General features: G+C 46.0%; 2 protein-coding genes, 1 long non-coding RNA gene and 3 other non-coding genes across 56 annotated transcripts; 1 reads left to right on the top strand and 5 right to left on the bottom strand.

The window, feature by feature from the left end:
• The first annotated feature begins 34,859 nt into the window (after window positions 1-34,859).
• On the top strand, window positions 34,860-44,780 carry LOC129012796 (uncharacterized). The gene is made up of 3 exons (XR_008493718.1): window positions 34,860-35,021; window positions 36,765-36,828; window positions 44,003-44,780. It is a non-coding gene; the product is annotated as an uncharacterized LOC129012796 (long non-coding RNA).
• Window positions 44,781-79,855: 35,075 nt separating this feature from the next.
• Window positions 79,856-120,142, bottom strand: SDC3 (syndecan 3). 2 transcript variants are annotated; one of them, XM_054446790.2, is made up of 5 exons: window positions 119,788-120,142; window positions 88,980-89,097; window positions 86,923-87,536; window positions 84,666-84,957; window positions 79,856-83,746 (listed from the first exon to the last, which is right to left on the bottom strand). In XM_054446790.2, exons 1-5 carry the CDS (start codon window positions 119,923-119,925, stop codon window positions 83,580-83,582), a joined length of 1,329 nt encoding a protein of 442 aa, XP_054302765.1. In that variant the 5' UTR covers window positions 119,926-120,142; the 3' UTR covers window positions 79,856-83,579. The 2 variants fall into 2 exon arrangements, with proteins under 2 accessions (XP_054302765.1, XP_054302770.1); XM_054446795.2 differs by lacking the exon at window positions 119,788-120,142 and adding an exon at window positions 91,730-91,855.
• Window positions 120,143-142,942: 22,800 nt separating this feature from the next.
• PUM1 (pumilio RNA binding family member 1) lies at window positions 142,943-276,635 on the bottom strand. 50 transcript variants are annotated; one of them, XM_063666735.1, is made up of 23 exons: window positions 276,513-276,635; window positions 270,120-270,493; window positions 240,048-240,116; window positions 218,225-218,333; window positions 217,084-217,262; window positions 206,330-206,496; window positions 203,554-203,824; window positions 199,428-199,499; window positions 192,417-192,510; window positions 191,157-191,273; window positions 185,740-185,891; window positions 179,635-179,773; window positions 178,447-178,590; window positions 177,280-177,576; window positions 175,968-176,204; window positions 165,131-165,398; window positions 163,668-163,797; window positions 161,557-161,691; window positions 156,743-156,880; window positions 153,418-153,543; window positions 152,570-152,691; window positions 148,069-148,261; window positions 142,943-144,791 (listed from the first exon to the last, which is right to left on the bottom strand). In XM_063666735.1, the coding sequence occupies exons 2-23, from the start codon at window positions 270,480-270,482 to the stop codon at window positions 144,660-144,662; spliced, it is 3,654 nt and encodes a 1,217-aa protein (XP_063522805.1). In that variant the 5' UTR covers window positions 270,483-270,493; window positions 276,513-276,635; the 3' UTR covers window positions 142,943-144,659. The 50 variants fall into 50 exon arrangements, with proteins under 50 accessions (XP_063522805.1, XP_054321532.1, XP_063522831.1 ...); XM_054465557.2 differs by having other exon boundaries at window positions 161,563-161,691; XM_063666761.1 differs by having other exon boundaries at window positions 177,280-177,495.
• LOC129023645 (small nucleolar RNA SNORD103/SNORD85) lies at window positions 147,113-147,198 on the bottom strand. The gene has a single exon (XR_008496868.1). It is a non-coding gene; the product is annotated as a small nucleolar RNA SNORD103/SNORD85 (small nucleolar RNA).
• Window positions 160,545-160,630, bottom strand: LOC129023638 (small nucleolar RNA SNORD103/SNORD85). Its single transcript, XR_008496867.1, has one exon. It is a non-coding gene; the product is annotated as a small nucleolar RNA SNORD103/SNORD85 (small nucleolar RNA).
• Window positions 179,445-179,517, bottom strand: LOC129023661 (small nucleolar RNA SNORD103/SNORD85). The gene has a single exon (XR_008496870.1). It is a non-coding gene; the product is annotated as a small nucleolar RNA SNORD103/SNORD85 (small nucleolar RNA).
• Window positions 276,636-288,358: the final 11,723 nt, after the last annotated feature.

Below are 288,358 nucleotides of genomic sequence, written 5' to 3'. Positions count from 1 at the left end.
AGGGCTGTGGAGTCAGCCAGGGAGCCTGGTCATGAAGGGAATGTGCTTGTTCTTCCATTCATTCATTCATTGAATATTTATTAAGCCCTATGAGAAGTCTTGCTCTTTCCCCATCTAAAGGGATAAGACTTAATCTTGAAGGTACTTGGGAGCCATTGAGAGATGCAGAGAAGGGGCAGAACCTATCAGTGCTGGTCACAGGACGGAACCCCAATATGCCCCTGGATCCTCCCCTACCCCCAGGGGGTGCCTGCTAAGCCACTGCTTCCTTTCCAAGGCAGCATTTTGGAGGTCTGGGGAGAGCATGCCCACCGAGCTTTCTCCTGGCAAGGCCACAGAGCAACTGAGTCTCCACTAGAGTCAGCTTGTCCACCTGTGGCCCCCCTCGATGTGTGAGTCACATGGCCCGGATGGGGGCTGTGAACCTCCCGAGCTGGAAGAACCTCGGAGAATCAACCCTTCATTTTCCAGACAGGGCAACTGAGGCCCACCAAAGACAAAGGACTTATTCAAGGTCCTGCTGTGTCTTCGGAGGCAACTCTTGTTTGCAAGTGACAAGCACCTGATTCAGACTGGCTTTTTTGAAAAACGGAGGGACTCTGCAGCGTGAAAGGAGGAGGGACTCTGCAGGATGTTGAAGAGTGAACTTCAGGTGCAGTTGGATCCAGGCTTAGCTTGGGACACATGCTTCCCCTCCGACAAACACTTGCCACAGGTCTGCAGGACTCTCAGTGGCGACTTCTGGGGATAATGTGTCTACTCCTGGAGTGGGGATGAGGCGGTGGGGGCAGTGTCAGCCCCACATGGCACCCCAGGACTGAGAAGAGAGTGGGACCCCAAAGGAAAATTGGATTTGCTGGTCCAAGAACGGGGGTAACAAAAGCTGATGTCCCCACACCCAGGAGCTCAGGGATAGAACCCAGACCAGATCTCCACCACCCAACTCCAAACCCAGCACCCATCCCACCTCCCCAGACTCCCTCAGGAAGACGAACTGGACACCAGTGTGGTTGGAGGCTGGAGCCAGAGGCAGGGGACCGGGGAGGAGGTCATCCAGGTGAGAGGCAATGAGCCCCTTGGAAAAAACTCATCAATCTCCTAACTCCCAACTCAGTTTCCCACGTCAGCATTTTGCTGAGGGAAACATCTGTCACTTCTTCAAGATGAATAACACACCAACACCATTATTAGTGTATTCTTAAGTGGTGTTTAGAATCCACTTCATTCTAACCAACATGACATACATCCTTGCTGACTTGTTCGGACCCCAGAGACCTGGCACTGCATGGCTGCTGCCCAAACTGGGTGACCCCTGATCCCCAAGCAAGTAGCAGAGGGTCAAGTTCACAGCAGCCTGACAAACAGCAGGAGAATACACCCCCCAACCCCAGTGAGAGAGACCTGACGCCAATGAGGGCCAGTGAGGTGAGTGATGCCGGCTACTGTTGGTGGGCATGTCAGGTCATTATTTTGGAAAGTCATCTAGCAGGGTCCTTTTTTTTTTTTTTTTTTTTTTTTTTTTTTTTTTTTTTTTTTTTGAGGCAGTTTTGCTCTTGTTTTCCAGGCTGGAGTACAATGGCGCCATCTCAGCTCACCACAACCTCCACCTCCCAGGTTCAAGCAATTCTCCTGCCTCAGCCTCCCAAGTAGCTGGGATTACAGGCATGCGCGATCACGCCAGGCTAATTTTTTGTATTTTTAGTAGAGACGGGGTTTCAGCATGTTGGTCAGGCTGGTCTCGAACTTCTGACCTCAGGTGATCCCCCCTCTTTGGCCCCCCAAAATGCTGGGATTAAAGGCATGAGCCACCATGCCCCGCCAGTCATCTAGCAGGGTACTTTTACTGCCTAAAATGGTACACACTCCTCCCACCTCTGGAAAGGCCTCTTAGAGATGTAACTGGAGATGTGAAAAAAGCTGTGAGTGCCAAAGATGCTCATGAACATTGTTTATAATAGAGAGAAATTAAAACTTACCCAAGTGTCCAATGAGGTTATGTCCAAGCATAACCTGAAATGGTGATGCAAACTCAGGCAGCTCCAGTCTATGGGACGTTCTGTGTCTATTCAAAAATGTGGCCTTCAAAAACTACTGTCTTAAGATCATTTGATGGGAAAAAGCAGAAGCTTATGAGAGCCCAAGTCAAAAGAATGACTTTTTGCATCAGAGGAATGTCCCAGAGTTCCGCGGCCGGAAGCACCACCGAGACACACAAAACCACCAGGTCCTCAGCAGCATGTGTCTCCTCAACCACACTAAATCCCTCCTGCTTCTCTCTGGCTGCAATGTTCTCTCTCTCTGCAGGCCAGCCTGGCTGCCTCGTCTCTGGAGCTTACCCACTACTCCAGCTCAACCTCATAGCTGTTTGATTCCATCTTCTCCTCCTGATGAAAGAAAATGAGAGAGGGAGAAAGCAAGAAAAAGAGGGAGGCAGAAAGAAAGGGAGGGAAGGAGAAAAAGAGGGAAGGGAGGAGGAAGAGAAAGAGAGGGAGGGGAGGAGGAACAGAGGGAGGGGAGAAGGAAAAGAAGGAGAGAAGGAGGAAGAGAGGGAGGGAAGGACGAAGAGAGAGAGGGATGGAGGAAGGGAAAAGGGAAGGAGGAAGAGAGAGAAGAAAGAAAAGAGGGAGGGAAGGAGGAAGAGAGAGAGAGAAGAAAGAAACCAGGGAGGGAAGGAGGAAGAGAGGGAAGGAAGGACAAAGAGAGGGAAGGAGGAAGAGAGGGAAGGAGGGAAGGAGAGAAGGAAGGAGGAAGGAAGAGAGGGAAGGAGGAAGAGAGGGAAGGAAGGAGGAAGAGAGAGAGGGGAAAGGAAGAGAAAGAGGGGAAAAGGAAAAGAAAGAGGAGAGGAGGAAGAGAAAGAGGAGAGGAGGAAGAGAAAGAGGGGAGGGGGAACAGAGAGAGGGGAGAAGGAAGAGAGAGAGGGAAGAAGGAGGGAGGGAAGAAAGAAGAGAGGGAGGGAAAAAGGAAGAGAGGGAGGGGAGGAGGAAGAGAGGGAGGGGAGGAGGAAGAGAGGGAGGGGAGGAGGAAGAAAGGGAGAGAAGAAGGAAGAGAGGGAGGGAAAAAGGAAGAGAGGGAGGGGAGGAGGAACAGAGGGAAGGAAGGAGGAAGGGAGAAAGAAGAAAGAAAGAATTTCTAGAAGGGACAACTGAATTGTCTTGGCTTTGGTCAAGTGACTCCCCTGATCCTGTCAGCTATGCTGGACCAGGAGGGCTCCCCATAGCACAGCAGGCTCCTGGTAGTTTGGGGTGGGGTAAAGCAGGAGGAAATGACTGATGTCCCAAATCTTAGTACATTATCACAGGGTGTATTAGTTATCTATTGCTGCATAACAAATTAGCCCCATGTTCAGTGGTTTAAAACAGCATTCATTATGTCATAACGGAATTGAGAAGTTTTTCTGGGTGGCTATGACTCAGAGTCTCTCGTGAGGCTGCAGCCAACACGTCAGCCAGGGCTTCCATCTTTGGAAAGCTCAGTTGGGCTGGGGACTCTGCCGTCAAGCTCCTCACAGGGCTGTGGGCAGCAGGCTTCAGTTTCTTGTTGGTTATTGGGGGGAGGCCTAAGTTTCTCACCCCACAGGCCTCTCCATAAGGCTGCTCAGGACAGGACAGCTGGCCATCCAGAGCAAATGACCTAAAAGAGAGAGAAAACTCTCCAAAACTACCAAGATGGAAGCTGCAGCATTTCTCATAACCCAATCTCAGAAGTGACGCCCCATCAGTACTCCCGTATTTTATCCTTCACACAGACGCACCCTGGTACAGTGTTGGAGGGGATGACACGGGCACGAATCCCAGGAGAAGGGACCACTGGGAGCCACGTTAGAGGCTAGCTAACATACATGGAAAACACTCATTCTACAAAACTGGTTTCAAAAGTGGATATGCTCTGCACTTTTTTTTTTTTTTTGAGACAGAATCTTACTCTGTCGCCCAGGCTGGACTGCAGTGGCACTATGTTGGCTCACTGCAACCTCCACCTTCTGGGTTCAAGTGATTCTCCTGCTTCAGCCTCCCAAGTAACTGGGATTACAGGCGTGCGCCACCATGCTCACCTATTTTTGTATTTTTAATAGAGACTGGGTTTTGCCATGTTGCCCAGGATAGTCTTGAACTCTTGGCCTCAAGTAATCCACCCACCTCGGCCTCCCAAAGTGCTGGGATTACAGGTGTGAGCCACTGCACCCAGCCTACCTATTTTTAAATAAAAGAATCAAGTAGGGTAAACATAGTCCCAAAGAAAGCCTTCCTTTTAAATGAAATTGCCTTTGATTACTCCTGCTGGGTCATAGAGGACCTGCCAGATCTGAGATCTGGACGCATGCAGTATGAGGGCTGGGTGACATTCAGCATCCAGCCTCCATGTGCAACCATCCTCCTGGTCACAGGATGGCCATGGGGCAAAGGGCACTTGCACCTCACCATGGCTGGGGTTCAGACACATGTATGATGTGACCGGCTGACTTGGGGCAGGCGCCTAATGGAAACCAGGCAGGACTGCCAGGAGCCAAGGAGGAAAGGCTCTGTAAGAGAAAGCAGAGAGCGGGTCACAAGCGAGATTCAGTGGCAGGGGCCCCCGGTGGGAGGGGGTCTTGGTTCTGGACACATCTTGACACCTGGTACCAGGACCCGCTCCAGCCCGGCCACCCCAGCAGCAGCAACAACGCTAGGTGGGGAGGCTGAGTGTGGGCAAAGAGAGCTGCTTTGAAGACGGTCCACGCTGCCCTGCCAGGGGACCCACCCTCAAGGAGCGCCCTTCCCCTCTCTCCCTGGCAAGCAGTGAGCTCCCGAAGTGGCAGAGGACTGAGAGCGTGGGGGCCCTGGGAGGCAGGACCCGGCTGGGGCAGGGCCCCGATGGAGACAGCTGCAGCAGCAGCGGTGGGAGGGGGTGGGGATTCACGCACACTCTTGAGAGGGGAGAGGAATGAACCCAGGAGCTGGAGTTCCCACAGGCGGAGGTGGGGGGCGGAGCCAGCAAGACTCGGATATTAATGCTTACTCTGGTAATGAGGCTTTTATCACCTGATGATTCCTAGAGCCACAGAAGCCAAAATAGGCAGGCCCGGAGGAACCTCGTTGGAAATCTAGTCCAACCTCACAAGTCTCAGCAGCTACTCAAAGGCTTGACCACTCCCAGCAATGGTGAGCTCACTACTCCGTAAGAAAATTCATTCCATCATTAGACAGTCCCGACAGATAGAAAGCTCTTTCTGAAATCCCTATGGGTGCCACTAATTGGCCCTAGTTCTGCCTTCTGGTGCCTCATAAAATAAACCAGCACCCACTCCTCCAATAGTCTCCCTCTTCATTGTTCAGATCAGCTCCTCCCAGCACATCACAGACCATCAGAAACCATTTGTTCTTCCACACTGCAGTGTGAGCCACACTGCATAGCACTACACATGCCCTAGAATGGTCAAAATGAAAAAGGCCGGCCATGCTAAGTGTTGGTGAGGATGTGGAGCAACAGCGACTTTCACACACACCAGTGGGAACGCATGGCCACCCTGGAAAGCAGTCTGCCCCACCCAGCCCTTCCACTGCTGAGTATTTGCCCAAGAGAAACAAGAACATGTCCCGAAAGGCACACGCACATTAACGTTTGTCGCCGCTTACTTATAATAGTCAAAAATTGAAAACAACCCAAATGTCCATCCACAGGTGAATGGAAAAACAGATTGTGGTATATCCATGCAGCAGAGTACTACTCAGCAATAAAAAGGAACACCCAGCAACAGGGATACATCTCAAGAAACAGGGCTAAATCTCAGGAAAGAGTTCACTGAATGAAGGGAGCTAGACAGAAGTCTAATACTCTGTGCTTTCAATTACAGAAACCCCTAGAAAAGGAAAAGCGATCTAGAGGGTAAGAAAACAGATCAACGCTGGCCTGGGAATGGGAGTGGGGGAAGGGATGGACCGCTAAAGGGAATGAGAAGAAGTGGGGAGATATGGAAATGGGAGGTACACTGATTGTGGGACACTTTTGCAGGTGTCAAAACTCACCAGGTTTTGTGCTTTAAGTAGAGCAAGTTGTACATATCAAATACATACAATATATTTTAGCTTGTTTCTTAGAAGCTCTAACATGCCGTTCCTTAATTGAATGCTCTAACAACCTGGCCCAGCTGAAGGCCTGGCTTATGTGCCGTTTGTAATTAGCACATGGAGGGGCCTGAACGGCAGGAACTAACGGAGCACGCTCTCTTTAGCAGGTTTGGCCTTGTTAATGTTTGACTCTGGAAACTTTCTTCCAATGCTTTCCAGCAAGTTAATGGCAGAGCCAGGACGTAAGCCCAGGTTTCCTGGTTCCCAGGCCAGTTCGTTCTCCAGTCCCACAATGTGAGAAGAAATAGAAATCAGCGCTTGTGGAGTGCTTCATGGTTCTCCAAGCTGCTTGACATCTGTAATCTCATTTCCTGGATTAATCCCATTTAACACAGTCGAGTGTGTCACGGATGAGATGGGGCCGGGAGCGCATGCAACTTGTTTATTTATGGTAGGCATCTATTCTGATGGCTCAAGGCCCAGGCCAGGCCAATTGTTAAATATCTTGAATAACCCTCCTGGGTTAAGCATTCTGGGATTTGGAGTCAGATAGATCTAGGCTGGAATCCGGGCACTACTATTTACTAGCAGAAGACCTTGAGCAAACCGTTTAACCCCTTTGAACCTCAGTTTTCTCTTCCGTTAAATGGGGATAGCAGCAATAAACTCCTTATATTGCTGCTGGGATGATTCAGTGTGGTCACAGCATCAGGCATGTGATGGCATGTGATAAACCCTCCAAGTCTGGCAGCTATCATGAGCCCCATTACTACTATTAATCCTCACACTACTCTTATGAAGTGAGTCCTGTTACTGTTCCCATTTTACAGAGAAAGAAACCCAGGCTCAGAGAGGCAAAACGATCGCTCAAAATTACACCATAAATAAGTGGCAGAGCCAGGACTCGACCTCAAGTCTCCTGTATGGCTGCAAAGCCAGCTCTCTTCCTGGCCCCACACTGCCTTCTGCTTGGGCTGTGACAGTGCTCAGGGGGCCTAAGATGTGAAGGCATAATCAAAGTGCCCTCACATCCCACCCAGTTACAGCTAGAGCTGAAGGAAGCCAAGGCCTGGGCAGGCTGATGCAGCTGAGACCAAGTCAGTCTCCTCTCTGGATCCTAGGCTCTGCCACTTCAAAAACCAGGACAAGGCTGAGCACAGTGGCTCACACCTGTAATCCCAGCACTTTGGGAGGCTGAAGCAGGTGGATCACCTGAGGTCAGGAGTTCAAGACCAGCATGACCAACGTGGTGAAACTCCATCCTACTAAAAATACAAAATTAGCTGGCCATGGTGGCACATGCCTGTAATCCCAGCTACTCGGGAGGCTGAGGCAGGAGAATCACTTAAACTCGGGGGGCAGAGGTTGCAATGAGCTGAGATCGCACCACTGCACTCCAGCCTGGGTGAAAGAGTGAGACTCCTTCTCAAAAAAAAAAAAAAAAAAACCTCAAGGGGAGCTCAGGTCCTGATACATGTGACAGAGGCTAGAATAGTGGTCACCTTGTAGGGAGGTGGCACAAGTGAGACCCTGGACACAGGTGATAGTCACAGTTTTATACATATATAAAAATCCATCAGGATGTACATCTAAGATTTGCATACCTAGGCCGGGTGCGGTGGCTCACGCCTGTAATCCCAGCACTTTGGGAGGCTGAGGCGGGCAGATCACCTGAGGTCAGGAGTTCAAGAGCAGCCTGGCTAACATGGTGAAACCCCATCTCTATTAAAAAATATAAAAATTAGCCGGGCGTGGTGGCAGGTACCTCTAATCCCAGCTACTCGGGAGGCTGAGGCAGGAGAATCACTTGAACCGGGGAGGGGAATATTGCAGAGAGCCAAGATCGTGCCACTGCACTCCAGCCTGGGCGACAAAGCAAGACTCCATCTCAAAGAAAAAAAAAAAGCTTTCCACACTTTACTGTATGAAAATTAGACTTCAATAAAAAATAAAAAATAAAAAAGGCCAGGCACGGTGGCTCATGCCTGTAATCCCAGCACTTGGGAGGCCGAGGCGGGCAGATCATGAGATCAGGAGATCAAGACCATCCTAGCTAACACGGTGAAACCCCGGCTCTATTAAAAATACAAAAAAATTAGCCGGGCATGGTGGTGGGCGCCTGTAGTCCCAGCTGCTAGGAAGGCTGAGGCAGGAGAATGGCATGAACCCAGGAGGCGGAGCTTGCAGTGAGCCGAGATCCCGCCACTGCACTCCAGCCTGGGCGACAGAGAGAGACTCCATCTCAAAAAATAAAAAATAAATAAGAAAAAAACACAAACTTCAATCTTTACCCAAATGTCCAGGCACACATGTGAGCACATAGGTGAACATACGTGCACACTCATGGACTCTCTAGCTGCACCTGCTTCAACAACAGTACCCCTAGACAGCCCCCCTCTACAGTGGACAGCGAAGCCCACCATTCGCATACAGGCACTTTCCAAACTCACCCTCCCACACAGTGACCTTTGCAGAGCCAGGTACCCACTTGAGCACAGGCACACGTGGTCTTGGAGACACCTGGGGGATTTTCAGCCCTAGTTTGTAGCAGGGGTTCCTGGAGAAATATGCAATGTTGGGCCAGGCACGGTGGCTCACGCCTGTAATCCCAGCACTTTGGGAGGCCGAGGCGGGCGGATCATGAGGCCAGGAGATCGAGACCATCCTGGCTAACATGGTGAAACCCGTCTCTACTAAAAATACAAAAAATTAGTTGGGCGTGGTGGCGGGCGCCTGTAGTTCCAGCTACTCGGGAGGCTGAGGTAGGAGAATGGCATGAACCCAGAAGGCAGAGCTTGCAGTGAGCCGAGATTACACCACTGCACTCCAGCCTAGGCGACAGAACGAGATTCAAAAAAAAAAGAAAGAAAGAAATACGCAACATCGACGTCGACAGCAGCTTGGCTGACACAGGGACTGGCCCGCTCCCCGCCAGGATTTCCAAAAGGAGAAGACATTTCCTCCAGTCTGTGGCTGGGCTGCTGGAGGAGGCCATGGCCTTGGTGCTGCTTCGGCAGGTTTCTCATCAGGCCAGCAGGTGTCCCGTGCAGCCTGCAGCACCTGGGGATCTGGGGAGAGGAAAACACAGAGTCCTGGGAGGATCAGGAGGTCCCCTGCCTTGGTCATCCCCCCTTCTGGACCAAGACTATGCTAGATCAACCTTGGGGTCAGCCAGTGAGTGCATGAGTCCCCAGGAGGCCAGGATTGGGGAGTCCTGGAGGCAGGAGGTCAAGTTCATTGTGGCAGTATGGGAAAGTGGTTACACGGGTAAGCTTTGGAGCAGGAGAGCCCTGCTCAGCAAGGCTGCCCCAGCAATGCCATTTATTAGCTGTGTGACCCTGGACGCATTACTTAACCTCTCTGGGCCTCAGTTTGCCCACCTATCAAATAGAGATGATAACATTACCTGGTAGGAAAATATTACATGGTGGGTAAGGAGGTGGGGAGAGAGTTAAATGGCATCAGAATCATGCCCCTGGGCATAGTAAATACTTTACAGTGTGAGTCATTTTTATCAAAGGCCCAAGGACAGGAAGAGGCCTCTAGATATTGAGTATCTCATGGATTGCAAAGTGACAGCCACGAGCTCAAATGCAACCCACAAATGGGCTTTGTTTGGCCTACACAGTGTCTTTCTTTCTTTCTTTCTTTCTTTTTAAATTGTTGCCAACATTTAAAAATCAGATTTCACATTTAAAAATCCAAATTTTCTGCTTCTCTTGAAAAGTTCAAAGATTTGGCAATACTGGGCCTGCATTCCCGCCTGGCCATCATCAGCCAGAGCTGAGTGGCCACTGCCCAGCTCAGTCCAGCCCTCCCGGTTCCAACCGCCTTCTCCCAGTTCCTGCCTGGCCCCAGGCACTGGAGTTTGCAAACCCCTCAAAACCCACCAGCCCCTGGTCCCATGCCTTCACGACGTACATGGACAAATGGGGCTCTAGAGGAGGTCCTAGGGGCACAGCCTCCCCCGGGGTCACAGCAAGTCAGTGCAGAGATGGCAATCGGACTCGGGTCACCTGATTTCCAGTCCTTCCTGAGCACTGGTTAAATGCCAAGGAGGAAACTGGCCGGGCCCTCAAAAGCGCCTGCATCTACAGCACTTGCTGGGGAGTCAGGGTCATTGCTGGGCATGGGACTTCCTTCTCTGAGTCTCAGTGTCTTCATCTGTAATACAGGATAATCATAATCCTCCCTCATAAGGCAGTTGTGAGGATGAAATGAGTTAAAAGAAGTAGAGATCTTAGAGCGGTACCCGGCACACAGTCATTGCTTGATAATACCAGCATCGTTCTTGTTCTCAGTAACTCCTGGTGCACACATTGTGTGCTCATGACCTTTTTGGTTCCTAACAACCAGCTGTGATGTCACTCTACTTAGCCCCATCTAACAGATGAAGAAACCAAGGCCCAGTAAGACCGACATAGCCAATGAGGGATGGAGCCAGGATTGGGGATTTCAAGCCAGGGTCATCTGGCTCCAAATTATCATGCACTAGAAGCCTCTGAACAGTCCACACATAAATCACATAAATATTGAGGGCCTACTATGTGCTGCACACTGTTACAGGCACCAGAGACATGGCTGGGAACACAAGAGACAAGGTCCCCAGCCTGAAGAGGCTCACAGCCTGAGAGATGGGGGTAGGGAAACAAACAGTCAACAAATCACTCAGGCTCTGGTGGTGTCAGGTGCTAGGATGTATTAGAAAGTGCCTCAGTCTTCCCCCAGATGTCCAGGCACACATGGGAGCACATAGGTGAACATATATGCACTCTCCAGCAGCACCTACTCCAACAACAGTGCCCCAGACAACAGGGGTCAGGCATGGTGGCTCATGCCTGTAATCCCAGCATTTTGGGAGGCCCAGGTGGGAGGATCCCTTGAACCCAGGAGTTCAAAGTTACAGTGAGCTATGATTGCACCACTGTACTTAGCCTGGGCAACAGAGCAAGACCCCGTCTCAAAAAAGAAAAAGTGAGGAAGAAGGAAGGAAGGAAGGGAGGGAGGAAAGGAGGGAGGGAAGAAAGAAAGAGAGAGGGAGGGAGGGAAAGATGAAAGAAAGAAAGAAAGACAGAAAGGAAAGAAAGAAAGAGAGAAAGAGAGAAAGAAAGAAAGAGGGAGGGAGAGGAAGAGAGGGATGGAAAGAAAGAGAAAGAAAGAAAGAGAAAGAAAGAAAGGAAGAAAGAAAGAAAGAAGGAAAGAAAGAAAGAAAGAAAAAGAAAGAAAGAAAAGGGAAAGAGAGAGAGGGAGAGAGGGAGGGAGGAAGGAAGAAAGAAAGAGAAGGAAGAAAGTAAGGAAGGCTGGCTGTCAAGAGGCACAGTAGGTGCCTTGCTGTAGTAGTCAGAGAGACTGCCCCAGGGAGGTGACATTAGGCAGGGACCTGAGAGCTGAGAAGGAACAGGCAATGCAACAACCGAACCCAGCAGCAGGAAGAGCCGCTGTGCAGACTCCCGACTGGAATGAACCTGGTGTTCTCCAGGCATGGAAGCAGGGCCAGTGCAGCTGGAGCAGAGTGAGGAGGAAGGCCTAGGAGCAATAAAGTCAGACAGGGAGATGGGTCCCGACTACCAAGCACCAGAGCACCCAGCTAAGAAATACTAATACCTTCTGCCCTTCACCCAGGGCCCACGGTGTGCCAGACGCGGCACTGGGCACTCTTCCTGCAGTGCCTCATTTGCCCTCTCCATGCATCTACACTTCATTGTCCCCATTTGTCAGGTGAGGGCACTAAGGCCTAGAGAGAGGCCTATGAAGCCTGCCCATTCTGAGCCCATCCTGGCTTTGGCACCCATGGCTATCTTCTGCTGGGGCTCTAAAGGTAAGGGTCTTTCCTGCTTTCATGTCCCCTCACCCGCTACCACCTTTGCTGGAGAACCAAGGGCCAGGCGACAGTGGCAGCCGCTGGGGACTTAGGAGTGGAGAAAGGAACAGCTTTAAAGGAAGATCAGAGCAGTAGGGGGGTGATGTCACCAGCCCAGGACATCTACTGATTGATGCCAACATCACCCTTCAAGACACACACACACACACACACACACACACACACATCTTGAGCTCCTGTTTCATGGTTATCAGGTTGCAATGCCGCTACTCCAAGACAAAACAGGAAATCCCACGACTAAGCCAGCCAGATGGGGCAAGGGGCTGAGAATCTGAAACCCCCTCTGCTCTCTGCAGTCACCCTCCACCCCCCATCCCACCTCCTGCAGGCTGGAGCTCCGTGGCCAGAACCCTCCCTGGGCACCTCCCTACCCCAGGCACTGCCGGCACAACCTCTATTGGATTCAGGGGCCCGAATTTCTGCCCTGTGCAAGCTCCCTGCCCTACACAGGGCCTCACGTCTCCATCGGGAAGTCAGGGGTGGATGATTTCTGAGGGTCCTTCCAGTTTAGATACTCCACCTTTTATGGACATTTGCCTCCCAAAGACACGGGGGCTGGGAGTCCCCAAAGTAGAAGGTGCAGTCCTCAGAAAGGCCAGCAGAGGGCACCCGCGCTTCGTTTGCAGGAGGTCCGCGTCGAGCGACAGGCGACAGAGTTGGGAAGAACGCTGCAAACACTGGGACTTTGCTTGTACCCCGACCCGTTCCGATTTTCATAAAGCTCCGCATAGTTCCACAGGCAGGCCTCTGTGCCTTCGCACATGCAGCGCCCCTGCCAGCCTGCAAAACTGAACCAGGGATCTCAGCCCTAGGGAGGCCTCTCCTGACGTCTCTCCTCTGCTGCCTCTGGATCCACAGTGCCCGCTGCAGATCTGACTTCAGCAGGCACCAACCGCGGGTGAATGGAAGGATGGACGAAGAAAGCCAGCTACAAGCAGCTACGTGGTCGTTCTCTAGAAACAAATAATTTGACGTGGAAAACTGCTGGGGAGGAAAATCATTTTTAAAATATAAAACACTCACTGAGGTCTAAGGGCTGGCACCATGATCTTACTTAATCCTAACCAAACGCCTTGTTGGGATGGGTGGTTATTACCCCCATTTTACAGAGAGGGAAACTGAAGCTTAAAGACAGCAAGTGGGCCGGGCACGGTGGCTCATGCCTGTAATCCCAGTACTTTGGGAGGCCAAGGCGAGAGGATCACTTGAGCTCAGGAGTTCGAGGCCAGCCTCAAACTAAAAATACAAAAAATAAGGCCGGGCGCAGTGGCTCACACCCATAATCCCAGCACTTTGGGAGGCCGAGACGGGTGGATCACCTGAGGTCAGGAGTTCGAGACCAGCCTAACCAACATGGTGAAACCCCCATCTCTACTAAAATACAAAAATTAACCAGGCGTGGTGGCAGGTGCCTGTAATCCCAGCTACTCAGGAGACTGAGGCAGGAGAATCGCTTGAACCCAGTAGGCAGAGATTGCAGTGAGCTGAGATTATGCCATTGCACCCCAGCCTGGGCAACAAGAGAGAAACTCCATCTCAAAAAAATAACAATAATAAATATAAATAAATAAAACAGTTGGGGCTCACACCCATAATCTCAGCACTTTAGGAGGCCAAGGTGGGCAGATCACCTGAGGTCGGGGGTTTGAGACCAGCCTGATCAATGTGGTGAAACCGCATCTCTACCAAAAATACAAAATTAGCTGGGCATAGTGCCGCATGCCTGTAATCCCAATTACTTGGGAGGTTGAGGCAGGAGAATCGCTTGAACCCGGGAGACAGAGGTTGCAGTGACCCGAGATTGTGCCATTGCACTCCAGCCTGGGCAACAAGAGCAAAACTCTGTCTCAAAAAAAAAAAAAAAAAACAGTTGGACATGGTGGTGTGTGCCTGCAGTCCCAGCTACTACTTGGGAGCCTGAGGTGGGAGGAGCACCTACACCCAGGAGGTCGAGGCTGCAGTGAGCTATGATCAAGCCACTGCACTCCAGCCTGGGGGACAGAGGGAAACCCTGTCTCCAAAAGATAAAAATAAAAGAGAGAGAGCAAGTACATTGTCCAAGGTCACCCAGCAATGTGGGAAAAGCAGGATTCTAACTCCAGTCTGTTTCACTCTTCATTCTGCTATGACCCAAGCCCCAGCTCTGAGCTCAGCCCTGTCCTGATCCCTAGCAGAGTCCTCTGGGTGAACCTAAGACACAGACAAGTGCAGACAGGTCCCAAACAGACTGGCAGACCTGGGTCCGAGGCTTTCCCTCAAAATTCTATCAATTCAACCTAACCCAAATTCTAGCCTAATACTGACTCTACTAATAAACACTAATATTTACAAAGTGCTATGTGCCAAGTACTAATACTTTGGATGCAACATTTTGTGATCCTCAATAAAACCTGATATGAGGCATAGTATCCCCATTTTACAGATAAGGTAAGATTCTGAGAGGTTAATGCATTGCCCAAGGTCACACAGCTAATAGATAGCAGAGGCAGGACTCAAACCCAGCACTGTCCATTTCCAAAGCCTAAGTTCTTACCCACAACTTACACTCCCTTTCTCCCTCCTCCAGCAGACACCTCACATGGCCTCTCCTCACCAGGCCTTAGCTGAATTCTTACTTGAAAACGTCCTGACCGTCCCCTTCTCAGGCCCCCTGACAACAGAGTCAAGGCCATGACCCCAATCTCTGCAGGGGGAGCTTTGGTGAAATAAAAAGGAGCCTCTCTCTCCTCTCCAGAAGCAGAGGGCCCCCCAGACCTGTCTTTGTCCCAACCTGGGCTCTGAATCACACAGCCCCTGCCTCTGCAACCAATTTACTCTGGGCTTGAGGGAGTCCTTTAAGAGCTCCAAGCCTCCATTTCCTCATCTGTAAACTGAGATACAGGTTGTGTATTCCTTATCTGAAATACTTGGGACCAGAAGTGTTTGGGGTTTTGAACTTTTTCGGATTTGGGGATATTAGTGTTATACCAATTGAGCACCCCAATCTGAAAATCAGAAATGCAAAATGCTCCAGTATTTCCTTTCAACATCATGTCAGTGCTCAAAAAGTTTCCAATTTTGGAGTATTTTAGATTTCAGATTTACCTGTTAGCGACACTCAATCTATAATAGTATCAGGGCCCCAGGGCTGCTGGGGGCACTCCTGTCACACTCACGAGCTCACTCCATGCTAATTCCCTTCCCTAAACCTCTCAATCTAGAGACCTGGCTGTGGGGGGTCTCCTGCTCATTCATTCACTCAGAAAATCTTTGGGCATGGCTGATCTGTGCTGGGGCCTGAGCTTGGAAGAGGAAACAGCAAAGAGGGCTGGTTAAAAGGCTACCTCTGCAGAGACTGCTTTGCCGCTTAAGTGCTGTATGACCTCAGGCAAGTCATTTCACCTGGCTATGCTTCCATTTATCTTAGTAAAATGGGGATAGGCATGGTGCCTGCCTCCAGGGTTATTGAGAAAACTGAAAATCAGGCAGGTAAAGTCTTAGCCCAGTAACCAGCACATAGTAAGCACTCAGTGATGACAGCTATTAGGATATTACGGAGGAGTTTTCAAAGTCTGTTGGGGAGAGGGGACGGCTAATCAAATAATTGCCATACAATGGGATCACTGCTAATACCAGCACAAACCAGGCATTGGGGGCACACCAGGGAAGGAGTAACTAGGCCTGCCAGGGGAAATCAGGGAAGGCTTTCAGGAGGAGGTGCCACTTGAAAGCTAAGTAGAATTTTACTCATCATGACGATGAAAGGAAGGGCATTCCTGGCAGGGGGCACAGCAGTTAGTTACAGAAGCTCACAGACTCTTGGAAGCATAAGGAGATGCTTACCAATTGTGTCTGGAGAAGTTTCAGGACACAGAGCTGGGAAGGTGGGTGGGAGATGATGGCAAACCACCTTGCTGGCCTGTCTGGGGGGATTGGGACCCCCCTCTGGGGCAGCAGAGAGGAGGAGAGAGACAAGATCCAATTTGCCTTTGGGAAAGATGACCCAGGTGGAAGGTCCAGGAGGGTGGCACAGGGGCAGGACAGGAGGCAGAGACTGAGGAGGCGGCACCTGATGGGGGACCCAGGGCAAAGGTTGGGGGCAGTCTTCAGACTATGCTCCCAAGATCCTGGCCAGGAGGAGGTGCTGGGGCAGGCTGGGGTGGGGTGGAATGCGGGTGACCGTGACCTCGGTCAGCCGGGACCAGAGCTGAGGCAGGGGTGGGAAGGGGGCTGCCGGCACACTGAGTCACTCGACTTATTGGATTTCTGAGAAATTGCTCCCCTCCCCCTTGCCTTGGCAGCCAAGGCTACTCCATTAAAGCTGCACCGTCAGTCAACCTAGGCCCAAGAGCCCAGGTGAGAAGCAGGAATAGGCTGGGCACAGACAGAGAGATCCACAACTTTGGGACTTCTCAGAGTCAGCCCTGGAAGGGCTGGTGCCCAGGGCTGACCACGCAAGGAGGCAAGAGGGGGAAGTGGTTAGGGGTGTGGACACTGGAGCTGGCCAGACTGCTTCAAATCCCAACTCTACCCTTAGCAGCTGTGTGACCCCAGACCACTTCTTTAACCTCTCTGTGCCTCAAATGGGGATTATTGACATGCCTACCTGAGACAGAGGGTTGTTCTAAGGATGATTAAATGAAACCTGTCAAGTGCTAGGCAAGACGCAGGCTCTCAGTGGGAGACAGGTGCTCCTGTTGGTGTTGAAGGTGGACTTACCTAATGCCCCAAGCCCTAACTCAACTCTCAGCCTTCAAAGGCTGCTTCAAAATAAAATCCAAGCTCTTCACTCATCATTAAGCCATTCACATGGGATCCTGTTTCCCTCTCCAGCCTCTTCTGCAAGCCCACCCCTGTTCCTGCCATTCTGAGCCTCCAATGCCAATCCTCCATCCGGTTTCACACCTCCACGCCTTGACTTGTGCTGGTCCTTCTGCCAGCAGAAGGGTTGGGGTTGGGGTTTACCTCACCTGGTTCCCTCCTCTCTCTGATAAACTCCTTGTTTCTACAGTGACCTCAGCTACCATAACCAGGGAAGCAGGAAGTGCCCACCTGACAGATGAGGAACTCGAGGCTCAATAATGAGCAGCTGTCCGAGGCCACTCAGGCAAGAAGCAGAGATGAGAACTCAGGTCAAGCCTGCCCTTTGCCAAGCTCACGGCCATGCCTGACCTACCTCACTCCCACGGGGGCCTGGGGCTCACCAGCCTCCCTGAAGCCCTGCCATGGTGTGGCTGACAAAACAAACACACGTTCTTCCCTTTGCTGGGAGAAGCCATGCAGCATCAGAGAGTCTTCCCTTCCAGCCTCAGCTGCCCCATGTTCGGGCTGTGGGACCTCAAGCAGGTTATGAGTAAACCCCATAAGCCCCAGTTTGTAAGTGAAAGGAATGGCCGAGGGGTTATCATGCCCAGGATTATGTGAGTTTAGTGGAGGCATAGAGCAGGTGGCATCATGCTTGGCTCCCCAAACGGGAGCTGATGTTTTATTTCTCGTCTGCATAACTGTTTAAGATGTTTAAGATGTCTACATCTGCATAACTGTAAGATGTCCCGTCTTACAGATGAGGATACTGAGGCTCCAAGAGCAGAAATGACCTGGCCAAGGTCACACACATAGTGATAGAACAGGATTCAAACCATTGCTTTCAGCACCAGGCTCAGCACCTTCCCCCGAAGGACTCCCAAACTAGTCCTCGAGATGCCAATCAAAGAAACAACCCCCAACATTTATTGAGCACTTACTGTGTGCCTGTTCTACGTCCTTGAACTAACTCATTTTGTTTCACAACAACCCTAATGTGTGCGCTATGATTATTCCCAGTTTGCAGAGGCGGGAACTGAGGCCCGGAGCGCCTAAGGTTCAGTGACCTCCCCAAGGTCACACGGCTGGTGAGAGGCTGGGTCCGGACCAGAATGAGAGGTGGCTGACTCTCGACCCCGGGTCCTAGCTGCAGGCTAGGAGTGAGGTCGGGTTGGGGGTAAATAATCCGGGGCGAGGCGGCAGGGCCGCGCTGGGTGGGGCAGAACCCGAGCCTGGGGGCCTCACGGAGGCACCCGCCCCTGTCCAGCCAGCGGATCCGGACTGTGGGATGCTTCCCACCCAGCCCCCGCCCCGGGCTGCCGCCCGCCGCCCCTCGCCGGTGTTAAGCTCCAGCTTAGCGTGTCCCAAGGGCTCCCCTGGGCGCGCCCCGGAAGCCGCAGCCGCGCATTTCATTATTGCCTTGGCCGCGGCCTCAGGTCCCTTCCCGGAGCCTCTCCGTCTTCTCCCCACTCAAATGTCACCTCCCCGGGGACATCTCTTCATTTCTTCCTCCCCTCGCTGTGCTCGGCGGAGCCGGGCATCGTGCCAGGCCCTGCCTCGGGCCCTGCGCTTGGCCTGGGGAGGCCTCTCAGTAAACAGGCAATTACCTCGCGCAAAGTGCGCCCTTCAGTAATAAGATTAATGAAAATAATAGCTCACATTCGTGCCATGCTTCCAGTAGTCACTGTGAAGAAAGCTCTACATAAATTAACTCATGCGGACCCCCCACAACCCTCCGAGGAAGTACTCTACTGGACAGACAGGGAAACTGAGGCCCGAGGCCGTGCTCTATTAAATGGCGCATGCCCACGCAGGGGACATTTCCAGAGTCCTCCATGCTGAAGAAAAAAGGACAGCTGTCATTTCAAAGAACGTGCTTCATTTTTAACCTCACCACCCTCTGAGTACCAAAGGAAGTTAAACCCTCTTTTTCACCTATTAAATCAGGAGGGAGATATAACCAGAGTAATTACCACTCCATCTTCTCAGGAGGTGGGGGAGGGGGAAGCTGGGCCTTGAATCTGGAGCTAAACTTTCTGCCAAAGCCCCTGCAGGCCTCCAGGTCACAAGCCTCCCTGTGCCATGGGAGCACAGACAGGGAAGTATCAGGAGAGGCTCCCTAGAAGAGGTGATATTTGAACTGGGTCTTGAAGGATGCGTAGGAGTTGCAGACGAGATTGCCACAGCACATGCAAAGGTCAGAAGCCCTGGGGACAAGTCCTGATTATCCCTCTTAACTGCTGGGTGACTTTTACTCTCCACCTCACTTAGCCTCAGTTGCTTTATCTGCCAAGTGGAAATAATCGTCCTGAGGTTGTCAAGATTGCATGAGATTGTGGAAGTAAAAGTGCTTGGTGAGCTGTCACTGTGGGGGAGGAGGAGGGTTGCTGGAGCACTAACCACCTGCTGCCTGGAACGCAGCTCTTCATGGAAATGACTCCTCTGCTCATGAAAAATAAGATGAATGATATTCCTGTTCTATCAGGAAACTGAGGCCCAGCGGCCCTGTGAGATTAAAGAACTTGACCAAGATCACACAGCAGAAACTGGAAGAGTCAGGTCAGATGTGGTGGCTCACACCTGTAATCCCAGCACTTTGAGAGGCTGAGGCAGGTGGATCTCCTGAGGTCAGGAGTTTGAGACCAGCATGGCCAACATGGCAAAACCCCGTCTCTACTAAAAATACAAAAATTAGCTGGGTATGGTGGTACAGGCCTGTAATCCCAGCTACTCAGAAGGCTGAAGCAGGAGAATCACTTGAACCCAGGAGGCAGAGGTTACAGTGAGACGAAATTGTGCCACTGCACTCCAGCTTGGGCAACAGAGCGAGATTGTCTCAAAAAAAAAAAAGAAAGAAAGAAAAGAAAAGAAAAAGAAACTGGAAGAGTCAGGATTTGAGCTAAGATTTATGTGACTACAAAGATATGGCTTCACTGTGTCAGCTGTCATGGTGACCCCATATACCATTGGGTTGACCCATCACCATCTTTCCCTTGTCATTGCACACTGAAGCAGTGTTGTTTTGCATTCTTATAAATAACATTCAACTGGACATCTTTGTGCACAGAGTTTTTCCATAGTTTATATTATTTCCCTAGGACAGATCCTCAAATAAGATTACTGGTTCCAGAAATAGGAACATTTTTATGGCTTTCGATAAATATTTTCCAGTTGCTTTCAAAGGGGTTCCCAATTCGCAGTTCCACCTGCAGCATATAAGAGAGACATTTCACTAGGTCCTCACCAGTTACTTTTTTTTAATCCCCTAAATGTACAAGATGACAGTGGTATTGCATAGATGTGCTGGCTTTATTGTTATTATTACCAATGAAGCTGAGTGTTTTTAAGGGCTGGAAAGAGGGTCTGTATCAGAAGTCATGGGGCCCCTGAGAGAGGCCTGGAGTCTATGTGAAGGCACTTGGAGTAGAGAGCATTCATTTCTGGTGGAGAAAATGAACGCATGGCCAGGACAGTCGGGGTTTGCTCTTTCTGGAGCACTCTTTCTGGGCTTCTCATGAGCTGGCCAGTCCTCATCCTTCAGCTGTCAGCTCAAATCAAATGTCAGCTCCCAAGAGAGGCCCTCCTGACCCGCACCGTCTAAAGGGGCCACGTACCAGGCTCTCTCTGAGTCAGTATCTTCAGAGCACTCACCAGACCTGAAGTGCTTATTCATTCGTTTCCTGGCCTGTTTTCTGCCTCTGCCTCTAGAACGCGAGCCCTTGAGAGCAGGGATCTTTCTGCTTCAACTTCTAATGAATTTCCAATGCCTAGGACAAAGCTTTTCATTAATTAATTAAGTGTTTCCATTTGTGGGTCATCTTGCCAGCCAGCAGTGCTATTGCTGTCTGCATCACGTTCCAGAGATGGAACAGGCCTCTTTTCCTGCATCCCCAGATCTGCCTCCAACACCGCTTACGCAGGGCACGTGTGCACATAGCTGACTCTCCTGAAGTTTAGAGCCACGAGAAGTCTTTACACCATCATAGCACTCAGCCCGTCTTCCTTGCGTTCAGGGCCCTGCTTCCTTAGAACTCAACCTCCCTCTCCTCTCTCACCAACCTCTGGAGACCCACAAAATATTCCTGCTCCACCAAAGGCCACCCACTCCAGGTCTCCTGTGGAGCCGCAGCTCCAGAAAACCTGCAAAGGCTCTGGAATATCCATTGTCCCCCTTATCTCCCACTGGGTTCTGAGCAGCAAAGGAAGTTGTGCAGAATTTTATCTCCCTGAGACATGAATTACACCACCACCCCCCATCCCCTGCCTTAGAAGCAGAGTGGGAAGTGAAACAGACTGTTTGGGTTTTTAATAATACATTTTTTTCTCTCTATTCTCAAACCATGTCAGTCTACAGTAACCATCCCATGGTAGTATTTCTCCCTTGAAACCTCCAAGGAGTCTCTTGGGTGCACAGAAGCTGTCTCTCTGGTTTCGAATGGCAGGTGCAACCTTCCTCCTTGTCAGTTCCCCCATGGGCAAGGCCCCAGTGACTGGAAGCCACTGGGGAGGCTCCATTGCCAATGCCACCAAGATCACCAGCTGGTACTTCCTTGGGTGAGCATGAGTTGGGATGACAGCCTCTTCAGGGGCCCCTGGGAAAGGAGTTCTGTTGGGTTCAAATGAGTTTCCCTATTCCAAAGGAAAAATGACTGTTACTTTTAAAAAACAGATTGACCCGGATGAGTGGTTAAAATTGCAAGGCAAAGCAAAGAAGTGATTCGGTGCTAATGAGTATTGATTACAGAGAGGAAGCTGGTTAATTGAGTGAGTTGGTAAGTTGGTTGCCAGGGTAACATCTCACTTGGAATAACATCATCCTCACAGTGGGCACATACTGCATCTGGGTAGAGACTAGACTGAGAAGATGAAACATCAAAATGTTGGAAAGTACTGGAGAAAGGAAGTTTAAAGTCTTCCCTGACATAACCAAGGCTATTTTCCTTCTACCAAGAAGATATCCGCACATGAGCCTGAGAACAGAGCTTCTCTCTGCATTCCATCCATTGTGCATAGATGCAGTAGAGAAAGCTGAGGCACCGCTCTGTGGTCAATAAGCAAGCAGCACATCACCTTTCCACCGGCTAGAAATGGTGGGTGTGGGAGGAAGGAACCATTTTCCTGAGGTTTAAACGAAAAGCCAAGCTTTATTTCCATAGACAGTAATAACAGTTGAGCTTAGAAGAAAAGGGAGAGTGTCTGCCTAAGGTTTATATTTCTTCACATTTTGCTCTATGTTTGACCATATTAAATGCTGAAAATAGGCTACTAGAAAGATCAGAGCAAAACTGATGTCCCCATCTAGTAAATATTCAGAACTTTAAGGCAGGTGGTTTCTTTACTTTGCTATTTTTGTCTTGTTGATATAGCCTTAGCCTTCCTTCATCCTGATTTCCTCAATTATCTTTACCCTATTATATTCATATAATTTGGTAAGCCACCTCAAATTCTTTTTGGAATGAAATGAGACTGTAAGTAATTCTGAAATGTCTAAAAGGTGTTGTAATAACAAGTAAATTTTTAATAGAAAAAAAAATTTTTTTTTAGAGTCTCGCTCTATCACCCAGGCTGAAGTACAGTGGCACAATCTTGGCTCACTGCAACTTCCACCTCCTGGGTTCAAGCAATTCTCCTGACTCAGACTCCCAAGTAGCTGGGATTACAGGCATGCACCACCATGCCTAGCTAATTTTTTTTTGTTTTTAGTAGAGACGGGGTTTCACCGTGTCAGCCAGGCTGGTCTCGAACGCCTGACCTCAAGTGACCTGCCTGCCTCAGCCTCTCAAAGTGCTGGGATTACAGGCATGAGCCACCACGCCCGGCCCCAAGTCTTGAGGTTTATATCTCACCTTTTAGTTGTGCCCTACCTGGAGTAGGCATTCCTGATACACCTGTTAATAGTGTTCACCTGATTGCAATGAATAAACCCCAGACTCAATATCTAAAAAGATATTAAACCTCTATCTGCAACTACCAAGGGAGTGAAACTGTCACAATGCCTGTAAAAAGTTGAGAGGTTGTTTTTCTGAATGGGTGGCATCTGCTTATAGCCTCTGTGGGATGGTTAACAAAAAATAGCTGGGCTCTATCCGCGTGAATTGACATGGATGAGGTGTGATTTAATTATGACCATCAAAATCATGCTGGATTATCACACATCGGGCAGTGAGCAGCTGTCCTCCATTTCCTCTGAGGACAGCAAAAGACAGGAAAGCAACCAGCAGCAGCTCTGTGTCAGAATTCTTAATGCACAGACAACAGTTGAAATAACTTCACTTGTTTTTATTGTTGCACAACAAGCTTAGCACATTGGTGACCAAAATTCCAGGTATTTCTCTATGCACACACACAGACAGATGTTTTTTCTAATAAAATTGAGTTATATTGTGCCTTTTTGAAACTTACTTTTTTATTTACTTAATATGTCATAAATAGCCACACCAATAAGTTACCTTCTTCATCATTTTAAAGGCTATCTAGAAATCCATTCCATGAATGGACCATCTTTTATTTATTCAAGTATTTTTGTACATCTACGTAGGGGGGTTTTCTTTGTTGGCCTTTTTTAGGATTATTTTAAAGGGCGTGTTATAAACTCCAAAACATCTTTGCAATTATATCGTTGGCACATCCATGATTATTCCCTTTGAGTAAATTCTAAGAAGAGAAATTTCTGGGTCAATTTGTATGCAAATTGTAAAGCTTTTCATGGATATTTCCAAATTGCAGAAAGTTTCTAAAATCCAATTTATGTCTAGAAACCATTTTTTCAAGATAATTATTTTAAGTAGACATAGAGAAAAATCAGAAAATAATATGAGCAAAAGTATAAAAGTCAAAATCACTCGCAGCCTCACTGCCCAGATATGACGTCTGCCACAACCTCCTCTCCCTGTGTCTGAGTCTCTGTCTCTCCCTCACCCTCTCTTGCTCTCAAGCTCTTTTTGTCTCTCTCTGACTCTGTCTGTCTCTCTTGTTTCTCTAGCTCTCTGTGTCTCTCTCTCTGTCTCTTTCCCTCTTTTTCTCTCCTGTATCATCTATATTTATTTATTTATTTATTTATTTATTTATTTTGAGACTGAGTCTTGCTCTGCTGCCCAGGCTGGAGTGCAGTGGCATGATCTTGGCTCACTGCAGCCTCTGCCTCCCAGGTTCAAGCAATTATCCTGCCTAAGCCTCCTGAGTACCTGAGATTACAGGCACCTGTACCACACCTGGCTGATTTTTGTGTTTTTAGTAGAGATGGGGTTTCACCATGTTGGCCAGGCTAGTCTTGAACTCCTGACCTCAGGTGATCCACCCGCCTCGGCCTCACCACACCTGGCCTGCGTATCTGTCTTTCTTGTTCTTGTTCTCTGTCTTGCTCTGTCTCTGTCTCACTCTTTCTGTCTCTGCCTCACTCTTTCTGTCTCTGCCTCCGTCTCTCTCTTTCAACAAAACTAGGGTCACCCCTCACACGGAGTTTCACAGCCTGGGCAGCACTAATAATCTCTCACACTCGAGCAGAGCTTGGGGACTGGCAGGGCATATTTCACATGTTATTATCACCCTTCCCCAGGTGAGACCCTGGGGTTCCATGCAGCCAGTTGTTGTGCCTTGCCCAATGCCCACAGCTCATAAGTGTCTCCAAGTCCAGGACATTCAAGGCTCCAAGCTGTCCCAGTCACCTTCAGAGACATACCCATGCCCCTGATGCACCTGCACGGACCCACATGTGCTGTTTCCCTTGGGGGCCATGTGGTTACAAGGTCAGTCAGGCAGCTCAACTAAGACAAGGGCTTGGTATAAGCCCCTAAGCTGTCTCCAGGAAGCCCAGGGTCCTACCAGGATGAGGATGGGAACAGGGAAGGAAGCTGCCTCTTACCTCCCGCTCTGGGCCACAGCCTGCATCCACATCCACCTGTCCCCAAATGTCTGCTTCTTTCATCTCTCAACACCCCCCTTCACCTGCTTCCTGCACATTGCTTACCATCCAAATCCCACACCCCATCACCTCTACCCTCTTCTTCTCTCTCCTCCCTCTTTATGGGGAACTCATCTGTCAGGCCTTGGCCTCCACCCTCAGTCCAGTGGGGCTGTTCCTCCTTGGACCCCTCGAAGCACCCTCTTCTGACCCCTGGCCTAATGTCCCCACACAGGTTCTAATTGCCAAACTGGCAAAGTTCCTGCTGTTGCCCTCACCTCCAAAGCTGGTGCTCCTGGACTCAGGGTGTGTTCCAGGTGCCTGAAGCATGGCCCACACCAGAAAAAGGTAAGCACAGGTGTGTTCCTGGCTCCAACAGCCCTCCTCCCCTCCTCTCCTCTCCTTTCTTCTCTTTTCCTTTTCCTATTTTCTCCTCCCAGCTCCTCTTCCCACCTCTCCTTTCCCTTCCTCTTATCCTCCCATCTCTGTCTACACTTCCTCCTTTGATCTCACCAAGCCCCATGGCTTTAGTTGTCATGTCTACACTGTCAATATCCAAATTTGTATCTGCAGTCCAGACATCTTCCTTGAACTCCAGATCTGAATATCTCCACTCAGCTGTCTCCCAGGCATCTTGGACACAACACATCCCAAAACAAGCTCTGGATCTTCTCCCCTGAAAAAGCCAGTTGTCTAGCATCCTACCCCCAGCACCATCTGAGTCTCCCCATCCCAGTAAGCAACATCATCACCCACCTGGTCGCTCAAGGCAGAAACAAGGAGCTATCCTTTCTGCCTTCTTGTTTCCCACCCACTACTTACAAGTCTCTCAGCAAAGTCTGTCTACTCTATGTCCAAACCAGTCAAGCTCGGCAACTTCCCTCCCCGGCCATGGCCAGCACCATCTCCAACCAGGATGACTGCATGTCCTCCTGGCCCCGTCACGCCCCTCTGCTACCCACTCCCCACACAGCACCCAGAGGGAGCTGCTTCTCACATGTGAGGTCGACTCACTCTCCTGCCTAGCACCCTCTGATGGTTTCCACTGCCCTTAGAATAAACCATGCCCCCTATCCCAGCCCACGAAGCTCTGTGTGATCGGGCCCCTGCCTGCCTCTCTGGCTCATCCCAGGCCTCTCTCCCCCTCGCTCACCACCTCCAAGCTCCTCTGACCCTTCCGCCTCTGAGGACACACCAAACCCATTCCCACCTCAAGGCCTTTGTCCCTGCCTGGGTCTTTCTTCCCTCTCGTAGCTGGCTCTTCCCATTATGCGGATCTCTCATCCTTGTGTGTCATTTGCTCAGAGAGATCGTCCCTGAGCACTCATCCTCTTTAAGAACATCGTCCCCACCCATCATCCTCTATCTCAACACTCTACTTACAACACGTTGTATCATTATTTGCTCTTTTTTCCCCTCTCCCCCAGTAGGTGCTCCGTAAGGGCAGAAACCAGGTCATCACACCATCAGTGCATAATAAAAATTAACTGACCAAATAACGCAGTGGTGCCCTCTTCAGGGCAACTTCGGAGTCAGACATGCCTACGTTCTCCTTCCTGCTCTGCCACGTGGAGGACCCACAGTGTCCTCCATCCTCTTCACCTCAGTGTCTTTGCCAACAAACTGGGAATAAGAATCCTGTGTCATGGGGTTGTCATAAGGGGAAAACGAGATGATGTAAGTGCAGTTCTTAGCATAATAAATGCATTCAAATCAAATAAAAAGTGCTCAGTAAATGCAGATATTATTAAGCATATTTGTTGGATGAACAAGCAATCCCATAAAGCATGTGTTTAGAGACGTGGAACCCAAGACTCCGGAAGAGGGAGCGACTTGTTCCAGGTTGCGTGGCTACAAAGTGTCAAGTCAGGGTCACCTCCCAGGCCAGTCCCAAAGCAAGCCTCAGGGCCTGGAGATCCTCTGAAACAGGGTGTACCTGGGGCATGGTGTGCACATGGTGGAGTGAACAGATCAGAACTCAGAGAACAGCTGGACCAGGGAGAAACAGAGTGAAGAGAATGCAGCACCAGGACCGAAACAGACCAGGACACCGAAACAGAACGGGCAGGACATTGAGCAGCAGCCATGTAAAGACTTGCTCTCAATTTGCCTAAATATAAGAGAATTGTGGGTCTCCATGTCCTGGATTGATGCGGGATCCTGAAGCCACTCAACGGCCTCTGCATGCCAGAATCCCATCCTGCTGCCCTTCAGGACTCTCCCTGCCCCTGCTCAGGCAGCAGAGTGACCACCCGGGCACCTCCTCAGGATGCTGCGGCCAGGGGACGCAATGCATCAGCAGGTGGGCTGGGGTCCAGGCCCATCCTGGAAAAGGCTGGCTGCAAGTTTCCATGGAGCCCGTCGCCATGGTAACCAAACCTCCGCGGCAGGACTCCAGCAGAGCCAGGAAAGACAAGCTCCTTTCTTGTCCATATCCCAGGAGCCTGCAGGAGGGGGGCGGAGGGAAGTGGGGACAATCAGGCTTTCTGAACCAGGATGGGGGTGGGGGCAGAGAGAAGCGGAGGTTGTCTTCCTGCTCAATGGGTCAGCTATAAACTGCCAGAACGTGGCACCGTATTTCACGCCTCTGTGATTTGCTCGTGCTCTTCTCTCCCCTGGAAGGCCCTCCCCCACCCTTGTCTCCCTGGAGCGCTCCCAGCTGCCATCCGTGCCTCACTGACCCTTCTAGGCAGAGTCAGTCCTTCCCTCCTCTGGTCACCTTTCACATATCCCCAGGGTGTCTGGCTCACCCACAAGCCTGGGGCGTGTGGTGGTGGTAAGAGCACAGGCACTGGAATCAGGGAGATCTGAGTCACATCCCAGCTCTGCCATGAACATGTCAGTGACTCTAAGTAAGCCACTTATCCTCTCTAAGCCTCTACTTCCTGCTCAATGGGTCAGGACTCACTGAGCTCAGTGCTCAGTGGGTCATTCCTCATCTGCCATCTTCCAGCTGTGCGATCTTGGGTAAGTTTCCAAACCTCTCTGAGGTTCAGTTTCTTCTTCTGAAAAGTGAGGTGATGTCCGTGAGGTGCTTGATGCACACCTTGCATGTAATAAATGTCACTGATTGTTCTCATGTGTAATGAGCACTGCCTCTCTCCCCCCTGGGGAGTGGACTTCCAGTCCCTGCCAGGCCTGGTTTATCCCCGATCTTACACTCAGGCTCCCAACCCCTGTACTAAGCCCTCCCCTCTGCCAGGAGTCCTGGCCTGGCATTGTCCATGCCTTTCAGAGTAGGGTCTTTGAGAGGCACGAAGCTTTCCCTGCCCAGAGCAGGGACTGGCACACCACACAGAGCTGACATTTCCAGCCTGACATCTGAGAGCAAGCACTGTGAAGGAGAATAGATTCTGCGAGAGCTTCCTGACAGCAGGGCCAACCTTTGGGCTGTGTGTGTGTGTGTGTGTGTGTGTGAATGGCTGTCAGCAAACGCTCTAACATGCACACACAAACACATATGTGTACTCATGTCCTCACAAATTCACACACACACACCACACACAAAACTGACCTGGGAAAATGCAAAGATGTCCCTGATCACTGTGGTCCAAGTCCCAGAGACCAGCCCCTGACCCCATTTCTTCCCAAACTACTCCCTCTGGAGCCCAACCCTGAGGCTCTATGTTGTTTATGGAGCAGGTGAGGGATGACGAAGTGACCCTTCCTGGTCTCATCATCCGGGGACTCAGCTGGGGGAAGTGAAAAGGCCAGGTCACCATCCAGACAACTGGTCTACCTATCCACAGGTCTCCAAGTCTGCCTGTGGCATTTGGATACCTGGGATCATGCAGACAGCATCCTTGCCCCCACTGCTGCTGAGCAGGCCCAGCAATGGACTGTCAAACTGCCCCCACCCTGCTGCCACCTCCCTTCGAGTTCCCTGGCCCAGGCTCGGGTCTCAGACCCCCCAGCCCCTTTGTCCCATCCTGGGCATCAGAGTCCACAAGGTCAGGCCATATGCCCTGTCTCCCTGGTCTCCAAACCATCCTGAGATGCAGGCAGGGGAGGTGGTCACCTCCTTCGAACCTTGAGGCTGATCAATGCTAGCTGACATTTATTGAGCACTTACCCTATGCCAGCCACTGTGCTAAGCACCATACCTGTATTTCTTCCTCAACCCTCACAATAACACTCTAAGGGAGGTGATCTCATCATCCCCACTTTGCAGATGGGGAGACTAGGCACAGAGGTGTTCAGAAGCACAGCTAAGAGGGTGTTCCAATGGGAATTAAAACTCAGGCATTCTGGATGCATGGCCCAAACTACATTGTGTCTACTCAGCCACACTGACCTGGGCACAGCTAGAATGTGAGGGGACTCAAAAAGTGACATCCCAGTTCCCCTCCTGAGTTTAGAACATGCGGGTGACAGTCTGATGGTGGCCAGAATAATGCCAGCTCCATTCATTCGTTTGACAAATATTTACTGAGCACCTACTATGTGCCTGCACTAAGCACTGGGGATATCACAATAAAAAAAGAAAACAAAAAAAACCTTGGTCCGATGGAGTGGTGATTTTGGAGGGAAAGACACAATAAACAAGGTAAGTAAATGAAATAAAATGTGTTAGTAGTAAGTGCTAAGGAGAAGAAAAGCAGGGAAAGGGGAATGAAATGTCAAGGGGTTGGTGGGGGGAGGGGGTGTTGCAATCATAAGAAGCCAAGAGCGTGATACTTGAGTTAAGACCTAAGCAGCTAAGTATGGTCATGCATTCATCTGGAGGAAGAGCATTCCAAGCAAGGGCCGTGAGGCAGGAGCTGGCCTAGGGAGCTCAGAAACAGCATAGCCGTTGTAACTGGAATGGAGTGAGAGGGAGGGGCACAGGTGAAGTAAAGGTTAGTTGAGGCCAGAGGGGACCAGGGTTGAGATGGTGAGAGCTCTCCAGGTTGCCATGAGGAATCTGGTTTATGCTCAGGTGAGTTGGAAAGCCAGTGATATGAAGTGATGTCACAGACAAAGCTGCCTGGAGGAGGCGGCTTTAGCCAAATGGGCTTGTGAATACCCCCGCCCCTGAATTAGACTCATCCTCTCTGTCCCTGGCAGTGCTGGACAAGCACAGACTTCCCCAGGGGGCAAAGCCAGCCTGCTGAGCTCAGCTGCTATTGAAGAACCATCCAGAACATAAGCCCCTCTGCAGGCAGGCTGCACTGAGGACATAGGCTATGCCCAGTGGGAGGCAAGCTGAACAGGTCCCTCACCCCACACTCGCCCATCAGCTCCCTGGGCAGGAGTCAGGGAGGGACAGAGAGAGGCCAGGCATGTTCGTGGTGGATTCCTTTCCACATTTGGTTATTAAAAGGCAAGAAATGAGTCTGGTCCAGGCATCTGAAGGCGGGGAGTCTGTCTCAGGCTGAGCATGCACAGGCTTTGATTCTTCATTAATGTCAGCATGGCCACCAACTCCCTCGACAAGAATAACAACCCCTCATGTCTTCAGAGAAGTATACATTCTGTCATGTGCTTCCCAGTTGAAGGAGGAGAAACCAAAGGCCCACAGCCCCAGAGTTAAGTGGTAGAGCTGAGGTTTAAGCCCAGGTCTGTCCCACTCCATGGCCAGTGGCTCTTCCATGTACCCCAGCTGATAACTAGGGTAGCATTAGCATTTCAGCTGCACCAGCAGCACTATCTATATTTGGAAGTTGTATTGGAAAACTTACAAGATGAAAGACCTTTTAAGGTATGTGCATTTTTACCACAATAAAAGTATAAATACAGCAATAATAAAGAATAGTAAATATAAAATAGCACCCTGTTATCTACATTTATCAGTAATCTTGTGTTGTTCACAATGATGGTGGTTACCGTTTGGGAGTGCTGACTCCGTGCTAGGCGCTGCGCCAAGCATTGTGCCTCTCCCTACCGACATGTGGGGTAGGAGACCCCTGGGAGACATCTCCCCTCATTTTCTAACCTGTGAGTCTGCAACTCTCAGATGTTTCTTGGGATACCTTAGAGGACCAACAATCTCAAAGAGCTTTCCCTTCCCCATGCTTCTCTTTTTCCTTACAGCATCTGGACAGAGGAGCAGCTGGGCTCCCAGAGGAAGCGCAAGACCTACAGCCCCTCCGCTGACAAGGTCAGGGCTCAGGGTCTCAAACAGAATCCAAGACCCTTTCTCTGCTTGGCCAAAGGTCAGAGGAATTAGCCTTGGAGTAACTAGTTATGAGGCCTTGGACAGGTCACGGGAGTTCCTCATTCTAGCAAATGGAGGTGAGTTATTGGTATTAGGTTGCTCTGAGGTCTAAATATGAGAATACATATAAAGCAGCGAGGATAACAAAAGGTATGGTTATTAGGGGGCAGGAATTGGTCCCTATTCATATCAGGGAATAACAGAATGCAGCTTACAGCAGTGGCTTTCAAAAAAGCACACATTGTCCTTTCAGCCACTAGATTGCTGGTTCTCAAGCTTTAGCCCCTGGGGGAGGGGGAGCTGTTGAAACAGACTGCTGGCCCCACTCCCCTGGAGTTTCTGATTCTGCAGCTGCTCTGGCGTGGGGCCTGAGAATTTGCATTCTCAGACGTTCCAAGGTGATGCTGATGCGGCTGGTCTGGAGTCCAGGCTTTGAGAAGCACTGCCCTTGATCACTGGTTCTCAACTGTGGCTGTACCTTAGCGTGGATCAGGGGGATGCCTCAGCCAGCTCTGAGACCTGGATCACACTCTTGGAGATTCTGAGGGTACAGCTCCGACACTGGGAGTTTTCCAAGCTCCCAGTTGATTCTAATGTGCAAGCCCAAATTGAGAACCGCTGCCCTGAGTAGAGGGAGGAGAGCTAAACGGGCCTCCTCGTTCAGTGGGCCTGCCTGTAGCATCCACCACACCCACCAGCAACTAAGAGCAGGCAGCTGTGGGCAGGGGTTTGAGAAAGCCCTATCATTGCTAACAATAATAAAAGCTAGCATTTCTGAAATGTTCACACAGGCCAGGCACTTTCTTCAATACTTTACGTCTAATAGTTCATGAAATCCTCATAACAACCCCATGAGATGATAATGGTATTATTTGCAGTTTACATTTCAGCCTGATATACAAAGAAGTTGGGTCACTTATCAAAGGTCAAACAGCCAGAAAGTAATGGAGTCAGGATTTGAAAACAGCATACCCACCTCAGTTCTTTTTTTGAAACAGAGTCTCACTCTGTTGCCCAGGCTGGAGTGCAGTGGAACGATCTTACCTCACGGCAACCTCTGCTTCCAGGTTCAAGTGATTCTCCTGCCTCAGCCTCCAGAGTGGCTGGGACTACAGGCACATACCACCACACCTGGCTAATTTTTGTATTTTTAGTAGAGACAGCGTTTCCCCATATTGACCAGGCTGGTCTCGATCTCCTGACCTCAAGTGATCTGCCCGCCTTGGCCTCCCATAGTGCTGGGATTACAGGCGTGAGCCACCACACCTGACTGGGTCCTAGTTCTTGACCACTTGGCTAAGCAGAATGTATTTATGATTAATTATTGTGAAATTTAAAAAAAAGGTTTCGTGGGAGAAAAACATTTTGTGTCTACTCTTTGCTCTGGAAGCCTTTCAGGGGCATTGGGCCAAATATGATACAATGCTGACTTTAAAATATTTGATTTACCTTTTCCAAAGCACATTTGCAGATGTGATCTTATTTTGACGGCCCCAACAACATGATCTTTCTCTACCTCTCTTCCCTCAACGCCTGCTCCAGTGAAATAAACAACTTCACCATTCATTTCAACTGACCCAACATTTACTAAGTATGTACTTTGTGCCAGCCACCAGGCTACAGCTTGAGGACATAGAGATGTCAAGACCCTGAGACTCAGAGAGGCAGTGACCTGGCCAGGGGTGAGTTAAAGGCAGAGCCTGGGCCCGGCTCATCTAACGCTCTCATCTTGGAGGAGCTGAGGGATGAACAGGAAAGGAAGGTGGTCCTGCAGGAGCTGCAACAGTGCTCTTGCCTGCTTTGGGACTGGCATGGCCTCTGATGGCTCCTGGAGAAAAGACTCCAAGTTGGGAGCTGGCAGGAATTAGGAGAGGGGCATGAATGCCCACACTTAGAGCAAGAACTTATGAGCTCCTGCTCAGACAAAAGCCTTGGCCCAGCTCCTTCTGGCCTCCACGTACCCTCACCCCTTCTCTACCCCCAGGCAGGCAGCTTTCCTATCTAAAAGGGCAATTACTCCAAGCAACCTGGAAGGTCAGAACCGGGGACAAATTTCCCAACATGACTCTGGTCTGTTGGGACCTCCAAATGACAATATATTCACAATTCTTGCGTCTGTTCATAATGTTAATGTGTAAATGTGAACATAGTAAATAACCACAATTTTTGTTACCCTGTTAGGGGCACATCTCTTTTTTTTAACCATATCCAGAGGCCTTAAAAAACAGAAGTGGTCCAGGCCACTCTCCACCTCTGAGAGGCTCTGCTGAGAGATCAGGGGACAGTGGCCCAGAGAGGAATGACTTGCCCGAGGTCACACAGCAAGCCAGTGTCAGAACCCACAAAAACCCAGGACTTCTGACTCCTACCCAGGTCTCCTTGGGGTTCTAAAGGACCCCCTCACCAGAGAAACCTGCTCGTAAATGTCCCAGTTCTTTCTTTTATTTATTTATTTTTTTATTTTATTTTTTTTATTTTATTTTTTTTTTTTTGAGACAGAGTCTCGCCCTGTCGCATAGGCTGGAGTGCGGTGGTGTGATCTCGGCTCACTGCAAGTTCCGCCTCCCGGGTTCACGCCATTCTCCTGTCTCAGCCTCCCGAGTAGCTGGGACTACAGGCGCCTGCCACCACGCCCAGCTAATTTTTTGTATTTTTAGTAGGGACGGGGTTTCACCGTGTTAGCCAGGATGGTCTCGATCTTCTGACCTTGTGATCCACCTGCTTCAGCCTCCCAAAGTGCTGGGATTACAGGCGTGAGCCACTGCGCTTGGCCATGTCCCAGTTCTTAAGCAGCTAATGTCTACTTACAGCGTCAGCCACCACCTTTATGCAGGCCACCCCAGCCCAGACCTCTCCCACCCAGCCCTGACCTCTCCCACCCAGCCCCACCCAGAGGTCTCACAAGCATCTCAGATGCTGAGGCTCCAACTCTGAACTAACCACCTTTCCCTTGAAATCTGCCCCACTCGTATTCCCTCTCCCACAACCTTTAGCTGCTCAAGCCAAAAACATAGGTGATACCCCAAGCAGATTCCTCTCCATCACCCCCACAACCTCCAGTAAGCCAGTAGGGCCCATCACTTCTACCTGTCTTTACCTTTCTTGAACCCATCCCTTTTCCCCTCCCTTCCACCACCACACGAAGATGACCTCATCATTTCAGCCCTCATCCATCAGAACAACCTCTCCCCTTCAGTTCACGCTTTTCTTCGACAAGTGTGTGAACACTCACTGTGGGCCTGGCACTCTACCCTGGGCTGGGGTGCAGCATTGAGCAAGACAGCCAAGATTCTGCCACCGGCATGACTGCACGAAAACCACTTTGACCACGCTTCTCCCCTGCTCTGATCCCTGGGTGGCTGCAAACTGCCCCTGGGTTCAAGTGCAAACTCCCTCATGCAGGTATTCACATTCCTGGACCTTCCAACCACCCCTGATCCTTCCGGACGAGTCTGTCATTGTGCCCTGCCCAGGCGGATCCAAACAAGCTATTGGCCATCCTCCCAAACACCAGCTCAAAGACTCCCTCCTCCACAAAGCTTCCCTGCCTGAGTCAAGCACCCCACCTGGCAGGGTGAGTTTTGCCTTCTTCTGGAATCCCATTGAAACCCAGGATTTGTGTGCCTGCCTCCCAGACTGGGCTGTGATTCCAGGCACTCAGGGGACTGAGCCATCGCCAAGCCCAGAACCTGGCACTGATGGGCATCAATGTGTTGTGTTGATGGATGGACAGACAGAGGGGTGGGTACAGCAAAGTCCAACTGCCCTTTTCATTCACTCGGCCCAGTGCCTACGCCTTTGTAGTTTTCTGGAAGTCCCTCCAGCTGTCTAACCTCCCCTGCTGACATTATGGAAGCTCATGCCCAATTCTTCTCTAAATCTGTCCCCTTCCCTTCCCCAAAGCCCAGACCGTCCTGCCTTTCCCTTGACTGGGCAACAAGTCAACAAGAACAAAGGTCTGGTGAGGCCAACCAGGGAAAGGCCAGCCCGGGCCTCTCGGGATCTCAAGCCCTCGGCCTGTGTGTGTGCCAGAGCTTCCCACAGACTCGGGAAGAAGGTGCCGGAGGCTTGCCGGGCGGCCTTGCGGTTTGAAGCAGTGAGTCACCTTCTGGCTACAAGTCAAGGAACTCTCACTGCGCCCTTGTTTGGACAAGACGAGGAGACGCACTCAGAGTCAGAGACCCCGGCGCATAGGCAGGGGCAAGAAGAAGGGGCCACCGAGACCCCAAAAGAGTCACGGAGACAGACGGACAAAACGACCGACACAACCAGGGACAGGTACGGCACGCAGAGAGAGAGAAGGACAGAGGTAGCCAGCCCAGAACAGAGGGGGAGCGCGGGGAGCGCGGGGAGCGCGGGGAGAGGAATCGCGCCGCCGGTGTAGACAGCTGGGCTCCCTGGCCACGCTCTGTCCTCCCCCTCGCGGCTCCCACCGCAGGCCCGGACCCAGACGTGGACAAAAATGGAGCCAATGGGCTTCCAGACCGGAACATTACCTCACCAGAACCGGCTGCCATTGGCCGGCGCCCCCGCCGGGGCGGGCTGTTGCTATGACAGCCCAGGCCGGCGTTGCAGAGGGATGCTCCGAGGAAGCTCCGGGAGGGAGAGCCGCGTCCACACCTCTTTCCAGACTATGATGGGGCCCAGAGACCCCTCCCCTCCGACTGAGCCCCAGAGACCCCCTACTCAGGCCAGAAGGGGAAAGCCGAGCTCCTGCTTGCCCAGGCATCAGAATTCCTGTAAAGATGCCCATTCGGCCCTCTCCCTCAACCTGGCGCACAGTCCCTTGCCAAGACCACCCCGCCCCCACAACCCTGGAACCACACACTCATCCATACACCCTGCAGACAGCAATGAGCACCCTCCAGCATCCAGGTGCAGCTGGGCTCTGCAGAGGCAAAGATGAGTCCACCTCCACCCCTGCCCTCACAAAGCTCCCCCAGTCTGATCAAGCAAGCAGTCCAGGAGAAAATGGCAAGGCAGTGTGTTAAGGATTAAAATAGAGGGAGCACGGGGCTGTGGGAACACAGAGGAGGGGTCCCTACTCAACCTACCGAATCAGGGGGACTGCAGGGAGAAAGGGATACAGAGCCAGGACCTGAAAGAGCCAGATGAAGAAGGGTGGGGAAGGGATTCTCAGCAGAGGGGACGGCCTGCGCAAAGACTGGAGGCAGTAAAAAGCAAGGAACACTCGAGGCACTATGGCAGGAAATTAGATGGTGGGGGTGGGGGTGTTGGAGAGGAGGAGTTTAAAGTAAAGCTGGAAAGGGAAGCAGGAACGAGATCCCAAAGGGCTTGAATGTCGTGCTAAGTGATCTTGGACCACATTCTCAGGCAGTTGGGTGATGGAAGGGGAGAGGGCTATGATTAGGTTTGCATTTTAGGAAGATCTCCACTCTTGCAGCTGTGTGGAGGATGGGCTGGAGGGGACTAGGAGACCAGTCATTGCAGGGACTGGGGAAAGTCAGGGCAGGGGAGACTAAGGCCCCCAGCTGGAGTAGAGATGGAGAGACCCAGACTCAGGAGGAGGTGTAAAGGACGTGGAGCCATAGTTCAGGTGACTGAGGAGATGGCACCAGCTCACCTGGGAAGCTCTGAGGGCTTCTCTGGCAGCCAGATAGGATCATTGCTCTCCTTCCATATGATATTTGTAACAGCTTGTGTATGCAACTTTTGTTTCAAGAGTCATGCTGCATTGAAAAGATGTCTATCTCTTTTCACATCTCCCCACCCCCTACACACATACACACACACACGCACACACACAGAGGCTGTGATTCACCTCCGTTCCCAGCACTCAACACAGAGCTTCGTCCCAAGCATGCTTCCACAAATCCGAACCCCCATCAGCCCCCTCCCCATTACCCTTACCCCAGCCTCCACCCATCCCTCCCAGCCTCTACCCTTCCTTTCCAAACTCCATGCACCTGCTTCCCATCTCTTTAGTCATGTTGTAGCCACCACCTAGGAGCTGGGACTGCCCACCTGCTCACCATGTCCGACATTCCTATCACCCCTCAGCAGGGAGGAAAAGTTGCCTATCTGTTGGGTCAGATTTCTGAAGACTGATGAGGCCCATTTTCTGGTAAGCGGGGTCATTACAGTGCAATCATTGGGTTGTTATGAGAATTAAATAAGGTTTGTTGCCTGGTACATGTAACTATCCAATAAATCAGCTATAGTAATGACATTATTATGGGTGTTAGAGGAGGATGGAGAGGGCTGGTGAGGACTCCAGTGTGGCACAGCCCTGCTTTGGGATACCAGTATTTGCTTCACTCATTACAGAGTAGTGTCTTGACTTCTCATTTGTCACGCGTACTTGTTATTCACTCTCTCGAGGAAAAACGTGAAACAAAGTAGATGGTGGGACAAGAGTCCTGGGTTTTTATTTTTATTATTATTATTATTATTTGAGACAGAGTCTCACTCTTGTCACCCAGGCTGGAGTGCAATGGCATGATCTCAGCTCACTGCAACCTCTGCCTCCCAGGTTCAAGCGATTCTCCTGCCTCAGCCTCCAAGTAGCTGGGATTACAGGCAGGTGCCACCAAGCTCGGCTAATTTTTGTATTTTTAGTAGAGATGGGGTTTTGCCATGTTGGCCAGGCTGGTCTTGAACTCCTGATCTCAAGTGATCCACCCGCCTCGGCCTCCCAGAGTGCTGGGATTACAGGCGTGAGCCACCATGCCCAGCTGAGTCCTGGATTTTTGTCATAATACCACGTGAATACCATCAAACTCTCACAGAAATCCCTGATGCAGTGGTTACAGATGTCCTCTCCCAATGAACCAAGACAGGACAATTGAGTGGCTCCTTAAATGTCAAAAGAATCAACTCAGATCTTCCAATTAAGGAACCTTCAGGATGTCAGAGCTGGCAATGCCCTTAGAATCCTCTTATTCAACCTTTGGTTTGACATATGAGGAAACTGAGAGCCAGAGAAGGCAAGTGACTGCCCAGAGTCACACAGTTGGGCAGCAGAACCAGAGTCTTTTTAGGCACCCAGTTTCCCCCTCACTGCACTTTCCCAAATCTGGTCTGTCTTGCAACTGAACAGTGACTAGAACCTCCTCTAGCCAGGGCACATGTAGGGCCTTCACATACTGTTACATTAAACATTCACGACAGCCCTGCAGGATGGCTATTGTTATTCGTATCTGAAAGGTCCAGAGAGAGAAAGTATCTCCTCCAAGACCACACAGTGTTACTGAATTGAACCCAGGCCTGTCAGGTTCCAAGGCCCACATTCTTGGCATAGCAGTGTGTTAACTCTAGGACTGCTCAGGTGGTTTATTTAGAGCTTGTGGGCATAAGAGTGATTTGCCAATATAATCACTAAAAGAAGAAGAGGTGAATCTGCTACTTGATGAAAACAAAAGAGGGCCTAGAATCTTCTGCACATCAGTGCTTCATGTACCTGCCGTATTGTGTGGAAGCACTCCTCTAAAAGCAGTAGGAGTCAAAGGGTTATGCCCCATCTGAGGGTCTAGAAGAGAACCAGCTAGGAGACTGCTTTCCCAGCTAGGCTTGGGCAAATTTTCTGAGTGAGGCACCATGATCCATGTTCTCTGAGTAGAGGGTCCTCGGAAGGAAACACAGGAGAGTATGTTTTTATTTTTATTTTTATTTTTACTTTTATTTTGAGATGGACTGTCATTCTGCTGCCCAGGCTGGAGTGCAATGGCATGATCTTGGCTCACTGCAACCTCCACTCCCAGGTTCAAGCGATTCTCCTGCCTCAGCCTCCCAAGTAGATGGGATTACCAGTGCCTGCCACAATGCCCAGCTAATTTTTTGTATTTTTAGTAGAGACACGATTTCACCATGTTGGCCAGGCTGGTCTTGAACTCCTGACCTCAAGTGATCCACCCACCTCCGCCTCCTAAAGTGTTAGGATTACAGGCTAGAGTATGTTTTAATGAGGTCTCTGCATGAGTATGGATCTTGAACTCATCATAGGTTCAGGATCTCTTGCAGAAAAGACCAAGTGGGTGATATCTATAAGGACAAATCAACTGCATTAACTTCATTGTCACTGGAGGCTCCCACAGCACAGTGCCCTACAGCCTTTTCCAGCCTTTGATGGAGGAAGGGCAGTGTCCCTCAGCACTGGAAGAGATGCCATCCTTTATAGCAAAAAATGGATTGTTCTACATCTTCAAGAGGTTCTATTTCTAGCTCTAGAAAACACTATGACTGTTGATCAGCAAAAAATTTTGCTGTATCTGGCTCTGGAAATATCTCTGTCCTTGGCTCTGGAAAATATTCCAGAGACATTTATAGTCCCACAACATTGTTGGCTCCAGGGAAAACTCCATGGCTCCACAGGACTTTCTGCTCCTAGTTTTGGAATTCTGCAGCCTGTTTCTGGAAGATCCTTCCTCACCGGTTTTGCACTGTCCTGCCCTCCTTGCTCCAGATTATCCAATCCCATTTCTGAAGGACGCTCTGACTGTGAAGCCAAAGAACTCTCTATACATGGCTCTGGAGGGCTGATTCTCTGTAAAGATGGAGGACCACTTGACTGGCCTGGAAGACTGACTGTCCATACTCTTCTTCCAAGATCTGGACTTGACATCCCTGGCCCAAAAAGATTGACTATATAGGGACCTGAAGGGCCTCTCTAGCTGACATGCTGTAATATCATATTTCACAAGTGCTGTCTTGACCCAGTTTTGAGATCCTGGCTAAAACCTCTCAATTCCTCCTTGTGGGCACTTTGCTCAGCCTACACCTTAACCCCTCCAAACTCTAGGCATGGAGCTGTCTGTGCCCCTGGATCTAGACAACTCTTTGGAATAATCTTCATTCCTGGCTTCTGGAGTAGGAGGGGGAAATTTGGATAGGTTGGAGGGATGGGAAGATAAGAGGAAGCATGGAATGGTTGCTGTGGCATCTGTTCTGATCAGCAACCTGAGCTGGATATAAGCTCCATGGTCACAGGTTAGAGGCCACAGTTGTTCAAATTTCATTTACATGAGCAGCCTGATGAGGTTCTGGGTTCAACAGGAAGAACTAATTTTGGCTCTGCAGTGCATGAGGACTAGAGTGGGGGAAATGGAAGCTGTTCTCCCCATAGCTGTTGACCCGAGGAAGGTTCATGGAGTCTGAAGGTGAGGCATCCCGGCCAAGATGTGCAGCATGATGGGCCCTGGCCAAGCCACTTTATGGCCAGAAACATGGACAAGTGGAGCCGGGGCAGAAAAGAGGGCACATGACAAAATTCCCATGAGGTCTGCAGTCAGGGCCATTCAAGGGTCTCTCTTAACATGCCAAACACCCATACCCCATTCCTGGCCTTCTACATTCCTCCTGGAATCATCAGCCCTAGAAGTTTAAAAATTGCATATCCCAGCCAGGCACAGTGGCTCACGCCTGTAATCCCAGCACTTTGGGAGGCCGAGGCAGGCAGATCACGAGGTCAGGAGTTCGAGACCAGCCTGACCAAAATGGCGAAACCCCACCTCTACTAAAGATACAAAAATTAGCCAGGCATGGTGGTGCATCCCCATAATCCCAGCTATTCGGCTGAGGTAGAAGAATCGCTTGAACCCAGGAGGCAGAGGTTGCAGTGAGCCGAGATCTCACTACTGCACTCCAGCCTGGGTGACAGAGTGAGACTCTGTCTCAAAAATTAAAAAAAATTACATTTCCCAGACATCCTTCCAGTTGGATTTCAACTGGGTTCTGCCGATGGGATGTATCCATGTGAGATTCTGGAACTAACATCAGAGAGAGTCCAAGCTTCTAACTTTTATCAGTGGCAGTGACAACAGTCAAGCAGCATTGATGGTGAGTACAGGCTTGTGAGCCCAAAATGACACCACATTTCTTTTTCGCTCCACTGGTCCTTCCAACGTTTTCATAACCAGTTCCCTAAATTAAATCACTTTGTCTGAAGTACCTAGAGTGGTTTCTGTTTACCTGACACTTATTGAAGATTTATGAGTACCTACTATGTTCTAAGATGTTCTAAGAATTAGGACTATGAGACTGAACAAGAGTGGAATAGTGGATGGGGTCAGAGAGATTGGCAGGAGCAAAGCCATACAGGACCTTTTAAGCCATAGGAAGAAGTTTGGGTTTCAGTCTGATTTCAATGCTAAGAGCATCTTATTCAGGGAAGGGAAGGATGTGATTTATGACTTGGGCTCTATGACAGGTGAAGTCTAGCAGGCTGTAATAGAAAGGAGGGAGAGAGGGGGCTATTTGAAGACTTCAAGCTGGAGATGACAGACTGAAGCTGGTGGGGAGGGGCTTACTGTTACAACATTAGGGTCTGGCGATGGTAGAATGGACACACTGACCTCTGATGAGACGAAAAGCAGAACTCTATTACTTACAGCATCAAGTGGGAGAAAGTTGCCATGCAGGGCCATGTCCCTACATGCAACCCCCTGGTTGCACCCAGGACAGGGGAACAGCAAGCCGGAATGTAGGAGGTGGCTTCTCTACAGCAAGTGGAGTGGGGTTAGCAGGTCTAGGGGTTTCCTGTGGGTTGGGAATTTTGAGTGATTTCACAGATCCAAGGAAGAAGTGTTCATCCCTTGATGTTTAGCAAATAATTCCTGGAAGTTGGCTGTATTGTTGTGACCCAGGAGTGTTAGAGCCCAGTAAGGAAAGGGGTTGGGGTGCAAGCTGAGCAAAGTGCCCACAAAGAGGAACTGAGAGTTTTTCGCCAAGATCTCAAAATTGGGTCAAGAGAGCCCTTGTGAAATATGGTATAACAGCGTGCTAGCTAGAGAGCAGTGGGCGTGGTCAGAATCTGCTTTAGAGGTAGAGCTGATGGGACTTCCGATGGACTGGACGTGAGAGAAAGAGAAATCTTGACCACGGACTTCCAGAATCAGAGGGCTCTGATTTTGAAACCATGCCTCTCATCAGATACAAATAAAGATGTTTGATAACTTTTTTTTTTTTTTTTTGAGACGGACTCTCACTGTTACCAGGCTGGAGTGCAGTGGCAGGATCTTGGCTCACTGCAATCTCTGCCTCCCGGGTTCAAGCAGTTCTCCTGCCTCAGCCTCCCGAGTAGCTGGGACTACAGGCACAAGCCACCACATCCAGCTAATTTTTGTATTTTTAGTACAGACGGGGTTTCACCATGTTGGCCAGGATGGTCTCGATTTCTTGACCTCGTGATCTGCCCCCCTCGGCCTCCCAAAGTGCTGGGATTACAGGCGCGAGCCACCGTGCCGGGCTGTTTGATAATCTTTTAAAAACTTATTCAAATAAATGAAGGGCTAACAAGATGGTAAGAAATAACCAGGGCTAGTTGGAAGGAAATATATAAGAACCCAGAGAGGAAAACGATCATAGAAGCCACTTTTGCCCTGAGAACACTGACCAAGAATAATGAAGAATAGGCACAAACAGTATCAAAAATAAACGGCGGGTACGTCACCACCGATGCTATAGACATCAAAAAGAAGAGAATGTGGGCCGGGCGCAGTGGCTCACGCCTGTAATCCCAGCACTTTGGGAGGCCGAGGCGGGCAGATCACGAGGTCAGGAGATCGAGACCATCCTGGCTAACACGGTGAAATCCCATCTCTACTAAAAGTACAAAAAATTAGCCGGGCGTGGTGGCGGGCGCCTGTAGTCCCAGCTACTCCGGATGCTGAGGCAGGAGAATGGCTTGAACTCGGGAGGCGGAGCTTGCAGAGAGCCGCGATTGCGCCACTGCACTCCAGCCTGGGCGACACAGCGAGACTCCGTCTCAAAAAAAAAAGAAGAGAATGTGATGAAAAACTGCATGCCAATACATTTGAAATTTTAAATCAAATAGGTATATCCTGAGAAAAATATAGCATACTAATACTGACTCAAGGTAAAAAGAAAAAAAAATGCTACAACCACTTTGGAAAAGAGCTTTGCTTTTTCTAGGAAAGCTGAAAACTTTCTGTGACCAGCAATTATAGTCCTAGGTATATACCTTAAACAAATTTATGCATATGTGTAATCATTAAAATGTGTAGAACTACTTTTAGAAGTACAGAAGCACTGTTAATAATAGCTGGGGCTGGACACAGTGGCTCATGCCTGTAGTCCCAGCACTTTGGGAGGCCAAGGCAGGCGGATCACAAGGTAAGGCGTTCGAGCCTGGCCAACGTGGTGAAACTCTGTCTCTACTAAAAATACAAAAATTAGTTGGGCGTGGTGGCGGGCGCCTGTAATCCCAGCTACTTAGGAGGCTGAGGCAGGAGAATCGCTTGAACCTGGGAGACAGAGGTTGCAGTGAGCCAAGATTGCACCACTGCACTCCAGCCAAGGCAACAGAGTGAGACTCTGTCTCAAAATAATAATAATAATAATAATAGCTAGAAATTGGAACAACATAAATATTCATTAAGAGTAGAATGTGGCATATATAGTATAGTGAAATAATACGTAACAATGAAAATGTATGAACTACAGTTATACATAGCAGGATGAGAATTACAAGTATAATATTGAAAGAAAACATGAAGATGCAAAAAAAAAAAAACGTATTCTGTGATTCCAAAAATATAAAGTTCAAATATAGGCAAAACACACACACACACACACGCACACATATATATATATATATATGATTTATGAGAAGTTTTTGAGTGCTGGCAATGTTATTTCTTGACCTGAATGGTAGTTACATGAGTGTTTATCTTTTTTTGTTAAATTATGCATTTATTTTCATGTACTTTCTGTATATAATTTCTGTTTTATGATATAAAAAGGGTTCCAGAGAATGATTAAAAGAATGGAGCTAGGCAACTGGATGAATAATGGTGCCAATTTCTGATTTGGAGAGAGTTTCAAAAAAGGAGTGGGAAGTGGGAAGATGGGGAATCCATAAATGAGATATTCATTCTTGCCATATAAATTCTGGCATGCCCGTTGGACATTCAAGAAAATATCTCAAGCCTGTAATCGAGGATTGAGTCTCAGAGGAGAGGCCCCAACTCTCCATCTCAAATGAGTGGAAGGAGGTATTTACAACAGACATAGCTGGCAAACAGCTTACATCCAGAATATATATAAAGAACTCCTGCAAATGAGTAAGAAAAAGATAGACAACTTTGTAGAAAATTGGGCAAGAGACTTGAGCACATTAGGTTTTAATGTAAGAAATTACACAACTGGGTCATTGCATGGGAATGAAGTGAAACCCAGTAGCTTTGAATCCCCAAGCTACTGGGGAATCAAGAGACTGGTCATTGCAAGGAAAGGATGGAGGATACAGAAAATTGAAACATGTATTATTGGTTGACTCCTAGACAAATGGCAAGAGTTTACAAAGTACCAGTGACGTGCCTGATAGAATCTCCCCACAAGATGGAAGCCAACTTATCAGAAGCCTGGAAAGCCCACCCAGCGTGGGACCTCTGTGGGTCCAGGATCTTGGAATGGCATCCCATGGTTTAATCTTCCAGATTCAACCAAATAAATTTACCCCACCATGTCGTGGACCCAAGCTTCCTACCATGTATCCTTAGCTTAAATGCAAGATAGTGCTATTTTGTTCATCTTGATTGGAGTGAGAAATGAATAGGTCCATGCACATATATTTCTTTTACCACAACAAGATGATGAAGAAATAAATCCATAATATTGATACTTTTGTATAAGTTGTGTTTACAGTTGCAGTAAGAAATTTTATAATCGTTGATTTGCTTTATATAATTTCTGCTTGCTTTTTATGATATTTAAAACAAAATCTAAGCAACAAATTTTATGTCTGATTAGATTTACAGAAGCTGCTTAAGTGCTTAGGGATAATTTGTTCATCATACTTGTAAGTCTCCCTTGTTAGGTGTTTGAAGTGTTTGAATTGGCTAAATTAAATTTGTAATTGTAGTTTGAAATATCTAAAGGGATTTTCTTAATTAAATGTTTAAATGATGTTAAAAGTTCGTGGGAATTTAATCTATCAAATTTATGAGTTAATTGAATATGAATCAATAAACAAGTAAATGTGATCTTGCTTTTATATAAAAACTACCAAGTTCATAAATAAAATACAAAGATCCATAAGTTGAGAGGAAAAGCAAAAGAGCTAGATTCTAAGATCTATAACTTAAAAAAATTAACTATTGATTGAAATGTAAGTCATTGTAATTATCCCCACTAGCTGAAATCTCACATCTGAGTGCTTACACACAAAACAAAATGTTACCCTGAACATACTAAACAAATAAAAAAACATGTGGTAATTACTATACACATGCTCACTGCTGGAAGTATTCGTACTGCACTCAAATCCAGGTGGGAGAATGCAGCGTGTGCTACAGGTGAATCTCGGCTGTTCTCTTATGGGGATGAGGTCTTTTTCTTAATTGTTTTCCATACATTTTTCTTCCTTTACCCAGAGACCTGGAGGCCCTCCCAGCCCAGGTCCAATTCAGATGGATTCATAGTTAACATCATTAACCTATTGATTTACTTGTTTATTTACACTGCGGCACGTGTTTGTTGTGGTGCAGAAGGAAAACCTCCTTCACATCTTATACTGAATAATATCAATGGACAGAAACCTACCCACTGATTGTTTGCTTAGGGTTAAGTTACTGGGTGATTTTAAAATAATAACAATGTTTTTATTTGCTTCCATTAAAATGCTTCGTTTTAGTCAGAAGTCCTTGAAGTTACTAGATAGGTGTTTAACAACGCTTTTGAGATATTTGAGCTCATTTGTTGAGAGTTGGGTGGGCCCAGAACGCCATAGACTCAAACATTTTTCCTTCCAACACATCTTCGGGAACAGATTCAGTTGATGTGGTGGAAATTCTTGTACTTCCCTTCTGGGCACAGAGCGCTTCTCAGAGAGAGAAGGAAAGCTTTGCTTCTCTCTCGTCACTGGAACATTTAATTTCCCATTTGTTTTTCATCTCTGTCTGGGAAATCTCCAGGGAGGACAACTGATTTGCCAAGAGGTGTCTTCCATTCCAGGGCCTTGGCCAAGTCACCATATTTACACCATCAGAACCTCACCTAGCCCCTTCAACAAAGGATGTAATTGTAGATATTGAGAAATGATTCCACTCTCCCTGCTTGAAGGACTGGCTTTGGGGCAGCTTTCTGAAGGCCAAGCTTCAGTTCATAGGATGTTAATACATGTCTGAGCAGATGTAGGTATTAGTTGCGCCATCCATGTTTTAACCCTTGATTTTACAGTGTGGAAACTTGAGGGTCACGGGAGGAAACCAGGCCTTCCCATGGCACCCTGTTAAATACTGTCAGACCCCAATAGGCTAGGCCTTGCTTCTCCTCACTGCCTCTATTGTATCTTACATTTATTTTTTATATGTATTTATTTATTTGTTTATTGAGACAGAGTCTCACTCTGTCACCCAGATTGGAGTGCAGTGGCACGATCTCAGCTCACTGCAACCTCCGCCTCCCAGGCTCAAGCGATTCTCCTGCCTCAGCCTCCCATGTAGCTGGGACTACAGGTGCGTGCCACCACGCCCAGCTAATTTTTGTATATGTATATATATATATAGAGAGAGAGAGAGAGAGACAGGGTTTCTCTCTTGTTGCCCAGGCTGGAGTGCAATGGCGTGATCTTGGCTCACTGCAACCTCCACCTCCCAGGTTCAAGCGATTGTCCTGCCTCCAAGTAGCTGGGACTACAGGCATGCGCCACCATTCCTGGCTAATTTTTGTATTTTTGTAGAGACAGGGTTTCACCATATTAGCCAGGCAGGTCTCAAACTCCTGAACTTGTGATCCGTCTGCCTCTGCCTCCCAAAGTGCTGGGATTACAGGTGTGAGCCACCACGCCCGGCCTGTATCTTACATTTATTAGAAGGCTTTGGACCTGGCACAGAGGTTCACCCCTGTAATCTCAGCACCTTGGGAGGCTGAGGCGGGCAGATCACTTGAGCTCAGGAGTTCAAGACCAGACTGGGCAACATGGTGAAACCCCGTCTCTAAAAAAAAAAAAAAATTAGCCAGGTGTGGTGGCATGCACCTGTGGTCCCAGCTACTCAGGAGGTTGAGGTGTGAGGATTGCTTGAACCCGGGAGGCGGAGGTTGCAGAGAGCCAAGATTGTGCCACTGTACTCCAGCCTGGATGACAGAGTGAGACGCTGTCTCAAACCAAAAAAAAAGAAACAAGAAAACTTCTACCTTTTAGTTTCCATGCTGGGGAGCTTTGCACACATGGCTATATTATTGCCATGTGTCAAACAAGGACACTAAAGCCCAGGTCAAGTAACTTGTCCAAGGATCCCAACATGATTCTGATGATGCCAAAGTCCTTATTTATTCCAAAACCTAGGTTTATTGACTGCTACTTATTTAGAGCACCTGAACAAGTTACCGAGAAGTTACCAACATAAAGATGAAAGGAGGAGAAGTTAACACTGGTCGACAACAGAGGCCCCAAAGTCCATTACATGCATAGAATTCATGCAGATAACTTGATTGCAGACTTTTGTTTTCACAATAGTAAAATCACTCAATGAGTTTTCACTCTGACCTTGGGGGCCTAGAACCTGATTGTCTTTGGGGGTAGATTTATCGGCTGAGACACGGTGAGATTTGTCACACTCTGTCTGGAAGCTGCAACCAAGGAGAGAGAGGTTTGATGGGGTCTCAGTATGAACGGAGGTCCTGAAGTGTCAAGCAGCCAGAACACCAACATCCTTTGCCTGTGAAGGAGATGCCATTCTCGACTCTTGAATGAGAGATGATCCTTCCTCTTGAAAATTTTCTTTGTCTACCTCTGGAAAAGTCTATGACTATGAATTGGGGTTGTGAACCCCAAAAATCTGAAACAGGTCTCAATTTATAAAGTTGATTTTGCCAAGGTTGAGGACACATGCCCGTGACAGCCTCAGGAGGTCCTGGTGATATGTGCCCAAGGTGGTCGGAGCACAGTTTGGTTTTATACATTCTAGGGAGACATGAGATATGAATATATGAATATATGTAGGATGAACATGGGTTCAGTCTGGAAAGGTAGGACGACTCAAAGCAAAGACATAAGACTTGAAGTGGGGATGGGGCTTCCAGGTCACAGGTAGTTAAGAGACAAATGGTGGGATTCTTTTGAGTTTCTGATCAGCCTCTCCAAAGGAGACAATCAGTTATGCATTTATCTCATTGAGCAGAGGGGTGACTTTGAATAGAATGGGAGGCAGGTTAGCCCTAAGCAGTTCCCAGCTTGACTTTTCCCTTTAGCTTAGTGATTTAGGGGCCCCAATATTTATTTTCTGTTTCTGGCTTAAGAAAACTCTCAATCCCAGCTCTGGAAAATTTTATTCTTAGATCTGGGAAAACTTCTATTCAGGGCTCTGGAAAACCCTCCATCCCAAGGTGTAGAAAACATTTCTTGTGACTATAAAAAATGCTCTGCCCAGGGTTCTAGAAAATACAATGCCCCAAAGTCTAGAAAATCTTTCATCATGAGGTCAGGAAAACCCATTGCCCTTGGCTGTGGCACATTCTCTACCCCTACATCTGTAGATGTCTGAGCCCAGTGGTGCGCTGGTAAATGTTTAACAACAAGCTCTTGGCAGGAGGAGAGGAGCTGCTTATTGGTGGTGTTTGCCAATTTACACTCCCACCATGACTGACTTCAAGTTCTCAATATGACATCACTGAAAGCAGGTTTGGAAGACGATGCCTACAATTGCCTCCTACAATCACCAGAATGAGCCAGCTGCATCATGTTACCGTTTAAGCCCCCTGAGAATGGAGGACTCTGACCCATGACTGTGGTAGATTCTGAATCCCTGGGTATGGAAGACTCTGAGGTCCTGAGTCTAGAGAAATCACAGCTCAGAGGTCTGAAGGACTCCCAAGGCCCTGGCATGGAGGACTCCAAGCCATGCACATGGCTAACCCCGTATCACTTGATTTATGGCATCCTCTCTCTAAACCAATGAGGTCAACTCAAAGACTTAAGAGGACATGAAAGGCAAGAATGTTCTGAAAAACTGACATTCCTAATGGCCTAATAGGTCCTGACAATATCTTAATAGCTCTAATAACACATATATATTTAAAGCATTTCCTCCCATCCGGGAGACCTAGAATTTGATCACCCAGTAGGTAAGGCTCATTTCCTAGCTGACACATGAATGGAGATGGTGTTTACAGGCATTTTGACATACTGTGAGCAGAGGGGTCCCCAGAAGATGGAACAAGGCATGATAAGTAGTTGTGATGGGATATCATGGTGACTTTGGAGGTCCTAAGATGTTGCGTAGACAAGTAACAGGCTAGTGGGTCTAACTCAGATGGAGACATCTGTATCAAGGACAAATTTATGTTTATAACTTCATAGTCCCTGGAGGGCTGGCCACGACACTTCCTGGTTTGGCAGAGAAAAAATCTGTGCCCTTGGAACTAGTGGAGATGCCCCCTGTGTGCTGAGCAAAGCGACAATTCCATCATACCGAGCTTAGAAGACACCCTGTGTGTGGACTGTGAAACCCCCACCCCAGCTCTGAACAATGCCCAATCACAAGCTCTGGAAAACACACAGTCTACTGTTTTAGAAAGTCTAGAGTTCTAGCCTTGTCTCTGGAAAACACTTTCTGCCTCCCCCTAGGAGAAGCTTCCCAAGAATCCTGGCCCCAGAGGACTCGGTTTTGAGGAAGACCCAAGGGATGCTTCATTCCTGCCTCTGGAAAACATTTGGTCTCTGACTTTGGAGGGATCCTTCTGACAAATGTAGGAAAAAGCACTTTGTAAAACTAAAAAGCTCTGCCTGGCATGCGGCAGATGCTCAATAAACGTGTGTGGAATGAAGGAGTGGTCCTGGGAGATCTTTGCAAACTGCAATGCACAGCACGATCCTCAGATATTATTCTCACTGTGACTAAATAAAGCCGTTATCAGGGTATTATGGGAAACTCCATATTTCTCCCTAACGAGATCTTTTTCTTGTGAGTTCTCACCAGCCCAAGAGCATAGGGCCTGGCTCACAGTGGGCATCAATAAACGTTTGATAGATGAATGGATGCATGGACGGATAAATGAGGGCTGCATGGATAGATGAATCGCTGTGTGGATGATGAGTGAATGGAAGATGGAAGGAGTGGCTGGCACATTTGCCTACTCAACAGCCACCCCCCTCTTCCTCTGCCTTCTTCGTTGCTAAATGAATCCCAATTTTATTCAAGTCTCTTGCAGCTTAGGAGAAGCCTGTGCCCTCTCCACAGGCAATACATCTTGTTTAGTTTAAGGCCATCAGGATGATCTCTTTTCCCTTGCCAGAGAGTTGTTTAGGAATAGTCATAGGATGCAATTCTGGCCCAGGAGATATGAAGGGAAGTCTACTGGGGATCTTCCAGGAATATTTTCCTCACTAGAATAACACAAACAGGAGACATTCCTTCTGCCTTCGAACACTAATGGGTGAGGATAACATGCATAGAGACGGTGCAGCCATCTTGCAACCATGAGGAGATGAGAGAGAAGACAAAAGCCTGACATTCTCAGGACCGCACAGCAAAAATGCAGAAAGAGGCTGGGTCCTTGAAGCTTGTCATTGAACCACTGAATTAACCAATGTGTGTGGGTGGGCATCTGGATGAATGAATGGATGGATGGGAGGATGGGTGGCTGGATGGATGAATGGATGGGTTGGTGGGTAGATGGGTGGATGGGTAGATGAATGGGTGGGTGGATGGGTGGGTGGATGGATATGTGGGTGGGTGGATGGGTGGATGGATAGGGAATGGATGGGTAGACAGGTGGGTGGATGGATGGATGGATGGGTAGATAGATGAGCGGGTGGATGGGTGGATTCTTGAGGGGATTGGATGTGTGGATGGATGGATGAATGGATGAATGGATGATCGGGTGGATGGATGGATGGATGGATGGATGGATGGATATTTGTGGGAGATGTGAGGGTAGATGGTTGGGGGTGAATACATGGAGAGAGATATATATATATCTCCACATATATAAAATATAAAGGACTAACAATAGTATTATTGTCTTCCTTTGAAGAGCAATCATTCCAAGGCATTCAAGGTCAGAACTGGCTGAGGACAATTGAGCTTTTCCAGTACTTTCCTCCAACCCTCATGCTCCGTCCTACTTCATGTGCCCTGGGCCCACCTGTCAAGGCTGATACCTGCCTTCAGTGCCTGTCATCTGGAAAGTCTTGTGCCCCGCTGACTCTCGTGAAGGGCCTTGCCTTGCCAGAGAAATGTTTGGTCTGTAAAGAAGCTCAGGTAAGACAGCCTGGTACAGTGGACTCAGATGGTCTTGAGTCCAAATCCTTGCCCTGCCTCTCATGAGCTCCCTGTCCATGGGCAGCCCCCTAACCCACCTGAGCAGCCTTCTCATCTGTAAAAGAAGAACAGAGTTCCATTAGCGGGTCTGCTGTGAAGATCCAAGCACCCAGCACCGTGTGAAGCCCCCAGTATGTCCTCAATAAATGCTGAGTCGTCCTGAGTTCCTTTAGCCAGCTCAGCCACAGTTGGGCAGGCATGGGCTGTGGCCAGGCAGCAGCCTACGTACAAACGCAAAGGAGACCTGACCTCTGCCCCCTCCAGCCATTCTGCTGCAAAACGCTGTCTCAAGGCATTGTTCCTTGGAGCCAGCCACAGGGCTCGCGGAAGGACTAGAGGAAACTGAGCAAACCTCAATTGCTTCCTCCTTTCTTGTGCCACTGGATATGGCAGGGCGGATCAGCAACTGGGAACCTTAAGAGCTTGCAGGTTGAGAGCTGACAGAGTGGACAGCTGGCTTAGCAGGCTGGCCCCGGGCCAGGCCAGGGTTGCAACCTCACGTCCTGCAGCTTCCAGCGCCCTCTTGGACAGAGACAGATGATTCCAGCTCTCCAAGTCCAATTCTGCCTCTCCTTGGGATATTCCCTAATGCCTGAGATCACCACCATGTCCTATTACCTCCTCCGCTCTTTATCCTCAAGGTGTTCATGATCTGTCCTCTTGTTCCTCTCCTTTCCTCAAGCTCACTTGTGGATCTGACTGCTGTGCTGCCCACGGCACCTGCTGCACCAAGCCTTCCCTCCCCACAGGCCCCATGCATAGGCTGTTTTCCCTGGCTTATTTATTCCTCCCTGCCTTGTCCCTCATCTGTTAAGACTCACCCTAAGTGCCAAGTGTTCCAGGAAAACCTTCTGGGTTCCCACCTGGGTCAGGACCACACACAGGACTCAAGCCCTGCATTTACTGCACGTGTCGCACTGTCTTTCTGGATCGGTCTCCCCAACTAAACTGAGCATTCCTTGACATAAGAGATCATATCTCATGGATCTCTGCAGCACATAAAACGGTGCCCCATTCATTCTTTCATTCATTGAATGTGTATTCTGATGCATCCCAGTGGTCCTCTCTTTACTGTGGACATGTGACCGTGCAATGATGGTGACAATGCCTTTAGCTTATCCTTGGTCCTGTATACTTTTCAAAGCCCTTGAACTCTCTCCTCTCATTAGTATGAAGCTCTCAAACAGATTGATTCTTGGCTCTGAGAATGATTAACTATCTGTTCTCGGGCAAGTTACTGAACCTCTCATGAGCCTTAGTTTCCTTATCTGTCACTCATTGATTCGACAAACATTTATAAAGACTCTACTGGAGGTTCTGTCCCAGGGGATACCAACTACTGGGGATACCAACATGAGTCAAAATTTTTCTTGGCCTTTGCAGAAATCTCAGTTCAGACAAAGACAGCTTTGGACAGTTCAACCCTCAGGACAGTAAAGACCCCACCAAGGGCTGGGGATTGGGGTACGGAGAGTCATTTGATCCACTCAGAGGGCCCCAGGAAGATTTCCAGTGACACCTTGGTCAAGCCTTGTTTGGAGGATTAAATGGTATCTCATTTGTGATCCACAAAAGGAACTCCACAGCATGTGTGAAAAGTCTCAGCACAGCGTCAAGCACAGGGTGGGTGCACACTGAGTCTCAGCTTTCCACGCCACCCAGGAAGGGGGCGTGACAGACTGCAAGCCAGCCCAAGGCCCTATCCCCACTCCTCAGATGCCCCCACAGGCTGGTCTCTCCTCTCACGGTGGCTGGGATACCTGTCGGAGCACAGACCACCTCCAACCCCAGATAGCTCTCGTGAGACGCTTCATAATCACACTTCACTCTGAGTTTGATAAATAAAGGTAATTGTAGGATAATTAGACTCTATTCTCTTCCAACATCGTAATTGGCACGAGATGCATGATCCTTTCTTGCACATCATTTTGCCAGGTGTATTTGAAGCTTTCCGTCTTGGCCTCCTCACACAGTGCAGAAAGAGTAATGGCTCAGAAGCCACTGCTGTGACACGCCGGAAGCCAGCAGGCAGCCCCCACGTGGCCCCTGACTAATCACGTAGATGCCTCCTGTCACATGCTGGGAGGGTTCCCAAGTAGATCGTGCCCTTGTCACCACTATCATCAATCACATGGTCATAATGCTCCCCAGAGTGCCTGCGTGAGAGAGAAGCACATGACTTTTGGAATCTGAGGATCCAATTTCAAATCCCAGCTCTGTCACCAACTTGCTGTGTGACCTTGGACAAAGTGTTCACCCTCTCTGAGCCTCAGTTGCCCCAAGTAGGAGTGATTATCCTTAATAAAATCAAATAAGACAACACATATGACAATGCTTCCTAACAGACCAGGCAGATAGCACCTGAGTGCTTCCTACCCCTACTGCCAGCCTATACCCACATAACTGGCAAAGCAAAACCTGAGCAAAGAGGAAGGAAGGACAAACGTGAAGATGAGCATACCCTTCTCCTGGTATATAGGGAGCTTGGAATTACACACTAGGATCCAGACGCACAAAGGGAAGGCAAATGCAAATGTAGCTTCCTTATACTTCTTACACATGACCTAATCTCACGCTCCAACCTCCATCCCGCTGATGGGGCATAAGGGTAGAAGACAGGACTCCTCCTTTTTTTTTTTTTTTTTTTTTGAGACGGAGTCTTGCTCTGTCTCCCAGGCTGGAGTGCAGTGACACGATCTTGGCTCACTATAACCTCCACCTCCCGGGTTCCAACGATTCTCCTGCCTCAGGCTCCCGAGTAGCTGGGATTACAGGCATGTGCTACCACACCCGGCTAATATTTTTCCTTTTAGTAGAGACAGGGTTTCCATGTTGGGCAAGTTGGTCTCGAACTCCTGACCTCGTGATCCACCTGCCTCAGCCTCCCAAATTGCTGTGATTACAGGCATGAGCCACCGCGCCTGGCCAAAGAGGGGACTTTTAATTGGCAAATTCATCACCAGTTAAGTAGGGCTCTGTCCCCTTCAGTTTAATACGGTCTCTCTGGTGTTTACACCATTGCCTTGGGCGAATGCTCAATGTTTCAAGATTTCTCCCCCTTCTCGTTTCTCCTCCAAATATGGCAGCCTAAATGTGAGGGTGATCTGGCTGTGACATCTGTCACCTTATTGATCGCAGGGTTGATTCTGCTGATCTGGCTGGCTAGGCAGGTGTCCCCTTCCTCCCTCAACGCCCTTGTGCATTCCTCCTGAAGCTGCACACTCAGTCTAAGAGGACAACCATCCTCGATAGAGGAGGACTGTTCTTCAGTCAAGGGTATACAAGTAGCTGCACTCTTCTTCTGGAACCTTCCAACAAGTTCTCAAGGTCCAAATACGGCAGCCAGGAAAGGGGCAAATGGAGGAAACTGGGAGTCTCCTGGGAGCAGTGGGTGGGGTCTCCTGTCTCTGTGTTACACACCTGGTCCACGAAGGAACCCATTCAAGGCCCCTCTTCCTGCTCCTCTTGGCACTGGCCATAGTGCATCAGCCACGGAATGGGTCTCACCAACCTGGTCCTGAGCCAGCCTCTCCTGCTGTGGCCCAGGAAGCCCCCCTTTCCTCCTGGCCACAAAGTGCCCCGCTCTGCTGGCCTCTTGATCCCAGGAACATGCTGGAGTTCTGGGCCTCCTGTGCACCCGGCACAGGTCATGAGGACCCCTGCAGTGCCCAGTCAACCTCACCTAACCAGCTCCCTCTTTCCACCCACGTTGTGTTTCCACCCCCACAATCCCTCCTCCTTCCCCACACTGGATAAGTGGTAAGGTGGATGTTCTAGGACTCAGTCTAGCGTTTCTAGTATCTGTGGTCTCATCCCCACCAGGGGCTGATGCCCAGGAGGGAGGGCCCTCAGGGCTTTCCTTGGGACCCACATGTGTCCTCACCCTGGCCCCTCTTCACCAGAATCCTTGTCTCCCCACCGTGCCCGCAGACACTCCGACCCTCTGCTTGCTCATCTTGTCCAGTAGAAATGTCCCTCTCCATCTCCTTCATCCTTTCCACACTCCTCCTGTGATCTCAGAGTCTGCCAGGCAGGGCTCTTGATATGCAAAGAGGGCTTTGGGGACTTAGAAAGCCTTTCCCCTCTCTCAACAAAGCCTGGCTTTCAAGACCATTATCTGGCTAAAGACTGCAGGATCCTATTCCGTCAAAAGCTGAACATCAATTCTTTCCTTTTGTACTCCTGATCCCCAATCCTATTGCTCTATAAGACCCTGGATGCCTCTGGCTGAAAAGGAAGAGAGTGGCATAAAAGCAGTTCAGAAACACATAGGTACATTAAAAATATCTATCATTCCTGTTACACCAGACTCTCTGGATGTCAGCACACAAAGAGACCTTGGAAAGAACCTCACCTTTCCTCTTCCCCCAGCCACGTCAGAGGCCCAGAGAGGGCAAAGATGGGGCTCAGCCCAGCGGCTGAGCAGTAATGAGAAGACATGGTCCCTGATGCCTGGTCAAAGCCTCTTCCCATGATGCCTCCACTAGGGAAGTGCGTGCAGGCTATTCCCTTGTGGAGCACCCTGCGTCTGAGCACTTTCCAGAACTCTGTGAAGCAGGGATGAAGCCTGTCTTGCTCACCAGTGCACCCTCATCATTGAGCCCGGGGTCTAGAATGCAGTGACAGGGACGTCTCAGCCCGTGTTCCCACTGCTCCTGCGTGTTACTTCGCTGCTCCGTGTTCAGCGCCAGTCATGTCAAAGGCGTTTGAACCAGAGCAACTCCATCTTGAATAGGGACTGGGCAAAACAAGCCTGAGACCTACTGGGCTGCATTCCCAGACAGTTAAGGCATTCTAAGTCACAGGATGAGAGAGGAGGTTGGCACAAGATACAGGTCATAAAGACCTCACTGATTAAACAGGTTGCAGTAAAGAAGCTGGCTAAAACCCACCAAAACCAAGACAGTGACAAGAGTGACCTCTGGTCATCGTCACTGACTGCTACACTCCCACCAGAGCCATGACAGTTTACAAATGCCACGGCAACATAAGGAAGTTACCCTGCATGGTCTAAAAAGGGGAGACATGAGTAATCCGCCCCTCGTTTAGCACATAATCAAGAAATAGCCATAAAAATGAGCAACCAGCAGCCCTCCCGGCGGTTCTGCCTATGGAGTAGCCTTTCTTTATTCCTTTACTTTCCTAATAAACTTGCTTTCACTTTACTGTAGGGACTTGTCCTGACTTCTTTCTTCTATGAGATCCAAGAACCGGTCTTGGGGTCTGGGTCGGACCTCTTTCCTCTAACAGTCACAGTGAATTCCTCTATCCAGACATCTCAGAGGCACTCCCTGTCTGCACCTGTATTCATGGGGCTGGTTGCCACCTGACATGGAATCCTCCTGCCTGCCAGCCCCTTGCTCCACACCAGGTGCTGTGGGGCATCTTTACCCCACCCTGCTGTCCTCAGCTTCAGTCCACCATGGTCTCTCTGAGCCTCAGTTTCCTCACCTTCTCCATAATGGTTTGACTGGATGTGGCTTTTAGACATTTTTTAGCAGCAGAAAAACAGAGCTTCTCTTTGGTAAGCAAGGAGATGGGGTCCTCCTGTAATGCCTGGAAAATTGAGAGGTAGGCATACACATCTGTGTAATTTGAATCAGTGGTTTGGCTTCACAGCTCCCCTAAAGCACAGATGCACAGAATTTGAAAATCAACTAGATATTTCCGCAGGGTTCTTGCAACACCAACTTGATTAAAATTTAAGACTCAGACAGTCTAGACACAAATAAGTAAAAACTACATCAGCTACAAGCAACAAAATTAAAAACAAACAAAAAAAAAAACTGAGCTTTAAATCAGAGGGATGTTCTCCCCTAACAAGAAGTCCAGGAGAAGGCAGACCCTGGGCTGGGAGAAGCATACCCCAAAGCCATCGGGCATCCTCCTCGCTCCACTCAGCCATCTTCCACCTGTGACTTGCTCCCCAGTTTCATGGCTTCCTCCTCAAATTTGTGGCCTCAGGACCACAAAGTGGCTGCTCTGGTGCCAGCATCTTGCCTGTGTTCTGGGCAGGAAGAAGGGGACTGACAAGGAGCCAAAAGCCTATAATAGCAGCTGGGTGGCCTCCAGACTTTCCTGAAGACCCACCCAGTGAATCTGCTCAGATTTCAGGGGCTAGAACATGTTGTGTGGCATCCCAATATACCAGGGAGAAGGGGAAAAAAACAGTTTTGGTTTTTTAATCTGGGCGCCTTTTGCCACCATGAAGAAAGTCTGGGCTCTGTGAGCAAAAATGAAGAGGGTGGCAAGCAACTGGGCCCACCCCAGGGAGCCTGAGCCCAGCCCCAGCCTGCCATTAACCTGTTGTGTGGTTTGAGGCATGTCCTCCCAGGGGGCCTGAGCCCAGCCCCAGCCTGCCATTAACCTGTTGTGTGGTTTGAGGCATGTCCTCCCAGGGGGCCTGAGCCCAGCCCCAGCCTGCCATTAACCTGTTGTGTGGTTTGAGGCATGTCCTCCCAGGGGGCCTGAGCCCAGCCCCAGCCTGCCATTAACCTGTTGTGTGGTTTGAGGCATGTCCCTTCCCCCTCTCTAGCCTCAATTTCCCCATTTCAAAATGGGAGAACTGGGCCAGATGCTACGGAACTTTATCCAGCTCGGACTGGCTGGTGCAAATCATGACGCTGCTTCCTACCAGCTGTGTGACCTGGGGTGGCTATTGGACAAACTTTTGGCTCAGTTTCCTCATCTGTAAAAGGGGTAATTGTGGAGCTGCCCCATAGGGTTCTGAGGACCGGACGGGCTGTTACTTGTAGGGTGTTCAACAGAGTCTGACAGGAAGGCACAGACAAAAGTCATCAGTGATGCTGTTATGCTAAGCTCTGAGAGTCCACGAGTCCTGAGTCCTGCTTCTGCGTGCCTCTGTGTGCTGGGTGACCTGAGGCAGGTGTCTTCCCCTCTCGGGGCCCAGCAGGTCTGAGAGTTGCCTCAGAAGCTGGGCCTGGCTGTGACAGGAGAGTGAGTCCCTTCCTGGGCTGGGAGGGGGAACAGGGGCGGACCGAGTCAGCCTGTTTCCTGCAGCCGGGGCAGTGACCTGGGCAGCAGGGACTTCCTGTTTCCCAGAGGGAATCCGGGCCACTGCATTCAGCCCCTCCCTCCCCTCCCCACAGCTCCCCTCTGTAATGGAGGAAACTTGTCGCTGGGGCAACCTTCCCTGCGTCATCTCCCGGGGCGGGCGGCCCTGTGTGGGTGAGAGAAGCACCAGCAACAATCGCCCTTTGTCTCCAGCTCAGCTGCTCCCAAAGCGCTTTCTGACCTTGCCCTCGTCTCAGCCCTGAGAGTCTCATGCTCATTTCCAGATGAGGAAACTGTGGCCTAAGGAGGTGAGGTGACTTGCCCCAGGTCACAGGTCACAAGGCTGGTGAGAAGTAAGGCTGGGATTAGAACCTGAGTCTTCTGAAAACATGGGCCAGCTTCATCTGGGGCCCTCGGCACCCACTGGACTCTCAGTCAGGGCCCCCGAGACACTGTCAGAGCCTGGAGCTTGACTCTTCGGTGCCCTGATGACCTAGGATGTGATCCTCGGCCACTGTCGCCTCCCCAGCTGGTACCCTGAGGAAGGAGGCTTGGGGTCTCCTGCAGAACCCCTTCGTCTTTAACATGCACACACCGTCCAGCTTCGTGACACTTGTCCCTGGGGATACAGAGACCAGCCAGACCCACTCTGCAAAACCCGGGCACAAACAACTCTAACTCAAGGTGGCCAGTCTGACATGCCACTGGCTAGGAGCAGAGGTTTTGCAACCCCAGGTGCAAATCCTGACCTTAGTACTTGCCGGCTGTGTGCCTTAGGCTGGTGACTTAACCTCTCTGAGCTTCTGTTTCCTCGCCTATGAAATAGAGGTCACGTTAGTTCCCTAGTGCTGCCATAAACAAACTGCCACAAACTTGTTGGCTTAAGACAACAGATATTCAATCTCTCCTAGTTCTGGGGGCCAAAAGTCTGAAAACAAGATTTTTGGTAGGGTTGGCTCTGGGGGAAAATGAGGTCCATGATTCTCTCCTAGCTTCTGGTGGTGGCCAGAGATCCTTGATGTTCCTTGGTTTGTGGCTGCATAACTCCCATCTCTCCCCGGGTCTTTGTCTTCCCTCGTGTAGGTGTGCATCCAAATGTCCCTCTTCTTATAAGGACATTTGTCAGTGGATTAGGGCCCACTCCAATCCACTGTGACTTCATTTTGACTTGATCACATCTGCAAAGACCTTATTTCCAAATAAGGCCACATTCATAGGTACAGGGGTTAGAACGTGAGCTCGTTTTTCTGGGGGACACAATTAGACCCACAAAACTGTTGTGGGTTGTGGTGCAGATCATACAAGTAATTCATCTAAACCACCCAGCCCTGAGTCAAACTCACAGAAAGTCCTCAGACAGCAGATGCTGTTATTCTCACTTTGATTCTCCCACCCCAGCAACCAGCCCCAGCTTTGACTGTCTACCTGTTGCCCAGCCCCTCCAGGTCTGAAATCCTGACTTGTGCCCCCAACCTCTCAAAGGCTGCACTAATAATAAAAGCCTTTTTTTTTTTTGAGTCAGGGTCTCACTCTGTCACCCAGGTTGGAGTGCAGTGGTGTAACCCCAGCTCACTGCAGCCTCCACCTCCCAGGCTCTAGTGATTCTCCCACCTCAGCCTCCCGAGTAGCTGGGACTATAGGTGCACACCACCACGCCCAGCTAATTTTTGCCTTTTTTGTAGAGATGGGGTTTTGCCATGTTGCCCAAGCTGAAGAGCTCATATCTATTGAGCACTTACTGTATGCCAGGCACTGTCTAGGCACTAAACAAATATCATCTCATTCTGCCCTGATAACAATCTTGCGAGGTAGCAACTATTCTTACCTTCTTTTACAAAGGAGAAAACAGATTCAGAGAGGTTTAGCGATTTACCTGGGGTCACCAGCTAGAAAGCAGCAGCACTACTCAAACCTAGTGGGTCTGGCTTGGAGCTTTTAATTCTATAGCCTTCCTGCCTCTCGAACAGCAGCCCCCAAGCACAGACCACCAACCCACCTCCGTGCCTGCTTCTCCTCTTGCCTGTTGCTGCAACTGTCCCCAAGCATCTTTCTCCCGGGGGGTTCCGCCTGACCTCTGTCTCTGATTCTCCCACTGCTGAGCCTGCCCAGGCCCAGGGCTCAGCCGTGCTGCTGGGCTCCAAGGAGAGACTACATTTTTTTTTTTTTTGAGATGAAGTTTCACTCTTGTTGCCCACGCTGGAGTGCAATGGTGCAATCTCGGCTCACCGCAACCTCCGCCTCCTGGGTTCAAGCGATCCTCCTGCCTCAGCCTCCTGAGAAGCTGGGATTACAGGCATGCGCCACCACACCTGGCTAATTTTGTATTTTTAATAGAGACAGGGTTTCTCCATGTTGGTCAGGCTGGTCTCAAACTCCCAACTTCAGGTGATCTGCCCGTGCCTCGGCCTCCCAAAGTGCTGGGATTACAGGCGTGAGCCACTACACCTGTCCAGGAGAGACTACATTTTAAGTGGCACAGCTGGAGGAGAGGACCCCAGTCCAGGCAGGAAAACAGCACAGGTGTGGAATTTGGAAAGAGTGAGCAGTGGAGCCACAGGAAGTGGACACTGGGCAAAGAACGGCAGGAGATAAGATGGGAAGGCAGGTTGGGGCCTGGTTGTGGGGAGCCCTGAAGGCCACACTAAGGTTTCTGATTGGGACCCTGCAGATGACGGGGCACATGGGAAGGGGATGGGAGCAGGGCAGGGACACGGTCAGACTAGTATGGAAGAAACCCTTCTCCAGCACCGCAGGCTGGGCGGGGTGGCAGAGAGCACCTGGAGGCAGTCCCCAGAGAGAAAGCTGTCACAGACTTGGCTACAGATGAGGGGCTTGTGGGCCCATGTTTCCCGGGTGTAGCTGGACTGAGGCCCTGCTATGGCCCCTGCAGCCCTGCATGTGTGCAGACCCCCCATGTGCTGTCTCATCAGGACGGTCCCCAGCCTGGTGGCCATTTCTGTCCTCATGAGTTAGATGGATGTTCTCATTAGTTAGCAGGTGTAGAGGTGACCTGAGAGGAGGGGCACCATCTGGCCTCCGCCCCATCCTGAGCTGAGTCTCCCCAGAATAAGACAGGTCACACTAATAGCTAAAATCATATTTACTGAGCAGCGACCATGTGCCTGCTGCTGTTTTAAGCATTCACTGTGGATTAATTTCTTTACTCTGATGACCAACCCTGTGAAGCAGGTGCAATTATTATCCCCATTTTATAGATAAGAAAACTGAGGTTAGGAGAATTGCTAAGGCCACATTTGCTAAGTGCTGGGGCTGGACTTGGAGCACACACCCAGGTCCAGAACAAACTCTGTGCACCTGGGAGGGGCTGAGAGCTGGAGCTGGACAGATTTGGGATGGAACAAAAGTCAGTGTAGCTGTGACTCTGAGTGCCGGCCACAAAGGAGGAGTAGCATCTCAACGGGGGCCAGACAACCCCGAGGACAGGGCTCCAACCCCCGCACCTGCCACTCAAAAGCTCCTCTGCTCAGTCTCCCCAACTTAGACATAATCCCCAGGTAGGAGGTCCCCAAATGACTAAGATTATGTTTCTGCTATACTCAATGAAATGAGGGCTCAAAATAGAAATCCAGGTCAGTGATAAAAAAGAAAGTTATATTTCTTATGCATCCATTTTGTGACTTCATACCTGATATGAACCCATTGTACAGATGGGGAAATTGAGACTTAGAATAAGCAGTGAAGATGAGTGTGGATGACCTCCAGGGCCCCAGTGATGAGCTCACACTTCACTCATTCAGTTTGAGTAAACCTAATATACAGTGGAACAAACTGGGGCTTGATACCTTGACAGTTCCTAGGTTCCAATCCTGTCTCTGTCTCTTGGTCACTGTTGAACAAATTGCCTCTCTGAACCTCGGTTTCCATGTCTGTGAGATGGACTAGTAATGCCCTCCTTCATTAATTTGCTCCACATACATTTATTGAGCATCTACTATGTGCCAGGCACTGTACTAGGAACTGGGGATACAGGAATGAATAGACTTTTGGGGCTATGTCAGGATCTACCTGATAAATGATGGGCCATTCCCTCTTCTTTCCTCACCCTGTGGGTGTGCCCCACAGCACCTACAGGGTATAGTAATATAAATACCTGCCTGGGCATGGTGGTTCACACCTGTAATCCCAACACTTTGGGAAGCCAAGGTGAGCGGATCTCCTGAGGTCGGGAGTTCGAGACCAACCTGACCAACATGGAGAAACCCTGTCTCTACTAAAAATACAAAATTAGCTGGGCATGGTGGCACATGCCTGTAATCCCAGCTACTAGGGAGGCTGAGGCAGGAGAATCACTTGAACCTGGGAGGCGGAGGTTGCGGTGAGCCGAGATCATGCCATTGCACTCCAGCCTGGGCAACAAGAGCAAAATTCCATCTCAAAAAAAAAAAAGAAGTAATATAAATACCTGTCATGGTGGCTCTAAGATGCCACGGCTAGAAGACTGCAGTTCTCATGGAGTGTTGTCTGAGAAGGGAGACAACTGGATGAGGCTCCAATACCTCTGTGTTTTCCAGAACCAATGGCCTACAGGGCCAACCTGCTATCCTGCTGCCAGAGGTGTGGCCTCAGGAGTGGAAATGGAAGTTGCATGGCGAGGCTGGCTCTTAGCCACCGCTTGTACACAGGAAAACATTCTCATGTGTGGAGTCGAAGTCCCAGGAATCCACCCCAGCCAGGCTGCCTGGGACAAGGGCTCCCAGCCTGCCATCTGAAGAGTAGCCCCATCCAGAGCCAGCCCTGGGCAGGGTTATGGGAGGCAGGGGTGTGTGTGTGCTTGCATGTGTGTGTGTGTTTGTGTGTATCTCTGTGTGGGTCTATTTCTGTGGATCTGTAACTCTGTGGATCTGCGTGTGTTTATGGTTGTATACCTTAATATTACCAAGTTCCAGAGGGGAGGAGTACCCCAGACTGTCCTATACACACAGTCACACTGAGGCAGGAACACATAATTCATATATAAAGACCACACACAGACACACAGACAGACACATATGCATATACTCAAACATCCACGGTCACAGTCACACCACATATCCACAGTCTTCTAGGTTCATAGATTTATATGTATACACAGACACACACCCGTAAGCACAGACACACACAAACATGCCTTCACACGAGGACATATAGAGAGACACGGGCAGGTACCCAAGGGCTGGTGGGACCAAAGCTCAGGAAGGGAGGCCGGAGCAGGAGGTGATAACTAAAGGCAGGCAATACATGCCCAAGGCTCCCAGCCTAGGAGGACATAGTTATGCGGATCCCTCACTGGAGCACAGGGTGAGATGTACCTGGAGAGGGCCAGAGCAGGAACGTTGGGCCCAGAGGAGGGAGCACCCAGCTCTGTTGGACCGGGGTGAGATCAGGGAGGACTTCCCAGACCCAGTGACAGAGTGTGCTTTAGAAAAGAGCCTAGGCCGGGTGTAGTAGCTCATGCCTATAATCTCAACACTTTGGGAGGCCATGGCAAGAGGATCACTTGAGCCCAAGAGTTGGAGACCAGCCTGGGCTACACAGCAAGACCCTGACTCTACAATAGAAAAAATTCTTTAATTAGCCAGGCATAATGGTGCACGCCTGTGGTCCCAGCTACTCTAGAGGCTGAGGCCAGAGGATCATGTGTGTTCAAGAACAGGAGTTCAAGAACAGAAGAGAAGGAAACCAACAGAGTAGAGAGGGGAAGAGTCCCAGCTGATCCAGGTGTTCCTGAGCCAATACCATCCCATGCCTGCCAGGGGTAAAGCCAGTGCAGCTCATTTTTCATGTATTCTGGTTGGGTTTCTGGTACCGAAAACTAGAAGACACCTGACTAGCACAGTCCCCTTCTTCACTATTTCTCCCATCTGCCCTTGCCCCATCACCATCGCCTACGCAGCCCCCTCCCCACCATAAGCTCTGTCCCACCTACCTCTCCCTCCTCCCCAAATCCATCCTCCAGAGCCCCTGCCTCTCTCCTTCAGTCCTGCATGACCAACCCTCCCCAGAAGGGGCTGTCCTGGGCTCTACGGGCAGCTGAAGGTCAGATTTCACAAGAGGGGCCTCTGGGTTCTATTCAAGGCTGGAAGCTCTGGAAGTAATGAGAAGGGACAGTGGCTGCAGGCAGCCCACAAGGCTTGGCTTCAGGCCTGGGTAGGGAACCTGGCCTTCTCTCTGTTAGCAGGCACCGATAGAGCCGGCCTGCCCTCGGCCAGGCTTGGGTACCTCTGTCCCATTTGAAAGCATCAACCCCTTCTCTAGTCTCTCGGCCTCCAGTCTCTCTCCCCTCCAACCCAGCGTGCATTTGTGGCCAGAGAGAGCTTCCAAAAACGCAAATCTGACAATGTCACTGCCCTCCCCACAGAACTCTGACAGCTCCCTGTGCCCTAGGAGATAATAGCCTTTAGTCTGGTTATTAGCTAGGATACAGGTTGAGCTTCTAAAGCAGAGACCCAAAATAACTCTGGCTTAAAGAAGAGAGAAGTTTCTTTATCCCTCATATAATAATTTACTTATCAACCATTAAAGGCTGGTGCTCCTTGGCATAGGGGACCCAAGTTCCTTCTGTCTTGTTAAGCTGTTGTCATTCCGTGTTGCCCTCATTCACATGTTCAAGATGGGACCACCTGCACCTTCCGCCAATGGCAGGGGAAAAGGGACGGGGCAGGCACACCACTATCTTTAAGTGATCAAAGGGAAACAGCCTACACTTCTGCTCGCATCCTATTGGCCACGTTAGTCACATGGCCCCACCTGGCTGCAAAGCAGGCTGGGAAACGTAGTCTTTCTTCCAAGCTTCCATGTGTTATGGATATGAAAGGAAAAACAGATATCACTGCAAAGCCAGCAGTCTGCCACATCCTGGCCATTTGGGGTTCTTCATATCTTTGCACATGCTGTGCACCACTGCCCACCTCCCTCTTTCTACCTCCTGAGTGCCTGTTCATTTGTAAAGACTCAACTCAGGCCGGGCAAGGTGGCTCATGCCTGTAATCCCAGCACTTTGGGAGGCTGAGGCGGGTTGATCACTTGAGGTCAGGAGTTTGAGACCAGCCTGGCCAACATGATGAAACCCCATCTCTACTAAAAATACAAAAATTAGCTGGGCGTGGTGGTGCGTGCCGGTAATCCCAGCTACTTAGGAGGTTGAGGCACAAGAATCGCTTGAACCTTGGAGGCGGAGGCTGTAGTGAGCCGAGATCACGCCACTGCACTTCAGCCTGGGCGACACAATGAGATTCTGTCTCAAAAAAAAAAAAAAAAAAAAAAAAAGACTCAGCTCAAATGGCACCTATTCTGGGAAGCCTTTCTTGACTACAACCTCCCCAGCCTGGAGGAAGAGTCTTCCTATTCATTGATGACATGGTGTCATGTGTAAGGAAGGATTCATCTCCCCCTCTAGATTGGAAACGTCAGGACAGAGACTGTGACTGATTCAATTCTGGGTCCCCCTGACCAACACCAAGCCTGAAATGGATGGGCATTTGGAAATACAGAATGAATGAATGAAAAAATGAGTGAGTAAATGAACTATTTAAATTAGAAAATTTTAACTGATAAGTGATGATTGATTGAGTGAATGATTGTTGGCCCAAGGAGACACCTGAGCATTGATGGTGCACTGATTAGCCAGGCAGGACTCCCCTGGGGGTCTTATCTCCTCATAGGCAGGTCCTTCCGGCAGAAATGCTCTTCCCTTTGGTGACTGTCTAGCTCCTGCTCAACACTTACATCTCATCTTAAATTCACCTTCTGAGAGAGGGCTTCCCTGCCTCACTCCTCCCTCACTCCAACCGCACTCTTCCCTCCCGCACAGTCCACAGACCACCGTCCTTCCACTGAAGCACTCAGAAAAACTGACACTAAGTATATGCCATGTACTAGTTTGTCCATGAGACTAGGAGCTCCATGAGGACAGGGTCAGGTCTGTCTCTCCCACTGTTGTGTCCCCAGCCTGGCACAGTGCTGGACAGAGTAGCTGTCCAGTAAAAGTTAAATGAGAACCCAACTTCTTAGAGTGTATCTAAAAGGATTGACATTTTGGCCCCAAGAAGGGCCAGGATAATGTTTGTGGCATAAATGAGTAGGTGGCAGCCTCAGCTCTGCATGGCAGGTGGCACTAGGAGTCTGTGCCCAGAGGTGGCCTGGCTGAGGGACCTGTGGGGACAAGAGACAAGCAGAAAACTGCCCACAAGCATCTAATCACAGGGCCGTGGGTATGGTTGGCTATATAAAGAATAACCAAGGGTTGGGAGCCACACCTTCACCTTGACTGCTGGAGAGAGAGGGGCTTGCTGGAAGGCAGGAGACATTGTGATGCAGATGGCAAGTTACTTAACTGCTGTGTGCCTCAGTTTCTTCACACGAAGGGAGTTAACAAGAGCACCTTCCTCATGGCATTGTCATGAAGACTAAAAGATTAACCCATGTAAAGTGCCGGGACTTGGTTCACTGTCAATGTTTGCAGATCACATGAAGGGGCAATAAAAATATCTGTGCTCCCAGGTCAGACAGAGCCCTTGCTGAGCCTCAGTTTTCTCACCTGTAAAGTGGGACCACCAATATTTAACCCCAGGGGCTTGGAAAGATGCAGTGAGACAAGGCTGTAAGGGGATTGGCACCGTGCCTGGCACCAGGGAATCCTCACCCCTTCCCCTGAGACAGAGAGAAGAGTGGTGAGTGCAGAGAATGCCTGCCTGCCTCGCCTGCCACAGGCACGAGCCTGGTGAAGTGGGGAGGCCCCCTGGTGACTAATCTCGTTAATAGTAATCATCACCCTGGTTCTCATTAATATAATAACACTGGGCTCCCAGCCGCTGCCTGGCTCCAGCGCTGGCTCCTCGTTGCCTCTCATCTCTGCCTGGCGGGGGGCTCTGCAAACACTCATTACACTCTAGTCCCTGGGGAGGCCGCCAGGAGAAGCAGCTATTCCAGGCACACAGCGCAACTCTGGGCCGCGGGCTCTGCTTTTAATAAGCACCATCGTACACACTCGAGCACACACACACACTCACATGCACACACAGGTGCTCACACACACAATTGTGCAGCACTTTGCAAGCTCTTCACTGACCATTAATAATAATCGCTCACAATGACTAAGCCTTATGTGATAACAATGATCGTGGATGGCTGCTAAATACTTCCACTTGCCAGGAACAGTTCTAAGTGCTCGCTCCAGTAGTATTAACCCATTTCATCTAAACGAGCATTCCTGTCGTTTCCATTTTGCAGCTTCGGAAACTGAAGTACCTGAAGGTTATGAGACTTACCCCAAATCACCGACCCGTGGAGCCACAGAGCTGGGATCCGAATGTTTAACACTGTCTCAAAGGATATTAGCTCCTCAAGTCAATCCTCATGGTGATTCCGTCCTTATTCTCCCCATTGCACCAGTGGGCCCAGAGAAGCGATGTCATTTACCCAAGAACACACAGTCAGGGAGGCCTGACCAGAGTGGCGGCCTTACCACTCCCCAGGGGTGGAAGTAGGAAGGGAAATACTATTTCCCTTTTAAAAAGGGAGAAACTGAGCCACAGAGAGGTTACACAGGGATTGGTGGAGCCCTGGCCCCCTCTTCTTGCCTCCCACCCTCACACCCACCTGTCATCCTCCCACCTTGGAGACCTTAATGAAGACACAGACCAGCTGGCTTGGCCATGGGGAACTCAACGTCAGAGGCCCTCAGGCCACCTGGGGCTCCCTGCAGGCCACTGATGTTCTGTGCCACCACCTCCTAGCTGCAGGTCCCTGGACAAGTCACATCACCTCTCTGGGCCTGCTTTTCCTCAAAATGGGGAAAAAAGCTGACACTTAGGGAGCATTTACAACGTTCCAGGCCTATTCTATGTACATTCCACATAGTATGTCTCTTTTTTTTTTTCTTTTTGAGACAGAGTCTCACTCTGTCACCAGGCTGGAGTGCAGTGGCACAATCTCAGCTCACTGCAACCTCCGCCTCCTGGGTTCAAGCGCTTCTCCTGCCTCAGCCTCCCGAGTAGCTCAGACTACAGGTGGGCACCACCACACCCAGCTAATTTTTTGTATTTTTAGTAGAGACAGGGTTTCACCATGTTGGCCACTATGGTCTCGATCTCTTGACCTCAGGATCCAACCGCCTTGGCCTCCCAAAGTGCTGAGATTACAGGCATGAGCCACTGCACCCGCCTTCCATGTATTTCATTTTGTTCTCACCACAACCTCAGAAGGAAGATATTAAAAGAGTCTGTGGTTTTTTAAGATTCTGTTATTCTATAGAATAGAATTCTGATTCCCACAGAGTCTGTTATGAAAGATTCCACGATCTTAGAAAGATTCCATTATTCTGGGATTCTCAGGTACTGGAAGGTTCCATCATTTTATAGATCATGGTGTTAAAGAATTTAATGAATTGGTGATTCGTTGCACCTCAAGGGCAAGAGGCAATTTGTCAGCCCTTGGACAGCCTTGAAGGCCACCACTGTCCGCCCCCTGCCCCTGTCCCCTCCCTTGGCTATGACATCGGAGCCAGCCAAGGCAGAACAACCTGTCTCTATGGCATGGCCTTGAGTGTAAGGTCAGTGAGGACTGTGGAGACCGCCAGAGCGCTTGGTGGGTGACTCGGCGGACAAAGGGCTCTGTGCACCCGCCTCTGCTGTCCTGGCTGGGCCTCACACACAATGGAAGGACCTTTCGAAGCTGCACCCAGACTGCCCCCTCCCCCAGCCAGAGACACCCAGAGATGCAGCTGAGCTCAGTCTCAGAGCAGGCCCCCTCCCTGCTCAAAAGGTCCACGGAGAGGAGGTGGGGAGGACAGGGCACAGAAAGGCAGGAGTGTCCCCACTCTTTCTTAGCTACCAATGGTTCCCACCTCTCTACCTTTGCCCATGCTGTTCACCCTGCCCGGCATTCCCCTCTCCCTCTACGAATCCTTCAAGAGCCCCCTCAAGTCCTACCTCCTCCAGCAAGGCCTGCCGGGTTATTCTACCCCACCCCCACCCCATTTCTTCTTTCTCCAAAGTCCTGTTGGGTGGTGCTGGGGGCTCACATGGGGCTCAGAGACTCCCATCTCTCCTTTCCTGTCTGTCCTCCCTGCTACCACCAGGGTGATCTTCCTGGAACACAAATGTGTTCTTGTCACGCTCTTTCTATAGATGCACACTCGGAAGTGTGCTATGCAAAACTTCCCAACTCAGGCCCCATTCTTTGTGTCTGGCTTCAATTTCTGCCTCAAAGCCATGCGCTAAAGCTTGGACAGATGAAGTGGGGATCTGCCCTCCAGACACATGGGCACCTGGGCAGCCCTTCTGAGACTGGAGCAGCTGAGACCCTGCCTTGATCGCAAGACACAGGCACTGAGGGTCCCCTTCCCCACCCAACTTCACACACACACACACACACACACACACACACTTTGGCTGCCACCAGGGAGCCCACTGGGATTGCAATGGTGTGTGTTAGTACCAGGGACAGTGCTGGGGGAGGGCAGGCTCTGAGGGCTGTGAAATCCACTGACTCAGGGGCATGCATCTGTTTCATACAGCAGGCATTTGTTGAGCACCAGCTGCATGCCCCACCCCTACTGGGTGTTACAGAAAATTCCAGAGGAAAAGACATGTTGTCACTGCCCCCAGGGTCCTTAACAGCCTGGCTGGGGAACTGATAGCCCTGCCACCAACCTCCCACCTACCTCCCTGCAGACTGCCACAGCCATTTGTATAAACCACAAATTTGACCATATCTCTCCCCCCTTTTTTTCTCTTGAGATGGAGTCTTAATACGTCACCCAGGCTGGAGCGCATTGGCATGATCTCAGCTCACTGCAACCTCTGTCTCCTGGGTTCAAGTGATTCTCCTACCTCAGCCTTCCTCCCAAGTAGCTGGGATTAGATGTACACGCTACCATGCCCAGCTAATTTTTGTATTTTTTGGTAGAAACAGGGTTTCACTTTGTTGGCCCGGCTGATCTCAAACTCATGACCGCAGGTGATCCACCACTTTGGCCTCCCAAAGTGCTGGGATTACAGGCATGAGCCACCGCACCCGGCCCCATATCTCTCTCTCTTAAAAGCTCCATGGGACACACACACACACACACACACACTCATACACACACACATACATGCACATCAATTGCTTATAAGACAAACTCCAAACCATTGAGCATGATAGTCAAGGCCCTTTCTGACCCAGCAGGCCTAGCCACCCTCCTGCCCTCACCACCATCCCCACCCTCATGAGTCCAATACTCCAGCCCCACTTGACTTCCTTCATTCCCCAGACATGCAAGGGCGCTTTTCTCATTTTTGTCCCCTAATCTAGAGAGTATTTGCCCTTCTTCTTTTTCACAGAGAACTCCTACATAGACTTCAAAACTCAAACCAAATATTTCCTCCTCCAGGAAGCCACAAAGTTAGTTGTTCCCTCCTCTGTATGCCAAGAGGCCTTGTACCTGTCTCTGTGTCACTTGGCATATTGAATTCTGAATTACCATGCATCCCTCATGTGAAACAGAAGTTAGCTACATTTGTCTGGGCCTGTTAGGAAAGGCGTGGTGGTTGCCAGAAGTGGAGGGGCTTTCTAAGAACTGTAACTGATTAATCACTGTGTCAGTAATAGTTGTATTTGACAACTTTAGATTTTCTGGAAGCCTAAAAATAATGTCAAAGCTGTGCTTTGTATGCTACTTTTTAGCTCTAGAAGCCTGTCTGTCTTATCTTTGGGAAGAGAGAGCATTATTTATTGTGTCTACCATATGCCCAATAATTGTTAGAATATGATTAAATAAAACATAGCCTCTAGCAGATCAAAGCAGACATCAGATCCAGCCCTCCTCCTTCAACGTTATCAGTGTTCTCAGGTATCTGACTCCACATCTGTGTTCCCCACACCAGGCTGTGAGTTCCCTGAGGGCCGGGACTGTGTGTCTTTTATTTCCCTGGTACCTAGCATGGTGTCTGGCACACGGTAGGTATCCATCAGTATTGGGAGACTAACAAACTAGAAAGAATCACATGGGTTCCAGGGTCAGATTGCCTGGGTTCAAATCCTCATTCTGCCACGTACTTGGCTGTATAATTTTAGACACGGTTTTAACCTTTCAAAGGGAGCTCTATTTTCTCACCTGTAAACTGCGCATATTACTAGTATATGCCTCATGGAGTTATGGTGACCTCTATGACACTATGTAAAAAGGACCAGGCATACAGCCTGCCCACTAGTAAACACCTCATTGTTATAGCGGTCATTGTTATGGTCACTAACGTTGGGTTGAATTGTGCGGTTTAGACTTAAGCACAACAGGAAGTCAAAGAAAAGAGAGGGCGCCTTCACCAATAATCCAAGATGACTTGGATCATCCAGGTCAGTATTTACTGAGTACTTTCTATGTACCTTGAATTAATGATGAAACCTCATGGCAATTCTATGAGGTGGGTACTATGATTATCCCCATTCTATTTCCATAAGCAGCCAGGTAAAAGGGGTCAAAAAACTTGCCTGGGATCACCTAGCCGGTAAGCAGAAGAGTCAGGGGTCAAACCAGGGCAATTTGGCCCCAGAGTGGGGCTCTTCACTTGCATGCCACAGAGCCAACCTCAAGGAAGCTGGAGGCTCAGCTGGACTTTGCAGGACAAGCCACAAGACAGAGGCACCCCTGCTGGGAAGAAGGAACAAGGACTTCCCCTCATGCACTTCCCATGATCCAACCCAGGGTTTCTCCCGAAGGCCTGCATCCTTCTCTCTATTCTCTCACCCCTGCCTTTCCCACCCTGCCAGCCTCCCTCACGCCCTTCTTTCCCTTCTTCTTCCTGTTGTCCAGGTCTAAGAGTTCATCCTGGCCAGATGAACTGGGAGGTTCCCAGAGCGGGTGATGTTGGAGTAGGGCTTTGAAAGATCCGTAGGAGTTTGCCAGAAGAAGGTGGAGGAGAAATCAAGGTTGACTGTACAGTTGTCTCCCTACATTCTCGGCATTCTGGGAGTGTCCGTGCTTCAGTTTCCTCATCTGTAAACATGAGAGTAATGAGTACCTACTGCTTCTCAGGGTTTTAGTAAAGATTAAATAAGCTACTACATGTACAATCATTTTATTTAATAAACACTCCTGTAGTTCTTACCACATCCAGGCACTGTTCTAAAGGCCTCACACTATTAAAAAGCGCTTAGAGCATGCCTGGCACATGGTAAATCCAATACATGTGTCTTCTGCTGTTATTATTACAGTCATGCTCCACATAGCAATGTTTCAGTCAACCACAGATCACATATACAGAGGTGATCTCATAAGATTGTAAGGGAGCTGAAATATTCCTGCCACCTGGTAACAGCATACACTGGTGTGAACAAACCTACTGCACAGCCCGTTGTATAAAAGTCTAGCACAGGGCCGGGCCTGGTGGCTCACGCCTGTAATCCCAGCACTTTGGAAGGCCGAGGTGGGCAGATCATTTGAGGCCAGGAGTTCAAGACCAGCCTGGCCAACATGGTGAAACCCTGTCTCTACTAAAAATACAAAATCAGCCAGGTGTGGTGGCGTGTGCCTGTAATCCCAGCTACTTGGGGGGCTGAGGCAGGAGAATTGCTTCAACCCAGGAGGCGAAGGTTGCAGTGAGCTGAGATCATGCCACTGCACTCCAGCCTGGGCAATTGAGTAAGACTCGGTCCCAAAAAAAAAAAAAAAAAAAAAAAAAAAAGTCTATCACATAGGATTATGTACAGCACATAATAATTGATAATGATAATAAATGACTATGTTACTGGTTTATTTACTATATTATACTTTTTGTCACTATTTCAGAGTGTACTCCTTCTACTTATTAAAAAAGTTAACTGTAAGACAGCCTTAGGTAAGTTCTTCAGGAGGTATCCAGAAAAAGGCACTGTTACCACAGGAGATGACAGCTCCGTGCATGCTATTGCCCCTAAAGACCTTCCAGTGGGACAAGATCTGGAGGTGGAAGACAGTGATACTGACGAACCTGACACCGTGGAGGCCTAGGCTAATGTGTGTGGTTGTATCTTAGTTTGTAACAAAAGAAGTTTAAAAAGCAAAAATAAAAATTAAAAAATTAAAAAATAGCTAGAATAAGGACATAAAATGTTTTGTAGAGCTATACAATTTTTTTTCTTTTTTTTTCTTTTTTTGAGATACAGTCTCACTCTCTCCCCCAGGCTGGAGTGCAGTGGTACGATCTTGGCTCACCGCAACCTCCATGTCCCGGGTTCCAGTGATTCTCTTGTCTCAATGTTTTACTTCAATAATACAGGTGTGCACCAACATGCCTGGCTAATTTTTGTATTTTTAGTAGAGATGGTAGAGTAGAGTAGTAGCCATGTTGGTCAGGCTGGTCTCGAACTCCTGACCTCAGATGATCTGCCCATCTTGGCCTCCCACAGTGCTGGGATTACAGGCGTGAGGCAACACACCCGGCCTACAATGTGTTTTAAGCTACGTGTTATTACATGAGTCAAAAAGGTAGTTTAGGGGTTTTTTTGTTTTGTTTTTTGTTGTTTTTTTTTTGAGACGGAGTCTCGCTCTGTCGCCCAGGTTGGAGTGCAGTGGCACGATCTCAGCTCGCTGCAAGCTCTGCCTCCCGGGTTCATGCCATTCTCCTGCCTCAGCCTCCCGAGTAGCTGGGACTACAGGCACCTGCCACCATGCCTGGCTAATTTTTTGTATTTTTAGTAGAGATGGGGTTTCACCATGTTAGCCAGTATGGTCTCAATCTCCTGACCTCGTGATCTGCCCGCCTCGGCCTCCAAAAGTGCTGGGATTACAGGTGTGAGCCACTGCACCCGGCCAATTTTTGTATTTTTAGTAGAGACAGGGTTTCACCGTGTTAGCCAGGATGGTCTCAATCTCCCGACCTCGGGATCCACCTGCCTCAGCTTCCCAAAGTGCTGGGATTACAGGCATGAGCCACGGCGCCCGGCTTAAAAAGTTTTTAAAAATTAAAATTTTATGAAACGTTGAGAAAGTTACAGTAAGCTAATTATTATTGAAGAAAAACATTGTATAAATGTAATGTATGCAGTGTGCACTGACAGTCCTGCTAGCTCCATTCGTGGCAAATGCCCTGTACACATGCACCATTTTTTAATCTTTTATAGAATATTTTATTGTACCTTTTATTTATTTATTTTTACAGACAGGGTCCCACTTTGTCACCCAGGCTGGAGTGCAGTGGTGTAATCATGGCTCACTGCAGCCTCAACCTCCTAGGCTCAAGTAATTTTCCTGCCTCAGCCTCCTGAGTTGCTGGGACTACAGAAATATACCATCACACACAGCTAATTTTTTTTAATTTTATTTTTATATATAGAGAGGCTCACTATATTGCCCAGGCTGGTCTCAAACTCCTGGCCTCAAGCAATTCTCCCACCTCAGCCTCCCAAAGTGCTGGGATCATAGGCATGAGCCCCTGCGCCCAGCCTCTTGCATTTTTTCTATGTTTGGATATGTTTAAATACATAAATACTTGCCATTGTGTTACAGTTGCCGCAGTATTCAGTAGAGTAGCATGCTGTGCAACTTTGTAACCTAGGAGCAATGGGCTGTACCATATAGCCTGGGTGTGCAGCAGGCTATCCCACCTCGGTTTGTGTCAGGACACTATGATGTTCACAAGGTGAAATCGTCTAACATGTTCCTCAGAACACATCCCCGTCGTTAGGTGACGCATGACTGTACTGTGGTATCTTTGGTGTCTTCATTTTTAGTGCTGTGCACCTGCTGTGTGTCATTGTGCTGGACACTTAGATCTGCCCACTTTTTGGGTCCTCACAAATCTTCTCTGCAGCGATCATCACTGTGCAAATGACACAGAAGAGGAAGCCAAGGCTCAGGGGGTGGGGAGGAGGTGAAGGGGCTTCTCCAGGATGACCTAAGAAGAACTTGCTGTGGCTAACTGTGAATGACACCTGTATGCCCCCAAACCCATGCCGTTTCCTTACAGCATGCCGGTAAGACTATTTCAATATTTCCAGCAAGACAAGATAAAGGTCTAGACTTGGCCAGAGCCTTGAAAATGGGCAGGGGCGGGCAGTGAGAGTAGGGGATGGTGATGAACAAATCTAATGTCCTCCAAGGTGGGAGGAGTAATCCCCAGCCAGCCCATCTCCCAGGACTGATGTGAATGGCAAGCAAGACCAAGGACTTCCTGGACAGTGCTTCATGAGCTGAAACACATGGCTCACTTGGGAAGGGCTGCTTTTGCTACTTTCTCTGGCAATGGACAAACACCTCTGGAGGAGGGAAATAGCTGAAACCACGTCAGTCATGACAATTTCATGCAAATTATTTCAACAGAGCCATTCATAAGAGTCAGTTTTCATAAAACGGGAGGGAACAGGGTCCATGAAGGCACTGACCACTTGGAAGTGGATGAAGTAGAGCTGAGGAAAATATGGCATTGCGGGAGTTCACAGGCAGGGGTTGGGCAAATGGCCAGGGCCCTAGACTTGCAGCAGGGGAGCCAGCTCTGCATTTCCTGGGGGTGCAACCTCAGGCCCCTCTGGGAATTGCTTTCTTTTACTTTTTTTTTTATTTTTATTTTTTTGAGACGGAGACTCGCTGTGTCGCCCAGTCTGGAGTGCAGTGGTGCGATCTCGGCTCACTGCAACCTCTGCCTCCAAGGTTCATGCCATTCTCCTGCCTCAGCCTCCCCAGTAGCTGGGACTACAGGCGCCCGCCACCATGCCTGGCTAATTTTTTTGTATTTTTTGTAGAGACTGGGTTTCACCGTGTTAGCCAGGATGGTCTTGATCTTCTGACCTCGTGAAATGTCCGCCTCGGCCTTCCAAAGTGCTGGGATTACAGGCGTGAGTCACCGCGCCCAGCGGCTTTCTTTTCTTTTAAAGCACTTTATTATGGAGAATTTAAAATGTAAACTTAGAGTAGATAGAATAATATAATGAAGCCCCTATGTGCCCATCACTCAGCATCTATAACGATCAACTCAAGCCCCATCTTATTTCCTCCGTTCCCTCGCCCACTCCTCCCCATGTTATTTTGAAGTCAATTCCAGACACCTTGTCGCTTCATCTACAAATATTTCAGTCTGTATCTCTAAAAGGTAAGAACTCATTAAAAAAAAAAAAAAAAAAAAAAACTACAGGGCCTTTATAACATCTAAGAGCATTGACAGTGAATCCTTAATAACAAATATTCACTCGGTCACTTGAGCCCAGGAGTTTGAGACCAGCCTGGACAACATGGCAAAACTTTGTCTCTGCAAAAAATATGAAAATTAGTCAGACGTGGTGGCGAGCACCTGTAGTCCCAGCTATTTGGGAGACTGAGGTGGAAGGATCACCTGAGCCCGGGGAGCTCAAGGCTGCCGTGAGCCATGAACAGACAGACCACTGCACTCCAGCCTGGGCGACAGAATGAGACCCTGTGTCAAAAAAAGAGAAAAAATATATATATAAATATATACATTTATGTTTTTACTCATTCACTCAGTGTTCCATTTCCACTTGCCTCATAACTGGAGCATTTTAAAAATATAATTTGTTTGAATCAGGATCTGAATCAGGTTCCCACATTGATTAGTTAACATGTCATTTAAGCTTATCTATAAATTCTCCATCTCTCTCTTTTTTTGTCTTCCTTATAATTTATGTGTTGAAAAAAAACTGGATTGTTTTTCCTATAGAGTGTCCCACAGTGTGGATTTTGCTGATAGGGCCAATGTGTTTATTGTAAACACATTTTTATGATAAAATGGGGGTAATAATTGTCTCCAAGAATTAAATAAGATAATGTCTATGAATGAACGACGATAATTGGAAGGCACCCCACAAATGTCATGTGTTAATGCTTCATTAGAGCCTTTTAGTAACACCCTAGTGCTCCTGTTGTTCTGATGACATAACTGAGGTTCAGAGAAGCTTGGTAACCTGCCCACCCTCACAGCTAGCTCTTGGTAGGGAGGAGACAGCAGAATCCCACCGCACCTTCCAATTGCTCTAGGGCTTTGGGATTCTGCTGTTTGAGCCTCAGTTGCTCCATTTGCAACAAAAGGCCAAGAGACCAGACCTGGGGCTTAAATGAGCTAACATGATACCTGGTACCTGGCATAGTGCCTCACCCTATTCCTCTTGCTGTCTGCCCTCTCTCTTCCCTACTGGTTATCTGGTGGTGATAAACCTAGATCCTCATGTGCCCTGAGCCCACCCTCAGGCCGGCAGAGGCAGGGTGGGCGGCCCTGGAAGCTGAGCACACTCTGTTCTCAGGGAAGCTTGGGCCGGGTGGCTGTGACCTCTTGGGCTGCAGGAAACAATCAGCTATTCTTCCTCCTTCCCTCTTGATTCTGTTGCTCATATCTTGGGTGAGGGTCCCAGAGGGAAGTGCTCCAACTTCCAGCAGTGCCCAGCCTATCTGTGCCCAAATACATGGTTTCCAGGCTCTGCCCTTGGCTCTAACAAGCCTAAGTCATAGTTCATACTAGAGCTGACCCTGATAGTTTGATTTCTACCCAAGCTCAGTATCACTTATTCAATCAATAGGCAGTGTGCTGGGCCCTGCAAATAAGAATAACAGTAATAATGATAGCAACAACAGCAGTAATAATTGCCCACATTTGTACAGCACCTACTCTATGCCTGCCGTAGTTCTAAGCACTATGCATATGAGGCCAGTACTAGTATTGCCCCCATTTTACAAGTGAGGAAACTGAGCACTGAGTTTGAATTGCTCACCCAAGGTCACATAGCTAGTCACTGACAGAGCTAGGATTTGAATAAAGTTTGCCTGGTAAAACGTAGGTGCTGCAAAGAGAATATAAATCCAGCTGCAGATGGGCATGTATGCCATGCTTCATGCCTCCAAATACCAAACTTATTGTCCTCATTTGCCTTCAAGGAAATCAAGGCTCAGAGAAGTAGAGCAAAGAGTCTGCTTGACTTCAAGACCATGCTCTTTCTACTCCTCCAAGCTGAAAATAAAATCACATCACTAGAACTCAAGAGAGAAGGGGAGAAGGGTAGGAGGGAGACGGCGGGCTGACAGCACTCAGAAAATGGGGCATTGCCTTCTGAAGCTTCCTGCGTGAACAGCCACTCATGCTCGGCTTTGAATCTTGGTAAACCAACTCCTCACATCATAGCAGGTGTCTAACTGGCCCACTCCTGTGAGGACCTCCCAGTGGCAGGTCTGGCCCCTTCACCCCATTTTATAACTGTTCAGACTGAGGCTCCAAGGAGTCAAACTGTCTGAGGTCCCACAGTGAGGCCCCGGGCACCAGGGCTCTGTCCCTGAACTGCCTAGCAGTGAGGGGCAATCTTAGTGGGGCTTGGAGGTGGCAGCTGAGAAAGAATGACCACCCCCCAACCACCATCACCATCACAGACCAGTGTCATCACACAGTCACAAGACTCTGGTTGTCAGCTATCTCCCAGATAGACTGTACATGCTCTAGGGAGAGGGGGCGGGGCTGTCGTGGGGAACCCTCAGCTCCCAGTTCCAAGCACAGAGCCAGGCACAGAAATTTCATTGGAAGGAGGGAGGGATGGGTAGGATGGTGTACCAAAGCCATAGGCCTCAGGCTCCAACCCACTCCCAGGGCCAACAGCACCCTCCCTATCACGTATTAAGAAGAAATTTCTTTTTTTTTTTTTTTCTTGAGACAGGGTCTCACTCTGTCACCCAGATTAGAGTGCAGTGACGCAATCTGGGCTCACCGCAACCTCTGACTCCTAGGTTCAAGTGATTCTCCTGCCTCAGTCTCCCAAGTAGCTGGGATCCTGACCCAGGCACCCACCACCACGCCCAGCTAATTTTTGTATTTTTAGTAGAGATGAGGTTTCACCATGTTGGCCAGGCTGGTCTCAAACTCCTGACCTCAAATGATCCACCCGCCTCAGCCACCCAAAGTGATGGGATTACAGGCGTGAGCCACCACATCTGGCCAAGAAGAAGAAATTTCTAGAAGAAATATTTGTAGGACATGTAGAGCTTTCCCTCGAAGGAGAGAATTTTGTGACTGTTACACCCATATCTGGGGGCTGTCCCATTGCAAGGGGCAGAACAATCCCGCGTGCCCTCAGAGCCTATGAGCACTGGAGACGGGCAACACTGGAGAGACAGATTTCAGCTGAAATTAGGAAGTACTTCCATATAGGCAGGGTGGCCCACTGGCCCTCGGGACACACCCAGCTGGCTGGGGCAGGAGTTATGCCAAGTGGGAGCTGGAAAAGGGATTTCTACACCAAGGAGGGCCCCGAGGCTGGCCCAGCTCTATGACCCTGTGATGTCAGGAGTCGGCCTGTGATTCTGGGTCACATTCTCCCATCCCAAGGTTCTATTCTGTTCCAACGCCATCATCAGAGCCCCTGTGAGCTACGCATTGACTGTGGCAGGTGCCGTGCTGAGCATTCTACCTCATGCGGTCCTCACAACATTCCACGTTGGGGACATTCTGACCCCATTTGACAGATAGGGAAACTGAGACTCACAGAGATCAAGTGGCTTGTCCAGAGTCAGCGCTAGGAAATGTCAACACCTGGACTTGAAAACAGACTTCAGACTTCAAAGCCATCTCGTCTCATCTCGGCTGCTCTGATTCTGGTATCCTGTGGTCCCAAGATTTTCTCTGGGGCCTAAAGCCAGAGTTCCCCTGGGGGTGAACCACAGGCCCCTCTCACCACTGCCCGGCCCCTCCCAACCACAGCCCCCATCCCGGCCTCACCGCAGCGGCTCCGTGGTTTCCTGGACACTCTCAACCAACAGCAGCTTTTACCATAGTGGTTCCCACGAGGGGCTGTTAGTCAATTTTCCCTGCTTGGTTCTCAATTTCTTTGATGGGGGAAGATGGCTGGGGCCCAGGGTGCGGCCATGGGCTGCCCTCCCCAAATGACCATATTTATCTCACACTCTGGACACGGCACAACATTTCAGCTTGATTTTATTTCCTTTTATAAATGGGCACAGCACAGGAAGTGTTAAAAAACAAAAACAAAAACAAAAACAAAAACAAAACCAGTTCCTTCACAAGGCTGGAACAGGTGAGTACCCGCAGTGGGGCAGGTGCCTTGGTCTCTTTTTTCCACTGTCTTTTTCTTTTGTTTTTCCTTATTTAAGGTTTTGGCCATGAACTCAGGACAGGTACGGTTAATAAACAGGTTACAGGGGAGAGAAGGGGCAGGGAAGGCCTGGGGGAGGGAATGGCAGACCCCCACCCACCCCAGGCAGGATCTGTACAGGAGAAAGGACTCACAGGAGGGAGGGACACTGTCTTCAGGGGGCTCTCTGGAGCCACGCCGCCTACGAAAAATATTTACATGCATTTGCCACGCTGAGGCCAGGGTCACTGTGGTGCCAGGCAGGCACCTGGGGGATGCTGGGGCCATCGGCTCTCAGATGGCGACTCCCAGGGCCCAGTCTCAATGCCTCTAAATCTGTACAGTTTGCGGGCTTCTATTTACAGGCAAGAGGCCTGGGAAGGCAAGTCCAGGGTTGTAGTTGTTGGGAGAAGAAATCCAGAGAACACAGGAGGCAGCCACTCCTACCCCATGAGGCAGAGGGTCTGCTCCCTGCGTCCAGGGGCCCCCACCAGGAGGCCTGACAGGCGGCTTTGCCAACCCCAGGGGGGTTTGGCCCACACACCCTAAGCCCTGCCCAGCCCAGGTTGCCACCCACACGCCTCCAGCGATCAAGGGGACCAGTCTTTCAGGCAAGGACCCCATCTGGCCCCCTGGAGACAGGGTCTGGGCTCTCCAGGTCCTGGCCTGCCTCGTGCTCTGGCAGCCAAAGCCCCAGAGGTGCTCAAGCCACACAAGCTCCCTCTCGTTTGGAACTCGCTGTGCTTCCAGCAAATGCCAAAGCCCCTCAGAACACTCCATCACAGGCAGGGGTAGGGGGACATGAGGGCCCTGCACCCACATTGCACCTTGGAGAGCCTAGCTGGTCCTCATTGAACTCTCTTGGACTGCCTTGCCCTGGTCAGGCCAGCCAGGGCAGATTTGGGCTGGTCAGACTCTTCAACCTCACGAGGATAAAGCCTGGACATCTGCCTTGGGTCCAGGGATCCATGAACAAGGCCCCTGGCCTCTTCTCTCAAATGCTAAGGACACAGAGAAGAGAAGCCAGTGCCTGGAGCCCAAGCCCCAAATCAGAAGCCAACCCCTGGGATGTGAGGAGCCAGGCCTGCCGGGGCCACCCCCACCATGGGCTCCAGCCCTACCGAGAACCTGCACCCACTGTTGGGTCTCTCGCCCGAGGTCCGGCGTCTTCTGGGGCTGGGGGCCCAAGCTTTCTTCTCCTCTATCCTCCCTGGTTTCTCAGCCTCGGCCTGCCCAGGCCGTCTCACCAGAGCTGTGCTCTCCAAGACAGCAGCACCCCAGGGAGCAGGGTAGGGAGGCTGAGCCTTGTGGTCTCTGGCCCCAGGACCCAGCCCTTCTGCTGCAAAGATGACTGAGGCCAATACACCCCCTCCAGATATCGGGGCCCCCCCCCATGCCCACTCTTCTAAGGCTGGGTCCACCTGGCTTCCTCACAAGCCTCTGGGCCCTGTGAAGGAGGGTTTTGGGACTGGAAGATGGCGCCCAGCCTGGAAAAGACAGGCTGTGGGACAGCCCCCGGAACCTCCCCCTCACTGCTACACACCACTACCCCTCATCCTGCAGAAATCTGCTGCCAGGGCATCTTGAAAAGGGCCCTGAAATAAAACCTGCCTTCCTGACTGGAATCTGGGATGTGGGTGAGGGGTGGGGGTGTGAGTGCCAGCCAATCACAACTCACACCACATCCCTTTGGCTCCAAGAGGCTCCCTGCCAAGCACACCCTCCCCCAAAGATCTGTGACCCCACATTTAAAATACCGATGGAAATAGCCCTACTTGCTAGGTAACAAAGGAAGTAACCCCTCCCCCACTATCACCTGGTCTCATCCCTTAAACCCTGACCTCAGGGCCTGAGGCATCTGCAGGGGCTGCTTCCAGCCATGGCCCCTGAAGCTGCAGCCAGAACTGTTTGGCCAAATAGGTGAGGGAGTGTCCACAGGGAGGGCCTCTGGGCAGGTGGGCTGAGGTTGGCCTGCCAGGCAGAGGGCAGAGGGTGCGGAGGGCCCGCCCTCACAGGCACTTTGGAGACTTGTGTCCTGGGAGGCAGAGTCAGCCCCCTAGCTCAAAGCAGGAAGGAGACACAGGGAGATAAAGGAGTCCAACCACATGCCCCCTCCCTGCTCTGGGCCTTCCGTCCTGGGAGACCCAAGATCCCCCAACAACCTGGGGCCAAATTTCCTTCCTCAGCCTTAGAGGAGCCCCCAGGCTCCCAGCTAGTGGGGGTCTGGCCCCAAACCTCCCCCGTTGCCAGCTGCAGTGGGGAGGAAGCAGGTAGGGGTGAAGCCAGGCCCACCTGCGTGCAATGCCCTAAAAGGGCTGTGGCCCCACACTTTTTCCAAGAAAGGCAAGGGCCTGCCTGTTTCCCTCCAGCATTGAGAGCAGGTCATGTGGAGTGAGACTGTGCATCCACATGGGATTGTGTCTGACACTGGCTGGGGTTGGTGGCCGCATGTTTGGTGTGGGCACCATGGCATGCGACTGAGTATGACGGGGCAACTTAGGGGGACCCAATATGGGCTGATTGTTCCTGCTCGATTCCACCCTCCCCAGTGAGCCTGAAAGCTGGAGACAATGTGTGTGGTGCCAGAGTGTGGGTGTATTTGGGGTAGGAGGAGGCCACACTGTCACTGTCATGTGACCATGACTAGTGACTTGCATTGCAGTATGTGTCTGGGGGTGTCTAAGTGATGCGTGAGGATAAACATTCTTGGAAGGATAAGTGTGTTCTGTGATATGTCTTGATTGGCTGGGCGGTCAGGATTGCATATGGTTTTGTCATTGCATGCTTTTGTCTTGTGTGTGACTGCGTGAAAATATGTGTGACAGTGTGGGCAATGGTGTCTGTGCAGAGTCCCCTCATAGGAGGGACATCAGAGCAGCCCCTCCTCACCAGTGGCTGCCCCAGCACCCTCAGAAAGCTGTTTCTTGGGGGAAAATGCAGAAAGAAATGAAGTCTGGGGTACATGTGTACTTGGCAGGCAAGAGGAGAGATTCAACAACCCCAGAGAGACCAGGACAAAACAGGCTGGTGACCAAGGGACACCCTCTCACCCAGCCAGAGAGAGGCCCTGGGATACGAGCAAGAGGTTGCAGTGTCTAGATGATTTCAAGGGCTGTGTTTACCAAATGTTTGTCCTGAAAACCAGCCTGAGTGCCTCTCTGCCCCAAAAAGGAGATCTCAGTGAGCCCTGTGGGTGCCAAGTCAGGGCTCAGGCTCATCTCAAGCCCCACCCTTTCTTCCACCACCAGCCAATCAGGAGCTTTCTTCCTCCCATCCATCTGACATGAGGTCCTGAAGCCCCAGACTGGTGGCAGGGATGAGGGGAACAAGAGATGAGCTCGTAAGGGCACAGTCTGGGGCAGATGGCAGCAGCCCCTCTTCCTTGGGGAAGATCTGTGTGAGGCCGGCAGCCTGGGCAGACCTTGGGAGAGAGGACAGAGAAGAACTGGGGCCAGGTTCCAGGCCCAGTCCCAGGCTTGGGCTGGTGGGGCCAGGCTGGGGACTGGACAGCAGGGTGGTGTCGAGGCTGCAGGGAGGCACTGTGGCTCCACTAGGCATAGAACTCCTCCTGCTTGTCAGGCTTCTGGTATGTGACGCTTGCCTGCTTGGGTTCCTCCAGCGTGTAGCTGCCCTCATCCTTTTTCTTCATACGATAGATGAGCAGTGTGACCAAGAAGGCAGCAAAGAGGGCGCCCACCACCCCGCCCACAATCACAGCTGTGGAAGAAGAGGGCACAGGTCAAGGCCCAGAGGCAGGGTAGAACCAGGGCAAAGGGTCCTCAGGGGTGGGGACCAGGGTGAGGAGAGGGCTGGGAGTCCCAGATCTGAGTTGGAGTGATGATGGAGTCAGTACTACTACTACCAGCACTGGGTACCATTATAGGCCCTCACTGGCTGCATTCTAATCACCCAACACACTAACTCACTGAACCCTCACACCAGCCCTATGAGGGAGGGGTCATCTGAGGGCTTCATCAAATTTAAAATGCCATCAGTCATAAGATGCCCCAGTATTTTATAACTGCTAGGAAAGAAAAAGCTCTGCTAACTAAATATGACATACCCCAATTACAGAAGAGTTAACATGTGAACAGATGTGCCTCTTAGAATTGATTAAGGGCAAAATGACTATCCCCATTCTACCGATGAAGAGAAGGAAGACTGGAGAGGTGAAGTACCTTGCCTTGAATGCAAAGCCAGGATTTGAACCAGGAGTCCACAGACTCCCTAGATGCAGCCAGGGCAGGTCCACAGGGACTGGGGTCAAAAACTGGGGAAGGTCAAGCTGAAGGATGGGTCAAAGATTAGCATCTAGGAAGTGAGGTCCCAGGGGGTCAGCCAGTATGGCCCAGGAAAGCCGGGATAAAAGTCAGAGTCCACAGAGGGGTCAGAGGACACTAAGGAAAGACCTAGAGATGGACATGAAGTCAGGGTTGGATATTGGGAAGAAGGAAAGTTGGGAGGAGCCCGAAGGCAGGTCCTGGGGGGTTGAGTTCTCAGGTTTCCTTCCTATCTGGCTCCCAGAAAACCACGCCCTGATCTCCTTTCTGGGTTCCTAGAGGCAAACTGAGGCCCAGCCAGCTGTCTCACTCTGGTATCCTCCCAGGCTCCCCTTGGCCCAGACCCCAAGCCTCACCTACGAGCACCTCCTTCCGCTCCAGGATACTCTTCTGAGGCAGCTGAGCAGCTGAGCTGCCCGAGTCGATGGCATTGTCCAGGAGGCCAGGGCCCGGGCGGGCACCCTTGGGCAGTGTCCCAGGTGGAGATGATGGCTTGGCCGCAGCCCCTCCCACAGCTACCACCTCATTGGCTGTGTCTGGTTGTGTGGTCTCCTCTTCTGGCAGCTCGAAGTCTCCACTGGGCCCCCCACTCACCGGCACCTCTGGCTCATCCCGGATTGTGGTCAGGAAGGTCTCTGGAGTTGGGGTCTGCAGAGAGGGTGGCATGAGCCCAGGACAACCACACATGAAGGCATAACCCCCCACCACCATCCTACTGCCCTGGGGGGCTAACATTTAGCACTCCCTACATGCCAGGCACTGTGCTACACACTATCCCCATGAAGGAGTGTAACAATGCCCCCAGTTTACAGAGCAGGAAATCAGCTCAGAGCATAAATGACCTGCCCAAGGACACACAGCTAGTAAGTGAGGGAGAGAACTAAAATTCAGATCTATCTGTCTCCAGAGTCTGTGTTTCTAACCACTAACACACTGCCTCTGTTCTTGCTCTGGCCACATCCTGTCCCCCTCATGTCCCCTCCAGCTGCCTTAGTAACACTCCTCGGGGCATTCCTGCCGAGAAGCTGTTTGGGAACTGCTGGGTGCGGCTGCTATGGATGTGGGCCTGGTCCCGGTCCATGCCTAAGGCAGGGGAGCATCCTGTAGCCTGGAGGCCAGTCCAAGAGCACAACCTGCAGAATAGCATGGCCTCAGGGGCAGGTATCCCGGAAACCAGCTCAGTGACTGACAATCTCTAGGGCTCCCACCACTGGGAGGCAGGATCAGAGCTGGGAATGAGGAGACCAAAGTCGGGGCTATGGGAGCCATTAGAGCAGGGATGTTGCTATTTCAAAGGTGGGCATGGAAAGGCGGGCCTGGTGTCCAGGCTGAAAAGAGGCTGCAGCAGTGCCCCAGCGTACACAGCGTGCACAATGGCTCCTCCAGCAACCTGGACTCTGTGCACCTTCTCCTGGGCTCCGTGCCCCATCACTGTTTCCCCTTCCTGCTTGGCCAAGTCTGTGTGAAAACACCTGGCTGCCCCAGCTGCTTGAGGAGGCGAGGGGAGGGCCTGCATCCTGCTGGAGCTGGCTGGGAAGTCAGAGGGACTGACACTGACCCCAAGGCAGCTCCACGGCCCAAGGGCCTTCCTCAGTGAGGCCAGCTGTAGAGGGCTGTGGCACCCAGTCCATGTTCCCACCTCTCCATCTTACTCAGTGCACCCAGCTGGGACCAGACCACCTCTCTCATGTCCTTGGGATTCATCCATCCCTGGCACTCCTGACATCTTCATCCTCTTCCCATCAATTCCCCTGCTCCATCCAGAATATCCCAAATGCACACACATGCAGCCCTGGCCCTGTGAGACTGCCCGGCTCTGGCACCAACTGCCTGGGTTCAAATCCTGACTGTCATCACTGGCTGCGGAGCCTTGGGAAGTGGCTTCACCTCCCTGTGCGCCCGCAGTTGCTCGTCTGTAAAATGAGATGACCACAGTGCTGCCCCCAGGGTGGGCATGAGGGCTGGGGCTAACACAGGTAAAGTGCTGAGCACTGAGCCACACCCAGGCAGCCCTCCACAAGGCAAGTGATGCATTCTCATACACCAGCTCTTAACCACCCTCAGACCCATGATAATAACAACCGTGATGACGACAGCAGCTGAGAACCCACTGGCTGTAGCATCACCAGGCGCTGTTCTAAGCACTGTGGATGTCCGGAGATTTCATGCTCACAATGAAATTGATACACATTCTATTGTTTTCTCCTTCCGTAGATGAGGAAGCGGAGGTATAGAAAGGATCAGGGACTGGCCTGAGGTCCCGTGACTAAGAAGTGGCAGTGGAAAGATTCTAATACAGCTGCCAGACCGCTGAGTTAATGCTCTCAACCGAAACACTCAGCCCGGCCCCCCTTGTCACCAATGCACAAGTTCATCCAATTCCTTCCCCACCAATGTCCCATCCTATTAGGATCCAACCACCCCAGCCCTCATTTTCGGTCCCTCTTCCCTCCCTATCCGATCTCTGTCCCTTGGTCCTGCCCCTCGCCCCCATTTTGTCTGGCTCAGCTCTATAGCCCCCTGGTCCTCAGTCCTGTCCAGCTCCATCCTCCTCAACCCTCCCCTGACCCACCCTTCTCCACCCTCCTCCCTGTCCCTTCTCAACACCCTCACCTGAGCCACCTCTGTGGGTCCAGGGGCAGTGGTCCCCAGGGGCAGGGTGCTCCTCTCAGGGATGTCAGGCTCCTGGGTGGTGGCCGGCCTGGGAAGGGCTCTTGGCCGGGAGGTAGCTGTGCTGACCAGCCTGGGTGTTGGGGTCTCGGTGTCCAAAACAGCCGCCGTGGTGGGCGGGGAGGGTGCCTCGGGGGTAGTGGCCCGTGCCGTGGCCGCTGTGGTCGGTGGAAGAGGCAGAAGCCTCCGTACGCCGGTGGTCCTTATAACAGCAGTGGTGGCCGTAAAAGGGGGTGCTGCAGGGGTGCTGGGGGCGGCGGCGGCCACCGTGGCAGGCGCTGTGGCCACAGTCGGGGCCCCTGTGGTTGTGGCAGCAGTAGTAGCCATGGTAGCGGAGACAGTGGTGGCTCTCTGGCTGGGTTCTTCCGGGACTTCTGTCACCACCAGGGGGCTGGTGGCTGGCTCCGGGGTGGGGCGCTCAGAGGGGAGCTCTTCAAATGGTGTGCCCACAGGCTGGATGTTCGTGGTGGGCAGCACCGCAGGTGTGGTGGACACCGCCAGGGCTACATCTGGGCTGAAGCGCATGGCTGTCTCAATGCCCGACTCCTGCTCGAAGTCTGAGGGGGTGGGGGAGAGGGAGAGAGCTAGGGAGCTGGGTGGTTGTGAGGGGCATGAGGATCCCAGGTAAGCAATGGCCATCAAGATTAGGTCTCCCAACCCCCTCTCTTTGCCCAACTTTCCCAGAAAAGATGACAGAAAGGAGGAAGGCACAGCCCGGCTAGAGGTGGCCAGTTGCTAATGTTCCCCAACTTCTCTCTGCCAAGTCAAAAATTCTGGGGGCCGCTTCTCCCAGGAAGCCTTCCTTGACTATTCCTGCCCACCCAGCCTACAGTTTCTATGAGGTTGAATCCAGGCAGCAGCAACTGAGGCGCTACTGGCTGCAAAACTTGCTGGGGCTTGCAGGGGAACACAGGAGTGGTATTCTGGGAAGAGTCAGACCCCAAAGGCACCCCTACCACGAGCTCAAGGCAGGAGTGGTACACTAAGGGCTTCCCCCAGAGACAGAGGCAGAGGGTAAGAGGGAGAAGAAGCCCTTGAGGCAGGGGAACTGCTTGAGCAATCTGGCTGATGCAAAGCCGGGACAGTGAAGGAACTTGGGAGGAAATGAGACAGGGGGGTGAGGGATGGGGGAGGGAGAAGCCACAGCCAGCTCCTGGGCTCGGAACCAGGCAGGAGGGAGAGGAGCCAGGGAACTTTGCAAATAGAGATGTGACCCAACAGAAACGGGTTTTACAAAGATTAATTTGAAAGAGGCTCAAAGGACTTGGCTAAGGAGGGGAGACCAGAGGCAAGGGCTGTGGGGAGCCAGCTCTGTGGCGTGCAGACCCCGTACCATCTCCTCAGATGCCAGCCCATGCCCTCACTGGGCCCAGTCTCAGCTGCCTTCTTTTTGCTACCATTTTGAGAGCTCCTTCTCTGTGCCAGACCCCAACTTCCTATCCCAAACTCTCCTAGAGGCACTGAGAGGAAGTCATATTTCTCACCATCCACAGGTGAAAATACAGGAATTCAGGGAAGGGGAGCACCGAGGGGCACACATGGCAAAGTGGGGTTCCCAGCGCCCTTCTCTCCCGAGATTCTGCTAGACCCAGCTGACCTGGCTCCCCTTCCCCAGGGCGGGGCCATACCGGGCACCACTTGAAGTACCTGCCCTGTGTCACTGCCCTAACCCCACCATTGGCCACAGCTTATTGTACCTGATGGGACCACCGGAACCAAGCAAGGTCTGCAGAGGGAGCCACATAGCACACACAAAGATGCAGACATGGGACCCTGGAGAGCTGGGCATCCTGAGCCCTGAGGTCCTCCCAGGCCTTGTTCCATCCCCAGAAGGATGTTCTGCCCTTCTTTCTGGGGATCCAGAGCAAGAAGAACTTGCCGACCCATACAGTAAATGCCCCCTGCCTCACTGAAGCAAGCCCCCCATGGGCTCCTCAGAGTTGGGGCTGGATACAGACTGGTCACTGCCCCCAGGCAGAGGTAGGGAGGGGGGTACTTACAGCCCGAGCCCGACCCCGAGTAGAGGTCATCCAGTTCATCATCAGGAAAGGAGTCATCATCCCCAGAGCCCTCCAGGTCCACGGGTCTCTCGAAGTTCTCGCTGCGCCAGCGCTGGGCCTAGGGAAGGTAGAGGTGGACACAGGGCTCGGCACCCGAGACTGGCAGCCTGGGTGAGCCCAGAAGGGTGACAGGTGCCCTTGTGGGCTGAGTGACATCCATGTGGATGACAGAGATCTTGTGTGTACCCTGAAGGAAAGTGCGTGTATGTGAATAATTCACAGGGCAGGGTTGGGGCAGGGCAGGTCACCTGGGGTCCCATCCCAGAAGGCTTTCAGTGTCTAGCTGATGACTTTCTCTTAGAAACTGGTCATTTTTCATCTTGACTGCACATCTGAATATTGTGAAAACTAAATTCAGTGGTTCTAGGTCTGAGGTGGTCTCTGAGCAGCCGCAATGTTGGGCTGGCTGTGGGGAGCCCTGGGGCATGTGTGAGCAGGGGAGGGCTGCACTGGCCCTCCATTTGGGGCCCAGCCTCTCATCCCCTGCCACTGATGAGCCCCCTTCTGGAGTTGATACAGAGCCAGAGTGAGGATCTCAATCCTGTCTTCATATCCCCAGCCTCAATCACCTGCTCCAGAACCCTGCCCAGCCCAGCCAGGGCAGGGAGCCAGGAGGTGCCCCCTCACCAAATGCATACACACACATAGTCTCAAAGTAATGAATTAATCAGTATTTACTTTCTACCAGTGAGTCATGGAGTAGAACAATTAGTGTAATTGCTCCCGTGACGAATTGCTGGGTCTTCCTCCTTTTTAGACATTCTAGGAGCTCAGAGCAGTAGGGCCCAACTTTTCCCCAGCGCCCCTCTGCCCAGAAAGACAAATACTCAGGGTGGAGGAGCTAGAGCTCCCCATGCCACTCCCTCCACAACCTGAACCAGCCAACTCAGAGTCCCCGCTCCCTCCAGCTCTCTGGCAAGCAGCCTGAAGTCACACAGAAGAATGGGGACTGAGCAGGGACCCAGGCTCCAGTTCCTGCCCCTGCCCAGGGCTGTCTTCACTGTCTTTCTATCCTTCCCAGCAGGCTAGGCAGTGGCTGGGAGGCCTTTAGCTGGAAGGAGGGATACTAAGAGGTCTGTGGTCCCTGGAAGCCCCCAACTGAGGTAAATGTGGGTGCCAAAACGAGGGAGTCTCCAAGATTCCTCAGTGACCAGTGCCACTTAGCCCCTAACTTCCTGCTCCAAGAAAAGCCTGTACAAACCCAAAGACCTACCCCCAAGCCACACAGACCCTTGAAATGACACACCCCAGAGACACAGCACATGCACAGACACACACTGACACATGCTCACCTAAAAGCAGCCACAGAGGGCTCAGTGTGTCGGCATGCCTGGGGGTAAAAACAGCCACTCACATAGGGCAGGAGGAGCTGGGCCTGCCGTGCAGCTCTGAGCTCAGAGACAAGCATCGAGCCTCCTGGAAACCCATCAGCCTCCACTCAGGTAGCGCTCACCTAGATACTATTCATCCCCAGCTCAGTAGCCATCGACATGACAACCGTTACCATGACGACCATCTTCTCCATGCTAAGGACCAGGAGCTGCAGCTCCCCACAGAGATGGGGCGGGTACAGGAGAGAAAGAGATCACGGGGGAACTGAGAGGATGACAGGGAGGGGGGAGGTAGAGACAGAGACGGTGACAGACAGGCGAGGACTGAGGGAGGCCAGGGGGCAGAGGGGCAGAGACCGGGAGGGTGGGCTGGGGGTTACGAGACAGGGAGAGAAGGCAAGGGTGGGAGGCAGAGGGGAGAACTCACACATCCTAACTTAGCCTTATGCTGATGAGGCAAGGCTGGGGAAGGGGCCACCTCAGTAATTTGCCAAACCTGCTTCCAAGAGCACATTCTTTCCGAACAGCAAGCACCCTCAATGGCAGGGTGTGCAGGGGGAGGAACGGCCCAGGCACCCCTGAGCCCACCTGGGACGCTCAGCGGGAACTTAATTCGAGGACACCTGGGACCTGCAGGCATGGGCGCCGGGACTCAGTGAGGCCCTCTCAGGAACACTACAGGGGGGGTGCTGGTAGCTGCAACTCCCAGAGGGGACAGAGAAACGGGGGTTGGGGAACGGAGGCTGGGAGGCAGCAGGGAAAGCCTTAGGAGTCACACAATGCCTGAGGAGGAGGGTGACAAGCAGCCTTTGACCCCCAAACGACCTCCGCATTTGCATAATCCATCATAATGAGCATAATTATCCATGCCATTCCCTTAAAGGAGAACTGAATCCAAAAGCCCCAGGACGCTGCCAGCTTCTCCTTGACGCTCACTGTGCCCCCTCCAGGTAAACACAACCCCCCCATGCCTGATAGGAGGCTTCCACACCCCCAAGACATGCGCGCGTACACGCACGCGCACACACACACACACACACACACACACACACACGACAGCCCAACATCCTCATGCATATACATTCTCCTGCATGTACTATGCACCCCAATAGGATACACACACACACTAATCAAGTGCAATGTTTGCCCACACCGATCTGTATACTCACCACAGCCTATAGGCAATACAGCCCAGCCCACACCAGCACACACTCGCCCATCTACTTCACCCCTAGCTGCATGTACACATGCCCTAGGGTACTCACAGACACACACACACACTCCTCTCCTCACCACACACCCCACGGATGCCACCAACAAACCTCAGCACATTCTCCTGACCCCACGCACCACACTCACCTCACCAAGGCCCACAACACGGACCCACCGCCATGGCCACATATGTTCCCTAAACACACATCGCTCCTAGACATCACCCTCGGCAGGTGCATCCTCTGACTCAGACATGAACCTCACAACTCAGATACAACCTTTCCTCTCGGCTGCACCCCACACACACAGTGAGCGTGCCCGGCGGAAGCACAGAACCTTCTGCTTCCAGCCACCACTGATCTCGGGAGGGGACACCCAGCGGAGGCTCCCCGAGCAGCCCATGAAGCCCTGAGCATCAGGTCCCAGGGGAGCTGCTGAGCATTCCCAGAGCACTCTAGAGACCTCTGCCCACTGCTGCTGAGGGCCTGCCCCAGGCCAGGTGCTGGGAGCATGTTACTTGTGCAGCCGCCTTTAAGCATCACAACCGCCCAGGGTTTTATTATCCCCATTCCACAGATGCAGGAATTGAGGCAGGGGTTAGAATCCAGGCATGAGGCCTCTGTCTCTGAAACCCTTGTCCTGGACACTCCTGGGCCACCCCCAGACCCATTGCTCGTCCAGGGCTGAATTCATACATCTGTGCCCCGCAGCTGCCCCTCACCCCCTGCATGCCATCAACTCAGCAACGCCCACAGCCATCCACGCCCACCCAACATCCACACCCGCGCGCCAGCACACGATGGTGATAAGACTATGCAGCTCATAGCATTGCGGGAGAAGGGGCTGAGCACAGGACCCAACACACCGGACGCTCCCAACACCCTGCCTCCACATGTGCGCAGCCTACTTGTCCCTCCCTGAACCTGCCCCAGCAGACATACACCCCGCCTCACATGCCATTAACAGGCCCACAATACCTGCATCCCAGTTCCCTCCACACACACATGCATGCAAACACGCACTTTCCTTCCGAGTACACACAAGTGCACACACACATCGGGATGAAACGTAGCACCCTTCCTAATGGACTGATGCCCCCCACTTCCATTTTTCCTCACAGTCCCCTAGTCACCACACCCTCCGGAACTAACCCACAGCCTCACTCCACAGAGGCACCTCAGGATCCCAGCCCAGAAGGGACCAGGCCCAGCAGTGACCCACAGGCCCCCTCACTCCACATCCACTCCCACCGATCCTCTCCTAGAGTTTTAGAGCAGCAGCTGGGGAGGCTCCCCTGGGCCAGGGGCAAGGAGGTGTCACCTCCCAGGTTGCCCAGCCCCCTCCCTCCCAGGAGCACCCCGTCAGGGCTGTGATGGGTGAGGGTCCAAATGAGCTGGATATCAGCTAAGTCTCCTCACTTTCACGGCTACCTCTACCCACTCACTCATCACTCACTCTGAGTGCAGGGGACATGTTCAGGAAGGCTAGTGCCTTCCTCCCACCCCATCCTCCCTCACAGCCCACTCCAGAGTTTGGGGTCTCTCGTGCCCAGCCCCCACACCACCATGAGCCTTCCTAGAGAAACAGGTCAGCACAGAGGCAAAGCGTAATGAACCAGCTCCTCTTTACTACCCGGCTGGCTGTCAGGCAAGCCGTTTAATCTCGGCACCTCAGTTTTCTCATCTGTAAAATGGAGATGATGATAAGACTATGCAGCTCATAGCATTGCTGTGGGAAGGGGCTAAGCACAGGACCCAACACCAAGTGAAAAATGAATAAATCAATGTAGCCATGATTGCTGTTAGTTTATGTTAAAATTTCTATTATTATTTCCAAGTCTTTATCTCATGTAAGCCTCAACCTCCTCATGAGGGAAGCCGAATTGGGATGACTACACCCAGGCAGATGAGACGATTAATGCCCAGAGAGGTTAAGTGGCATTGCCAAGGCCACACAGCAGGGGAGAGTGCAGAGAGAGACAAAAAGAGAGAGGTTGGATGAGGGGGTAGAAAGGGCAAGTTACAGAAACAGACAGAAGCACACAAATTAGGTCAGCAGGCTGGGGGCCAGGAGCCCGGCACCCCTGTGCAGTGCTAATCGTGTTGCAAAAAGCCAAGAATAAAATCGAGTGTAATTAGTTCTGCCCGAGCTTCCTTCCCCTAATTAGCCAGACTCAGGCCTCACCTTCCTGGTGACCAGAGGCAACATGAGCAAGGGGTGGGGGCCCAGCTTTAGGTTCTGACAGTCTTGGATTCAAATTCAGCTCTGCTTACTTGCTGGGTGACTTTGGACGTGTTACTTAACCTCTCTGAGCCTGTTTGGTTAAATGAGGCCAACGATGATACTTCATAGGGCAATTGTGAGAATCAAGTGAGATCATGCCTGCACACAGTCGGAGCCACATAAGGCTTTGTCTGTATTCCTACAGCCTGCACTTCACACCTCAGGCTGCAACTTCAAGGCTACAATGGGCCTGAGGGATCACTGAGTTCAACTCTCCCCTCCTACTGATGTGGAAACTGAGGCAAAGAAAGGGGAAAGCCTTGCTTATCACACCCACTGAGAAGAAAGGAGGGGCGAGGTTAGTCTGCCACGAAGCATTTAGAGAGGTAAAGTGATTTGCCCAAAGACACACAGCGACGTAACGGCTAGCTCCTCGAGGCAGGGAGGGAGGGCGTCTCAGCATGGCCCTCTGGATCCCTGCAGGCTCCGTCCCCAAAAAGCCCTCAGTCCTGTGAGAACTCAGTGCCCCTCACGCTCACCAGATCCACCCCGGAGACCCAGAGCATCACCGCAGGAATGTGGGCTGGGGCCAGGCTCCGGGCAGCAAGACAGCCAAGGGGGCTGCACAATGGGGAGCCTGGACCAGGAGGGGGATGTCTCAGTCCCCACCCCCACCCAGCCACAGCTGCCCTGGCCAGGAAGCCAGCAGTCCCACACCTACTTGTGGCTGGAGATGAGGGGCACAAGGACTGCACCTGCTGGGGAAGGGGCCATGGAGCCCAAGTCCCAGAGAGCAGAAGCCCGGGGAGGAGTGGAATGGGGAGGGCAGAGAAGGCCAAGCTGAACACCACATACCCCCCCAAGAAAAGTCCACCAAGCCCAGACACACACCCTCCCACTCGCCCCAACTCACACACTCAAGCCTCTCACCAACCAAACCTATCCCCACCCCCCACTCCCATCTACAAAGGCAGCTCAGAGGGCAGGAAATGTTCCCTTTGGGCCCGTCCCATCCCAGTCAACTCCTCTGCAAAGACATCATGGCAGCAGAGCCCTCCCTACCCCAAGCCTGTATCTCCCCTGTCACCTCCAGTCCGCCCTCTACCCAGCCCTGTGTTCCCACCATCCCCCCCAGGATGCCCTTTTTCTCACTGTGGCACCTGCCTCCACCCACATCCCCACCCCAGCCCCAACAGGAGAGCAGGTAGCAGCCCTGGCTCAGGCGCCCACAGCCTCCAAGACCGTGGGCAAATCCTCTTCCCCCTTCTCTGCCTTTTGCCCCACTGGCAAAATGGAAAACCAAGCATGGTGGTCTAAGGGCCTTTCTGATTCTGACACTCTGGACTCCCAAGACTTTGGTCCTTAGGTCAAGGAGATCCAGGACAACGTTATTTACGAGAGGGAAAAAATGGAAATAACCCACATACCGAACGACAGGGGACAAGTTAAATAAATGAGGGCACAACCATAACATGGAATATTACGCAGCTATCAACAATTGAGTTCTCACAAATCTACACTGTCTAATTAGGTTATTAAAAGACATAAATGCATCATAGAAGGCTTTTTTTTTTACTTGCTACAAGGAATATTGAAGGATGCGGGAAAATGTACATATTGATCATCAGAAGACAAGACAGTATAGCTGTTGATAGGAATATGCAGATGGCTCTCTCAATTCCGATGTGACCTTGGGCAGACATTTAACTCTCTCAGGCTGCTTTAACTGGTAAAACAAAGATAAGAATGCCCACCTCGTGGGGTTTACAGAAGGAGGCTGGGCATGTTCACACATTAACAAATTGCTCAGTAAATGCTGGCTATTAATATGAGTATCATCATTATGTTTAAAAAATAGGTTACAAAAAGTATGTAGAACTTGATCCTGTTTTAATGAACTCACTACCAAAGTGAATTTCTAAATGCTGCATTATAACTAAAGGTTCCCAGAGGCTCTCTCTGGGTGGTGGGATTACAGGCAGCTTTAATTTCTTCTCAGGACCTTTCTATATTTTCCACAATTTCTACAATAAACCCATAGCACTTTTGTTATTAGAGAGAGCACATTCTCCCTGAGTCTCCATCCCTGGTGTTCTCTGGTCTGTGAAACTTCCGGGTCCCCTGGTTCTGCCGAGACCCCATTGAGACTGTTCGTGAGGAACCTTATGAGGAAACAGAAAAGGGGGGTGGAAAGGAAATGAACACAAAAGCCTCTGAGGGAGCTGGCAGGGCCCAGCGGCCCGACCGAGCCTCACCACAGGCGGGCTGGCTTGGCAGGACCTGGCTCCCTCCCCTGGCATCAGCCTGTCTGGCAGCCACCTTGGCCTGTGGTGCCCAGACACCCGCCCGCCCGCCTTCTCCCATCAGCCCTGTTCCTGCCTCGGCCGGCCTGGCCAGTCTCCGTTGAGGTGCAGACTGGCTGCCCTACAGCAGCCTACTCTGTCCCCTGCGCCTAGACAGAAGCTGACAATGCAACCCTGGGAAAGCCAGGCCCTCTCCTCAACCCGGGGCTGGGACGCCTCCGTCACCGCCCCATCAATCCCAGCCACCTGCCCTCTCACGTCACTCTTAGCCACCCTGACTCACACTGCTCATTGATGCCTGTCCCCAAGCTCGTGCCTGAGAGCAGGACCACCCACTGAGGCCCCGTTTCCAGACCCAGCAGCACCCTCCACACCCCGCTCCCAGCTGCCCACCCCCATACTCCTCCCACACAAAACTATTTACAGCTCTGGGAACACGGGCTCCTTCAGGCCTGTTCCTGCTTCCTGGAATACCTTTCCCCACCATCTGTGCCTGGCCAGCACCTACTCAGCTGGTTAATCAGTAAAACAAATGGTTATTAAGCACCTACTGTGTGCCAAGCACCATCCTAGGCACTAGATATGTCTTCACAAAGCTGGCTCAGCTCATACAATGCCTCCTTTGTCAGCCTGCTTGAATGTCACACACGCACGCCAACCACCTCCCTGGTCCAAGTCAGGAAGTCCTTTCTTGGGGACTCAGTACCTCCACTGTGTTGTCATTTACTAAGGGAGAAGGCCCACCAACCATGCTCCCATCACTCTAACAGGACCTTCCACCGGATCACAGTGAACCCACTCAGCTGCCCTGGGAAGCAGATAATAATGGTCTCCATTTATAGATGAGGAGACTGAGCCTGTTAAGCCACCAGTGGGGTCACACAGGAGTTGAATTCTGGCCTTGCTGAGTCTAAATCCTGTGTTCAGTGAACTCCTGAACCCCTGAGAATGCATGCAGGGAACCCCAGTTTGTGATTCAAGACTCCTTCCACTGAGCACTTTTCTGGAAAAGGCTGGGCCATTCCATCCCTTACGAAAATGATCACAGCCCCCATGGAGGGAGCCCTCACTAAGTGCCAGGCTCCTTATATGCACATTGCCTCATTTCTCTTCTCAAACACTTTACCAGAAAGGGATTGTCATTCCCATTTCACAGATGGGCAAACCAAAATTCAGAGAGGTGAAGCAACTGGCTCAAAGTTACACAGCAATGGGCCAGGATTTGAACCCAAGATTAGCTGAACCCCAAAGACCATGCCCTTTGGATTGTAGAGCACACCTGCTCCTAGCCCTAATCAGTTTCCCCTACCAGAAGACTCTCAAAAGCAGGGCAAACGTCAAGATCAGCACCACCTCACACTCAGCTCCCTGCACAGAGACAGCCTGAAAGCCTGGGAGTGAGTAGAAATGGAGGACAAGGCGCGCTCACACGACAGGTGGCCCAGCTCAGGTAGGCACACCCCGCCCCACCATGACTCACCAGCAGGTGCCTCTAGGAGTCCGTCTCCAGGCTCCACAACTGTCACTGCCAGCAAACACGGCAAGGGTTGCCCACTCCTGGGGCCCAGGAGTCTCCGAGGAACAACCCAGTATGGAGTTAGGTGTTCCCGCCCTGGCTTCCCACTCCCAAACTGGTTACCTGATCACATCCCTTCGCCTCACTGGGCCTCACTCTGTCCTCCTATGAAATGGGAATAATGATCCCCAACACACAGAGATACCAGCTGTCACATGCCTAGTGGTGATAGGCAGTTAGTAGGCGCTGGGACATGACACTGTATCCCCACTCAAAGCTCACGTCCCTGACCACCAAATCCACCCAAATGACCTCCCCACATGCCCAGCTAGTCTGCAAAACCAGGGCTAGTCCTCAATCGCTCACCACGGCCTGAAAATTGGCTGGTTTATTTCCGGGCTTCACAGGAATGTGTCTGTCTCCCCCTCCAATTGCTCCTGGTGGCAGTGACTGGGTCTGTGTGGTCATTTCTCTAACCCCAGGGCTCAGACTGCTTCTGGAACACAGTCAGCCTCCATCAGTCTTTGTTCAGTGAATACTGTGGGTTGTATCACCCCCCAGAGATCTGCATCACCTGCCTCCTGCTCCCAATCGCTATGGGATCCCGAGGCAGGCCCTGCTCTTCTCTGGCCTCAGTCTCTGTGTGTGTAAAACTGAGGAATGGACAAGAGTTCTCTCTGGTCCCTCCAAAATCCAGCCAGGAGGACTCCAAGTGAGCTGGGATGAGGGAAGAGAAACAGATGCTGATCCCAGCATATTTTGTCATAAAATGTTTATGTAAATTATATGCAAATATGCAGATCAGTGGGCTCCCAGTGGAGCCTACATTCTGGCCATTTCTCAACCAGGACTGGAGGAAAGCAGCCTTCACTGAGCACACACTAAGCACTGGACTCTACCTTCTCAGGAGCCAGGTGAAATGGGCCTCCTTACTCCACAGAGGCAGAAAGCCCAGGCGACTTGCTAGAGGTCAATGAACTCAGCCGGAGAGTCAGGATGGGATGCAGGACTGGAGCAGGGAGAGGGAGAGCAGGCAGGGTGGGACGTGGCAGTGGGAAGGGGCTGGAGGAGCACATGGAGGCCCCTAAGAGCAGAAGGATCCTCAGCCTGACCTTGGAATCACTTGAAGCCAGGTGAGGGGGCTCCAGGGACCTCACCAGCCCTAGAGCTCTGCTGGGCTGACCCCAGCCTCCTCCAGGGAACTGAAGAGAACCTGCTGGAGTCAGCCTGAGCAGGCCCAGCCCTTCCAGCTGTCCCGGGAGCCCGCACAGCTCTGACGGCTCCCCAAAGCCCTCCCCACACACATGCTGAGCTTACACCCTGGGCACACACAGCACACACACACATATAACTGAAACGGCCCTGTCTGTAAGAATGTGTGTGTGTGTCCAGGCCTCTCCTCCTGAGGAGGCGGGCTGTGGTTCCCCGCACCCTCCTGTTTGCTGGGTTATTTATAACCAGCCCAAACTCACACACAGTGGAGATGCCACTCCCCGCCCCCAGCCTGGAGCAGTCCCACTGGCTTCTCGGCTGCTCCTCTTCAAGGGACAGAACAAGCCAGACTCAGATGATCTGAGCCACAGCAGACTTGGGAGTCACCACCACCATCACCCAGATGGGAAACTGAGGCACAGAGCAAGGCATCAGACAAAAAGCCTGGAAGAAGGGCTGGCAGGGCCCTCAAAAGCCAGCCTTGGGCCACACTTGCCCCTAGGACTGTCTCCAACCCAAGATGAGGCTCTGTGGGACACAGTGGGATGAGAAAGGGAGGGAAGGAGGGAGCAGACATGTCCAAGCCCTCACCCTCACCTCCAGAGGCCTGGGAGACACAGCAGGGACTCTGATGCTAGACTATGTGGCTCCAACTCCCAGGACGGAACTTCACCAGCTACGTGACTCTGGGCAAGTCAGTCTACCTCTCTGAGACTCAGTTTCTTCACCTACTAAATGGGCATAGTAATAGGACTGACCTCAGGGGTTGGGAGGATTAAATAAGATGATCCAAACAAGGCTCTCAGCCCACAGTCTAACTACTTCTCAGCCTAGTGACCCAGAACAAGCTGTTTGGCCTGAGCCTCAGTTCCGTCATCTGCAAATGGAAAAATGATATGGCCCAGAGGGTCATAAGGACTGAAGCACCGGTTCCCACACACAGTACGTGGTCAGCACGTACAGATTCCATCCTCTTTTCCTCCATTCCCGGGGGCCCCATGGTTCCTGACCACCCCCAGATCCTCTCCTTGATACTCCCTGTCTCCCGTCTCTGAGCATCTACTATATGCTGGGCTGGGTGGGGGTTGTTCTAGATATGATGCCATGGAATCTTCTAAACAACTCTTCAAGGGATAAATTCCCTTCCCAGCTCTGCAGTGGGCCTTCTGCCTTGTTGAATATAGATGTTCTATAAATACTTGAGGGATGAATGGATGCAAGAATGAATGTGATCAAAAAGTCAGATAATCACAAGCGTTGGCGAGGATGTGGGGAAATCGGAACCCTCACACACCACTGGTGGGAACGTAAAACAGCACGGCCGCTTTAGGAAAGAGGCTGGCAGTCTCTCAAAATGTTAAATGGAGTTTCCATATGACTCAGTAATCCTACTCCTAGGGTATATATTCAAGAAAAATGAAAATATATGTCCACACACCAAAAAAGGCAGCATTATTTATAATAGCCAAAAGGTTGAAAGCACCCAAATATCCATCAGCTGATGGATGAATAAATAAAATGTGGTATGTTCATACAACAGAATATTATTCGGCAAAAGAAAAAAAAACTAATACTGAGGCTGGGCATGGTGGCTCACACCTATAATCCCAACACTTTGGGAGGCTGAGGTGGGAGGGTCACCTGAGGTCAGGAGTTCAAGACCAGCCTGGGCAACATGGTAAAACCCCATCTCTACTAAAAATACAAAATTAGCAAGCTGTGGTGGCACGTGCCTGTAGTCCCAGCTATTTGGGATGCTGAGGCAGAATTGCTTGAACCTGGGAGGTGGAGGTTGCAGGGAGCCGAGATCATGCCATTGCACCCCAGCCTGGGTGAGAGCAAAACTCAGTCTCAAAAATAAACAAATAAACTAATACTGATACTACAATGTGGATGAACTTTGAAACCATTATGTTAAGTGAAAGAAATTGGTCACAAAAGACCACATATTCTATTATTCCATTTATATGAAATGTTTGGGATAGGCAAATCCATACAGTCAGAAAATAGATGAGTGATAGCCTATGCCGGCAGGGATTGTGGAGAAACAGGGAGCGACTGTTAATGGGTACAGGGTTTCTTTCTGGGGTGATAAAAACGTTCTAAAATTAGTGATGGCTTTACAATTATGTAAATATACTAAAAACCACTGAATTAAATACTTTAGATGGGCAAGATGTATATGAGTTACATATCAATAAAGCTGTTGTTTCAAAAATAATAATGAATATGAGACTGAGGCTCAGAGAGGATGAGAAATTTGCCCAGGGTCACACAGCAGAGCCTGGACTCAAGTTCAAGTCCTCCAGAGAAGCCCAGCGTTCCTTATCCTGACAACACACTTGTCTTGGCCCTGCTCACCTCCTCTCCCATTTGAACATCTTCTTACCAAGCCCCAGGTGAAGCCTCCACAGCCCCTGTCCCCGGACAGGCAAACGTTTACTCCACAGACCACAAGGGGGAGAGGCTCAGCTCATCAACTGCCTCTTCTAGGCTGTTCAAAGGCCACTTTGTCAGGTGGGGCCAGTGGAGGGGGACAGGCTCAGACCAGAGTCTTCAGAGACTCCAGGGACTCCAGACCCAGGCTGGCTGCCATCCCCAACCCTCGACCTCAGCGTTCCAGCTGCAGCCCTCAGTGGTTCTGGATGCCCCACCCCACCCTCTGACCATGTGCCTCATCCCTGGCTGCCCTCAGGAAAAGGCATGAGGATATGTCCCTGCCACAGAAGGGGCAGAGCCTGTCAGGGCCCCAGTGGTAAAACACGCCTGAATTTAAACTCAAGTCCATCTGCCCTCTGTCCCCATGGCTGTCTAGGGCAACCCTGAGGACAGGCGCCTCTTCAGGCCCCACCTTTCACCCTGGCCCCATCTTCACCTGGCTCCCGAGCACCAGCTCCGCCCAGCAGAGCTGGCAGCCACCAAGCCCCTCGGGTGGTTTCCACTCTACTCTCTGGCAGAGGTCTGTCTGTCTGTCCTGGGCTAGGCCTGGGCTGGAGCTACCAGGCCTTTGTCTGGAAGGTGCTCGGTAACCCCCTCTCTCCTGCCTGGCTGAACTCAGGTATGAAGCCTAAAACCCCTTAGGCCCTGTCTTGAGCCTCAACACCTTGGCTTTGCCTCCCAGACTCTGATCTCTCAGCCATTAAGAAGGGAGGAGGAGGCCAGGAGCAGTGGCTCACACCTGTAATCCCAGAATTTTGGGAGGCTGAGGTGGGTGGATCACGAGGTCAGGAGTTTGAGACCCCGTCTCTACTAAAAATACAAAAATTAGCTGGGCGTGGTGGTGCGCACCTGTAATCCCAGCTACTCAGAAGGCTGAGGCAGGAGGATGGCTTGAACTCAGGAGGCGGACATCGCAGTGAGCCAAGATCACGCCACTGCACTCCAGCCTGGGCGACATAATGAGACGCCATCAAAAAAAAAAAAAAAGAAGAAGAAGAAGAAGGGAGGAGGCCTCACAGTGCCTTAGACTGCCAGGCAGGGACCACAAAGGATCCTGAGTGGGGAGGCCAAGAACTCTACAAGGACCCCCTGCCCCTCAGCAATGGGGTGCAGGGAGCCAAAGAAAACCCAGTGCTCACCCCCCCACCCCAACTTCCTCCTCCAGCCTCCTGCAGGTCCTGCGTACCCCAGGTGTCCTGCCAGGCCCTCCTCCACACAGCTACAGGCTCTTCCTCTCCCCCACTGAGCTCAGAGTCCAAACACCTGCCAGGGCTCAAGGACCCTGAGTGCCCTGGCCCCTATCCCTGCAGCCCAGGGATGAGGCCTACCCTCCACTCCTCATGTGTCACCTGAACGTGGCTTCCCTGACCCAAACTGCTTCAGGTCTCAGCTGACCCACCCTCTCCACCAGGAATAGCTCCCTGAGCCTCCCCAGGCAGGATCAGAAGCCCAGCTGTTGCCAGTAGGGAGCTCCACCAGGGCAAGGTTGCCCACCAGCCTTAGCCCCAGGCCCCCAGGCCCCCAGGGAATGAATGAATGAACGAATGAATGATCCTAAAACAGTCTACCAAACAGAAACCAAAGCTCTGCAGTAGACAGTGCTTGTGGGAGAGGAACTGGGCTAGAAAAGATGGACTCAAAGTTGGACTTCAGGCAAGTGGCTGTTGCTAGAACAGTCTTGTTCCCCAAACCCAGGACAAGGATGGGTAGTGACTGCCACCTCTGTGATGATGGTGGGACCTCATGGCCACTCCCCCAACATTTACCATGACTAGTAGCAGCCTGTGAGCAGAGCAGTGTCCTGGACTCTGCGCCAAGTAAGCCCTAGCTCTTGCAACACCCTGTAGCACCACAGTCACCCTCCAGCTTCATAGAGGACAACACAGGCTCAGAGGATGACACAAGTACAGTGACCTGCCCAAGTTCACCCAGCTGACATGCAGAGGTCAAAGTCCAAGTCCAAGTCAAGTCTCAGCTGATTCATCCTCCCCACCAAGAATCCCTCCCTGGGCCTCCCCCAGCAGGATCAGAAGCCCAGCTGCTGCCATTAGGGACAGAGTCACAGCAGCGTGGCCCCCTCCCCTATAGGGAGCTCCACCAGGGAAAGGCCAGCCCAAGAGCCAAGTTGGGCTGATGCCCAAACGCCCTCTTTCCACCATTTATCACGGCCATCCCCTTAGAGACAACACAGGACACACATCCTCTAAACATGGAAAGGCAAAAGGGAGGGAAGTGCTGAGAGGGGGGAAGGGGCAGGGTCGGGGGAATCGGCCCATGCAATCTCTGTGCACCTCCACGGTGCCCCAGGCAGTGTGGAATGTTCCTCCCTCCCGCAGCATAACAAAGACAGTCTCACCGCTGTGCCACGGTCCATACCCACCCCACCCACCAGGAGCACCCCCCCCACAACCCCACCATGTCTCATGACCAAACATTTGTCAAAAGCAACACTGTTGGTACCTGGGCAGGACGATTTTCCACCAGCAGGACTGTTCTGGACACTGTAGCCATTTAGCAGCCCGACCCCCACCCGGCCAATGCCAGCCGCACTTCCACTACTATGACAACCAAAAATTTCCAAATGCCCCAGGAGCCAGCACCCTCAATGCCCAGCTCACGCGTCTCCTCCTCGTGGAGGCGTCCCCATCCCACCCTAGTCTCAGGTGACCACTCCTCCTCCCTGCTCAGGGCCCCAACTTCAACATCTCTTGGTTGGGCATCATTTTCCCATAAGTCAGAAATGCTCTGATCAAAGAAACAGAATCACCCCCAGAAATCAGAATCCCCATGAGGCCTTAGTGCCGAAGACTCTGATCAGGGTTTCCCCAGGCAGGTGGTGAAATAAAGGGACCCGCGTCTCCTGGCTTCTCTGACCCCAACTGTCAATTTCCTCAGGGGCACAGCCACACCCCTTCTCCTGCCACCCCCAAGCCTGCCGGCATCCAGAGTTTGGTAAACAACATATAACTGAATCTCCGAAGGAATCCAAGGTTGTTTTTTTAGTGGAGGGTGCAGGGGAGTGAAGAAGTGTCCCTGGAGGTCAGGCAGAAAACAAAGCTCTGAGGCCCTCCACACACACACCACATACACTGCTCCTGCCTTAATCACCTCTAACGAGGCCAAATGACCAGCTGCCCCTCTGGCCTGGGCTCATAGACCCTGGGATTAAGAGTTGGGATTAAGGACAGACATATTTTGGTAGCTCAGAGCCCCAGCAGTGTGTGTGTGTGAGACAGTGTGTGTGAGTGTGTGTGATTGTGAGTGTGCGTGAGTGGGTGTGGGGGTGAGAGTGCATGTGAGTGTGTGGATGAGTGTGTGGGGGGGTGACAGTGTGTGTGTGGATGAGTGTGTGAGTGTGTGGGTGAGACTGTGTGTGGGGGGAAGTGAGAGTGTGAGTGTGTGGGGGGTGAGAGTGTGTGCATGAGTGTGTGGATGAGTGTGTGGGGTGTGTGAGTGTGTAGGTGTGTGGGGGAGAGTGAGAGTGTGTGTGGGGTGTATGCATTGAGTGTGTGGATGAGTGTGTGTGTGGGGGGGAGTGAGTGTGTTTCTGTGGGGGGTGAGTGTGGATGAGTGTGTGTGTGGATGAGTGTGGGGGGAGTGTGTGTGAGTGTGGATGTGTGTGGGGGGAGTGTGTGGGTGTGAGTGTGTGGGGGTGAGTGTGTGGGTGTGTGTGGATGAGTGTGTGGGGGGGAGTGTGTGGGTGTGTGTGGGGGAGTGTGTGGATGAGTGTGGATGAGTGTGAGTGTGTGTGTGGATGAGTGTGAGTGGGTGGGAGTGTGAGTGTGGGTGTGTGGAGTGTGTTTGTGTGTGTGGGGTGAGTGTGTGTTTGAGTGTGTGTGTGGGAGTGTGTGGGTGTGTGTGGGGGAGTGAGTATATGTGTGTGGGGGTGAGTGTGGGTGAGTGTGTGTGGATGAGTGTGTGTGTGGGGGAGTGAGTGTGTGAGTGTGTGGGGGGTGAGAGTGTGTGGATGAGTGTGAGTGTGTGGGAGTGTGTGGGTGTGTTTGGTGGGAGTGTGTTTGTGTGGGGGGTGAGTGTGTGGGTGAGAGTGTGTGTGGATGAGTGTGTGGGAGTGTGTGGGTGTGTGGGGGGAGTGTGTTTGTGAGTGTGGGGGTGTGTGTGGATGAGTGTGAGTGTGAGTGTGGGGGGTGTGGGTGTGTGGGTGTGTGTGGATGAGTGTGTGGGAGTGTGTGGGTGTGTGGGGGAGAGTGAGTGTGTGAGTGTGTGTGGGGGGGAGTGAGTGTGTTTGTGTGGGGGGTGAGTGTGGATGAGTGTGTGTGTGGATGAGTGTGGGGGAAGTGTGTGTGAGAGTGTGGATGCGTGTGGGGGGAGTGTGTGTGTGTGAGTGTGTGGGGGTGAGTGGGGGTGAGTGTGTGTGGATGAGTGTGTGTGTGTGGGAGTGTGGGTGTGTGTGGATGAGTGTGAGTGTGAGTGTGTGGATGAGTGTGAGTGTGTGAGTGTGTGTGGATGAGTGTGAGTGGGTGGGAGTGTGAGTGTGGGTGTGTGGAGTGTGTGTGTGGGGGTGAGAGTGTGTGTGTGTGTGTGGATGAGTGTGAGAGTGTGTGGGAGTGTGGGTGTGTGTAGGGGAGTGAGTGTGTGAATGTGTGGGCGGTGAGTGTGGGTGTGTGTGTGGATGAGTGTGAGTGTGTGTGGGTGTGTGTGGGGAGAGTGTGTGTGGGGGGGTGACTGTGAGTGTGTGTGTGGGTGTGTGTGGGGGAGTGAGTGTGTGTGTCTGTGTGAATGTGTGGGTGTACACAGGCATGCACATGCACACATCCAAGCACATTCAGGGGTGTTTCCGGGCGTGTGTCTCTGTCTAGGTGCATCCATGTGTGTATGCCTAGGGCTGTCTGGAGTGGCTTAGATGCCTGTGTGGGTCTGAGTGTGTCCGTGTTAGCGTGGAGGGCTGTGTCTCTGAGTGGTACCTGTGCACATGGCAGCGTATGTCTGTACCTGTCTCTGTCTCTACATGTGTGCACAGGACAAGGGCATTTGCACAGGTCCACGTTCCTTCATTTGTAAGCATGCATCTGAGCCTCCCAAGGTAGAGAGAGCGTCTCCCAACTTCCTTAATCCACAGTGTTGGGGGGAAGACCCTGGAGCTGAGGCAGGGGGAGGGACAGCAGTTGGGGGACTCCTGATCCCCCTGGCATAGGCTACAAACACTTTTTCCTACAAAGACACCAGGGCCCCATGCATCAGCACAGACACACAGCAACATACCATCACACATGTTGCAGGTACACGCAAACTCTTAACCCAAACTAACATCCTAAACAGAAACATGGCCTCAGCTCCACGTGGAAAAAGGATTACCTGGCCTCACTTGCAGCCTTGCAGACCATCCCTCAAGACACAGCTGAGCTACCTCTGGATCTGAGATTGTCCCTACAAGCCCCCCAGCTCCCCAGCTCACATGAGAATAGGATCCAGCCAGCCAGGCTCAGCTCCCAGCGGCCATGTAGGGGCTTCAGCCCCGGGGAAGCTGTTCCACTTCTCACTGCTGAGTGACCCTGAACAGCCACACTTCATCTCTGGGTTCAGTCTCCTCATCTGAACAGCAAGGCCAGGGCTGATTCCTGGCTCTTTGCCCTAAAACTCCATTTCAGGAGGGACGGATGCAGGGAACTGTGAGTTCTGGGGCCAGGAGGGCAAGGAACTAAAGAAGAATCAAGAATCCCTCTAGCCTTGGTCCTAACTACCCCCTCAGCCCTCGAGACCCCTGTCCCCAAGGGGAGCCCTCAGGTCCTGGCCATGGTGAGTCACAGCCAGGGACATGGGAGGTTCCAACCAGCCAGGGAGCAAGATAAGGGCCTCTAGGTAAGCAGAGCAGGGGGAGGAAGCCAGTAAGAGGAGGAGGGTGGGAGGAGGGAGGGAGGGAGGGGGGCTGAGCAGAGACGGAGGAGGAGATGGAGAGGAGGGAGGTTGGAGAGGAGGGAGGTTGGAGAGGAGGGAGGTTGGAGAAGAGAAGGTCTCCTCAAAACCGAGCCTGAGCCTCCGAGTCCACAGTTTGTCCACCCTCCAGAAAGACGGAGCCAAACAGGCTCCAGTGCACCCCTCCCCGCCTGCACCTCCACAGCTCACTGGGTGCCCACTGCTCCCTGCTGCCAGGCTCCACTTTCTTCTTCTCCCAGTCTCCACTTTCTTCTTCTCCCAGTCTTGGGGGTCACATGAGCAGGGGGCTGGGGAGAAAGGACCAAGTGTGACAACAGGGGAGAACTAGAAGTGAAACAGATTGAGGACGTGTGAAAGCAGGGAAAAGAAACAAAGTAGCAATGTCAGAATTTAGGGAAATGTAATAAAGTACTATGTGTGAGGGTTGGAGGGGAGATGATGTAATGGGGAATTAGCAGCTGCAACAATGTATCCAAGTGAGAGCTCCAAGGTGGTAACAATGTAACCCTGCGGGGAACCAGACACTACGAAGTGAAATAACAGAATTGGGCTTGGCAAAGAATCCTAACAGGTAGAAGAGGCACCTAGGAACCTAGAAGACGGAGGCAGGAGCGAGGGGGCTGAGGAGTGGCTCACTGTGCTTGGGGGCTGGTAGGAGGGGTCATTATTGGATTCCCAGAGGAGGGGACATCTGTGCTGGGTTTTAGAGTATGAGTAGGAGTTCACTGAAGAATAAAGGAACAGTCCATGAAGAGGGAACAGCACATGGGTAGGCATGAAGAAAAAAGAGACAATGGTATGCTCTGTGCTCAGGGTGGCTGGTAGAAGTTTGGGATGTACAGACTGGGCTTACATTTGGGAGCATTTTGGGCTCAGCATTTTGGGAGGCTGAGGTAGGTGGATCATTTGAGGCCAGTAGTTCGAAACCAGCCTGGCCAACATAATAAAACCCGGTTTATACTAAAAATCCAAAATATTGGCCAGGCATGGTGGCATGGGCCTGTAGTTCCAGCTACTCAGGAGGCTGAGCCAGGAGAATTGCTTGAACCCGGGAAGCGGAGGTTGCAGTGAACCAAGATCATGCCACTGCACTCCAATCTGGGCAACACAGTGAAACTCCATGTGAAAAACAAAAAACAAAGAAATAGAAGTGTGGGAAGGCAAAGGGATGAGGCTGGAGAAGTGCATTGAAGGCACTGACGGGAATTCATTTGGCATAGGAAATACTGGGCATATGGGCAGCTGGGGTGGTCAAGGAAGGCTTCCTGGAAGAAGGGTGTGGGAGGAGCTGAGCCTGCATTCCGGACAGAGCAGAGACAAGTACAGAAAAGAAACATAGTACAGGGGATAGTGCCCTGCCCAGGAGTCAGGAGACAGAGCTCTTAGTCCCAGCTCAGCCATCAACTTGTTGTGTACTTTGGACAAATCATTGCACTTCTCTGATCCTCAACTTCCCCAAATGTCATATAAGAAAGTTGAATTACAGACTCTCAGAAGACACTCATGATGACTCGAGATCAACGCTTTGGCCTCAGTGTCCCCCTTGGAACAGTGAACAATTTGGACAAGAGTATTTTCAAGGGCCCTTCCAGCTGAAATCCTCTCCAGCCATCTGATCTTTCCCCAGCCTGGGTTAGCCTCTGCCCATAGCTCCATACAGACAGAAAACATGCTGCAGAGAACAGATCCATGTGGAAGCCAGGAGCCCAAAGTCCCGGGAAAGGGCCTGCCCGACAACAGCCACACAAGTTCAGGTACCCAGCAAGGCCTGATTGGCCCTACGTTCATCCTATACGGATACCACACTTTACAGTTTGCAATGCACATGGCAGCATGAAGCAGTGCTTATGTATTAGATGGGACTCCAGGGGCAGGCTGCTTGGGTTCAAATCCCAGCTGGGCCACTCACTAGCTCTGTGACCTTGCACAAGTTATTTAACCTCTCTGTACCTTGATTTCCTCTTTTGTAAAATGAAGATTACAATGGCATCTCCCTCATAAGGCTAAGGATTGTTGATAGATGAGACATTTGGCAGAGTGTTTTGCGTGTGGCAGGCACTCAATGGGCAGAACTCAATATTGTCACCTCTAAGCTCTGGCATCTCATGCTATCTCCTCATGACAGAAAGGCAGCACCCTCTACCTGCAGGATGGTACCCAAATGCCTTGGTTTGGACTCAAAGCCCACCTTGTGAGCCAGTGAGGTCTTCCATGTGGAGGACCTGTGGGGTTCAACTGTTCAGCCCAAGAACACTGAGGCACAGGGCCAGACACCCACGAGGTACCTGGCGACTGTCTGTTAAAGGCATGAAACAACACTCTCATCAGAAAAGGCGGCCCCCTACAGCAGTGACCCCTCGCCGCCAAGGGAGGCGTGTTCCCCTCTCCACATGTGGTAGCTCCCTGATATACTGCCACCTTTCCCACTTCTCAGACTTTGTCCATCCTAGTCCCCCTATCAATGTGCTGCCATCTGTCGAGGCCTGGTACAAAGGATGCCTCCTCCATGGAGCCTTCCTAGTCTTCAGGGTCTAAATCAACCTCTCATTCTCCCACAGAATTGAAAGCTTCCTAATGTCAGGGACCAAGCTGAGCCCCCTGGGGGTCCCTAGTGCTCGGCTGAGACCAGACACAGATGGACCATCAGTAAACAGTAGCACAATGGGGATAAGGATCCAGGTACTGGACTCCCTGCCCAGCCCCCAGCTAGCTTGGAACTGATGATCATGTTCCAGGGTTCAGGGAGGGAGGTGGTGCCCAGCGTGATGAGCAAGGAAAGAGATGCCTCCTACCCTGGCCCAAGAGGAACCACAGACAAGCCACGTGAAGGGAGCAGGCCTCCCCTCCCCACCCGTGCCAGCCGTCCTGCCTGCCCTTCCCCACCTGGCCAACTCTAGGTCAGGCCCTGTCTCTGGCCTCAGGTCTTTCTGATAGTTCCTCAAATCTGAAGACTGCAAGGGCTCCTGGGTCATCATTCACTCTTCCCATTTAACAAATGTGGAAGTGGAGGCCCAGAGAGGGAACAGGCTGCCTGTTACCACTTGACAAGCTAGTGGCAAATTCACCTCTGAGACACAACCACCTTGGGGAATGTATAATAATTAAAAGTCATCACCCGGCAGCAGGTTCCTTTTAACCAGCTGCACCTCCCACCACTCCTCACCACCACCTAACAGGTCAGGGATCACTGGATCCGTCTGACAGAAGAGGAGACTAAGGCTGAGTCAAGAGTCACTTAGCCAAATCCACCCACTTCTTCATTTTGTTGTTGTTGTTGTTTGAGATGGAGTCTCGCTCTGTTGCCCAGACTGGAGTGCAGTGGCGCAATCTCAGTTCACTGCAACCTCCGCCTCCCGGGTTCAAGCAATTCTCCTGCCTCAGCCTCCAGAGTAGCTGGGATTACAGATGTGCGCCACCATGCCCAGCTAATTTTTGTATTTTTAGTAGAGATGGGGTTTCACCATGTTGGCCAGGCTGGTCTCGAACTCTTGACCTTGTGATCTGCTCGCCTCGGCCTCCCAAAGTGTTGGGATTACAGGCATGAGCCACCGAGCCCCGCTTGTTGTTTTTGAGACAGAGTCGCATTCTGTCGCCCAGGCTAGAGTGCAGTGGTGCAATCTCGGCTCACTGCAAACTCCGCCTCCCGGGTTCAAGCAATTCTCCGCCTCAGCCACCCAAGAAGCTGGGATTACAGGCACCTGCTACCGCCTGGCTAATTTTTGTATCTTTAGTAGAGATGGAGTTTCACCATCTTGGCCAGGTGGGTCTTGAACTCCTGACCTCATGATCCACCCGCCTTGGCCTCCCAAAGTGCTGGGATTACAGGCGTGAGCTACCTCGCCCAGCCAAAATCCACCCACTTCTAATGGCAGAGCTGGGGCTCGGCCTGTCAGGCAGGAAGGGTAGGGCTTCCTCCCTGCTTCTCTTCAATTCCCCCCTCGAGACCTCACAAAAGCACATGCACCTGCCACCAGTAAACCTGCCTGAAGCAAGACATGGCCAGACAAGACACAGGACACACACGACACAACTGAACACTGACAGCCCCCTTGCACAGGGCTTCATATACAGCAGGTGCTTAGTAAATGTCTGCTGAGTGAGCAACGCAATCAATCAAGACTGGCGCCCATGCAGGGACCCACACGTCTGCCTGATGCCCTTGTGTGGGGAAAAGAAAGATCAAAATGGAATTTCTTATGTCTTCCTTTTCTACATAGACACAGTAACAATCTGATCGCTCTTTCTTTTTCCCACACCCTTGAACGAGCATCTCCATAAGCACCCAGGCTCCAGGCTCAGAGTCCTGCTAACTGCCCCACTGTGGGCACATTGCTCAACCTCTCGGGGCCTCTGTGCCCCCATCTGTAAAATGGGGTAACCATGCCTGCCTCACAGGGCCATAGTGAGGACCCACTGAGATAAAGCATGTTAAGCACTTAGAACCACACCTAGCACATGGCATGCAGCTGTAAGTATTGGCCGTTATCTTTGTCATCATCTTCCTCGTCATCGTCTGTGCTTGTGTCTGTCTCCCTGACACAGGGAGCATCTTGAAGGCAGGAACCAGGTAAGATGCAGCTGCAGACACCCCCCACAACGGCATCCAGGCCTTGAGGATGGGGCAGTAAGCAAGGGGTGGATGACAGAGAGTAAAGACTGACACAGGCACCTACACCCCAAATGTGGGCCTGGACAGGGAATAGTGTATGGCTTCTGTCAGAAAAAAAGGCCCTTCCCCTGCTCCCAAAACAACAGTCCATCTCCCCCCAGCTCTCCAGGAGCCTTGCCTACTCAGGCTCTGCATCCCCCATGGAGCACCCCCAAGCCCCAGCCCAGGGAGGGGGACAGGTCTAATGAGCCACCCGCCGCCCCCTGGTGCCCGCAATCGAATTGGCAATCAGTTTGCTGCAATTAGATTTCCCAGATCCCGCTGGTGATTGATTCTAAATTACCCTCATTAAAGTCTGGGCTGGCGGGCAGGGATGGGGGAGGGCAGGATGGATGGGGGGGGTCCTAGCTGGCAGTGCACGGGGTACAGGAATCTCTAGGGGCGCCTGGGCGAAGGCTAACCCCAGAGTGAAGCAGCAGCAGACAGCAGCCTGGAAGCCCATGGCCCACCCAGCAGCAGAATGAAGGCCCAAGTCAGTGTTATCCCCAGTCCCAGCCCCACCCCCAGAAAACCCTGGCTCTGTAGGGGATGTGATGACAAGATCAGATGGGGCTCCAGGGTAGGAGAAGGGGCAAATGAACACCAGGCTCCACCAGCTCCTGGCTGTGTGTGCTTTGGCAGGTGGCCTAATATCTCTGAGCCTTCCTCTAAATAAGGGGAATCCCACCAGCCCCTCAAGAGTGGTAGGAGGCTCAGTGGGACCATCTAAGGCTGGAGAGCCAGCCCCAATCCATTGGCAAGACCCCAGGCTGTGGCTGGGCCATCAGCTGTGGGATGTCAGGCTGTAGGGCTGGCCATCTCTCTAGGACTCTCCACCCCTGAGATCCTGTGTAAACATCAACAGTCACCTACTCTGGGCCAGGGCCCATGTGACAGACAGAACACAGCCGAGATGCTCCCTGGCTAGGAGGAAAATGGAAAGCACCCAGTCTCAACAAGTCCTGGGCTCAAGTTGCAAATAACAAGGCCTCTCTGGAGTTCCAGGACTGGAAGGGCCTGAAGAGTCCTCATGCAGGATGGACTACAGGCTGCCCAACAGCTCTGGAGAACCAGTCCCCCAGAAACTCAGCACCACGGACCCTGGAATGTGCTTCCTCTAATCTGGCTTAAGTCCTGCTGGCTCCAATTGGGAGTCCGGCCCATGGTCTCCTTCTAAGGGTACCCCCACCCCCAGAGTTCTCCTTCAGGCCATCCATGATCATTCAAACTTAGTTCCCACTCTCTCCAAAAGAAAACCCTGCTCCTCACCCGCAAGCAGTAGTTCTTCAGTAAGACCCAGAGAGGGACAGGAAAAGAACAAAAACCAAGGCAGGTGAATGGAAAAAAACAAGATTTGCAGGAGCAGCCCGCTCCTTATTTACTTTAGTACTTTATTTACTTTATATTACTAATTCTCAAGCAACCTTGAGGCCCCATTTTAAAGAAGAGGAGACTGCGGGTTCAGAGAGGTTAGGTGAACTCACCAAGGTCACACAGCAGGAATGTGACAAAGCCAGGATTTCAACCCTGAATCAGCTGGCTCCAGGATCCCTACTCCTTCGATGACTTCAAGCTGCCCCCTCAGGCTTGGGACACCCCAAAACAGACATAGCACCAAGGCCAGGGGTGAGGAGAAGGCAGGCCTCGGCCAGCTGGGGCAATAGGGGTTGTAGAACCCTCTCCACCTGGTATAAAAAGCCAGCATAGGCATTCCCTGCTCTCCACCCACAGCAGCCAGGTAAAAAAAGGGCCAGATCATTTGTCGGGGCCACTGCCACCCCCACTGCTGGGCCCTCAGCCATGACCGCTCAGGCTCCCCCTGTAATCACGGCTTCCTGTTTGGCGCTGAGACTGGGCTTGGCCAGTGGGGGAGGGGAGTGGCTGCCCCTCTGGCCATGGCGGGAGGGGGGCCGGAAGTGAAGGCTACCAGGCCTCCTGGAATCTGGGAAGGCTGGGAGCCAAGGATAGTGAGGGTGTGGGGGGTGCCGTCAACAAATATTTACCAAGAGCCAGCCCGATGTTCCCAGGATGTGAAGTTAGGGAGGACAGAGGCCTGGAGGGGCCAGTGAGACGGGTCAGGAAGTCCAGGACCAGCCCAGACCCTGCTCCCTGCTGGGACAGGGGTTCAGGGAGATGATGGGAGCAAGGGCCTGGGGCCTGGGCAGCTCCTGGCTCTGGCCACCCTGTCCCTTGAGACACAAAATCACAGGGCTCCAAGCAGCTGGGCTGGAGCCCAGAGCCACAGTCCCTCGGTCCTGCCCAGATGTGGTGGTGGCAGTGCCTTGGCACTCAGACCTCAGACTGAAGGCCCGCACGATGCAGCCCCCTGGCGCCTCCCAGCCCACAGGCACACGCCTTGCACGCAGCAGGACTCTGCCAGCCTCGCTGTCCCTAATCCACCCACACAGGAAAGGACACAAGCCCCCGCCTGGGCTCCAAAGCTCACAGTCCTGGCTTCCTTCATTCCTTTATTCCCTCATTCATTCATTCACTCCTCTGAATCATTCACTCAAGCCTGCGCCAAGCACAGAGTGGTCCCTGGGGGTTCAGTGAGAAAACATGGCAGCCACGAGCCTGCCCAGGAAGCTCAAGGTCTATCAAGAAAGCACTGACGTCACTCCTGACAGCTGGGGCACCCCCACCAAGTCACACCCCATCTCTAAGCCTCAATCACTATTAGACCAGAGAGAATCTTGGCTGCAATGGGGCCAGTGCTCAGAGATGGGGCAGGAGGAACATGGATTTGGCCTCCGCACACTTTCTAAGGGCCAGAGGGGGTTAAAGGCAGGCCTGGTCACCTCTTCAGACTCAGCCCCCAACACTGGAAGCATCTGGCACATATCAGGGCTTATGGTGGCTTTTTAGACCCCTCTCATCCTGAGATTCCAAACATTTCCCCTCTCCTGTGCCCTGACCACATGACCCAGACATAAACTCCCTTCTGCACACACGTGTGGGCACACACACAAATGTACACATTGCACGCACACACAATCTTGCTGACAGCCCTTCGCAGTTTATAAAGCTCTCTCTCCCCACCCCATACACCCCCAGTAGCCCTCAGAGTAGCTGCTTTTATGGACTACAGAGCCTTGGGAGGTGGTAGAGGAGGAAGAGCCCTGGCCAATCCCTCCCACATGGTGAGACAGCATCACCGACCTCCAGGGCTGTGGGAGAATTAAGTGAGAAAAGATATGGGACCAACCCTCTTCCCAGCCCCACCCCGCCACAAGAGCAGGCATTTACTAAACAGTAGCTAATGCAGACATAATCCGGGGGGTAGGGAGGCCCCAGAGAGGTAAAGCAGCTTGCCTAAGATCACACAGCAAGAGAGGGTAAATTTAGGACTGCAGCCCAGTCCCATTAGCCTGTCAGGTCCTGGTTCACACTAGCTCTGCCACATCTGGCTGTGTGACTTTGAGTAAGTCACTGAGCCTCTCTGTGCCTCAGTTTTCTCATCTGTAAAATGGGGGTTCTGGCTGGGGGTTGTGGCTCACAACTGTAATCCCAGCACTTTGCGGGGGCCGAGGTGGGCAGATCACTTGAGGTCAGGTGTTCGAGAACAGCCTGGGCAACATACCCCATCTCTACTAAAAATACAAAAATTAGGCAGGTGTGGTGTCATGTGCCTGTAATCCCAGCTACTTGGGAGGCTGAGGCAAGAGAATCGCTTGAACTCAGGAGGCAGAGGTTGCAGTGAACCAAGATCATGCCACCACACTCCAGCCTTGGTGACAGAGTGAGACTCTGTCTCTAAATAAAATAAAATAATAAAATGCGGATTCTAATAATTCCTACATCAAAAAATTATCATAAGGATGAAATAAGCCAATACGTGTAAAGTGCTTGGTGGGCAGGGCTCTCGGTAAACATGACCTCTCTCTCCCACTTGGGATCAGCCCCCCCTCGCTCTCGCCCCCACTGCCACCACTCCTGCTGCCCCGGACCCCCCAGGGACCCTATGCCCCCTTGTATGAAGTGGGAGGAGCCACTGGGTTTCAAAAGGCCATATTTTTTGTTTTTTATTTGTTGTTTCCTTTCGCTTTTTTTCTCCAGCACAGCTCACCTCGCACCAACCCCCCCAACACATTGAACTCACAGCTGGAGGCATTGTGCTCACTCCTCCCCAGAGAGCAGGAGGCTTCAGGTTCAAATCCCAGCTCTGCCATGAGGATAGAGTCACAGCCCCCAGTAATGATTCTAAAAGCCAAGTATTTGCCCCCAGTTGACAGGTAAGAAAGCTGAGGGTCAGGGCAGGCTATAGCCTGCTAGTGTCATGTGATGACCACTTTCATTGCTTAGCTCAAAACCCTCCTCTTCCAGGAAGCCTTCCCTGTCCCCATCCATGCTCCCTCCCAGAAAGGTCCTATCTCCTGAGAGCACTACGTGGCAGGTGTGCTCGGTCTACTCAAGCAGCTCATTTCCAAATCACAACATCCCTGTGAGGCTGACACCGTTACTGTCCGCATTTTATAGACAAGGACTTTGAGACAGAAAGAAATCCCTCACTGGAAATCATACAGCAGGTGTCTGTCCCCAGAGCTCCTGGTACCTTGGGAGCTAACAGGCAGCATACAGCTGTGGTGTCCCTGTGCCTGTCCCCCAAATGCTGGAAGGGGAGATGGTTCACCCAAGAGCCTGGCCCAGAACAGCCCAGGGGCCCCCAACTTTCCATTTTTTTTGGTGAGGACTATCTCATCCTGGAAACCCAAGGCTCACAGTCACCTAGGAGAGCCTGGAGGGGAGAAGAGCAGGGATGCTTGAAACGGGGTGAGGAGGGAACAGAAACTACCAGGCCTGGGGCTGAGCTTCAAAAGAATTCCCTACTAATTTCCCCGCCCCCACCCCCACCCCCACCCCTACTCTCTCTCTCTCTCTCTCACAAACACACACACCCACACACACACATACACACACGTCTCCTACCCTTCCACTCCCCACCCCTCCCACCTTCCCAACCACAGTACAGCAACTTTGTAAAAGAACAAGAAATCCACATTTGTTGAGCACTTAGTAGGTGCCAGCCACTGGGCTAAAAGCTTTCCAAATTAAGCCCTTCCATTCTCACATTGTCTCCATTTTAAAGAGGTGGAAACTAAGGCACAGAGAGGTTAGGCAACTTTCACAAGGTCACACAGCCACAAGGTAGTGGTCTCCCATCACTGGGAGTATTCAAACAAGACTAACACCTAAGATCCCTTCCAGCCCTGGACTTTTAAAAGAACACGTTTCAAAAGCTAAAATGTTCGGCATCCTCACACTCCAAAACTTTGAGTGGTGACTTAAGTACAGTAGCTGAGGTGGCCTTAAACGCAGATGTCCCTCAGAGTCCTGGTAACTTGGTCTGTCAGAAGAGGGACTCCTCAAAGGAGATGCCAGGAGACAGACAGACAGACACACACACACACACACACACACACACACACTGCAATTCACCATCTGCAGTGTGAATGAGGCCTGCTCTCCCTGCTATCCCCATCCTGAAAGACACGAAGAAACACACACACACACACACTCACACAAAGGCTGGCAGGCAACCCAAGGGTCATCATGTCCCTGCCCTTCCCTGCCCTGAGCCAGCCACTGCTCATCTACCAAGGCCACCCCTGGAGCTTCCCTGGCTGGGGCTCTTCTGATCTAACCTCAGTCCCTCCTGCTGCAGGCACTGCAGGGGGTTCTCCCTCTGGTGCGGAACCCCGGCAACCAGGTACCACCCATTAACCGTTTTCCTCCCAAGCCAGATGAGGACAAGAGGGATGATGCCCCTCCTCGACAGCCTGACCCCTGGGAAGATGTGAGGCCTGGAGGACACTCCACTTCCCACCACCTCACCAGGCGCCCCAGTCCCTGCCCTCCCCCAGGCCCCACCCACCATTTCAGCCTCTGGGCTCAGACTCTCGGGGTCTGCTCGATCTGCCACCCAACACTGGGTCTGAGCCACACCTCTCAGATTCAGGTCACCTGCTTTGCGAGGCCCTACTGTGCATGAAGCTATTAAATGCTCTCACTAAGTCCTTCCACCACCTCGTGGAGTATGAATTATTAGCCTTATTCAGCAAGGAAAGTGGCCTGCCCAGCGCTCCACCTGGCCTCCAAGTCTAAAGCTTTCGTCCTGAGCCCCTTTCATTCATGTGCACACCACGTGACTCCTGAGCTCCTTCTCAGGACACTCGTCAGTCATCCCATTGCATTTTTGCCCTCTGAGGAAGGGGTCATTAGCCCCATTTCACAGAGGGACAACCAAGGGTCAGAGAAGTAAGAGGACCTGCCCAAACCATGCCATGAATCGGTGGGGGTAGCAGGACTGGAACCCAGGGTTGTGTGATTCCCAAGCCTTTGATTTTAACGATGGGCTTTCAGAAATTTGGCTGAGAAGGCGACCTCAGCTGCTAGGGTGTGCTGAGTCTCTATCCCTCCCAGGGACCTCTTTCTCTCACCCCACTTGGGGGAGAGCTGGGAATGAGACATCCTGGCCAGCAGGCACTTCACACAGGTCAGCCCTCAACACTTCCCCTCCCTCCAGCTGACAGCCCCCTAGATGGGGAAGGCTGAGGAGGGGCCTGTCCATCCAAGAAGCAAGCTTGGAGCCCCTGCCTGTCCTCCTCCTGTCTTACTGACTGGTCCACTGAGGCTGGAAGAGGGAAGGAACTTGCAGAGGCCGGCTGGGCACCCAGTGTTGCTTGAGAGGCCTGGGTCCTTTTCAGCCTGGGGGATGCAGGACAGTATAGCTCCTGGAAGCAACCCGGGAGGCTGGACCTAGAAATCCCCAGCCCGCCTGAGCCAGAATCTGGACACCTGTCCAACAAGAACTCATTTGGGGCCTGGATCCCCTCAAAGGGGGATGAGGTCCTTCCTTCCTCTGCCCTCCCTGACAGAGCTGGGACCAAGCATGGCTGCTGCGGTCACTCAAAGGGACACTCAAGGGTCACCTCATACATACCATCACCTCCACCTGCACATGCTTGGTCCCCCTCAGGGGTCCTTGTCCCATGTCCAGGGTCCCCCATGCACCTGCATGCACACACTGCTATGTGCACTCACACACATTCATGGGTCCAAGCACACGCCCACCAGAGGTCTTTCCACACATACCCTCACCCACTGCAGCCACACACGGCCATAGCCAACAGTGGCCCAGCCTGGCACAGGCACACATCATGCACAATGGGTCACCCTCCTACGACCACGGACGGGAGGGCACGCTGGCATCCACCCATGTGGCAGACACATCCTTCACCTGCACACGCCCCACAGGTCCCCGCACCCCTCACTGAGTTGGCCACACACGCCCACACACAGGGTCACCCTCACTCCCCCCTCAGGTCACCTTCACCAAGTCACCCTCCACCTCCACCTCCCCCTCCCGGGCCCACTGCCCTGGCCGGCTGCTGCGACCCTGGGAAGAACCAAATGCACACCCTCCCCTCGGAGGGGGAACCGATCCGATTCCCAAAAAGTGGCCACGGTCTGGGCACACCCACGAGGCAAAAGCCAGGCTCACTCCCACCCCAAGACACACCCAGCCGGGACGGCGACCCCCAGCCCGCCGCCGGGTCCTTCCCGCACCTCCCAGGCCAGGGCAGGGGTCCCTGCTTCGTCCCCGGGGAGACAGTTCCCGGAGCCACCGGGAGGTGGGGGAACAGGGCTGAGGACCCGCGATCGGGTTCCCGCCCGGGATTCCCTCTGGGGAGGGGTCCCAAAAGGAAGGAGAGATGCGCCCCCCGAAGATGACCAGCGGCGGGGGCGGCCTCTCCCCGCGGATGCCAGCTAGGGGGAGATTCGGGGGGGGGCAGGGTGCGGAGAGGGGCGCTCGGGGGTGGGGCGAGGGGTGGCAGGGACCGCGGCCCCGGGGGAAGCAGCCGGTGGGCAGGGAGCGGGGTCCCGGGGTGGGGGGTCGCGGGCGGGAACAGGCACCCCGCGAGGGGAGCGGCCCCGGGGAGCCGTGGCGGGGATCCGGGCGCGTGTCACTCACCCCCGCGGCGCGCCCCGCCAGCAGCAGCAGCAGCAGCGGTGGCAGGAGCAGCCCGCGGGCCCCGGGCCCGGCCGCGGCCCCGGCCCCGGCGCCAGCCCCGTGGGCGGCCCCGGCACGGTGCGGCGGCCCCGGCTTCATGGCGGCGGCGCGGGCGCGGGCGGCGGGCGGCGGACGGGCGCCTTTGTTCCCGAGGCGCGGCGCGCGGGGCGGCTGCTTGGCGGCGGCGCGGCCAGGCGGCTGGACCGACGCGCACTAGGCTCGCGGGCTCCCGGCTCGGCCGCCCGGCTCCGCCTCGCAGCTCCGCGCCCACAGCGGCCGCGCCCGCAGGAAGCGTGCGCCGCCGCCGCCGCCGCCGCCGCCGGGCCGCCCCCAGTGCGTGCGGAGCGGGAGGAGGGGCCGGGGCGGGGCGGGCCCAGTGCGCCCCCCGCGGGCTCCGCGCCCTCTGGCCCCAGGCCCAGCCCCCGCCCCCACCCAGAGGGAGCCCCGCGCTGCCGAGTGGGCACCCGGACACCTGAGTGAGCAGCCGGCCTCGCCGATCCCGGGGCTGGAGGGCGCGGAGCCCGCCGGACGCACCTCCGCGGCCACCGAGCTAGGTAGAAGGGAAGGGTCCCGCGTGGGAGGCCAGGGCCCGGGCCTGGCTCCCTGGAGTCGCCGAGCGGAGGGGTCGCATGGGCGTTTTCATCCACAGCCTCCCCCTGTGGTTCCACGCACGTGTCTCTTCCTGGACTCCCATCGTCACCCTCACACACTCAGCCAGTCCACCCAGTGGGCCAGAGGTCATCCAAGACCACGGGCTTTCATGCCTCCAGGACACCCAGGGGCTGTGTGACCTCTGACCAGGGCCCGGCCCTCTCTGGGCCTCGGTCTCCCCAGGGGACCATAGGAGTGGTCACTTCTGGGCCCTGTCACTGTGGATCTGCAGAGGAAAAGCCAGGCAGACCTGAGCGCAGCTGCTTCCACACCAGCTGTGCGCCTCCAGCAAGGCCCCCAGTTCTCTGAGACTCAGATCCCCCATGGTTGAATGGGATCACCCCCTCCAGTGCAGGATGGCGAGAAAAGTACATCTCTGAATGGCAGTCTCTAGCGCTGGTGGTCTTTCTACCCTGTGTGGTCACGGTGCCTTTTCCCCCTTCACCTTCACCCCCAGCGGCATACCCCACGCTATTCTTACTTCTCTAAGTCTCCAATGGCCTGTGAGCTCCAGCGGGGGCAGGGGTTTGTGTCTGTCTTGTTCACTGCTATGTCCCCAACACCAGCACAGGGCTAGGCATGACATCGATGCTCAATCCAAATTTGTTGAATCAATGAATGTGTTTCCCATTTACTGGGGCTCACCCCCATCCAAGTGTTTTGGGGCAAGATGGGGGAGAGTGAAACATTTCTTAAACCCTGAACACATACCAGGTGCCCAGCGCTTTCATGTGTTATATCATTTCTCAGGAACCCCATAAGGTCGGTCTGTCAATATCCTCACTTCTTAGGTGGGGAAGCTGAGAGCCAGTGAGAAGAGGTTATTTGCTGATGACAGCTGGCTGGACGTCTCTACCCTCAGTTACTCTCCTCTCTGGCCCCTGTGTCCCAGCACCCAGCTTAGAGTCTGCCATTAGAAAATAGGAATGAAATCAGGCCGGGAGTGGTGGCTCACGCCTGTAACCCCAGCACGTTGGGAGGCCGAGGCAGGTGGATCACGAGGTCAGGAGATCGAGATTATCCTGGCCAACATGGTGAAACCCCGTCTCTACTAAAAATACAAAAAATTAGCTGGGCGTGGTGGTGGGCGCCTGTAGTCCCAGGTACTCAGGAGGGTGAGGCAGGAGAATGGTGTGAACCCGGGAGGAACTTGCAGTGAGCCCAGATCGCGCCACTGCACTCTAGCCTGGGCGACAGAGCGAGACTCCTTCTTAAATTAAAAAAAAAAAGAAAGAAAGAAAGAAAATAGGAACGAAATTGAGTTGAAACTGGAACAATTTCCTCAAGGAAAGGGGAACCAAAACCAGGATGAATGGAGGGGCAGGCCTAGAGGAAGAGACTCTGGGGGACCAGTCATGGGTTTTTGGTGTTGGGGGAAACTGGACTTGTCCTGCAGGGCCCTTGGGAGGAGGACCAGGGGACAAAGGTCAACTCAACATAAAGTAGAGATGAATTAGAAGGGGCTCCCCGGGAGGGAGGGAGAGCCCAGTCCCTAAAGGGTATGAAAGGCAAGCTCACCACCCTTTGACAGGGATCCTGGACGGGGAAGACAGGGAGACTTTCGAACTAGGAATTCTGAGATCCCAGCCTCTGAAAATTCAATTCTCAAATCTTTTGGAATTCTCAAATCTTTTCGCATGACATCAATGCTCGATCCAAATTTGACTGGCACCTTGGGGAGATGGGCAGGGAGGCTGATGGGGTGCAATAGGTGGGAAGCTGGTTTCTGTTGAGGTAGCACAGCTTGGAATTGAAGAGCTCTGGCTATGGGTCGGCCAAGTACCTGGGTTCAAATCCCATTTCTGCCAGTTATGAGCTGTGTTGTGTTGGACGTGTGACTTAACCTCTCTGAGCCTCAATTTCCCAACTGTAATATAGAGATAATGACCACGTGGAGTTCATTCATTCATTCATTTAGCAAGTATAAATTGGGTGCCTACTGTGTGCCAGGCCAGGTGCCAGGTTGTGAGGATTACATGAGCTCTTCCCTGACATTGTAATGGAGTTCAACGAAGGTGGCTAGGATGAAGCTTATAAAGGAAGGGACTCAGATGTAGGGATAACATCATATTTCAGAGGGGCTGAGCAGATCTCAGGAACAGACCAATCCTGAGGCGCTCCCAAAGGGCCGGCAGGGTTAGGGTGGGGATTATGAGGAGCCAGATGTCAGCTGGCCACAGACAGCAGTGGCAATTCTAAGAGGCAGTAAGTACCGTCTTGAGAGGTATTCAAGGCTCGGAGAACTATCTAGCAGGGAGACCATTAGGATGGTTTCCATGAGTAAGGTGGGCCGTGAGCATGGCCCATCTTCAGAGGTTCCTGCCAGCTCTGAGACTTCTGGAAGCAGCAACTCCACTTCCCTGACATCCTGGGGAAGAGGTGGGGGCGGGGCAGTGGAGACTCTTTGGTCTGGACAGGACAGGAGCGCCACCTGCTGCTCTTCAAAGACATGGTCGCAGCTAGAACTAAGACAGGTCTGGGCCCCTGAAGGTCCTTCTCATCTCGCTCCCCCGCTCCCCGTCCCAGGTCTCCCTGGGGTTCACAGATGCACACATTTGCCTGCCCTCAAGCACATGGGTCATCTGCACAGTCACCCTTGCCCAGGCCTCCTTGTGCATTGGAGCCACATCCCCACATACTCAGGGTCTCCTTTCATATCACCATAACCTCACCCACAGGCACCAGCTGCTGTTGCCTCCTGGCACAATACTCACAGCCCCCTCCGGACTTTAGAATACACACTGCCTCCTCTGGGAAGTCTTCCTGATGTCCTCTGGGTGATTAGGCCTGGTCCTGTCCTGCCGGCATCCTGATCACACTCATCCTGCACTCCCCACCCTGCTTTCAGTCCCTACTGTCTGTCTTGCTCAAAAGTGGGAGCATTCAGTATCCCAAATGAACAGTAGCTATAGAAGGGCCCAAGTGGAGCTGATTATGGGCCAGGCACTGCTCTATCAAATGCACACTCACATTAGCCCCATTTCCAGATGAAAAACCAATGCACAGAGAAGATAGGAGATATGCCGAGGCACCACGACTGGCAGTGAGAGCTGAGATCCTGACCCAGGCCAACAGTTAAACTGCAATGCCAGGCCCAGTGGTGTATTGGGAGGCATTTGATGAATGAATTAGAGTCACCGAGGGGATTCACACAGTCACACACCAACATGCAGACATACTCATGCAGTCTGGCCCCTGGGGAACCCCACAAGGCACGCCTAGTGGCCGCATCTCAACCATTCCACCTCACCCCTACCCCAGTCAGAGCCTTCTCTGCCCTTGACAGGGCCTCCTAGCTCTAACCAAGCAGCAGAGGTGTGGGGATGCCTCAGCCGCATCTCTGAACTCCACTCAGGTGAGCCTGAGATGCCTTATTCAGAGTGGCACGCCCAGGCCTGACACAGAGTGGGTGCTCAGTAGCTGTCACCTGACTCTACCTGTCCCCCAGGGGATTGGCTAAGCCAACCAGCTCTCTGGACCTCAACAGTCCCATGGCATCCTAAAAGCCAAGATTGATGGAGGCCTTACTACCTGCCAGGCACTGTTCTGAGCACTTGCCAAACACACCCTCATCTACTCCTCCCCACAGGCCTGTAATTTGGGCACGACAAGCTAACTCGCCTCCCAGGGCTGCCACTATGAGGACCAAATGAGTGGCCAGCCCTGGAGTCTGGCGCACAGTGAGCCCCATCCAGGTGCTTGCTCTCTACTTCGTCCCATTTTACAGCTGGGGAATCTGGGGCTCGCAGGAGTTCAGTAATTTATCCCAGGTCACCCAGCCAGGAAGTGGGCAGCCAGGATTTGAACCAGGCATGTGATGACAGAGCCCTGGCTTTTCACCCTGTGCTGAGCTGTCCCTCGTGGGCAGAGGAGACTTTATGATCCTTACCAGACCTCCCAAACACAAGTGCTGTCTCAGCTCAAGGCAATCACAGGGCTTGCAAAACAAGTCCCTGCCTCCCCTCCCCACCCCCATCTCCATCCTGCTCCCTCCCCACCCCAACCATCTCCCATCACAACTTCCGGTCTTGCCCAAGAGTCAGGATGGAGGCCACAGCCCAGGCTTGCTTCTGAGAAAGTCCAAGTGGCAGCAGTCTTGGAGGTCAGTGACCCCCAAAACTGAGGAACTAAAACAGGGCTCTGACAAGAGGGCTCCAGATCAGGAGGACCCCAAAGTCCTCCTAGGGAAACCTGGAGAGACTCAGAGGCCATCTGGTGCCCCAGTGAGTGGAAATCTCACTGGGGAAGGATCTGCAAGGCCTGTGGCGGGGCCACGGTGACTGGTGAGAAGGCTTGGCCTCCCCCAAACAGAGGTCCTCCATCGTGGGGAGCCTCCTGCCCGCCCAAGGGACCTGGCCCATGTGAGGGTCTCACAGAGCCATGCTCCTGCCCTTAGTACAGAGCCAGGCTCGGCCAGCCTTCCCTGACATCCCTGAATGCTGGGAAAGTCCTTGTAGGGTGAGAGGGTAGGTGACACCCCAGGACACACGGCTGCTAGACGCAGGTTAGGATTTGAACTCAGGCCTCTTCTAGGTCTGTGAGCTGAGGGTTTACAAACTGTGGATCCCAAAGCGTTCCTGAGGGCTGATGGATCCCCAGGTCCCTCAGGACTGGTGTGTGAGGAGGGAGAGTAATCAGATTTTGTTTGAGCTCAGTGGTCTGTAGGTCACAGAGCAAGGCCTGGGCTGGCCTTGTAGGAGGGAAGAGGCTGTGTAGACTCAGCAGGGCCTGTGGCTGAAGAAGCCCCAGATTGGCAGTCAGGGAGGGGAGCTGCTTGAGGGGAGAGGAGAGCTCTGGGACCCCAAGCTGGGTAGGGATGGAAACAAGGTGGGTCCCACCTCTGTGGTGTCTGAAGTTTATACAGTTTGAAGGGATCTCGAGTACACAGTTAGGAAGAAGGCTTTGGAAAGCGGCTGTGCAAATGAAGGGCTCTGAAGCATCAGCTTCATTTTATGACAAATGTGCCTCTGAATGGCCGCCCGCCACCCCGCCGGATACCATCGCCTGAATCCAGCAAAGTCAGAAGTGGACTGGGCTAGGTGTTGGCTCACGCCTGTAATCGTAGCACGTTGGGAGGCTGAGGAGGGCAGATCACTTGAGCTCAGAAGTTCAAGACCGGCCTAGGCAACATGGCAAAACCCCATCTCTAAAAAAAAACATGAGCCGGTTGTGGTAGTGGGCACCTGTGGTCTCAGCTACTCAGGAGGCTGAGGCAGGAGGACCACTTGAACCTGGGAGGCAGAGGTTGCAGTGAGCTGAGATCATGCCACTGCACTCCACCCTGGGCAACAGAACAAGATCTTGTCCCACAAAAACAAAGGAAAAAACAGAGGGAGCCTGGGCAGGGAGTAGCTACCTCCTCTCTGAGGAAATCTAGGAAGGCTTCTTGGTGGCGGTGGCGACATCTCCACTGGGCCATTGCAGGCATGCCTTGGAGAATTGGGTGCTTTGAAGTGGTCCTACAGGAGCTGAGCCCTGCCTGGGAGGAGAGCCTCTAAGGCCCTGAGCTCCAGCTTGAGGCTTCATCCTGACATCGTGTGTGGACAAGGCTGAGAACATTCTGGAGGCTTGTTCCCTGTGATCTAGAATGGACAGAGCAGGCAGGGCCTACTTAAACTGCCCATTTCACAGAAGAGAAAACTGAGGCCTTAAAAGGGAATGTGACTGACCCCAAGGTCACATAATAAGCCTGTGGCAGAGCTGGGACTAGAACCCAGGTGGCTTCACTCCTTGTCCTGGGGCCTTTCTCTCTTCCACTCCCTTCTCCTGGACCAGCTGCTCTGTTTTGACAGAGCTCTTAGGATATGCCCCCTCCCCAACCAAGGTCTTCATTCAAACCCACAGGCCGTCCCACTCTGTCCATTGAAGGTCACAGGACTAGGAAATGACCGTTGGCAGAGCCCAGGCCCAGGAGCTGTGCTCACATATCTGCCCTCTTCTCTGTGCAGGGGTGGGGAAGCTGGGTGAGGAGAGAGGAGGGGAGGAGAGAGAAAGGGGAGGATGGGAGGAGGGCACTGCCCCAGAAGCCATTCCAGGAACACACCCCCGTGCCTGGGAATAAACTGCTCATTTGGAATCATTTTCCTGGAACCAAAAATATGCCTCCCTAAAAATATATTTTCTTTCTCACCTCATTCTGAGGCTAGAACAGCTCAGCTGCCTCTAGGAGGTGGGCGGGGGAGAGTGACCGGGGCCTGTAGGGGGAGATCCCCTTTTCCCCAGGGCTGTGGATACTGACCACTGGGTCCCCCTCTCTGAGCACAGCTGTCATTGGGATATGCAGTACATCATGTTTGTGTGTGTGTTTGGTTTTTTAGATTTTCAAGACTGTTGGACCCACATTCAAACTTCAACCTAGAGTTATCAAGCCCCAGCGAGGGCTGGGCACAGATCTGGACACTGAGGGAGGTCCCACCAAGGGTGGGAGGCAGGCAACAGGCAAGCAACTGCACAGGGGACACCCTAGTGCTGCCCTCGCCTCCTGTGTGCCCCTGAGCAGGTGCTTCTCCCACCCTGGGCCTCAGTCTCCTCGTCTGTAAAGGGATCAGATGCGGGTAGCCACCCTGAATTCTCTGCGGGCAGTCCTGCCGCTGACCATGGCGGAGGGGAAGAGCAGCTGCCCTGGCAGCACTGGCTCCAAAGAGAGGCCTGGGGCACTCGGGGCCCAAATTCTGGGTCTGCCACTCCCAGGCCAGTGGCCAGGGCCAGTTTTCTCCCATGCAAGTTAGGGTCAGTAATGGCTCACAAGGCTGGAGGGAGGTAAGCAAAGCAACGCAGAACAGCACCCAGCACAGGGCAAGGCCCACAGTCACATGCAACAGACCACTGTGTTTTTGTTGTTGTTGTTTTTAGAGACAGGGTCTCACTCTGTTGTCCAGGCTGAAGTGCAGTGGCACAATCACAGCTCACTGCAGACTCTATCTCCTGGGATCAAGAGATCCTCCTGCCTCAGCCTCTGGAGTAGCTGGAACTATAGTGGGCCACCGCGCCCAACCCTGGGCCGCTATTTTTGTTTTGTTTTGTTTTTTTGAGACAGAGTCTCGTTCTGTCGCCCAGGCTGGAGTGCAGTGGCGCGATCTCGGCGCACTGCAAGCTCCGCCTCCTGGGTTCACGCCATTCTCCTACCTCAGCCCCCTGAGTAGCTGGGACTACAGGTGCCCACCGCCACGCCTGGCTAATTTTTTTGTATTTTTAGTAGAGACGGGGTTTCACCGTGTGTTAGCCAGGATGAACACACGATCTCCTGACCTCGTGATCCACCCACCTCGGCCTCCCAACGTGCTGGGATTACAGGCGTGAGCCACCACGCCCAGCCCCTAGGCCACTATTTTTAAGTCATTCTTTTTCTGGTTCACCCCAGGCCTGAGGTGGGAGGGCGAGGATACCCCACCCATCCCCCACGGGAACTGAGAGATTCTGAGATTCCACCGGGAGGGGGCAGGTGGCTGCCAGGACCCTGGAACAGGTTGGCTTCGGCCCCTGGAGTTGTTGGTCCAGCCCTGCCCAAGGACATGTTCCCATGCTGGTATCTGGGAGCACCAGGAAGTGTAATCCAATTACACACTTTAAGTTACTTTTAAAAGTATGATTAAATTATTATTATGTTAATTTTAATTTTTATTTATTTATTTATTTATTTATTTATTTATTTATTTATTTTGAAACGGAGTCTTGCTCTGTTGCCCAGGCTGGAGTGCAGTGGCGTGATCTCTACTCACTGCAAGCTCCACCTCCCGGGTTCACACCATTCTCCTGCCTCACCCTCCTGAGTAGCTGGGACTACAGGTGCCCACCACCACACCTGGCTAATTTTTTTTTCTTTGTATTTTTAGTAGAGATGGAGTTTCACCGTGTTAGCCAGGCTGGTCTCAATCTCCTGACCTGGTGATCCACCCATCTTGGCCTCCCAAAGTGCTGGGATTACAGGCGTGAGCCACCGCGCCCGGCCGATTAAATTATTGTTGACTAGGCCAGGTACAGTGCCTCACGTCTGTAATCCCAGCACTTTGGGAGGCCGAGGTGGGCGGATCACTTGAGCCTAGGAGTTCAAGACCAGCCTGTCCAACACGGTGAAACTCCGTCTCTACTAAAAATACAAAAAGTAGCCGGAGGTAGTTGTGTATCCCTGTAGTCCCAGCTATGCGGGGGGCTGAGGCAGGAGAATAGCTTGAACCTGGGAGGCAGAGGTTGCAGTGAGCCAAGATTGTGCCACTGTACTCTAGCCTGGGCAACAGAGTGAGACTCCATCTCAAAAAAAAAAAAAAAAAAAAGATCCGGGTGTGGTGGCTCATGCCTGTAATCCTAGCACTTTGGGAGGCTGAGGTGGGTGGATCACAAGGTCAGGAGTTCAAGACCAGCCTGGCCAAAATGGTAAAACCCCGTCTTTACTAAAAATACAAAAATTAGCCAGGCATGGTGGCAGGTGCCTGTAATCCCAGCTACTCGGGAGGCTGAGGCAGAGAATTGCTTGAACCCAGGAGGCAGAGGTTGTAGTGAGCCGAGATCGGGCCACTGCTCTCCAGCCTGGGTGACAGAGTGAGACTGTGTCTCCAAAAAAAAAAAGATTATTATTGACTACAGTCACCCTTTTGTACTATCAAATACTAGATCTTATCATCCTTTCTTTTTTGTTGCACCCATTAACTGTCATCCCCACCTCCTCTCCTCTACCCCCTCACTAGCCTTCCCAGCATCTGGTAACCATCCTTCTGTTCTCTATCTTCCTGAGTTTAATTGTCTTGATTGTTAGATCCCACAGATAAGTTTAAAGTGCTTCTTTGAGTGAAAAGCAATTCATGAACTGGGAAACAACAAACCAGAAGAGGTTTAATGTTTCAGTGACAAATCGTCAGAGACAAGTATTTAAGGGATAAACACAGAAGTAAAATAAATTATTTGATTGGTTGCAATTATATAGTTGTTTATTTGGTCTATGCCATTAGAAAGTCCCCAGTTATATAAAAATTAGTGGACTACTTCTGAGTGGTTGAGCTGAAGTTCTGTTTTTCTTTAATAGAGGCATTTACAAGAAATAGCTCAAGTTTTGCTTATGTTTGCAAATCAAGCAAGGTTGAGGTCATGTATGAGGCCTAACTGGTTTTGTCTGCTCTGGGATTCTTCAGACCTGGTCTCCATTTTAATTTAACAAGTTAAAGTGTTATAGGGTCGGGCACAGTGGCTCACGCCTGTAATCCCAGCACTTCAGGAGGCTGAGGCAGGTGGATCACCTGATGTCAGGAGTTCAAGACCAGCCTGGTCAACATGATGAAACCTTGTCTCTACTAAAAATACAAAAATTAGCCGGGTGTGGCAGCGCGTGCCTGTAATCTCATCTACTCAGGAATCTGAGGGAGGAGAATCGCTTTAACGTGGGAGGCAGGGGTTACAGTGAGCTGAGATCACACCATTGCACTCCAGCCTGGGCAACAGAGGAGACTCCATCTTCTTTTTTTTTTTTTTGAGACAGAGTCTCACTCTGTCACCCAGGCTAGAGTACAGTGGTGTGATCTCGGCTCACCACAACCTCCGCCTCCCAGGTTCAAGCAATTCTCCTGCCTCAGCCTCCCAAGTAGCTGGGATTACAGGCACCCACTACTGCGCCAGGCTAATTTTTGTATTTTTAGAAAAGATGAGGTTTCACCATCTTGGCCAGGCTGGTCTCGAACTCCTGACTTCATGATCCCAAAGGCCTCGGCCTCCCAAAGTGCTGAGATTACAGGTGTGAGCCAACATGCCCAGCCTCAGGAGACTCCATCTTGAAAAATAAATAAAGTATTACAGGACTATGGTTCCTGTGCCCACTGCACAGTAACAGACCCCATTACATGGAGACAGCAGGGTTTGCAGAAGCAGAAAGAATTTACTGATCGCAGGGCACCAAGCGAGGCGATCCTCAAATCCATCCCTCCAAGGAGTTCTGGGCTGGGATTTCTAAGGGGATTGTTGAGGGTGAGGGGCTAGAAAATTTGGGTCATTGATGGTTTTGAGTAAGGGGGATGAAATCATCAGGACATGGAAACTATTTTTTGGTGAGTCAGTTCTTCAAACCAGTCAGGCCCTTCAAACCAGCTGAGTCAGCAGTTTTCCTCAGTATGCAGGACCTGAAGGAACAGCTCAAAGAGAGAACTTAAGGCTTCCTAATGCTCAAGTTGTTATCTGTAGAGCAGCTAAGGGGAACTATCATCCTGTAACAGGGTCTCGTGATTCTAGATCAACAGGCTGCAAAAAGCAGCTGTGAGGAGGCAGGTCAGAGAGTGAGCTGACCTCAAAATAAAGGCTGAACGTGCTACAAGCTCAGTTTATTTTCATTTTTCCCCCTCTCTTCTTAGCTGATTAATTTTATAAAGTTTACAGGGGCAGTTTCAAAGGCAAGCTGAGAGTGTGACCAGAGTGTGGCATTATTCTCAGTTACCACTATTAGCCCAGTCACTGGAACACAGCCATGTAGATGCTATCATCAACAGCTGCGTTAGGACGTGTGGTCTTGTGGTCATTGGTATCCAAAATTGCATAACCACTACAGGCCCAAGTGGTGGGCTTGCTGAGTTCTCCAGGTTGTTAAATCCTGCTGGCAATTATTCGATATGCAAGTGGCTGTGGGAAAGCATTTATTTATATACTTATTTTTTAGAGACAGGGTCTCGCTTAGTCACCCAGGCTGGAGTGCAGTGGCACCATCATAGTTCACTGCAGCCTCGAATTCCTGGGCTCAATGATCCTCCCACCTCAGCCTCCTGAGTAGCTGGGACTACAGGCACACGCCACTGCACTGGGCTAATTAAAATAAAAAGTTTTTTAGAGACAAGGTCTTACTTTGTTGCCCAGGCTGGTTGAGAACTCCTGGCTTCAAGCAATCCTCCTGCCTTAGTCTCCCAAAGTGCTGGGGTTATGGGGTGAAACGGTGTCATTTAAAACCCTTGAGAGGATACAATGCACAAAGGGGGTGAGTATAATAACTATAAGGAAAATAATAGCCAAGGACTGAAAAATGCCCTGGAACAAAGATTCCCAGGAGCCAAGATTTCACCAGCTAAAACATATCAATGAAGGAGGTAGCACCTATCTGCTAAGACTTGTATTCGTTTCTTAAGAGCCTTTATTAGCCAGGTGTGGTGGCTCACACCTGTGGTCTCAGCTACTCAGGAGGCTGAGGCAGGAGGATGGCTTGAGCTCAGGAGGTCCTGGCTGCAGTGTGCCATGATAGCACCACTGCATGCATTCCAGCCAGGGTGACAGGGTAAGATCCTGTCTCAAGAAAAAGAGCTTTAAATTTGGGGCAACAATTTCTTATTAACATAAAAGCAATTTTTTTTTTTTTGAGACAGAGTCTCACTCTGTTGCCCAGGCTGGAGTGCAGTGGCGTGATCTCGGCTCGCTGCAACCTCCACCTCCCAGGTTCAAGTGATTCTCCTGCCTCGGTCTCCCAAGTAGCTGGGATTACAGACGTGCACCACCACGCCCGGCTAATTTTTGTGATATTTTAGTAGAGACGGGGTTTCACCGTGTTGGCCAGGCTGGTCTCAAACTCCTGACCTCAGGTGATCTGCCCGCCTCAGTCTCCCAAAGTACTGGGATTACAGGCGTGAGCCACCGTCCCCGCCCTGGCCGAAATATTTCTTAATCAATAAAAGCACAAGCTCCTCCTTATTAAGCTGTGAAGGTATCAAGAACTATGTTGGAGTACTATTGAGGCAAATTGTTCATTTCAGATTGTATCCCTTGAAGGGAATTCAAGGTTTTGTTCTAGGAAAACAAAAGAAAAACAAAGGTTAACATCTGGAGCAAATTATGATGTTAGTTTTTGAGTCTGAAGGGCAGCTAGCTGAGATGTCTAGATGTGAGTGGGAAGCATCTTTAGATGACGGAATGAAGATGGCGTTGAATGCCTCTGGCTATGGCATCAGGCAGTATGCCAGTAAACTCTCCACATGACCCATATAGTAGCAGGCATGAAAGTTGTCCGTACATGATCTGTTGTACTGATATTTCTAAAAATTAAAGTCATTGAGTTTCAGCTTATAGGGCTTAGGAAAGGAACAGTTTTAGTTTTTAGTGAAACTGGAAAGTTTCAGAATTTAATTCAGTTTACAGATAGATAACAAAACCTCAAAGAAAATGAACAGAACTAGAATTTGATAATGGGTGCACTATAGTGTTTAACTGAAATAACAATCTTTTTTTATCGTCACTCCTGTTTTTACCAAAAATAATCATAGTTCTTTTTTTCAAAATAAGTCTAATTCCATTAAATTTGACCTGATTGTTTACAGAAATGTAACATAATAATTTCATGTATATTTTTAAATATGATACTTTAATCAGAGCTCTGTTCATATCCAAGGGGCTTTGGTGACTTTGTATCAATCAACCTTAGTTTTCAAAAACTGTCTGATAATGAGAAATCTCAGAACAGGTATTTTAAAACTTCTTGAAGAAGCCAAACTAGGAACTTGCCCAATTATGTTCTGTTATGAGAACCAATTTTTATTGAACCTATGCTAATGCTCATATTGCAAATAAAAATATTTAATAAGAGTTTCCAAATTCTGGAGTAATCAGGTAGGGAGAGAAAGATAAATGTTTCATTTTTGTTTACAAAGATATATATATATATATATATATATATATATATATTTTTTTTTTTTTTGACACGGAATCTCACTGTTGCCCAGGCTGGAGTGCAGTGGCACGATCTCAGCTCACTGTAAGCTCCGCCTCCCGGGTTCAGGCCATTCTCCTGCCTCAGCCTCCCGAATAGCTGGGACTACAGGCACCCGCCACCACACACAGCTAATTTTTTTTTTTTTTTTTTTTTTGTATTTTTAGTAGAGACGGGGTTTCACTGTGTTAGCTAGGATGGTCTCGATTTCCTGATGTCATGATCCACCCACCTTGGCCCCCAAAGCGCTGGGATTACAGGTGTGAGCCACCGCACCCGGCCTACAAAGATATATTTTATCAAATTGCTATTAATTGTAGACAGTTAAGGGAAGAGAAAAAAGTCTCCTTAAATTTAGAAAATAAAACATTTCTTAGAACCAGCAATGCTTCAAAGAATAACTCATAAAAAATTAAAATTATTTTCATCAGTAATTTAGTCTCATATAATTAATTTTTGTTTTCCTTGATATTGGATTAGCAGTTTTATGAACCCATCAGTTTCCCATTACAGTTTTGGAAATTTTTACACAGTTCCATAGTATGATCTTATCAGAAAGCTGTATTGTCAGCCTTTTCTAATGAATCTCTTGTGCTTTTGTATCATAGTGGCATTCAAATGCTTTCAGGAAGGAAATTTGGTTGTTTTGTGGCATATAGCATCTTAAGATAATAATTAGATTTATGACTGATAACAATATACCAGGATATATCAGATTTCTAGGATTTCTATACATTTCCTGGGATACTCATATCAATAACACACATAACTTAAAGAAGAATTAGTATCACTTATTATTTGACAACATCTTCCATGCAATTAACATATCAAATAAGCCTAATTAGTTTAACACTTCTCATTTACAAGGAGAGAAAATAAATTATTTTGAAATATTCCAGGGACACTTCTGGAAACTCCCAAAGTTAATGTGAGGTGGAAAACACTTAATTTAGAATTAATTTTGAGAAGCTGTCAAAAATGTCAAAATGTTTAAAACACTTGATTAAAAAGGATCATAAGTCACTGTGAAACAATACCAAAGTAATAAAAGATTTTAAAGGCAAATAGAGAAAGTTACATAGTTAAAGCTTGGCTTTTTTTTAAATACCGAAGACTAATTTTTCTCAAATAATCAAAGACCTACTAAAAAACAACACAATTTGGACTGCAGGGAAGACAATAAAAACAACAACATCAGGCTGGGTGCAGTGGCTCATGCCTGTAATCCCAGCACTTTGGGAGGCCAAGGTGGGCAGATCACTTGAGGCCAGGAGTTTGAGACTAGCCTGGCCAACATGGTGAAACCCCATCTCTGTGTGTGGTGTGTGCATGCCTGTAATTCCAGCTACTTGGGAGGCTTAGGCAGGAGAATCACTTGAACCCAGGATGCAGAGGTTGCAGTGAGCCAAGCCTGAGTGACAGAGCAAGACTCTGTCTCAAAAAAAAAAAAAAAAAATTATCTCAATACAACACAATCTTTGTTTTCTTGGGCAATTATTTAAAAGGTAAAGAAAAAAACATTCATAATCAAGAGCAAATCAACACTCCAAGAACATGTTGTCCTTTTAACAGAGAGAAAACAGAATTCTAATGACCTCAGCACATTATTGAGCTGTTATATATAAAACCTATCTCACCTTAGTAGTTTGACCACACAAAAAGTTTCTCTTTCACACACCTTCCACAATTTTCTGTATCCGTTCAATTTTTGTCTCAGTCTTTTTCTCCTTTTTTATTCTGGAACAATCAGTCATCTTGCTTTAGGACAAAATTATTCTTTTTGTCTTTAATGAAAATATATACCTTGTATACTTTTCCTATTAAATACACCTACTTTATTTGTACACTTTCATATACAGCTGTTTTTCTTTTACCTTATTATTTCTAGTAATTTGAATTGCATATGTTAATTAAAATTCTTAGACCTTAGTAATCTTAATTTTACCTTCTTTTTTTGGAGACTAGGTCTCACTTGGTCACCCAGGTTGGAGTGTGCAGTAGGACAACCACAGCTCACCACAGCCTTGACCTCCCAGGCTCAAGCAATCCTCCTCCTTCAGCCTCCTGAGTAGCTGGGACCACAAGAATGTACCACCACATCCAGCTGATGAAAAAAAATTTTTTTTTTGTAGAGATAAATTTTCCCTATGTTGCCCAGGCTGGTCTCAAACTCCTGGGCTCAAGCAGTCCTCCCACTTCAGCCTCCTGAGGAGCTGAGACTACAGGCACACACCACGGCACTGGGCTAATTTGTTATTTATTTTATTTATTTTTATTATTATTATTATTTTCTCTTTTTTTTGAGACGGAGTCTTGCTCTGTCACCCAGGCTGGAGTGCAGTGGTGCCATCTCAGCTCACTGCAAGCTCCGCCTCCCAGGTTCACGCCATTCTCCTGCCTCATCCTCTCGAGTAGCTGGGACTACAGGCGCCCGCCACCACGCCCAGCTAATTTTTTGTATTTTTAGTAGAGACGGGGTTTCACTGTAGCCAGGATAACCTTGATCACCTGAGCTCATGATCTGTCCACCTTGGTCTCCCAAAGTGCTGGGATTACAGGCATGAGACACCGGGCCCGACCTGCACTGGGCTAATTTAAAAAAAAAATTTTTTTGTAGAGATGGGGACTTGCTTTCTTGCCCAAATTGGCCTTGAACTCCTGGCTTCAAGTGATCCTCCTGCCTTAGCCTCTTAAATTGCTGGGATTACAGACACAAGCCCCTGCACTCAGCCATTAATTTTTCATGAAAATTAGGAAATACATGATTTCATAGTTTTTTGTTTTTGTTTTTGTGTTTTTCAACAGAGTCTCTCTCTGTCGCCCAGGTTGGAGTGCAGTGGCACCATCTCAGCTCACTGCAACCTCCACCTCCCAGGTTCAAGCGATTCTTCAGCCTCAGCGTCTCGAGTAGCTGGGACTATAGGCACGGGGTACACACCTGGCTAATTTTTGTATTTTTAGTAGAGACGGGGTTTCCCTATGTTAGCCAGGCTGGTCTCAAACTCCTGGCTTCAGATGATCTGCCCACCTCAGCCTCCCAAAGTACTGGGATTACAGGCGTGAGCCACCGCACCTGGCCAGTTTTTAAATAGCATATGTTTTCTTTTTCTTTTCTTTTTTTTTTTTTTTTGAGACGTAGTTTCGCTCTTGTTGCCCAGGCTGGAGTAGTGCAATGGTGCGATCTCGGCTCATCGCAACCTCCGCCTCCCAGGTTCAAGTGATTCTCCTGCCTCAGCTTCCCCAGTAGCTGGGATTACAGGCATGCACCACCACCCTGGCTAATTTTGTATTTTTAGTAGAGATGGGGTTCCACCATGTTAGTCAGGCTGGTCTTGAACTCCCAACCTCAGGTGATCCCCCTGCCTCAGCCTCCCAAAGTGCTGGGATTACAGGCGTGAGCCACCGTGCCCGGCAACAGCATGTGTTTTCTTGGAGCATGTGCTGTGCCTACCAGTGAACCCAACTCTCTCTAGTCTTTAATAAGAAGCCAAAAATACATAAGCTTAAATTTATGTTCAGGAATTAATGTTTTAGTAGTCTATTTTATTTGGATATAATGTAGGTGTTTAATAAATATCTATCATTTAATTTAACTTAATATAATTTTATTTATTTATTTATTTATTTATTTGAGACACAGTCTTACTCTCTCATCCAGGCTGGAGTGCAGTGGCGAGATCTCAACTCACTGCAACCTCCACCTCCCGGGTTCAAGCGATTCTCCTGCCTCAGCCTCCCGAGTAGCTGGGATTACAGGTGCCTGCCACCACGCCCGGCTAATTTTTGTATTTTTTGGTAGAGATGGGGTTTCACCATGTTGGCCAGGCTGGTCTCGAACTACTGACCTCAGGTGATCCGCCCACCTCAGCCTCCCAAAATTCTGGGATTACAGCGCACCGCGCCTGGCCTACTTAATATAATTTTAAAGTTTCAAGTTTTCACAAAGATTTTGGAAACTTTTCAAGCAGACATCTTGTAACATTTAAAAACCTACTTGTCACCTCAGGTTACTTATCTTGTTAACAAATTTTGTAACAGAGATAATATGAGTTTAACTAGTAAAGCTAAGTAGAATATGAATATCCATTAAGAATATCAATTTTTACTAAATCACCAACATTCTTTTTTTTTTTTTTTTTTTTTTTTTTTTTGAGACAGGATCTCCCTCTGTTGCCCAGCCTTGAGTGCAGTAGGTGGGTTTACAGCTCACTGCAGTCTCGACCTCCCGGGCTCCAGCCATCCTCCCACCTCAGCCTCCCAAGTGCTAGAACTACAGGCTTGCACCACCATGCCTAGCTAATTTTTGTATTTTTGTACAGACAAAGTTTCCCTATGTTGCCCAGGCTGGCCTTGAACTCCTGGGCTCAAGTGATCCTCCCACCTCAGCCTCCCAAAGTGCTGGGATTACAGGTGTGAACCACCATACCTAGCTTAATATTCTTATTAAAGATTATTCAAGTCATGTAAAACTTAAAAAGCATTTGAATTAGTTGCTTTCTTTTCTGAGAAAATAATTTATGTGAGCACTTATTTTTCTGTAGGTCAATTAAGTATTAAGAGCTCTTTTAATATTTTCTTTTAGTAGGGAAAAAGATAATTATAAATTATTTCTGGCCAGGTGTGGTGGCTCACACCTGTAATCCTAGCACTTTGGGAGGTTGAAGTTGTCAGATCACCTGAGGTCAGGAGTTTGAGACCAGCCTGTCCAACCTGGTGAAACCCCGTCTCTACTAAAAATACAAAAATTAGCCAGGTGTGGTGGTGCATGCCTGTAATCCCAGCACTTGGGGAGGCTGAGTTAGGAGAATTGCTGGAACCCAGGAGGCAGAAGGCTGCAGTGAGTTGAGATCTCATCACTGCACTCCAGCACTGGGCGACAGAGAGGTACTCCACCTCAAAAACAAAAAACAAACAAACAAAAAACAAAACAAAACAAACAAAAAACACAGAGAAACCCTGTCTCTACTAGGAATAAAAAAATTATCCAGGCGTGGTGGCACATGTCTGTAATCCCAGCTACTCAGGAGGCTGAGGCACGAGAATTGCTTGAGCCTGGAAGGTGGAGGTTGCAGTAAGCCAAGATTTGTACCACTGCATTCAGCCTGGGTGACAGAGTAAGACTCTTATATGTGTGTGTATATATATACACACACACACACACACACATATACATATATATGTATATACATATACACACACATATATACATATATATGTATATACATATACACACACATATATACATATATATGTGTATATATATACACACATATATACATACACATATATACATATATATGTATATGTATTATTTCTAATAATACCATCTGGAGATAGAACAGTATTACATTTAAATAACATAGACATACATAGGCCAGGTGCATTGGCTCATGCCTGTAATCCCAGAAATTTGGGAGGCTGAGGCAGGTGGGTCATTTGAGGTCAGGAGTTTGAGACCAGCCTGGCCAACATAGAAACCCTGTTTCTACTAAAAATACAAAAATTAGCCGGGCATGGTGGCACATTACCTGTAATCCCAGCTACTCAGGAGGCTGAAGCAGGAGAATCGCTTGAACCCAGGAGGCAGGTGGAGGTTGCAGTGAGCTGAGATCGTGCCACTGCACTCCAGCCTGGGCAGCAGAGAGAGACTCAGTCTCAAAAAATTAATTAATTAATTAATTAATTAATTACAAAACGAATAACATAGACATACATAAACATACAGACAGACACAAACAGAGATTCACGGCTTCTGTTCTGAAATTTGAGCCACGCGTCGGTCACAATAATATAAAACTCCCTAACTGGATCCAAATTGTGTTCTTGACATTAAAGTTACCTGTTCAGATGGCCAAAGGCTTTCATTAATGTTTTTGGAAAAGACATTCAGGATTCTTTCATTTGCCACTTTTCTAAAAACTTCTTTGTTTTTTTTTTTTTTTATTCTGATGAGTCATTCTTTGAAGTTTGCATTTTAAAGATTTAAACATTTCTAAGGCAGAAAGCCTGTTAGGTTTTCACCAAAAAGGAGTCTTGGAGCATATTTACTTAGTATTGGGAGTCAATCTTGTTGAGACTGTGGATTGAGTTTTAGGTAAGTGACAGGGGAGAAATCCAATTTTTTTCCAATTAGTCTCAGGCGGTTGCTTTTATAATAGCCAAGTTGTGTGCAAGACCAAGATTTGCATTTAGTTGTTGCAGATACTCCTGGCTCATTTGAAGATATCTTAAAGGAAGAGAGTGTCCAGAATATTCAAGTATTCAGATGGAAAAAGACAAGAGATCAAACAGCCTTGCAGATTCAAAATAATTTTTTTTTCTTTTTTTGAGACGGAGTCTTGCTCTGTCACCCAGGCTGGAGTGCAGTGGTGCGATCTCGGCTCACTGCAGCCTCCACCTCCCGGGTTCAAGCAATTCTTGTGCCTCAGCCTCCTGAGTAGCTGGGATTACAGGCGCCTACCACCACGCCCAGCTAATTTTTGTATTTTTTTTAGTAGAGATGAGGTTTCACCATGTTGGCCAGGCTGGATTTGAACGCCTGACCTCAGGTGATCCGCCCGCTTCGGCTTTTGAAAGTGCTGGGATTACAGGCATGAGCCACCACGCCAGCCTCAAAATAATTTTTATGAGTGTGCTGTAAAGATCTCTTTAGAGAGGCTTTTCTTTTTAAAGTCATTCTGTCTTTGGGAAGCTTCTGTGTACCATCAAAAAATGCATCTCATTGTTTCTTAAGTACTCAGGATCATCTTTTTTTAATGTACCCATAGATGAATAATTTCATCTAGAGTAAAACTTCCATATTGTGGCCACTATAATTGTAAGTTATATTCCTGAGGCGCATCCATTTCACTAGAATGGCACAGGTTCTGAATCTTCAGTTTCTAAACATAAAATTAGCTGGAGCTCCAGACAGAGAAGTTTCAGACTCCCCAGGTTCTGATGAACCCACAATGCCCTGTCCTTCTAAATATGTGCTTACTTGAGGCCTCCAACTGGACCCTGTTCATTTCCTGTCAAACACCCACTTCAACCTCCAGATCCCAATCTGGATTCCAGTCTGGAAGTCAGTATACTAGACTGGACCTAGTCCAGCTCCTGTCAAACACCCAGTTTCACCCTAGTGAAAATTGCAAGGGCCCCAACATAGCAGGGAAAAATTGGAGGTAATAATAACTCCTATTTATGGCTTATTGTGTGCCCAGCCGTGTGTGTGCCAAGGGCTTCCAATATACCCTGTGAAATAAAGCTATTATTAACCCCATTTTACAGGTGAGGAAAGAGATGAAGGCAGATGACTTACAAAGGTCACATGGGGCCAGGCGGAGCTGGGATTTGAAGCTCAGTCATTAAAATAGACTCGGAGGTGTGAGTTGTTTGAAAGATTGGTGCAAAAGCCAGGCTGTGGCCCCAGAAAGAGGCACCAGGGTTGCATTAACAGAGGCAGGGGGCTGCTACCCTGTCTTCGTGTGTGATCTCACACTAGCCCTGTGAGAGTGACAGGCCTGGTCTACCACTCCAGGTGATGGCTGGAGAAACCACGGTCCAGAGAAGTCAGTGATTTGCCAGAGATTACATAGTCAAAGGCAAAGCTGAGGTCCGTGAGCCAGGTCAGTGACCATACCCTTTCACCCCACACCCACCATACCCTGACACCCTGTGTGTGTTAGGGCCTAGTGCTATGCACTGCAGATGCTGGAGGAAGCAGGAGGAGAGGGAGTGAAGAAGGGAGAAAGCTTAGTTTCAGGGCAGATGCCAGACCTCTGGTCTCTGGGAGGGATTCCTAACTACACTCCTGAGCCCTTCAATCCAGGGGAAAGCCATCCCAACCCAGACCTTGAACCCTTAGGCCTCCATAATACTTGCTTTAGGTGACAGCACCCTCGTGTGGCTACAGATGGTAACTACATAAAGTTACAGATTTGCTCCCTCAAAAGGATGCCTCACTCCCCAGGGCCTCACCCTTCTGCAATCCCTCTGAGCCTCAAAAAGAGAAGACAGCCATTCATGGGAATAATGGCGGGTGGCAAGGGCAGGATGACATGGACAGAGCACTGGGCTGGGAGTCAGGAACCCTCAGATAAAATCCTCACTTGGTTACTGACTGCGGGGCTTAGGTCTCAAACTCCTCATCTGTATAAAGGGCTGAAACATCTCCCCTCCCTGACTCCCTAAAGCTTTCTACAAGGACCAGTGGTATCTCAAATACAAAGTACTCTGTAAACTGTAAAGCACTGTGAGAGGGTAAGGGTTATTACACAAACTGAGGAATTCACGTTGGAGGGACTCTGGAAGAGACCAAGAATGCCGGTACCCAGGGTGTGATGACAGCCCGGGCCATAGAATCCTTGGGACGGACTTGGTAGCAGAGTAATGGTGGTCAGAAGAGGGGGTGGCCCAGAGCCCAGGCCGCTCCATGAAACTCAATCCTGCAAATGGAGGGGTCTGCCTCCATGCCTCACATGATGAACTAAGGGGAAAGCTTTATTGATCAGAGTTGGTCTATCAAAAGACTTGCATCAGATCCTAGGACCTGTTTCCACACATCTGTGAGATAGGGATAGCTGCATTCTTCGCAGGGCTGTTGGTTCCCAGAACAGTTGTTGAGAATATGTAAAAACCATCTCATGGGTGACTTGACGCAGAGTCGGTTCACAACAAATGACATTATTATGTAAACTAATGAACAAAGATAGTTTTGTTCATCAAAAACTGGGCAGGAAAACTGGTATCATTTATTACACCAGTATGCTGGACACTGAATTTAATTGCCACAATTTCCCATGACACGACAAGAGAGCCACTTTACATAGATCTGTTACCTTTGGTCCACTTCCAGCAAGGAATTTGGTGAAAGATGAGGTGAACTAACTTGCCCAAGTGCACACGGAGTGGCGAGACCCACATGTGACCCCAGGTCAATCTGACTGGAATCATGGTATCAGAGCAGCATGGACTGCAGTTCCCAATGCCTGCAGCATGCCACCTCTGCAAGCGCCATGATTGCTACTGCAGTGGGGAATGCTGGGAAAGGGCCCCAACGACAGCTGCTGAGGCAAAATCACGTGCTGGACTGGAAACCTGCATCCCCTCAGCTTTCTTTTCTTCTCCCCCTATTCCCAGGGCCTGTTAGTGATTAGCCCTTCCCCTCGAGGGGCCCATGTGAAGTTTCTTCAACCATCCTGAGGCTCCACTTCCAGACACCAGCTGGTGTGGGCTCCCACCTGGCCTCTCTGGCTGGACCCAGCCTGTAACTGCCAACACTTACCAAACCTGCCCCTGGAGCAAAGTCTGTGAAGAAGGGCAGATGGCATCCTCAGGCCTGGGCCTGGGCCACAGGCACAATGGTAAGCTCCAGCCTCCTGTGTTACAAGCTAGAAGAGGCTCCCCAGTCTAAAGACATGAGCATGCTTGGACATTGGACCGCTTGGCAGGCCTCAGTAGTGGGCACAGGTTGGCAGGGTGCAACTGGAGCAGCCCAAACAGAGGAAACGAGGAGGAGAGGCCCAGACAGACGGTGCTATAACCCAGACAGCTCATCTGAGGGGCCCAAGGAGAATATTCTGATGTGCAGAGTGAGTTGGAAATCTGGATTTGTATGTGCAGTATCTTGATTCTGAATGGACTGGGCAGGCTGAACCAAACATCTTTGGTTTAAATTGGGCTCAAAGAGCCATCAGTTTGACACCCCTCCCCGCACCCTCACAAAACAACAAAACAAGCAGTAAGAAGCATGAGCAGGAAAGGGCTGTCCTGGGGAACTACAATGGGGGTGGGGCGGGGGAGAAAGTTTAAAATAAAGCACAAACCCAGATTCCAAAGTTCTGTATTTTTCAAAATAAAGATCACACATTGTTTAGAGACAATCTACACAAGAGTTACAAAAAATAGTTGCCCAGGCATAAGCATACACAGGTTTGTTAATTATACACATATGGTTACAAGTGTGCTTGCAAAAAAGTTCATTGGAAATATACACAAGGCTCTGGAAATGTACACCGTGTAGTGTTACAATTCTATATTCAAACAAGGAAAATTGACAGTATGTTACATTCACTTACAAGTAGACAAAATGCAAAATACAGTTCATCTTCTGTACAAAAGGGAAGGGCGATTCACACTTTACAAGGTGAGAGGGGCTCTGATTGTAAGGAAAGCTCGGGCAGGGCTAGACTTTTGCACGTCCTTTTGACTGTCACAAAATCAAAACATTACTTTTTTAGGATTAAAAAAACACTAGTGAGAACTCAATCTTGAATAACATTTAGAAAGAATCTCGCTATACTTGAGACTAGATGACAAATAAAACCAAGCTACTTTTTTCTTTTTAAACATTAACTAGGCTGTATAAAGAACATTTATTTCTTCAAAAGAAAAAAATTTACTTCTGGTTGAAATTACAATTTACAATATACAACACTATATGCTACGACCATAAAAGGTGAGAATATACACTGAATGCACAGGGCTGGCTAATTCTCTTTTCTTACCAAAAAACGTGTTTATGTTGATTCAAACTTCTCCACATTTACATTACAGGTATACAAATGTACAATTGTACAATCAAAAGTATGTTCGACTACTAGGGTACATTATAGATACAGATTAGACATCAAAACAAGAAAATACTACAAATTTGTATATATGCAAAGTCTACACCAAGTATACACTATATATTTATAGAAGCAAGACCAAAAGCAGAGTTGGATTTTTTTTTTCTCATGCTAAATAATCAGATTTTACCTTTCAATGTTAATAGAAAAAAATCCAGTAGGCAGTAAACAATCACACCCGCCCAGCCTCAAAAGACGTTCTGGGTGCTCGCATCTCCTCCTCACGAACAGCCTTCTTCAGCATAATATAGTCTCCAAAAAAGGCATTTTTTAGAATTTCATAAACTTAATGTCACAAACTGAAGCTTTAGCAACTCTGAAACCTTTTTCATTATATATATATATATATATATATATATGTATATATATTTTTTATAAACAGTGTTAAATGCCAGTTTGGGGTCATTTAACTACAATTCAAACTTCTCAGGTTTTTTTGTTTTTGTTTGTTTTTTACTAAAATGAGGAGGTGGGGAAGAGCTATTTGCAAAACTTGCCGGTTCAGGCAAATGAGCTAAAAACCTTTTCTTTTTTTTCTTTTTTTTTTAAAAGCTTTTTTTTTTGTTAAACCAACCACCCTGAAAGTTTCCACATGTGAAATATAGATACAACAGTGAACAAAATATGTGGCCTCCCATGTACATTGGTTACCTATGTACAAGTATCCTATACACCAGTAAAACAGCAGGGCAATTAGTCAATTAAAAAAAATAGTACATGTTATGTGTAATAAAATTAAATTTACAAAGGCTTTTCCACTCGTGGATTTGATTCCTTTTTTGGAGGAGGGAGTAATCCTGGAGCAACCACTTGCCCGTCTCAGACTCTACACTAGAACATTTCTGGTTGCTGGTTGGATTTGCCAGTGGGCCAGTGAGGTCAGCGGGAATGAGGGAACAGCGGGTGACACTGCCTCAGATGATACCATTAGGGGGGCCACAGATGGGCCCTAAGTCAACGCCGTTCTTCATGTAGTACTTCTCCAGCTTGGCCAGAATGTGCTTGCCATAGGTGTACTTACGAAGAGTTGCAATGTGGGGCCGGATCTGGGGAGGAAAGACAGTCTGTTACATGGCCTGAGACGAGACTTGGGGGCAGGCTTCCCGGACATCCATTTGCATGTCATGCATCTCACACACACACACACACACACGCACGCACACCCCACAGCAATACCTTTCACTGGTTCAGCCCAGTCCCCTGACTTCTAGAACTATGGCAACCCATGAGATGAGGAGAGGAGCTCCTACCCTGAGTGGTGCCACAGGGCCTGAGGACCCTGGAGGCTGGGTGGCCATGGGCCACTCCCAGGACAGCACATGGAGAAAGTGCATCCTAGCTGGGAAAACACACTGCCCACCACCCGCCAGCTGCAGTGCTTCCCTGCAAGCATGCACACAGGCCCCTCTGGCCCCATGCACGGCATCCAGACTCTCCTGAGCAGTGGGGGTTATTTCTGGGCACCAGAATCCTGAGCTCACTACTTGACCCTGTCTCTCCAGGTCACAGTGGATACAGAAAGCTAATCAATGACAAGAAGAGAAATGACGAACATCATGAGCTGGTGTGATTATCCCCATCTTACTGACGGAAAACATGAAGGCAGAGTGGTTAAGTCACTCAGCCAAGGCTGAATGGCTAACAAAGGACAGCACAGATAGCTGAGCCCAAACTGTGTGGCTCCTCCACAAATCAGGTTTCTCCCCACTGTGCTCTCAAGGCACGCCCGCCACACCAGCCTCATCCCTCATGCTCTCCGACCTATGCTCTGAGTCACTTCTCCAAGCATTCCTTTCTGTTCTTCCTTCCCTGAGCTGATCCATTTCAAGAAGTCCTACATTGCAGAAAACTTGAGAGGTGCTTCTTCTCTGGAAGCCCCTTTTTTCTGTGAGCTCAGGGAGCATTCTACATACCTCAGCTGTGTCTGCAATCTTTTGCTTAATTATCAATCTTTCCATATAAACAGTAAAGGACCACAGTTTATTCATCAGATTCCCCATCCAAACCTGCACCTGTATACATAAACACACTGGATAAATGTACCGCAGTAGACAGAGGCTCTCCAGGTTGAGAGTTCCATGAGAGCACCAATTTTTGTCTGTTTAGCTGTGTCCTCAAAGCAAGGAAGGGTTAATCTGGTCTAGAAATCACCGTGCATGCTTCCCAGGACACAGAGCTGCATCGGGTGTCACATTCCCACTTCGGAGCCTACAGGGGAAACTGGCTGGGGGCAAACAGTCCTTGGTTCCAGTTTTACCTCCCTTAAACTCACCTGTAAAACGGCATATGCAATAATGCTACACTTTCCTTTCAGTTGTAGTACTATGTTACTAATGTTTCTGTCATGAGAATTTGAGGTTCAAGATCCCCTTGCTTTTGGTAGCTTTCCTTTTAGAAAATAACCGAAATCCAATCCATTCCTCCGTCCCTGGAACTGGCTGCTGACAAGTCCAGGCACTTCACCTTTGTACTTCCCCAAAACAAAACAAAACAAAAAACCCCTAACAAGCCACACACACACAACATGCTGAACTCCATTTTTTATTGGATTTAACAAGAGGTGAAACGTTAATTACCTGCTTCTCTCCTTGTGTCCCTTTTGCTGAAAAGGATACCACTTAGTAATGGAAGAGCTGAAAAACTAAGAGGGCTTCTCGGGACTCTCCCCATCAACTCCCTCAGCCAACCAACTGCTAAACCCTACCAATTCTAGCGCCCTATTCTGTCCACTTCTCTTCAATCCCAAACCATCACCATTTGGTGCCTTGACAGCCTCCCATGTGGTCTCATCACTGCCTCCCTCCTCTAAACTACAAAGGCCACATGGCAGCCAGGACAATTATTTGAAAAACAAGTGTGATTTTGTCACCACACTCCTCCCCCACTGAACTTGTTTTACTTCTTCAGATACAACACGGTCTGGTCTCTGGCTTCCAAGTCTTCACGCACCATGTTCCCTCTTCTGGAAAGGGTCATCACTCTATGAAGTATCACTCCGTTAGAAAGCCTCCTCTGTACCCACACGTTATAGAAGACACCCTGCCCATTCCTGGACAACCCTTTCCCCTGTACTTCTCCAGCGTCCCAGTAACTATCTGTGCACAGCACTATCCCGTTTACCAATACAACCCTGCCGAGAATAGGACCTGCTGTACAACAGGTGTTTAGCACTGAATGAATGAATGAATGAATGAATGAACATGTCTTAAGCTTCTACTTACCTCCAACACTCCCTCTGCCTTCACCAACATCCTGAAAACCTACAACTTTAAGAACTTGGGACTCCCCCAGCCTTCAACTGCCACTGCCAACATCAGTGCAGTGGTTTGGATTGGTTTAGCTTGACTCAGGGGTGGCGGGTGTCTTGTCTGGCTCAGAACTTGAGTCCATTAACAAAGATTCTCATTACTGAACTTTGTTCTCAGTGAGGGCAAGTGGGTCATCATTGCCAGACAATGGCCAACCAACCCCTCAATTGAGAAGGGCTCAGTGAGTTCAGAGCCCAAAAGCTGCAGGCTCAGATGAGAAGCACCAGAGGCTGGAGGCACTGCCTAGCACAGACACAACTGTAGCACACCCTGCCTGTGGGTCTGTTTTGCCTCCTGGGCCCTGTGGTGTCTGCAGTGCTCACTGGACCCACGCCGTGACTTGTCGAGAAGCTGTGGGTCTGTTCAGGTGACTTCTCTTTCAGTTCCCCACTCACAGCACCTAAGTATTCTCATTTCTGTTCCTTCTTCCCTGTCTAACTCTTCTTTAGCCTTGCCTTCTCCTGCAAAGCCGGCCCTCAGGGACTCTGGAAAGGGTGAGGGGTCCTTCTCATGTCCTCACCACTGCTCACCACCATGGCTCTTCCCCACCAGAATGCACTCTGTGGGCAGGGATCAGGTGTTAGTCATCTCTGTGCTGATGAAGTCTGGCATAGAGTGGGCTTCAGGTCAATGTACCAGGCTATGCACCATGCTGGGCAGGCCCTTGTTCAACAGATGTTGGTGGGATGAAAGAACAGGAGGGAGGAGTGAGAAAAGGAAATGAGGCAAGTTGATTTGTTGGACTCATAAGCTGATTCTCTAGAGATCAGGGATGGAAATACTCTAAAAAACATAGCTTAAGACTCTCATACCAGTGTGGCTATTGATAACGGAGGGTTGGCAAATGTGTAAGGACAATGGTGACTCCACATAAAAGAAAAACAGAACACAGCATGGGACAGAGGTCTGTGACAAACTCTTCAAAAACAGCAAGGCACCCACCCTCCTTTTTTGTTTCAGAAAGGAAGCCAAGGCCTTGCACACTTTCTCTAAGACGCTGCCCAGCCCAGCCTACCTTATGCATGACGATCTTCCGCTGGCCTGGCTCCGCCACGTCAATCATCTTCTGGACCACGTAGTTGGCATACTGGTCCTTCATCATGGTGTATAAGGCACTGTGGGGACCGTCGTTCATGGTGCACACCTCATCGATGAGCACAGCGCGCTCCGTACGTGAAGCGTGAGTAACACACTTCTCCACAACATTGCTGTAATGAGATAAAACCAGGGACAACTCTTACAAGAGGGGCCCCTGTTAGTGAGGCTATGCTTGCCTAGCTTCTGCCCTGACCTCTGGACCAGCAGGGAGAGAGAGCTATTTAACATTTGAGGAAGATGAGTCGCCAACTGTCTGACTCTCTCAGTCTCTGACTCTCCACCTGTGCCATCTGTGGCATCCAATTGTAGGAAAGGGGGAACGTGGCATTAAATCAGATTTTTTCTCCAAACCACGGGGACTATAGAGGGTGATCAAATTATACACTGCCATACTACTGCATACTGACCACCCAGAGAGACCAGGTCTTCAAGGACATGGGATCTGGCCCTCTAACGGGTAAGGGTAAGGAGCCCAGGTAGGTGAGGAGACTTAAGCACAAGGTTCAGGACACTGGTTCACCACCCAGCTGGTTATTATTTTAACACTTACCAAAATCTGTCCATTCTTTCCTCACCTCTGTGAGTTCACCAAGGCCAGGAATGAACCTTACGTATGGCTATCTCCCTGCTGCCAAGCAGGGCATGGTGGTGCGGGACTGTAGCTACTTGGGAGGTTGAGGCAGGAGAACTGCTTGAACCGGGAGGCAGAGGTTGCAGTGAGCCGAGATTGTGCCACTGCACTCCAGCCTGAGCGACAGAGCGAGACTCCACCTCGAACTCCTGACCTCGTTATCTGCCCACCTCAGCCTCCCAAAGTGCTGAGATTACTGCCTGGCCTCAAATAAGTAATTTTTTTAAAAAAAAAAAAAAGGTAAAAATAGAAATTTTAGAAAAGGAAAATATAACATCTGAAATAAAATTTACTGTATGGCTTTAATAGTGGATTAGAGATGACAGAAGAGTCAATAAACTTGAAAACAGATCAATAGAAGTAAACAAAAAAATACATCAGTGGCTTTCAGACATTTATTTTTTATTTTATTTTCATTTTTGAGACAGGGTCTCACTCTGTCACCCAGGCTGGAGTGCAATGGCATGATCTCGGCTCACTGCAACCTCTGCCTCCCGGATTCAAATGATTCTTCTCCCGCCTCAGCCTCCCAAGCACCTGGGATTACAGATGCCCGCCATGACACCAGGCTAATTTTTGTATTTTTAGTAGAGACGGGGTTTCACCATGTTGGTCAGGCTGGTCTCAAACTCTCAACCTCAAGCAATCTGCCCGCCTCAGCCTCCCAAAGTGCTGGGATTACAGGCATGAGCCACCGCACCCGGCCCTATTTTTATTTTTGCAGAAGCAGGATCTTGCTGTGTTGCCCAGGCTAGTCTTGAACTCTTGGCCTCAAGCAATCCTTCTGCCTCGGCCTTCCAACATGCTGGGGTTACAGGCATGAGCCACTGTTCCTGCTTTCAGACATTTTTGATGGTGACCCAGAGTACAAAGTAAATTTTTCCACCATTTGAAAAAATTTTTGTTTGAGACAGAGTCTCGCTCTGTCACCCAAGGTGGCGTGCAGAGGCACGATCTCGACTCACTGCAACCTCCACCTCCTAGGTTCAAGCCATTCTCCTGACTCAGCCTCCCAAGTAGCTGGGACTATAGGAGTGCGCCACCGCGTCCAGCTAATTTTTATATTTTCAGTAGAGATGGGTTTCTGCATGTTGACTAAGCTGGTCTGGAACTCCTGGCCTCAAGTGATTTGCCTGCCTTGGCCTCCCAAAGTGTTGGGATTACAGGTATGAGCTACTGTCCCCAGCCCCTATTTTTTCTTTTTAAAATAAGATTCTCGGCCAGGCACGGTGGCTGAAGCCTGTAATCCCAACACTTTGGGAGGCTGAGGCAGACGGATCATGAGGTCAGGAGATCAAGACCATCCTGGCTAACATGGTGAAACCCTGTCTCTACTGAAAATACAAAGAAATTAGCCGGGCGTGGTGGCAGGCGCCTGTAGTCCCAGCTACTCGGCAGGCTGAGGCAGGAGAATGGCATGAACCCAGGAGGCAGAGCTTGCAGTAAGCCAAGATTGCGCCACTGTACTCCAGCCTGGGCGACAGAGCGAGACTCCGTCTCATAGATAGATTAGATAGATTAGATAGAATAGATAGATAGATTAGAATAGATAGATAGATAGATAGATAGATAGACAGACACATACATACATACATACATAATTTTCTACTAAAATCTCCTATCTTTTCATTCACTACAGCATATTTTCCTTTACATCCTGAGTATATTTAAACAGCTGCTATATAATCCTTCTTTACTAATTCCAATAACTGGGTCATTTTAGACTACCCATTGATTTTTATTTCTTTTTTCTTGAGTATAGGTCACATTTTCCTATTATCCAGATAGACACTGCGAATAACAGGCTACAGAAACTCAGACTTCTGCTATGTTCCACCAAAGAGAAGTGTCCTCCACTCCTGTTTTAGTGCAGTTAACTTGGCTATAGTCAAACTACAAACTTCTCCCATACAGTAAGCAGCAGCTGAAATCCCACTTCAATTCTTTTAGCCTTAGTTGGAAATGTGGTTCAGGGGTCAACCGGACTTGGGGGAAGGTTAAAATTGGGCCCCCCATGAACCCCTGCCGGCTCTCTATCTTTCTAGGATTTCTCTTTGTTGTTGCCCTGAGGATTGCCTATTCCAGCTTTAGCTGCCCAGCATGGAAAAGACTGGGAAGTGACCACAGGCTAACAGCCATCAGAAATAAGAAATTTCCCCAGTGCAATTCTCTTCTTCCAAATGCCAGCCCCCACCTCTCTGGTCTCCACCTGCCCTTTGGTTACTCTCTAGTGTCTTCAGGTAGTTCTTGTATTTTTGTCCACAGTTTATACATGTTATCAATGGGAGGAGTGGGCCCACAGTAGCTACTCAGTTATTAATTGTAATTGTTGTAGCTGGACTTGGTGGTGTGCACCTACAGTCCCAGCTACTTAGGAGGTTGAAGTGGGAGGACTGCTTGAGCTCAGGAATCCTAGGCTGCAGTGAGCTAGGATTGCACCACTGCACTCCAGCCAGGGCAACAGACTCTGTCCCTCAAAAAAATAAAAACTTTTTTCTTTAATTGTTTTTGAATTTGTTGTAGTATTAATTAATGCTTAGGCTATATCCAAGGGTGAGAAATTAAATACTGTGAACAAAAATGTAAACAGGAGACTGACCCGAAGAAGAGAACCCAAGAGATTCTGACTCCCATTCCTCAGTCCTGGCAACTGGTCAAAAGGAACCCCCCAAAACAAAACAATATAAAGTCGTAAGAGATAACCCTGATAGGGATAGGCTATGGAGACACTGGATCTACAAGTACTTTCATTTCTTTTCTCTATTTTTCCATGCTGTGACATGTTATAAAATTTCACAAATTTAAAATGAATAAGGCCACGTACTGGTGGCTCGTACCTGTAATCCCAGCACTTTGGGAGGCCTAAGTGGGAGGATTAAGTCCAGGAGTTCAAGACCAGCCCCTGGCCAACATGGTGAAACCCTGTCTCTACAAAAATACAAAAAGTAGCTGGGTGTGGTGGCGTGCGCCTGCAGTCCCAGCTACTCAAAAGCCTGAGGTAGTAGGATCAATTGAGCCTGGGAGGTGGACCTTGCAGTGAGCTGAGACTGTGCCACTGCACTCAAGCCTGGGCAACAGAGAGTGACCCTGTCTCAAAAAATAACATAAACAAATTAAAAACATCAAGGTTGTATGAGTCCTGTCCTGACTTGCAATTTATTATAAAAACCAGAGAAGAATTCCAAAATAAAAATAATTCCAAAATAAAAAATAAAAAACACTATGTTATGTGGGCAGTAGGACATATACAGTATCTTCTCAGAAGACCATACCACTATTCACATGGAAGGGCCATTGATTCCTTCTCCAACCTCTGCTACTTACAAGTGACCTAAGACACCTTTCACAATCTGGGAATAACTACTGCATTTCATTCTTGAGCTTGCACAATATGAAGACTGGAAAAGAGATCCTAAGAATACTAAGGCCTCTACATAGATATACGTATGGTAAACTGCCTTTCTTTCAGGTGCCAAAAAGGGAAACTGAATAAACAACATTTCAGAATTCCAAACAAACAAGTTAATAAAATATTCAGTTCATCAAAGTGTAACCCTCACATTCTTTAGTAACATATTCCCCAGATTTCAAAGTGGCTGACTCTATCAGAGTAAGAAGCCCACTAAGGGACCGCTCAGAGTTTATACTTTGTAATAAAACTATTTGACTTTTTAAGCTATATATACTTTGAAAACAACAACAACAACATTAAAAAATAAGATAATTATAGTTCAATACTACTAATCCTCTCTTCTGGGAAATAGTCCTTGTAACTCAAAGCACATACCTTGCAAATTTGTGCTGACTCAATACAAGTACATTGCCTCGGATTTCTGCTACAATTTTGCTTTTATCCTCAGGACGACCATGCTCCAACACATGTTGGATTACATAATTTCCATATTGATCCTGTTTGAGAAACAGTAAAAGAAATAAAATGTATGTGAAAGGCAGTTCTGTGGGTTACCTAAGTCCTTATATCTAATTAAGACCTATCTTTCTTTTAGCATCATAATGGTTTATATGAATACCAATGAACACACAATTTTTAAGACAGGTAGTAACATTTTTCTCTATTATTACAAAACAGGAACATATTATTACTAGACAATAGAATATATATATTCATTTTTAAAACGGGAGGGAGTGTTATGGCAATAAATATTCATTTTTCTCAAACACATATACAAATGGTTCACTGCACCTATCTATAACAGAGAAAAACTGGAAATATTTATGTCCAACAAAAAAACAAGGGCATACCTAATTATTTAATCAGTGGTATAAGCAGAGAATGTATCAAAGCTAAAAACAAGAAATCAACAAATCAACTTATTTCATTTAACAATTATGAAACAGAGACCCAGAGGGATTAAATGTCTACCTAAGGTGACACCACAAGTACATGACAGAGTTCTGGAAGTCAGATCTCCTGACTCCAGGGCTAGGGCTCAATTCACTACCCATATTCATAAAACACAAACCAAGCTGCTCTGAATACAAATACAACCACAAGATTCAAGGGTATTTAAAACACATTAACCTCTTCTGGAACCTACACTGACAAAACATACAAACTCTGGCCCTGCAAGAGCCCACAGGTGTTCACAGTTCCGCTACTGGCAACTCCACTACCTGTACAAGCTGCTCTGTGTGCTGGTGAAGCTCCTCTAAAATAGGGAGTGTCTGGTCAGGGAGACAGTGCTCCAGGATTCTCTGAATCACTCGGCAGCCATAAGGATGTGTGGACAAGGCAAATACCTAAGGGTAGACAAACACAAATGAGAAGCAAAAATGACAGTCACCACCTTCAATGCTTCAGTATTGTTTATATATATAGATGTATTATCCCACTAATCTTCACAAATGAACTTAATGGCATTTAAGTTCTCTCTACACATAATAAGGTGTGTGTGTATCAATAAACTCATCACTTATCTATTTTAGGAATTCATAGATGTGCATAATTCAGAGCTGAAAAGGACTTTTCCAAGCCGCCAAGAAACAGATAGCTAGTCAAAGTCACGAAAAACACACTTAGTTAAGAGTCAAGTGTGTCAACTGACAACCTCTCCAAAAGACAGCGCTAACAACAGAAAAGGGAAGGACTGGGACCAAATCCTGAACGCTTTCACACCGCCAGAACAACCAGAATGCAATGTTCTGATTTAACTGTGATGTTTTTCAGCAATAAGAAAAGATTCTTTTGCTGGGTTTGGAGCAATAGAAAAGCACACCACCCTTGAGATTCTGCCCTTCCTAGCTTAATGGCATACACCTCACAACTGCAATCAAGAATGATAATAAGAGCAATAATAGCAGCCAACACTTACTGGATGCTTGCCAAGTGTAAGTCATCACACCCAGTGCTTTCTGTATGACTTTGTTTTGTTTTGGAGACAAGGTCTCACTCTATCACCCAGGCTGGAGCGCAATGGTGATCACAGCTCACTGCAGCCTTGAGCTGTTGCACTCAGGTCATCCTCCTGCCTCAGCTTCCCAAGTTGCTGGGACTACAGGCACTTGCCACCACATCTGGCTACTTTAAAAAAAAATTGTGTGTAGAGACGGAGATTCGCTATGTTGCCCAGGCTGCTCCTGCACTCCTAGCCTTAAGCAATCCTCCCACCTTGGCCTCCCAAAGTGCTTGGATTACAGGTGTGAGCCACTGCACCTAGCCTTATGTGTGACTTTATACATGTAGCTTTATGTTTGCAATTGTAAAGATAAATAGTATACTGTATGGTTCTGCTTGAATTTAGCTTTATAAAAATGCTACGCTTGTAGTCTGGAGCAACTTGATTTATTTCACTCAACATTATGATTCCCATGTTCATTTACAATACTGTGAGTTTCTGTAGTTTATTCTGCATGGTATATACAAAGAAATTTTTTTTTTTTTTAATTACACAGAGTTTCACTCTTGTTGCCTAGGCTGGAGTGCAATGGCACCATCTCGGCTCACTGCAACCTCCGCCTCCCGAGTTCAAGCAATTCTGCCTCAGCCTCCAGAGTAGCTGGGATTACAGGCACCCAGCTAATTTTTTGTATTTCTAGTAGAGACGGGGTTTCACCATGTTGGCCAGGCTGGTCTTGAACTCCTGACCTCAGGTGATCCACCCGTCTCAGCCTCCCAAAGTGCTGGGATTACAGGCGTGAACCACCATGCCCAGCCATGTATATGACATTTTTTTAAAATGCAATCCCCTGCTCATGGTCATCTGGGTTGCTTAAGTCTTTTAAGAGAATAATGGTGTTTAAACATGTCTAAATAGGTCTCGTGGTATACATGTACAGATATTTCAACAGGATCACAGAAATTATGAAGGTTGAAATTTGAAAGACAATACTAAATTATTTTCCAAAATGGTTGTGCCAATGTCTATTCCTACCAGCAGTGTACCTCATTCCTGTCAGCACATAGCAACTGATAGGTAAATAATAGTCTATCATTTGTGGCTTAATTTTGCATTTTCCTTGTTCCTAATGGAACTGAGTATTTTTTCATGTCTACTGGCAATTTGTGTTTCTTCTATGAAATGTCAACTTGTGTTCTGGGCTCACTTTTACATCATGTTGTATCATTTTCTTTCATTACAGAGAGGTTCTTTATACATTCTAGTTATCAATCCTTTGACCGTCGCATCTTGAAAATATTCTCTCCTGGTGGATTAATCGTTTTACCTTTTTTGTTGTATAATTCCATAAATGTAACATCTTAATGTTAAGGTAAACAGATCTACCTCTTTTTCATTAACTCAGAAACTCCCAATAACCACGTGGGTTGCTGTCAGTGATCAACCATTGTGGTCATTGAGCAAACAGCAAAACCTAAAGATTACTACACATCACATATCACTCTATACTCAGCAGTACATAAATTATACCTGAAAATCTATGTGCTTTTTCTCATTTTCCCCCTTCCCTAAAGAAAGACCAATTTCACACACCCAAAGGGGAGCTGAGTTTTACTGTCCTGTCCCACCCACCTTAGGAGACTGTAAGGACTTTGTGTTTCGGGGGGGAAAAAAAAAAAAAAAAAAAAACTATAGCCAATTCAGAAGCAATTCTGGAAAAAGGTATTTATATATAAAAGTAACAATCTTACTTGGAAGCTGAAGCTAAGAAGAGATTTTTGATATACAGGAAAACAGGAGAAACTAGAAGTTATCTCTGGTTATTTGGCCATTTAATACAATTCAAACCAACCTGGACTGCATCCCCTCCAAAAAAATTTAAGCAAAAAGCACCTTGTTATTTTAAAGATATATTCACACATGACCTACAACATTAGTTCCGTAAATTACCTGAATTTTAAACCAAATTTAAAACGAAAGCACTGAAATATCAGAATAAATAGTACTTAACCAAGGGAAATAATTTATTCTTCAAATATGAGATTTCATCTTAGAAACTCTTATGATGGTGTTTCATCCCAATGTGAGCAGACAACTGCATTAATGGCGGAAAGAAGGCCCAGAGACCCAGACACTTGGCAACACATAGACAGGTACCTGACAGTACTATACAGGACTGCTTTTTACTGCACGCTAAAGTACATTAAGATCAGGCACAGTGGCTCATGCCTGTAATCCCAGCAACTTCGGGAGGCTGAGGCAGGTGGATTGCTTGAGTGCAGGAATTCAAGACCAGCCTGGGCAACATGGTGAGGCCGCTGTCTCTACAAAAAATTTAAAAATGAGCCAGGTGTGGTGGTATGTGCCTGTAATTCCAACTACTTGGAAGGCTGAGGGGGGAGGATTGCTTGAACCTGGCAGTTCATGGCTGTAGTGAGCCGTGATGGTGCCACTGCACTCCAGCCTGGGCAACAGAGGGGGATCCAGTCTCAAAAAAAATAAAGTACATTAAGCATATTGAGAACATGCCACAAATCCTACTCTGTTTTCTGCTCACAGAGGAAATAAATTTGTTTCCATTATTTCTCTCCTGGGTCACTTACCTGTCCCTTAAACGCATCGATGATAAATTGCAAAGACTGGGGCTGTACACATTCAATGCATTTCTGAACCACATGATTGCCATTCTGATCTTTCACACACTTCAAGACATGGCCATCTAGTTCCCGAACCATCTCATTCTATTGGAGACAAAGAAAGCACCACCAGAATCACAGCAAGCAAACATGTGGACAAAGAATATTCTTTTCACCAAACATGAAAGCACTACTGAACAGAGAATCTGTGATGATGAAAGTGGAATAGCAGCTGTGGAACAATGACAACAGGGAAACAAATGAGGACCTGAGTCTTTTCAGACATTAGCAAATTTACAGTAAAATTTCTAGCAATAAATTTACTGTAACAATAACCAGTAACCAAAAAGATCTCACACCTGTAAAAACAAAAAACAAAGAAAAGCCTCTTAAGAGTGCTTTTGTGTGTTTTTTTTTTCTTTTTTTTTTTTTTTTTTTTTTGAGATGGAGTCTTGCTCTGTTACCCAGGCTAGAGTACAGTGGCACGATCTCAGCTCACTGCAACCTCCGCCTCCCAGGTTCAAGCAATTCTCCTGTCTCAGCCTCCCGAGTAGCTGGGATTACAGGTGTGTACCACCACACCTGGCTAATTTTTGTATTTTTACTAGAGACGGGGTCTTGCCATGTTGGCCAGGCTGTCTCGAACTCCTGACCTCAGGAGATCTGCCCTCTTCGGCCTCCCAAAGTGCTGGAATTACAGGCATGAGCCACCGCACCTGGCCAACTCTTAGAGCTTAAAAAAAAATAAAGGGTAGACATCTTCAAATACAAAGGAGCCTACATCAGGAACAGATACTCCTTAATTTATGAAAGAATTACATTCCAATAAACCTGTCATAAGTTGAAAATATCATTAACTAAAAAATGCATTTAAATATCCCTAATTTACAGAACATCATAGCTAATCCTAGGCCCTCAGAAGTGCTCAGAGCACTTACAGTACCCTAGAGCTGGACAAAATTATCTATCACAGAGCCTATAATTTAAAAAAATAATATATCATAGGCCAGGTGCAGTGGCTCATGCCTGTAATCCCAGCAATTTGGTAGGCACAGGCGGGCAGATGACAAGGTCAGGAGTTCGAGACCAGCCTAGCCAAGATGGTGAAACTCCATTTCTACTAAAAATACAAAAATTAGCCAGGCATGGTGGTGCGTGCCTGTAATCTCAGCTACTCGGGAGGCTGAGGCAGGAGAATTTCTTGAACCGGGGAGGGGGAGGTTGCAGTGAGGCGAGATTGTGCCACTGCACTCCAGCCTGAGCGACAGAACAAGACTCTGTCTCAAAAAAAAAAAAAAAAAAATTATTTTACATATATACTTATATACATATATATATAATAAAAACAATAAAAAAGATTCAAAGTACAGTTTTGAAAAATCATAAGTCAGGGGATATTTGTACACTGTATTAAAGAATTTCTACATGGCACACAGCCATAGTCCCAGCTACTCTGGAGGCTGAGGTGAGAGGATCACCTGAGCCCAGGAGTTTGAGGCTGCAGTGAGCTATGGTAACACCACCAGAAGCCTGGGTGACAGAGCAACACCCTGTCTCTAAAAATAAAACTAAACCAAACTAAAGAATTTCACGTACAATTCATCGTGTCTTTATTATGATAACCCTGTAAAGTATTACTAGTAATGATACTAATTAAGCTAGAGTTTACCCTGGTTAGGAATACCTCTAAGCGTGTAACATGTTTTAATTAAATTTTCCTAACAATGTTACAGAGTGGACACCACCATAGATGGAGACACCAAGGAAGAGGCAAATTAAAAGACTTACAAAACTATAGACACTAGATTCCCAAGACTCAAACCCAAGCAATCTGGCTGAACTGTATGGTAAACCATTATGTCAGTAAACCAAACTGTCAACAATACATTATCCTGAACACCCCACCTCTGCTGGTATATAAAAGAAACTGAGACAGAGGAGGCTTAAGTCACATATTTCAAACTATGGATAGAAAGTGACAGAATTAGAATTCTAGCTTAAGCTGTGACTCCAATACCTATGATCTTACTACTAGGTCATAGTGACTGCAGAGTCAGCAGGAATGGTTCTCAATTAATGAAAAGTGTGCAAACAAAGGAAGTAGATGAAATGGCCAGAAACTGAGTCTGTGAGTAGGAAATGGGTGATGGTAACAGGATATATAGAAAGAGAGACACTGGGATTTTGACTGGAGCCCTTCCCCCAAACTCATTGCCCCAGGTCTTAGGTATCTTGAAATTAAATGCCTGCACCATGGCTATACCTGGTGCCTCCTGCCCAGTTTCCCTGCTGTCTCCAATCTCTGTACACTGGCTAAACTGTGCTGCCAGTGGATTTATGTTAGAAGACTGCAAGTCACATCAAAATAGTGATGTCAATGAATGCAATGTCTTAAATGCCCAAAATGTTGAGTACCAAAAAGCAACTAAGATATCATCTAATTAAAGAAATTAAAGATTACACTGGAAGGGGCTAAAGAAGCAAAAGGCAAGAGACACAGTGATTAACCAAGTGTCAGAAGGGAATAAATCTTTTTTTTTTTTTGAAACAGGGTCTCTTAGGATCTGTCACCCAGGCTGCTCACTGCAGCCTCAACCTCCCGGGCTCAAGCAATCCTCCTGCCTTAGCACCCCATGCAGCTGAGACTATAGGAGTGCACCACCAAGCCCAGCCAACTTTCTATAGAGATGGGGTTTCACTATGCTGCCCAGGCTGGTCTCAAATTCCTGGGCCCTAGCAATCTACCCACGTTGGCCTCCCAAAGTGCTGGGATTACAGGCATGAGCCACTGTGCTGGGCCCAGAAGAGAATAATTTACTCTGAAAATACAATTATGGGAATGATGGGAATTGTGGGAATAATTATGACAATGAAGCTTATACAAAAATAAAGTCAAGGAATACTTATAAACAAAATGAAGGAGAGATGGCTTCCCTGGATATTTTTGTGATCCAGAAGAAATAAAAATTCCAACAAAGATGAGTTAATTTTACCTAAAATGATAAACTTGCATCTAGAAAAGAGTAAATAATCCACGGTAGGAAGCATAAGTCAGGCCCAGAACAAGACACCACAGAGAAACATGACCAGAAAAAATATGTGCAAAAATATAACACAGGAAAGAACAATAGCTGGGTATGGTATCTCACACCTGTAATCCCAGCACTTTGGGAGGCCAAATCAATTGAACCCAGGGGTTCAAGACCAGCCTGGGCAACATGGTGAAACCCCATCTCTACCAAAAATACACACATTAACCAGGGGAAGTGGCGTATGCCTGTAGTTCCAGCTACTCAGGAGGCTAAGATGGGAGGACCACTTGAGCTCAGGAGGTTGAGGCTGCAACAAGACACAATTGTGCCACTGCACTCCAGCCTGGGTGACAGAGTGAGACCTTGTCTCCAAAAAGAAAGAAAGAAAAACAAGAAAATTAAAGAAGAAAAATTCAACTATCTATGAAAATCCAAGAAAAATTAAAATTGGCAATGATCTGAACATTAAAAGAAAATTTAAAATAGCTTCACACTTGCTTCTAATTACTTATACTTTCTTATTAATGCTACGTCTCTAGTACTAAGCACTGAATAAATGAACTCCAGACCTGCTCTATCTCCAACATTCCTCTCTCCCTTCACCAGCATCGTGGCACATACCTATGAAACTTATCACTTTAAAAACTTTGGACTTCTTCAGCCTTTAACTGCCACTGCCAACATCAGTGCAGTGGTTTGGATTGGTTTAGCTTGACTCAGGGGTGGCGGGTGTCTTGTCTGGCTCAGAACTTGAGTCCATTAACAAAGATTCTCATTACTGAACTTTGTTCTCAGTGAGGGCAAGTGGGTCATCATTGCCAGACAATGGCCAACCAACCCCTCAATTGAGAAGGGCTCAGTGAGTTCAGAGCCCAAAAGCTGCAGGCTCAGATGAGAAGCACCAGAGGCTGGAGGCACTGCCTAGCACAGACACAACTGTAGCACACCCTGCCTGTGGGTCTGTTTTGCCTCCTGGGCCCTGTGGTGTCTGCAGTGCTCACTGGACCCACGCCGTGACTTGTCGAGAAGCTGTGGGTCTGTTCAGGTGACTTCTCTTTCAGTTCCCCACTCACAGCACCTAAGTATTCTCATTTCTGTTCCTTCTTCCCTGTCTAACTCTTCTTTAGCCTTGCCTTCTCCTGCAAAGCTGGCCCTCAGGGACTCTGGAAAGGGTGAGGGGTCCTTCTCATGTCCTCACCACTGCTCACCACCATGGCTCTTCCCCACCAGAATGCACTCTGTGGGCAGGGATCAGGTGTTAGTCATCTCTGTGCTGATGAAGTCTGGCATAGAGTGGGCTTCAGGTCAATGTACCAGGCTATGCACCATGCTGGGCAGGCCCTTGTTCAACAGATGTTGGTGGGATGAAAGAACAGGAGAGAAGGAGTAAAAAAATATGGAAGGTGGGTTGGATGAAAGTTTGACTTGTTGGAGAAAATGATGGCTTATTAGTATTTTACCTGCTTTAACTAATGCGGAAAAAAACCACCTATAAAAACTGAACCTATTAAAGGCTAAGTTCTAGCCAATGGAAGAGTATTGGATACCACAGGTTTTAATACAAGATACTTGATCTACAATAAGTTTAAATTATTTGCACAGTTCATGCTTGCCATGCACAAAAAGGCAGCCATAAGCAACAATGCAAAACCATAAAAGAAAACTGAAAATTGACAGAATTACAGGGTTCACTACATGTACCATGGAGAAACATCAAACACCAAGAGAAAAGTTAAAGGGGAAACTTACAATTACCTGCTGGTCTGAAGGAATAAACTCAAGAGCTTTCTGGATAACACGGCAGCCATACATCTGTAGTGCCAATGACAGGACATGGCCTCGAATCCGTTCTGCCAAAGCCAGCTTCTGTTCAAGACTGCCAAACTAAACATAATGTGTGGGTGAACACCATTACTTAAGTAAAAGAAAATAAACCAGAGAAAGCAAAGCATTCATTATTCTGCATCAACCACTGGCATAACCTCTTTTAGCCCTGATACCCGTGATTAACTAAACCTTTTATTTAAAGAGCCATTGTTTCTTCAAGCCAGTAGTTCTCGGTCTCTAATTATGAGTAACCCTTTTTAATGTTAAAAAGTTTCTCGGATACCAAACAATAGTAGTTTCACTATTAATATCTGCTAAGCAAACACATAATTCCTCAAAGCTGTCATTAATTCATACTATTAAATGAATCCGGCCAGGTGCAGTGGTTCACACCTGTAAACCCAGCACTTTGGGAGGCCGAGGAGGGTGGATCACCTGAGGTCAGGAGTTTGAGACCAGCCTCGCCAACATGGCAAAATCCCACCTCTACTAAAAACACAAAAATTGGCCTGGCGTGGTGGCACACTCCTGTAACCCCAGCTACTCCGGAGGCTGAGGCAGGAGAATCACTTGAACCCAGGAGGCAGAGGTTACAGTGAGCTAAGATAGTGCCACTACACTCCAGCCTGCCCAATGGGGCGAGACTGTGTGTCCCAAAAAAAAAAAAGAATCCATACACTTACTGCCAAAGCACACATGGACACACTGTTTCGAAATAGTATTCTACATCATTAAGAGAATTGATTTTTTTTTTTTCTCCTATTTACACAAGGTAACAGAGTCAGGAGGGGAAAAATTAGTAGAATCAAGAAGTAAGGCTACACAATGTTAAAATTCTACTTAGAATGATTTTCCATCCTTGGCTTTTTATTTTCATTTGAATCACATAATCGTGAGACTGGAGGAGACTTTATGAATTCTCAGCCCATCCAACCTCCTCATTCTCCCAAGGGAAACTAAGATCCAGAGAAGTTCTCGAGCTTGGTCCAAATCATATGGCTATAATCCATTGTACATTTTGTCACCCCAAAGTGCATCAGCCTCCAGAACTAAAGAGCTCAGTATTTTTATATATGTGACAAAACGGCAGTGCAAAGTCATTCTAAAATCAAAAATACAAAAGTCATGTTTAGATTGGTTTCTTAGTCCAAAGCTGAAGAATTCAGGGTGAAAAAAACATAAGTCTTCATGAAAAAACTTTGGAAGGTAAAATTTGAGTACGTCATTTTTTCATCTTCATACAAATCAAACAGGATGAGATGTTAAGACATTTACAAATTTGTTTTGTGTTAGGTAATGTGCAGAATTCCAGCATTTTCCTCCCCATACCAGACTCCTCATCTCGAAGTTTTGTGCCATTCTGCATCTATAACTTAGGGTTGCCAATACCAGATAATAAGGACTACAATGGTAAGCAAAAAAAATCCCTGCCTCTCTGAAATTTTACCTTACTAGAGGGAAAAGACATTAACCTAACAATCTCATTCTTTCCAAAGACAATGATAAAACAAGTGAACATTATTCAAATTAACAGAAGTAAAATAGGAAATCAAGGCCAAACGATCAGCCAAGAAGCAGCATTTAACAATTCTTGTGACCCTAGCTGATAATGAAACATACTGGAGTTGGTATCCAAAGACAATTCTCTAAGAACCTTAGAAAAGTTTGTTTTTGGCAATATTTTATTGTGATCCTGCTAAAACTACTTTACAAGGATTATTTCCTTCTTAAGTGACATGTTTTGTGAAACTATTGTAACAATCTGAAATAATGTGCTGGCTCCTAAATGGGGACACCAGTTTTCAAAACACATTTCCAAAATAGACTGGCATTATCTGCTTGGGTATTTAAACCATACAGAATAGATAGACTGCTGCTAATGAATTGGAAACACACTAAAAAGCTCTTCAAAAAGACCACACATCCTTCATTCTGAGGACTGGAATGGGACTGCTATGCTTAAAAAGGCTAATGAAAATCAAAATGCTCTGCAGATTCTCTTAAGTCAAAGGATAGAAAGAACAAAGGCTTACTTCAAAGAACTTCTGAATGACGTAATTTCCAAACACATCCACCATGAGCTGGTAGGCAGCCTGGAGGATTTCATTGAAGACAAGCTGGCGCTCAGCTGGTGTGGCACGCTCCAGTTTCAGCTGAATGAATCTGAAGTACAAAGTAAAAAGGGCAATCACAGCACTGAAGGAAGACCTGGAAATACGTCAGTGTACCTCGGTTTATAGACTGCATCCGTTCTGAAACATGTGAGTGAGCGTGTATGCACACACATGCACACAATAAACCAAACTTTATTTGAATGAATCACTTGAACTCCCTTGAAGAATTTTTAAGTAGAGGAAGAAGGTCCTAACTTAATTGAGCTTTGAAAATTACATATAAATCTTGGCACATTTCATTCCAGTTGGGCATGCGTACTGAATCTTATTTATGTGCAAGGTGGGAGGGAAGACGAAAGCGGGGGGGCGAGAGGGGCAGGGGTGCAGGAAGAGAGGAGGGGTGGAGGGAGACATAACACAACATGTACCCTACTTGACTTTTTTCCTTTAGAAACCAGCCTCACATCAATGAACTCAAAGCTTACAGTCCTTACTATATTCTTTAACTTATTTTCATATAAAACAGTACTCATCAGCTACTCGGGAGGCTGAGGCGGGAGAATGGCATGAACCCGGGAGGCAGAGCCTGCAATGAGCCAAGATTGCGCCACTGCACTCCAGCCTGGGCGACAGAGCGAGACTCTGTCTCAAAAAACAAAACAAAACAAAAAAACAAAAACAAAAACAAAACAGTATTCATTATCTTCTGAAGTAGTAACAGTCTGCCTTTTTTTAGTCCAAATGACCACTATCAGGAAAATCATGTTGCCTCTGAATCTAGCCTATAGAATTCAAATACGAGAAATTTTGGCCCAGTAGCAAGCTGGCAGAACTTAAGGAGGAGGTAGCTTCTGTAGAAACTGTTTCACTGGACACAGTATCAGAGAAAGAAACAGAAACAGAAATGGGAAAGAAGGATGGGTGCTGTCACCATAATTATGCTCAATCCCCAGGACCAGATTCGCTTTCTGTGAAGCCCACTGAAGCAGCCCAACAGGAAGGGGTAACCCAAACCAAATTCTGTCTTCTATAATAGTTTCTTCTCTCATCTCTACATAGACTGTCACTTCTACAGAGCGGAACAACAAAGAAAGGTGGTAGAGCTGTCTTACTCCTCAGCACCCTAGATCAAACTTGTATTTGAATAGCAACTCTTTAAGAGCAAAAGATTCTTCATAATGCTTAAAGCAGCCAAAGTGTATGTATGTCTTTGTGTTCATGTTTGTTTCTTAAATCCCTATGAAATAATGTGATGCAACCTAAGAGGCACGCTTTTAAAAAATTACTATATGGCAATTTATTTCAGTAGATACCCATCTGAGCCAAGACAGTTAAGGCATTACAATTTCGGGTACCTTAAAGTGCCAAAGCCAAGTACTCACCTGGACCCATGCTGGTCTTGGGAAAATTCCATTATATGTCCAGCAATCTCCCGCAGTTGTAAATTGGGGTACCGGTTGTTTCGAAAATCTTCCAAAAGCCTGCTCCTGCCAGAAGGCATGACATCAGACATTCCATATCGCAAACGAGAGGAAGAGAAAAGAGTGCTGCTCGGGCTGAAGAGGCTGGAGGCGCTGCTTGCACTGCGGTACTTGGCTTCAGCGCCTGGAGCAGCAGAGATGTATCTTCCACTGCCGTTCGTGAGTCCTCCTGTTGGTTACAGAACAGGATAACTTAAGACCATTCTTCAGCAACTTCATTCAAGAGAGAAAAAAGCATTCCCACACCCGAAAGCCCGCACCATTTCTGATTTCTTCAATGCTGTTGTTTTTGTGTTAAGACAATTCTATTAGCGTCATGACTTTCGTAGGTCCACTCAACAACCTGGAAGGAAACTTTTGCACAAAGATTGAGAAGGGAATGCTTTTACCGTTGATGGTAGACTGCTAGTAAGACTGGAGCAACAGTTAGCATGGCCCCTAGTAAATGAAATGAGGAAGAAATGTGCCTACCAGGTGAACCTAGCACCTGAGCACCAGCAATAAAAACTCAGAAAATGCAAAATACACTCAGACTTGAGTGGTTTTCCATTCTGAGATCTGTGGAGATTCCTTTCATTCTTGAATAACCCCCATTTCCATCTGAAACCCACTCTAAAAAATCAGGCATCCAGATTGGTCTGTTTTATACAGGGGATCCCGTGAAAAAGCTTTCTTTGAAGGAATGATTTTGCCACTAAATACAAGTGTGAAAATCACTAAGACGTTCCAGGCCATGGATGAGACATAATGAGTACAAGACAGGAGATGCCTTAAAAATGAAAAATTTTCGAGTTTTCATTACAAATGGACAGCTCTTAACAATTTCTATTGTGACATAGCCTGAAATGACTGTAGTTTCAACAACCTTCATGCCACCAATAATGCTGTTTTGATGGGTGACAAAGGAATAATTGTGAATCACAGATAAAACAAACATATGACCAAAAGGCGTATCAAAACATATAGCAGGCCAGGTGTGGTGGCTGATGTCTGTAAACCCAACACTTTGGGAAGTCGAAGCAGGAGGATGGCTTGAGCCTAAGACTTCAAGACCAGCCTGGACAACAGAGAGAGACCCCATCTCTAAAAATAAAATAAAAATAAAAAATTAGCTGGGTGTGGTGATACACACCTGTAGTCCTAACTACTTGGGATGTTGAGATAGGAGGATCACCTGAGCCCAGTAGGTCGAGGCTGCAGTAAGCCATGATTGCACCACTCCACTCCAGTCTAGGCAACAGAGCAAGACCTTGTCTCCAAAAAAAAAAAAAAAAACCAAAAACAAACAAACAAACAGAAAAAAACAGTATAGCAGCATAATAAATTATGAGTATTTTAAAATAACAAAATAACAGGCCAGAGACGGTGGCTCACGCCTGTTATCCCTGTAATCCCAGCACTTTGGGAGGCCGAGGTGGGCCGATCACAAGGTCAGGAGATCAAGACCATCCTGGCTAACACGGTGAAACCCCGACTCTACTAAAAAATACAAAAAAAAAAAAAAAATTAGCTGGGCGTGGTGCCAGGTGCCTGTAATCCCAGCTACTTGGGAGGCTGAGGCAGGAGAATAGTGAACCCGGGAGGCAGAGCTTGCAGTAAGCCGAGATTGTGCCACTGCACTCCAGCCTGGGCGACAGAGCAAGACTCCGTCTAAAAAAAAAAAAAAAAAAACAAAAACCAAACCAAACCAAAAAACAGTTCTTATTTTATTTTAAATTTTGATTGCAATAGAAAAAAGATGCCAAGCCTTTCTGGGGTTGTTTCCCCCACCTCCTTTTAAACAAAAAGGCCAAAGTAGGTAAGAAATATTACATAAACCACAAAAAGTTTAGATGAATAACAATTAAAAATCCACGAGAAAAGTCATCCAATCTTAACTACTTCTCAACTCTTCACAAGTCTTAATAAATGTCTGGTTTGGGGTTTAATGGTAGCCACAAAAAGATACCCAGGCTGGACTTCACAGAATTCCAGGGCCCAGCTTCAAAAGTCTGGGTCTCAATCAAAGTGAAAATGACTCAATGCAGAAATTTGTAAAATATTTACTGAGCATTTGTCCTAAGCCTAATTCTATGTTAGAAGTTTTTCATATACACTTTCTCTAGAATTCTCACTGGCATTTTGGAAAAGGAGTTTGCAATTCCCATTTATGTAACAAAAAATTAAGCCCAGAGATGAAATGTTCATCCAAAGATACAAAACCCAAAATTGTCATGGCCAGAATTCAGAACAGGGCTCTTGACTCCAGGGTCAAGGCCCTTTTGGGGTCTGAAATTCATTTTCTGACGCAGTTTCATCAAGTTTTCTTGTTCTACAGAACATTCTTGTCAAATTCCACAGTATTTCTGAATTCAAATGAAAACTGATTTTTTTTTAAGGAAGAAAAATATGAAAAGAAAACAGTAGTCATAAGACTGTTTTGTTTTTTTGTTTTTTTTTTTTTTTTGAGATGGAGTCTTGCTCTGCCACGCAGGCTGGAGTGCAATGGTGCAATCTCAACTCACTGCAATCTCCGCCTCCCGGGTTGAAGCAATTCTCCCACCTCAGCCTTCCAAGTAGCTAGGACTACAGGCGTGCGCCACCACGTTCGGCTAATTTTTGTACTTTTAGTAGAGATGAGGTTTCACCATGTTGGCCAGACTGCTCTCAAACTCCTGACCTCATGTGATCCGCCCATCTCAGCCTCCCAAAGTGCTGGGATTACAGGCACGAGCCACGGCGCCCGGCCAAGACTGTTCTTTATTCCATTTCAGAAACAATTCTGTCTTACCTGTCTGAGGCTGGGGAGAAATGGGCAAAGAGGTGGTAACAGGGTAGGTTGGCACGTATGGGGAAAGTGTGGCAATCTCAACAAACATGCCAAAGAAGAAGTGTTTAAAACATTGTGAACACACAATGTTTTGAAAACAATTTAAAGGGATTTTAAGAAACTGGTCACTGACCAAAATGGAAGGTAAATTATAAAGGAGCCAGGTCCTTGGTGACAATGTTTAATGATGAGACAAACCAACCCTGAACACTGCCCTACCACTATACTTCCAGTTATAAAGGCCAATAAAAGCACTTATTGTTTAAGCCACTCTTTGTTGGATGTTCTGTTATTATGGGCAAAAACATAATGACTAATCCACACACAGGACTGGACTGAATAACAGTTAATATGCCTACAAAAATGGTTAATACATTTACCGTGAAGTTTTGATTTTTGCCTCTTATCTCCTTAGATGTCAGACAAGTATATACTACAAAGACATTCATACACACACACAGACACACAGCTTTTATTACTAAGAAATATAGACATCTTTGAAGAGAAATTTTCCCAGATACTAAATTATAAATGGCAATGGCAAACTGACAGTTCACAGACATATTTTATTTGAGCCAAGCAGTACTTCTTTCAACATTAAGCCAAAGCTTAAATTTTTGCTCTAAATTGTAATTATCTTGTTTTTGAAAAGAATGTGTGACAAATAGTAAATATTTGACCATCAGTAAGTATTTGTTGACTGAATCTCATTTAGATGGCGAATGCACAAATGTGCTTTCTGATTCACAAGAGTCTGAATACCAACATGTTCTTGCACCCAAACCACTATAGCTCTGGGGGTTTGGGTGCAACACTCTGGAAGTGTTTAAATTTGCAACTGTTTTAAAAGAAACATTTCTCATAAGGCTTCAAAGGGACAGTGGTGGATTTCACAGGAGTGTGCCCTATGACAACTTTCCACAGACAGTAAGGGCTTAAATGTTTTATTTAAATTAATAAGTGCTTCAGCTATTTTGCATAATTGTATATAAGGGATTTCTGCCAGTGGTCATGTAGTATGTTATGCCCTTGCTACGTCGAATGTTCTCATTTACTTGCTTTTTGTACTCATTGATCTAATAGATGCCTAATGGGCAAAGCCCTGCCTTCCCATCTTTAAAGAAAAATTCCCATGGTCCCCATCTTTAAAGAAAAATTCCCATGGTCCCCAATATCTAGTTCTGTGTTTAATACAACCAGAAACAACAATGTTCATCAAAATGTTTTAAAAATAAGTTCTCTCCAATTCATTCTCCAACACAACACCAAGGTAGCTCTAAATTAAATAACCCTGAAAACTGATCATCTTAGTGCAAGATTAATAAGGAGTCCAAAATACGTTAATTGTCACATGGTTGGTTTTACAGCTGATAAGTCTCCTTCAGAGAACCAAGTGAGAAATCATAAAATATTCATTTCAATTCAGAATGGGGAAACACCTAAACACATACATGACTACTGCTTACTGACCAGTAACTTAGAAACTTCTCCTTCAGTTCAAGCAAGGACAAAGAAAAATATTTTGTGTTTGAGCTGTGCTTTTCCTAAAAAACTAAAAGGCGCATAAAACCCTGAAGATAAAGGACAGAAAGAATACATTTTAAGAAGATAATACTTCTATCATGATAATAAAACTAAATGCTTTTTCATTTAGAACTAAATTGAAATTTAGTTAGAAATGCTTTCATTCTTTTGCCCTGGACAGCTTATGAACTTTTGAGCTCATTTTTACTATTATATATTTCATTTCTGAAGTAATGAACAACCATAACACTTTTCTTCCAGGGCAAATGAAAAGCCTAGGTGTCGTCAACAAAAAACTGTACCTGCTACCTCTTGATGTCTAAGAGTTTTTAAATGATACAGCCAGGGGATTGTGCAAAAAACTGTAAGCATGGAGAAGCATTCTAAGAAATGAGGGGTGAGAAAGGGGGGAGTAGGATAAACAGATCTATGGGTAGGCAGGGCATGAAACCATTACAATCGGTCTTTGAGGACACTCATATCCACATCCCTTACTTTTTTTCTCTTTGAGATGGGAAGTAGAATTTACTAGACATGGATGTTTCAGTTATAGGTGAGAGTTTAAGGTTTTCTATGTAACCCACATATAAACCACAAATGAGAGTTACAGATCTACTTGTTAAGAAAATTCATATTTATTAACTATGATTAATAATACTGTTAAATTGAGACATGTAACACATAAGTCAAACAAAATAAATACTTGCAACATCTGCCTTTTTCAGGGTCACAACATATTTTATATGTACACATTCATGGGTATATATGCATGTATGGGGAAGATGGGAGAGGAAGATTAAGAGAGAGATTTCACTTATTAAAATAGTACATTTTATGCTAACAAATTTGGCGTTTTAGATGAAATGGACAAATTCCTAGAAGGCCACAAATTATCAAAACTGACTCAAGAAGAAATAAAAATCTGAACCTATAAGACCTATAAGATGTAAAGAAATGGGTTAAGTAAAAATCTTACTATAAATAAATGCCCAGGCTAAGACTGGCTTACCTGGTCAAGTTTATCAAATGTTTAAAGAAATAATGCTAATACTCCACAAACTCTTCCAGAAAACAGAGAGGGATGGTACACTTCGAAGTTCATGCTATGAGGTCGGTATCACCCTGACACCAAGCCACAACACACACCTCACGAGAAAGAAAAACACACATCCTTCATTAATACAGATTCAAAAATCCTCAACAAAAATACAAACACACCAAATCGAACATGACCAAAGTAAGATGTATATCTGGAATGCACAGTTGGATTAATATCTGAAAATCAATTAATGTAACATACCACATTCACAGAATACAGGATAAAAGCCACATGATCGTCAATTAATGCAGAAAAAATGGCCGGGCGAGATGGCTCACACTTGTAATCCCAGCACTTTGGGAGGCCAAGGCAGGCAGATCATGAGGTTCAGAGATCGAGACCATCCTGGCTAACACTGTGAAACCCCATCTCTACTAAAAATACAAAAAATTAGCCGGGCATGGTGGTGGGCGCCTATAGTCCCAGCTACTCAGGAAGCTGAGGCAGGAGAATGGTGTGAACCCAGGGGGCAGAGGTTGCAGTGAGCCGAGACTGCACCATTGCACTCCACCCTGGGCTATAGACCAAGACTCCAGCTCAAAAAAAAAAAAAAGAAAAAAGTATAAGAAACACTTGACAAAAACTAAAACCCATTTGCAACAAAAACGCTCAATAAACTTAGGCTAGAAGGAAACTTTTTCAACCTAACAAAGGGCATCTACTAAAAACCAACTGTGATTATGCTTAATGGTAAAAGACAAACGCTTTACCTCCACCCCCCGCCAAGATCAGTAACAAGGGAAGGATGTGTGCTCTTATTTCTTCCATTTAACACAGTCCAGGTTGAGTACCCTTTATCCAAAGTACTTGGGACCAGAAGTGTTTCAGATTTCAAAGTCTTTCAGATTTTGGAATACTTGCATTATATTTACCAGCTGAGCATCCTAATATGAAAATCAAAAATTCTAAATGCTCCAATGAGCATTTCCTTTAAACTTTGTTAACTTTCAACAAAGACTTTGTTGATGCTCAAAAAAGTTTTGGGTTTTGCAGCATTTCAGATTTTTGATTTGGGATTCTCAATCTGTACTGGAGGTTCTACACAGTGCAATCAGACAAGAAAAAGAAAAGTCATCCAGATTGGAAAATGGCTTTCATTCTTAGATGACATGATCTTATATGTAGAAAATCCTACAGAATCCACCCAAAAACCATTAGAACGACCAATAAACAACTACAGCGAGGCCACAGTATATAAGATCAATATACAAAAACCAATTGTATTTCTATAAGCAAACAATAGTCTATCAAAAGATAAAACCAGAACACAATTCTATTTGTAATAGCATCAAAAATACATGCAATTAGGAATAAATTTAACAGAAGCAGTGCAAGACCTGCACACCAAAATTACAAAGGAAAATGGTGCTAGGACGACTAGAAATGCATGTGCAAAAAGATGAACCCTGACCTGACATCCAAAATTAACTCAAAATGGATCACAGACTTATATTTAAGAGATAAAACAATAAATTTTTTTAGAGCAAAACATGAGGAAATATCCCAAGAGTTTGAGTTAGGCAAAGATTTCTTCGATACTATTCCAAAACCAAGATAAATTGGACCTCATCAAAATAAAAAACTACTGCATTTTAAAAGACAACATTTTAAAAATGAAAAAAAAAAAGGGACCAGCCTGGCCAACATGGTAAAACCCCATCTCTACTAAAAATAAAAAATTAGCTGGGCATGGTGGCACGTGCCTGTAATCCCAGCTACTCGGGAGGCTGAGGCAGGAGAATCACTTGAACTGGGAGGCAGAAGTTGGAGTGAGCCGAGATCACACCACTGCATTACAACCTGGGCCACAGAGTGAAACTCTATCTCAAAAAAATAAAATAAAGAAAGAAAGAAAAAAAGGAGCCAGAAACAGTGGCTCACACCTGTAATCCTAGTGCTTTGAGAGGCCAAGGCAAGAGGATCACTGGAGGCCCAGAGTTCAAGACCACCCTGACCAACATGGCAAGACTTAGTTTCTACAAAAAAAAAAAAAAATTATTTTAATTAGCCGGGTGTGGTGGTGTGTGCTTATAGTACCAGCTACTTGGGAAGCTGGGGTGGAAAGATCCTTTGAGCCCAGGAGTTTGAGGTTACAGTGAGCTATGATAGCACCACTGCATTCCAGTCTGGGCAACAGAGCAAGACCCTGTCCCAAACAATAAAAACGGGGGGAAATAGAACTCAAAAAGGTTTGTTTTTAGTCTGAACTTTAAACAATCAGTAATGAAAAACCATGCCACTCAATAAGTGATTTTTTTTAAAAAACAGGAAAAATTACTAAACAGGTCACTGATTTTGTTAAAAGATACTAACACATATCTGCCTACTGGGACAAAGTGTAAAAAAGACAAGATGGGGAAAAGATCCACATGAGATATAGGCTGGTATGCGCATTCAAACACTAGCTTTGTGGTTGGTATCATTAGCAATATTAATTAAGCCACGCTGAGTTTTAAGGAGTGAAAGGTTCTTTTGAGTATTCAACACAATGAATATAAAATGCTTAGTATGGCTGCCCATCACTGCTGATGGCTGGTGGCAGCAGTGAAGTAGTATTAACAACAGAAGCTGTATTAGGTGTGGGCCAGAAAGAAATGTTAAGTTTCTTATACTAAAATGTCTTTAAGGCCTCTGTATGGAGATTGTTAAAAACCAAGTAGCACACCTCTACTTTCTCAAGGAAACAGACTGAGCTGAGGCAAAGCTGTACTGAGACAAAGAGTTCCTCAGGAATGGCATGTACGAAATATGCACTACACACAACAGAAGTCCAATGCAAATGTACACTAAGAAACTGCTTGAACAAGGTGGATGTTTCCAAAGAGAAGAAGTTATGTTAAACATAAAACTAGGCAGGCAACAAGTCATTTGACAAGAAATAACTCACACTAATAGTTATTTCCTTCTTCACAGGGAAAACAAAAATTAAGAGGTAGTATTATATTAAATTGGTGATACTTTAGAAAAAGGAAAGGTATCATGCATGAAAGTAGTATTTCTGGCTCCATTTCCACACACCAAGAAACCACAGCTTTTTATTTTATTTTATCTTATTTTATTTTGAGACAGGGTCTTACTCTGTTGCTCAGGCTGGAGCACAGTGGCACGATCTCAGCTCACTGCAGCCTGTCTCCCAGGTTCAAGAAATTCTCCCACCTCAGCCTCCCAAGCAGCTGGGACTACAGGCACGCGCCACCATGCCTGGCTAATTTTTGTATTTTTTGGTAGAGGCGGGGTTTCACTATGTTGGCCAGGCTGGTCTTGAACTCCTGACCTCAAGTGATCTGCCCACCTCGGCCTCCCAAAGTGCTGGGATTACAGATGTGAGCCATCATGCCTGGCCCATCTATTTTTATAAATAAAGTTTTATTAGAAGATAGCTACATATTCACTCATTTACATTTTGTCTGTGGTTGCTTTCACACTTCAACAGCAGAGTTAAATATTCACTACAGACACCATCTGGCCTATAAAACCTAAAACATTTACTATCTGGCTCTTTATGAAAAAAAACTTAGCAGGTTCAGTTTATTTAGTATGTAGTATGGGATGACACAGTTCACATGTTTTTAAGCCAAGAAATTAAAAGATACATACTTCTGGATTTGGTAACGGACTGGTTCAAGATATCCTGAGTATATCATGTAACAGGATATACACTGAAACTGCATGCTTTGGAGTCGAAAAGGCTTGATTCTAAATCTGTTCAAATCTGAGATGACACAGGCTAGGCAAGATATTTAAGTCCTGAGACACGAAATAATACCTATACCTTCCAGTGTTGTATGTACAGGACCCAAAACCATTAACACCAGCAGGTAAATGCCAGGTCAATGAACATTAGTTCCTTCCTTCTAGCCACATATCAAACTGGGAGTTTGAAAGCTCTCTCCAGATTTTGCATTAACCCCCAGTCTTTAAAGCCAGGCATTGTGTCACTAGGAAACACTGTTGTGCAATGTACCCCATCCCCCTGTCTACCTATTATGGACCTACTAATCAGGAATGTCATAGTAACTTTTATAAAGTGATGTTCACATATAACCTGAGAAAATGAGTTCTACAACTAAAGTTCTTACTGTATAAAACTTCCGGATACGCACACACATGCCAATGTGTATATATAAACATAGTTTTGACTTGAAACGCGCCTCTTTCAAACTCAAAGCTATCACTCTTAGGTCTAGAATAATAAGTCTATTACCCTACCTACTTCAGACTTCTCTTCAATCTTATAAATCACTTTCTAGTCTGCCTATCCAAACGAAGGCATCCTGTTTGTTTTTAGTCAAGTTCTCACTTCTGAGTCCATGAAGCCACTTTTAATCTTGCTGGTTAAAAACAGAATCTTCTTGGTAAAGTGGCCACACGTACTGATTTGCCCAGGACAGTCCTGATTTAGGCCTATCATCACCAAGTAATTATTCATAGCACCCCCTTCCACTCACAAAAGTGTTCTGGTTTGCATGATACATTATATGGTGACTCTACATCTAGGACTCAATTTTCCCCATCTAGCAAATAAATCAGTACTTCAAACTTAATACGTAACTGCGGGAGAGGAGTATGCACCATGCTTGAGATGAGAAAACATCTCCCATGTCCTGAAAGATTTAGAGATTTGCCACCAAAAAAAAAAGGTAATATAATTTTCTTTTCATTCTTATAGCCTGCTGCTTGGGATCCTCTTTTTCTCTCCCTATTTTCTAGAATCTAGATGGTAATATTTTAAAATCCCATGCATAAAAGAACCTAAATATTTAACAGGGAAATATACATCTCCTCATTAACATACTATATGGTTTGAGAGTTTATATTTACACATATTTTAAAATATGGCAAAATTTTAAAAATAAAATGCTTTTTATGAAAAAGCAAGATATTATATGTACATATAGCAGAGGGGAAATTTTGAAAGGAAATAAGGCAAAATATTAACTGTGGTGGTATTTCAGGTGGTGATACTAGGTGATTAAATTCTGTCTCTGTGTTTCCTCGCTTCACTGAAATGAACCTGTGTTTATATTGTTTACATTGAAATACTCTCACAGGTAGCCAAAGAATAAAATGTTCATACTAAAGCTAACTGAATATACAGGGAATGTACCCAAACTATAATAAAGCCAAAACTGCTATACTATCTATAGGTACAGCCTGAATAACATGAGGTATTTACGGAAGGCACAGAACACCCAGGACACTTCTAGTATAAAGGGACTGTCCTTTGCTTATGCAAAGTTCTTGTAATGTCATCGGTGGCAAGAGAGTTCTAGAGTTCAAGGTGGTGTTAGAGTAATGGTTCTTACCCAGGTTTAAGCTTGAAGAGGATCCATGTGAAGAGAGGGAAGGAGGTGGTGTCTGTGAATGTCCTGGTCCCTGACTAGGGAGAGGCATGCCCACGGGTCCAGGAGAGGAGGAAAAGCTAAGGCCGTTATAAAAACTGTGTCCAATGGGGGTCAAGCTGCTCGATGTCCTCTTATAAAGGTCACTGCTGCCAGTCAGGGAGTCACGGCGGGAGCCACTGCCAGTGTTGGAGTTTGCAACTAAAATGGAATTAAAACAATGCAGATAAGAACAGGCCTGTTCTTCGAAGAACAAGCCCAGTGACCTGTTCCTAACACTTTGATCCAGACTCCTTACCACCGCAAATTTGTCAGCAGAGACAGCCTAACTGTTAATGTAGCAGTACTAGGGGCAGATAAGTAATAAAGAGGACATGGCTCAGGTTAACATGACCATCAAACATATGCCAAATTTACCTTCCTATGGTGTCGTATATTATAGGATAAGGGAGGGTTAAAAAGCTCTGACGGCCGCATGAACTATGGAAAAGGTGGAAGAAAATGGACTAGAAGAATGCCTTTCATCAATTGAAAAGGTTCAAGTAGAAAAATGGGATACAGAAAAAAGATTTGTAAATGGGGTACTGCCCCACTACACAAGACTTCTATATGAAAGCCTGTTTTCTCAGTGGGTTCAATCGAGAGTTAATGCTGCCCTCAATTCCAATTAAGATACTTTCTTTCACACATGCCCTTCTATTTAGGGATCACTTTTGTTTGTTTGTTTGTTTTTTATAATCTCTGCAATTATCCCATTATTCACCATACTACACTCCTGCTTTTTTCATCAAAACATTAAAAATATCTGGGTCTAATATCCTTCCTCCTAATTTTCCACATGTCTACCTTAAATTCTACTCAAAAGACTGAAGAAAACTTGTAACTCTTTAAGGCCTGCAGGCCAAGAACTCGGCTCAGTCTCAATTGTGGAGTATTTCAGCTCTGCTATCTTTAGTAAGTCCTCCTCCCTCAGTTTTTGATATCAATTTCTATAGTTCCCTCAATATTTTTCCCAAATACAGCAAAAATCTTCCCTAGATTTCAAATCCCTGAAAGAAACTGATTAAGTAAGTAGCCACATGAGCATGGATTGAAATAGGTCCCATCTGTATAACTTGATTTCAATAGTCTATCATCTCACAGATTATGTGGGATGGCTGGATTCCCACAAGGCTTGGTCCAGATCTGCCTGTGGTTCCATGCATTGCCAGTATTCCAGAAGGATTGTAAAAATAATTAAAATTCAATCTTAAGAGCATATCAGTCTAATTTCTACCTGCTGTTCCAAACCCTCCAAGGGCGGATCCCAGGGTGGCGCCGAGAGAACTGCTACTTCCGAATCCCAAGGATGTGTTGGCAGGCTGGGCAGAGCCCTGGGAGAAGAGGGAGCTGCTCTGTGAATTGCTGTTCAGAGAGTTGTTGCCGTAGAAAGAACTGGATGCCAGGTTGTTATTGGGCTGCTGCTGGGGCTGGGGCTGAGGCTGCTGTGTTCCTAAAGGGCGAAATGGTCCATTTGTTGTTCCAGCAAGACCACCAGCTGCTCCATTTGCTGAAGCTGCGGCTGCTGCAACAGCTATGAAGAAGAAAGCAAACCGTTTGGCTATGAAAGGGACTGGCCACATTTCCAAACTACATTTTTATCTTTTTTTCAAAAAATCTTTTAATGCTGCCTATCTTTTCAAAACAGACACAAACCATACAAATCTGTCTTTGATTCCTTCATATGAAGCTTCTATTTTCTGTTTCTACTTTCAATTTGAACTCAAAATACCACTAGAACAAGTTCACTATGCTGGTAGCTTTTAAGAGTCTACAGATTAAAAGGGGTATAAACATCAAATGTATCCATTAAATACAACTACTTCTTAAAATCTTAAATTCCATAAATATCTATGTTGAGGGTTTCCTCTAGAACCATGTAATGCATATACACATCCTTCAAATTCCTATTTTAGCACACTGCTGTCTTCTAGATGTTCCTGTTATTGTTCCTAATTCTAAAAAAATAAACACTTAAAGTAAAAAACTATTACTCCTCCCAACCAAATGTATTATTCTGTCACTTCTCACTACTCTTTCCCATGTCCTCCACTCATGCCCCTGCGGCAAAAAACAACCCCTCCTCTAAAATTATCTTAAAATAATGACTTGGATTTCTGCCAACAAAGCCATTTTGTGTGAGTAATGCAACTTCTATGTTCTCAGTGGAGCCAGACCTTGCTTCTAACCAGCTGGCACATGCCGTCCCCCCTACCCCACCAACCCCCCAACAAAGTAGAATCCACCAAGGTCACTTATTGCTTCTGATCTCTTTTTGAAACATTACAGGTTAGAACTGACATACTGAGAATTGCCAAAAGTGTATTTCAACATACTTTAAGAATCTCACTATCAGTCGCCACTTTTAGATCTCTGGCAGGAGTCCACTCAGATGTGCGCTCACCTGCTTGTGCAGCTGAGGAACTAATGATGACTGGGGCAGGAGCTACAAGTCGAACCGGAGCTCCAAGACCATTTCTCGCGCCTGCATTCACTACAAGGGCACCAGTTTGGTCATAGTAAGCAGCAGGAGCCAACACCGGATAACCTAGGAATATCAAGCCAACAGAGAAATGTATATGTTAAACAAGCAAGTATGTCCTGGGCACCAACATATTGTCAATAATCACAAACTCAGCTTTGGGGTTGAATTGACCTAGATTTATATACTGGCTCCATCACTTAAATAGTTGAATAAACAGAGGCTACAAATGATTATAAAAATCACAGTACTTTCATACTACATAATAATCTAAGAACAAATATCCCGCAAAATAGCAGGAAAAACCTAGATAGGCTTTAAACAACATGATCTTTCAATATTATGTGAGATAGAATCTCCAAATCCCAGTTTAAGCCATATGAAAAACTGCAGGTGACTTCCTAAGAACACACAAACGCTCAGTAACTAAAAAACAAATGAAACAGGTTAAAGTTATTTATTGAATTCATAAATGGCTCAGTTAAATTGACTATGCTCTATGATCAGTAAAGGTCCATAAAAATAAGCTGACATCTCTCAAAGACTTGTTTCATATGTAGAACATCAAACTACATCTAATCCCATGCAAAGCACCAAACCAGCTGACAGTGAACCAAAAACAACATATATTCAAGATGTATCTATATAAACATGTATCTCAGAGGTAGGCAGCTAAAAAGAACCCCTACTATTGGTTTAAGAGAAACCTTAAAAATGTAAGGGATGACCCTATCAAGGTGTACCAGAAATTTCTCACTAATCATGCTGTTCAAAAACATCAACATAAAGACTAAGCCTTGTAAACTAGCTTGGCCACTCCATCTATCCCTAATTCTGAAACAGAAAACAGATAATCCACCAAGGAAAAACCACATACTCCAAGCTGCATGGACATTTAGATACCTCCAATATGACTTAAGACTGGCTCAGAACAATGCTCTCATCAGTGAACTATAGTCTAAGTGAGGGCAAGTGTGTATCATCCTTGCCAGTCTCCAAATCATGACAAGCCTAAGCAAGGTGAAAGCACTGCTCATTCCCCTCTGTAATCACCTCAAACGTGCAGCCTTTTTCCCTGCCAAAGTATTAGGAATAACAAAGCAGCCGCACCTGGCATGCCTGCTGCCAGACCTTGTCCAAAGGCAAGGGCAGAATTCACTGCTGCAGCTGCCACAAGGGGATCTGTTTGCTGTCCCTGCTGGTTCTGGTTTGGGGTCAAAGGACGTTGGCTGGCTCCTCCACGGAGAACCTGGGAAAGGAAGACAGAAATAACTCAACCACTTTCTTTTCACTGGAGAAGACCTACCCTATGCTCAGGTTGGGTCAACTTTTAAAACTTAATTGTAAAACAGTTTCCCTATAATAGTTTTTATATGTCACAGCTGTTAGGGTATAAATTCAATTAATAACATTTCATAGAGTGGAATTTCATTCTACCATTCTTACTTTAAACACATTACCTTTATAAGCAGCAAAAAGCATAAAAAAGTGATGATTCATTCATTCAAACATTTTATCTCATCTGCCTCATAAAGTTCTTGTGACAATTAAGTTAAAAGATGAATTTGGAATACCTGGCATCAGCAAGTGGTAGTGTTATCAAATATTTAATGCCTACCATGTGGCAAATGGGCAAGTGAGACAGAGCAATGAACAAGACCAACAAAGCCCCTGTCCTCATGGAGCTTTTATCTTAACGAATGAGACAGACAATAAACCATACTATATAATGTCAGTGCTCTGACAAAAAGGGGGTGAAGAAAAAAAAAAAAGTGTAACAGGCCAGGCGTGGTGGCTCACGTCTGTAATCCTAGCACTTTGGGAGGCCAAGGCAGGTGGATTACCAGAGGTCAGGAGTTCGAGACCAGCCTGGCCAACATGGCAAAACCCCGTCTCTACTAAAAATACAAAAATTAGCCAGGCATGGCAGCAGGCACCTATAATCCCAGCTACGGGAGAGGATGAGGCAGGAGAATTACTTGAACCTGGGAGGTGGAGGCTGCAGTGAGCTGAGATCGAGCCACTTCGCTCCAGCCTGGGGGAAAGAGCAAAACTCCATTTCAAAAAACAAAAAACAAAAAACAGAAAAGAGTATTAATGGGGGTCGGGAGGGGTTCCAGACAGGATGAACAGGGGTAATTTACCCACATATTTAAAGTCAACTGAGTCTCACATGCACACAAAAGATGGAATGAGAATATTTCCTCTTTAACACTAATATATTTATCAAGGTCCACATGGCCCCAAATGAGTTCACCAGATTCGATTTGGTAGGGCTCTCACCTGACTATTTCTATTTCCCTCTCAGAAATTCCACAAACATACGCATTAGTCAAGTCCAGTGCAGAATACCAGTTATGCCACTGTGATAGAGGATCTACTTTTTTTTTTTTTTTTGGTGGGCGGCGGGGGGCGCGGAGTGCAGGGAAGAGACAGGGCCATGCTCTGCTGCTCAGGCTGGAGTGTAGTGTGGCACAGTCTCAGCTCACTGTAACCCATGCCTCCCAGGCTGAAGAGATGCTCCCACCTCTCTCCTGAGTAGCTGGTACTACAGGTATGCACCACCAAACCTGGCTAATTTTTCTGTTTTTTGTAGAGACAGGGTCTCACCATGTTGTTCAGGCTAATCTCTAACTCCTGGGCACAAGCAATCCACCTGCCTTGGCCTCCCAAAGTGTTGGGATTACAAGTGTGAAGCCACTGAGCCCAGTCAAGGATCTACTTTTTATTAATGAAACACAGACATCAAAATGCTAGCATCATTATTATTCTGAATGATGTGAAGAATCTATCTCACAAGATCTACACACTCCAGCAAGCAAAAATGCAAAACCCACAAACCAAGGCTAAAATTACTACAGTTCCTAACAATGTGTTTTGCCATATTGTCAAGTGCACAGTTCTTATCAGATCACTTTCAATTTCACTGTGTTATTTATAAAAGTTAGACATATGGTCAAGAAAATGGGTACAAATTATTCTTGGTACCAGTGGTAAAAAAAAATGTAAAAAGAGAAACAACACCAATAACCAATTAAATATTTGTTAAGTGAGTATAAGGTGACCAACACTGTCCACACTGGCAAGAAGGGATGTGTGGACACTTAATTTGCCCAATCTTTTGCTTCTATATCAGCAATAAGCAAGAATTAACAAATGATCTTGCAGATTTGCTGGAAATATCTGAAATAATGTGTTTAAGCCACACTGCCTGATACCTAGGAGATCATCAATAACCAACAGCAAATCACTATTATCAAGATATTATATAATTTGTTTCTGATCTAAAGAACCTAACCAACTTTGTAAGAGAAAGTGTGTTTCAAACTACATAGATAGAAGAGTCAAGGGGCTGTACAGGTGAGTTTTGCCAAATACTTAGAATTTACATACCCAATAACTCAAAAGAGATCTCACTCTAGGATAAGTAAACAGCAAGCACTTTTGCCAGATACTTAGAATTTACATACCCAATAACTCAGAAGAGATCTCACTCTAGGATAAGTAAATAGCAAGCACAGAAATATGGCAAATGCTAATAGTTCAAAATTGCTGAAGATTTTAAAAAACAATGAAAGCATTGCTTTCACAGAATATAAAGAAGTAGGTTTATGTTTGATTAGGTGTTCTGTGAAAGGGTGTGGTAGAGTGGACAAGGTACCTAAAGAGGTAGTCTAAGACTATTGATGAGTCTTGTAATAAGGAAGGAAAACAGTGTTAGCTTTTTGTCCACTCTCTAGAAATCTGACCAGTACCCCTAACTACAAATAAAAGTCCTTCAGTTATCTGCCAATATTCATATATTTTCGTTTCATCAATAGCTGTCAAATCCATGATTTTATGGAAACAAAATATACAGTTTCACAAGTAACGGTTTAAAGTCTACTAAATCACAAAATGACTGAATTTATAAAAACTATCCTAGAACACTCAGCTTGCCTAGAATGCAACATATACTTTCTGATAAAATACAAGGGCCCAAAAGGCCAACAGCAAAGTTTAAAAAGAGCCTCTCATTTTAATTACTATGACAAGGCAGTTTACCAAGAAAATCATATTTTCCTCAAATACTTAAAACCAGAAACTGGCACCCAATAAAAAGGAACTAAAACAATGGCTGCTAATTAAAAACTAATGCTAAAAACTTCTTCTTAGTAGGGTTTGACAGAACCTGTAGGGCATGACAAAAACTGAAAAGTTAATGATTATTATGTCCATTTTATAACAAAAATATATGCATTTAGAGAAGCATGCCCTAGTTGTAGCTAGTTAACGGCAGAAGAAACACAAGATCTCAGATTTTCTTTAAGTCAAGACATCACAATATGGTCAGAAGAAAAGTTGTCAAGACAGAGGCTTATGTTCAAATCTTAACAACTTTGTATTTGTGTGACCCTGGGCACACAAATTGTATTTCCTCAATCGATTTCCTCTCAATTATGAAATTCTATTTCATAAAACGAGAAGTTGTACATCTATCATAATTAGTATGAGAAATAGAAATTACATGTACAGCACTTAACTCTGCACAGAAAGCTTTCAATAAACAGCAGCTATTAGTATTATTCTTGTTCACTGTATTAGAGCTAATTTTAAAACATGGTAATTACTTTAGTCTTCCAAATGCATAATAATTTGGCAGCCATTTAAACAAAAAGATGATCACACATATACAGACTTATCCACAAAGAGCAGTTATTAAGAAATTTATTTGCTAGGTGCAGTGGCTCACACCTGTAACCCCAGCACTCTGGGAGGCCAAGGTGGGTGGAACACTGGAGGTCAGGAGTTCGAGATCAGCCTGGACAACATGGTAAAACCCCGTCACTACCAAAAATACAAAAACTAGCCAGGTGTGGTGGCACGTGCCTGTAATCCCAGCTACTAGGGAGGTTGAGGCAGGAGAATCTCTTGAACCTGGGAGGCGGAGGTTGCAGTGAGCAAACATGGCACCACTGCATGCACTCCAGCCTGGAAGACAGAGCAAGATTATGTCTTAAAAAAAAAAAAAAGAAAGAAAGAAAGAAAGAAATTTATTTAATAGGTCAGGCACAGTGACTCATGCCTGCAATCCCAGCACTTTGGGAGGCCGACGGGGGTGGATCACTGAAGGTCAGGAGTTCGAGATCAGTCTGGCCAACATGGTGAAATCCCATCTCTACTAAAAATACAAAAATTAGCCAGGTGTGGTGGCACACGCCTGTAATCCCAGCTACTCAGGAGGCTGAGACAGAAGAATCACTTGAACCCAGGAGGCAGAGGTTGCAGTGAGCCAAGAGCTCACTGCACTCCAGCCTGGGCAATAGAACTAGACTCCATCTCAAAAAAAAACAAACAAAAAAAGAAATTTGGCCAGGCGCAGTGGCTTACACCTATAATCTCAGCACTTTGGGAGGCCAAGACGGGTGGATCACCTAAGGTCAGGAGTTCGAGACCAGCCTGGCCAACATGGTGAAACCCCGTCTCTATTAAAAATACAAAAATTAGCCAGGCGTGGTGGTGGGTGCCTGTAATCCCAGCTACTTGGGAGGCTGAGGCAGGAGAATCGCTTGAATCCTGGAGGCAGAGGTTGCAGTGAGCCAAGATTGCGCCATGGCACTCCAGCCTGGGCAACAAAAGCAAAATTCCGTCTCAAAAGAAATTTATTTTAACAGATCACTCATTCTGTCAACAAATTATTTACTGACATTTCCTTATATATATGGTATGAGAACTGTATCTGTTGCCAAGAAAATCACTTAATAGTGTCCAAATAACGGGGAGAATTTCAAGACCTGTTTTTTTTTTTCTATAATTGTGTGGAATCTTAAAAAAAAAAAAAAAATTAAACATACACCCTCTGAGTAAGACTGATGTCAAGCAAAAAATTCCTGTTTGGATCATTTAATATATTCATATATGAGCAGGGTGTTTTGTCTCAAATGACAGCTTTTATCTGACAATGCGTATCGAAGCCTAAATGCTGATTTCATTTGCTCCAGAAAAACTCCATTACTAGGAATTTTTTCCAAGGATAAACTTATGTAAAGGATGTTAATCAGTCTCATTTAAAACACCAAAATACTGATATAAATGAAATATCAAATATAATAGTCAAAATAAAGTATCCTTTGGTGGATTTAAATGTACCTAGTAAAAATGTCATTTAAAAGAACACTAAATAACACAGTAAAGTATGAAATCAGAATGTAAAACCACGTGGACAGAATAATGACAATTTTGTAAAATATTAAATAATAAGGCTAAAATAACAGATACCAAACATAATAGCATTGGTTTTCTGACATAAGGATTTAGGGTAATTTTTTTTTTTCAAGTTTTCTAGTTTACCACAGTTTCTATCAATAAAGAGGTGTTATTGGCCAGGCACGGTTGTCACGCCTGTAATCCCAGCACTTTGGGAGGCCGAGGCAGGTGGATCACGAGGTCAGGAGTTTGAGACCAGCCTGACCAACATGGTGAAACCCCGTCTCTACTAAAAATACAAAAATTAGCTGGGCATGGTGTAGCGTGCCTGTAATCCCAGCTACTCAGGAGGCTAAGGCAGGAGAATTGCTTGAATCCGGGATGCGGAGATTGCAGTGAGCTGAGATTGCACCACGGCATTCCAGCCTGGGAGACAGATAGACTCCGTCTCAAAAAAAAAAACAAAAAAAAACAAAAAAAAAAGGTGTTACTCTAGCAATCAAGGAGGAAATGACCTGTTTAAAAAAATAAAAGATGTAGTTTTGCAGTTTACCGTCCTTTCTCAACTCAAATAAAAAGCTAACACAGATATGATAGTTTAACATTTACATCCAATCCAATAGGTACTATAAATAAGCAGTCTAAAAATCTAGTACCCCTGCTTTAGTGTCAAGCCCCTTGCAAAACCCTGAAATGATCTGAAAGTGGTGCTTAGCAAGCAACTACAGTATGGCAGAACAAAATTTTACTATAACTTTGAAGATCCACTTTGCCACTTGCAGCTAAGCAATTTCCCTACAGGTGAACTGGTTAGTATCATTACCCCACCTAGGTACAATAGTGTCTAATATATAAAAGACATTTCATAAGAGTAGTTAAATCTGAGCCTGAACTCAGACACACACACACATATACACAAGAGGAAATTCATGCATTCACAGTGTTTTTCTATTAGGCGCAATATCACCTATTAATTATCCACAATACTACAATTCCCACTTAGAAGAGGTAAATTTTGTCTACATTTACCTGCTGCTGTCCTTGCTGAGCCTGTGGGGTGGTCTGTTGATTAGCTGAATTAGTTGCTGCAGCGGCAGCAGCAGCTTGCTGCTGGAAAAGACTGGCAGGGTAGACTCCCCAGGGAGTAACTCCATAATACTGGTGAGGGACCACAGCTGGGCCTAAAAATAGCAAAGGAAAGGTAAAGAAAGTCTGAACTACTGAGGCTCATCTCAGGCTTTCCAAAACTACACCTGACTCAATAGATCCTACTGTAAAATATTAACTTAAAAGTATATATTAATTTATGCTAGCTAATCATTAACTCTTTTTAAAGAATAGTAAACATTATATGAGATCCTTACACCAGTCTTCTAATATAATCCAGGCCTAGAGGAAGAAGCAGTGAGGAACGAAACATTAGAAAACTAAAAGGGGGAATCATTGATAGAAGGGGTTCAATTTAAGAACAGACGGAGGATGTAGCATAGATAGAGACAGTATCTGTTGGTAGAAGGGAGTAAATGGAGGGTTTGTGTGCTTAAAGTGATGGAATAGAACAAAAGGTTAGGATGTATCCCATGTTCAATGATAAGAATGGCACCTAAGGTGATTTAACGGAGTGCTGGTGTTTCATTAACTCCAGAAAAACGAACATCTATCAGTCTGACAACAAAACCCAGACACTCAACTGAACCTCCACTGCAACTTCAAAGCTGCTGTTACTGTTTGTTTTTGGGTTTTTTTTTTTTTTTTGAGACAGGGTCTCTCTGTCACCCAGGCTAGAATGCAATGAGGCACTCTCAGCTCACTGCAACCCCGACCTCCTGGGCTTAAGTGATCCTCCCACCTCAGCCTGCCTAATACCTGGGATTACAGATGCATGCCACCATACCTGATTAATTTTTTTTTTTTTTTGTAGAGGTCTATGTTGCCCCAGGCTGGTGTCAAACTCCTGGGCTCAAGCGATCCATCTGCCTTGGCCTCCCATATTGCTGGGACTTTAGGTTTGAGCCACCAGGCCTGGCCCCTATTTCTATTTTTAAAGTCACAAAGGCATTCAACACAACTACATTCAGACACTGATATGTGAAATTTTAAATTTAAGTCAACGTTGAACACAAATAGAAACAAAAAATACAACACCTTGACTTGTTACAGACCTGCTGAGAACCTTAAACAAAATTAAGCATTCTCTGTAACCCCAGCATTATGGGAGGCCAAGTTGGGCAGATCACTTTGAGGTCAGGAGTTCGAGACCAACCTGGCCAACATGGTGAAACCCCATCTCTACTAAAAAAAATTTATAAAAAATTAGCCGGACGTGGTGGCAGATGCCCGTAATCCCAGCTACTCGGAAGACTGAGGCAGGAGAACTGCTTGAACCCAGGAGGCAGAGGTTACAGTGAGCCAAGATTGTACCACTGCACTCCAGCCTAGGCAACAGAGCAAAGAGTCTGTCTCCAAAAAAAAAAAAAAAAAAAAAAAAAAAAAAAAAATTAAGCATTCTGCTTTAATCCAAATTATCTGTTCATTTTCCTTGGCAACAAAGTACAGCTGCAGTCAGCCACATAAAGTACACAACAGAGACAACAAAGTTATGCAGATAACAACCTAAGTGTGGCAGAAATCTAATCATAGAATTCTATGACGAAGCTGGTAGCAAGAAACACCAAAGACACATTTGCTAACCAGGAAATGGGCTCAAAGTCAATTCTTCAAATCTGCTGAAACATATCTCCAAGCTGAACTTCCTTAAAGCAGAGAGTTAAATATTTCCAACTTGATTCATTAACAGTAACCAAACCCTCCTTACACTGAAGTTCTGAAGAGCTGTTTAAAATATTACAGCTACTCTGATGCAACAGCTAATTCTGGAGAAACACATACTTCATTAAGCCAAAATAAATAGACACATATTCTTGTTTCCCCATTTTAAGCTTCTAAAACACAAATAAGTCAAATTGTACCACTGCCCAATATAAATATGTTTTGACATTTCTAATTTGGTGTTTTCTATACCTGTGGGCTTAGAAAAGATTAAGAAGCTCTGTTTACAAGAAAGGGTGCACACTGAAACACTATAGCTGGGTACGGAATAAAGGTATTGCTAAGAAAAGCTGTTACACTATGAACTATTTTATTATAAGAAGAAAAGGGGTTAAAACATTTTTTAATTTGTCAGAAACTGAACAGCCCAAAAGCCATGTATTCAAGTTAAAAAAAAAAAAAAAAAGAGTGATAGAGCCTCATACTCATCTGATTAGTGTCTATAAAGCAGGGTGGTCTTGGGCAATTAAAGAAAAAAATAAGAGAAAAAACACAAAAAAAAGACCCTAACTGTGCCTTAGTTTCCTCACCTGTAAAAATGGGTGAACAGGTAGAGTGTTCCTTAACCAAAGTGCTTGGGACCAGAAGTGTTACCAATTTCAGACTGTAGACTATGTGTGTGTGCAAGAGTTATCTTGGGGATGTGACCCAAGTCTAAACACAAAGTTCATTTCTGTTTCATATACGCCTTATACACATAGCCTGGGGGTAATTTTACTTTTCCATTGGGGATGCTGAATAAATGAACTGTGTGTTATCTATGTGCCTGTGGTTTTGACTATGACCCATCACATGAGGTCAAGGTCAAGCGTGGAATTTTCCACTTATGGTGTCATGTTACTACTCAAAAAGATTTTTAATTTTCAGATTAGGGATGCTCAACCTGTAATACATGTTGGGAGTACAGCCGTATCTACCTTGAGTGAGTGGTTGCAACGTGCAATAATAGTCCCAACACTCTCCCAAAAGCCAACAAAAGCGAACCTCTACTGGGCAAGGACTGCTATTACCATTAACATCTGCATTATTCTCTAAATTTTCTCAACTGGCATTTCTACTACTGTACTCTGGTCACACGGCCTAAGGTTAAATTTAGGAAAACATCCCAGGGCAAATCAACTGAGGTTGGCACATCAGGATGCCCACTTCAATTCCTGTGTGACTGACACCCTCTAAGAATACACATTTTCATAGTTTTAACAGTTAACATTTCCTGTTATTTGTGAAAGTATTAACTCATTTTCGCCCTGGCTCAACTGACATATACAAAAAACAAGATTCTGATCACCAAACTACCATCTCAGTGACAGCAGCAGTGTTAACCCTAAGACCAGTTCTTTGTTTCAAGTAACATAAATTAGTAAAGACTTCTAAAGAAAGTACAGAAAAGACAATTCAAGACAGACAGCACAAGCATTCTATATACTACAGTGAAGCACATGCATGAGCTTTGGAGTTAAACCTGGTTCAAACCCCAACTCCATAACATTTAAATTGTGTGACTTCAAATGAGACAGCTCTCTCTAGGTTGGGCGCAGTGGCTCACAACTGTAATCCCAGCACTCTGGGAGGCCAAGGCGGGTGGATCACTTGAAGTCAGGAGTTTGAGACCAGCCTGGTAAACATGGCGAAACCCCATCTCTAATAAAAATACAAAAATTAGCCAGGCGTGGTGGTGGGTGCCTGTAGTCCCAGCTATTCAGGAGGTTGAGGTGGGAGAATCACTTGAACCCAAGAGGCAGAGACTGCAGTGAGCCGAGATCGCACCACTGAACTCCAGCCTGGGGGACAGAGCAAGACTCAGTCTCAAAAAAACAAACAACAAATAAGGCAGCTGTCTGAGCCACAAATTTCTAATCTCTAAAATCATCATCTGACAAATCATATGAAAGAAAAGCATTCAGGACAATGCCTGACAAAAGTTAAGTGCTCAATAAATATTAATGATGGTTAGCAGAGATCACTCTCCTACGAAGAGCTTTCTGTTTTCCCCCAAAAGGGGAATGGACCACGGACAGACAGATGACCCTATGTTAACTATGTTCCCATCATAACCATGCCAAAATGTAAACAATTTTTTTAAAAATCTAAGAAATTCTAGGCTACATTTAAGTTCATAATTGCAAATTACATGTTACATAATAATAAGTAAAATTTCAAAGTAATAGTTAGTCATGATTAACTTGACTTGGAGGGATCTTCCCCCAATGAATATCTAAACTGGAAGGCATTTTGTTTGTCCTAATGTTGAATTCAACCCATCATACATTTATGGTCCCATCACAGTGACAGTAACTGTGCAACACAGAGTCAAATAACAAAGATGTCTGTCTTTTAAAAATCTAGTCTCAAGGGAAAGAAAAAAACACTCATAGGCTGGGCACAGTGGCTCATGCCTGGAATGCCAGCACTTTGGGAGGCCAAGGGAGGAGGATTGCTTGAGCCCGGGAGTCTGACACAACACCAGCCTAGGCAACACTGGTGAGACCATCCCATCTCTCCAAAAATTTAACAATTAGCTAAGTGTGGTGGTGCACAGTAGCCCTAGCTACTCAGGAGGCTGAGGCAGGAGGATCCAGTGGGCCCAGGAATTCAAGGTTACAGTGAACTGTATTCATGCCACTGCATCCCATCCTAGGCAACAGAGTGAGATCCTGTCTCCAAAAAAAAAAAAAAAAAAGAGAGAAAGAGCAAAAAAAAAAAAAAAGAGGGGAAAAAACTCATGTATACATCCCACAAGCAAATAAAAACAGTGTAGTAATTAGCCAACTAGGGAACTTCACAGGCAAAGAATGGGAAAAAGAGCTTACTACAGAAGACCACAGTGACCAAAGACAGGGGCCTAAACCAGTGCAGTATCTGCAGCAAACTAAAATCAGATCTGTATTGCTACAATGTACGGTGTTAGCCAATGGCAGTCCACTAGGAAGGGAATTGGGTGGTACATATGTAGCGACCTGTATGAGGCATGGTGATAGAGCCCTATATGCTGTGGGTCCCAACCCTAGCTAACCCACAGAATTATCTGGAAGCTCCTTAAAAATACTGATTCCAAGGAACAAAACACCACTACCTCTACCCCGACTCCAAGTAAGTTGTAATGATCAGCCATGTTTGGTAATAACTGTAGTATGCCATACTAGGGTAGAAAAAAGGGAAATCAATAAAAGGTTTAAGCAGAAAGATGAAGAGGTAAGATCTAAGTTTGAAATCATTTTCTTGAACAATTTAGAGGGGAAGAGGAGGTGAGAGGGGCAAGGAAATTAGAAATACATTAGAGACCAGTAAAAGTACCTGAACTATATGATAAGACTAGAGGTGGTAGGAGATCTGGGCAACGGGAGAAATTCCCAAAATATAAATGAGCATCTGGTGGCTCCATGGATCAAAAATAGATATGCAAGGGGTATGTGATCAATTTGCCTTTGAACATTTTCAAGTCTGAGGGGCCTATGATACAGCTACAGAGAGATATTAAGCTGGCAGGTAGATGGCACTGAAAATCTGGATAATCTTCACTGGAGACATGGATTTGGGAAAGAGTATAAAGAATGCACGCCCATCTCAAATGACTTTTCAGCAGGTGAGAAAATCCCTCATGCAGCAGAATGTCTCACCTAGTGTCGCTGCTGCAGCCAATCCAGCTGTGTAGGGGTCCGTCCCTGGGGGAGCAGCGCTGATGATGTATGGATTGGGGACAAACGCAGCGGGAGCTAAACCTGCTGAAAACATACCTGTCAGTAAAAACAAACTTGACTAAAACTGCAGCCCTATCAAATACCTACACAGTTTGGCTATTCACTCCAGGTTGTAGATAAGGAAAAAATGAAAAAAGAGAAGACGGGACAGGTTGAGGGTAAAGAGAAATTTTAAAAAGATAACTGCTATACTAAAGATTATAATGAAATGTTTATATAGTCAAATTTTACCTTTGCTAAAGAAATATTTAACTTAAAACTGTATATAGTTATAAATTCAGCATAATTTCTAAAAGATTATTAAAATTGCAACAGCCTACAATAGAACAATTTTAAAGACTAATATTAAAATGGGATGAAGTATTTATTTCTATTTAAAACAATTTTCCAAACAGTTTTCATGAAATAAAATGTATGGGTATTTATAAAGATTACCATCTACAACTATACATTATCAGACCCAAGGACTTTATGCCTGGCCTTTATTTATTTAGGTTGGAAGTAAGTATATTCTTCTACAGCCTATCGCATCCAAGATTAGCTATCTCCTTTCTACTCAATCATGCCATTTTGACACATTAAAAAAAAAATTCTACTTCTACTTGTTTACACTTAATGCACTCTTATTTCTAAGAGACCTTAAGAAGGTCCAGGGGAAGAAACGTTTAGGCAGTACAATGAATACATCGCTCAAAACTTAACAACTGCTACAGGAAAAGGGCAAAGCTACTTTAAAATCGGTAATTATATGAGAATACTTTTAAATTTTTTCAATGCATACTTACTGGAAAATGGATTTATACTGTTTGTTCACAAAATGAGAATCTGATATATTTACAGTCTATAGAACCACAGCTTATTTAATCAATGTCATCCAAATCTTACCGAAAGAGCTAATGGTAGTCACCAGTCACTACTGTGATAAATACTTTAAATCCTGAAACAGCTGAGGTAGGGCAATGGCTGAACACTGAAGAAATTTTATAATGCGGGTCTACAAGCTATGTCAAAACTAATGTGGCTGGAGACAACTGGACAAAAGGAAGAGGCCACTTACTCTGTCTGAGGGATTTGTCTGAACTTTTATAATCAGTTTAAATTACTGGGTTTCACAGCAACCAGTTATCCTAAAATGGCGGCCACACCTATCATGAAAGAGCTATGGGCTTAAGGACTTACCGATGTGCGGCTGATGAGCAGCTGCCAGTGCATACTGCTGCTGCTGAGCAGCTGTCAACTGCTGGACAGCAAGCGCATTAGGTCTTTGGAACAGCTGAGGCAAGAGGAAAAACATGGTGTGGTTAGGGAAACTGTCTTACAAAATCATTTAAAAACCTCTCTGACTAAAAATTTTAATAAACACTTGTTTAGGCATGACACCTTAACAATAAATGTTCTCACACTCTACTTCATTCTCATGGGATTAAAATGTTTCATACTTCTGTTCTCCCTGTCTTTCGTTACTTCAATTTGCTGTGTCCTGGTTCCATGAGCTGACCACTTCATAGATTATATGTCCCCTGAATCACAAACACACACTCTCTCACACACACACACATATATGAGATATCTATATCTATATCTATATATCTATCTATATATCTCATATATATGCATTCAAAGGCCCTAAAGATTATCAGGTCTACAGGTCCTGCCTGATCCAAGGCAAAGTTAAAAATCAGACAAATGTACTACCAACTGATTTGTCACATTGCCCCTAGTGCTGAATCTCCTTTCAGTGCTTTCAAGACCCCACTAACAACTGAATTAATCCTCACCTACTCACATTTTGGAGAAGAACATGAAAAGTGTTCACTTCATCCTCTGAGCTGCCTCTTCCTGGGAAAATGGTATTGAATAACTTCCTCAACTAGTAGCTTATCCTAATGGGTAAATTAAGACACCTGCCCAACTTTCGGGAGCTCCAGAGTCTTCTGGGATACTATTCTTTATATGTTAAAAATAAAACAGCAGAAACACAGCAGCTACTAACAAAACTTGGATTATGAGCTCACACCTAGCACACTTCTTAGTTCTAAAGAAAAGAAAGTTCAAAGGCCTTAACAACACTAAGAACGTCTTATGATTCTACGTTAATACAAAACCAGTCATTCACTCATTAATTCAACAAATATTTATGAAACAAATGATACCTGCTAGGCACTGTGCAAGGAACTAGGGATACGACAGTCAATAAAACAATACATAATCCTGCCCTGATGGAGATTACATTTTAGTATGAATAGTATTGGTATAAAGAAAGGGGATGCCAGTAACCTAATTTGTGGATCACCTTAATGGGCCTCCTTCCAAGGAGTCATACTGAAGACTTCAATGTTTGCTAAAATCAGACTGAAAGCACTTACTGAAGTGACCTCCCTGGATAGGACCTTCAACCTACCTGCTCTTCCTACAGGATTTTTCAACAGCTCAGCTGACATTGCTGGATGATGTTTAACAGACACCATGGATCTTGAATTACAGATGTCCTCATAAAGAGACCTGATTGTTTCAGACATTAGGAGATAATGTCATTCTAGCAACTCAGCTTAATTATTGTCATGACTGGACTTACTCTTATCTTAGGTGGTGGAGAGATTTTATCCTGAGATTTGGCTACCCTCTACACCTCAAACATGAGGAGGCTAATTTTAGATTAAAAGAAAACAAAAAGTGAATACTTTGAAGGTATTGGCCAATTTCACCTGTTAACTCTTTAGTCTTGGTCTCTGCTTTTGGAGTATGAACGTCAAAAGTAACCATGCACAGATTTCAAAAATACTTTAGTTTTTTTTGTTTTGTTTTGTTTTCCCCAAAAGTTAAAGAAAAACTTCATTGCGATGCTGGTAAAAAAGAAACAGTATTACTAAATATCAAGTCTTAAAAAGAAATAGGGGAACTGAATCTACTGACAGACATTATCAAAACATTTGTCCTCCAGGAAGGGAGCCAGTCAAGACTATTTGGTAACAGTGTGCTTGTGATTTCTGCAAGTTGGTTTCACATTTCTGTTTTACTAAGATGTGTCTCACACAGTATTCCCTCCAACAGGAGGCAGTCCACCCAAGAGGGGCAGCCAGGAGTGGGAAAATAAGTAAAACAGTAGAAAGTTACTTTTAAATTATTTCCAAGGTTGTGAAAACATCTCATAGTTCCACTAAATATGTACTGCCTCTTCAATGGGTTTCTGGAATTTTCTTGGCCTAAAACCTTTTGCAACATTTAACATATCAGACACTGCTTGTGCTAGCTGCTTCTCTCTACCCTTCTTTGCCCTACTGCAAACAAAAGAATTCATTTCATTCAACAGATGTTTTTCGAGCACCTATTATTAGGGAGGTGCTGTGACATGGAACTGGGGAAATAAAGACAGTATGTTCAGAACACAACTCTTAAGGGTATCTCAATTTACTAACCAAAAACAGTAGTCCACTGCCATTCCATCTGACTTAACCTCACTTCATATATTTTTGTTTGTTTGAAGAGTCGGAGTCTTACTCTGTCTGTCACCCAGGCTTAAATGCAGTGATGTGATCATGGCTCACTACAGCCTCAAACTCCTAGGCTCAAGCAATCCTCCTGCCTCAGCCTCCAAGTAGCTGTGCATGTCACCACGCCTGGCTTTTTTTTTTTTTTTAACTTTTTTGTAGAGATGAAGTCTACGTTGCTCAGGCTGGTCTGGAACTCCTGGGCTCAAATGATCCTTCCACTTTGGCCTCCCAAAGGACTGGAATTACAGGTGTGAGCCACCACACCTGGGCTATTTATTTTTTTAATATTACATGTAAGTCATTTTATGTATGTGTACCATATCTGTAAATATACATGGAAATACATGGCATGTGGGAATACCACAAAAGTAATCATTCCATATAACATTAGCTTGTGGTTTTCACCACCACATTAAAACATTTTGAAAGCAGGAACTATTACTTTTAACTAAAAGCAAACAAGCCTTACAAGAGACCCCATATAGCCTATGTTTGAGAGCTGATTAATATCTTAGTAATTATGGTGAACAGAAAAGGATTTTCTTGAAACCATTTTGCAATAAACAACTTAACAAAAGTAAATTATACATCTACAGCAGACAGATTTGATTACAGAACAGATTACAGCAATTTTGGCACATTCTCTTTATGTAAATGGTGCAATATTAACTGGAAATACAGAGTATTCAAAACAAATTGGGTAATTGGCAAGTGACAGATTCCAAAGGATCCTGAAAAACTCACACAAATGCCATCTGCTGGGCAAAGCACTGAGCTCTGCTAACATTTTCATGTTTTTCACAAAGCAAGCGAATATCTCATAACTGAGAAACAAAATACTGTGAGTTGGGGGAAATGCTTAAAGGTCAGTATAATGATAAACGTGACGCAGTTAATTATAATTCACTTGGGTAGATTTCACAAGTTGTTCAAGAGTCTGAATGCTGGGGAAAATGTATCATCTACTTCAAGCATATCAAGGTTCCTAATAAATACTGAAGGCATAGTTTAAGAAGTAGACAAGCTGGTTTGCCTCCTTTCTCTGTCACTTACTATATTAAAAACAATCTACAGGGCTCTTATTCCAGAAAGGAATCCAGGCAGCCAAAAACACCCAATATAGTGACTGACATGTAGTTGGCATCTTATAAAAGATAGCTACTACTATTATTACTGTTGTTGTTATCAATAGCAGTTGCTGACATAAAAAAATTATGGCTTTTTTTCCTAAACCTGGAGAAGTAATGTCTAAATAAGGAGTTAGTAAATGCAAAAGACTACCGCCACCACTCCCCCCTGGCCACTGGCCACAATAAAAGGTACTGCCAGCCTTGACTTTTTTTTACCAGTTTAGACTATATACATAGTAGACAGGGGTTAAGAGCACTGACTCTGGAGCCAGACAGCCTTGGTTTCTATCTCAGCTCACCAGTGACTTGCTATGTCACCTCTGGCAAATCGTTTAATCTCTCTGTGCCTCATTCTCCTCTTCTCTTTAATATGACAATAAAGATAATATGTAACACGGCAGGTTGTTGTGGGGATTAAAATTAACACATGTAAAGATTTATAAGAGTCCTTTATGTGTGATGTTCTTTCTGATGAACGGGGAGAGCACCCCCAACAGACTCAACCCTTCTGAGAGTCACCCTTTACAGTTCCTTCCCAGAGCCAGGCAGCCCAAGCAGACCAAAAGCAGAGGGCGGGACTCCTCCTAGTCTGTATTAAGAGTAGAAATCAGCCAGGCAAAGTGGCTCACGCCTTTAATGCTAGCATTCTGGGAGGCCGAGGCAGGCGGATCACCTGAGGTCAGGAGTTCGAGACCACCCTGACCAATATGGAGAAATCCCATCTCTAATAAAAATACAAAACTAGCCAGGAGTGGTGGTGCAGGCCTGTAATCCCAGCTACTCGGGAGGCTGAGGCAAAAGAATTGCTTGAACCCAGGAGGTGGAGGTTGAGGTGAGCCGAGATGGCCACTGCACTCCAGCCTAAGCAACAAGAGTGAAACTCCATCTCAAAAAAAAAAAAAAAAAAAAAAAGAGTCAAAATCTCACTGCACCAAGACCACCAGCTGCTATCAGTGGGTCACAAAGATAATAGGGAAGAAAGAAAACCATTTTTGTTTTTATGGATGAGTACTTTCTGCATTATACTACTTTAAGAAAAAGCTATGTAGTTGAATTTGAAGGTGAGACAACTCCGCCTATTAAAAGGCTCTGCGTTTCTAATACAAAGTTCAAAAGAAACAGCCTGAAGCTAGAAACCAAAATAATAGTTATTTGCATAGCTTGTACTAGATGACCTTCAAACAAGTCCCTAAACTTCACTGATTTTTTTTTTTTTTTTTTTTTTTTTGGAGACAGAGCGAGACTCTGTCCTCGGGGCTGGAGTGCAGTGGTACGATCTTGGTTCACTGCAACCTCTGCCTCCCGGGTTCAAGCGATTCTCCTGTCTCAGCCTGTGGAGTAGCTGGGATTACAGGCTTGCGCCACCACACCTGGCTAATTTTTGTATTTTTACTAGAGAGGGGGTTTCACCATGTTGGCCAGGCTGATCTCAAACTCCTGACCTTGGGTGTTCTGCCAGCCTCGGCCTCCCAAAGTGCTGGGATTACAGGCATGAGCCACCGTGCTTGGCCTCTTATGTGTAAAAATAAAATAGCTGCCCTACCTCATGGGCTTGTTTTCACGGTTCACAGAGAAAATCCCTTCGAAACAGTAAAAGCACTATATCAATGATGGAATTCTAAAATTTTAAGAAAAAGGTTTATTTTGGAGTCATTCCTCAGCATATGAAATTTGTGAAATCTTGTTACTGTTTGAAGCTTCTAGATAAAAGCCCAGTTTATACCAGGTTATTTGAACTACTGCAATGATCAACTAATGATTACAAAGATTTTTGGTAGGCGCATACAAATTAAACCATGCTGCTAAACTAAAAAAATCATCATCATCATCATATCTGTGCATTTCTTTGGCAGATGAAGAATCTGATTCCAAAACATATGATTTCTAAGGTCCTAGGGAAGAACAAAACACATCCCTTCACTAAGTATTATTAATACCTTTTGAGAAAAACTTCACCATAAGTAAAATTTGAACGAAGTCAAATAACAATAGAGGTAAGCTTCAACTGATCAATTATTAGTCACTCTTTGTCAGTTACTATACACACGACACTTGATAGAATAATCATTTGTAAATTAAACAGAAAGTTGAGCATATTAAATATCTACATTAAAAGTATATACACACTTGGCCTCACAAGAATGACATTTAATCACACTGCCACACTTTTAACAACACATACCGATTTCCACTCCCCTGACTGTGGTCGTGCAGGAATGAATACCATACTTCAACTTTCATTTTCAGAATGTTGAATCTTTGTTAAAATTCATGCTTAACAGATGAGAGTTTTAGTACAACAGTGTCCAATTTTGTGAAACATACTACATTAGGCTATTTTTAGATTAACTGAATTCTAAATAAAGATCAACAATACAATTAATTCTATGCTGATATAATCCTGGCTTTGGTCTGTGCCACGTTTGTAACATAATACAACCTAGTAATAAATTTTTTTTTTTTTTTTTTTTTTTAAGATGGAGTCTCACTCTGTCGCCCAGGCTGGAGTGCAGTGGCATGATCTCAGCTCACTGCAACCTCCGCCTCCTGGGTTCAGGTGATTCTCCTGCCTCAGCCTCCCGAGTAGCTGGGACTACAGGTGTGTGCTACCACACCCGGCTAATTTTTGTATTTTTAGTAGAAAGGGGATTTCACCATATTGGACAGGCTGCTCTCGAACTCCTGACCTCATGATCTGCCCGCCTCGGCCTCCCAAAGTGCTGAGATCACAGGCGTGAGCCACCACGCCTGGCCAAAACCTAGTAATAATTTTCTAAACTGCATTTAAGGAAACAGGCAACTGTATAGCATTCTGTAAAAAATAAATACTGCTCCAACATCACAGTACAAAATGGGATGAACACATTATGCATGAACTGCTCACAGCTGTTTTCCAGCATTAAGAAGACAATGAAGTGAATTTGAGACAAAGGAAGAACATTTTAGAAATAACAACGAGCATTTCAAGCTGACAAAATACTCCAAGTCAGAGGTTCTGAACCCAAGATACTTGTACTTGAGTGGGTAATACTGCATCTTTATCTCATGCACATCTACCTGAAATTTAGCATGTTCTTCAATTATGATTGTAGACAACAAACTACATTAACTTTAGCAATACACCTATGACATTATCACAAACAGAAATCACATATACTTTCATGTTACTTTACAGTTGTTACAAGTATCTCAAAATCTTGTTTATGCTCATTATGACAGCTAGTACATCTACTTCTATTTCATGCATCATATCATAAATAAGTAAATATATAATTAACTTTGTTTTTAAATATGACAGCTATTTTTATACCACTGGTTTCCTTTGTAATCCTACTTTATACACTTTAAACATTATTCTGAGAAGTAGTCCACATGGTTCACTTATTAAAGAAGTTCACGGCACACACAAAAACAAACAAAAAATAATTAGAAACTCCTGCTCTTATAAATAAACCTTAAAAGAGTTAAATTCAGAGTGATTAACAGTGACCAGACAACCAACTGACTCATCAAAATCCCACGTCACAGCTAACAAGAACTAAGTTTGCAATGAATTAAATGAAAATTACCTTTTCCCTATTTGCAGGCTGCTCCATGTCATGTATCTCATTATAGGCTGATAATAAGTTTGATGAAACCAGCTTATTACACCAAATCAAAGCCAAGATTGGAAGAAAATATAACAAAAGAGAGAATTACTTATTTTGTCAACCTCCAAACCAGATTCCTATTCTAAAAAATCACAAATAAAGCAAACCTACCATTTGCAGCAAACAACTCTAAACCAAGAAACATGATCACCTTTGATGCTTATTTCAGAAAGCCAAGATAAAAAGAGCAGAATGTGCAGAAAAATATGTGCTGCACTAGATCTCTGGTCCAACCCTCAAAAATATGTGCTGCACTAGATCTCTGGTCCAACCCTCACAATCATCAGTACTGTCTGAGACTCCCAGCTGGTTCTCAAGGCCTCCGGGACTCAATTTTCAAAGGCATCTGTACCTCCTTGTCCTCTTCTACACTCATCTTCTACTCTCTTCAGCCTAGGACCACACCACGGTCATTCCCAGCTCCATACCTCTGCTCTGACCTGCAACAAAATGTATTCCACCTGTCCTTCAAGTCAGTTGCATGCAACCTTTGTCCTCATTGAGCCCTCCCCTTGTCTGATAGGATTCAGAACCCATTAATTTAGCACTTAGTTCCCCAAATGTTCCACTACTGTTTCATTCAGAACCCAAGGTTCCTAGAAGGACACAACAGTCAACAGTTAACTGAATAATAAGAGTAAGAGAATGTCTCAAACTGCTGCTAAACTCACACTAACCACAAAAAACTAAACTATAATAATTAAGTAATTCCTGCTTTAAAGTGTCTTCTCATTTCCTACAGGCAACACAGCATAAGACTCACAACACTATCTCTTCAACCTCTCTAGTTATTTTTCTTCAACCTAAACCACCAACCAGACTGACTACTTCTACATTATCTACTGAACACATATCTGTTTTACTATTTCCTCCACTAGAATTCTCATTTTCTTCCTATATAAACAAGTCTTTCAAGGCACAGCTAAAGAACTACCTCTTTAGTTAGGTAGTTTAGTTTAGGCCAGGTGCGGTGGCTCATGCCTGTAATCTCAGCACTTTGGGAGGCCAAGGAGGGCAGATCACCTGAGGTCAGGATTTCGAAACCAGCCTGGCCAATAAGGCGAAACCCCATCTCTGTCAAAACTACAAAAATCAGCCAGGCACGGTGGTGGGTGTCTGTGGTCCCAGCTACTCGGGAGGCTGAGGCAGGAGAATCGCTTGAACTCGGGAGGCGGAAGTTGCAGTGAGCCAAGATCGTACGTACCACTGCACTCCAGCCTGGGCAACAGAGTGAGACTCCGTCTCAAAAAAAAAAAAAAAGAACCACCTCTTCCACAAGTCCTTCCCTTCCCAAGAGACCAGAGTACACTCTCCATAGTTGTAGGGTTCCAAGGATATGGGCATAAATGGTCTCATCACTTGTCATCGAGTACTTCCATGCACAACTTAAATGATAAAATGAGTTACAATGACTAACCTGAGAGCAAATCAAGAAGAGGAAAGGGAATCTTACTCTATTCATGAAAGATATGGTTGGCTACAAAGAACAAAAGAAATGAACAGAAGGTTGTATCTGTAGAACACAAATCTGTGGTCTCCCTGAAGCTATCTACAAAACTGAGTGTCAGAGAATTATGTACATTTTTCTCATGAGAGAGACCATGGCTTCTCATCAGATGACAACAGTGAGCTTTAAAATATTAAGTTCTGATCCAAGAACTAGCTTTCCTGGATATTATACAGTATAGTTATTTGTATATAAGGGGTAAGCTGGATCCAAATGACACACATTAGAAAACACGGTAGTTCTCAAAGAGTAGCCTCCAGACTTCCTGAAAGGCTAGTTTCAAATTTTAATTTTGGGAAGCATATTATGTACAGAGGATGCACTGAGATATTATAATAGGGATGAGGGAAAGTCCCCTGAAACCTTGTTCTGCTAAAGCAATGCAGAGAAAATGGAATAAGGTTCAGTCTTTGCCCTCAAGGAGCTTACAATCTGGCAAGGACTGTTAGACAAGTAATCACAACACAAGACAAAACATGGTAATACCTTCTCTTAAAGGAAACACAAAATGCTATGGAGTTCAAGGGAGGCAGACATGACAGCTTTTTGGTTTGGAGACTAAGGAAGGTGACAGTACTGAACCTTGACAAATGAGGTGGATGTAAATTAGAAATGAAAAGTGGAATAAAATGTAATGAAAACTAAAAGGATAAGGGATAAAATGTAAGAAACAAACACCAATTTCCAATAGAAAAGGAATCCTTCCTTCTTGACAACTACTAGCTCTTATACAGGAACACTGAGGGATTGAGGGTTTTAAAGATACTAGGAGGCTTACGCCAGTGGTTCCCAGGTATGCTATTAGGGCCCCCGGTACAAGAATGTCTAAAACAAACTACTCAGAAAAGAATTATGGCCCATGAGATAAAACAACACTCACATCATGACAGCGGTATATCTGTGTAAAAATGCCCCTATGTTGCAGCAACCAAGACATGCATAGGACACCTGAATCCAACATGAGATTAACTTTCAAAATAATGTTTACTTTCAAAAACTGCTGAGACATATGGTGAGGGCACCCTTGGTTTTATATTTTTGAATAAGTGGTAGCTATGATATAATCATGCTAACTACTTGTGGGTACATAGAAGTACATTTCTGTTCAAGTTCTAATAATTGTCCAGTCTCCAAAAACTGGTAAAATTATTTTGAAACCAAAGATCAATAAACCAAAAAAGAATATCAACTCTGATTATGAAGTAAAGAACAGTTTAAAAAAAAAAGAGAGAGAACCATATATTTTTGTTCATTAGAAATCTGAGACAAACTCTTCTTAAAAAACACAGAAAGGGTTAGATTGTACTACACTGGGAATGGGAGCTAAGAACCAAAAATGGACATAAAGAAGAGAAAAAAGCACAGAAAGTCAATTCATATAGGGAGGCAGGCATATCTACTAAGAACTGCACGGAGAAGAGTGTATACTTTTAGTTTACTCTCTCTGAAAGATATTTTGTTAATTTAACCTTATATGAATATGCACATTCACACAATCCCTTAAAGGTATTTATTGTTCATAAACCACACAGGAGACTTAAAGGGAAACTTCACATGTTTAACTTTTTACTCTATGAATCAAAATTCATTTTGTATCAGCCATTTATGACAATAACTAAAGGTACAACATGGCATAACTAATCTCCAAAGACCATAAGCTAATTTCCCTACATAGAATTTCTAAACTTCAAAATGAGATGCTAACCTTTCAAACCTAGAAGTCTGTATTAACGATCTATTACAAAACTACTAAAGAGTAACAGAAATTCACGGTCAATCAAACTGCTTCCGCCACAAGGGAGAACTTAACAAGATTGGGAAACTAAGCCCATCTTTTGCAGTTCAGACAACTGACCTTTATTTAAAAAATAAATAAATAAACACAGAGATCGGTTAACCCTAGAGGTAGTCCTACATGTCTTCAAAAACAGAAGGTATACATACAACATCTTCCGGGACTCATGAATTTAAAAAAAGAAAAAGAGCCAAGCAATTTCATGGTAGATTTTAAGTTGAATGATTTGTGTGTGTGGTTTCCTCTGATCGCATTCTAATACTTTTGAAAGATGCCAAATCCTTATCTATGTTATCTGGAGTAACTTGTTTAACTGTAAGACACAACTGGTAAGATGACCTGGCACTACACTCCTGACAGCGGTGGACAGTAGAGTTTACTATTTTAAAAACAAAACAAACCAACAGCATCACAACCACATAAATCTTCAGAGATTAATTTAGCACCCAAGAGGGTTGTGTTACAAGGGGCAACACTACCTCATCTACTCCCCAGCTGCTGAGGAGAGAGAAGAACCAAAGGAAGTACATACAGAGCAGGGTGGCCTCTTGCCAGTGACCTCAGCATAGGGACCAGCTTTATGAGGGGACTCTGTAAATCTACATCACTAACAGGTTCATAAGGGCTAGCTATGGATAGCCTGAAACAATGCCACCACCTCCCCCATCCCCCCATCCTTAATTACGTGAACAACGTGCTGGCTGGAGGGAGAGTAGAGAGGGTGACAGAGACACACACAGTACCTGTTGTTGAGAATTGTAGTCAAAAAGTCCCACAGTTGCTGCTGCTGAGTCCACAGGTACCTGCGTGCCTGAATAATCAAACTGAAGAGGCTCCATGCCCACATGTTCCATGGGGTCCAAGGGGACACTCTGGGACTCCATGTTGGAGAAATCCTCCACAGGCTTGGCACCATTGGTGCTGGTCAGCTGGGCTAAGCCCTCAGAACCATTCTGGTTTGGACCCAGAAGATCCACTTCATTAGCAGAGTTCTGGCAATTACCAGGGGTACGGCTAAACAGAGAAAGTAAAGGGCATTAAACCTTATTTTCAGTGGGGAGGGACTATAGCAACCCAAGTTTAAGGACAACGTCCTCAACATAGCTCATTATCAACAGTATTTAAAACTATTTCTATAAAACAACCAGAGATACTTTATAGGGCTTACAGGGTTACGTCTTCTAAATTGATGCTTCTATTGCCGGCAATTCCATGTAACTCACCCCTTAAATTCACATTAATTGCTATTAATTTACATCCCTTCAACAAGGGGGCCAGGTTTGAGGAAAACTGAAATAAAGTGGAAAAATCACTGTCTATAGCAACCATGAAAGCAGATCCCAAAATGCATCAAAATGCAACATCTACTGTATCTACCCTTTAAATACAGAGACAATGGAAAAAGTTTCTGGGGAAAATTCCACAACTCAGTGACTCTAAAAAGTTTTTATGTTCCTGGCATATTTGTGAGGAAAGAAACAAAATGAAAAAAGTTTTTACATATCGTTGGTATTACTGACCAATACTAAAACTAACTCCCCTTTCTAAGAAACCGAAATACGCAGACTATTCCAAAGTAGTACAAGATGAACTCATTATCTAGGATATGCCCCTGTTAAGGAGACAATTCTAAGACTTAAAAGTAATGGGAAGATGTAATTTATCATCCAAACCAGGACATGCCTAAGATTAAAAAAAAAGGGGAGGGGGGGGCACTATTGATAATTATTGTGGGACACAAGGTTCTGGGTAACCTTGTTATCTGGAGTAACTTGTTTAACTGTAAGACACAACTGGTAAGATGACCTGGCACTACACTCCTGACAGCGGTGGACAGTAGAGTTTACTATTTTAAAAACAAAACAAACCAACAGGGTCTACCATCACCTTATATAAAAGGACATCAGGATTATATGATCCAAAATCAGACTAATATATAATATTATATTAACAGAAGAGTGTAGCCTGTGGCAACATTCAATGCCCTTCTTCTCCACCTCCAACTCCCTACCCCAGAAAATCCTGTAGTCCAGTAGCTGGTACATATTAAAGGTATTATTCTGGTTCCTTCTCTTTCTTTCTCTCACTCACACACTCACCACCACTACCACCAGCCCCCATTTAAATACAACAAAATACTGCTACAGGCTGCTGGATATTCAAGGGGAGAGAACACCTGAACTCATCTGAAAGACCTTAGGTAAGTATTTATTACCCTGTGCCTTAAATTTCTTTCAAAGATTGTAATTCAGGCCGGGCATGGTGGCTCATGCCTGTAATCTCAGCACTTTGGGAGGCCAAGGCAGGCAGACCACTTGAGCTCAGGAGTTCAAGACCAGCCTAGCAACATGGCAAAACCCCATCTCTACAAAAGATATAAAAATTAGCCGGGCATGGTGGTGCGCGGCTGTAGTCCCAGCTACTTGGGAGGCTGAGGTGGGAAGATTGCTTGAACTCAGGAGGTGGTGGCTGCAGTGAGCTAACTTCGTGTCACTGCACTCCAGCCTGGGTAATAGAGTGAGACCCTGTCTCCAAAAAATAAATAAATAAAAATAATTTTTAAAAAGTTTAAGACTGCAATTATTTACATGTGCAAGATTAATGATAATTAGATTAGGAATACAAAACAACTGACATTTGTCCTACAACGATGGTCCAAAATACATTTTCATTTTGACTTTGGCAGACATTAGAATAAACAGAGGGGTGTGTGTGTGTGCACGCACACACATTAGCTTTACACTGATATTAAAATTACTCAAAATTAAATTCTCTACCTGTACTATCGCACTGGAGATTTAAAAAAAAAAAAATCCTCTACCAGTATATAACTGGACAAGGATTTTTATAGATTTTTCAAGAATACGTGCCAACTGTGGGAGATAAATATACATTATTTTAATACTGTGTAACTTAAATAATAGTGTAAAACCTGTAAATTAATCGTGACCAGAGATGGAATGAGAGGCATCTGCAGAAGAGATATGATTAAGAACAAATCATTCAAGCTGCATCTCTGGTTCTTCAAAATGAGGAAAATGATACCTGGTCCACCTACCTCAGAAGGAGCTCATGAGACTCAAATGAGATAATACACAAGTTCTCAACTGTTTTTCCCTCTAAACCACCAGAGGGATATGACATACTCCATTAGTAACCATAGCTCTCTAATACAGTAATTTGGGAGAAACTTAAGAAAGGTCCCAAGGCATCTATCCTAGGTGATTTTAATATCTGAGAATCACTGAAATAGTCTTCTCTGGAATCTTTCTTCAAATTTTAAAGTTCTATGCAAATGGAAAATCTACCATTTTGGCAACACTTCAGGCATTGACAACTTTTAGAAAATTCCACCTCACCAGTTAATTTACAACCTTTGTAGCATAGCCTACACTAGATTGGATTCTTAAAAAGAAAACATGAGGAGGGGAAGAAAACGAAAATCAAAGTAAAACTAAATCAAAACAAACAAAATCCCATAGCCCACATTCAAAAATCAGAAGTGTAAAACATACAAACCTAAAATCTTTGACGTCTGCATCAATCCCATTCTGCACTGGTAAACCATTGGTCTTGTCCATCACATCACCCTCCTCCTTCAAATCTCCTAGCTTATCTCCATCAAACGTACCCTTGTTCTTCTTTTCACCTTTGTCGTTTTCATCACTGTCTGCATCCCTTGGGCCCTGTTTAAAAAATAGCTTCAGCTTCACTAATCGTCATCAACTAATAATAACGGGCAACCGTTGTGGGCACCAGACTACACTAGATGCTACTCAGAAGAGGATAGTGTTGTGCCCTTTCACACATTACAATCTAATTAACAAACAACACAGAGGCAGGAACACTGCAGAAGGTCTTGCCAAATGAGGGAGACAGACATACATTTATGTTACAGAGTTCAGAACAGTCTTACTATATCCAATGTCCCACCAACCCATTTTCTTCCTTCCTTTTTTATCTTCCTACCCAAAGCCCAGCCATAACTTTGTAGCTCTTGGTCAAGTTCTCTACTCCCAAACCTAACTCTATATAATAGCATGACTCTTAATAAGCCCCAGGTATGATAACTAATAGCATAGAAAAAAAAAATTATTAAGCCTGTAAAAAGAATTTCATACTTCTCCACTGCACTATGTAAATTCCTCCCTTACTTCTAAATATTGAGCCAAGTGTGGTCTGACATCATATCAACTCAATTATTCTGTACCTGATCTTGGGATATATGCCCTGTCAATTTACATCACCTCCCAACTCTACCCTATAAGCCTCACAGGTATGCATCAACAATTCACCGATGACCCTTAAATTTTTTAATGCCTCAAAACAAGTTAACTCTGAGATTCTTTCACCAAAAGTATTCTAATAACTATCTTCTACCATCTACCGGTAACAAAGATTATTCATGAGATCTCTAAGTGGGAGTATGTTAAATTGAAGCATTTGATACAAGAGAATTTCTCTCTGAAGTGTCTATCTCCTCTTACCAACATCCCAAGTTAAGCCCTGGACATATAAAGTACATGTACCTTGATTTCCAAAAGGAAAAGATTTGGTATAGTGACTTGACATAGTACAGAGAGATTTGCAGAACCTTACACCAAAGGGTTAAGGGTTTAACCCTTTGTTCTTTTAAACTAGAGGGAAGCAGCCTTGCTTTTCCCCACGACTGACTCCTGGTTTAAGGAAGAGAAATGCACATGGACCAAGTTCAAGTTCCTGGTACAAGGCAAGATCCACTCAACAGAAGATGAGAGTGGCTGCAAAGCATTTCCAGTCACCAAAACCAAATGTCAATGGGGAGAAATCAACAATGGAGGACACAGCAGCAGACACTCGGTTATAAATAGACTGACTGTGGACGGGCCTGTAGATCCAAAACCAACAGATGCTCTTAAGAGATCACTGGGCCAGAAAGGCTGACATTCTTAAACCTTTCAACTACTACTTTAGAGCCCATTTTACTTCTAAAGTTATTCTCTGTTCAAATGTGATACAGAAAAAGATAATATAAAAAAGGAACAAATATGACAAGGAACTGAGAAAGGATATACAACTTAGCTTCATGTGGCATCAAAACAGTAAATCACAGCTTTGATGGCCATTGAGATGTGCCCTTCAGAATAGAATCTTTAAAGTATGTGGCTGTTATTGATTTAAAAGGACTGAATGATAACCAATTATGCACCACATTGAGATTCCTCAAAGCAGAGATAGGAATATGATAGGGTTCTAAAGGCAAAAAGATCTTTCAAAATATCCAAAGGTAGTAGCTTCCTCCATACTGCAGAGGCAAAACTGACTAAAGCTGTGTACTCATTTTTATAAAGGTAGCACTGAATGCAGTGCCTGATAAAAGCTCAATAAATATGATGAAGAAAATTAAAAGGAACAAAAAAATCCTGCAAAACTGAACTGTTAAAATAAGAATGATCTTCCTGTTGTCCTTATCATCATTAAATAAGAGTCCTGGAGGTGGTAATACGGTCTAGATGACAACTCTGCCTAAATCAGAAACCATTAATGTCAACAGCAAAAGAATATTACAAGAATCATCCCACTGCCACGCCTAAGTCATCATCTTCCGCAGTCTACAAATCAAATCACTGGCTCAGAAGAAACAGTTCAGCTCCAATTTCTCAAAAGGAGTTCAAAAGGTCTGTAGGCAAAAATGGAAAGAAAGGGCCAGGCGCAGTGGCTCACACCTATAATCCCAGCACTTTGGAAGGGCAAAGCAGGATCACTTGAGGTCAGGAGTTTGAGACCAGCCTGGCTAACATGGTGAAACCCTGTCTCTAAGAAAAATACAAAAATTAGGCAGCACCTGTAATCCCAGCTACTCGGGAGGCTGAGGCTGGACAATCGCTTGAACCCAGGAGGCGGGGGTTACACTGAGCCGAGATCACACCATTGCACTCCAGCCTCGGCAACAAGAGTAAAACTCTTGTCTTTTTTTAAAAAAAAAAAAAAAAAGGAAAGAAAGGAGGATAAAGCAGCAGTAGGAAGTTTCAACAACAAGCAAGACAGCTGGTTGCAGGGGATGTGCACTAGTCAAATCAATGCTCTGCATTATCTTTCCTCAGGGGCTCTTCACAAGGGCTTTACTGAGAACCTGCTCAGCTCATCTACATGCTGACTGGCCTGAAATCTCTTGTGGTGGTGGTGGTGTTTTTTAAGACGGAATCTTGCTCTGTTGCCCAGGATGGAGTGCAGTGGTGCAATCTCAGGTCACTGAAACCTCCACCTCCCAGGTTCAAGTGATTCTCCTGCCTCAGCCTCCCCAGTAGCAGAGATTACCGTCATGCACCACCACGCCCAGCATAGCCTGAAATCTTGACCGCTAAGTTACACTTTCAGCCACTAATTTACATTCTCAGTTATACTGCCACGGGCCAGATTTTCAAATATTTCCCTGCAATGTGTTGCATTTTACCAATCTCGTACAGGCCATTCCTACAAAATACCTGGTTTTCTACTCTGAATAAGCTATTGATGCCTAACCAAAATAGTGGGTTCCTACTTTTAGAGAGTGGGGAACCCAAGGGAAGTTTCTAATTCTTGATCTGGGAAGGTGTTATATAGGTGTTTTGATTTTGCAGAAATTCAAGAAGAACATTTATGGCTCGTACACTTCTCTGAACATAGGTCATATTTCAATAGAAAGTTTACTTAAAAGAAAAAAGAAACTCAAGAAATCAACAATGGCCCTCCATAAAAATGGCTGGCAGAAGTCTGACTTCTGAGTAAAAACAAAAGCACAAATAGGAAACCATTCTGTCAAAAGTCTGTTATTAAGAGATAGTATCAGCTGCACGCAGTGGCTCATGCCTGTAATCCTAGCACTTTGAGAGGCAGAAGCGGAAGAATCTAGGTTGAGGCCTAGAGTTCAAGACAAGCCTGGGCAACACAGAGGAGATGCCATCTCTTAAAAAAAAAGTTTAAAAAAAAAATTAGCTGGGCAAGGTGGCATGCACCTGTAGTCCTTGCTACTCAGGAGGCTGAGGCAGGAAGACCACTTGAGCTCAGGGGTTCAAAGCTGCAGTGAGCTGTGGGGTGGGCACTTGATCTACTCCAAGAATAGATAAAATAAAGGATACGAAAAGAAAAGAAAAATAAAAGACTGATATTTTGAGCTCCCCTGTTATTCTGAAAGCTGCTCTCCTGAAGTTTGAGATTCCTATGGGGAATACAACCAAAAATTTACAGTGAATGCTCAGAACAAAATATGCACTGCCAATGCACTCCAGTCTGGGGACAAAGTGAGACCCTGTCTTTATTTCATTAATAGACAGCAGTATGAGGTTCAAGATCCTTAAAATGGTCTCTTAAAAACATGAAGACCCTAAAGACAATAGAAGAAAGGTATAAATAGGCTAAGTTTTATGAAAATGTTACACTTCTGAAAAATATTTAAGATAAACTACTCATAGCTGTGTGATTTTTTATTTTTTTTTTTTGAGACAGGGTCTTACTCTTTCACCCTGACTAGAATGCAGTACTGCAGTGATAACTCACTGCAGCCTTAACCTCTAGGGCTCATACGATCCTTCCACCTTAGCCTCCCAAACAGCTATGACTACAGATGCACACACCATGCCTGGCTGATTTTTATATTTTTTGTAGAGATGGGGTCTTGCTATGTTTCACAGGCTAGATTCAAACTCCTGGCTTCAAGTGATCCTCCTGCCTTGGTCTCCCAAAGCTCTGTGATTACAAGTGTGAGCCATAACACCTAGCCCAGTCTTTTAAAAAATACCGAACCCGCCAGGTGTGGTGGCTCACGCCTGTAATCCCAGCACTTTGAGAGGCCGAGGCAGGCGGATCACCTGAGGTCAGGAGTTCAAGACCAGCCTGGTCAACGTGGTGAAACCCCATCTCTACTAAAAATACAAAAATTAGCCAGACGTGGTGGTGCACACCTGTAATCCCAGCTACTCGGGAGGCTGAGGCAGGAGAATTGCTTGAACCCAGGAGGCAGAGGTTGCAGTGAGCCAAGATCGCACTGCTGCACTCCAGCCTGGGTGACAGAGCATGACTCTGTCTCAAAAAAAAAAAAAAAAAAGTACTGAACCAGGGTGCACAGAACCTACATTCTATCTCAACTGCTAACACTTACTGGTCACAGGACTTTGGACAGGTCATTTAATCTCTGAGACTTTGTTTACTCATGAATAACAATGAAATAATGCATGTGTAAAAGTTTTATAAAGATAAGCCATTTTACACAAATGTAATATAATAGTAGTAATAAAGAGACGCACTGGGATGGTATTTCTTATGTAACACTATACATGACATCAGGAATAAAAATCTTAAATGTCCCAATTAAGTGGTTTAAATCCAAATACAAGTATATGGCCAATATGGCCCTCCCAGGGGCATTGTCATTTTCACAAAGCAGTGGTTCTATGATTAGGGTTAAGCATCGCAATCTTTTTAAATTCACAGGTGGCTGGGCCCACCCTCTGCACCAGAGATTGATCTGATTGGTCTGTAGAGGTTCCTGCAAATGTTGTGAAAAGCTTCTCCTCAAATAGCTCGGGTAAGTATCCACAATTGAGAACCAAGGTAATTAAATGCAACATAAGCATCAGAAAGGCATGGTTTGTGATGTGCTTTCTTGTTATATATTATCTAGTACATACAGTACTGGAAAAGTCTATCAGCTAAATGAATAAATGAAAAAGGCTTAACAGCATCTTTTAATTATGGGCTTTCTTGAGCTGAATGTTAACCCAAAGCTATAGTGCTCAAATACAAACTTCAGTAAAATGCTCAAATTGCAAGTGGCCAAGCCCAATCAAACTCTCAAGAGTGGAACCAAGATGGGTGCTGAGAGATCCCAGACCTACAGAGAGGCAGAGAAATTGCTAAATATCAAAGAACTGGGAGAAAAGCAGACGTAGGTAGAACTATATATTGTTGAGGTCAGAATCCATGCACTTATAGCTCAACTTCCTCAAAAGACTCACATAAAGGGGGGAATACTTCCTAATATACCTATTAATTCTGAATGAAGTCAGAAGATTTCAAATCTATTTACTACTCTTACTGCAGTGATTTTAAAAGAAAGCTTCACACAGCAGAAGTCATATTTAATGGGATTAGTCATTTTCCTCCCTTCTTTCTACAAAGTATTTTGTATCTGCTTGACACACTGAGTCCAAAAACTCTAAGAATGTTAACTAAAACATTGGTTTCTCCTGCACACACTTACCCATTTTCACAAAATGCCAAAAAACTGAAATGTCTAATTCCTTTGAAGTACAACAATGTCAAGCTCTACTGGTAATTTAAAATTTCAAATATAAATTAGCTGGGTGTGGGCCGGGCACGGTGGCTCACGCCTGTAATCCCAGCACTTTGGGAGGCCGAGGAGGGCGGATCACGAGGTCAGGAGATTGAGACCATCCTGGCTAACACAGTGAAACCCCATCTCTACTAAAAATGCAAAAAAATTAGCTGGGCATGGTGGTGGGCACCTGTAGTCCCAGCTACTCTGCAGGTTGAGGCAGGAGAATGGCATGAACCTGGAAGGCGGAGCTTGCAGTGAGCCGACATCGCGCCACTGCGCTCTAGCCTGGGCGAGAGAGCAAGACCCCATCTCAAAAAAAAAAAAAAAAAAATTTAAATTAAATAAATAAATAAATAAATTAGCTGGGTGTGGTGGCACATGCACTCCTGTAGTCCCAGCTACTGGGGAGGCTGAGGCACAAGAATCACTTGAACCCAGGAAGCAGAAGTTGCAGTGAGCTGAGATCACACCACTGCATTCCAGCCCAGGTGACAGAAAGAGACTGTCTCAAAAAAAAAAAATTCAAATATTAAAAATTATAAATTTGAAACTGCTAGCCATGTGAAATACTTCTTAATTTAACATATTAAATCTGATCCTTTTTTGAGGATTCCTACTCACAAACAATGCCAGTATGGCACAGTTGAAAGCAATATAGCTAAAAATTGAAATTAGAACAAAGTTTGAATTCAGCCCATTTCTCCTCTAAGACTCATTTTTCTCATCTATAAATTAATAGAGACAATAGTATCTACCTCAAAGTGTTGTTCCAAGGACTAAACAAGGAAATTCATGAAAGTACAGTTGTCTTTTAAAAAAAAATACTTCATCCAATTTTCACATTTTTTCCCCATTGCCTTTTTCACAGTGCCCTCACCGGCCCTCCCCACCAAGGCTTAAAAATTGCTAGACATACTATGTTTTTTCCCCCAGGAAACTTTTAAGGCTCTAATCATTAGACTCTTTGTCCAGCTGAGTTTTCTGAGATACACATATGATAGCAGTGCTTATCAAACTTTAATGTGCATACAAATCATCTGGGTAGTCTTGTCAAAATGCAGATTTTGATTCATTCACTCTGAGATACGATCTGAGATTCCGCGTTTCTGATAAGCTCCCAGGTGATGCTAATGTTGTTGGCCCACTGACTTTGGTAGTTAAGACTTCTAATGTTTACAAAGCATTTTCACATATGCTACACAGCTGTATGAATTAGACTTTGTTGAGTTTTGATTATCCTCATTTTGCAAATGAATTAAGGTCCATTTGAAACTCAAACCCCTGATTTCTATCTGCATTACATTGTACGGAAGTTTTCAAACAAAACCTATGAAAGTTAAGTAGCACTGGTTACCTCAAAGTAAATGCAGTGAAACCTAGACAAACAAGTTTCACAGCCCAAATAGATGTATACTACGAATGTGTACACATCCTCCAGATCAAAAAGCAGATACTCTCTATAGAACAAACAGAAAGACCTTCCCAATATATTTTTTCTAAAAATCTTTCTTCTGTGAGGTTAAGGTGGTCATTACCCTAATCAAAGTTTAGAGTGGTCTTCTCATTTCCCTGGACACCATAAACCAGCAAGGTAGAAATCATGATCCACTTTTTGGCTGGCTAGGCTTCCACATATTTGAAAAAGATCAGCTGGTATTCCAGAGAGCAGGGTCCTTAGATGACAATCTCACCCACGGGCCTCAAAAATACAATAATTACATCTGATTTTGTAACCACCCTGAACCATGGGGGGCTGTGGGGCGAGCACCTGTTCTACTCCAAGAATAAATAAAACAAAGGATACGAAAGAAAAGAAAAATAAAAGACTTGACTGATATTTTTGAGCTCTATTATTCTGAAAGCTGCTCTCCTAAAGTTTGAGATTCCTATGTGGAATACCACCAAAAATTTACAGTGAATGCTCAGAACAAAATATGGTCGCCAGATTCTTCTTGTTAGCCGGAATGTATTCTCATCACAGAAGCCAAAACCACTAAACTGAGACCATTTGTACAATCAAAATGAATTCAAGCTAGACAATGAGCTAAACAGCTTCAATCTAGCTGTAACCAGGAAAGTTCACTGAAAATGGTAAACCACTATATAGAGATTTATTTTAGTTCTGAACCACCTTTACCTGAAAAGTTGAAGTCTTGATTATCTGTTGTCAGTGTGTAAGAATAACTTCTTAGTTACTTGCTTTGAGGTCTACAATCACTATACCATCGGAGATGTTGTTTTCAGCTCTCAGGATTAAAGTGAGGCTTACTGGAGTTAATGTTGATACAGCTACCCCAAAAGTAAAAATACCTGGATGCCCTGACCCCATACACTACCAAGTACCACTCCTCCTTTAGAACAATTATCTACAAGAAGCAGAAATCCTATCTTCCTGGTTCTCTGAATTCAACACTTTAAATGACAGACTAGATTTTAAAAGAAAAGGCTCACTTTCCTCAAGAAGATGCATGCATACTATGACAAAAATAAAGTGATTCAGGCTTCCACAAAAAGAGCTTTGGTCAGGTGTCATCCTGACCAACAGGCAGAGCAAAGTCAAGTTAGGTATAAAATCAAGAGGATACAACCACAAAGCTGATAATCAGTTCACTGGCTGGGCGCGGTGGCTCACGCTTGTAATCCCAGCACTTTGTGAGGCCGAGGTGGGAAGATCACCTGAGATCAGGAGTTTGAGACCAGCCTGGACAACACGGGGAAACCGGGTCTCTACTAAAAATACAAAAATTAGCTGGGCATGGCGGCAGGCACCTGTAATCTCAGCTACTCAGGAGGCTAAGGCAGGAGAATCGCTTGAACCCTGGAAGTGAAGGTTGCGATGAGCCAAGATCGTGCCATTGCACTCCATTCTGGGAGACAAGAGTGAAACTCCATCTCAATAATAATAACAATAATAAAGATAATCAGTTCACTGAGCCACAGGTCTCCATCCACCAGAAGACTGTATACGCCAACAAGTGGCTTGATGTCACTAGATCAGTCCTCTTGTATCACTCTATAGATGCAATCTAAGTCAAACTATGGGATAATATTCCATTACCCACAATCTTCCTTGTAAAAGAAGCTGGAACACAGATTTGGAGAATTTTCATTTATCTTTATGCATACCTCAGAATTTTCATTTATCTTTATGCATACCTCAGAAGCTCAGTAAATTATCTTGATGGTTAAAGTCCAATCTTCTGACCCCATCTATCTAGCCTGAAGTCTTAACCTCCTCTGTCACAATCCTTTTGTAAAAGAGGTAAATCACCAGTCTCCCAGGACAAATGATACAGCTTTTGTCATCAAAATAACTGTCTAGTGAGATGATTGTTTAAAGAGAGAAAAATGTGGCAAAATGATTCAATCCCACCATGTATCTTCCTCCTAATTCCAACTATTTTTCTGCCTCCTACAAGCTTCACAGTAGCAGGCACATGCCTCCTGGTTAGTGCCCAAGAATTAGAAACTGATCACACACATGACAAAGAATTCACAGCTAGAGTCACAGGTTCCAGTTCACCACACTAGCAACCTACTGACGCACAACACTAATTTCTGCTGAGGAATTTGTGCTCATAAGATGAGGAAAGAGTGAGGACAAAAAAAGAGGTGAGCTGGGGATAGGGTGAAGAAAGAGAAGTAACCCACATCCAAAGGGTAGATCTTGTTCTTCCCAAGCAGCCCCTTGGGAAGGCTCAAATAAAAGGAACCATCTCCTATCTGATTCACAAGCTACTAAACCTGACCTAGGTCTCTGCAGGGTCAAAACACCGAAAAGCAATCAGGTCAGCTTTAGAATAGCTAGTACTTAAGAACTGTACTTGACACTTGAGGAAGCTGCACCAAAAATGAACCACTGTTACTCTAACAAAATTTAACATGGAATAGGGAAAACAGGACCAAGCCTCTGATACCCAGCAAAAGATGTATAACACTAAGAAATACTGAGCAACAAATGCTGTTAAAGAAAGACAGTTATAATATTAATTCTTAATTTGTGGGAAAGAAGGTTCTTCTGCTGTTCTTTCCCACAAATTACATTAAAATCTCTTAAATGACTGCTATCAGGTGGTATCAGCCCAAAATGACTGCAGGGAGAAATGTCTTTGAAAAAGTACAAAACAAGTTTAGACAGGAGAAAGGGAGGGAAGATGGATTCATGTGCCTCTCATGGCCTTCCTGTCTGTGACCTGGAATATGACAACAGTCGCAGAATTCAAAATGAGGAAGACTCAAATGGAAATACATCTTAACACTTCCCGATCTAGAAAGTTAATGATAAAGAAAGAAATTGTTTCAAGAAAGGCTATCACAGATGCTCACAGAAAAATGCTTAAGACTTAAAAAGAAAGAGGCTATAGACACAGAGACTTATTTGACTACAATTTAGCATCAGAGAGGTCAGTGACAATGAATCAAAAAAAACATAAGAAAGAATTAACAGAATCCCTAATTTCTTGATAGGCCAGGTGTGAGAAACAAAGCCGTTCAAGGAGGGCCAAAGAGGATTCTATAATTAAATCGTAGCTAACAAAACAAGAATAGCCCTATAATCTGATCTATATTAAGGTTTCTCAGGTATTGGCAAATCACTGCTCTCAAATCTGGAATTCCCTGTTAACATCCCAGCATCAGCTTTATTTTTTTAATTCCTTCACCACCCCCCTTTTGTTTTTACTTTAAAGTAAAAATGGTGTTTTCTGATAGACCAATGAACTTTGATCTAGATTTCAGTTCTTATCTCACAATACTATCAATGTGTCCCCCCCGACCAAAACATTATTACTTTAGTTTTTAGAAGTTGAGTTTACATCTCCTACTATGTTTGCTGAGTTCTATTTACAACAAACGTTGTTTGAAAATACCCTGTAATTAATGCTGTGAACATCTAAGGAAACTAAACAGGCATGTTTTGCTTTAGGGGAAAAAAAGAGAGAGAGAGAGAGATAGGAACAAGTTCCTCAAGCCAACTTACAAATCCTCCTTTTCTTAGACAGGAATCGCCCGGGGATGAGCTCAACACATACTCCACCATGCTAACGCCTAGTCCCCCACTCTCCGATCGTGGGGACAGTACAGAATTGACCTCACTGTTCACATGGAAACTCTGACCAGGTCTTCTCTGCACCATGATTGGCTGGGAAACTGAATGATCTACAAAAAAGATACACAAGCATGATACAGTGCAGCCAGAGGCTCAAACAAATTATGAGTGATGTCTCATGGATAAACCAATGGAATCAGGAAACTTGCCATGGTCAGTTGAGCCAAAACCTCCTATCGTGTCTCTCACTGTATGATATTCAACATAAGCGAAGGAAATGGAACACACTCCTCATTTATCCAGGATAGCAGAGGAATACAACAGTTTATCTAGCTTATCTGGTTTATCTAGCTGAGTGGATAAAATTTTTAACCCTTTATAAGTAAAAGGATTTCTTTTTTAATATATTTTATTAGTATTACTAAAACAAAATATGATTTTACTGCCCTTTTTAAAAACAATATAATTTATTATTTTCTGATAATTTACTGTCATCACGAGGTTCCATGCTTACGTTGTACTGTAATACATGACATTGGGTTTTGGGTTTTCTGTCTCCTTCCTCCCTATCATGTCACTTTTTCTGCTGTCAGTGTGTCTGCCTCTGTAAGTTCTCCCCATCCCTCTTCAGGGGTAGTATGCCAGGAGAATGTCCATGCCCAGTGACTTGATTTGGTCCCAATCACGTTTAAAGATAGATCATTCCATACACGGTACACAAGGGCAAGGGGAGAAAAAGAAACATGAACTTCAAATGGCAGGTGTGGATTTTCTAATTCCAAGTATGCTGACAGCAGTACAGAACAAAATGTTACAGCTGAAATTATGGTCGTTTCAAATAAGACCACTCCCCCGTGGCTAGCACTTCAAAAAATATTGAAGATATGATTTTGTGTTAATTATGTTTTAATAAATTACATCATATAAGCTCCTTAATGGCAATTATACTACAGGAGAGGACACTGCTTGACATGCTTATGTCACTGATGTAAAATTCATGACTTGCCAATTGCTAAGGAAAGGAGCTCTAAGACAGGCATAAATCACAGTACAGATGCTAGATCTAGATTACCTGATGTTCCCCAGGCACTGTCTCGCCATTGATCACCCAGGAATATTCCTTTTGGTCCATCTTTGCTGGATTCATCTGTTTCCCAAAACTTTTTACCTGGCAAGAGCTGCTGCAAATTAAAAATAATAGATGCTTTTAAAGAATTCATAAAGGATGAAAGTACAGCAGTCAACACTTTCTTTTAGACAAGGGTACTGAAGATGCTCACGTGCCCTGAAGGTCTTTAATTAAAGTGTTCCAACTACACAACTGTGGTCAGAACACTGCTATATATTTGGTAAAAGTCACAGAGAGGCCTAAGGCAAGGTGGGGGGCAGGGGTGGGGACACTGATCAAACCATCCAATAGAGGCCCAACTTAAATATCTAGAATTACTCACTTAACCCATGCCAAGATTTTTAAGGAGGGGGGAAGGGAACTAACAGTGACCCTATTAGCTAACTACTAAGTGGACTCTTACTGAAAAAGAAAGTATTTACAACTATTAAAACACTTCTCTCTATATGTGTACTAACTACCAGACAAAGTTACTCAAGCTGGAGCATGAACCAGCTATGAACCTCAGCTATGGAATGCCAGAGGCAAAATTCACTTCCTTTATACACAGAGACTCCATTAACCAAAATACTTCCCAACCACAACACTAACCTATTCCAAGATTTTGGAAGGACAGAAAAACTATTCCTTCATTACTGGAAGGGAAATAAAATCTCCTAACCTCCATTAATTTTTTAACAATACTTGGTAATGCCATTAAAGTGACTTCACAAATCACTCCATGCTTCAGAGAAACAGGGATCGCTGGCCATAAGCCAACATGAGAAGTTTATACTAGCTTCAACAAAAAAATGCAAAGTACCCTTCAAGCAAGACACAGTACAGTTTTGCATAAGATCAAAGCACCAGTGACCAGGCTTACAAAGTAAAATTCCACAGAACTCTATCATTCTTGGTTCTGGTCATCAGCTTTACTGACTAAAATGCCCCCTCTTATTTCCTCTAATTATGTTTTCAACTGCTATTACACAGGAAACTAAGATGTTTGAGATAGTATTTCACCACCATTTTTGAGCACAAAAATACCTGGAGAGTTGAATTTCTCAAAGGAACACAATAAAAAAGCAGAAAGCACAAAACATTTCCTCTCCTTGACAATAAAGGTTTAACTTTCCCATTTAACCCATAATCCAATGATAATGGAAAAATAATTAAACTCTGCTCTCACTAAAATAAATTTCTGCTTCCCAAATCTAATTTCTGGGTTTCTCAGCATAATTTTCATCTACCTTTAAGTGGCTCTATAATCTATCTCATGGACATGGGTTACTGCCTGGACCAAAGCAGTTTGCCATATACTTTGCTCTTAAGGACCTAATTTGTTGTTTACTAATTAAACAAGATTGAGACAAAAAACACATTTGTCTGGTATGTAATTGCACAGATACCTAAGTTGCCTGGAAAATGAACAGTTGTAAGTAGCAGTCTTCCTGGTGTACCACTTACTACCCTAAGGGCATCTGGGGGAGGGCGGGGATCAGGGTAAAAAATGGGAAAGGAGCCCCGATCGACGCTAAGCATTAGGGTTGGGAAGCACTGAACTGGACAACTTTGAAGTGCCCTAGGAAATCTTACTAAACTGCCCTGAACCTCACTCTCTTTTTATTAATGAAGAAAATATCGTTCAAGTTGCTGTGATGATTAGAAATATTGTTGATGAGTGCCTAGCACAACAGGTTCTCAATAATGTATTCAAAAACATCACACCTAGGCAAAATAGCTGTCAAACCAGGTCACAGAGGGGATACTGAAAATTAATGTAAACTATGCAAAGGACAATTCAAGAATTATTTTTAAATTTATTTTTCTCCTTTTAATCTCAAAAATGTCCTGCCCGCTGCAAGGCCGGGTGCGGTGGCTCACGCCTATAATCCCAGCACTTTGGGAGGCTGAGGCAGGAGCATCACGAGGTCAGGAGATCAAGACCATCCTGGCTAACACGGCGAAACCCTGTCTTTACTAAAAATACAAAAAAAAAAATTGGCCAGGCGTGGTGGTGTGTGCCTGTAGTCCCAGCTCCTCAGGAGGCTGAGGCAGGAGAATAGCTTGAACCCAGGAGGGGGAGGGTGCCGTGAGCTGAGATCGTGCCACTGAACTCCAGCCTGGGCAACAGAGCGAGACTCCGTCTCCAAAAAAAAAAAAATATCCTGTCTGAAGATTACAAATAAAATTTCTTTCCCCATTGGTTATACCCTTTCTCCAATCAAAATTCTGATTTTTTTTCTCCCGTATTTTGTGCAAAGCAAAAGCAACTACTCTTTTGTATTCCAGAAGAAAGAATGTCAGCCTAAGGAGGGTCTCACTTGTTTTATGCTCCACATAATATTGCAAAGAATGCCCAGGTGATCAAAACCATTCTTGTCCTTTAAATGTTTTAAGAGTTCATTACTCACAGAAACTTGTAAATCTTTATTTAAAACTCAAGGAACAGGGCCCAGCATGGTGGCTCACGCCTGTAATCCCAGCACTTTGGGAGGCTGAGGCAGGTGAATCACCTGAGGTCAGGAGTTCGAGACCAGAATGGCCAACATGGCAAGATCCCCGTCTCTACTAAAAAACACAAAAATTAGCTGCGTATGGTGGTGCACACCTGTAGTCCCAGCTACTCAGGAGGCTGAGGCACAAGAATTGCTTGAACCAGGGAGGCAGAGGTTGCAACGAGCCAAGATCACACCACTGCACTCCAGCCTTGGCAACAGAACAAGACTCTGTCTCAAAAAAAACCAAAAAAAAAAAAACACCTCAAGGAACAGTTTCCAAAAGTACCAACCTCCACATGTAAATATAGTCTTTATCCATAATTTGTAAAATTGCTTACAGAAAGCAGCAGCCTTTCAGCTCAAGGCTTCAAAAATCAGTTCCGGGATCCTGTCACCTTTCATGATAGTATACCAGGTTGTCATAATGTGCAAAGCCAAGAGAAGCAGGTGAACACATAAGCAAGGCTATTTTCAGGGTAAATTCTCTCAAAAGGAAACAACAATACAGCAAACATGAAGCAAAGTGCTATTAGGTTGGTGCAAAAGTGTGGTTTTTGCCACTATGGCAAAAAAAGAAAGCAGAAGACTGAACCAAGGTGCTTGGGCAAAGACAGAAGCAAAATTAGCAAAGCTCTTAAAAGTCTCTGGATCTTACTCAGTCTTTCTCCCTTGCCTCCAAAACATATGCATCTATACTCAACTGCTGTGGTTAGCAGCATCTGAAATGACTCTTAATGATCTTCACTTACAAGTACTCATACCCTGAGTAATCCCCTTCCCCTGACTGTGGGCTAGACCTATGACATGCCTCTAAGAAATAACATAAGACAAGTCATGGGACGTTCCTTTCAAGATGTTACAAAAGCTGTGATTTCCATCTTGCTTGTCCTCTCCTATCTATTTGTCCTGATTGCTTACTCTGATGATGACTGCTATGTCGTGAGCTGCCCTATACAGACGCCACATGACGCCAAGAGAGAGACATCTCTGGACAACAGCTACATATACAAAGCTGTTGCTCCGCAGCTTCCCACTGAACTCTGCCTCTGCCCTGGGTCATTTACACATAATTAAGAACTGAGATCCTCCGTCCAACAACCAGCAAAGAATGGATTCTGACATCAACCACATAAGTGAGCTTGGAAACAGACCTTTCTCCAAGCAAGTTTGAGACAGACCTTTCTCCAAGCAAGCTTTGAAATGAATGCAGCCAAAGTTGAAATCGTGACTGCAGCTTGTGAAGGACCCTGAAGCAGATGACTCAGGAAAGTCATGCCTAGGTTCCTAACCTATAGCAACTGTGAGGCTTAAACAACTGTCTTGTTTTAGGCAGGGCATGGTGGCTTGTACCTGTAATCCCAGTGCTTTTTAAGGGTGAGGCCAGGAGTCTAAGATCAGACTGAGCAACCAACATAGCGAGACTCTAGCTTTACAAAAAACTTTTTGAAAATTAGTCCAGAGTGGTGGCACACCCCTGCAGTCCCAGCTACTCAGGAGGCTGAGGTGGGAAGACTTCTTGAGCCCAGAGGTTTGAAGCTGCAGTGAGCTACGATTACACTACTGCACTCCTGCCTGGGCAACAGAGTGAGACCCTATCTCTTAAAATACACCCACATACACACACACACATACACACTGTGTTGTTTTAAGCCACTAAATTTTAGGGTGATTTGTTAAGCAGCAATAACACAGTTGTGAATATGTGGAAGTATTTTTGTATATTTGAAACACTTCTTTAGGAGTCTGTTTTTAAGAAACACTTCTTGTTCCATTTCTAATATTTAAATGTAAGTGATGAAAAGTAAAATCCTTTTCAATTGAAAAAAAGTAATTACCTTTGTTCCACTGCATCTTTTCCCCAAATTTGTCTTATAGCCCTTCTGTATTAAAAAAAAGACTGGCTTTTTTAACTCGGCAAAATCAGATCAATTTAGACATGTTGAGCTTACTGAGAATTAGCAGCAATCACTTATATTCAACAGTCAGCTAAAAGATAACTAACTGTTCAAATCTGATCATATTAAAAGGAGTTAGAAACTACTGAATTATAAAACCAAATGACAATGTGTTATCCAAGTACAATTTCAAATTCAACAGTAAGCTCTCTGGAGGTAACATCATCCACAGCACTGGGTAAAATATCCTAGTTTGCCAATCCACTGGCACAAATACCAGCAGTTGCCAAATCTTCACTTAACACACAATAACCAAAAATGTAAATGCATCCAACCTATGAAAAGATAGTTCCTATCCACCCCATCAAGAATTTGGAAATAAAGACTGGTTTTTTTGACAAGGCGAAAAGTAACAGATCACAAAAGAGATGTACAGAGTTTGTTTTAAAGAATAACTTGGCAGTGAGAGGATTAAACGATGTGACAATTCCAAAAGAAGGTAACAGGAATCAGAAATTGGTCCAACAAAAGCAAAAGAGACCCAAGGAGTCAGAAGTAGCCAGTATTATGCAGGTGACACATTTAAGGGCAGGGCATACAATGCACAAAGAAGCCTATTCTTATCAAAGCAATTAATGCATCTGGTTAGATAGTAGCTTAATTACACTGGACACTAAAAACACCCAAGTAATCTCCCTGGCTCCAACTCTGCTTACCAAGCCACCTTCTTAAAGGAACTGGCTTCTTCCTATAGCCAACCATGCCAATCACCAAACACAACCATCCTTGTCCATCTAAGAGTTGTTTTTTTTTTTCCTTAAAAAAAAAAAAAAAAATCAGCAGACTGCATTTTGGTTTTCATACGTTAGCCTCTTGTTGTTCTGGTTAGTGTGGGGTCAATATCATAACCCAATCATCTGAATTAGTATTAACAGTCCATTTCAAGATCTACAAACTGAGAACCATGACTTGGGGAGTTCTATCATCCCCAGCAATAAAATAAATAGACCTTGTACTCTTTCTTGTAATGTCACATTAAGTGGAATTCCTAACTGCCCCACCAACAGTGTGTGCTCTCAAATCTCTGGGAGAAACACACACACGTACACTATTTATCCCATCCTGAATCATAAGTTTATAAAATAAAAAAACTTACGAAAAGTAAAAAAAAAAAAAAAAAAAAAAAATTCCGTAAGCTTATCCATGAGGCTTCTGGAAAACAAAATAGAAGTCAACCACTGGTTTACAAGCAATGTCAGCCACTTGAGACACTTCTTTTAAATTCTGCCTGGAAACACCTTTTTTCCTTTCCATCTAACAAAAAAGAACAATACGCAAAACCACACTTAACACTTAACTATCAATCATGTCATAAACCCCTACACCAAGAACCCTTAAAACACGGATTAAGACAATAAAAAGTGGAGAATATCAAGAAACTCTAGGCTTCTTATTTTAAGAAGTGATAAAGACCCATGAATGCTCTGAAATCACTTTATTTTAAACTAGTTTTAAATTCCAGCTGTGTGAATTTTATCCTCTTCTGCTTTTTCTCACCTATAAAATGACCTATTGTGTACAATGAAAGAGATAACACATGTAATGACATAATACAATGCTGAAACAGTAAACAAAAGATCAGCTACTATCCTTCTTTAAAAGAGCAAAGTAGCAGCCAATAGACATCACAATACTAATAGTTTGTCAATGAAATGCTCCTATGTCAAACTATCAGACACAGTGATCATGGCATCACCTAGGCCATGTCAGTACAAACCTCATTACATTAACTACCCCAACAAAACAACACTACAAGAACCATGATTACGGCTTTTCAGGAACTGCAGAGGCAAGACAATTATTGCCTGGACTTGTTTGACCATACCACCACTAATATTTGAATAGGGATTTATCAATGAAGTTTACTGATGATCTCAACAGTAAAAGGGCTCTCCAGCAACTACTCTGTACTCAAAAGGAATAAAATATTAGGTAACTGCTTACACACTCAATACAGGCTGCACAGAGCATCTCAGAGCAGAAATTGAGCATCTTAAGAAATATTACTAATACGGATGTTACAACCTTGCAGACGTGATCAGTTTGATCATGTTATTATCTGGCATCTCTAACTTACAACACAAGCTTAGTTTCACTGGAATGTAGCCAATGCAGGAAACAAATGCTTGATATTTAACTAGCTAGTAAGACAGACCAACAACCAAAACAATTATTAATCTCTTAGTATATATCTCACCACACTCTCAGTACATTAAGAGAAGATGACATCAACTCAGAAAAAGGACCTTTCAGAACTAACTGAAATGAAGAAGTTTGATTGGTAACCACTGATAATCACATGTGGTAGTCTTACTTGTAAAAATTTTATATTTTTCACAACTTAGTCTCTCCATACCAGAGTGTTGTTGTGAAATCAAGTGAGATAGTATATGAAGTGCTTTTATAAATACTAAGAACTATACTGATATTAAGTTATACTAAAGCTTTATTTAAAGCTTTAACTTATTAAAACATATCTTTAAAAAAAGCCAAGTTCATCCATTCCTGGTTAGCATAATTCTTTTGTAAGGGCCTCAGAAACTACATATATATCAAGAATCACAGCCAGGTATGGTGGCTGATTCCCTGTAATCCCAGCACTTTGGGAGGTGAGGCAGGAGGACAGCTTGAGTCTAGGAGTTCAAGACCAGCCTGGGCAACATATGACAGCCCATCTCTACAAAAACTTTAAAAAGCCAAGTGTGGTAGCACATGCCTGTGGTCCTAGCTATTCAGGAGTCTGACTGAGGTGGGAGGATCACCTGAGCCCAGGAGGTCAAGGCTGCAGTGAGCCGTGATTGTGCCGCTGCACTCTAGCCTGGGCAACAGAACAAGATCCAGTCTCAAAAAAAATATATATATATACATTCAAAGTGTTTGTAAGAATAAAAAAAAAGTTGAGGCTGGATGCAGTGGCTCATGCTTGTAACCCCAGCACTTTAGGAGGCTGAGGTGGGAGGGTCACTTGAGGAGTTCGAGACCAGCCTGAGCAACATGCCAAGACCCAATCTCTATTTTTAAACATTAAAATTATAAAAAATAAAAATAAAAAAAGTTGAAAGTAGGCCTGTAATCTCAGCACTTTGGGAGGCTGAGGCGGGTGGATTGCTTGAGTTCAGGAGTTCAAGACCAGCCTGGACAACATGGTGAAACCCTGTCTCTACTAAAAATACAAAAATCAGCCAGGCATAGTGGCCAGGCCCCTGTAATCCCAGCTACTCGGGAGGCTGAGGTAGCAGAATCACTTGAACCCAGGAGGCGGAGGTTACAGTGAGCCAAGATCGTACCACTGCACTCCAGCCTGGGCGACAGAGCAAGACTGTGTCTCAGAAAAAAAAAAAAAAAGTTGAAAGCAAACTGCAAACTAAGTATTCAACAATAAATTAGCTGTGGGCCTGGTGCAGTGGCCCACACCTATAATCCCAGCATATTGGTAGGCAGAAGGATCACTTGACGCCAGGAATTCAAGACTAGCCTGTGCAAACATAGTGAGACCCTGTCTCTTTAAATAAATAAATAAGCAAGCAAACAAGTTGTAGTACAACAATGTAAGCTCACCAAAAATAGCCATAATGACTACAAGTAATATTTATAAAATAACATTACATTTTAAAAGTAAAATACAAAATTGTACATGTAAAGACTGCTTCTCCTCATGCATTCTTCCCTTTTGGATCAAGACTGGAAAGAAAAATAAAAGCAGAAGAGTGTTTGTTAGTACACTGGGATTGTGGATTACTTATTTCAAAATATACTTTTGTTATGATTTTCAACTATTTCTCTAATAAATAAAAACTGAGATTATGGTGGTCTGAAATTCACTGCAAATAAATAAGGCATATCTCTCAAGCAGATACATTTCACTTCAACATAACTTCTTTTCCTTTTGAGATGGAGTCTCGCTCTGTTGCCCAGACTGGAGTGCAGTGGCACGATCTCGGCTCACTGTAAGCTCCGCCTCCTGGGTTCACGCCATTCTCCTGCCTCAGCTTCCCGAGTAGCTGGGAATACGGGCACCTGCCACCACGTCTGACTAACTTTTTGTATTTTTAGTAGAGACGGGGTTTCACCGTGTTACTCAGGATGGTCTTGATCTCCTGATCTCATGATCTGCCCACCTCGGCCTCCCAGAGTGCTGGGATTACAGACGTGAGCCATCGCGCCCAGCCACTTCAATGTAATTTATTTATTTATTTATTTATTTTTCTTTCTTTTTTTTTTTTTTTGAGATGGAATTTCTCTATTGTTGCCCAGGCTGGAGTGCAATGGCGCGATCTCAGCTCACCGCAACCTCTGCCTCCTGGGTTCGAGCATTTCTCCTGCCTCAGCCTCCTGAGTAGCTGGGATTACAGGCATGCGCCACCACACCTGGCTAATTTTGTATTTTTAGTAGAGATGGGGTTTCTCCGTGTTGGTCAGGCTGGTCTTGAACTCCCGACCTCAGGTGATCCACCCGCCTCGCCTCCCAACGTGCTGGGATTACAGGCATGAGCCACTGCGCCTGGCCACTTCAATATAATTTCAAAAGGGCAAAAGTTAATAGCAATTTTAAGAAGAGAGCTCATGTCCTAAATTTCAAATATTTTTAAGCAAGCTGATACAGGCTTAGCATCCTTAATCCAAAAAAATGCAAAATTTGAAATGCTCTAAAATCCAAAACTTTTTGATTGCCAATGTGACAGTCAAAGGAAATGCTCACTGGAGCATTTCAGATTTCATGTTTCCAGATTGGGCTGTTCAGCTAGTAATTATAATGTAAATATTCCAAACATCAAAAAATTCCAAAACATTTCTGGTCCCAAGTATTTTGGATAAGAGATACCCAACCTGTAATAAACTTCCAACTCATTTTGAAAATTGTTGCTTAAATAAGGAATATTAAAAATGTTGAGTGTTCCATCACAAGCCAGTTTTTTTAATTAAAAGTAAGTATATAAAGCAAAGAATTTTTAAGTTTTCACCTTCTCTTTCAGTGAAAGAATAAGATCTTCCAAATTCTCATTTTGCATTTATATATATGTATACATTCATGGTATTAAAAATAATCTACATATAAGCAGAGTAAAGTGCATCCACTTTAATCAGTTACTCAATACTTACATGTAAAGATGTTAAATGTTAAAATTTGTGTTCTCATTAATTTAATTTAATTCAAATCACCAAAAAAACTGTCTAAGAATCAACATCTCCAATAATTTTCTTCATATTTCTCTACTAGGTATCATCACAATCTGGCATGTAGTAATTACTGCTTAAAATTTTTACCCTGTTGTTGCAAATGGTTACTACCGAAAACAGATTTCCATAGACATGGTGGTGTCTTAACAAAATACCTCTTTTGGCTGAAATCTAATATACTGCTTTTAAAAAAAGCAAACTTTAATCTGTTGCATAATTATAATTATGCAGTATATAAATTAACAGATTTTTTAAAGGTTTTCCCAGGTTATTAAGCACCTTTTATAAGCACTGTTAATACCTGTATCTAATGCCTTTAAATAACACTTCCTCCACTAAGGATGAAATCAAGGAGATCGCAGAGTATAGGACAAGATGAGGTAATCTGATCTTCTCTCCCACAACTGGGAAATCAACACTGCTTTTCTGACTATTGAAAAAATAAATTTCAGTATTTGAAGTACTTGCTGATGCCCAAAAGTACTACTTGCACACACCCTAAAATGCACAGCCTGCATTAGCCACTATTGGAAAAAACAAAAAAAGCAGTAAAAGACATTCTTTGCCCTGAAGGAACTTAAAAGATTAAAAAGAAAAACCAGAGTCAAACGGACAAGTAATTTTAAGATAAGCATACTACCTAATAACGGAGTACAGACTGCTAAAATTCACAACCTACTACAGATGAAGAAAGGAAGAGTAACCAACCACCAATGAAGAAATGAACCTGGGATAGGATGGTCAAGAACTATCTTAAAGAAGGGGACAGAATTTAGAGCAAGCTTGTCCAACCTGCAGCCCAAAACTGCTTTGAATGTGGCCCAATACAAATTCATACACTTGCTTAAAACATTGAGATTTTATTTTGCGATTTTTTTCTTTTTTTTTTTTAGTTCATCAGCTATCACTAGTGATAGTGTATTTTATGTGTGGCCCAAGATCACATTCTTCCAATGTGGTCCAGGGAAGCCAAAAGACTGGACAACCCTGATTTAGAGTGAGTGAGACAGTGCAAAGGACCTTCTACAATGAACCAAGGTAGGCAGAAATGAAAGCAAGTGGAGCAGGTGCCCAGCTGGAAACTGGCCATCAACACAGGGTAGCAATAAGAAGAGGGTGAAAAATCACTAATGTCAGCTGCCAGTGAGACTACAAAAAGCACCCCTAGGGCTCTAATCCAATAGGCAACAGGTAGTAACATTATAAAATTTATCTTTAAAAGACTGATCTGACAGTCCTCTATAAAATTGGGTGAAGGAAAGCAAATGAATGTTGGGAGTCTAAGCAAAGAGGCCAATGTAGTAATCCAGACGTGAAATGGTAAGAAAAGAACTGTGGAAGTAGGGGCAAGGACAAAATTGCTGCTGAGAGACTCTTTTCAAAATAAGGTTTTTTTTGTTTTTGTTTTTTTAAGCTATATAATTTTACCAGGCGCAGTGGCTCATGCCTGAATTACCAGCACTTTGGGAGGCCGAGGTGGGGGATCACCTGAAGTCAGGAGTTCAAGACCAGCCTGGCCAACATGGTAAAATCCCGTCTCTGCTAAAATACAAAAATTAGCTGGGCGTAGTGGCGCATGCCTGTAATTCCAGCTACTTGGGAGGCTGAGGCAGGAGAATCATCTGAGCCTGGGAGGCGGAGGTTGCAGTGAGCCAAGATCTCGCCACTGCACTCAAGCCTGGATGACAGAGAGAGACTCCATCTCAAAAAAATAAAAATAAAAAAAATTAAAGGCTGGCGAGGCGTGGTGGCTCACGCCTCTAATCCCAGCACTTTGGGAGGCCGAGGCCGTGGATCACCTGAGGTCAGGAGTTCGAGACCAGCCTAACCAATGTGGTGAAACCCCATCTCTACTAAAAATACAAAAAATTAGCCAGGTATCATGGCATGCACCCGTAGTCCCTGCTACTTGGGAGGCTGAGACAGGAGAATTGCTTGAACCTGGGAGGTGGAGGTTGCAGTGAGCCAAGATCATGCCACCGTAATCCAGCCTGGGTGACAGAGCAAGGCTCCATCTCAAAAATTTTAAATAAAGTAAAACAAAATAAAAGCTATAAATTTCAAGAGTCATTGCCCATTCTGATGATCAAGAATGAATTCACTAAGTATACATAAGCCAGTCTATCATTGGAGTTCTTTTAATTAGGACTCTATTCTGCAGAGACAGCTGAGTGCAAAAGCTAAATGAAAACAGAATCCATTAAGTCTCCTGTGTGGTACATGAAGAAAAAGAAAATTCAAAAATAAAAAATAAAAACACAAACAGATCCAAATGTGTGCATATAGTATCAAAAGTTTAAGTTTTATGCATCCAAAGGGTATTGAGGCTGCCCTGAAGATCCTCTGTAGGCTGCTGGGCGACAGTAAGAGCAAAAAGAGCAATCAAGTCGAGATAAGAAGAATTTGGTAGCTTTTAAATTTTAGGACAACCAGGCCGGGTGTGGTGGCTCATGCCTGTAATCCTAGCTCTTTGGGAGGCTGAGGCAAGCAAATCGCTTGAGCCCAGATTTTCAAGACCAACCTGGCCAATATGGTGAAACCCTGCCTCTATCAGAAGTACAAAATTAGCCAGGTGTGGTGGCAGGCGCCTGTGATCCCAGTTACTTGGGAGGCTGAGGCACGAGAATCACTTAAACCCAGGAGGTGGAGGTTGCAGTGAGCCAAGATAGTGCTGCTGCACTCCAGCCTGGGCAACAGGGCAAGACTCTGTCTCAAAAACATAAATAAATAAACAAATTTTAGAACAACCACAAATTAGATATTAGATAGAATTGCAAACTTGATGACTATCATTAAACTTCAAAACGCACAGGGGTTTCCTGTTTTCTGCACACATCAAAGAACACAACCCTGTCTGTCAACGACTTCATCCTAGAAACCAAGCACATCAAAAGATATCATTCATACTTTCATAAAGCAAGTCCATTAAAGAACATTCAGAAATACTGTTAGCACCTTACATTCCATGTTATTTTGTCATGAATTAACCTGAACAGGCTCCCATACACGTGCCCTTCTGAATCTGAAAGTAAAGGTTTCTTTATACCTTCACATTTTGTTAATGGAACAGAGCCAAGAAACTTCTCTTCTCTACTATCTTCATAAAACCTGACAGACTGACAGTAAAGTACGTTGATAAAATGATGAAATTCCCATAGTGAATCTGGCTTTTCTGCATGATACAGGAACAGCATATAAGGGATGTTATGTTATCTACAGGTTACCTATAAATAAGGTCACGTGTTTTTACATATGAATAAACTACACAGGTTTTTTTTTTTTAGATTCAGAGAGCAAATGCGCAGGTTTGTTACATGGCTATAATATATTGTGTGACGCTGAGATTTGGGCTTCAACTGAACCTGTCACCCAAATAGTGAACATAGTTACCCAATAAGTAGTTTTTCAACCCTTGCCTCCCTCCTTCCCTTCCCCTTTTTGGAGTCCTCAGGGTCTACTGTTCCCTTCTTTATGTCTATGTGTACCCAATGTTTAGTTCCCACTTACAAGTGAGAACATGTGGTATTTGGATTTCTGTTTCAGTGATTAATTCACTTAGGATAATGGACTCCAGCTGCATCCATGTTGCTGCAAAGGACATAATTTCATTCTTTTTTTATGGGTATAGGTGTACCACATGTTCCTTACCCAATTCACTGTTGCTGGGCACCTAAGTTGATTCCATGTCTGTGCTATTGTGAATAGTGCTGCAATAAACATGCAAGTGCAAGTGTCTTTTTGGTATAACAATTTATTTTGACTACATGGTTTGATCTATAGCATAACCACATTCATTTTATAATAGGTCTTCACTTTAATAATTACATATTACAGTACTTGTGAGCCCAGTATACAAAAGATAAGCTCCAGACCCCTCAGGATACTGTAAAGTTCACAAATACAATGATGAAAACATCTAGATTGCTTCATGACCCCCTCACATCCCCAAAGCAGGAAGCAAACAGCCCAACTGAGATAACAAAGAATACTCTGCATCAAGATGGGACCAAATACTCTAATGAACCCACACCCAGTCAGCCTCAGGGAATTTTAAATTTTTGATCTGAAAAAGACAAGGATCTCAATACTGAGTTCCCCTTTTCCTTCATTATACGCAATAAATATTCCATAGATATGCCTGCTATGTATATAGGGAACACAACACAGAAAATAAACTTTTGCTACATGCTTCACCACAATGAGAACCACATCATGCACCAATTAATCAAAATACAATGGATTTGCTTTGATGTTCTGGTTCCTTATAAGCAAGGTTACAGTAACCAAGAAGGAATTACACACAACATAGTTTAATACCAGCTTGAGAAAGCAATGTAACAAAAGTAATTCTATTTTTCTAAACATCATTATGTCTGGTTACTGTATATATAATGAGGATGTATTTCCATGCTCCAACAGATGGCCCAGAGAAAGTACCATCGATCTGTAACAACGTTAACAACTATATTAAACAAAAGATTCTTTATTTAAAAATGCCTTTATATATCGGATTCAATTTGGGTAACAGCACTGCTGATTTATTGTGTCTTCTATACTTTATTTTTGCAAAAGTAGCTAATGAATAGCTTTTAAATGTACATATTTGCAGACAGCCTGAATATATGCTTTCAGTTTTGTCTGTTCCTTATTCTCTCCCTGTACACTCCAATATCCCTGAGAGCAGAAAAGTCATGTGAACAGAAAATAAAACCAATATTTACTAAATTGAAGTGAGCTCCCTTGGGGGATAGACAAGGATACCAATTTCTGATGTAAAAGGAAAAATAAAGAGGAAACCATGCTTAGGAAAAAATATTTACTGATATATGATTCTTTCAATACAATGTATTTAGCAGGTATTGTTTACAAAGCACATTATTAGCTGAAGCCCCACCCTCAACAAACTTTTGTATGAGAAAAAAGAAAACATCACCGTATATACACAAATCATTATGTATAAAACAAACTGGGCCATGATTGTTGAAACAGTACTTGAGAGTCCCGTATGCAAAAGATAAAGCCCAGACCATCTGGGTATCATCTGGGGCTTTGATAAGCCCCAGATCATCATTTGTATCATCTTTGTAAGAATACTACAAATCACTTGCTACTTGAATTCCCCTTCACAGCTTCTAATGGGAGGGAACAAAAAAGCTTTAATGAGGGAGCTGATATCTGAAGCTAAATCTTGAATAAGTAGACTGTGAATATGCAGAAACCAACCAGAAAAACTCAGGATTTTAGTTATAAGAGATCTGGGTTCAAACAGAGGTTTAATGATTACATCAACCTCTCTAATCCTTGTTCGCCCCAGCTAAAAACAAGGGCATCATAATATTGCAGGACCACCCTAAAAATTGTAACATACATGAGGTGATTAGCATAGTTCTGGGAAAATTGTATACACTCAATATTTTGTAGCTATTATTACTTCCGAGCCTAGAAAAAAAAAACAGAATTTGAAGATAATCCCCATCTTGACACTTAAGAATTTAGCTGGAGTCATTTAATCTTAGGGCTCATTCTGCTCATCTAAAAAAAAAAAAAAGGAAATAATACCTCTCAAAAACCTACTGGGAGATTCATATCGATAATGATATCATATAGATCATTATATTGAAAAGTGTTACCGTTTATTAGTCTTCCCTCCAATAAAGCATGCTAGTATGGATAAAAGAGTAACATTTTAGCCAAAGGAGGTTGATGAAAGGGAAGAAATTTAATGAAGACAAAGTAAGCAGCATGTGGCAGGAGTATGATTTGCTGCATTCAAACATTCCAAGACAGCTTAACATCTACATACAGTAGTATGTTCCTGGTCTTCCCAGTGCAGGTTAGAAGACAGACAGAAGAATGGGTGGGGTTTGCACATTGGTCTCAAAGTCAGGACAGACCTGGGAACTATGTTCCAAATCAGTTATGACCACATTTCCTGGGTTAGAAAACACCTTCTCCTATCTCATTCCTCAAAGTGTCCAATCCCAATCCCAAAATTATTATTTTGGGTCCCAGGAACCTCCTCAAACAATACTGATAAAAAGGTCACTTTACCTCTAACAGTCATCAACCTAAAATAAGCCATCTACCAAGATCTTGTTCCTCCAGGCCACTTGGCGTGGCTAGCTGTTTTTTTCTAAAATAAACATTTCCTTTTAAGAGCAAGATGTCAAAAAAATACCCAAAAAACATAAAGTTAAGGGAACTAGGGTGTTTTTACTATTCCTATTGTACGCGAAAGCTACATTTTGGCTGGGCGCAGTGGGTCACGCCTGTAATCCCAGCACTTTGGGAGGCAGAGGCAGGTGGATCACTGAAGTCACAAGTTCGAGACCAGCCTGGCCAACATAGTGAAACCCTGTCTCTATGAAAAAAAACAACAACAACAACAATTAGCTGGGAATGGTGGCACACGCCTGTAGTCCCAGCTACTTGGGAGGCTGAGGCAGGAGAATTGCTTGAACCCAGGAGGTTGAGGTTGCAGTGAGCTGAGATCGCACCACTGCACTCCAGCGTGGGCGACAGAGTGAAACTCCATCTCAAAAAAAAAAAAAAAAAAAGATACATTTTGAGGAAAAAAGAGAATTAATTACACTGCTTGGTCACATATTTTTATATTAATATACCTCAAGGCATTATTAATTTTTCATCTCTTCAGCAAGAAAGTCTATATGATTTTGCTGGCAGACATCTTTCCAAAACTCAATCCATTTTGGAGTCAACTGCGCTGCTTTTATGGCACCCTAAGTGCAAAGAACTGCCAGTGTTAAGGTAACCCTCCCAGAGCTGTGGATTCTAGAAGTCCTTTTAGCTATTTAAAAGCCTCCAGTTTTATTAAGACACTGTTTGCCATAATAGAAAGATGTGGAAAAAAAATTTAACAGATTTAGTCTCCATACTGGAGTCAGGCTAATACTTGCCCTGACTCCAGTATTACCAATCCCACGAGTTCTGATGAACTTCAATGTCTTGGGCAGCTGCAGACAGTAAGTCACTTCAAAGAACCCAATGAGGCCAGGCGCGGTGGCTCACGCCTGTAATTCCAGCACTTTGGGAAGCCAAGGTGGACGGATCACAAAGTCAAAAGATAGAGACCATCCTGGCCAACATAGTGAAACCCCGTCTACTAAAAATACAAAAATTAGCTGGGCGTGTGGTGGTGCACATCTGTACTCCCAGCCACTTGGGAGGCTGAGGCAGGAGAATCGCTTGAACCCGGGAGGCGGAATTTGCAGTGAGCCAAGATCGCGCCACTGCACTCCAGCCTGGTGACAGAGCGAGACTCTGTCTCAAAAAAAAAAAACAAAACCCAATGAAAAGTTACAAAATCTCTAAATCACAGGGGGAAAGTCAATCTAAAAGGATATCTTTTAGACACTCTCTACTATATCCTAAAAAGGCCAGAACAATTCCTCTTTTCTATCTTTTTAAAGAGAGAAAGAAGGGCAAGCTCCCAAAATCTTAGACCTGAAAAGGTCCTAGGAAACTATCTAGTCCAACATCTTTGTCTTACGGGTAGAAAAAAGTAAGTGCAAAGAAGATGAATGTTTGAACCTAGGCTCTAAGAAGTTGTGGTGTCAGAGTTCTGGCCCAATCCAATGCTACCTCTACCCCCACCAAATTTTGCCTTTCTTTGGATTAACAGCTCACCCAAATCACTATCTAATTCCTCCCTCTATAAGCCATTCTGCTATCCCACACCTATGGATCAAGTACTATATAATGTCTAATGAGAATATAAAGCTACAATTTAAATATATCTCAGGTTATCCTAATTCCTGTGAACAAGGTAGGATTTGTTATCACTCTGTATATAGGAGCACTTTCTAGATTTCCTTTGTCAGGTTTACAAACTTGTTATAGTCAAGGGTATGCTTTTCTATGCTACAGCTTTCTAAGACAAAGATGAAGAGTCACATATCTAAATACAATCCATTTGTTGTAGAAATAAGCTAGTATTCACTACTATTTTAACTTCCCTGGAAGTTGTCAAGTTCACTACACATAAAACATTAAAGAATCTTGAGGGAAAAAAAGGTCCTTGATTTTTAAAAGTTAAAAAACCAATTATGCAAACAAAGTACCTTTCTGTCAAACTCTCAAAGTACTTTCCAACTACAACTTCTCTCTTTTTTAAAAATCCATCCTTTTCTAGGTCATGAACAGTAACAATGCTGCCAGCTTACAGGTGGAGCAAACAGGTTATGCAAGATCATAAACCAAACCAATTTAGAAATAGAGCCCAGAAGCCCAAGATCAGTGAGCCTTCCTCTCTACTACAAACATCCTTTTCTAGAATCCTCGATTAGCGATTAGCGGACTGATCTCTTCATATGTAAATAAAAGCTGCTAAAGTATGTGCCTTTAAACTTTTCAGGGCTTTAAGCCAAATGAAAGGGGCTAATAAGGAAAGTAGACAAAATTTTTAAATAATTTGTGGCCCTGATCCTAACATCTTTTCCTATCTTTTTTATATTAGCTTTGTAGAATAGGAGGCACATAAAGCACTTGTACTATGAGTCCTTCAGCTAAGAGCAGCTTGGAGAGTGATATTTTTAAGTAGTCACTTCTTAGCAAGATTTCTTCTAAGAAATACTCTAAACCTTTCAAAGTGACACCAACAGGCCAACAGTGGCTTTGAAGAAAAAAATGTAACAAGAGTCAACCAGCACTAATTTTTAACTACTAGAAATCAATTACTTTGAATGGAACCAATTCTATTTGAATTCTAAAGACTCCACACATTCTTTACATAACTAGCATTTACCCTAATGACTCACACAGATACATATGCGCATAGGTGCCCACACATCCACAAAGAAACCAAATAACTGAAATGAAGATATGGTGCCTGGCTTAAAAGTCATGCAATTTACTTCTAGTGTTTATATGGGTAAATACTGGTTTGTTTTTTGCCTTTTTTTTTTTTTTTTTTTTGAGACGGAGTCTCACTCACTCTGTTACCCAGGCTGGAGTACAGTGGCACTATCTGGGCTCAGTGCAACCTCCACCTCCTGGGTTCAAGTGATTCTCCTGCCTCAGTCTCCCAAGTAGCTGGGACTACAGGCGCACACCATCACGCCCAGCTAATTTTTGTATTTTTAGTAGAGATGGGATTTCACTATGTTGACCAGTCTGGTCTCAAACTCCTGACCCTCAGGGGATCTGCCCACCTCGGCCTCCCAAAGTGCTGGCATTCCAGGCGTGAGCCACCACACCCGGCCAGTAAATACTGTATTTATACACACTCCCTCTCAGAGATGTCTTATTGCTAAAAAGGAAGAAAATTTAATGAAGTTAATTAGAAGCTGTTCTTTTTTATTATAAAAGCTTATTTTCCACCGGGCACGGTGGCTCACGCCTGTAATCCTAGCACTTTGGGAGGCCGAGGTGGGCGGATTGCCTGAGCTCAGGAGTTCGAGATCAGCCTGGGCAACACAGTGAAACCCTGTTTCTACTAAAATACAAAAAAAAATTAGCCGGGCATGGCAGCATGCACCTGTAGTCCAAGCTACTCGGGAGGCTAAGGCAGGAGAATTGCTTGAACCCGGGAGGCGGAGGTTACAGTGAGCCGAGATTGTGCCACTGCACTCTAGCCTGGGTGACAGAGTGAGACTCAGTCTCTTAAAAAAAAAAGAAAAGAAAAAAAGCTTATTTTCATTTTTTCTTTTGTGCTGTTCTCCCGTTGCTGCAAAAAAAATTCTCTTAATCTGTACCTATCCAAGGCCTAACTAAACCAGAAGATGCTTTTTAAGGAATATCTCTCCTCCTCCATTAAAGTCTAACTAGTCCTGTCAATAATGATCCTGCCTTCTCTGAACTCCAACCATACGTAGAAAAAAATTTACTGTTTATATGTATATTCATTCTTTCCTTAACTAGCTAAAGAAAGAACTCCTTGAATACAGAAACCTCACTCCACACTTAGGAAATGTTTTACCTCTCAATTATTTTACAAATATTAACTTCATTTACCCTAATTAAGGGCACATGCCTTTCAGTGGGAGGAAGCCAGGGAAGAATCCTATCACTTACTAGATGTGTTACCTTGGGCAAATTATTTCGTCTCTCTTGGCCTTTTTCCTTATCCGGATAATAGAACTGTCCTCATAGAGTTACTAATCAGATAATGCATAAAAACCCCTTAGCATCTACCTATAGTTGATAAATGGTAGTTGTTACTGTTACTTGTGAATAGTGGGGAAAGGAAGAAGAATGACACAGCATTACTGATGGAATATACTTTTTTGTTATTAACATATGCCTATATCCATGCCCAAGGAATTATATGCATATACCAAAAAAAAAAAAAAGGCGTTTCTGGAAGAAGAAAAAAATGATAAAAAAAGAATTTAACACTGTCAACTTGTCATTTAAATAAACTTTACCCTCTACTGAAATTGTCTGCTATTCAATTAAAATTAAGCATTCAGTGATTATAAACTGTTGTTCACAAAACAATAATAGGGCATTATTCTTATCTTGTATCATTAATTTTTAAAAAATAAAAACAGGCTGGACACAGTGGCTCATACCTGTAATCTCAACACTTTGGGAGGCCAAGGCAGAAGGATCACTTGAGCCCAAGATTAGTCTGGACAACACAGTAAGACTCTCTCTATTTTCATAAAAAATTCAAAAAAGAAAGAAAAACAACCTGGAATTGGATTTTTGGTGGAATACACCAGCTTAGAATTATAGGAGTAAGAAAGACAATAAATATAGTTTCTCTTTCTATACTTAATATCCAACAAATATGTTAACTTTCTGCTCAAATCTGCTCCAAAAACTTAGTGACAAAGTCTTTTAGACTTTCTAAACCATACAGGGTTTATTGATTTGCATTGTGTCAGTGACATTAGGCAGGCACAGGAAACACAAGGACATCTCCCAGTCATCTCCTAAAGCTCTAGGAGGAAAACAGACCAAAAATGCATGAACTCAAGATGATAGGACACTGGACTCTGTGGCCACAAGATGATTCAGAAAGCTGGAAACAAAATCTTGTAACAAAGAAAGCAAGAATCTCAGTTTAAACATCAACAATTTTTAACTGTTCACTGCCTAACCACAAAGGCAATCAAGGCATATTTGCTTCAAACTCAGAAGAGTAATTATCCTAATTTTGACCTCAGAACCTAGCACAGTGCCTGGGGATCAAATATTTGCTAAATCAAAGAACAAATGTATCTAACAAATGGTATAAATAAGGACCCTAGAATAAAGTAATTCTCCCTCTTGTGAAACATTAAAATCGATGTAGGAGCTATCAAATATTAGATACACAAAAAATGAAATGGAAGAGAAAACCTAACGTTACTTTCCAGAACAAGAGAGCCACAACAAATGTCACTTGTGGGCCTGTGGTATTTTAATTAGTTAATTCAAACTGTATATTCTGTCATCAATACATGCTTATTGTCACAGCTACAATAGCCAGCAGTTAGGCTACATGTTAGATATCTATACTCCCCTTCCTTTTTAAGACTTATGGCAACCCTCTCTATTGATGTAATGGATAAGAGTAAATTTTGTTTCTGCAAATTTTAAACATTACAATCAAAGCAAAATTCTTATTTCTGAATTTCCTGTAATGGATGACTGGCTCAGGTCTCTACCTTCTGTAATTCCTCCACCAGAAACCTAACAACTTCCCTTTCACAATGGAGCTCTAAACAACTTCCCCAAAAAAGGCACTACTCTAAAAATAGGTTACTGACATTTTCTGATTAGCGGCCAATCTAAGACTCCCTTTGCCATTGGCAGGGGGTAGGGGGTGGGGGGTGGGTGGGTCGGGGGAAAACCTAGCCACTGGAAAATGAGGTAAAGGTTGGCCTTTAATTTAATGCATATAAAATTAAAATACTTCTTAAACTTTTAATGTCTCAATTTATAGCTGACATTAATATTCAATAATTTGTGCTCACATTTTGGCTACTTTGTTTTGCTTTTAAGACATTAGGTTATGGTTAACATTCTTCTTTTAAAGACATAGTTTTGGCAAAATTCTCCAGCATCCCATTCCTATCGTGAGAATGGCAACAAGGAAAAGCAAGCACATATTTCTGGAGACTAGATTTGGACACGTTTGATGAAAGACAACTCCAACCTTCCCTTAAAAACAGACCCACTTTTCTGACACACCAGTTCACTTACCTCTCCCATCGCTCTTCCCTCCAGAGCGAGTGCTTGAAAATCATGATTCAGTTCATCCATGGAACGCACCTATTGTTTAGAATAGAGAAGGAAAAATCTTCAAGTCAGCATCTTGAATTTTACATACACATTACACACAATTGAAAATTTCTTCTATGTTTACTTTCAGACATTGGCAAAGACAATAGCAATGATCAAGTGACTAAGAGATTAAACATTCACTTACCTTTAACCATCAGGGTTCAGCAATGACCCCTACTTTCTCCCCTCCCATTCCCTTATATTTTCAAAACATGAAAAACACAAAATCCAAATATATGAAAAAGCAAATTCCACCATGAGAATTATGTTAGCTATTTTTCATACTTTTTAATTTAATAAGTAAAGACCAACATTCTGAAGAGCAATGATGTCTTCAAGATGACTATGTGACCTAATGAGTCAAAAGATCATGGCTCCTCCCCAGTTGTGAACAGTTAAGTTAAATTAGGGAGTGCATTTGATCCAATCCACTATTTCTCTTTGGTAAACCTCAGGAAAGGGGGATGCAAATCCTATAATGAAGTATCCCTATATCTCTCCATATTGGGAGATCCCTGGGGGCTCCCCAAACCTAACTAGGGCGAGAAAATAACATGTCACAAGAATCCCTCCAAACCTTACTCATTGTTAAATGTAATCCTACCTACAGCATAACAATCTCTTTAGGTTTCAATTTACCTATCTCCAAAGCCATTCCTACAAGGTAATAACATCAAGGATGATGTGTGAAATAGATTATTCAAAACAGTTATAATTCAGCTAGTTTACTGGTCTTCTTTGTTATGAGCAGCAAGCATGTCTCTGCTGCCTGAGGCTAGAGTCACCACCTACCCCGGGCAAAGGATTCAAGAGTACATTCCTTTGTTTATTAAAGACGTAGGCTCCCAGCCTGGGGAACATGGCAAAATTCCCCTCTCTACAAAAAAATATAAAAATTAGTTGGGCTGTGGTGGCACACACCCAGATACTCAGGAGGCTGAGGTAGGAGGATCACGTAAGCCCAGGAGCTAGAGGCTGCAGTGAGCCATGATCGCACCACTGGACTCCAATCTAGGTAATAGAGCGAGATCCTTTTTCAAAAAAAAAAAAAAAAAAAAGGGCCGGGCGCAGTGGCTCAAGCCTGTAATCCCAGCACTTTGGGAGGCCGAGGCAGGAGGATCACTTGAGATCAGGAGTTCGAGATCAGCCTGGCCAACATGGTGAAACCCTGTTATCTACTAAAAATACAAAAATTAGCCAGGCATGGTGGCAGGCGTCTGTAATCCCAGGAGGTTGAGGTGGGAAAATCACTTGAACCCGGGAGGCAGAGGTTGCGGTGAGCCAAGATCGCGCCATTGCACTCCAGCCTGGGTGACAGAGCAAGATTCTGTCTCAAAAAAAAAAAAAAAAAGACGTAGGCTTTGCTCTTCTGCCTACATGAAAAACAGTGTTGACTACCTGAAGCAGGAGTCTCTCAAACTCCTTCCTCTGATCTCCACTACCTTCCAATGTCTGTTTACAATTTCTACCACTGGATAAACGTATTGAGGGTCAAGTTAGGGCCAAGCAATGAGAGAAAAGAGTATGGAGAACATGAGCCAGAATACAATTAAGAGAATCAGTTTAAGAATTTTATTTGAGGCAAGATCACTAAAGCCCAGGAGTTCAAGACCAGCCTGGGCAATGTAGTAGCGTAACCCGTCTCTACAAACAAAAATTTAAAAAATAAAAATAAAAATAAAATAGCTGGGCACGGTGATGCACGCCTATGGTCCCAGCTACTCCGGAGGCTGAGGTGGGAAGATAGCCTGCACCCGGGCAATCGAGGCTGCAGTGAGCGGAAATCACACCACTATACTCTAGCCTGGGTGACAGAGTGAGACAGTCTCCGGAAAAAAAAAAAAAAAAAAAAGGATTTAATTAACATGCTGCCTAGCTGCCTATACATTATATCACCTAAGAATCTTAACTGTCAGAACTAACACTGCATAAAGATACAGTTGCATTATTGTTTTCAATCACCTATTTTAAAAACCCACAGCCAATAATATGCTACAAATGAGACACACTGTATCACTAAGATACAAAAGACTGGGAATGCTCACTAGAAATTGAAATTTATAAAACTCAAAGTAAGAGTAAAATTCAGTTAGTTACATGAGCACAAAGAGACAGACAAGGCTTATAATATTGTGGTGTTTTAAAAAGGCCCTGAAACAGGAGCTATGATCATTTTACATGGTGTTTACATTATTTAGATGAGCACAATAAATAGACTCCTAAACTGTATATAATAAAAATAAAGGAGGGTAGGGAGGATGAAGACAGGATGTTAGCTGAGAACCCTACAAATGTTATATGAAATGATAAACCTTTAGGCCAGCATTAACATTGACAAAGCATGTAAATCAAATGCACAAAGCTCTGTATCTAGCTCTTTCTGTGGAATCTAATTATACATTTAAATAGAGCTAGACATTTCTTGGAAATCCAAAAATCTACAAATACAGTTTCAACCAGAAATATTAAAAATTCTATTTATATGTCCCAAAGAAACTAAGTAGGAGGAGTAAGAAAAAAAGCATGCGCTGTGTATATTTATGTAGCCATCACAACAATCTCACAGTGATTATTCCCATTTTAGAGATTAGGAAACTGATCCTCCGAGAAATGCCTTCTCCAACCATTGTTAGGTAGGGAAGAGCACAGGAGGAATCTAAGGCTCAGAGCACTTAAATGGCACTGCCAGGATCTTAATCCAAGTCTTCCAATTTAAAGTTCAAGGCCCTTTCTGTACCACCAAGCTGCCCCCTGGCAGTCAAAGGAAGTTTCCACCTCCAATATTCTATTATTTTACTAGATAAAACTGCTGTCAGTTTCTGCTGTGGGCTTCGATGAATGCGCTCTCTTGGTCTTGCCTTTGCTTTTCACTATCTCTTCCCCTACCTTCAAAACTTGCTCATCCTGTCCTTGTAGCATTTTCCATTCCTTTCTACACTATCTTCCTGCCACCATTCTCTTTCACCATTTATTTACACTCTCTTGGATATGTGCACTCTCTCTCCCTGCCTCCCCTGGCCCTCTCTCTCTGGTGTCTTCTCTCCCTCTCTTTTTCTCTCTACTCACCCTCCCCACCTCCCTCTTTCAGGGTATCTCCCGCTGCCTCATTTATACAAGAACCACACTCTTTCCCTATCCCTGTATACCACCCTCCTGCCCTACCTCTTACAGTCCATTGTTGAGAAAGGAGGCTCAATTTCTAAGAGTTTTGCTAGTGCAGAAACTCCATTTTAAACCATTCACCCACGTTGACTACATGAGATAAACCAAGTCATTCTCTCACAAAAGTTTTTAACTATATGGGAACTTATTTATCCATACTGGGAGCTGTATTTTGTACAGTCACTGGCACAGGGCAGACTCTCCAGACAAAATTCTTCCTAGGAAACAAAACTAATACTCAGAAAAAGATGCTCAAGAATCAAGAGAAATCAAAAAATGAAGGCACTGTAAGAAATATTTGTAAGAAATATTTTAGAAGTGAGAAGTTATTTTCCATGATAAAGGAGAAAAGCTGGCTGTCAATTATAATCAGAGTAAATGCTCCCATCAAGGTAGAATAAGCCTTTCAAGTTCCTTCTACACTTCCCTTTTCTCTAGCAATCTATTTGAGTGGCAGGTTAATGTTTTGTTTTGTTTTTTTGAGACTCCTGCTCTGTTGCCCAGGCTGGAGTGCAGTGGCGTGATCTTTTAAAAAAAAAAAAAAAAGGTTTTTAATCAAATAGATAAACCTGGAACTACATTACCACATTTTGGAAAATGAAAAATTAAAAGCATCACTTTACAAATCTTTTGGCATGTGCCTGTAGTCCCAGCTACTTGTGAGGCTAAAGCAGGAGGACTGCTTGAGCCTCGGAGATGGAGGCTGCAATGAGCCAAGATAACGCCACTACACTCCAGCCTGGGCCACAGAGGGAGACCCTGTTTCAAAAATAAAATAAAGTGGGCCAGGCGTGGTGACTCACACCTCTCAGCACTTTGGGAGGCTAAGGCGGGCAGATCACCTGAGGTCAGGAGTTCAAGACCAGCCCGGCCAACATGGTGAAACTCCGTCTCTACTAAAAATACAAAAATTAGCTGGGCGTGATGGCGCATGCCTGTAGTCTCAGCCACTCGGGAGGCTGAGGCAAGAGAATCGCTTGAACCCTGTCTCTAAAAAAAATACAAAAAAAGAAAAAAAAAACGTTATTTTCCTTGACCACAGTGTAGGCTGGCAGAAATAAAAGGTGGAAATCTAAATACAGGGCTAGGAAGAGAATTAGGAGACCATATTGGTTATCGAGCCAAGAAATAAAGGAAGTTTAGAAGACGACCTTACTGATTTTTTGTTTGTTTGTTTGTTTGAGATGGAGTCTGGCTCTGTTGCCCAGGCTGGAGTACAGTGGTGCGATCTCACCTCACCGCAACCTCCACCTTCCAGGCTCAAGTGATCCTCCCAGCTCAGCCTCCTGAGCAGCTGCGACTATAGGTATGTGCCACCACGTCCAGCTAATTTTCATTTTTGAAGAAGACGAGGTTTCACCATGTTGCCCAGGCAGGTCTCGAAGCCCTAAGCCCAAGTGATCCATCCAGCATGGCCTCCTAAAGTGCTGGGCTTACAGGTGTTAGCCACCACACCCAGCCCATTTTATTTTTTTGAGACAGGGTCTGGCTCTGGTACCTAGGCTGGAATGCAGTGGCGCAATCACAGCTCACTACGGCCTCAAACTCCCACCTCAGCCTCTCGAGTAGCCAGGACTAGAGACACACATCACCACACCCAGCTAATTTTTTTTAATTTTTTTGTAGAGACAAGGTTTCACTATGTTGTCTAGGCTGGTTTTGAATTCCTGACCTCAAGCAATCCTCCCACGCCTTCTAAAGTGCTGCGATTACAGGTATTAGCCACCGCACCCAGCCATGGAAAATAAATTCAAACAGACTTGGGCACAAAGGAATTCTGAATTGTAAGAAGTTAATGATCCAAATAGAAATTCAATTATTTGAATAATTACAATTTATCCATTTTTCAAGCAGGTATTATTGAACATTCAATCTTAAGCAGAATAAAGCAAACATTATGTTAAACCATGCACTCTGGAATAAAATCACTAAAAACGACACAGGTTTTGCTAGCATTCTGGTTCAGTTCTTGTACTTGCTTTGCTGGCATTCTTGTCCTGAACTGCTGTGTGTCTTTACAATGAATGTCCCTTTACTGGAGCCGATTTGACTAGTTGTCCGTTGCCTGATTAGAGAAATCAAACTCAGTTACAACAGAGTATCACTGAGTTAGGGAGTCCATTAAATCACACTGAAAATTTCCATATTAAAACAAATGTACAGGCTCACACCTGCAATCACAGAACTTTGGGAGGCTGAGGTGGACAGATCACCCGAGGTCAGCAGTTCAAGACCAGCATGGTCAACATGGTGAAACCCCGTCTCTACCAAAAATACAAAAATTACCCGGGTGTGGTGGCTAACTGACGTATAAGCAAAAGGTAGCAGTCAACATAGAGAAAGAAATGTGCTGAAAGAAGCAGAGACAAGGGACTACAGTGCCCTTAAAAAAACAGAAAGCCTCCAAGTATTCAGGAAGCCCAAGTATATATTTCTTGCTCTGAGGTTCAGAGAGTCCTTAGTGTTCTTTCATTAAATCCCCTGAATTTTTGTTAACTAGAGTAGATTTCCATACTTTAATAATAAAACTGCCTTTGCTAGATTATTTCCTCATAAAGACAGGCTATTCATCTCCACACCTACTTTTGTTCTCAAGGATTTTTTGCATACAGAAACCTAGATCATGATGGTTCCATTTCACTAAAAGAGATCAGAGCAATATAATCAGAATAGTTGATGCCAGGAACCATTATGGAAAGGAGATACCAGTGAGAAAATGGCAGGCAAAGAGGAGAAACTTGAGCAATGAGAAAAGGAAAGAGAATATAAGAATTAATCTAATTTGAATTTAATCATCAAAGGGAAAAAAACCTAGTAAATCTGTTCTACAGCATCTTCTGCACACGATATATCTGTATTAATAACAACTATTACTAAGACTTACTTTGTGTCTGGTCCTGATCCCATAAATACTTTATACACTTTATCATCTCTTTTAATAGTCATAACTACACAGGAGGCTGAGGTAAGTGGGTCCCTTGAGCCTGCGACCAGCCTGGGCAACATGAGAAAATCCTGTCTCTATTAAAAATACGAAAATCAGCCAGGCATGATGGCACATGCCTGTAATCCCAGCTACTTGGGAGGCTGAGGCACAAGAATCACTTGAGCCCGAGAGGCAGAGGTTACAGTGAGCCAAGACTGCACCACTGCACTCCAACCTGGGTGACAAAACAAGTCTATCTCAAAAGAAAAAAAAAAAGTCATAACTACCCCAAAAACACAGATACTATTATTCCCATTTTGGAAGCAAAGCAAGAAGTTGGTGGGGCGCAATGGCTCACACCTATAATCTCAGCACTTTCGGGGGCCGAGGCGGGTGGATCACCTGAGGTCAGGAGGTCGAGAGCAGCCTGACCAACATGGAGAAACCCCGTCTCTACTAAAAATACAAAATTAGCCGGCCATGGTGGCGTGCACCTGTAATCCCAGCTACTCAGGAGGCTGAGGCAGGAGAATTGCTTGAACCTGGGAGACAGAGGTAGCAGTGAACCGAGATAGCACTATTGCACTCCTGCCTGGCCAACAAGAGTGAAACTCTACCTCAAATAAAAAAAAAGGAAAGAATAGCAAGAAGTTATTACAGCCCTTAAACAAAATATAGATAAATCATTCTTTCCTAATTACTGGAGGGGAAAAAACCCAAAAACCTCTTTAGGTATAAATGGCTGCAAAACCTATTGCATGATATTATGAATGAATGTTCATATCATTTATTAACTGTCAATAACAATAACACTAAACACCAGGCACTGCGCTGCAAAACAGACATCATTCCATTTTATATATGAGGAAACCAAGGTTTACAGAAATTACTTGTCCAAAATCATGTAACTGATAAAGATCCGAAATAGAATTCAAACTCAAGTTTTTTGTTTTTTGTTTTTTTTTTAGTCTCACTCTGTTGCCCAGGCTGAAGTGCAGCGGCACTATCTCGGCTCACTGCAATCTCTGCCTCCCGAGTTCAAGCAATTCTCCTACCTCAGCCTCCCCAGTAGCTGGGACTACGGGTGCGTGCCACTGCACCTGGCTAATTTTTTGTATTTTTAGTAGAGACGGGGTTTCACCATGTTGGCCAGGCTGGTCTCGAACTCCGACCTCGTGATCCGCCTGCCTCGGCCTCCCAAAGTGCTGGGATTACAGGTGTGAGCCACCATGCCCGGCCCAAATTCAGCTCTTTATGCTTTTTACCACTTGTTCCTATTGTCATCAAAGGCAAGAGCAGACCGGACAGGGTGGCTCACACCTCTACATAGCCAGTACTTCCGAGGCCGAGGCAGGAGGATCACTTGAGGCGAGGCCAGGAGACCAGGAGTTCAAGATCAGCCTGGGCAGCAAAGCAAGACTCTCATCTCTACAAAAAATATGTTCAGGCAAACATCCTGCTCCCCAGTCAGGGAACATGGCTAAAAGTGGGATTGAACGGCAGGGGAGGCAGGGATTCGGAGCACTCTGAGGCCTCAAGCTCTCCAATGGGGAGCCGCTTAGTGTTCTGTTTTAAGAATGCTATGAAGTTCCTGGCTATACATGAGGACACGTTTAGGTCTTTGGAGCCACACTCAGAGTACACGAAGGGTAGGTAAAACCACACAAGGCAAAAAACTTACATCAAGACCAGGCCTAAAATACATTAATGTGGGTGGTTCAGCACAAGGGCAGTTGTATGATGGCTATAATGAAGAAGAGTATGACTGTCCCATTTTAGATGAAGATAAGAGTAATTGATGAGTCAGATAACCATATGAGAGAAGGTAAAGATACTGCTGACTACCACGGTTGTGGTTTCTTCCCTGAACACTGGCTTCACATAGTTTTTTGTGCTGAGAACAGATACCAACCAGTGTATTGTACACAAGACTTAAACAAGGGGTTAAGGTCAGAAGAAACTAAAAGACAATATTCAGTGTGAGATTTTTCACTCTTTATGAAGCCACAATATCCTACAAGGAAAAACCAGGCATCGACTATTCAGCAATAAACCAGAAGAGCTAGAAAATAATATAGATCAGATCTTGAAATAAATTGAGCAGCGGATCAAAGATCGTAACACTTGGATTATAAGACTAGCCACTTCACAATCACTCCTGTTGATATTTCTCTGCTGACATGACAGAAACTGTCCAAGTATCGGTGACACTTCATTAAAATTATTTTCCAAGACTAGCAGGTGGACAGTGAAAAGGTTTAAGTCTGGGTATCTACTTCCCCATGAGAAAGCTAAAGATCTAAAATATAATGAATTTAGGCTGGGTGCAATGGCTCATGCCTCCAAGCACTTGGGAGGCCAAGGCGGGTGGATCACTTGAGGTCAGGAGTTTGAGACCAGCCTGGCCAACATGGTGAAACCCTGCCTCTACTAAAAATACAAAAAATTAGCTGGGCGCGGTGGCGGGCACCTGTATTCCCAGCTACTCAGCAGGCTGAGGCAGGAGAACTGCTTGAACCAGGGAAGCGGCCAAGATCGCACCACTGCACTCCAGCCCAGGCGACAAAGCACGATTCAGTCTCAAAAAAAAAAGAAGGAATATAAGATTATTCAGGATTTAAAATAAAAACTGGCATCATTTAGGGCCGGGTGTGGTGGCTCACGCCTGTAATCCCAGCACTTTGGGAGGCCGAGGTGGGCAGATCACGAGGTCAGGAGATCATCTGGCTAACACACTCAGGAGATCAGCAGACCATCCTGGCTAACACAGTGAAACCCCGTCTCTACTAAAAAATACAAAAAAATTAGCCAGGCCTGGTGGCAGGGGCCTGTAGTCCCAGCTACTCGGGAGGCTGAGGCAGGAGAATGGCGTGAACTCGGGAGGCGGAAGTTGCAGTGAACTGAGATTGCGCCACTGCACTCCAGCCTCGGCAATAGAGTGAGACTCCATCTCAAAAAAAAAAAACAAAAAAACAAAAAAAAACCTGGTATCATTTAATACTTCAACTGCTAAAGAATAAATAAATATGGCCAAATGGGTGGATATCTTTTATTACAGAAGAAAATGCAGATGATCTTTAAAGCTAAAGGTTAAAAAAAAAAAAAAAAAGAGAGAGAGAAATATGTTCAGAGGAGAACTATCAGCTACCAAGCATGCCCACAGTGTTAGTCTCCATGAACTGAGGGGGTAGAAATTATTTAAACAAGGGGGAAAAACTTTAACCAGCGATGACTTCTCTAGTTGATTTGCTCTCCCTTTGCGATGGACTAGGCATTGCAGAAATGTAGACTACTGTTCAAAGACCATGGTAGACACTACTTTCTACACTCTTCTTAACATCCGAAGTAACACCCGCCAAGTACCAAACCGCACCTTATTAACAGTGCTATGGTGATTTGTCTTATCTCCCTAAAAATAATCCCTTGAGCATCTAGCACAGTATCAAAAACATGACAGGCATTACATATAAATATTTGTAATGTGAGAAACTGCCCTTAGTCATACAAGCGGTAAAACAGCAGAAATAGTACTGCTAGAGCTAGGTTCTTTAAGATGATTCTTACCCTTTAAAACACGCACACAAATACACACAACTTTACCTTGCTTTATTTGACTTTTCTGGACATCTGACAATATGTAATATGGGTTTGATTAATATTCATGCCCTTTGATCTGGTAATTCCACTTCTAGGAATTTAACCTAAGCAAATCATGAGAAATATGGGCACAGATTTGTTAACAAACATCTTTAACCTGGTACTGTAACAGGAAAAGAGGGAAACAGTCTAAATATAGCAGTAATTATTAAAGCATATACTTAGATAATTTATATAGCCATTTAAAATGTTTTAAAATTTTATATATATATATATATATTTTTTTTCCTTTTCTCTTTTTGAGACAATGCCTCATTCTGTCACCCAGGCTGGAATGCAGTGGCACAAATACAGCTCATGGCAGCCCCGACCTGCCAGGTTCAAGCGGTCCTCCCACCTCAGCTGCCTGAGTAGCTGGAACTACACGTATATGTCACCATGCCTGGCTGACTTTTTAATTTTTTTATAGCAATGAGGTCTCCCTGTTACCCAGGCTAACAAAAAAAAATTTTTTTTTTTTTTGAGGCGGAGTCTTACTCTGTCACCCAGGCTGGAGTGCAGTGGCACGATCTCGGCTCACTGCAAGCTCCCTCCGCCTCTCAGGTTCATGCCATTCTCCTGCCTCAGCCTCCCGAGTAGCTGGGACTACAGGCGCCTGCTACCACACTCAGCTAATTTTTTTGTATTTTTAGTAGAGACAGGGTTTCACTGTGTTAGCCTGGATGGTCTCAATCTCCTGACCTTGTGATCCACCTGCCTCAGCCTTCCAAAGTCCTGGGATAACAGGCATGAGCCACTGCACCCAGCCTACCCAGGCTAAAACTTCTTAAACACAGAAAAATGTATGTATGTGTAAGGATTCTATAACGTAGGCTATAGATGGGTGTATATAAAAAGATGTTAGGCTGGAGCCAGTGGCTCACGCCTGTAATCTCAACACTTTCGGAGGCTGGGGCAGGCTAATCACTTGAGGTCAGGAGTTCAAGACCAGCCCAGCTGACACTGTAAAACCCCATCTCTACTAAAAATACAAAAAATTAGCCAGGCACGGTGGCACACTTGTAATCCCAGCTACCTAGGAGGCTGTGGCAGGAGAATCGCTTGAACCCAGGAGGCACAGGCTGCAGTGAGCCAGAGAGCTGAGATGCTGCCACTGTGCTCCAGCCTGGGAGACAGAGCAAGACTCTATCTCACAAGAAATTTAAAAAAAAACTCATGCCGGGCCCGGTGGCTCACACCTATAATCCCTGGGCGACAAGAGCAAAACTCCATCTCAAAAATAATAATAATAATAAATATTAACAACCAAATACATGAACTGTGTCTTATCACTGAGAATTCTGATTCAGTAGGTCTGGACTTAAGCCCAAGAATCTCTTTTTTTAAAAAAATAGAGACAAGGATCTCACTATGCTGCCACAGCTCTTCGAGAACTCCTAGGCTCACACGATCCTCCCACTTTGGCTTCCCAAAGTGCTAGGATTACAGGCATGAGCCACCATGCCCCGCCAAGAATCTCTTTATTGAAACAGCTTCCTAGCACCGGATGGTAAGGGAAAAAGTAAATATTAAACTCCAATACAGGAAGCTAAAAGCTTCAATGAGATGTGTACGACATACAATAGTGGCATCAAAGGCAGGCACCCAACCTTGGAGAAAAGTGGGAGTAAAGGAGTACATTTATTAGAGATGAAGATACATTAGTTGAAGCTTGAAAGATGAGGAAAAAGCCAGGTGAATGAAGAAGGTAGGGGATTCCAAGTAGAGAAAACTACATAAATAAAAATAGCACTAGTATGCTGAGAAACTGCACAAACTATAAAAACAGGATGGGTATTCACAAAACTACAAATACTTTAGTATAGCCGAAATGGAGCACCAGTAAGGACTGGAGAGGCAAGCTGGACCAAAACACAAAAGACAGCTGGGCATGCAAAGGCATGTGCCTGTAGTGCCAGCTATACAAGGGGGAAGGGACTGCTTGAGGCCAGGATTTCAAGTCCAGCCTGGGCAACAAAGTGAACACCCTCATCTCTAAAACTAATAATAAATTTAAAATAAAAATATACGATATCTTCAAAAAAAAAAAAACATGAAAGGTCTCCTATGCTATGAGGAGGAGCTTAGAAGTTATCCCAATAGCAACAGGAAAGAAAACGCACACACACACGAGTGCGTGAGCAAAAGGGTGAGACATAAGCAGATCGTATCTTCAAAAACATCAATTTGGCAGCGGCACAGACAATGGCTACAAAGAAGAAAAGGGGAGATGCAGGAAAGCCAGTGAGAAGACTACTGAACATCTCCAGGCAAGAAACATGAGCCTATCAAACAAAGCAACATAGGTATAATCTCGGAACTACTGTGGGCAGAAACAGGAGGCAGAAATCTAGGAAAGCTCCTAGCATGCCACAAATGGATATATCAACCACAGAAACAGAACACAGTACAGGAATTGAAGGAAATAATTAAATTCAATTTTGAATAGCATCATGCCATTCACTGAGCACTTAGGAAAACTAAACTCTTAGGCTTTTTTAATTTTTTTAACAGATATGGGGGTCTTGCTATGTTGCCCCAGCTGTTCTCCAACTCCTAGACTCAAGTGATCCTCCCACCTTGGCCTCCCAAAGTGCTAGGATTACAGGCACGAGCCATCACGGCCAGCCAAAAAGTAAATTTTTTTTTAAAGAAAAGCTATCCTCTGGGGGGTGGGGGGTGCGGGGAAAGGATATTATACTTTGATATAGCTTGGATGTTTGTCCCCTCCAAATCTCATCTGAAATGTGACTTCTAAGGTTGGAGGTGAACCTAGTGTGTAGTGTCTGGGTCATGGGGGCCGATCCCTCGTGAAGTACTTGATATCCTCCCCATGGTAATGAGTGAGTTCTTACTCTATTAATTCACACAAGAGCTGGCTGTTTAAAAGTGCCTGGAACCTCTTCTCTCTCCAGCTCCCTCTCTTGACCATGTGACATACGTGCTCCCACTGTGCCTTCTGCCATGAGTAAAAGCGTCCTGAGGCCTCACCAACAGCAGATGCTGTACCTTACTTCCTGTACAGTCTGCAAAACTGAGACAAATAAACCTCTTTTTGTTATAAATTGCCCAGTCTCCTATATTCCTTTATAGCAACACAAAATGGACTAACATATTTTAAAAAAAATGAGAAGGATAAAAATGTGCATACAGTACTGAGTGGTTCAAATCATGTAAAAATATTAAAACACTTCCAGGACAAAGCGTATGATTACTTGTTATTAATTCTAGATACAGAAAGGAAACATTTATACTAAAATAAAATTATCTCTAGGCCAGGCCCGGTGGCTCACACCTGTAATCCCAGGACTTTGGGAGGCCGAGGCAGGTGGATCATCTAACGTCAGGAGTTCGAGACCAGCCTGGTCAACATGGTTGGAACCCTGTCTCTACTAAAACTATAAAAATTAGTCAAGCATGGTGGTGCATCCCTGTAATCCCAGCTACTCAGGAGGCTGAGGCATGAGAATAGCTTGAATCCAGGAGGCAGAGGTTGCAGTGAGCTGAGATTGCGCCACTGCACTTCAACCTGGGCGACAGAGACTCTGTATCAAAAAATAAATAAATAAATAAATAAATAAATGAAATGAAATAAAATCACCTCTAGATCTCATTGAATACACTCAACCTATTTCAGCAACCTATATTCAACATATCTACTAACCTTTTTAAAAATTAAGAGAGAGATAATTAATGTAAAGGACAGCACTTCATCGGGGATAAAAGCTAAATAATTTCGATTTCCAAGGTCTTTTCTAACATCAAAACTCCACTGGAAATGTGTCAACCATCTGCTTTCACTCAAAATGGCAGACCAAGCTCTTAACAGATGGTATAAGGTTTATCTGTTTTTCTTTTTTAACTGTTTGAAATTCAGAAAATACAAAATGGACAAGAGCAAAGCATACTACCTGTAATTTCTCCATGCATACAAATATAAATATTTTGCAGTACTTTCTTCCAGTCCGTAATCCATGTACATCACTTTTAAGGGCTACACTGAGCTTAAAGACCATTTTCTTAAAAGACAGGGTCTCGCTCTGTTGCCCAGGCTGGAGTGCAGTAGCACGACGTCGGCTCACTGCACCCTCCACCTCCAAGAGTCAAGCCGTTACAGGCATGCACCAGCTAATTTTTCTTTTTTTTCCTCAGTAGTGACAGGGTTTCTCCATGTTGGCTAGGCTGGTCTCAAATTCCTGACCTCAGGTGATCCACTCGCCTCATGTGCTGGGATTACAGGCATGAGCCACACAATTATCTTTATAATTCCCTCCTCCCTTTATGAAACTAAGTTTCTCCAAAGGAAGAACATATTAATTTCATTGTTTTGCATTTTACAAGGCTTCTGACCCTTAAAAGTGGTATCTCCCTAATTTGGGACAACTGGGTGGGGGAAGCAATTTGACTCAATAAACTCTAACAAATTAAAGAACATTTCCTTTTTTTTGAGACGGAGTTTCACTCTTGTTGCTCAGGCTGGAGGGCAATGGCACGATCTCAGCTCACCACAACATCCGCCTCTAGGGTTCAAGTGATTCTCCTGCCTCAGCCACCTGAGTACCTGGGATTACAGGCACCCCCCATCATGCCCAGCTAATTTTTTTTTTTTAGTATTTTTGTAGAGATGGGGTTTCACCATGTTGGCCAGGCTGGTCTTGAACTCCTGACCTCAGGTGATCCACCTGCCTCAGCCTCCCAAATTGCTGGGATTACAGAGAACATTTCTTAATAATTAACACCCAATTTGGTGATTTTTAAATACATATAATAACCAAGGCTAGATTAATGAACTGTCCCCTTGTTAAAATTCTTAGGGAACTTGCTTTAATAAAGAAAAATTGTCACCAGCAGATCAATCAACTGTATATTCATTGCATCTAAAGAGTTTACAGAGCTCACTGAAAACACCTGTTCTCTACAGTTTAAGCACTCCTCTTCCCGGGGTTGTAAACAAGTTTATTTACAGTGTTAGCCCGCAAATACTTCCTTCATAGAGAAAAGAAAGTAGTCATTAGCCCCAGTAAAATGTGTGGCTTGGAAAAATTCCAAATCCATAGTGTAAGTTGTAGATAAACTAATCCTCCCATCCCCCATTTCTAATGAGCACTGGCCCCAGTGAAGAAATTTGTTATTTTTGTACCTATACATTACAAATTTATGCACTCTCAAATCTGAGAAATGAAAGCATGTCTACAGAAAAAAACTTGAACACAAATATTGATAGCAGCATTATCCGTAATAGCCAAAAAAGAAGAAAAAAAGGCCCATCAACTGATAAATGGATAAATTAAATGTGGCAGATCTATACAATGAAATATTATACAAAAATAAAAAGAAGGCCGGGCGCAGTGGCTCACACCTGTAATCCCAGCACTTTGGGAGGCTGAGGCGGGAGGATCACGAGGTCAGGAGATTGAGACCATCCTGGCTAACACGGTGAAACCCCGTCTCTACTAAAAATACAAAAAATTAGCCGGACGAGGTGGCAGGCGCCTATAGTCCCAGCTATTCGGGAGGCTGAGGCAGGAGAATGGCGTGAACCCCAGGGGGCGGAGCCTGCAGTGGGCCAAGATCGTGCCACTGCACTCCAGCCTGGGCGACAGCGAGACTCCGTCTAAAAAAATAAAAAATAAAAAAAAATGATGTACTGATAAATGCTACATACAACATAGATGAACCCTTAAAACATTATGCTAAGTAAAAGAAGGCAGTCACAAAACACGTTTCATTTATGTCCAGAATAGGCAAATAAAGAGACAGAAGGGGACTGGTGGTTGCCTAAGACTGGGGAGTGATGGCTACTGGGTAAGGGATTTTTGGGGTAATGCAAATATTCTAAAATTAATGATTATGATACCTGCACAACTATGAATACACTAAAAACTAAAAACTACTGAATTATACATTTTTTTTTTTAAGATGGAGTCTTGCTCTTGTCCCCCGGGCTGGAGTACAACTGCATGATGTCGGCTCACTGCAAGCTCCGCCTTAGCCTCCAGCCCAGCTAATTTTTATTGTTTGTTTTTTTTTGTTTGAGACAGAGTATAGCTGTGTCACCCAGGCTGGAGTGCAATGGCACGATCTCGGATCAATGCAACCTCCGCTTCCCGGATTCAAGCAATTCTCTTGCCTCAGCCTCCTGAGTACCTGGGATTAAAGGCATGCGCCACCACGCCTGGCTAATTTTTGTATTTTTAGTAGAGACGCGGTTTCACATGTTGGTCTCGATCTCCTGACCTCGTGATCCACCCGCCTCGGCCTCCCAAAGTGCTGGGATTACAAGCGTGAGCCACCGTGCCCGGTCTTTTTTTTTTTTTTTTTTTTTAAAGTAGAGATGGGGTTTCACCATGTTGGCCAGGCTGTTCTCGAACTCCTGACCTCAGGTGATCCACCAGCCTCGGCCTCCCAAAGTGCTGGGATTACAGGAGTGAGCCACCGTGCCCAGCTGGAATTATACACTTTAAATGGATAAACTACATATCTGTAAAGCTGCTTTTTTTTTTTTTTTGAGACGAAGTCGTCACCTAGGCTGGAGTGCAGTGGTGTGATCTCAGTTCACTGTAACCTCCGCCCCAACAGGGTTCAGGCGATTCTCCTGCCTCAGCCTCTTGAGTAGCTGTGATTACAAGCGCCCACCCCCACACCCGGCTAAATTTTTTTTGTATTTTCAGTAGAGACAGGGTTTCACCATGTTGGCCAGGCAGATCTCAAACTCCTGACCTCAGATGATAAACCCACCTCAGCCTCCCAAAGTGCTGGGAATTACAGGCTTGAGCCACCGCACCAGCCAAAGCTGCTATTTTAAAAAATCTTTAACAGGCCAGGCATGATGGCTCACACCTGTAATACCAGCACTTTGGGAGGTCAAGGCAGGAGGACTGCTGGAGGCCAGAAGTTCAAGACAAGCCTGGGCAACATGAGACCCCATTTGTACAAGATGATAATAATAATTAATGAATAAAAATAAATTTAAAAATATTTAGGGCCCCCAATTTCCACAAACCTAGAAGAGAACAGTTTTCCTGATGAGACTCATAAAAATATTAAGAAAGGTACTTGGACCATAAAAGAGCACTTACTAATGGCAACAGACAAATCCACATCTACTAAATCTAGTAAAACCATTAATAAGCTATCAACAAAAATCAATAGTTCAGGCTGAGCCCAGTGGCTCACACCTGTAATCCTGGCACTTTGGGAGGCTGAAGCAGGTGCATCACCTGAGGCCAGGAGTTCAAGACCAGCCTGGTCAACATGGCGAAACCCAGTCTCTACTAAAAATACAAAAATTAGCTGGACGTGGTGGTGCACGCTTATAATCCCGGCTACTTGGGAGCCTGAGGCAGGAGAATCGCTTGAACCCAGGAGGTGGAGATTGCAGTGAGCCAAGATTGTGCCACTACACTCCAGCCTGGGCGACAGCGTAAGACTCTGTCTCAAAATAATTTAGAAAAAAAAAAAAAGGGCCAGAGGCGGTGGCTCACGCCTGTAATCCCAGCACTTTGGGAGGCCGAGGTGGGCAGATCACCTGAGGTCGGGAGGTCGAAACCAGCCTCACCAAGAAGAAGAAATCCCATCTCTACTAAAAATACAAAATTAGCTGGGTGTGGTGGCGCACGCCTATAATCACAGCTATTGGGGAGGCTAAGGCAGGAGAATTGCTTGAACCTGGGAGGCGGAGGTTGTGGTGAGCCGAAATCGTGCCACTGCACTCCAGCCTGGGCAACAAGAGTGAAACTCTGTCTCAAAACGAAATTTAAAAAATCAACAGTTTTCAAAAAGTATTACACAAAAAACATGAAGAGCATTCCTCTGGAGAAGTCTAATAACTGCAGGGGTTTTTTTGTTTTGTTTTTTGGGGTTTTTTTTATTTTTATTTTTATTTTTTGAGACAGAGCCTTGCTCTGTCACTCAGGCTGGAGTGCAGTGGCGCGATCTTGGCTGACTGTGTAACTTCCGCCTCCCGGGTTCAAGCGATTCTCCTGCCTCAGCCTCCTAAGTAGCTGGGATTACAGGCGCCTGCCACCACACGTGGCATGTTGGTCAGTCTGGTCTCGAACTCCTAACCTCGTGATCCACCCACCTCCACCTCCCAAAGTGCTGGGATTACAGGCATGAGCCACCACGCACGGCCCAATTGCAAGTATCAACACATTTACACCATTCAGGGCCAAGTTCTTTAACCAAATTCCCAAGTATTAAACTTACCCAACCTATTGCCAATCACTGACCCCACCACTTCTTACATGGAGGTGTGAGATTATATTCACGGCAGGCTAGGCGCAGTGGCTCACGCCTGTAATCTCAGCACTTTGGAAGGCCAAGGCGGGCAGATCATAAGGTAAGGAGTTCAAAAATCAGCCTGGCCAACATAATGAAACCCCATCTCTACTAAAAATACAAAAATTAGCCAGGCTTGGTGTGCACACCTGTAGTCCCAGCTATTCAGGAGGCTGTGGCAGGACTCACTTGAACCCGGGAGGTGGAAGTTGTGGTAAGCCGAGATCGCACCATTGCACTCCAGCCTAGGCGACAGAGCGAGACCCAATCTCAAAAAAAGATTACATTCACAGCAAGCAGCAAAATGCCAGGGCAGCCAACAACTACACACTGAGCTGAAGCCACAGTGCTATTATGGCTCTTTACAATATCCAGAAGTCAAAGAAACTGAATGTAAAAACCAAAGAGATTAGAAATCTCTCAAAAGGAAAAAAAAAAAAAGATGATTTACCCTACCCTCACCTCAGCACTTCAGCACTGACTCCTCTCCTGGCATTATGTTGTCAGTTCTTTCATCCTGTATGAATGTTTAAGTCCTTTCACAAGAGTGAATAACTAGATAGATTGTAATTGTTAAAGTATTCTTTCCACACACCCAGAAACCTAATTTTGTACTCAGGCTTAGCCTGCAGAGTATTCAGCAAATGCTGTTGCCTGAGAGAAAATGGACACATGCACAAAAGACATGTGTGTCTTCTGAAAATACAGAAATCTGTCATGAAAAACAAGTAATAACATCCTACTGGCTGGGCGTGGTGGCTCACTCCTTTTTAATCCCAGCACTTTGGGAGGTAGAGGTGGGTGGATCACCTGAGGTCAGGTGTTCGAGACATCCTGGCCAACACGGTGAAACCCCATCTCTACTAAAAGTACAAAAATTAGCTGGGCATGTTGGCATACGCCTGTAATCCCAGCTACTGGGGAGGCTCAGGCAAGAGAATGGCTTGAACCCAGGAGGTAGAGATTGCAGTGAGCCAAGATCGCACCACTGCACTATACAGCCTAGGCGACAAGAGTGAGACTCCGCTAAAAAAATTTTTAAAAGGCCGGACGCAGTGGCTCACGCCTGTAATACCAGCACTTTGGGAGGCTGAGGCGGGTGGATCATGAGGTCAAGAGATCGAGACCCTCCTGGCTAATACAGTGAAACCCCGTCTCTACTAAAAACACAAAAATTAGCCGGGCGTGGTGGCGGGTGCCTGTAGTCCCAGCTACTCGGGAGGCTGAGGCAGGAGAATGGCATGAACCCAGGAGGCAGAGCTTGCAGTGAGCTGATATCGCGCCAGTGCACTCCAGCCTGGGCAACAGAACGAGACTCTGTCTCAAAAAAAATAAAATAAAATAAAATAAAATAAAATAAAATAAAATAAAAAATAAAGAAATAAAAAAATCTTATTGCTTTACAGTGTACAAAGCACTTCAACCACATCTATAACTGAAATCCAAACACAACTCTTCCTAACTGCTGTTAGGAAGTTTCTAAGTAAGAATCTGAGGAATCATTATGCTTTCCTCTTTTCTTTAGCCACCAGAACCATCAGGGTAAATTCTTTTTTATTTTTTATTTATTTATTTTTTTTGAGATGGAGTCTTACTCTGTCGCCCAGGCTGGATGGAGTGCAATGGTGCGATCTCCGCTCACTGCAACCTCCGCCTCCCAGGTTCAAGCAATTCTCCTGCCTCAGCCTCCTGAGTAGCTGGGACTACAGGCACGTGCCACCATGCCCGGCTAATTTTTTGTATTTTTAGTAGAGATGGGGTTTCACTGTGTTAGCCAGGACGGTCTCGATCTCCTGACCTCATGATCGGCCCGCCTCGGCCTCCCAAAGTGCTAGGATTACAGGCTTGAGCCACCATGCCCGGCCCATCATGGTAAATTCTATAACCCATTATTCTGGTACATATTTCTAACTTTACTCCAATTTATTTTCCTATCATGACCTTTTATTCCCACAGTCACATCTCACTACCACCTATCATACAACTTTTACTAATTTCACATCAAATACCTTTTGAGGCCAGGCGCAGTGGCTCACGCCTGTAATCCTAGCACTTTGGGAGGCTGAGGCGGGTGGATTACCTGAGGTCAGGAGTTCAAGACCAGCCTGGCCAATATGGCAAAACCCCGTCTCTACTAAAAATACAAAAATGAGCTGGCATGATGGCACATGCCTATAATCCCAGCTACTCAGTAGGCTGAGGCACCAGATCGCTTGAACAAAGGAGGCAGAGGTTTCAGTGAGCCTAGATAGTGCCAGTGGGTGACAAAGTGAGACTCTGTCTCAAAAAAAAGAAAAAGTTATAGTTAAAGAAGGCCTGCTGATGATTCCTTTGACCAAGTACATAATGTTAAGCCTTGTGAATTCTAAGCATAATAAGGCTCTAAGAGTACATGCATAAGAGAAACAAAATATGAAAATGGATTATTCAGCTTTAACATGTTAACCAAATTCTACTAGTACAAATGCTAAGGCAATCTACCCAGATAGACAAGATTCATTGTCTAAGAGAGTCCATCAGCAGGTACAACAGAAAGACATTTCTAGGGAATGTAGAGACTCCCCAGTTTGGGAAATACTTGGGCTCCCTCCCAGTTTAACATAGTAGTCCCTGTTAATTACAAGGTATAAAAATTAACTGGAGCTCTTTCCTTTTGTCTCACTGCATTCCTGAGAGCAAGATGGGTCACCAGCAGCTCTACTGGAGCCACTCGCAAAAATTCAGCCAGGGTTCTCTCTCTCGTTGCGTACGCTCAGACCAGCAAGATCTGATCCAAATTACGGCCTCAATATGCCCCGCCAGTGTTTCTGTCAGTAAGCGAAGAAAATGGGTTTCATTAAGTTCGGCTGCATTAAGTTGGACGAAGTGATCTTCCTTGAATGGATTATCCAAGGCATCCACCCCAATGAAAAAAACCATGATAGCTCTTTTTTCATATACAATAAAAATAAAACTTTTAAAACCCTTCAAAAAAAAAAAGACTAACAGCACTGAAGAGTAAGACTGGTTGACACATCAGGGGTGGGTATCAGAATATCGTTGTAAGATGGCCACACCAAGTGAAAGAAAGAGAAGGTACAAGTGGAGTCAAAATATATTTATCCACTGAATTTTTTTTTTTTTTGAGACGGCATTTCGCTCTTGTTGCCCAGAGTAGGGTGCAATGGCACGATCTCGGCTCACCACAACCTCTGCCTCCCGGGTTCAAGCAATTCTCCTGCCTCAGCCACCCAAGTAGCCGGGATTACAGGCGTGCGCCACCACGCCCCACTAATTTTGTATTTTTAGTAGAGATGGGGTTTCTCCATGTTGGTCAGGCTGGTCTCGAACTCCTGACCTCAGGTGATCCGCCTGCCTTGGCCTCCCAAAGTGCTGGGATTATAGGTATGAGCCACTGCACCTGGCCTCATCCACTGATTTTTTGCCTGGTTCTCTGGAATTATCTCCTATAGGCTGTCAATCTATGGTGGATACTGATATATCCTAGTGCTAAAAGAGTGCAAGCAAAGTGGGTAAGCTCTATGGAACTGTCCTCCAAATTTCCCTTCCCCCAAGGCAAAGCTTCTATCTATCTCTGTCCCTCATAATCCAGTACAACAGAGGCTGCAGTTCAACCAATCGACTTTAATTTTTTTGCCCTATTTCATCAACCAGTTTATCTATCCCACAGCAGTTTACAGAGACAACAGATTTCACAATACAAGAATAAAACATTCTCAAGTCAAAGACTTGACCTTAGGCTTTTAGTAATGAAATTTTCAGTGTTATTCAGGACAGAAAAAAATCTAAAGGTATACAAATTACTGTCAAAATAAGTAACTTTTTTTCTTCTTTTGAGACGGAGTCTTGCTCTGTCACCCAGGCTGGAGCTCAGTGGTGCGATCTGGGCTCACTGCAAGCTCCACCTCCCGGGTTCAAGCCATTCTCCTGCCTCAGACTCCTGAGTAGCTGAGACTACAGGCGCCCACCACCACGCTCGGCTAATTTTTCGTATTTTTAGTAGAGACGGAGTTTCACCATGTTAGCCAGGATGGTCTCGATCTCCTGATCTCGTGATCCACCCGCCTTGGCCTCCCAAAGTGCTGGGATTACAGGCGTGAGCCACCGCGCCCGGCCCAAAATAAGTAACATTTTCAAATACATAACTCATTTGGGTGGGAAGATGTGTTTTCTAGTATTTGTTTTTTTTTTTCAAAGAGACAGGATCTCACTGTCACACAGGCTGGAGTGCCTGAACTCCCTGGGCTCAAGTGATCCTCCCGCCTCAGCCTCCTGAGTAGGACTACAGGCATATGCCAACATGCCCAGCTAATTTTTTTCCTTTTTATTGTAGAGACAGGGTCTCACTACATTGCCCAGGCTGGTCTCAAACTCCTGGCCTCAAGCAATCCTCCTGACTCAGCCTCCTGAGTATCTGGGATTAGAGGCAGGAGCCAATGTACCCAGCTTTGTTTTCTAGTATTTTGCTCCATATCCATTATCTTTTTTTTTTTTTTTGAGACAGAGTCTTGCTCTGTCGCCCAGGCTGGAGTGCAGTTGTGCGATCTCGGCTCACTGCAACCTCTGCCCTGCTTCCCGGGTTAGAGCAATTCTCATGCCTCAGCCTCTCGAGCAGCTGGAATTACAATAACGCGCCACGCCGCCTGGCTAATTTTTGTATTTTTAGTAGACACGGGGTTTCATCATGTTGCCCAGGTTAGTCTCGAACTCCTGGCCTCAAGTGATCCGCCCACCTCGGCCTCCCAAAGTGCTGGGATTACAGGCATAAGCCACCACGCCTGGCCCAATATCTATCATCTTTTTTTTATTATTTTTTTTTTTTTGAGACGGCGTCTCCCTCTGTCGCCCAGGCTGGAGTGCAGTGGCGGGATCTCGGCTCACTGCAACCTCCGCCCCCCGGATTCAAGCGATTTTCCTGCCTCTCCTGAGTAGCTGGGATTACAGGTACGCGCCACCACACCTTGCTAATTTTTGTATTTTTAGTAGAGACAGGGTTTCACCATGTTGGCTGGTCTCAAACGCCTGACCTCGTGATCCACCTGCCTCAGCCTCCCAAAGTGCTGGGAGTACAGGAGTGAGCCACCACGCCCAGCCCACATTATCTTAATTGTATACTATGGGTATAATTTTACAGGCAAAAAAAAAAAAAAAATTTTTTTTCACGAGACTTCTTTCCCTCACTTCCCTCTGAAGACCTCAATTTGGCCCAAAAATGAGGGCTCTCTGCCAGGCACAGTGGCTCACGCCTGTAATCCCAGCACTTTGGGAGGCCGAGCGGGGGGCGGATCACGAGGTCAGGAGATCGAGACCAACCTGGCTAACACGGTGAAACCCCATCTCTACTAAAAATACATAAAATTAGCCGGGGGAGGTGGCGGGCGCCTGTAGTCCCAGTTACTCAGGAGGCTGAGGCAGGAGAATGGCGTGAACCCAGAAGGCAGAGCTTGCAGTGAGCGGAGATCGCGCCACTGCACTCCAGCCTAGGCGACAGAGCGAGACTCTGTCTCAAAAAATAAAAAATAAAAATAAAAAAAAAAGAGGGCTCTGAAGTTTCTACCTGTACCAGATACGATTTTATGTATTATACCAAATGATATATTTCTATTATTAAAGTAGAAAAAAAGAAAAATAAAGAAAGACCATAAAGAGCTTGCCTGTTTTAGGCCAGGAATGGTGGCTCACACCTGTAATCCCAGCACTTTGGAAGGCCGAGGCGGGAGGATCACCTGAGGTCAGGAGTTCAAGACCAGCCGGGCAACATGGTGAAACCCCATCTCTACCAAAAAAAAAAAAATAATTAGCCAGGCATGATGGCAGGTGCCTGTAGTCCCAGCTACTCAGGAGGCTGAGGCAGGAGAATCACTTGAACCTGAGAGGCAGAGGTTGCAGTGAGTCGAGATCGAGCCAATGAACTCTAGCCTGGGTGACAGAGCAAGACTCCATCTCAAAAAAAAAAAAGAGGAAAACTCAACCACTTAAGAGGATTTGCCACATCAAACAGGAAAATCCCAACTTCAAAAGGTAAACTTTTTTTTTTTTTTTTTTTGAGATGCAGTCTCGCTCTGTCACCCAGGCTGGAGGGCAGTGGCACAATCTCGGCTCACTTCAGTCTCCACCTCCTGGGTTCAAATGATTATCCTGCCTCAGCCTGCTGAGTAACTGGGATTATAGGTGCATGCCACCACACCTGGCTAATTTTTTTGTATTTTTAGTAGAGATGAGGTTTCGCCATGTTGGCCACGCTGGTCTCAAACTCCTGACCCTCAAGAAATCTGCCCACCTCGACCTCCCAAAGTGTTGGGATTACAGGTGTGAGCCAGCACACCCGGCCTTTTTTTTTTTTGAGACAAGGTCTCAACTCTGTCATCCAAAATGGAGTGCAGTGGCACAATCTCGGGTCACTGCAACCTACGTCTCCTGGGCTCAAGTGATCTTCCTACCTCAGCCCTCCAAGTAGCTGGGACCACAGGCACAGCGCCACCATGCCTGGCTAATTTCTGTATATTTTGTAGAGACAAGATTTCACCATGTTGTCCAGGCTGCTCTCGAACTCCTGGGGGCTCAAACCATCCACCCTCCTCGGCCTCCCAAAGTGCTGCGATTACAGATGTGAGCCACTGCGTCCAGCCAAAAGATGAAAAACTTTTTAATGTAAGTATACAAGTGGCCCAGGAACGGTGGCTCATGCCTATAATCCCAGCACTTTGAGAGGCCGAGGCAGGTGGATCACCTGAGGTTAGGAGTTCGAGACTAGCCTGGCCAACATGGTGAAACCTCGTCTCTACTAAAAATACAAAATTAGCCGGGCGTGGTGGTACACACTTGTAGTCTTAGCTACTGGAGAGACTGAGGCAGGAGAATCACTTGAACCCAGCAGGCAGAGGTTGCAGTGAGCTGAGATCATGCCACTGCACTCCAGCCTGGACTACAGAACAAGACTTTATTTTTTTTAAAAAAAAAAAAAAAAAGGAGTTTTGAGACCAGCCTGAGCATGGCAAAACTCCACCTCTACAAAAAATACAAAGATGAGCTAGGTGTTGTGGCACGCGCCTGTGGTCCCAGGATAGGGAGGCTAAGGCACAAGAATCACTTGAGCTGGGGAGGCAGAGGTTGCAGCGAGCCTAGATGGTGCCCATTGCACTCCAGCCTCGGCAACAGGAGTGAAACCCTGTCTCAATAAATTAAAAAAGTGTAAAAGCAATTGCTCTTAATAGGAGTAATTACGAGAGAAATAAAGTACCTGGCATGACAAAGAGTTCCCCTCCCTCCAATGCTACTGGCATCACAGCCTATGATATTCTTTACTTCACTAGTTCACTGGTGAAAGCATCCTGCCAATTTGATCTTAAACTTTGTTTATTATGCCAAAGGGCCATTAAAAAAAAAAAAGGCCCAGTAGTAGGGTAGAATGAGCTGGCAATAGGATCACTTTATATTGAGTCATTCTGTCTCTAGAGATAATTTTCCATCCACATTACCACTTAGAACATATATGTAATAAAAAACAGAACTGAAGAAAAATGGACTTTACCATTACTGCTTTTGGGAGTTGGGGGCAAGTACTCCTGCAGTTATAGGAGAATGGTCAACATTTGTATTCATCTCATTATTAAGTTTACAGTCTCTAAATTTCAAGCAAAATTATGGCAAAACAATTCTTTGGCCCTGTAATGTGCCACTTGGTGCATAGTTTTGTCTGGTTTATCTTGCCTAGGGAAGCAGAAATCGATCTAGAACGTGGACACTGGAATCAAAGACTGATTTCAAAAACCAGGTATTAGCTGGTAACAAAGCCTGTTTCTCACTTTTCAAAAAAGGGTATTTATCTCCTTCATAGGATTGCTGTAAGGATTATATATAGGAAATACAATAGCCCAATGCCTAGAACATATAAATGTTTCCATTATCATCAGTGGTTCTCAACCTCTTTTCCTCTCTGACCCACATGACAGATCAGGCACCCTCTTACACCTCCTATCCGTAACAGTGGCTAATAAGGGCAGAGATTCTCCACCTAGAGATGTGCCCCTTTGCTCTTCAATTATACTACCCTCAGCACAGCTGCCTATCAAGTGGCCTCTACTTGTTGCCATGTGTTTCCCAGCAGGATGACTGAGCTGTAAGACCCACTCCTTTACCTGAGCGCAAAACTGAAGAACCTCTGGTCTTCCCTCATTCAATCAACACGAAAGTTTCATAATACCTCCTGGAAAAGGGGCATGAAAAACACAAGTCTCTGATCTAGAATAGTTCAGTCCAGAAGGTGAGAACAACACTAAAACCAGTACAATACACTATAATGACTACAGAAAAGTAATCTGTGGGTGGTCCACAACTGCAACATACCAACTACCCTGAGTTCCCCAACGTTGTTCATTATTTCATGTGTCCAGCCCAAAGAATTGTGTTGTAATGATGAATGCCAATTCCAAGGTCACTGGTTTAGGCCACCTGGGTGGGAAATAGGTTTTGCCATTTACTATTATTAACTCAAGTTTGCTAACTGACCTGGATAAAACTGCTCAGTAAGTCAGATGTGATTCCTTATGATAGGGCTCAGTGTAAGACAGAGGCCTGAGTAAGCCTTCAATAAACACTTCTTAACTTGCACAGCAATAATCAGATCTTAGAGCTCTGCCAAGGACTGACCTAGAGTTTGATTTGCTCACCTAGCAAAGAACAGGCCAGGCACCCTGACTCTCCCTTTCACCTTCCGCCCATCAGTCTATCATTAGGAAACACAATAAAAGATCTTATAGATCTTTATTATAGATTTTAAAAAACCAATGTTCATGATTTTTAAATAACATTTAGCCAAATAGTACAGAGATTACAGGGTTTGTTTTTGCCCCACTACACAGATGCCACCCAAATCAAATACCTCCTACCTTGATCTCCCGCTACATGTAGAGCTGCCTACAGTATACACCTAGATATTCTGCTTCTACCTCAAACTCGACAGGTGTCCTATCAAATGTAATCACCGTGTCCCAAACCAGAGGCACTCTGCACTTTTCCTCCATTACTTCATCTTTCCAGGATATAAGATTTCTAATTCAATCACCAAATTCTGTGCATATCTTCATTCCAAAGAAAATCTTTCTTTTTTCTTTTTTTGGAGATAGAGTTTCGCTCTTGTCACTCAGGCTGGAGTGCAACGGTGTGATCTCTGCTCACTGCAACCTCCGCCTCCCGGGTTCAAGCGATTCTCCTGCCTCAGCCTCCCAAGGAGCTGGGATTACAGGTGTGCACCACCATGCCAGGCTAATTTTTTTGTATTATTAGTAGAGACGGGGTTTCACCATGTTGGCCAGGCTGGTCTTGAACTCCTGACCTCAGGTGATCCACCTGCCTTGACCTCCCAAAGTGTCGGGATTACAGGCGTGAGCCACCACACCCAGCTGAAAACCTTCTTTTTCTTTTCTTTTTTTTTTTTTTTGAGACAGGGTCTCACTCTGTTGCCCACACTGAAGTGCAGTGGCATGATCTCTGTTCACTGCAACTTCTGCCACCCAGGCTCAAGCAATCCTTCCACCTCAGCCTCCCAAGCAGCTGGAAACACAGGCATGTGCCCCCACGCCCAGCTAATTTTTTACTTTATTTTTTTGAGATGGAGTTTCACCCGTTGCCTAGGCTGGAGTGCAATGGCAAGATCTCAGCTCACTGCAAACTCCCTGTCCCAGGTTCAAGTGACTCTCCTGCCTCAGCCTTCCAAGTAGCTGGGATTACAGGCATGCGCCACCACGCCTGGCTAATTTTTGCATTTTTAGTAGAGACAGGGTTTCACCATGTTGGTCAGGCTGGTCTCGAACTCCTTACCTCAGGTGATCCACCCACCTCGGCCTCCCAAAGTGCTGGGATTACAGGCGTGAGCCACTGCACCCAGCCTGTCTTTGTTTCTACAATAGTAAAGAACTGGCCAGGTGCAGTGGCTCACATTTGTAATCCCAGCACTCTGGGAGTCCAAGGCGGGTGGATCACTTTGAGCCTGGGCTCAAAGTAGAGCCTGGCCAACATGGCAAAACCCCATCTCTACAAAAAATACAAAAGTAGCCGGGTGTAGTGTTGCACACCTGTAGTCCCAGCTGCTCAGGAGACTGAGGTGGGAGGATCGCTTGAACCAGGGAGACCGTGATTGCAGTGAGCCAAGATCATATCACCACACTCCAGCCTGGATGACAGAGCCAGACCTTGTCTCAAAAAAAAAAAAAAGAAAAAAAGAAAAAAAAAAAAAAAAAAAAAAGCCTGGGCACGGTGGCTCACACCTGTAATCCTAGCACTTTGGGAGGCCGAGGCAGGTGGATCACTCGAGGTCAGGAGTTCAAGACCAGCCTGGCCAACATGGTGAAACCCTCTCTCTGCTAAAAATACAAAAATTAGCCAGGCATGGAGGTGGGTGCCTGTAATCCCAGCTACTCGGGAGGGTAAGGCAGGAGAATTGCTTAAACCTGGGAGGGGGAGGTTGCAGGGAGCCAAGATTGTGCCACTGTACTCCAGCCTGGGCAACAGAGCGAGACTCCATCTCCAAAAAAAAAAAAAAAAAAAACTATAGTTCACTTTTGGGGGGATCAGAGGAAGTATAATAAATTCAGACTTGCAGGTATGTTTGTACCTGATTTTTTCTGAAGTAAAACAGAAGCACTAGAAGCCTAATGAAAAATGTCAGTTCTTGCTAATCAGTACTGACGGGTGACACAAAATGAACCTTTCCAAATTCAACCTATACCCAATTTCAAAGAATACCCTGATCAAAACAGTCTAATCTTTTGGTTGGTCATTATCAAGAAATCAGGAAACATGATCAGGCTAACCTCTCTTCTCAGTAAAATATGCTATGATTCCTGCTATGGTTTTAGATTAGTAAGACTGAACATGTTAAAATTAAAAATTAAACAACAAGAGGACAAAGGTGGTTAAAACCTAAAAGCCACAACCACTTCTCTGACACAATATATCAGTCCCATTTCAAATAAATTTCACTTGAGCAACTGATGTTATCAACTTCCCCCCTACTTTCAACTACAACATCTTAAAATCAAGTCACCCATACCCAAGAGAAAAGATTCAAAAATATGTATCTGTCCTATAAACACCCTAGCAGTTCTTATGTCAATAGTAAAAAAAGTATCCTTTGTTCCAAAAAAAGTGTTCTTAAAAATGCATTGTAGGCCGGGCGCAGTGGCTCATGCCTATAATCCCAGCACTTTGGGAGGCCGAGATGGGTGGATCAGGAGGTCAGGAGATCAAGACCATCCTGGCTAACACAGTGAAACCCCGTCTCTACTAAAAAAATACAAAAAATTAGCCAGGCATGGTGGAGGGCACCTGTAGTCCCAGCTACTTGGGAGGCTGAGGCAGAAGAATGGCATGAACCTGGGAGGCGGAGCTTGCAGCGAGCAGAGATTGCGCCACTGCACTCCAGCCTGGGCAACAGAGTGAGATCCCGTCTCAAAAAAAAAAAAAAAAATGCATTGTATAGGCCGGGCGTGGGTGGCTCACAACTGTAATCCCAGCACTTTGGGAGGCCGAAGCGGGCAGATCACTTGAGGTCAGGAGTTCGAGGCCAGCCTGGCCAACATGGTGAAACCCCATTTCTACTGAAAATACAAAATCAGCCAGGCGTGGTGGTGCACACCTGTAGTCCCAGCTACTCAGGAGGCTAGGGCAGGAGAACTGCTTGAACCTGGGAGGCGGCAGCTGCAGTGAGCCGAGATCAGGCGACTACACTCCAGCCTGGGTGACAGAGCGAGACTCTGTCTCAAATGAATGAATGAATGAATGAATGAATTGGCTATTTACTATTTAGCACCAGCATGATAAATGACCCAGTAACAGTATTACAATGATCAACCTTTAAAACAAGTAACTGTTTGTACCAAATGAAATTAGCAATTTAAGTTTTTTAAGACATTCATTGAAAGCAGATATCCTAAGTGGACAGTGATTATAAAGGAATGTCAAAGCTGAAATAGTGAACTTTTTTTTACCTGATGTTCTGCATGAATGTTATCCCCAGTAGGCCATCGATGTTTGCTATTATTATAGCCGCCTCCTCCACTTCCTCCTCCCCCAAGCTGCTCACCATGCTGCCTCTGAAAGAAGTAGTCCACCATAGCGTCGTCCTGGGAACGGCCTGCAACTCCTATAGATCCTGGGACAGGGCTGGAGTGAGTCCCAGCTGCAAGAGCCTGATTTGCAGCTGGTTGTGGCTGCGCTTGCGACCCTGTTCCAGATGTCAAAACAACAGGCATGTTGGGATTAGCTGGTTCTTGAGGGTGATGTTTCAGGTGGGGGCTGAAAGAGTCCTGCCAAAGCACTGCTTTTCTCTTCAAGACACATGCAACGCTCATTCCACCAACACCTAAGGACAAACAGGTTACAAATGTTTAATATTTCCATCTTTTGAAACACAAAACACACTAAGATAAAAACATGAACCCCATGTCTTTTGCAATAAATAAAGTCGTTGGTGGCATGCACTCTGGCAAGGTATTGAGATCAGAACTCAATACTACCACTTCAGAGAAGTTTATGTTGTTAACCAACATGTAGCAATACAGAATTAGACTTCTATCAATCTACCCAACTTACTTATACCTCAAACCAACCGACAGTTTTTAAATGAACAAAAGCTTTTTTTTTTTTTTTTTGAGACAGAGTTTTGCCCTTGTTGCCCAGGCTAGGGTGCAATGATGCGATCTCGGCTCACTACAACCTCCACCTCCTAGATTCAAGCGATTCTCCTGCCTCAGCCTCCCGAGTAGCTGGTACTACAGGCGCCCACCACCACGGCCGGCTAATTTTTTGTATTTTTAATAGAGACGGGGTTTAACCATGTTGGCCAGGCTGGTCTTGAACTCCCGACCTCAGGTGATCTACCTGCCTCAGCCTCCCAAAGTGCTGGGATTACAGGCGTGAGCCACCGCGCCCAGCCCCAAAAGCCTTTTTAAAACTATCACAACTTTGGCCGGGTGTGGTGACTCATGCCTGTAATCCCAGCACTTTGGGAGGCCAAGGTGGGTGGATCACCTGACGTCAGGAGTTCGAGACCAGCCTGGCCAACACGGTGAAATCCCGTCTCTACTAAAAATATAAAAATTAGCCAGGCATGGTGCTGGGGGCCTATAATCCCAGCTACTCGGGAGGCTGAGGCAGGAGAATGGCTTGAATCCAGGAGGCAAAGGTTGCAGTGAGCCGAGATCGCACCACTGCACTCCAACCTGGGCAACAGAGTGAGACTCTGTCTCAAAAAATCAATCAATCAATCAATCAATAAATCACAACTTTACAGCTGGAGCAGACATATGCTAATAACTAAACAAAAGCCTAAACCCATATATAAGTAGCAATGGCTCAAATTGTGTAATTTGAAAGGATCCCTTAAATTGTCCAACATATTGGCCAGGTGAGGTGGCTCACGTCTATAATCCCAACACTTTGGAGGCCAAGGCAGGTGTATCACTTGAGGTCAGGAGTTCGAGACCAGCCTGGCCAACATTATGAAACCCCATCTCTACTGGAAATACAAAAATTAGCTGGGTGTGGTGGTACACACTTTTAATCCCAGCTACTTGGGAAGCTGAGGCAGGAGAATCATTTGAACCCGGGAGGCAGAGATTGCAGTGAGCCAAGATCGCACCACTGCACTCCAGCCTGGGCGACAAATCGAGACTCTGTTTCATTAAAAAAAAAAAAAAAAAAAAAAAAAAACCCAATATATTGATAGGCTATTTCTTAAAGAAACAATAAGACCCTCTGACCAAGAACAGCAGCAGAATGCTCTTAGCCTAAGCCTTCTCGTCAGTTGTCACTGATTTTTAAAAGCATCAATATTTTTACCAGTAACTTGCAACTATTAACTGTAATCACATTATGCCATTAGTACTTCAACTACTATAAACAAGGTGAGACCAAACCAAATTTAAACACTTCACATTAGTGTAGAAAGCCTCACTACAGGCTGGACACAGTGGCTCACTCCTGTCATCCTAGCACCTTCGGAGACTTAGGCAGGGAGAATTGCTTGAGCCAGGAGCTGAAGACTAGCCTAGGCAACACAGTGAGACCTCCATCTCTATTATTTTATTAAAAAATAAGGCTCTAAGAAGGCCAATAGAGGCTGGGCACAGTGGCTTATGCCTGTAAGCCCAGTACTTTGGGAGGCCGAGGCGGGCGGATCACGAGGTCAGGAGATCGAGACCATCCTGGCTAACATGGTGAAACCCCGACTCTACTAAAAACACAAAAATTAGCCAGGCTTGGTGGCACACACCTGTAATCCCAGCTACTCGGGAGGCTGAGGCAGGAGAATCACTTGAACCAGGGAGGCAGAGGTTGCGCCACTGTGCTCCAGCCGGGCGACAGAGCGAGACTCTGTCTCAAAATAAATAAATTAATTAAATAATTTTTTTAAATTATAAAAAAAAAAGAAAGCCCCACTATAAAAATCAGAAGCCTCAGCTGGGTGTGGTGGCTCATACCTACAATCCCAGCACTTTGGGAGGCTCAGGTGGGCAGATAGCTTGAGCCCAGGAGTTCAAGACCAGCCTGGGCAACATAGCAAGACCTAGCTCTACTGAAAATAATTAGCTAGGCATGGTGGCATGTGCCTATAGTCCCAGCTACTGGGGAGGCTGAGGTGGGAGGATCATTTGAGCCCAGGGGCGGGAGGTTGCACACCGGCTTGGGTGACAGAGTGAGATCCTGTCTCAAAAACAAACAAACAAACAGAAGCTTCAACACAGTAACAGTGTAACAAATATATCGCAGACATTGTCTCATCACAAAAGCATTGAAAGGCAGCCATTATTATTTCTATTTTACAAATGAAAACACTAAGGTACAGGAGAAAAATGGGATGTGTCCAAGGCCATTCAACTAGCAAGTAGCAGAGAAAGGATTCAAACCCTAATCGTTCCCAAGCTTACTTCTTTCTACTAACCCCTTGCAAGAGTAACTCAACAATATGTCTCACTCGTATCCTCTACGCCTCTGGAAGACCAACAAAGAATCCCTCAAATGTTACTATGAAACATTAAAGTTCCTTAAAATCAAAAACTGCATCTGTACTTAAGATAGAACACTTGCCAGCCTGTGGGTGCTTTTAAAAAATGCTACAAAATGTCCAGGCACGGTGGCTTACGCCTGTAATCCCAGCACTTTGGGAGGCGGAGGCAGGAGCATCTCGAGGTCAGAATTCCAGACCAGCCTGGCCAATATGCTGAAACCCCGTCTCTACTAAAAAGTAGCCAGGTGTGGTGGCATGCGCCTGTAGTCCCAGCTACTCGGGAGGCTGAGGCAGAAGAATCGCTTGAACCCAGGAGGCGGAGGTTGCAGTGAGCCGGGATCAAGCCACTGCACTCCAGCCTGGACGACAGAGTGAGACTCCATCTCAAAAAAAAAGCTACAAAGTAAATAAATCAGTTACCAATTAGGACACACCTGTCCACAGCCACGGTCTAATTTCAAAGCCATCAGCCCAACAGTCTACTGCTACAAATGCTTTATCTCTCCTCCCAACCCCCACTGTGATGCTTCAAAAACAAATGAATAACAAATCTACTATCTCTCTGTTGAATAAATAAACCTTCTGATAAAGTAGCATTTGCTTCTCACAACTAAATTCATGTTTTTGAAGCCAGCCTAAGAAGACACAATGGAATTTGTAATTTGTTTAAAGCCTAATTTGGAAATGCCTAGTCTAGGTTAAGAATTCCAATCCAACAGAACCTTAGCAGGGTACTGGAGTAGTCTAACCTAGACACTAGTCCATGCTCAAGTACCAAAATCAAAAAGTCATAGCCCGGTTTCACCACCGGTCTTTCAAAAGTGCAAATCAGTTTAATGCCTCCCTGCTTGGTTTTTTAAAGAATTCATTACTCTCTTAGTACCAATAGTAGACAGTCCCATTCTGTCCTAAAAGGAAATCTCGATCTAACAATCTTTGTTCTAGAGCAGGCCAAGAGTTCCGAAACCCAAGTTCTTTCACTAAACCAACAACCTGTTTCCTCATCTAGAAAATGAAAGAAATCCTTCCTCTATGACTCTCAATGTTTTGGGTTTTTCTTAATGAAAATGAGATAAATATAAAAGTTTTTGGTAAATTTGAAGTCATCGTGCTTAAGACTCTTAGAATTTAGTTACCCCTAGTTAAGGCAATGGAACTCCAGTTCCTAACAGAATTCCTAAAACAGCAAATGCAATCTTTTCTGAAATAAAAGCCTTCTCAAAATAGTTATCTAAGAGGGTGAGAGAAGGATAATGAGAGATTACCTAAGGAGGACAATGTACGTTATTCCAGTGATGGACACACAAAAAGCCCTGACTTCACCACTACGCAATACACGCATGTACAAATTACACTTGTACCTCACAAATTACACAAATAAAATTTTTTAAAAGAAAAAATAGTTATCTGAGAAAGAATATCCACATAAAAGAGGAGTTTATCACTGAAGCACACTAAACACAACTTCATTCTAAAAGGAATGGGGGAAAGGAAAGACTCCTATAAAAATGTTCAAACAAAACAGTTGGCTTTTGTAAAGCTATCTGTATGCCCTAAGACTTCCTGCTTTACCTAAAGAGGCAAGGCAGTTTCTCAAACCAGAGAAAACCTGGCAGAACAGTTTCAAAGTGAGCAAATACCTAAGCAATTAACATGTTATCTTGGGTAGTTTTGTAGTATTTTGGCAAATACGGCACAAAAATTAAAAACTCAGTATCCTAAATATCAGAAAAGCTCACTAAAAACTTACGTGTAGCATTTAAAATGTGATTTTTTTACAAATGACACCTTATTAAGTACTTTAAGCAACTAGAAGTGCTCAGTCTAGCTACTCTTTCACAGCTTTCAAATGTTTACAAAGTTTTTTAAAATATCACTAATTGAGTTGAATTCAAAGGAACACGGTTTACTTTATTTCCATGGCCCACCTTTTACTAAAATGCCTAGTGGTTTAAAAGGTGTTTATTTTTACCACACTTAACAAACATTCTGTGGTCATAAATTTATCTTAAAACAGTTCATCTCAAACCTAAACTAAACAAATTCCAACTTCAAAAAGCTGTGGCCTTGAACAAAATGAATTCAATTGTCGCTAACGCAAAACACTAACTCAAAGTTCAGAATCCGGAGAGCGTTTCCCAAGAGCCCAGATAAAGAATCAACAGCTCCCGAGTGTTTTATAAAGTTAAAATTAGCAAAGGGTCAAAATGTTTATTTTGCTTACGAAAACTGCATCGGAAGCCACATTTCTTGGGGTTGGGCCTGTCTTAGTTTTTAGGTGCTTTCAAGAAACAAAATGCTAAGCCTATTGTTTCAGAAGTTAACTGAGTTTAAACAGAACCCAGGAAAAGCTTCATAAAATCTTATTCTTAATTAATCCCAGTAATAACAGGAATTGAGCAAAATGGTATCGAGGGCTGAGAACAGTGTTTTCTTAATTGAACAATAAAAGGTAACAATCCTTTAAGCTACGGGAGGATAAAGCCTTCTCTGGTAATGCTGTGTGTGGGTTTCTGGCTTTGTTTTTTCGGCGGGGGGGGCTAGAGGAGGGAAAAGTTACAGGAGTGTATTCCTCACTTGACGTGAGAATGGCACTGACAAGTAAAACAAATGATCTATGTTTACCAAGCACGTTTGTGAGGACTAAAACTAGTATTGTGTATCTAGATTTTCCTACTAGCAAGGGGTGAACCCCTCTTTGAGTTAAGAGAGACACCAACACCGGGAGGCTCAAAGAGGAAGAACCCACCAAAAACACAAGCTCACACGGAAACAAAAGGCCACAGCACCCAGGAGCCTAAAAAGCATTCTGAAACTTCCTGATCGCCACTTCTCCACATTTAAGGCTCGCAAAGTTCCCCCACGGTGAATCTCGCCTGTAGACAAGGGCCACGGCTGCTTCTAAAGCGATTTATTGTTCCTCCTCCTCCGGCGCTGCCACAGAAGCTCAAGAAGTCGAAGAAATCGGGGTGGCACAGAATTACACTTCGTGGCCACACAGAAGACTCGGGGCTTCGCAAACCCATCAAAAAAAGCAACCCGAATGGCAACATCAATCTTCGGTGGTTCCCAACAGGGCCGGGCAAAAACGTAGAGGCACGTCTACGCCCTGGGCTCGGGCCTAAACCCCCAGCATTTTCCTAGCTTCGACCCCGCTCCCCACCCCCTCCCTCCTTTGATAACAATAGGGGCCTTGCTGCTGACTCCAAAACATGTACGAGAACAGCGAGTGAGAAGCCTCAGCCAGGGCCCCGGCGGCTTTTCCAAAGCCCTTCTCACCCCCACAACCGCTCTCAAACACCAATACGAAGGGACAATCTGCTCGCTAGGGGTCCGGAGCAGCGTTTGGGGCCGATGGGGTGCGGATACTCACGGGCGGAGCGGTAGGATGAAGATGGATTTCAGCCCCCCGATCTTCTCTCTCCGGCGCTCTCGCTCCCCCTTACCTTTCACTCCGACAACATGGCGGCCCACTGGGGACTGGGCTGGCGCGGTGCATCCTGGGATAGGCTCCGGCCCCGGCCCCGGCGGTGGCAGCGGCATGTGCGGAGAAGGCTGGCGGCTCTGGAACAGGTTGCCTGGTTGCCATGCCAACCCAGGGCCTGTGTGAACTCGGGAAACTCGCAAGCAACACAAACGCTGCGCGCGAGTGCCCGCCGGCTAGGCGAGCGCGCGCCGCCAGGGCCGAAGGCGGAGTCCCGCCGGCCAGCACCTGGGAGAACACGACCTGGAGCTGGGCACGCGGGGTCGCGCCGGTGACGCTCGACAGAGTCTCGGACGCGCTCCCCGCGCCCGCCGCGCCCTCGCAAGCTCGCCCCCGAGCACCACAGCCCGCAGGGTTCGCGGACGGCCACCCGCACTGCCCTGGCCGCGGAGGTGCAGGGTTCAAACCCCTTCTCTGCAGCTTTCTAGCTCTGAGGCCTTATTTAAATCGACCTGCCTGCATTTCCACATTTGTACAATGAAGAAGAAAATAACCCCCACTTAACAGAATGGCCTGGAGGATTAAGTGGAATAATGTATGTTAAGTGCTTAGTACAGTGCCTGGGCCTGGTAAGCGGTCCCACAACATACAGGACGAGGTGCGGTGCAGAATGAAAAATGAGGGGTCCCTTGTTCAAATATTATTACGAATTTCAAGATGGCAACACCACAACATTAAACCAAGAACATGAAGCTGCCCTGCTTGTAAGCACTGAATATTAATGTTAGCTGTTATTCTATCCAGTTTCAAATATCAATGGAAATTTGGCCACTTGATGAAAGTGACTTTTCGAATCACTAGTATTTGTTAAGATATAGTCATACTATCTCTTTTTTTAGTATTATTTTTTGAGACGGGGTTTCGTTCATTGTTGCCCAGGCTGGAGTGCAATGGCGTGATCTCGGCTGACTGCCACCTCCGCCTCCTGGGTTCAAGCAATTCTCCTGCCTCAGCCTCCCGAGTAGCTGGGATTACAGGCATGCACCACCACCCCCGGCTAATTTTGTATTTTTAGTAGAGACAGGGTTTCTCCGTGTTGGTCAGGCTGGTCTCAAACTCCCGTCTTCAGGAGATCCGCCCGCTTTAGCCTCCCAAAGTCGTGGGATTACAGGCGTGAGCCACTGCGCCTGGCCTTTAAATCATACTATCTCAAACTAAACTCAAAATAGATTGAAGGCCGGGCGCGGTGGCTCACGCCTGTAATCCCAGCACTTTGGGAGGCCGAGGCGGGCAGATCACGAGATCAGGAGACTGAGACCATTCTGGCTAACATGGTGAAACCTCGTCTCTACTAAAAATACCAAAAAAATTAGCCGGCCGTGCTGGCGGGCGCCTGTAGTCCCAGCTATTCGGGAGGCTGAGGCAGGAGAATGGCCTGAACCTGGGAGGCGGAGCTTACAGTGAGCAGAGATCGCGCCACTTCAACCTGGGGGACACGGCGAGGCTCCGTCTCAAAAAAAAAAAATAGATTGAAAACGGACAAATCGCAATTTACTGTAAAAGACCAGAAGAAGATATGGGGGGAAGCTCTATAATTGGAGGAGGGAAAATGTTTATACTCATGAATCAAAGTCAAAAGATCTTAAAAGAAAATATTGAAAGAAATATCTGTACAAGAAGAGATGCCATCAACAAAGTAGAACAAATGGCTAAAAAATATTTGCAGTACACGGCCAGGTGCGATGGCTCACGCCTGTAATCCCAGCACTTTGGGAGGCCGAGGGGGTGGATCATGAGGTCAAGAGATCAAGACCATCCTGGCCAACATGGTGAAACCCCGTCTCTACTAAAAATACAAAAAAATTAGCCGGGAGTGGTGTCGGGCGCCTGTAGTCCCAGCTACTGGAGAGGCTGAGGCAGGAGAATCACTTGAACCCAGGAGGCGGAGGTTGCAGTGAGCCGATATTGTGCCACTGCACTCCAGCCCGATGACAGAGCGAGACTCTTTCAAGAAAAAAAATATATATATATACATATACATATATACATATATATGTATTTGCAATACACATGGTAAGGAAATGGTTGATCATCATGATAAATGCAAAATTTCTCCCATCAGGGTCCTGGTGGGGTAGCTCACACCTGTAATCCCAGCACTTTGGGAGGCGGAGGTGATAGAATTGGTTGAGGCCAGCAGTTTGAGACCAGGCTGGGCAACATAGTGAGGCCTCGTCTCTACAAAAAATTAAAAATTATCTAGGCATGGTGGCACACATCTGTAGTCCTAGCTACTTGGGAGGCTAAAGCAGTAGAATTCCCTTGAGCCCAGGAATTGAGCTGCAGTGAGCTATGATTGGGCCAGTACATTCCAGCCTAGGAGACAGAAAGAGGCCCTGTATCAAATAAATAAATAAAATCTGTAATCAATTCCTAAAAATCCGAAATGGGCTGGGCACAGCGGCTCATGCCTGTAATCTGAACACTTTGGGAGGCCAAGGCAGGCAGATCACTTGAGGTCAAGAGTTTGAGACCAGCCTGGCCAACATGGTAAAACCCCATCTCTACTAAAACTACAAAAATTAGCCGAGTGTGGTTATGGGCGCCTGTAATCTCAGTTACTCTGGAGGCCGAGGCAAGAGAATCACCTGAACCCAGGAGGTGGAGGTTGCAGTGAGCCGAGATCAAGCACTTCCTGGGAAACAGAATGAGATTCCATGTCAAAAGGAAAGAAATAAATCCAAAATAAACAAACATAACAAAATCACATACAGCCAAGAAACATAAAAGTAGCCTGGGGTTGAGGGATGAAAGAGCAGAAATGGGAAGGTACTGCTAATGGGTATGGGGTCTCCTTTTGGAGTGTTGAAAACCTTTTAAAATTAGACTGCGATGATGGCTGTAAAACTCTGTGAGTATACCATAAACCACCAAAGTAGACACTTTACGATTTAAATGGTGAATTTGTATTTTATTTTTGTTTTTTGAGACAGGGTCTCCCAGGTTAGAGTGCAGTGGTGTAACCACGGCTCACTGTAGGCTTGAACTCCAGGGCCCAAGCGATCCTCTCACCTTGGCCTCCCAAGAAGCTGGGACTTCAGCCATGCACCACCACACTTAGCTAATTTTTTTTTTTTTTTTTTGAGATGAGTTCACCCTGTGTTGCCCAGGCTGGTAAATTAGTGAATTTTAGGCCGTGTATGGTAGCTCATGCCTGTAATTCCAAAACTTTGGGAGGCTGAGGCAGGCTGATGACTGGAGGTCAAGAGTTCAAGACCAGCCTGGCCAACATGGTGAAACCTCGTCTCTACTAAAAATACAAAAATTAGCCAGGCGTAGTGTCAGGTGCCTGTAATACCAGCTACTTGGGAGGCTGAGCAGGAGAATCACTTGAACACGGAAGGCAGAGGTTGCAGTGAGTAGAGATCGCACCATTGCACTCCAGCCTGGGCGACAAGAGCCAGACTCCGTCTCAAAAATATAAAATAAAATAAAATAGTGAGTTTTATGGTATATAAAATATATATCGGCCGGGCATGGTGACTCATGCCTGTAATCCCAGCAATTTCGGAGGCTGAGGCAAGCGGATCATGAGGTCCCTAGATCGAGAACACCCTGACCAACATGGTGAAACCCTGTCTCTACTAAAAATACAAAAATTAGCTGGGCGTGGTGGTGTGCACTTGTAGTCCCAGCTACTTGGGAGGCTGAGGCAGGATAATCACTTGAGCCTGGGAGGCGGAGGTTGCAGTGTAACGAGATCTCGACACTGGATTCCAACCTGGTGACAGAGCAAGTTTCCATCTCAAAAAAAAAAATTATGTATATATATGTGTATATATATACGTATATATGTATATATATACGTATATATGTATATACATATATATGTATATATGTATGTATGTGTATATATACGTATATATGTACATATATATGTACATATATGTGTATATATATATAATCTCAAAGCTGTAAAAGATGAGAAAAAATAACTAATAAAAGAAATGCAACTTTAAAGTACAATATTTTCATCCACTAAACACACTGGCCAAAATTAAAATGGTTATTAACATAGTGTTTCTACAAGTGTATAAGAAAATCGGTATCCATGTTGTTTACATTGTTTGAGCATGTATTATCTTTATTTTTTTTTTACTTTTTAATTTTTTTTGAGATGGAGTCTCGCTCTGTTGCCCAGGCTGGAGTGCAGTGGCACAATCTCGGCTCGCTGCAACCTCTGCCTCCCAGGTTTAAGCAATTCTCCTGCCTCAGCCTCCTGAGTAGCTGGGATTACAGGTGTGCACCACCACGCTCAGCTAGTTTTCCTATTTTTAGTAGAGACGGGGTTTCACCATGTTGGCCAGGCTAGTCTTGAACTCCTGACCTCAAGTGAGTCACCTGCCTTGGCATCCCAGAGTGCTAGGATTACAGGCATGAGCCACCATGCCCAGCCTATCTTTACTTTAAAAAACAGAATTTTACTTTTGTTTAAAAAAATAGAAGAGAGAGATTTTAATCTCTGGATGAGTTGGAAGTTAAAGATATGAGCTTTGCTATTTTCTAGCCATGTGACCTTGGGAGCATGAGTCCAGCTCCCTCATCTGTTAAATGAGGATATCTATACTTTTCTTGCATGTTACGATGGTTAAATTAACTAGCACACAGTAGTGTCTGATACAGCCAGGCGCAGTGACTCACATCAGTAATCCCAGTTATTCCAGAAACTGAAGAAGTAAGATCTTTTGAGCGCAGAAGTTCAAGACCACCCTAGGCCATATAGACAGACTCCCTCTCAAGGAAAAAAAAAAAGTATCTGATACAGAATTATTATTATTATTATTTTTTAAAGAATAGAGATGAGGTTTCCCCATGTTGCCCAGGCTGGTCTGGCTCAAGAGCTGGATTTCCGAATATAACATCTTATGGGGTTGTTGAATTTGAGTGTTGACACTTTTATTTTTTTGAAATGAGGTCTCATTCTGTCACCCAGGCTGGAGTTCAGTGGTGTGATTACTGCTCACTGTAACCTCAAACTCCTGGGTTCAAGCAAACCTACCGCCTCGGCCTCCCAAAATTCAAATTCAACAACACCATAAGATGTTGTATTCGGAAATCCAGCTCTTGAGCCAGACAAGAAATCATTTACTTAACCTCTCTGAGCCTCCATTTTCTCCCCTATAACATGGGTCTAATATAATAGCACTAAATGAAATAAAGCTGATAAAGCATTTAGCCCCATGGGGCCAGGACATTGCAAAGTGCTGGTAACCATAATAGGAAAACCTGCAGGAGGAAATTGAGGAAATGAGCACACATGAGAAAGTTACAAAGTTTTCAGTTTTCAGAACCTTACCACAGCTTCTGTGCTCCATGATTTCATTCTGAGATCCATGACTAACTCCTTAGGTTTTGTTTGTTTGTTTGTTTTGAGCCGGAGCCTTGTTCTGTTGCCCAGGCTAGAGTACAGTGGCGTGACCTCAGCCCCCTGGGTTCAAGCAATTCTCCTGCCTCAGTATCCCTAGTAGCTGGGATTACAGGCCTGCGCTACCACACCCAACTGATTTTTGTATTTTTAGTAGAGACAGGGTTTCACCATGTTGGCCAGGCTGGTCTCGAACTCCTGACCTCAAGTGATCCACCCGCCTCAGCCTCCCAAAGTGCTGGGATCACAGGCATGAGCCACCGTGCCCAGCCACTCCTTAGTTTTAACTTTAGCTTTTATTATTCAGGTGTAGAGATTCTTTTTTTCTTTTTTTTTTTTTTTTTTCGAGATGGAGTTTTGCTCTTGTTGCCCAGGCTGGAGTGCAATGGCATGACCTCGGCTTACTTCAACTTTCACCTCCCGGGTTGAAGCAATTCTACCTCAGCCTCCAGAGTAGCTGGGATTACAGGCACTCGCCACCATGCCAGGCTAATTTTTTGTATTTTTAGTAGAGATGGAGTTTCACTATGTTGGCCAGGCTGGTCTTGAACTCCTGACCTCAGGTGATCCACCCGCCTCGCCCTCCCAAAGTGCTGGGATTACAGGCGTGAGCCACCTCACCAGGCCAGGTGTATAGATTCTAATGTCAGTTTAGCCACAGCCACGTGGAACCAACCTTCAGGTGCCTCCCCATCCAGTCAAATGATGCAATCCCAACAGAATACTTGACACTCATTCATAGATTTCCCTTAAAGAATTACCTTCCAGGGCCTGAGGCACCAGCTCAGCCCCCAAATAATCCTGTCAGAGCAGTGCCTCCAACAAACACTAGAGACTGTCCTGTTAGCAAATGTTTACCTGTGCCACACACCGTGTTAAGATTTCTATAATTGCCTGGCGCGGTGGTTCACGCCTGTAATCCCAGCACTTTGGGAGGCTGAGGCAGGCAGTTCGCTTGAGCTCAGGAGTCTGAGATCAGCCTGGGCAACATGACAGAACTCTGTACTAAAAAATACAAAAGTTAGCCTGTAATCCCAGCATTTGGGATGCCAAGGCATGCGGATCACTTGAGGTCAGGAGTTCAAGACCAGCCTGCCAATGTGGCAAAACCCTGTCTCTACTAAAAATACAAAAAAATTAGCCAGGTGTGGTGGCGCATGCCTGTAATTCCCGCTACTGAGGAGGCTAAGGCAGGAGAATTTCTTGAACCTGGGAGGCAGAGGTTGCAGTGAGCAGAGATCACGCCACTGCACTCTAGCCTGGGTGATAGAGCAAGACTCTGTCAAAAAAAAAAAAAAAAGGCTTTTATAGTCATTATTTCATTTAAAACTCCCAAAATATCTATGACATGGACAAAATTATTATTCCCATTTCCCATGAGAAAACTGGCTGGGCATGGTGGCTTATGGCCTGTAATCCCCAATTGCTTGAGCTCAGGAGTTCAAGACCAGCTTGGGCAGCATAGTGAGACCTCCATCTCTACAAAAAAATTTTAAAAATTAAAAAAATTAGCCAGGCATGGTGGTGCACACCTGTGGTCCCAGCTACTCAGGAGGCTGAGGTGGGAGGGTGGCGTTCCAGTCTTTCTGCTCCTTAGCTCAGCTAGGTGTGAGTTATTTACCTAGAAAAAGGAAAAATTAGGAATATGGACACTGGAGAGTGAGTGGAGTATAATTTATTAAGCAAAAGGAAAGCTTTCACCAAAGAGGGGATGTGAGGGGTGGTCCCCTTACCCTACTTGAAAGCGGGCAAGTCCCCCAGGTGGTTGGGTCTGGGGCCCTTTATGGACTTAGAATGGAGAGTGTGTGCTGACTGGTTTGTGAGTATGCAAAAAAGGTTCAAGTAAAGACACCACTCAAAGGTGAGCACAACAGTGTAGAAAAACCAATTAGGAAAGGGTAGGTATATGTAAAACAGGTGAAGGGTGGGGCCCAATCAGAGGAAAGTACACCAAACAGGAAGAAAGTTCTCAATACAGTCGGAGGATTTAACTTGTAGCTTGGCCTTCAGGCTTTAAACGGTCTTCAGCTTGGAGGTGGGGTTTCACCCGGGACTCGCCCTTATCTGCCTAGGCATTTGTCTGCCTCCTGCCACTCTCCCTGGCAGGCCCTGGAGGTCAAGAATGCAGTGAGCTATGATGACACCACTGCTTGCCAGCCTGGGCAACAGAATGAGACTCTGTCTCTAAAAAAAAGAGACTCTGTCTCTAAAAAAATAATAATTTAAACAAAATTAAAAACTAATTTTAAAAAAGATGAGACAACCAAAACTTGAAGAGGTAAAGGAAATGGATTAGTATTTATCCAAACAGTCTAAGGCTGTTTGCTGAGTGTTGTCTGATCAAGACAATGTGGAAATTATGTCTAAAACTTGGCAATCTTCTCAATTCATCTGGTTAAGCGGATACATAATAGATAATATCATCAAACTTTGGGGGTTTGTGGAACCTAAAAATCTAATCAAGCTGACCCAGGGAGAGGATTAAGGTGGATTTGAGAAGGGTATTTTTATTAATCTAATCAGGAAAACCTAATCCATTCCATTGTAATCTAATCAGAGAAAGATAGAAATCTCAAAATAGAAACTTTTAGTGCAGGTCATTCTAGAAAGCCTGGGTTCAGGAATTTTGAATGCTACTTCTTCATAGGGTAGCGGTTCTCAATGTGTGCTCGGAGGCTTAGTGGTGAATCAGCCAACCTGGCCCTGCTGACGATGAGAACAAAGTCCACAACAGACAACTGTGATACAACTCCACAGATTTTCATTCTCTTACAACCACCTGTACTTGGCTAGTATGTTACTATCATCTGGTATTTGTAAACTGAATGTAAAGCATTGGCAAGTAAAGTTTACATCCCTCAATTTTCAGGAAGGATTTTTCTCTTTGGGGGAGGTGGATATTTTGTTATAAGTGTTTGAGTTGCTTTTTCAACTATGTTACACTTGTGTTTTTCTATTTGTAGAATCTCCCTTGGATGGCACTTCAGTTCATTGTTTTGGTGCTTAGGTAATTGTTACACTGTTAGCATTTCCACTGTCATTTTGTTTCTTAGCAAGTCGTGATTATTAGAGTGCTTTTCCCATGGGAAAGTAGGAGTGAGGAAGAATTTGGACTTCTGGTATTGGTAACTATGTAATTCTGACCAACCCTGGTAAAATTGGAAAAATATTTTTAAGATCTCTGCTTGATATTATTGGAAAGCCAACAAGGTAGTGAAGAATTACTGAGCCAGGATTTCTGAAAGGAAGGAAACCGAGGGATGTAAATCCCACATTTAGAACTACTTTTCCAGGTGAGGTATTTCCTAACTGATAGCTAAGACGGTGAATGGTGTTTGGTTTTTGTTTTTGTCAAAGACTTGTTTGAGATCTGGAGTGGTGTTTTTATTTTATTTTGTTTTTTTTATTTGTTTATTTCTTTATTTGTTTATTTATTTTTGAGGCAACATCTCACAGTGTCACCTAGCCTGGAGTGCAGTGGCACCATCATGGCCCACTGAAGCCTCAACCTCCCAGTCTCAAGCAATCCTCCCACCTCAGCCTCCTGAGCAGCTGGGACTACAGGCAGGCACCATCACACCCAGCTAATTTTTCAGTTTTTTGTAGAGACAGAGTCCCACTATGTTGCCCAGGCTGGTCTCCAACTCCTGGTCTCAGGTGATCTGCCCACCTTGGCCTCCCAAAGTGTTGTGAACCACAATACCCAGCGTATTTTGACTTTTTTTTTTTTAACTTTATTTTATTTTGACACAGGCTCTCTCTCTGGCACAATCATGGCTCACTGCAGCCTCGATCTCCTGGGCCCAAGTGATCCTCCTGCCTCAGCCTCCCCATTAGCTGGGACTACTGGCATGTACCACCACACCTTCCTAATTTTTTTATTTTTATTTTGTAGAGCAAAAGTCTCACTGTGTTCACCAGCCTGATTTTGAACTCTTGGGTTCAAGGTATCTTCCTGCTTTGGCCTCCTAAAGTGCTGGGATTACAGGCATGAGCCACCATGCCCAGCTATTTTATTTATTTATTTATTTAGAGACGGAGTCTTACTCTGTTGCCCAGGCTGGAGTGCAGTGGCGCGATGTTGGCTCACTACAACCTCTGCCTCCCAGGTTCAAGTGATTCTTCCTCAGCCTCCTGAGTAGCTGAGATTACAGGCACCTGCCACCACAGCCAGTTAATTTTGTTTGTTTTTTTTTTTAGATGGAGTCTAGCTCTGTCACCCAGGCTGGAGTGCAGTGACACAATCTCGGCTCAGCCTCCTGGGATCACACCATTCTCCTGCCTCAGCCTCCCGAGTAGCTGGGACTACAGGCGCCTGCCACCACGCCCGGCTAATTTTTTGTGTTTTTAGTAGAGACTTTCTCCATGTTGGTCAGGCTGGTCTTGAACTCCTGACCTCAGGTGATCCACCCACCTTGGCCTCCCAAAGTGCTGGGATTACAGGCATGAGCCACCTCGCCTGGCCTTTTTTTTTTTTTTTTTTAGATGGAATCTCGCTCTGTCGCCAGGCTGGAGTGCAGTGGCATGATCTCGGCTCACTGCAACCTCCTCAAGGATCAAGGGATTCTCCTGCCTCAGCCTCCCGAGTAGTTGGGACTACAGGCACGCACCACCGTGCCCAGCTAATTTTTGTATTTTTAGTAGAGACAGGGTTTCACCATGTTGGCAGGATGGTCTTGATTTCTTGACCTCACGATCCGCCAGCCTTGGCCTCCCAAAATCCTGGGATTACAGATGTGAGCCACCAAGCCCAGCCTAATTTTTATATTTTTAGTAGAGACAGAATTTTGTCATGTTGGCCAGGCTGGTCTGAAACTCCTGACCTCAGGTGATTCGCCTGGTTCGGCCTCCCAAAGTGCTGGGATTATAGGCATGAGCCACAGCACCTGGCAGTATTTATAACTTTTAAACCAGAAGAAGAAAACTTTGTTGTGAAAAGAGCAAAAACAATGTACAGTAAATAGGAGATATAAAATATAGCAGAAAAAAGTCTTAAGAGTAATTCCAATAAATATAGAAGGGTTAAACTTACCACTAAATACAAGAATGCTATGATGGGGCTGGCCGGGCATGGTGGCACACTCCTATAATCCCAACATTTTGGGAGGCCAAGGCAGATGGATCACTTGAGGTCAGGAGTTGGAGACAAGCATGGCCAACATAGTGAAACCCCATCTCCACTAAAAATACAAAAATTAGCCTGGGCATGGTGGCTCATGCCTATAATCCCAGCTACTTGGGAGGCTGAGGTGGGAGAATCACTTAAACCCGGGAGGCGGAGCTTGCAGTGAGCTGAGATTGCGCCACCGCACTCTAGCCTGGGAGACAGAGCAAGACTCCATCTCCAAAAAAAAAAAAAAAACTATGATTGGGTAAGATTATCAGAGGGATAGTTAAAAATAAATACCACCTAAATATGAACCTAAAGAAAGCGAGTATAAAAATGTAAATATGTGATATAATAAACTTAGGTTTAAAAATATCAAAAGGGCTACTCTGTATGATAGTACACAAGTGGATATGGCTGGGCCCAGTGGCTCACGCCTGTAATCCCAACACTATGGGAGGCAGAGGCAGGCGGATCACCTGAGGTCAGGAGTTCAAGACCAGCATGGCCAACATGGTGAAACCCCGTCTCTATTAAAAAATAATAATACTACAAAAATTAGCCAGGTGTGGTAGCACTTGCCTGTAATCCCATCTACCCAGGAGGCTGAGGTAGGAGAACTGCTGGAACCTGGGAGGCAGAGGCTACAGTGAGCTGAGATCGCGCCACTGCACTCCAGCCTGGGCGACAGAGAGAGACTCTGTCTCAAAAAAAGAGAAAAAAAAATTGTATACATGTCATTATACATTTGTCAAAACTCATAAAATGTGCAAAACCAATTGTGAACTCTAATGTAAATATGGACTTGGGGTGGTGATGATGTGTCAGTGTAGGTTCATTGACTGTAACAAATGTACCATTCTGGTGCTGGATGTTGATAGTGGTGGAGGCTGTGCATTTGTAAAGGCGGGGGTGCATGGGAACTTTCTGTACTTTCTGCTCAATTTTGCTGTGAGCCTAAAACTACCATAGAAAATTGACTCTAATTTAAAAATATATGTAGGTAGGCCCAGCACGGTGGCTCACACCTGTAATCCCAGCACTTTGGGAGGCCAAGTCAGGCGGATCACCTGAGGTTGGGAGTTCGAGACCAGCCTGACCAACATGGAGAAGGTCTGTGTCTACTAAAAATACAAAATTAGCCAGACATAGTGGTGCATACCTGTCATCCCAGCTACTCGGGAGGCTGAGGCAGGAGAATCGCTTGAACCTGGGAGGCAGAAGTTGTGGTGAGCCGAGATTGTGCCATTGCACTCCAGCCTG

The sequence above is a fragment of the Pongo pygmaeus genome, chromosome 1 (assembly GCF_028885625.2).
Source record: "Pongo pygmaeus isolate AG05252 chromosome 1, NHGRI_mPonPyg2-v2.0_pri, whole genome shotgun sequence".
In the NCBI taxonomy this organism is placed as follows: Eukaryota; Metazoa; Chordata; class Mammalia; order Primates; family Hominidae; genus Pongo; species Pongo pygmaeus.
This window is presented reverse-complemented; position numbering and strand designations above follow the sequence as displayed.

Coding starts and splice junctions, on each gene's coding strand:
- SDC3 (XM_054446790.2), bottom strand. CDS start 119,925: ATGAAGCCGGGGCCGCCGCACCGTGCCGGGGCCGCCCACGGGGCTGGC. Junction 89,098..119,787: donor TGGCGGGGCGCGCCGCGGGG/GTGAGTGACACG, acceptor TACCTTCCCTAG/GCCCAGCGCTGGCGCAGCGA. Junction 83,747..84,665: donor GCGGAAGGAGGTGCTCGTAG/GTGAGGCTTGGG, acceptor CTTCTTCCACAG/CTGTGATTGTGGGCGGGGTG.
- PUM1 (XM_063666693.1), bottom strand. CDS start 270,482: ATGAGCGTTGCATGTGTCTTGAAGAGAAAAGCAGTGCTTTGGCAGGAC. Junction 199,500..203,553: donor ACTACAATTCTCAACAACAG/GTACTGTGTGTG, acceptor TGGTGTAATAAG/CTGGTTTCATCAAACTTATT. Junction 145,758..148,068: donor GGAAGATCGTCATGCATAAG/GTAGGCTGGGCT, acceptor TTATGTATACAG/GTGCAGGTTTGGATGGGGAA.